This window comes from Haliotis rufescens, unplaced genomic scaffold (assembly GCF_023055435.1).
Source record: "Haliotis rufescens isolate VD_foot unplaced genomic scaffold, xgHalRufe1.0.p SCAF_3, whole genome shotgun sequence".
Classification (NCBI taxonomy): Eukaryota; Metazoa; Mollusca; class Gastropoda; order Lepetellida; family Haliotidae; genus Haliotis; species Haliotis rufescens.
Genome location: NW_025964001.1, coordinates 36307404 through 36535078, shown reverse-complemented (window position 1 = coordinate 36535078; position 227675 = coordinate 36307404). Strand labels below are relative to the sequence as shown.

At 41.3% G+C, this 227675-nt stretch overlaps 6 protein-coding genes across 8 annotated transcripts; 4 read left to right on the top strand and 2 right to left on the bottom strand.

The window, feature by feature from the left end:
- Nucleotides 1–1917: 1917 nt before the first annotated feature.
- On the top strand, nt 1918–26207 carry LOC124119068 (4-coumarate--CoA ligase-like). Of its 3 annotated transcripts, none has more exons than XM_046481465.2 (11): nt 1918–2226; nt 13376–13679; nt 16931–17138; nt 18247–18365; nt 19234–19436; nt 20127–20298; nt 20906–21074; nt 21802–21899; nt 23313–23540; nt 24417–24582; nt 24972–26207. In XM_046481465.2, the coding sequence occupies exons 2-11, from the start codon at nt 13389–13391 to the stop codon at nt 25085–25087; spliced, it is 1770 nt and encodes a 589-aa protein (XP_046337421.2). In that variant the 5' UTR covers nt 1918–2226; nt 13376–13388; the 3' UTR covers nt 25088–26207. The 3 variants fall into 3 exon arrangements, with proteins under 3 accessions (XP_046337421.2, XP_046337438.2, XP_046337429.2); XM_046481482.2 differs by lacking the exon at nt 1918–2226 and adding an exon at nt 9564–9677; XM_046481473.2 differs by lacking the exon at nt 1918–2226 and adding an exon at nt 11122–11249.
- A 3295-nt stretch (nt 26208–29502) lies between these two features.
- LOC125384374 (4-coumarate--CoA ligase 3-like) lies at nt 29503–37645 on the top strand. The gene is made up of 5 exons (XM_048403407.1): nt 29503–29754; nt 32487–32694; nt 35411–35514; nt 37157–37359; nt 37570–37645. Exons 1-5 carry the CDS (start codon nt 29503–29505, stop codon nt 37643–37645), a joined length of 843 nt encoding a protein of 280 aa, XP_048259364.1.
- Nucleotides 37646–38815: 1170 nt separating this feature from the next.
- LOC124120468 (4-coumarate--CoA ligase-like 5) lies at nt 38816–48744 on the top strand. Its single transcript, XM_046483297.2, has 7 exons — nt 38816–38907; nt 39571–39733; nt 40393–40490; nt 42081–42213; nt 45505–45587; nt 46762–46927; nt 48042–48744. Exons 1-7 carry the CDS (start codon nt 38845–38847, stop codon nt 48149–48151), a joined length of 816 nt encoding a protein of 271 aa, XP_046339253.2. The 5' UTR covers nt 38816–38844; the 3' UTR covers nt 48152–48744.
- Nucleotides 48745–50567: 1823 nt separating this feature from the next.
- LOC124119085 (protein phosphatase 1 regulatory subunit 21-like) lies at nt 50568–79168 on the bottom strand. The gene is made up of 20 exons (XM_046481494.2): nt 79061–79168; nt 77918–77986; nt 75792–75935; nt 74644–74751; nt 69238–69402; nt 68877–68935; nt 67513–67607; nt 66667–66869; nt 65829–65930; nt 63612–63700; nt 61742–61878; nt 60788–60883; nt 59965–60092; nt 58727–58894; nt 58211–58303; nt 57645–57746; nt 56886–57026; nt 55658–55903; nt 53860–54003; nt 50568–53314 (listed from the first exon to the last, which is right to left on the bottom strand). Exons 1-20 carry the CDS (start codon nt 79109–79111, stop codon nt 53291–53293), a joined length of 2364 nt encoding a protein of 787 aa, XP_046337450.2. The 5' UTR covers nt 79112–79168; the 3' UTR covers nt 50568–53290.
- A 620-nt stretch (nt 79169–79788) lies between these two features.
- LOC124120313 lies at nt 79789–81598 on the bottom strand. The gene is made up of 2 exons (XM_046483115.2): nt 81577–81598; nt 79789–80606 (listed from the first exon to the last, which is right to left on the bottom strand). The coding sequence occupies exons 1-2, from the start codon at nt 81596–81598 to the stop codon at nt 79789–79791; spliced, it is 840 nt and encodes a 279-aa protein (XP_046339071.2).
- Nucleotides 81599–82767: 1169 nt separating this feature from the next.
- LOC124119095 lies at nt 82768–196105 on the top strand. Its single transcript, XM_046481504.2, has 24 exons — nt 82768–83231; nt 83863–83922; nt 84039–84099; nt 85587–85804; nt 86947–87067; nt 87531–87632; nt 88596–88708; nt 90668–90736; nt 91550–91616; nt 94960–95004; nt 95739–95956; nt 97080–97148; nt 98980–99115; nt 100502–100695; nt 108954–109010; nt 109855–109975; nt 111037–111066; nt 111725–111923; nt 113101–113321; nt 114895–115088; nt 116167–116262; nt 117866–118080; nt 158095–158232; nt 194939–196105. Exons 1-24 carry the CDS (start codon nt 83073–83075, stop codon nt 196077–196079), a joined length of 4044 nt encoding a protein of 1347 aa, XP_046337460.2. The 5' UTR covers nt 82768–83072; the 3' UTR covers nt 196080–196105.
- Nucleotides 196106–227675: the final 31570 nt, after the last annotated feature.

Here is a 227675-nt window from a genome sequence, read left to right as displayed (position 1 = left end):
GGGACAGTGATGACTCTATGTTGAAAGTATGGGAGTTATGATCACCTTAGGGCTGTGACAGTCATAAGTCTATGTTAAAGTATGAGTGTTATGATCACATTAGGGCTGTGACAGTCATAAGTCTATGTTAAAGTATGGAAGTTATGATCACCTTAGGGCTGTGACAGTCATAAGTCTATGTTAAAGTATGAGTGTTATGATCACATTAGGGCTGTGACAGTCATAAGTCTATGTTAAAGTATGGGAGTTATGATCACCTTAGGGCTGGGACAGTGATGACTCTATGTTTAAAGTATGGGAGTTATGATCACCTTAGGGCTGGGACAGTGATGACTCTATGTTGAAAGTATGGAAGTTATGATCACCTTAGGGCTGTGACAGTCATAAGTCTATGTTAAAGTATGAGTGTTATGATCACCTTAGGGCTGTGACAGTCATAAGTCTATGTTAAAGTATGGAAGTTATGATCACATTAGGGCTGTGACAGTCTTAAGTCTATGTTAAAGTATGGGAGTTAGGATCACCTTAGGGCTGTGGCAGTCATAAGTCTATGTTAAAGTAGGGGAGCTATGATCACCTTAGGGCTGTGAAAGTCATAAGTCTATGTTAAAGTATGGGAGTTATGATCACCTTAGGGCTGTGACAGTCATAAGTCTGAGTGTCATGATCACCTCAGGGCTGTGACAGTCTTAAGTCTATGTTAAAGTATGAGTGTTATGATCACCTCAGGGCTGTGACAGTCATAAGTCTATGTTAAAGTAGGGGAGCTATGATCACCTTAGGGCTGTGAAAGTCATAAGTCTATGTTAAAGTATGGGAGTTATGATCACCTTAGGGCTGCGACAGTCATAAGTCTGAGTGTCATGATCACCTCAGGGCTGTGACAGTCATAAGTCTATGTTAAAGTATGGAAGTTATGATCACCGTAGGGCTGTGACAGTCTTAAGTCTATGTTAAAGTATGGGAGTTAGGATCACATTAGGGCTGTGACAGTCATAAGTCTATGTTAAAGTAGGGGAGCTTTGATCACCTTAGGGCTGTGGCAGTCATAAGTCTATGTTAAAGTATGGGAGTTATGATCACCTTAGGGCTGTGACTGTCATAAGTCTGAGTGTTATGATCACCTTAGGGCTGTGACAGTCATAAGTCTGTGTTTAAAGTAGGGGAGTTAGGATCTCTTCAGCGCTACGGTCGCTTTGTGGAACGGCCCAGGACTGCTTGATTCATTGTGTGTGATATAAGTATTAATATTGTGTATCACTCATGTGTAAGCTCTTTGTGCATTTTGGTAGGGCTGGTTGGTTGGTTGTTTTACGCCACACTCAGCAACATTCCAGCTATATGACGGCTGTCTGTAAATAATCGAGCCTGGGCCAGACAATCCAGTGATTGACATCATGAGCATGGATCCACGCAATTGGGATCGATGACATGCATCAACCAAGTCAGTGAGCCTGACCACCCGATCCCGTTAGTCGCCTCTTATAACAAGCATAATCTACATTTTGAAACTAATCTCACACTATGTGAACCCATGCACAGTAGATGTGGGCCGGTCGGGTAGCCTAGTGGTTGAAGCGTTCGCTCGTCACGCCGAAGATTCCCGACATGGGTACAATGTGTGAAGCCCATTTTTGGTGCTGGAATATTGCTCAAACCGGCGTAAAACCATACTCACTCACTCACAATAGATGATATTAACTTTCTTCTCTCTCTTGTCTCCATGCGTGTATTTAAGTGTCAGTTTACACCAGTGGACAAAATGTAGATATGCAACACTGACCGGCCCGTAAAACTCTTATTACCCATTAACGTCTTCTCACAATTTCCCACCTTGTTCTCAGCCATCAATAGGAAGCTATATATACAGATAACCTAAATATAGTGAACCTATTCACAGCGCCCTTGGCCTGTTTACAAGCTCTCACTGGAAACCGCTCATGTGGAACCCTTAAAGATTCTGCCTTAATTATAACATGCATTGAACCCTGTAGTTCGACCGTGACGAAGTTATCCACGTCCACCGCCTCCAGCTGTTATAGGGGGTTGTCAGCTCGCTGCAGGCTCCCAACACTTTGGGTACGAGGCACAACGTACACCGGTCAAAGTCCACTTTCTATAACCCTGCACCCAGGCAGACAAGCAGACGTAACCAACCACCCGCGGGAGGAGACTTAACTCGCCCTCAACTCTCTTCACAACTGATTACATTTCCAAAACCTAAACGTAAGTATGTAATATGTATGTAATATTCAGCTTAATGTTCATGGCAATGACTTCCCGTAAACGCTGGTGCCAACACAATAGTAATCATAGTAAAGTTGCAGCTTTGCACGAACCACACGAACCCAAGCAGCTCGCAGTATCTGTAAGGGATTCTCGCTGTTTAGGCCAAAAATGTTATTTACATTCGCGTTTCGTTGAGTGTAGCCACGGACCTAAATAACCCGTGGTAACATTCTTATTTAGGCCGTGATGGGGACTTTTGTTAATGCAATGTATGCTATGGAATATATTCACGTGGGCGTTGTTTGGATATGATTTCGCTGTTGGCACTCTTTGGACGACATGTATGCATTACACAGTACAAAAGTCTCCGGATAGAAGGTTCACGAATTGATTCTTGTTAACTAGCAGTATGCTGTAACGCCTGGATGGATTTTATACGCCTTCCAGTCTTTTCCTCTTCACAATTCAGCTGCTGATCACATCCTTGGGCTATTCCTAAACATAAACACAGCCCAGCATCGACAACTTTCCCGCATACCTAGACTAACATCTAGTCTCTGAAATGAACATACCGTACAGAAAAAAGACAGTTGTTCAGTTATCTTAATAAAAATATAATAAAAGGGAGACCAGTGACTCTCTTCATTTTCAGATACTGCAGTAATCTAGACTTGCCAAACATTATAGTCTTGCATGGGCTGTATTTGATATATATTTGTATCAGGGTCTGTAAGACCGCATACCCTAATGCCCCCTCCCTGCCCCCTGTTCACCACGGCCGAGTTTCGGTTGAATTCTGCAGCCAGATGTCTTCTAAATGCCATTCAAAGACTTGGGCAGCCAGATGTTTGTCGTCGTACTGCTCTGCTCTCGCGAGAACACAAGCATAACTATGTTATTTTACCCGCCCATGACACACGGCGTGTACATTGGTTTTGTAATACATTCAACCGTAACCCCTCAGCGTAATCTCTCCGCGATTGTGTAGAGTATTGTATGTACATGTACTGTATAAATCTGACGCGCTTAATCGATCGAGGCATTGAAACTCTTGTGTAGTATAGAAATATTTCCATGATTAAACTAACGGTCTAAATTTATTGCAATTGTACATCATACCATTAGAATTAAATCTGAAACGTAGCCGCCATTACCATCATCGTTTTTATCGCTTTATAATCATCATAAATATATTTATAGTAGTGATTTGAGTGTAAAGCATTAGATTTATAAGTGCCGTTGACATATACCGTTGTGTTCAGGGGATTGTAATTGTTGCAGGAATTTAAACGCATTTTGTTAGAAATATGAATGTACAACGGTAATAAAATATCTTTACAGAACAGCTGCATGAGCTGATCAAATTCTTACCAGCGTATAATATAACAGACTATAAAATAGATCTATGTTATGGTCTCTGTAATGTTGTAATATCAACTCAAGTAATGTGCGACCCCCCCCCCCCCCCGATTCAAAATATATATAGGTGGTGAGAGGGATTATAGCTAAACGTTTTCCAGCACTATAACTCATAACTGTAATATATGTTCTCAATAAAAACAAGGCATCTGCCAAAACGCATATAGCAAATGTTAACACTTTCTTAGTAAAGTACAGATTCCAGTACTTTTTTTTCTGGGGGGGGGGGGGGTGGTGAGACTCATCTGGGATGATTCGAACCCACACTGTCAGAGTGGGGCACCTAATCGCCAGCAATCTGACCCACTCAGCCACCGAGGCTTCTAAACGCAGATTTTCGAGGATTTGGGGCATAGCACTTATAACTGTTCACTTCTCATCACAAAATTCACATCCCCTTTCCCCAAAAAAGATTGCACGCTCCTGTATAAACTTAGCATATAGGTCAGTGATCTATAGTAGCATGATGTCACAACAGAGCAAACAGTGCAATTTCTTAACAATAACGTTCTATTGTCAAACATACTACACTTCAACCATTACCAAACTTCAGTGGGTAAGCGCCACAGTGTTTGTACGGCTCGATGACAACACACACCAGGACGTGAGATTATCGCACACAGCTAACCATTATCACCCTCTAGCTAAATACTTTAAGTCTTAATCAGAATGTGGCATAACTTTGTTTAGTAACGATCAAAAGACGACTTAGCCTACGACAAGGGAGGGCGATCAGCTGAGCTAGGCAACGCCTCCATGTTGATCGGCCTGACAGGCAATTAACGTCTACTCCAGGTGGATGTGTTTCTGCCGACAAACACCGCTAATGGATGCTGAAGCATGTGTAATATATTACGTAATTTGTATTGGCGATAATTGGCCGATGGGTAAGAATTGAATTGAATTGGGTAAGTAAATTGGTTAATTACATATTCAGTTAAAACAAGGTTCCAAAGGGCGAAATCACAAACATGGTGTACATTAATGATTTAGTTAAATCCCTGTCAAATATAATTCGACTTTTGCTGACTATACATCTACCGGCGTTGCTGTATCGTGAGTAGAAGTTATACACAAATGCCTTAGCAGTGATTCAACTACACTAGAAGACGCGCTTCAGATAAGGCTAGTATAGTTCAATCCTAGCAAAATGATATATGATGTTTAGTCTCCGTAACTTAGCCCATGTACCTGATTTAATTTTCTACTATCAGTACTTAGATACACAGAAACATGTTGGCGTAGTATTGTCCGATGGTGTTAAAAGTCATGTACATGGTGTGGAAAAAATCAACATCTAAAAACTTGAGATGTACTTCTTATAAAGGCGCTGTTGAACACAGACCAAATATACGCCCTATTTTGGAATATGTATTTGGGATGGTTGTGAAGAGTAAACCGGTAGACTGGAGATGGTAGAATTAGAAGCAGCAAGGATCGCTACAGGTCTTCCAACATTTACTTCTAAAGCTAGTTTATGTCATATAGTATGTTTCATAATAGACGCAGACAGAAATAGCTTTGTACATTCTACAATGTTTTTTAACAACAATGTTCCTGATTAGTTTCTTCAACAAATGAAACGTTCACTAATTATAACCTACGAATCAAATTCGATTCCAGATTTAAAACTATTACCAGTTGTCAAAATCGTTAATTTATGATATCAAAACAAAACAAAACAACCCTCCTACCGTAATATTAAATGACCGGTCCCATATAGCGCCAGGGTTTTTAGTCTACGTTAATGAAAGCGAGAGTTGTGCGACAGTAGTACAGCCTTTATATAGCTGTGTGCAACGGGACCCAGTGAATACTAGTTTGTAAGTTTATTTGCACATGCATATGTCTTACGTATATTTGCTTGAATGTTGACACACGTAAGCCGCGCGTACGTGCCATCTGAAATACGCTTGTATATGTCAACATAATTTCCAAGGCCAATAAATATTTTCATATAACATTTTTTTTTACGGTATATCATTAGACCGTGTGAAGGTCTCGTACCTTAAATGAACGATATAATTTAATTGATATTTGATTAACCATTGATATAAGTTAACGTTTTAACTCACTTGAACCTGAGGTACATGCGACTGATGTCACGGAGTATTGTCCGTCGTGAACTTTAGACGCTTAGACAAGTTGTATTTCCTTAAGTCGTGTGTATTTTGAGGCACGGGTGGCCCAGTCGTCTAGGGCGCCACGAATCACTATGAAGAGGTGCGCCCTTCAGACACGTCAGAAACCTACAATCGTGGGTTCGAATCCCAGTTCGTCCCGTGTCTAGGTTTGTAAGTCCCTTCCTCTTTATTTATTAATCATATTTTGATTTATTTTGACAGTTTTGTGACCTTGATCGTCTCACATTCAAATCTACATACAGTCAATCACCGTTGTGTCGATAACTTCTAGTTATCCGAGATTCGACACAATCGAAAATGAACTTAGGATACATTTACCGTTTTGCATGAAGAATGGATAACACGAAACATATTCGACAAACAAACAACGACAAAATAATTTAAATCTCGACTTATCTGAGTACAAGTTTTGGGACTGGAAAACGACCTCGAGACAACCATTACTTCGACACATCCGATTCGACATTCAGATGTCAAATAATGATGAATAAAGAAGGAATATGCAGGGTCAAACTTTAATTCGAGACAACCGTAATTTCTACACAACATTGTTGGACTGTATATAGCGTTGGAAACATGAATACAATTCAGGTGATCGACGCAATCTACTCAATGTTTATGTGTTACACGAGTTCATGAACGTAGATCAACACAAACATACAAACAATTTACGTTTGTTGTTTTGATAATTAGGAAGAGCAATGGGACTGGCTGTGCAATATGTGCTCCGACCGAGTTGTTTCAATTTCCACTTTGCAGCCTGAGGTCTTTATGTAACCTGTTCTCTCAAGTCTGGGTGTCATTCGACATTGTCCCAGTGACCTGATTTTTGGATAGCAATCACAAAACTTGGCCGAATTACGTTAAGCATTACTATTGGCTGATAACCAACATAGCCTCGAGACATTCTCCTTGATAACACCGATAATTAATCAGTGCAGACCCGCCTATAGGTATATCTGTGGCATGTTATAGTGGTAAAACAAAGTATACTCGAAGTCAATGTTAACGCACCGTGATACAAGATATCATGACTTTATTATCTTTGTTTGAACTGATTGCTTCCAGTCCTAAAAGTATTCGACCTAGTCTAGGGCTATACCTATAATAAACTACGACCAAGTCCACAACAATACCTATAGTAAACTACGACCAAGTCTACAACCATACCTATAGTAAACTACGACCAAGTCTACAACCATACCTATAGTACACTACGACCAAGTCTACAACTATACCTATAATAAACTACGACCAAGTCTACAGCTATACCTATAGTAAACTACGACCAAGTCTACAGCTATACCTATAGTAAACTACGACCAAGTCTACAGATATGCCTATAGTAAACTACGACCAAGTCTACAGCTATACCTATAGTAAACTACGACCAAGTCTACAGCTATACCTATAGTAAACTACGACCAAGTCCACAACAATACCTATAGTAATTACGTGATAAGAACACTTGCTTATACCTGACATCGAAATGAATTCTCTTTTGGAATAACCCATAGTATTCTGCATAAAACCTGTCATGCCGTTTTAAAACATGTCTCTTGGCCAATGTAATATCGGTTCTTGAAGCTTTGCGTACCATCTCACTTATTTCTGGGATAGCGTCCTTATTGCCAATGTTGCCTTTTAAATAATGATGCGTTGCACAATGACATATGACATATGACATTAATGTATTATTTCCTTTGTTTGGCATATGAAGTGAATGTCATCGTTTGAACAGTTTATATTATGCTAAAAGTCAACAAGTGAAGCTTAATCCGAAATGGATGCTCTACCATTCTCTTTGAGAGTGCCATCCTTGGACATACTTGCTTAGATTGAAACTTCTTTTCTTCTCTTTTGCTTGTTCGGCGTATCATAAATCTGTTGCATCCATATACACAGAGAGTGAATATATGAGCGAAGGTTTTGACCATGTCCCCTTTTTTCTTTAAAAAATAAAAAAAATAATTTTTTTTTACGTCACTTTATTTAACATGGGGCACCCACTATCTTGGACAGGAGCCTCTATTTATAACAGGGATCCACATATCCGGAGAGTGAACCTGTTTTGTGAATGTTTTGTTCATGTCTCCAATTTCTTTACAAAAAGAAATAAATCTTTTCTTACATCATTTATTATTATTTGTTAGAGGGATGTCTGAAATAAAAAGATAATTGTTAAAAAAACTTGCACTGACAGCCCTGGTAGTTAGACAAACAACCGCCGAGAGTTCATGTACTTTCACCGCGTATAGTCCAACTTGAGAGATATGGCCCAGACACGTATACATGGACCTAGCGCTAAGTAGGACTCGGGTACGCGTTTATAGTTGTAAAGTGTCGTTCCCATAACCTCCCCAAAATAACTGCACCTTTCAGTGACGTTTTTTTCTATCTTTTTCGGCCGTGGTGCTGCAGCTGCGAATATTACCATGTACTGTGATTAACGATGCGTTATGTGATATCCAAACACCAACTTTAAAATGCATCCACCTTGTTGTTGAAGGGGAATGAAAACATAAAACTAAATTTGTGAGCTACACTGAAAGAAAAACCTGATCGACTTGAAGAGAGAACTTGTAAAACAATCGCGCAACCTAGTCAACTATCTCTGACGATCCACTGACTTCAGATGATCGTAAAAGTTGGAAACACGTGATACACCTGTGACGTCATCCCATTGTTCTGTACAGTACTTGAACTCAATCAAGTTGAAAGCCGGGAGCGAGTTTGAATATATACTGACGGAAAAGAGTAACTGTGCTTCATATATAGTGTTGTAAATGTTATGTTATTTATAAAAAATATAATATAACAACATAATATTTTGTCATTTGTCTGATCAATGTTTTATCATAACTAATTCTTTGACAAAACCCATACCTGGTGACAGGAGACAGAGTGACACGCCCCAAAAGAGTACTGAGTAGTGAACTCCACCTTTCTCAAAGCAGAACAGTGGTTGGGGCACGGGTGGCCCAGGCGTCTAAGGCGCGCGATTCGATGTGCAGTAGTTGCGTCCCTTGGGCACGCCAGAAACCTATGATTGTGGGTTCGAATCCCGGTTCGTCCCGATTATGTTTCTAGGTTGGTCAGCACCATACCTGTGCTCGTGGGTTTCACCGAAGTGGTAAACAACCTAGGCCTGCATCACTTTGGGCTTTCCTCCCACATTAAGCCGACACGCCGCGATATAACTCGAATACTGTTAAAAGCGGCGTTGAACCCAACTCACTCACTCACTGAACAGTGGTGATCCTAAATTGAGCGACCATTAAGCCTGTCCAAGGTGAAGTGATGCATGATACTTTATGACGATGTCGATCCAACAGTCAAATGGGACTTTTCGTTTCTACCCAGCTAGGGACAAGTCAATTTGACGCGTGGGTTTGTTAATTTGACTGATGTACACTGTAAATATGTGCTTAGAAGATAAACATGTATATATTTAGGAATATGTTTAAATGCTAAACGGACATTTGGTGTGTTCTATATTAAACACACGAAATGAGCTATCGTCTCACAGCCTAAACAACACCTATACACCTACAGGACTCACAACGAACTTAGATTTCATACGTGGTACAGCCCCCCCCCCCCCCCCCCCCCCCCACACACACACACACACACACCCCCACCCCACGTGTCTACATATTCATGCATGGTACAGACATACCTTCACAACACGTGCCTACACAGCCGAGAAGATGTCATTGTTGAGATACCCAAATCAATATCTGACCATAACGGGACAAGGACTCTCGATAGACAGCCGATGGGAGCGAAGTTCACACATATCCAAACCCCCTGGTGACTTGTCTCGTATCTGTATCTATCAGTCCCACCGACGACGTCGCAGCAGCAGGCGTGATAGCGCCCCCGGTAAGAACCTTTAACGCTACTCCACAGATCTTGTGGATAAAACGCTATGCACCGGGGATTTGTTGTTGGTTGTTGTGTTGATGTTATTAGCTAAACCACTGTTGTGAATAGTTACAGCCGGACATCTCAATAGGTGCTGAGTACCGTTGTTATAACATACTGCAGGATTGTGTTTATTGTTTGTATGTTTTTGGTTTGGGATGCGTAAACCTGTGTTTACTTTAATTCATGTTATCCCTTTGTTTGCGTGCCGTTATAAAGCTTCCGCCATTAAGATTAGTGCCATCCCGCCATTCTTCGCATGCATGCACATACCTCCCCCGATCGATGAACCTTCATGGGGAGTGTTCTCGCTGCCAGACTCTCGCTGGTGATTTTTATGTCAGGTACAGAGTGGAGCTACCTTGTGACAGGATTAGTTGAGTATTTGGACCACGGTCCCTGGTTATATGTGTCATGCAGTTTAGGCTAGACTAACATCTAGTCTCTGAAATGAACATATTTTACAGATATAAACAGTTGTAAAATTATAGTTATGAAATATAATAAAAAGAGAACCCAGAGAGTCTTGTCATTTTCAGATACTGGAGTAATCTAGACTTGCCAAATATTGCAAGGGCGGGATTGGATATATTTTTTTCAGGCCCAAAAGTAGGCTTACGAAAACAAATGTATTAACTCCTGAAGACATGAAACGTTCCATATGGATAACTCAGTATTGCTGATCTCCACAGAACGTCTTGTCCCGTAAGCGTAAGATGATGAAGAAAGAAGCAGCCTTGAAACGTCGTGACGGACAATGTTGTTCTCCGCTACTGCCTCAATGTTAACTTTAAAAAAATTGCAAGTAATTTCATGGCATTTGTTTGGCTTACAAAGCCCTTTCTGCGTTTAGTTTTTCATAAACGGAAAAAACCCAGTGATGTCCATGACCCTGTGCGGACTACTGTTTCCGGATTGGCTGTTACAGGGTGGGCGGAATTTGGGTTGCATAATATTGCTGAAGGACGTCACCGATTTCGTTTTGTTGTCTACAAGCTTTTGTGTCAGTGATTTAACAAACAGGCAGAAAATAAATAAATGAATAATAAAAATATAAATGTACATTGAAACTTCAGTGTTTTTTTTAAATGAGGTTAACTAGCTGTGCACACTTGCGTAAATTAGCGTCTCTACATTGGTTTTTACGTATATGCATCCATAAAACGCAATGCACCTTATAAGTAAATATTTATGTAACTTTATTTAACATAACTTCCAAATTTTCCCAATTACAATGGGTTACTATCAAAGTGATCTTAACGCTACGATCATCGTAAGTCTGTTACATCCAAGGAGTTACGACATACGCAGAACCAAGATCGCTTTGTGAAACCGGACCGAACACGTCACGAGACCCTTTCTATGACGTCATACTATTGTTTCGATAGACACTTCGTGAATGCTTATTACCAAAGGGAACATGCAAAGGCAATATGTGAAATATGTAAGAATTACAACGCAGAGGGCTACACGGCATTTTGTCTACGAAATGGCATTGGTGTGCTTGTAAAGGCAAGCGTGGGTCTGACGGTAATACTAGATATTTCATTCTTAACCACAGCATATATTATCATGAAGAATTTCATACCAATGTGTTACGTAATAAGAAACCGCCTCCGTGGTCTAGTGGTGGAGCGTCCACCCGGAGAGCTGAAGGTCCGGGTTTCGATCCCCGGCCGCATCCTACCATCGTTAAAAGATGGTACTTGTTGTTACCCTGCCTGGCACTCGACAAACGGGGCTAACTAAAACAAGGACTGGTCTGCTCGAAGTCAGTATACTGTGTCTGAGTGGGGTATTCATGTTAAACTGCGGCATGGTAAACTCTATTTCACCTGACCTACTGAATAAGATACTTGAAATTGTAAAGTAAACCTGACGTTATAAGTTACATGAATTTTAATGTCATTATTGTATATTCTCATCCCTGATATTATATATTTTTGTTTTTATTGTAGGATATATTATAATGGTAGTAAACGATTGTAATGGAATTGTTTGTCGTTCTGGTATTTCTGGACGCTCTCTCCTGGTGTAAAATATTTATTTTTCTGAATATATTTAAGTAAATAAAATGTGTTATTATAGAAATATATGAAAAAACCCGTTGTCGTTTAAACTATGCACCCAAAAATTCCGATCATTTGTAGAAATTATTTGCAGTATAATGTACCTTATCATTAACCCAGTGTCAAATCATATAACATAAGGATTCGGGTTGTCAAAAGTTTATCTGGGGTGAAAGTCATCATTGGACTCTGGACAGAGGAAGACATCGTATGTCTCTCACTCCTACTGGCCCCGTTAGGCGACATAGATGACTAATTTGACCTTGACCTTATTCTAAGACGAATTGTTACATCCTTGTGGCACTATATCTGCCATCCGTTTCTTTCACGTTTACGTTTTGTATAAATAATGAAGCTACACGTTACAAAGACTCGAGGGGGTCTTGTTGCCCAAAACCGTATTACCTCTTAAAGTCACGCTAAACATAGTGTTTCCGTCATACACCCGCCGTGTAGCAGAGACATGGTCCATGTACCAAAAACGATCTTAGCACGAAGACAATCTCAACCCCCATACTTCAACATATGCTGAGGTCGCTTTGTTGAACATGGGTCCTGTGTTTTTAAGATACCTTGGTTATATTCTACCAAATGTTTTACCTGACGCCTATTTTTCTCACCAGCGTCCATTTGGGGAAATACGTTATGTTTTATGTTAGGGCGAATTCATCAACCTTTAAAATGTTTTGTACATGTACCTCGCCATGCGCTGCAGGCTGAGACGTTTCATATATGAGGGGTCTTGTCAAAGAAGTAATTCATTTTTTCATCTGCTTCACTGCTCCCTGTAAATAATTGAGCACAGGCAAGACAGACCCGTGGTTGATCGCACGACCGACTAACGTCTTAGAGGAATGATGACACTCACCAATTAGGTCACACACACTGTAAATAAGAGCCCGCTGTTACGATAGGAATGCGTTTGTTTGGTTGTTGTTTAACGCCGCACGCAGCAATGTTGCAGCTATATGACGGCGGTCTGTAATTAATCGAATCTGGAACAGACAATCCAGTGATTGACATCATGAGCATCGATCCACACAATTTGGATACGATGACTTGCATCAACTAAATCAGTGAACCCGACCACCTGATCCCGGTAGTCGCCTTTTGAGGCAAAATGGGTTGCTGAATACCTATTCTAACCCGGATCATCATGGGTGCGATAGGAAGGTGATACCTGGGACTTTAAACCATGCATGTTCATCGGGTAAAATATGATGTTGAGTAAGATTTTCGGTTGTGATGATCAGCTGTTTGGGGCTCCCTAACTTATCGGGCTGAATTAGGGCAGTATACACCGGAATAGTGATTTTACTATGAAAAACGAAATATGAAAAATCCACATATTGGGCTACACTGGAGATTTGCTAAACCAGCTTGTTTTTAACCCCCCAAAATAACAAAATAACTTCATTTCACTTTTGACATGATCTTTATCAACATCTTGGAGCATGTGTTTCAAAGATGACGTATCTTGGCGTTTCGTGGAACGTATTATAACCTTGTCGCATTATTTGCCCAAAGGCAAAGTTAACCTAAATGTTTTCAAGATGTGCATAAAAGTGACATTATTTTTAATTTCAGATAAATTACTACAATGAGGTCGTGTACCGCTCGTGCGATCTCCCGCTGTCTGAGGGATGGATCTCGCCTCCCCCTCCCGGCGACCGCTCGGGTCCTTCAGTCACCCAAAGGGTCCGTCTGCCCGTCTTGTAGCAGGGTGACCCAAGCTTCAGGGCGGGTAACTCTGGGAGCGAGGCCGTTCAGCTCACTTATCTCCCCTGACAACATCGTCCGAAGCCCCTTCCCCGATGAGGACATACCCAATGTGAACTTCGCTCAGTATGTGTTGGAGATGATGCAGCCATATGCCAAACTCACAGCAACGGTGAGTAGCTATCACATTTCTATTTCTAAAAAAATCGCACGAGACAAACCAGTGGTTGATATTATGAACACCTTCTCATGCCGTCGGAGTACAATGATGCGCCATCAACCACTGAGCCCCCTATCATGGTCACTACCCATTTATTCGACAAATTATTGGGACTGAGGGGTTCTTTGTATGTTGTTTATGTTAATCTGCATACGCAACTCTCAACTATATAACCATGTCCTACCCATACCCAGTTGTTGATATCGTGGTAAAGGTATACTAACACCTGTAACTAAACTTCGCTTTGAAAAAATATATAATTTGAAATTTGTAAACCATTTCCAAATTTAATTTTTTTTTAAGCTTAAAAGTTGCAACCTTAGTAAAGATGGATTTCATGAACATACTTTGGGAAAATGTGAAAACAATATATCCAATGGTTTCTGAGACCTTTTCTATTTTTGAAATGCATTTTATGTTTGAATTTCTACTCAAGCCATTCCTGAGCATTTATCAAATTGAATGACATTTGAATTTTTGTTTTGAATTAAATCGAAAGATATTTATTGATTAAAAATAGTAAAAAACATGACGACCTTTTTTTAAATCCCATCTTCCCGAGGCAAGGGAGTTAACTGAAAGTCCAGTTTCCACCCTTACCGAACAAGGCTTGACAATTCCTGAGTTATATTTTGGCTGGACTAACGAGTCTATGCACTGAGTCCAATCCAAATCGCGTAATGAACTAGACATCCGGTTCGTAAACAACATGGATTTCAAAGCGCAGATTTCGACTGACAGCAGGATTTGATAAGCACGTGTACCGTCAACTGGGCGTCGACAGATACTTTTCAAATCGTTTCATGTGTCTTATCAAGGTGCTCAAGAGATTTGATGCAATTCGGGAGGTAAGGCCCGTTTTATTATGGCGCCGTGCTTTTTGTTTGTTTTGAGAACGTTAAAAGGGGACGAATATTAGTTGGAAAGATGTAAGCAAACTTTGAAAAGAAACATTACTTTGTTCTCACACTTGCACAGTATTATGTGTACATGCGAAATACACAAATAATTAAGAAAATATATCTTAAAAGATTCCTAACTGTAAATGATTACACTAAAGACGTTTGTGCCAGTCGGGCACGATGGCCAAAGGGAGCCAATGCCTATGATATGAGTATTTGTTACAGAGATGAAAACAATTTTTCTAAATGAAACCATATCTTTGTCTCACACATGTATAATGGTATGTGTACATACGAAATGCATAAATCATGAAAATGGCTATAACATTTTTTAATGTAAGTTATTACACTTAACACGTTTCTGTTAGCCGGGCTCAATGAGCAAAGGGAGTCAAGCTCTGTCATGGGTCAGGCGGGAAACTTTGACCCGGTTTCCGTTTGGCGAGGTATGGACACTTTTGTACAGCGTGAATACTTGCCGTGCCTTGCTACTGGAGTAAACATACAGTATCCTAAGCATTAGGAAGGGAACACTCACTGAGAAATGAATAAAGGTTATAAAAATAACACACATACGTTTTGGGTTTCAATTTTAACAATATCTGCATTTGTCTCCTCTGATCTAGTTCTATTAGATTATATTACAACAAAGCAACTATTACTTTGAACATGTTTGTGATTAAATATTATTAATAACTTTACCAATGTAGATATACAAAACATGTTTTATGCCACTCTGCCCATTGTGTCACTGTTATAATTGTTCGTTCAATTCTAGACAATGCAACAATGTTGCTAACATGTGTGTGGCAACAAAATAATTTGTATGCCATTCAATTCAGTTAACATTTTTAACATTTTAGACATTTATCATAAATGCCACTATGATTGTGTTAATTCCTCTTGTTCCTCGAAAATACAGTAACACAATGTATATTACAAAGTATATTTTGTATATTACATATGTATTTTAATTCAAATGTGTTATTTTCTCATTCCTGACCTGAAGGTACCACATGCAAATTACAATTTATTTCACCTTCATGGTTACACACGTGCGCTTTCTGAAAGTATAAGTACTTGCATCGTTGGGCAGGAATGCTACAAAATGTCGACGTGTTGATCCTCTTGATCAAAGTTATCCTGTTACAATATATATCTTGATTATCGATCAAATCGTCTTGACTGGGCGCCGCCATTTTGTTTGAAGCAAATGCAAATGATATGAGAGGTGGATTCACAATTGGTCAATTGGAGGGACATAGACATAACTCGTAATAGCCCCTGGTGGCGCGACGATGAAGCTAAGGAATTCCAGCCGACTTCACCTCCCCGGGGCAAGGGATTAACTGACTGTGAAAGTCCATTTTCCACCCTTGCCGAACTAGGCTGGTATTTCTGGGCTCGATCGTAGCCTCATACAAAATGGCGGCGGCCAGTCAAGACGATCTTATCGATAATCAAAATCTATGTTGTAATATAACCGGTCTAACTACGCGAAGTGCATCAAATCACGTGAGCACGTAAGATATGGAAAATATCTGTTGACGCCGAGTTGGCGGTACACATGTTTAGCAACTCGGATGTCGATTTCGTCACGCGATTTTGATTGCGGTGAGTGAGTGAGTTAAAGTTTAACGTCGCATCGGCATTATTTCAGCCATATAGCGACGAGACCAAGTTAATAGTTTCACAAGTTATATTTAAAAACAATTTATGGAACAACATATTTGAGCTTCTATTTTTAAAACAAGATTTTGATTGGACTCGTTAGTCCAGCCAAAGTATAACTCCATAATTCCAGCCCAGATAGGCAAGGCTGGAAACTGGTCTTTTGTAGTCAGTTAACTCCCTTGCCTCGGACAGATATGAAATCCAAGATGGTCGCAAAAATGGCCGACGAAAAAAATGGGACCAATGGGTTCCTTGAACCTTTGAATTAATAAAAAACAATCAAACTTGAGCGCAAAAACAGCAAAAGTTCAACATGCCCTATCACTATACTCTCGGAGAGTGGAAGAAAAAGACGTTAAAAGGTGGTACTTGTTGTTACCGTGGCTGTTGCTCGGTATTAACGGAATAAATCAAGGAGTGGTCGGCTAGGAGTCCGTATACTGTGTTTTTGAGTGGGGTATCCATGTTAAACTGGCGCAAGTCCGCACTGGTACCAGCAGCCACATGCACACACGTTCATGCACGCCACTATGTGAGGGACACACTCTTAAAGGCGATGTTAAACCCCATTTCACCTCACCCAACCATTATCACACAAATTCTCATTTTTCTCTGCTGTTCATACAGGTCGATGTTCCCACAGGCCGCAGTTACACATACACGGAGCTACAAGAGGCAGCCATCAAGGTGGCTAGCGCCATCACTCGGCTCGGCTATACTAAGGGCGACGTCATTGCCATCTTCAGCGCCAACGTTCCGGAATACTGTATACTTATCCTGGCAGCTGCATGGTGTGGCATTGTCGTCACTCCGGCAAACCCCGCGTATACTGCAGGTGCGTCACGTGATCATAGCTCGAGAGCCAAGTGTTGAACTTTCTACGTCCACCTGGCTATTTCCTGCCATGAATCATGCTGCCTTATAAATGATTAAACTGTGTTGAGCGATGGAGACGGTTCTCGGTTTAAGCTGTTTTTTTTATTCAAACATATTTATTAAAATGTTAGATTTGATTGGGAAAAAGCACATCTTGTTTACTGGACCAGAAATACATCATCCATAATCATAATCATCATCACAAACATAAAATCGAAAATCAAATATAGCAGAAGATAAGGAGCTTTATGTCTGAATAAATCGATGACATCATCAATTTAATTGAATCTTTGACTTGCAATAATATATTTTGAACTGCTCTATATAAAAGAACTTCATTACACTTTCCGAAAAGTTTCCATTGCCATATGTGAGTATGATTCTACGCCGCTTTTAGCATTATTCCAGCAATATCACGGCCGGGGACACCAGAAATGGGCTTCGCACATTGTACTCATGTGGGGAATCGAACCCGGGCCTTCGGCGCGACGAACGAACGCTTTAACCACTGGGCTACCCCACCACATTGTATCAATTTAATCTATAGAACTGGAAGTGTTTGATGGGTAATTTATGAGTAATCTGGCAAGCATGTCGAACCTGGACCAGACAAACCATTACTTGATCAGTGATGGAGGTACGATCCACACCTCCAGAAAACGAGGGATGAGCCACAGCTTCAGGTCTTTCCTGTTGGTCATTTGTCACACTGTACTATTCATACCGAGAAGCCTTATTGACCACCCGATACCCATTAAGCTTGATACACACACAAGGTAGTATTCTGTCACGAGCTACAGCACTGGCATGTCTACTCTTTGCAGGTGACCACACCGTTCCCATGAGTATAAACTGAAACACTTTAAAAACGTATTGTGAGTTTTGAGTCTTGATAAGCAATGTTGCACGCCTCCAGGCCTCACAACCACCTACCCATTTCTTTGTTTTCTGTCAGTTCGCTAAAAAATATTTCCCAAATCCCACTTTGCGTTTTCAGTGTGTCCCAACCAGAATTTTCAACAATTTACTTTACAAATGACTCATTTATATTGTCGTCTGTGCTGCAGGCGAGTTAGCCCGCCAGTTGGAGATGTCGAAGGCTAGGGCTGTCTTCACCATCGCCCCTCTTCTCCCAACAGTCAAAGAAGCGCTGTCATCATCACCCATCCTACAGAAAACAGTCAAAGTATGTACATGTCGTGTATGATCTAAATATCACTGGTAAGGCGCACTCGCATGACACCAATACCTTAACACCACCAAGGTACGGATTGTATCGATACTAAGGTGGTACTAGCTTTAGCGTATATTTTTCAAAATGACTACTGAAAAAAATTAAACAGAATGCGTGCTGTTTTTCCCCCATTTCTCTTGCTAGAGGGCGGTCGGGTAGCCTAGTGGTTAAAGCGTTCGCTCGTCACGCCGAAGACCCGGGTTCGATTCCCGACATGGGTACAATGTGTGAAGCCCATTTCTGGTGTCCCCCGCCGTGATATTGCTGGAATATTGCTAAAAGCGGCGTAAAACCATACTCACTCACTCTTGCTAGAGACATGCCTGTTATAACACGTACCTGATGTAAATATACCTCTTATACTCAGGAAACTTAAGTAAGTTCAAATGTCTCTTCGTTGAACCACGTCTTACAGATGGACCTTCTCCTTTGGAACTAAAGCTGTTTGTGTATTTGACCAAGAGCCACGTGATGGCCTGGTGCTGAAATACATAGCTTTTATACTATCTCGTATCAGGAAAAATAATCTTTTCAAGACCCGTGGCACGTGGCACACGAGTCTCAAATCAAGCTAAGGGAAGTAACGTTGGTCGCGGAGAGTAGGTGGATGGATCCCGATGTTCGGCAGCTTGACTCCTGAGAGTTTCTAGTGCTTCGACCCTGCCCCACACAAAAGCACATTTTACATGCGATGTCTGTTTAGGGAAGTGACTTTGTTCGAACTATGCGTCTGTTCACCCAGCAGTTATCATCAAGACCCTCGTTATTCAATTAAGAATCTCATACCTTAACTCTGATTCCTCATCCCTTTCTTTATCAGGACCTGTTTGCTTTGGGTGAAGCTGAGGGTTGTCGACCCGTGTCGGAACTCATGAAGGACGACGGGGCAGCGTTGCCTCAAAACGTCAACGTCAACCCCAAGGACGACGTGCTCTTACTCCCCTTTTCAAGTGGCACCACCGGCCTTCCTAAAGGCGTCATGTTGACGCACCACAACTGTGTAGCCAACCTCAAGCAGATCAGGTGTGTGTGTGTGTGTGTGTGTGTGTGTGTGTGTGTGTGTGTGCATGTGCGTGTGCGTGCGCGTGCGCGTACGAGCGTGCGTACAAAAGGTATACATGTATAGGTGTCGTTTTTAGATAACTTTAACAAAATATACGATAGTTCCGGCAGTTTCGATTTAGCTGGCATAGAGTATTAACTGAACCGATATATGGAAACATAAACAGTGTAACCTAAATTCAATCGGAATGAATACAATTTTGTCTTTGTTTGTGACTATACATGAAGTAAATAAATAAGTCGGCAGCTTAATGGCAGTATTGATACCGATAATTCGTTCGTTCGTTCGTTCGTATAGGTGTTGAACGCATGATCAACCTTCCTGTTACATCGTTATGAACTGATTATTTCTACAGTTACAATATATGCCAGATACTAGTTTACCAAAGGTTGCTTTACTACTATTCCCTTCATATCACAGTGGGTTTTCACATATTACGCGAATGTTTGGGAATCGAACCTGGGTCTTTAACTACGAGGCTACCCCGCCGTCTCTGTGTTCGACAAAAAACCAGGATCAGATACAATATCTATTACGGTATGGGGGCCGTTCCTTGTCGAGTTATTACTTCTTCATAGAGCATTATTACCGCCATACGATTTGGAGGGACGTATATAAAATTGGTATAAATCTATTATACTTTCTTGCAGAAAACCACTGACGGTAGACCAAGGCAACGACAACTTCATAGGCGTGCTGCCATTTTATCACATATACGGCATGATACCCGTCCAGTTTGGCGCGCTGCAAGATGGCGCCACTCTCTACACAATGCCTCGTTTTGATCCTGAAATGTTCCTGACGACACTACAAAAACACAAGGTACAACAACAACGAATCAAGTCTTTACTCATGGGAATAGCCTTAACCCTTTCGTCTAAAAGACCCCGTGCATGTTAACAGATAGGTGCAAAGTACTCCTTTCATGATACCCCAGACAGCGTGGATTATAGTACCTGTACCAACACATTGCGTTAAAAACAACATTAACGTTTTCCAAGAGAAATATATAGCCTCATATTCCATTAGAGGATGAGATATTAGTATCTAAAGGAAGAGAACAAATAAAAACAATAAAACTAAATAAACTCTGGCATCTCATATCGAGGTCCATGGGTTGAAACGTTCCATTACCCATATCGCAACAATATATGACAATATATTTTCTGTTAATTACCCGCCGTGGGAGGGCAGACATATTGCCAAAAGTGGCGTACAACACTTCTAATGCACTCATATCCAGAAGCTTGAGCAACATAATCCGCGCTTGAACATCATAATCCGTTCAATTTTCTTACGACCTAAGTTAAAGGACCCCTCTCCGAAACGTGTATTATGTGTACCCTATCATGCACCCATTTCATTAAAGGAGGACTTTGCTCGGGCAAACCATTCAAGGTGTAAAACTGACATGTCCATTATTCCACAGATTAGTATTCTTCACGTGGTGCCTCCCATAGTTCTCTTCCTTGCCAAACATCCGGTTGTCTCAAAGTTTGACCTTTCCAACCTGAAGTATGTCATTTGTGGAGCCGCGCCGCTTGGAGAAGGTTTGACAAGCGAGTTCCAGAACAGGTTGAAGGCCCCTGTGTATCAAGGTGAGTTGTCTCTACTCCACATGGCTGCTTTTGTGACTGAATGACTGAACCAATCAAATGCATTTATGTAAATTGGGGATTCAGAAAATACTACTTCCGGTAATGCCATCGCCGACACGAGACAGTTGCCCAGTTTGACACGGGGTTCTGGCGTGCGCGAGAGTTGGCACAGGTTCGTGGTGCAGAGTCACTCTTTAGCAAAGTTGTCTTTGAATAAATTCCCAATATACGTGCTTATGTTACTGTTCAATTTCCTTGGTAGTTCGTTGCATCTTATCAACGCATCTCAATCGATTTATCACATTTGCAAAGAAGAACCTGATCAATAGTTGGAGTAACCTTGTATGAAACTACTTTCCTGTGACTTACGTCATAAGTCTCCCGTGTTTCGTTTTCGGGGTAGGCCAAACTTGACACGATGACGAGACGTTTCAACTCCCCTTAACAAAATGACATAATTTGAGGGGAACACAGAATTAAACATTATTGGTCACTTTTGCCTTAAACGTGTTAACTGCACATGTTTGCGCCAAACTTTCTGCCCCCCGTTTCTTTAACATGTTAACTGTATATGTTTGCTCGTGGGTACAATGTGTGAAGCCCATTTCTGGTGTACCCCGCCATGATATTGCTGGAGTATTGCTAAAGGCGGCGTAAAACCATACTCACTCACGCACTCAAACGTGTCGGCCAGTTTTGTTATTAACGAGTTACCTGTATATTTCAGGGTACGGCTTGACGGAGGCATCCCCTGTGATCAACGTTGATACTGCACCAGGTCAACCCGGGTCTATTGGCCACGTGGTCCCAAACACCACGGTGAAGGTAAGACATTACCCAGCATTCACCTGTATGTGAATCGATTCGGAGTGGTCCGGAAATGAGATAGAGCAGCAGTACAACTCAGACATGCCTTTTTCTTGAGGAATGAGCGAGTTTGGTTTAACGCGGCTTTGAACAGTCTGTTAAATCACGGCGTGTCGGCTAAGTGGGAGAAAAGTCCAAAGTGATGCACGTCTTGGACGTTTCCGATTTGATGAAGGGTATGGTAATGGCAAACCAAGAATATTGGATTCGAACCAACGATCATATGGTTCTGGCACGCATAAGGGAAGTAACTCTGCACACCGGATGGTCTAGTCTTATATGTATGGATAATCAGTGCCTCTGCTGTTTTGCAAAACATGTTATAAATGATTATTTCGTTAAAACGGATACATTGAAGGCGTTTGGTATTTCTGTGAAATATCAGAGAGCCACTGGTACAGATATAACAACAAATACGTTTTTACCATTACTGAATTTCCATCTTGTCCATGACTGAGGCTGTATATCAACAGTCTGTTGACGTCCTTGCAAGACCCACATCATCTGAGGCCGTTCCCTGTTACTCACTCTGACAATGGCTTATATTAATTCTATACCAAGATTTTTTATGTATACCTTCCATTTACGTAAATTGTTTATGAGCTACAGCATTATATATCCTTGACCCTCGAGCTCTATCTTTCATTGAATATTCAAATGTGCCAAGTATTGTTATGATAGTCAAACTAAATATTTAGCTTGTCCGCCCGATGGGATTATTATACAACACAACACATCAACACATTCGCCGTTTAGAACCATGATACAATAACATTATTCAATTCATTTTGTGTGACCCAAATGTAAAATTGTGTATGTCATATTTCATTAAGGAATGTTGATAATTATTTTGTTACAAATGAAATGTTTAAGAGATTTCGAATGATTCTTTATAAATCTAAAGAGAACTAAGTTCAAGTTCTTAGATTTTAGAGACGTGTTAAATCATGAATTATTTGATAGGTATGACTTAGTTGATGGATGACAATGTGGAGATAATTTATGGATAAGGATCTATACCGAAACGTCGCCTTTACAGTAAATAAAGAAGTTGTTATCTAAACTGTCTCTACTTTGTCATGTTAAATCATGTTTTTATCATCCACGAATATTTGAAAAAGAAATAATCAAATTCTCATTAAATTTAGATCTTTTACTCCGTCCGAATTATTTCGATATATTGAAATAAATCACAAATTACCGTATATCCTTGAATACACGTCTGCCTTGAATAAACGACTGGCTATTCAATGACCTTCTGAAATAAACATACACTGGGCGTTCATTCAAGGGTTTACGGTAGCCGTACTGACTGGCTAGTTCTCGGGAACATTGCAAGGTGACTTTAACTTGTCTTTCCTCTGCTCAAAGATCCAGTGTCCGGAAACAGGCAAAACCCTGGGCAAAGGCGAGCTAGGCGAATACTGTGCGAAAGGCCCGCAGATGATGAAGGGCTACCTGAACGACCCTGACTCCACCGCGGCCATGTTGGACAAGAACGGGTGGCTGCACACCGGGGATCTCGGGTACTTGCAGGAGGATGGTCGGGTGGTTATCGAGGACAGACTCAAGGAACTTATTAAATACAAGGGCTTCCAGGTGAGGTAGCATTCATCGTCACCACTCGCCCGTTTCCGTAACAAAGACATATACAGCGACATGCAAGTCGCTATCGGTTTGTCCCGAAATGACACGAGCAGTCACGAAAGAGGATCAGACATTCGTGTGCACTCGGCTTATTTCGTTACGATATTAGAGGAGGATGTGAGGAAATGGGGTTTAACGTCGCGTCCAAGATTATTACACTTATATAGCGACGTGCATGCACGTGTGTGTGTGGCTGCTTGTAGTAGTCCGGACTGATGCCGATTTATAGTGCTAGCACACTGAGATACCATGCCGCAGTTTAACATGAATACCACACTCAGACACAGTATACTGACTCCGAGCCGACCAGTCCTTGTTTTAGCCCCTAAATGCCGAGCGCCAGACAGGGTAACAACAAGAACCATCTTCAAACGTCTTTTGGTAGGACGCGGCCGGGGATCGAACCCCGGACCTTCCGCTCTCTTGGCGGACGCTCTACCACTAGACCACGGAGGCGGTCTTACGATATGAGACCTCGTACAGGAAGGGACACCTTATTTCACAGTAAACCGCATATTGTCTTATTTCCTCACATATAGTACGTACTAAATGACGGCCTTTACTCCATGGTTAATAGACATTTTGTATACAATTTGATATCGAACTAAATTATAGCGTCACATGATGGAGGTCAGGCTCGCTGACTTGGTTAATTTCATGTCATCGGTTCCAAATTGTGTGGATCGATGCTAATGATGTCAATCACTGGTTTGTCTGGTCCACACTTGATTATTGACAGACCAACGTCATATGGCTTGAATGGTAGAGTGCGGCGTTAAACAATAAACATAAAAACAGAACAAAAACTTATTTGGAATAATTCTGCAGGTGCCCCCAGCGGAACTAGAAGCGTTTCTACTGACCCACCCAGGCGTACAGGATGTGGGGGTGATTGGTGTGCCAGAGGAGGGGGTAGGGGAGCTCCCCCGCGCATACGTCGTCAAGAAGCCAGACTCTCCTGTCAGCAAGGAGGAAATCGCCAAATTTGTTGAAGGTAAGCAATAATTTATTATTTTGAAGGTAATACCGCAATTATAATACTGTTACTTGAACTTCAACCAACATTCAAATACTAACTAAACGCCCATCGAAAATGCTTTCCTTACCACAATTACGAGCACCTACTTTGGCCGTGTTGACATAAAAAACGTCAGACATCCTTAAAACAGATCCCCATCTGATGTTTTCTTAGCACAGTTGCGCATCCCGTAAGAAGTAATGAATAATTATCATATTCGTTCAAAAAACACTTTCAAAAAAAAAGATTGATTACTCACTTATAAACAATATTTAATGAAAGAACACATATTTTTATAAACATAATATAAAATGGAAAGCGATGAAACCCATCAAAGATAATGTAAACTGTTTATCTTCCCACAGACAATATGGCGTCGTACAAGAGCTTACGAGGAGGCGTGGAGTTCATCGAGGAGATTCCGAAATCCCCCAGCGGGAAAATTCTCAGGCGCGTGTTGAAGGATAATCTCTCAGGGTAGACTGACGGACAGATCTCAACATAACATTGCCTGAACGTTGTTGTACCTTTTGTTGACATACCAACGGAACCAACGTCAAACGTTGGATGGAGTCTTGCACTGAAACGAGAGACCTTTTGAAGAGGATTTTAGTATCATCGTCGGGGGTGACAATGTTTGTATGCAACCACCACGTTAAGATGTGGTTGTTAGCACGGGCGTTGCTGTGTTACTATATTTTAGTGCAGAGTTGAGATACTTGGTGTCTTGGTACAGTTGTTCGTTTCAACTCTTTCAGTCTGCTTGTTCAGCCTAGCTGATATACACAATGATTTATAACATTCATATGTGTTAAATATTATAGCACCTTTTTATGTGTCGGTACTTAGTACTGTTTTAGTATAGAAACACTTTGGACTCAAGAATAAACAAGTCCTTACTCAACGGAAAATGGTCTTTGCCAGTATTATCAAGTCAGTAGGCCGACATTTTCGATCATGATTTTCGATGCCACTATACGCAGCTGCGCAGTGGGAGCTTATATTTTACAGGCGCTTCATATATTCAGTTTGATACTTCTAAAATACAGGTGTTTGCAATGTGTTCCTTCATAATAACATGGTGTATTCTGGTAGTAATCTAGCTCTACGATCAAGATAACATATCTCAGGGGTCTATTATAAGGCATATTTTAGTGGTTGTGTCTATTGTGTATAACGGAGAAGCGAAAACACATTAGACAACGCTCATAATGCCATTCTGCTGGGCAAAAGAAAGTTACACCTCTGTTTGATGGTGACTAAAAACGAAACAAGAAACGGTAATTCGATGGTGACGTGTCTTATACGGGTATCATTGTTGTGTTTTGGCCTTTTCAGCCCAGTAACGTTTTTTTAACGTTTGTAATGTTTTGGTCAAATCCAATTTTATGTGTATACTTTCTTTAACCTGGTAGTTTAAATGTTATATCATTTTTAATTCCCTTCTTATAGTTAATAACGGCGTTCTAACATCTAACCTGATAGTTTTATCATGTTTCTTGTATTGTTACATGTTGTATTATGATATATAGAGATGTCAATATGACGTTAAGAGGCAAACTACAATGAAGTTAATTTTAAGTAATAAACTTTACATCGTTTCCAAACGTCTGTTGTCTCGTGTGGTGCCAATCTCATTAAAATCTGACCTTAATGATGGCACAGATATGAGGGCATCCCATTACAGGTCACACATGAACGTCCTCTCAGGAACTCTGACCGACCATTGAGATATCTAACAGGAAATCGACAATAGCCAATCAGAAAGAAGCTTTCTCGAGTTTACGGCACTTGAGTCAAACTGGCGACTTCAATTCCAGACTACGCTTTGAAAAATATTTGAACAAAGTTCTCGATTCAAAATTTGAAAACTTAATAAAATAAAATTCTTGAATGTCTATTTCGCCGAGACTGTATTGCAATACTTCCCGGGGGATATGGAAAGTCTCTTCCATTTCAAATGTTTATCTCATTGAAGCAAGAGATTGACGATGATTTTGAAGGAATCAGTGGAACAGCCCGTAATTGTCGTTCAGAATGCCTCATGTTAAACCTTTCAAGGTTGCATGGTTAAACCTCCGTGATATTGCTGGAATATTCCTAAAAGCGGCGTAAAACCATCTCGAAAGAAATTTTCTGATTGGACGGATGAAAGGTCGTTCTGACGTGACCTCAGCCTGGTTCCCTGGGTATGCTCCGCTTACGCGGAGTAAAATAAAAAGCTTCAGCCACTGTACCGATGGAAATCGTGGCCACATTACCCAATAGACTACCGCCTGTGCCTTCACTTCAGATGAACATACATGGTTGTACCATGTCACACTTTGATCTGAGAGAGAGAGAGAGAGAGAGAGAGAGAGGTATGGCCTACGAGACACTAGGTATAAAATCATAGACACATATACAGGCACACTTACGAACATGCATACATGCATATCCTCATCGACACTGAACATAAACATTACAAGTCTAATATTAATGACAAGCAAAAATTCTACTATTCGCAAGCATGATGGCATGCATGTAGAAAAGCGCACACAGAATTATATGATTGTCAAGCGCCTTTGGAACATTTTATCAATTAATTTACAAAGAGACCCTGGTGTAGCTAGTGTCAAGATGGCTTGAACCCTCTATTACATCGTTGTAACCCAAGTATGGCTAGTTTGAGATTGCTTCATTCTTGGTAACATTCTTCGACCCATAACATTCTTTTGTAACCTTCAATGAATCGTCGATGGTCTCGTGTAATGTTTCCAGATGAGCCCAGATGTTCTGGATAGGCATTGGCGTGTCTGGAGACGAAATATTAGAGGTGGGTCTGTAATGATATGGACCGGGATGTCTTTGACTGCCAGAACGCCACTGCATATTGTCAATGGAAGGACCTCTGGATAGTACTACCGAGACATCATACTGGCGCCAATAGTTGCGCCCGACTGGTCCACGTTTTTTTCTTTCAAGACAATAACGCTCGTACCCACCGTGCACGCATTGCAAATGGGCAAAACATCACCAGAATGCAATGGTTAGCGCGTCTGGGACATGATCGGGAGACGTGTACGCCGACGTCAAAGGTCACCCGCTACGTTTGCCGAACTGAGCCAGGCGCTGCAGGATGGTTGGGCAAGACTCCCTCAAACTGTCATTCGGAGATTGATTCTGTATAAACGAATGCTTGACCAATGGTGGGCGCATGACCCATTGTTGATCACGTCATCTCAAACGTTTGAATTTTTTATTGCACTCCCCTGTCCTCTTTCTTGGTTGTTTGCATCCATACAATACACCTCCAACATGTTCTGTTGATTGCCAGGTTATACCTAGTCATAATAGTCATTCCTTGTCTTATCCATCCACTACCATCTCTCAATACAACTTTGTATTTCTGTAATCTTCTGTTATTTTCGATTAACCCCTACTTTTTTGGAGAGTATATATCGTATAGATGCAAATATCCCATATGTACTGGTCATGTTATTCATATATAGTATGGGTGAAAGGTCATCTTCCCGGGGCAAGGGAGTTAACTGACTGTAAAAGTCCAGTTTCCACCCTTGCCCGACTTAGCTGCAATTTCTGGGCTCGATCGTAGCGCGACCGGTTGCTATTACGACTTATGTCCCTTCTATGCCCCTCCAATTGACCCATCAGATTCCCTCCCTCATATGACTTGCATTTGCTTTAAACAAAATGGCGGCGCCCATTCAAGACGATCTGATAATAATCGAAATCTATGTCGTGATAAAACGGGTCTTACTTCGCGAAGTGCATGAAACAAGTGAGCACCTTGATTACAAACATGAAAGGATTTGGAAAATATCTCTTGACGCCGAGATGGCGGTATACAAGTTTTGTAAATCATGCAATCGACCGAAATCTGCACGCAGTTTACGAACCGGATGTGGATTGTGTTACGCGATTTTGATTGGACTATGCATAGACTCGTTAGTCCAGCCAAAATATAACTCCATAATTCCATCCTAGTTCGACAAGGGTGGAAATCGGACTTTTAGTCAGTTAACTCCCTTGCCTTGGGAAGATGGCGCAAGGTATCCTGGCTATAAATACTCAGCGTCATTATTGAAGGGTCACCTTGGTAAGTAGGGTGCCTAACATGAAGATATGCCATCAAGCGTCAATTGGTCAGAGTATATGATGGTAAAAAACTGCTACTACACACGGCTGAACGCACCAGTGGTTTAGTACATGCACGTGCATTTCCTGACAAGCAACAGTTAATGTGAGTATAAAATGGTTCTACCATACACATGAATTGCGCCCTTGGAAGTTGTAAATGCGACCATATTTGAGTACCTTTATCATCTGTGTGACCCCTTAATAATGACGTTGAGTAGGGTAGAGCTGCCAGATACCCATTCTGTAGTTATTATATATTGCAACGTCAATTTTTCTGCGGACGTTGATTGTGCCATATCATATTATTACGTATAGCTTGATTGTAGCGCTGCAACGGTTATGCCATATTATCGATTGAAGTCTTCGTGAGACCAACCTGTCTTGTACAGACAATTGTGGATTGTATCTGAAACTAACATCTAGTCTGATCTCAAGATCTGACTCCTAAAATCTGACCTTTGCACACCGATAACATTAAGACCAGAAATATCCGTTTTATTCTCACAACCAAGCTAAAGTCGTCTGCTCCTTCTACAGATTAGAGATAGCTGGTGGAAATAGCAGCTAATTTTAACTCCGTCTCAGAGATGAGGAGAAGATAGAAACATGTCACCATGGTTTCAAGTGTAAAGTTATCTCCCAAGGTCCACGCACTATCAACCGAGTTGGTTTTAGAACAGAGACAGCGTCATACTCCCTTGTGTCGCTACTGTGCTTCAGTGGCTAGTCTCTCACACCGGAGTAGAGGCTGCAAACATGAGGGCCGCGCTAGCAAGGACCATCCGCTGCATATGTCATCAGACAGTTAACCCACCAGGAAGGCTTTGTTTAAGAGGATCTGTGTTGCAGAATTCTGGTAAATTCAGCCATCATGTGGGAGTGTGTTCTTTCTCTTCGTCCTCGTCAACTATCCTACGGAGCCCTTTTCCTGACGAAGACATCGCTGAGGCCCCTTTGGCTGAACATATGCTCCATCGTTTCTTCTCGCTGGGAGATCTAGATGCCTTGGTACGTGTCATCTAAAGGTAAAACTAAATGTGTCATGATCCAGTTAGTGTGACCCCGACGACTGCAGCTACACGCAGTGGTATTTCAAATATTTACAACGTGTCTTGTTCTCGGAGCGGAGGTTAGATTGACAATAAGGTAAGACATTTGAGTGGTAGATTACCGGTGGCTCCTATCTGCATGTTACACGGAGGCCATGGTATTGATGGTGAGGTGAGGTGAGGTGAAATTGGGTTTAACGTCGCGTCCAAGATTATTGCACTTATATAGCGACGTGCATGCACGTGTGTGTCTGCTGCTGCTTGTACTAGTCCGGACTGATGCCGATTTATAGTGCTAGCTCACTGAGATACCATGCCGCAGTTTAACATGAATACCCCACTCAGACACAGTATACTGACTCCGATCCGACCAGTCCTTGTTTTAGCCCCTTGATGTCGAGCGCCAGACAGGGTAACAGCAAGTACCATCTTTTAACGTCTTTTGGTATGACGCGGCCGGGGATCGAACCCCGGACCTTCCGCTCTCCGGGAGGACGCTCTACCACAAGACCACGGAGGCGGCGTATTGATGGTGTTAACGAACCTACACCATGCACTTCATAAACATAGCATACGTTCCGCATGAGTGAGGTGAAATGGGGTTTAACGTCGCGTTTAAGCTTAAGATTGTTGCACTTACAATACAGCGACGTATGTGCGTTTGCGTGTGCGTATGCGGACTAATTCCAATTTCATAGTGCTAGGCAGGCAGGGTAACAACAAGGACCATCTTTTAACGTCTTTTGGTATGACGTGGCCGGAGATCGTACCGCTTCCGCTCTCGGGGCGGACACTCTATCCACTAGACCATGGAGGCGGTCTTTCGGCTGTGATTCAACATATCGATACATAGTGTAGAGAACTAAAGGTACTTATGTATCCCTCTTTGAAATTGAATTAGGAGATAAACATAATGTGTTTTCAGATTTGTAGGTTTTAATGAGCTTTCGATGCTTGGAAATTCCATTTGGAACCGACGGCGTTTTTCGTGAAAAGAATTTCAAGGCTTCCAATACCTTATTATGTAAAGCAAGAAACAAGCTTCTTCTCACGTTCATTGTCCCAATTTCATTTCAGACTTCATTTTGGTGGGGCACGGGTGGCCCAAGGCGCCCAGATTCGCTATGCAGAGTTGCGTCCCTTGGGCACACCAGAAACCTATGATAGTGGGTTCGAATCCCGGTTCGCCCAGATTATGTTTCTAGGTTTGTCAGCACCATACCCGTGCACGTGGGCTTCACCAAATTGGTAAACGTCAGTGACCTGCATCACTTCGGGCTTTCCTCCCACATTAAACTGACACGCCGTGATATAACTCGAATACTGTTAAAAGCGACGTTTAACCCAACTCACTCACTCACTACTTATGATGATGTCAGCCCTGAAACGTCGAATAAAGAAGTTGTTGTCTTTAAAGTTTTTTTGCCTTCCCGTTCTTCCAACTTCTAAATCAAAGACTCCATTTTACAACATTTTACGACCAGATTATAACATACACTCCGATTCGTTTTCAAATACCGAACACATCTCTGTCAGTCTTTGGAAGTAAATATGGTGTTAATGTGACATTATAACACGCGCCCTTAAAACAGCCCCAAGTTTCATTCAATTCATGCTAATCTCACTAGGGTAGCCTAGTGGTTAAAGCGTTCCCTCCTCACGCCAAAGACCCAGTTTCGATTCCCCACATGGGTAATATGTGTGAAGCCTATTTCTGGTGTCCCCCGCCGTGATATTTCTGGAATATTGCTAAAAGCGGCGTAAAACCATACTCACTCACTCATTATCTAGAAGTCATTTCTGGTTTACGTGGAAGCTATATAGACGCCATGTCACTGCGAACTGTAAATGTGCCAGACAAACCAGTGATTGAAAGAATCGGACAAGATGACATGCAATGCAATCAGTCATGCACAAAATGCCGTCTCACTTCAGTCAGTAGGGGTGAATTGGTTAATGCATATAGTCGTATCCCAATTGTTTGGATCGATGATCATAAACATGATTTACCTGACACCTATTTTGAGGAAATACGGTATGCTTTGTGTTTTGGCGAACTCATCGACCTTTATAATGTTCGTACCTGTTCCTCGCCATGCGCGCTGAAGGCTAAACGTTTCTAAGGACAGGGGTCTTGTCAAAAGAGGAATGACTTTCACAGCTGCATCATTTCTCCCTGTGTACCCGTGAAGATCCGGATAGGTCTTCAGCAACCCATGCTTGCCGAAAAAGGCGAGTAACGGGATCGGGTGGTCAGGTTGATGTATATCATCGTATCCCAAATGCGTAGATCGATGCTCATGATGTCAGTCACTTGATTGGCTCGATTATTTACAGACCGCCGTCATTTAGCTGGAATATTGCTGAGTGCGGCGTTAAACAACAAGCAACCAACAATCAACCAAAGAATGTCTCTCATTGAAGTCCAAGTTAAGTTAGCGCCGCCACCCCAGATAATATAGATCTACAATGCTATTATTACTTTTAATTAATGTTGTTGTTTTTGTGTGTGCAATATTGCGAATTCATCAATGCCCATGTGCTCTACACACGTCCTAAAATACATAAAGTGCGGCGTTAAGCAACAAACAAACAATTGGCACCAATTGGACCATCGTCCACGTTAAATTCACGTCCTGTGTTGTCCTCCTTCAGTGAAAACTCTCTACAATCTTTGCTGTTACTGTTAAGGTCGACTATGACACGAAAGAGATCTACACCTTCTCTGAGCTGTCCGATGCCGTCGTAGCAGTCGCTAGCAGCCTCACCAGACGGGGATACGTCAAGGGAGACGTCATCGCGGTCGTAACTCCCAACAACGTCCACATAACATCACTGGTGCTCGGCGTGTCGGCGATTGGAGCAACTGTTGCCATGATCGATCCGACGTCAACCCCAGGTACGAAATGTAACTACATCAAAATAGAAATATACAAAACCTTGGCTTATTGTTGTATTAAATTTAACACCGATGTCTTCATGTCCGGAACAATCTTATTAAAATCAGATCTTGTTCCTCGATAAGGTACCTCTGCGTGAAGATATAACAAACCCGCTACAGAAAGTCGGGCAGGTGAAACTTGTGCGAGCTTTGACCGCCCAGTCTAATTGAAGGAAATCTAAATCCGCAACAATGAAAAGCTCGGCCTTCATTATTTACATTCCGAACTGTTCGTTTTCGAGCAAGCAAATCAAATCGGCTGGTTTGAATGTTTGGCTCACTCGTATGTGAATTAAGAAGCAACTGACCCGACTACCATTGGATCGGTCATCAGTTCACAGAGAGGTATCGTACCGGAGTAAAAAGCCTGATCTGTATGTCCGAAAATACTGAAAGCAGTCGGTCACTTCATGTTATTTCTTACGACTGTCTACTTGTACTTGATTGTTAAGAAGACCCGTTATTGGGCCTTTATTCCACGAAGTGACCTTAATGTTACGACTTATGTAACGTTATTGTCTTTTTGAAGGCTCAACTGGTGCGTCTTTGTGATTAAGCAAAATTAATGCATATTGATATCATCTTCCCGAGGCAAGGGAGTTAAATGACTGTACAAGTCCAGTGGAAACTGGACTTTTATAGTCAGTTAACTCCCTTGCGTCGGGGAAATGAATGATAATGGCTGCAATCTAATTAAAATCAGATCTAAGTTCTCGCTGGGTCACGTCAGTACGACCGTTCGCGAACTTTGAACGCCCACTGAAACGACTCACAAGATGTCGACATCAGCCAATTAGAAAACAGCTTTCTCGAGCTTTACGACACTCGTTTCAACCTGGCGACTTCCATTTCAGACTACGATTGAAAAATCTGTGACACAGTTCTCAATTTAAATTTTGAAAACTGAACAAACGAACATTCCGGAATGTCTAATATATGGTTGCGATTGTATGGCAGTGATTCCCACGTACTGTGCAACGCCTCCTCCGTTCAAATGTTTATCCAACGGAAGCGAGAGATAGGCGATAATTTTGACGGAATCAGAACTAACCCGTGTTAACGATTTCGAGGTTGCATGATTAGAAAACACATTCCGACCGTCACTTTCATGATCTTGTAAGCGAGGCTTTGAATGGTCGGATGAAAGGTCGTTCTGACGTGACCCATAATGGGATGTCCTCAGATCTTTGTTTAGCGATAGCGAGAGCTAAGATCTGATTTTAATGAGATTGTAATGGCTGCTACCAGTGGGGATTCACGGTTAGAATTGGTATCCAGCAAGCTATGTTGGTCGTAAGCGTCTTAACGGATCGGGTGGTCAATCTCGGATCGGGTGGTCAGTCGCGGTGACTTGGTTGTTGGCGTGTTAACGTACCCCGACGGGGTGGATCGTTGGTCCAATACCAAACACGGGATTGTCCGGTCCAGAGTGGGGAGCCAAACAACAAAACACATATATGTGTATGATGTACAACGGTCTATGGAGCACAATGGCGCACAATGGTGGCACGTTAGTTGGTTACGACTCGATGTACGGGGGCCCTTTCTGCAACACTCAAGGGCAGTGAGACTTTGTGTTCATCGTACAGCTCAACTTGTAGTGGATCGGCAGGCATGTGCAGTACATACTTAAAGCTGTACTTGTTTTACTTTTACCTTGCCTTTTACGCCCAATGGAATCTGTTTCGGCAGATGTTCAAGACTGAATATTCATATTCTGTTGGCCATAACATATTGTCTCAAAATTGGTCCTCATGGTATAGGACCGTCTCCGTGCTCTAGCGTCTGCCCAGAGAGCGGAAGGCCGCGTCATACCAAAGACGTTAAAAAATGGTACTTTTTGTTACCTTGCCTGGTGCTCGGCTTTAAGGGGCTTAAACAAGGACTGGTCGGCTCGGAGTCAGTGTGCTGTGTCTGAGTGGGGTATTCCTTTAAAACTGCGGCATGGTATCTCAGGGGGCTAGCACTATAAAATCGACATAAGTCGGGTCTAGTACAAGCAGACACATGCACGTCGCTATATAAGTGCAATAATCTTGCCTCACCTCACCTCATCATGGTATACAGAAACATTTTCTGCCGTTTATATTGAAGTAATAAACTATCATTACTCCATTGCTTCCTTTTTGATGTTGTTTAACGCCGCACTCAGCTACACGACGGGGGCCTGTACATAATCGGGTCTGGACCAGACAGTGATTGATATAATGAGCATCGATCCACACAAGTTGGGATCCGATGACATGCAGTCAACCAGCACTCTACCCAAAATGTAATCTGTTACGACAAGGATAGGTTGTTAGGGGTCTCTCGAAGTAATATGTAGGTAACGGAACAAGCCGAGTGGACCCGAATGAAGAAGATGCAAGTTCTGTTAATGCTATAGGAACTCGTGGTAACAATATTTCCGTAGATTCCTGTGTAAGTTTTGCTTTGGATTGTTCGCTGTTTAACGCCGCACTCAGCAATATTCCAGCTCTATGACGGCGGTCTGTAAATAATCGAGTCTAGACCAGACAATCCAATGATCGATATCATGAGCATCGATCCCGTTAGTCGCCACTTACGACAAGCATAGTCGTCTTTTACGGCAAGCATGAGTTGCTGAAGACCTATTCTACCCCGGATCTGAGCGGGTCTCCTGTGTAATGTATTTTTGTGTTGTGTCTGATAGAGGAGATCTCCCGTCAGCTGCACGGCTGTGGTGCCAAGTGTGTGGTCTGTAGCCAGCCTCTCGTCTCTCTGGTCAAACACATGTCTCAAACACATGGCATCAAGGTAAAGGAAAGCGTCAAAACGTTACCGTTATCATATCGTAACCGAAATCTGTGCTAAAAGCAGAGTCCATTATAAAATCAATGCAATTCCGACTATATCATAACCATGTGTTTATGAATCACTATCAATAGTGATGATACCAGGTGTTCACGAAATGGCGAGCGTATCCTGCTCCGTAAATTTCGACTTTAGCCAAGAAAATCCACAAAGAACACAACTATACCTTCATGGTACTCCGTTTTGGGTATGAATGCCATTGCGCCCAGAAACAACAGGGTGTATAAAAATATCCAATGCAAATGAATAGCGTGACCTTTGTCATTTACATTGCGAACTTATGTGTGAGAGGCTGATTAGAAAGTTCAGCTGACACGGCATCGAAAAGGAAGGTTTCGTATCCGAGTGAAAGATCTGATTTTAATATTGTGGCGTGAAGGGCATGTTGCATTTGCTGTACGTTACGAGAACGGCTATGTTCAATGTTAGATGATCTAGTTGTTTGATAACGGCTATATTCAATGTTAGATGATCTAGTTGTTTGAGAACGGCTGTATTCATTGTTGGGTGATCTAGTTGTTTGAGAACGGCTATATTAAATATGTAATGATCTAGTTGTTTGAGAGCGACTATAGTAAATATGTAATGATCTTGTTGTTTGAGAACGGCTATAGTAAATATGTAATGATCTTGTTGTTTGAGAACGGCTACAGTAAATATGTAATGATCTAGTTGTTTGAGAACGGCTATAGCAAATATGTAATGATCTAGTTGTTTGAGAACGGCATTGTTGGGTGATCTAGTTGTTTGAGAACGGCTATATTAAATATGTAATGATCTAGTTGTTTGAGAGCGGCTATAGTAAATATGTAATGATCTAGTTGTTTGAGAACGGCTATATTAAATATGTAATGATCTAGTTGTTTGAGAACGGCTATAGCAAATATGTAATGATCTAGTTGTTTGAGAACGGCTATAGCAAATATGTAATGATCTAGTTGTTTGAGAACGGCTATAGTAAATATGTAATGATCTAGTTGTTTGAGAACGGCTATAGCAAATATGTAATGATCTAGTTGTTTGAGAACGGCTATAGCAAATATGTAATGATCTAGTTGTTTGAGAACGGCTATAGTAAATATGTAATGATCTAGTTGTTTGAGAACGGCTATAGCAAATATGTAATGATCTAGTTGTTTGAGAACGGCAATAGCAAATATGTAATGATCTAGTTGTTTGAGAACGGCTATAGTAAATATGTAATGATCTAGTTGTTTGAGAACGGCTATAGTAAATATGTAATGATCTAGTTGTTTGAGAACGGCTATAGCAAATATGTAATGATCTAATTGTTTGAGAACGGCTATAGCAAATATGTAATGATCTAGTTGTTTGAGAACGGCTATAGTAAATATGTAATGATCTAGTTGTTTGAGAACGGCTAAATTAAATATGTAATGATCTAGTTGTTTGAGAACGGCGATATTAAATATGTAATGACCTAGTTGTGTTTGAGGACGGCTATATCAGATATGTAACGATCTAGTTGTGTTTGAGAACGGCTATATTCAATGTTTGATGATCTAGTTGTGTTTGAGAACGAGTATATTGAACGCTGGATAATTTAGTTATGTCACCACTGTAGGACCTGTTTGTGCTGGGCGTGGCCGACGGAATGACGTCATTCTCCACCCTCCTGGAAGACGACGGCCGGATGTTCCGTGAAGACGTCGTCATCGACCCCGACAACGACGTCATGGGTCTCTTCTACACCGGCGGCACCACGGGGCCACCTGAGGCGGTCATGCTCACCCACAGCAACATCGTGTCAGCTCTCCATCAGATCAGGTGGGTTTACAGGAGGAATACTATGTGCAACCATCATTCAAATACAGCAGGGTTATCCGGAAACTCCGCATTGCGGACGATTTTATACAGCAGGGCCCTGGTAATCCGGAAACTCCGCATTGCGGACGATTTTATACATACAGCATACGTTTAGAGATAAGACCTAAGACACCTGACTCAATTTTCTATTTACCTCTCCACTGTGAACAGTACGTTGAAAATGCATGTGACTAGCGAGAGATACGGTGTCATCTGGTGTCCGTTACCGGACGTAGCACCTCCTTGAAAGTATAGGGAGTGGTAACGGATACTCCTTTCGTCACGTCATGCTTTATTGTATCAGAGAATTGTTTGCAGTACATATTCCATTGCACCGACTCCCTGGTCTAGCATCTTCCCGAGGCAAGTGAGTTAACTGACTATAAAATTCCAGTTTCCAACCTTGCCGAACTAGGCTGGTATTATGGAGTTACATTTTGGCTGGACTAACGAGTCTATGCATTGTCCAATCAAAATCGCACAACGAAATCTAAATCCGGTTCGTAAAGTGTCATGCAGATTTCGGTCGATTGCAGGATTTGCAAAGCATGTGCACCGCCAACTCGTTGTCAACAGATATTTCCCAAATCTTTTCATGTTTTTTATCAAGGTGCTCACGTGATTTGATGCATTTTGGGATGTAAGACCCGTTTTATCACGAAATAGACCTTGATTATCGATCAGATCGTCTTGACTGGGCGCCGCTGTTTTGTTTGAAGCTAATGCAAGTGATACGAGAGGTGGAATCTGATTGGTCCATAGGAGAGGCTTAGAAGGGACATAACTCGTAATAGCCACTGGTGGCGCTACAATCGAGCCCGGGAATTCCAGCCTAGTTCGGCAAGGGTGGAAACTGGACTTTAAGTCAGTTAACTCTCTTGCCTCAGGAAGATGTGGTCTAGTGGATAGAGCCTCTTCCCGGTTATATCGGTGCTCCGATGCCCGCGTTATATCTCGATAGAGATGTCGTCAGCTCTTGATACAAAAGACAAAGATCTGATTATAATGAGATTGGAAAAAAGGCCATGGTGCATTTTGACTGAGATATGTTTATTGTCAAATGATCTATAAAAATGTATTTGTAATCAGCTGGAGTATTGTATTTTCTAGTTCATATAAATTAAGGGATAATCTTCAAAAAGTTCAAATGAATTTCAGTAAACTACGTTTATAACTCTTTCTTGGTCTCGTCCAATTGCTGTATATATATGTTGTACATATTCTTATAACGAACTACGGTTATAACGAAATAAAATTAGTGGTCCCTTTGAGTTCGTTATGACCGTAGTTTACTGTAGTTGAATTTTGTGTGAACATCCACCACTTTAAGAACTCGTGATTGCAGAGTCCCCGTGCCGGTCCGGTCGGGCCTGGAGAGGGTGTTGTCTGCCACGCCCTCCCACCACGTCTATGATGGTTCATCTCGGCGTTCTACAGGATGGGGGGATGATTGTCAGTCTACAGCAACCCAACCCTCATCACTGTCTACAGGCTATTGACACATATGGGGTAAATAAAAGCGTCAAACCTGTTCGATACTTATAAGAAATCTCCATTGTACGATTCCGACTATATCATATTAAGAATGTGTTTTTTTTCCAGTAGCCAGCTTCCCCTTTAGGTTGAGCAATATTCTAGTAGGTTCAGCCTGAATTGATGTCTCATTTCACAACTTTTGAGGTACAATCGACCTTGTTCTTTCTACAACGATTTAATAGAGCATCATACGATTCTAGTTCAAAAGATGCACCATATTTTCCCGTGTTTTTTCAGGCGAACAATTGACTTGCCTTTGCATGTGTTTGTAACGGGCGCCACCGCCGGGACAGGATACGCTCACCTTTTCGCGGACACGTGGCATCATAACTCTATAGTATTTGATAGGGATTCATAAACACATGCTTATGATATAGTCGGAATCGTACATTGATCTCTTTTTTATGACTTTGGAATGATTTTATCGCTTATATATTATATACAGGCCATCGTGATAGACATGTTCTATTTCTGACCTGATCCTGATCAGTATGTTAAGGTTATATTTACCTTTTCTTAACTGAATCTGGTCCAGTCATCTAAGGCGCCGCAATTCGCTGTGCAGAGTTGTATCCCTGGGCTAACCAGAAACCTATAACTGTCGGTTCGAATCCCGGTTCGCTCCTCATTAAACAGATCACCAGACTGTACACAGTACCATCTACACTCAAGCAACTGACGACAGCCGACTCTGGCTACGACCTCTCGACTTTGGAGTCCGTGTACTGTGGTGCAGCCCAGCTCAAGAGGACGATAGCCGCAGCGTTCACGGAGAGATTTGGAATACAGGTGTACCAAGGTAAGAATACAGTATATGGTACTATCTATATACTCTATTCAAAACATGGTACTAACCATACCATAGGCACACCATACCGCTAATACGTGCCACCGTCGTCATGTTGAAGTCGAGGTCCCCACATTGTACAATCTGTGGCCATACCATTGCATCAATCTTGCGAATATTGTAAACCCAGTTTGGAGGTTTAATGTATTTAAGGACGTGTGTAGAGCGTATGGGCATTGATGAATTCGGAATATTGCAAAAAAACAACAACATAAACCAAAACCATTAATTAAAAGTAATAAAAGCAATGTAGGTCTATATTATCTTGGGTGGCGGCGCTAACTTAACATGGACTTCAATGAGAGACATTCTTTGGTTGATTGTTGGTTGTTTGTTGTTTAACGCCGCATTCAGCAATATTCCAGCTATATGACAGCAGTCTCTAAATAATCGAGTCTGGACCAGACAATCCAGTGATTGACATCATGAGCATCGATCCACGCATTTGGGATACAATGACATGCATCAACCAAGTCAGCGAGCCTGAACATCGTTCCCGTTAGTTGCCTCTTACGACAAGAAGCAAGACCTATTCTACCCCGGAGCTTCACGGGTCGTCATGCTTTGGGGATTTGATTGAGCCCTTAACTAACCTGGCTTATACACTACAGGGTACGGCATGACGGAGACGACCGGCCTGACACATGTTGAAGTAGAACCTGGAGACCCCACAACAGTTGGGGTGTTGCTGCCCAACACGGAGGGCAAGGTGGGTATACTTCATGTAAAGGAGAAACCACTTCTCTCGGGGTTACTTGAGGTGCCCCCGGTATGTTCCCTCCTGTCGGGGGTTTACACTCTCAAGTAATCCCGAGGAGAAGTGGTTTCTCCAAATTATAAAGCGACTCATCACATCGATAATAGGATACCTTATAGTGAAACAATGCAGTGTGTTATAAAAGGAATTTGATCAAAGCGTGCAAGAGAAAAAACACGTACAGAATGACATGGAAGTTTTGTTACCTGCCCCGGTGGCTCAGTGGGAAAACAGTGGGTTACAAGACTAGACATGATGAGGTTGCAGGTTCGACTCCCGTCATCCATAATGAAATTTTTCATTTCTTATCTTCGATTTTGGAACATTGGGCGTTTGAAACACCAAGTACAAATTTATAAGTATAGAAGTATTAGTAACTTCCCATAGGAGGGTTTACAATAATTGTAAACCAGACTGCAAGGGATTACATTTAAACTAATGAAATCTACAGGGGAATTTAACCATTGAAAAAACCCAGTTTGTGATGCAGTTCTGGTAGTCCTCCAGACCCCAGAGAATTAATTAAGAAATGAAACCAGTTCAAGTCTAGAATGATTTGGCAAGTCTAGATTGCCTTAGCCCTGAAATTAACATTTTTCTGGCTCCATTTGGATTGGTATTTTATAATTTTGTAGATAATTATTTTGAATAAGATAATTTCATTTCTGGGACTAAATGTTGAGAACTGACCTCTCGTGCCTGCACAAGTAGCTTGACATGATCAATGACTATATGATTAACTGTATTATATATAGAGGTGCGTGTGTGTGTGTGTGTGTGTGTGTGTGTGTGTGTGTGTGTTTTGCTTTCTTAACCTCGTAGGGGAAGTTTTAGGTATCATTTCTTCTACATTAGAAATGTGTATATTTGGGTGTTGGCAAACTTGGTTTTCGCTATGATTATTCATTCGCTCGCCATCTGTAGACATGCATCTTCCCGAGGCAATATAGAAAGTCCAGTTTCCACCCTTGCCGAACGAGGTTGGAATTCCGGAGTTACATTTTGGCTGGAATAATGAGTCTAAGCACAGTCCAATCAAAATCGCGTAACGAACAAGACATTCGGTTCGCAAACAACATGGATTGCAACGTGCAGATTTCGGTCGACCGAAGGATTTGCAAAGCATGAGTACTGCCAACTGGGCGTCGAGAGATATTTTGCAAATCTTTTCATGTTTTTAATGAAGGTGCTCAAGTGAGTTGGTGCACTTCGCGAGGTAAGGCCCGTTTTATTACAATATAGATCTTGATTATCGATCAGATCGTCTTGACAGAGCGCCGACATTTTGTTTGAAGAAATTGCAAGTGAAATGAGAGGTGGAATCTGAGTGGTCAATAGGAGGGACATATAACGGACATAACTCGCAACAGCCACTGGTAGCGCTATGATCGAGCCCAGAAATTCCAGCCTAGTTCGGCTAGTGTGGAAACTGGACTTTAATTGTCATTCCCTTGCCTCGGGAAGATGGGGTACAAGTACAAGTGAGACGTATTTTGATGTCCTTTATAGTGGTATTGCGTAATCAATATACCCTTGGCTTAGATTATCGACCCTCTCTCTGGCGATGGGGATCGCGGAGAACTGTGCATTAAGGGGCCCCAAGTGATGAAAGGTTACCATGGAAACAGAAACGCCACACTTGACGTTATTGACCAAGATGGATGGTTTCACACAGGTAATGTATGACGTGTTGTGTGTCATTTATTTACGATAACTTTAGGACCCGAGGGGAATTGTTTGTATTTCCATGGGAACTCTGATAATTCAGATAATTCAACGGGTGGCTTTTCAAAACCTGTAAATCAGCTCCATAAGTAGCGCTTGATTCTGGTACATTCGTACGTAAAGGGATTTCAGATTCTGACTTTTAAGACTCAGGGGATGGTTCCACAAATCGATCTTAGCTCTACGAATGTCTTAACTTATGGGCGGCCATTCTGTCAAAAAATACAAAGTTGAAAAAAGGACAAAAGTACGCAATTAAGGTCAAATAATACGAATAAGATCAAATTGTTACGATTAAAGGTCAAAATACAAAACAAACAGACGAGGGTTCAACATACAAAGTTGAAATAAATGTCAAAAGTACGCAATATTAATAGTCAAATGTTACGAAAAGACGTCATAAGAAAAGAAAGAACAATGTGTTCGAAAGAACGTGAGTGAGCACGAAAGGACGTTGACAATAAAGAACGCCAGATGGCGCTGCAATTTGTAAATCATTCCGAATTTAATCGTCTTGTTCCGCCGTGTATATGATAACTGCATGCCGTGGTGCACAATGTATTATATTACGTCATTCCTCGTGCACTCGCCGTCCGACGTCACACATATACATGTATTTATATAATGTATAATGAACACATTGTGTATAAACATGTTGCGTTAAGCTTTGTCACCGCTAAAGGTCCTTTTCACAAATACAGTATACTGTATAATCCAACATCTGCCTAACATTTGTACATGTATTTTGTATACACCTTAAAAAACCCACTCACTTTACGCTTATCTAGGATTCATTTACAGTGATCTAATAACTGTTCATGATGCTTGGTGCAACACTAGGGTGCTATGATGCCGAGTTTTGTTTAAGACGCACATTTTCATCGGAAAAGTGATCGTTGTGCGAGAATTTGTTTTATTTGTTTTATTTAACAGTTCATTATACATTATAAATACATGTATATATATGTGTGACGTCAGACGGTGAGTGCACGAGGGATGACGTAATACACTGTGCACCTCGGCACGCAGTTATCATATACACGGCGGAACAAGACGATTAAACTCGGAATGTTTTACAAATTGCAGCGACATCTGGCGTTCTTTATTTTCAACGTCCTTTCGTGCTCAATGACGTTCTTTATGGGCGATCTTTTTCAATTTATCTTCCCTTCACTAACCCGCTAGGTGCGCTGACCCGGACGGTCCAACCTTAAACTGACGGCGCATGTGGTATGCGCGATACGAGCACTACATGTTACTGTGACGTCTATAGACAGTTAACTAGTATAACCTTCACCTCTGTCGGCAACGGTCACGCTTGTGTGTGGACAGTATATCTTTTCGCCTAAACAATTATTAATCTATTGCCATGTCCGGAAATATATGTTCCTTGATATAATTATACATCAGGGATGACCACGACTGATTATATTGTATAGTTAACCACTAGATAGGCGTTCGAAGCGATGCGGTGAAATCAGCTGATCGTTCCTCCCAGGTCGCTTTGTTGACGTTTTGCAATCGGTACTGAAAGTGTTGCCCTTGATGTATGATTATGAAAATTAAGTAGATTTTGTATACGTTCCTATATTTATGTTGTAGCATCGCCGAGCAGGCCACATCATATGCATGCATTTCATTATGTTAAACTGTGAGGCGATACGTTACGCGAAATGTGAAGGTCTCATGCAACGTTGCCCGTAGGCTCAATGTTGTGAATATTGACAGCAACACATGTAAGTATTTGTCAGATATATAACTCGTACACATTGTTCTTTCTTTTCTTATGACGTCTTTTCGTAACATTTGACTATTAATATTGCGTACTTTTGACATTTATTTAAACTTTGTATGTTTAACCCTCGTCAGTTTGTTTTGTATTTTGACCTTTAGTAGTAACATTTAGTTCTTTATTCGTAATATTTGACCTTAATTGCGTACTTTTGTCCTTTTTTCAACTTTGTATTTTTTGACCGAATGGCCGCCCATATTAACCCCAGATGTTACAAGGACGGGGTTGTGTGGCGTGGTGTTTTGATTCAGAATAGAACAAAATGTCGCAAAGTATATGTTATTTTCGGTGGAACGTGCATGCACAGGAGTATACATAATTTTCACTTCATATGGTACTATTTAGATCAATCTCATAAAAATCAGATCTTTAACTCCGATAGGACCCATCTCTGAGTTAATTACCGAGGACTCCTCGTTGAAGGCCGCGTCAGGTAACCCACAGCGAATTTTGACCCGCCAATCTGAAACAAGTCTCCGCGGGTTCTTGAGCAAATGAGCGTTCAGCTTTCTTAAACCTCGATTAGGAAATTTCTATTTGTACAAATGTGAACCTACCAGAACATAAATATTCCTTCTATGCTACTCTCATGCTGCTAAGAAACGAAAGGATAATTGATCAACAATATAGTGGCGCCGCTGTATTTTCTACTTTGGGTTTAGTCGTTTTCGAGATACAGAAATCAGATACGATGGTTGGAATGCTTAGCTCACTCGAACCTATAATTTAGAAGCCTCGACTTTGATTGGATGATTAGAAAGTCCACTTTATTGTCCTCAGATATTCACGTTGTGATATCTTCCCGTGGCAAGGGAGTTAACTGACTATAAGTTTGGAATTTTACAGTCAGTTTACTCCCTTGCCTCGGAGTAAAAGATCTGATTTTAATGAGATTGTTATTTATATGGTTCAATTCCGCTACTTAAGATTGGTCCGGACCAATTGTAAGTTTCGATTGTAGCTTACAATGATCTTAACCTACAATCGCTTTGTGCAAGTGGATGACAATTGTAGCGTAAGCCTAAGATCACGATCTTAAGGATTTACAATAATTGTAGCGCTAAGATCGCTTTGTGCAAGTGGACCCAGGTGTACATCATTACGTGTCAGCAGCAAATGGATTTCATCCCAATCCTGCATTACAATTGGCTAATAATGCACCCGAATTCTCTTGTCTCGGTTGTTTACGTTAGTTTGGCACCAACATCAGAATATACAACACGAGGTCTTTGAATGATGACAGCGCATTATCATACCAGTACTCGTTGATTCTACAAACGAGTAGTACGGTACTTATTGGTTTGAAACAGTACTCTGGTACTCGTCAGTTACGATAATTGCCAATACTGTTCTCATATGGTTAAAAAATTGTCTGGAACACTGTACTGTCGATACTACATTAGGTAATATGGACTCACTCGCTCAATCGCTTTCTCTCTGCAAACCCAGGCGACCTAGCGCGGGTCTCTGGAGATGGCCGGATTGTTGTGGAAGGCAGACTGGAAGACGTCATCAGTTGCCGAGACGTTTCCGTAAGTATACAGCCGAATAGTGCACCATGACTCACGGTTTTGAACCCGATTAAGTTTCATCAACTAAGAGTGAAAGAAGTATGGTTTAACGCTGCTTTTAGCAATATCTAAGCGATATCACGGCGGGGAACACCAGAAATAGGCTTCACACATTGTACCTGTCGGGAATCGAACCCGCGTCTTCGGCGTGGCGAGAGAACGCTTTAACCACTAGGCTACCCTACCGCCCCTCGTCAACAAAGAGCTGGGTCTATGGATAAGGTTTATAAAATTAAAATTGAGGCGGCCCCCCCGTTACATGCGAAAACCATATTTTATACAATGCCTCAAATAAAAAGAGGCCGCTAATTTGGGTCGAATCTAAAAGTAGAATGAAATTTATAAGGTCCCGGGCTCTTAATGGAAGGAATATACCTTAAATAACCGGTAAAGAATCGATGGGTCTAAGTATCATAGATCGTGCAATGTGGTTGTAATATACCAAATCCAACGTCTTCTGTACTCTCAATGTCGAGTCTGAAGAGACATGCGTGCCAATGGTTTTGAAACCGAACACGTTGATCTGCTGTTAAAATCAGATAATGAAATCAACGAACGTTTGTAACATACAAAATCTGGCGACCTTGTGACCCGATCACCGTACCCGAGTGATGTATCATATCAACACAGCATGCCTTAATATGCAAATCTGAACAATTTGTACCATCTTCCACAGAGCAACAGGGACTTCAGTAAACAGGTCTTTTATTTTTCTGTGTTTATCCGACTTATTATAGGCAATACCATACATATTTCATCCTCCGCGTAATCAGATAGTCCCTTCACAGTTTTAGTTTGTTATGTGCTATTCATGGTCACAATTTCACAACTTCCAATTCGTTGTGCACAGATGCAACGCCAAACGAGTCAAATAGATGCTGGAACGTTCGGCGGGGTACTAGGGTCATCTATCAGTAGTACTATAAATGTAGCTTAGTCCACAGTCGCAGAACAGTCTTGGAGGGTCTGTATCGTAACGCCGATATCCCTCACTAGATGAGGATGCTAATCCAGAGACCATATCCCGTTCTTTGGCTATTTATTTCCGGTACAGTTCCAAAACAAGTTCTCCCGCGGAACTATTTAAGATACAGTTCCCTGAGCGTGGATATTCCTAGACTTGCTTACTGTGCAGGTTTTTCCTGCTGAGGTGGAGAACTTTCTCCAGAATCACCCTGACGTGGAGGACAGTGCTGTCATTGGCGTCCCCGATACTCAGTCAGGAGAGGTGCTTAAAGCATTCGTTGTCAAGAGCAACGGGAGCTCTGTGAGCCAGAACGACATACAGGAGTTTGTAGAAGGTAAGAGATTGAGTGATTTGGGTTTAACAGCGGGTCAGCTTAATGTGGGAGGGAAACCCTAAGCAAAGAAGGTCTTAGACGTTTTCCACTTTGGTAACGTCCATGCTAAAGGATATGGTGCCGACAAACCTAGAAACATAATCCGGTCAAACCGGGATTCGAACCCACGGTCATAGGTTTCTGGCATGCACAAGGGGCGCAACTGCACAGCGAATTAGAGCGAATGAGACGACTGGGACACCCGCCCCTTTGTGAGGTAGTTTGACTGGTTCTACCAGGTATTACTCAGGATTCTTTTCAGGTACCGGGTGAGAATATTGTGAGGTGAGGTGAGGTGAAATTGGGTTTAACGTCGCGTCCAAGATTATTGCACTTATATAGCGACGTGAGAATATTGTGAATTAGACTGGGAGACTAACATATAGCCTATGAAAACTTTAATTAAACAATCTATTTCTCTCCTCTGAACTGTTTCTCGTGATTTCGTTCTGAATAGAGCTTGTTAGACGTGTTCTTTTTACAATGTAGAATATCTACATATATCCCACCGTCATGGTGCAGGACTAAGCATGGACTGACTTAGGACTGGGTATCTCCACAGAAGGATTTCCACACCAAACTTTTACATTGGTGACAGAAATTTGCCTTGAGCACAGGCAACGTTGTTGCCAAGTTGTGAACGCCATTTCTACCATTAGAAATTGGCGATCAATGTTCTTAGAGATATTAAGGAATTGCCCTCACGATGAGACTTACATGTGGTGAACGGATAAATCTAGCAATGCTACACTGGTGCAATCGATGGAGGACAAATTAAACGCACGCTCACACACTCTCAGTGCCCTGTGTTGAAAAACGTATGGCTGTTGCAATTAACTGTGTTCAACGCATTTGACTGAATTTTATATAAATGATTTGCCTCGTTTTCTTTTTGATTCCTGTCGAACGCGGGGGGGAGCTGGAAAAATGTTATCGGGGTTCGAGACATCAGGGGAATTTTATAACTTGAATAATAGTACTTGGAACTCCCAAATGAGTACGAGACATCAAGGAAATTCGACACAACCAGGCTCGACTGTACATGAAATTATAATATGCAGCGTTCATGTTTCAGCCAACTTGGACACACACAAGCATCTCCGAGGAGGGGTTGAGTTTCTAGATCAGATTCCACGATCACCAACAGGGCAGATCATCCGCTGGGTCCTGAAGAAGAAAGCGTAAGACAACCATTCTGCACACTTCGAAATGACCGCGCTTGTTGGACAAGTATCCGTACGAACAGAACCGAGTCAGAAGCACTGGAATCGGTAATTCAGATTGTGAATCCGGTAATGTCGGAAGCCACATTTGCAAGTATACTCATAGACTCCCTGGTCTATGGGTAGGGCTATTGTTTAGACATCAACAGATGAGCTTTCAACGATGAACAGACACACACCTGATGGCATCTGGCGACCCAACTGCAATCTCACTTAAATCAGCTCTTTTGCTCCGATGCGATACCTCTCACGCAGAGGTATGGCATCACGGTAAAATTTACTGAGATTGTATGACGATCCATTTTCCTTCCTCAGCGTTTGTTTTACAATGTGAAAGACACAATTGAGTAACAATCTCAACACTGACAAGACACCACTTGTCAGTGGTGTCTTACTTTCCAAAACTAAAGTATGCTTGGCAAACATGCCAAAATGCCACGTGTTAAACAGAAATATTAACTGGTCGAGCTTGCTTGAAGCATTACCGACCACTGTGAAGTATAGTCTTTTATTGAACATTAAAAGGGCCACACTTGGTCGCATATTTCCAATTGATTTTGTGTGGTGTAAATTACTCGGTTTGGTTTATATCATATCAGTTTGATTGTTCATTTTGCATATTGAAGTGCAGAATTTGTGACATGTTCATGCTCCTGTGATGCCGATGGCTAATGCTTACAGTTCCCATTATTAAGGTTTCCAAAATGCTAAATCTTTTGCTGTTAGTATATTTCTTATATTGTTAATGAAATAGTCTTTAAATTCTTATTGAACTATTTAGTTATAGTTAACTAGACGTTGACGGGTGTGCTTGGTGTATTATTCGGCTAGTTTTTTATGAGTGTTTTGAGATTTTGAGCCGTTTTTGTGGAACAGTTGATACATTTGTTTAAGCAAAATGAAGAGCAGTCCTTGGTGAGGTGAGGTGAAAGGGGGCGAAACGTCGCGTCCAAGATTATTGCACTTATATAGCGACGTGCATGCACGTGTGTGTGTGTATGTGTGTGTGTGTGTGTGTGTGTGTGTGCTTGTACTCGTCCGGACTCATGCCGACTTATAGTGCTAGCTCACTGAGATACCATGCCACAGTTTAACGTGAATACCCCACTCAGACACAGTATACTGACTCCCAGCCGACCAGGCCTTGTCATAGCCCTTTAATGTCGAGCGCCAGACAGGGTAACAACAAGTACCATCTTTTAACGTCTTAACGTATGACGCGGCCGTGGATCGAACCCCGGACCTTCCGCTCTCCCACTAGGCCACGGAGGCGGTCCAGTCCTTGGTATCTTTGTCAGTTTCCGATGCAAAATAGGTCCAAAGAGCCCCCTATGTGATCGTGAAGTGATATGAAAATGGCATTCAAGATTATTGCACTTATATGGCGACGTGTTGTGTGGCTGCTTGTATTAAGTTCGGGAAAATGCCGGTTTAATAATGCTAGCCCACTGAGATACGCTCCATCCACAATACCACGGAGAGGTATATGCTTGTGGTAGGAGTCCACAAATGAGAAAGTGCTGGTAGCAAAGAGTGACCTAGCTGATTGTGTGTCATAGTGCCGACCTTGTGGCTATTTGGTGCTGCTGTCAACGTATTTTCTGGGCTCAGATTCGACCGTTTATATGACCTAATATAGATCCGTGAAGATCCGGGGTAGAATAGGTCTTCAGCAACCCATGCTTGCCGTAAAAGGCGACTATGCTTGTCGTAAGAGGCGACTAGCTGGATCGGGTGGTCAGGCTCGCTGACGTGGTTGATGCAGGTCATCGATCCCAATTGTGTGGATCGATGCTCATGATTTCAATCACTGGATTGTCTGGTCCAGACTCGGTTATTTACAGACCGCTGTCATATAGGTGTGTGCGGTGTAAAACAACACACCAACCAAACCATCCATGACCTAATATAGCAGGAGTACCACCAACATGCTCAGTATGTCAATGCATCAAACCTCACATCCCCAGTGTGATATGAAATGGAGGGGCGACTGGATCCAAACATCACATACAGCATTGTCACACAATGAGTAAACCATGAAACCCAGTGCCTGATCCGCACAACGACCGAAGCGCCTGGATTATTGTAACTTGCATACTTACAATGAATAACGATGGTCAACAGATCGCTTACTGTATCACCCAGGGCCTTGTTCCACAAAGCAATATTAGCCCTAAGACGATCGCATACTTTAACATGGACTTACGACAGTCGTAGCTGTACAATCGCTTGTGGAACGTGGCTCACATCTTATCTCTACGACTATGGCTATCGTAAGCCTATGTTAAAGTATAGGAATTACGATAATCTCAGCGCTAAGGTTGCTCTGTGCAATCGGGCCCAGGACACGAAAACTGGAAACAGATTCAACACATCCCCTCGCTTCTGATCTGCTTCACATTTATCCATAATCACATTATTCACATACATCATCACGGATCAGACCTCAGGATATGGAGTAAATACATACCCTCTGTCTGTTCTTCATATATACATTTCAATAAACGGATACCATGAACCACTTCAAAACCTTGCTGGATCGCATGCATCATGTGCCCCCATCCACTGATCAACGTTGTGAACACAAGCTTATACTGTATGTACAAGTATTGACGTTGTGAAACCTCTTCCTGGACATAACACCACCAATACGTCACATGTTTGTTATTCTATGTTCCTCAATCACTGTGAATACATACTGTGAGGCTGCGTAAAAGTCATGACATGAACCTTGCATAGCTAACGGAAGAGAAATGATCCCTACACTGTGCAGACCCTACTGTAGCCTAGAGCCGCGATGGGGTCCTACAGTCAAGACATGACCCTATATCACGTGATGAAGCCAAGAGCCGCGATGGGGTCCTACAGTCAAGACATGACTCTACATCATATCACCAATACATTTTGTTGGATACATCCTTGCCTGTTTTTATTCTCACGACAGTCAATGCAATGATACGTTTTATCAGACTCATTATAAGAAACTATTTCACCGATTGATAACTGGATGTGTCATAGTCTTTGACAGGAATGACAGAACAATATTACCAAGGATACAGAGGAGGCGATTTGAACAGCTGTCATGACATCAGACCATTATTAAGTACAGTAAACTACGGTTATAACGAACACGCTTAAAACGAACTAACGGATATAACGAACTAACTTTTTAGTCCCGACTATATGCTGTAGTTATGCTGTATATATGCTTATAACGAATTACGATTATAACGAACTAAAATTAGTAGTCCCTTTGACTTCCGTAGTTTACTGTATCTCAAAAAGTAATTTGTCGCAGGATAAAAACTGTTGGCCCTTTCATCTTGTAGTGAAGCATCTTAATGCTGCATACACAGAGGCAGAGAAAAGTAGAATAGCAAACACATAGCCACATCACAAAGTGATAACATTTGCATTTTGGGTTTCTGAACTGACAAAAAATGAAGTAATAATAAGGACAATCCAAAAGGCCTGACTTGGGTTTTGGAGACCTTCCACCTGATACCAGTACTTCATTTGTGTCAGTCGATGTTCCATACATATTTTTGATGATCATCAGGACTTTGAGTTAACAAGGCAATACTGTATGTTACATCATTTAGTCCAGAAACCTATCAACATGATGCTTGAAAATGCTTTTTATAAGGTTCTACCATTAGTTACATATGTCATTTGTCACACAGAGAATATTGTGATTAATTGAGACAATACCTACTGTTTTAAAGGTACATGTATAATCCACCTTACTTCTAATTGTGAGGGGTGGTCCAGTTGTCTAAGGCGATGCGAATCGCTGTGCAAAGTTGCATCCCTTGGCTATGTCAGACACCTATGATTGTGGGCTTGAATCCTGGTTTGCAGTGATAATGTTTCTAGGTTTGTCAGCACCATTACCGTGCTCCTGGGTTTCACTTTGCTCTTACCTCCCAACATTAAGCGGATGTGCCCTGATATAACTGGAATACTATTCAAAGCTGCGTTAAACCCAACTCACACACAATAATTTGGAGATAAGAAGCTGTGAGGTTAAGTCACAGTTTAGATAACTAATATTTAAGGTAATGAAAAATATAGTGCATAATAGATAGTACACATGTATAGATGCTCTAGACACTCTGGTATTGAGTTGTTCTGCCTGAATCATTCTAACTGTCAGGTACAAGGAAGGGGATCAGCATGCAGACAACCATGTCCTATGATGCGTAAAGGTGTGTTAGAGTAACACTTGTCATTGAAAACATGTCTTTAAAATAATAAAAATATTTTTTCGAAAGAACCTTTCCTCTTCTGCTGTTTTCATCAAGCAAACTAGATTTGGTTGGTTTGATCAATACTTGCCTAGGCTTTTAGTGAAAAAATAACACCTTAAACATATAAATTCCACAGTCATGGTACAGGACTAATAGTGTGTGACAAATGGCATGTGTGACAAATGGGAGGATACCCTTCATAAGGTTTCTCTGTAAGCAATAATTGTAATGAAGTACATTGGAAGTTTATATCATGGAAAATATATACGTCCATACTAAGCCAGAATGGTGCATCTTGGCTTTATCTGTGACTTGTGCACAGCAACAGGCATACTATTGTCAGTGCGGAAACACTATTGCACATTAGTAGGCCACTAACAACAGAGATGTTAACAGTGTTTATACCATGAATGCATAACAAGCTTGCAACACTGGCTGAAGAGGAGAGAAATAGCATACACCTGCATGATTTCTAGCACTACTTAGTCAGAAGCAGCAGGCACATTATGACTTGAGAGAACTACAGATGTCAATGCTGGGTGGTTAGCCACAACACATATTATATAATTTACTGTACACATTTCTGATTATCCTTAACATGTTTCTGACAAATTTGACCATTTTCAGTCAGACTGTTCTTATCACAGTAAATCCCCTTCTACCATAACAAGGGAAGTATTGGCATTTTCATGTGGAGCTGCAGGTTGAGCTGAGCATCCTCTGTTGGAGTTGGTCACACATTCTGTTGCTGTGTATGGATGCTGTCTCTGTGGAGTTGTCTGCATCTCAACCCAAGGTCTTCATGAAATGTACACTTATTATGTTTTGTTTCATTGTCAAGTTATATGGCCTTATTTCTTGCCCTTTTTGTGACTCTGTAAAAGATGGAAGAATGTTTTGGGATGAATGAAACAATCAAGGTTTTAAGAGAATAAACATTCACAAGTGCATGAAAAGTTAGGTTGTCCTTAATACTGTTTTTCGGTGGTAAATCTCTTTTCATTCATGACAAACTCAACATCGAGCTAATCTCGGCCCATGATGGGAGGAATCAATATTCGAACTGGCTTCATTAGTTTCACTAGTTCATGTTACTATCAAACAACACAATCTTGCTCAATATCAAATTGTATACTTAATTTCTTTTAACACCCAAAATAAAGCTTTTCTCAAAACTGTCAGCAATGTGTTATGAACCTCGACAGCAGGATCTGTCCATGATCGATGACAGCAGCTTCCCGAGGCAAGGGAGTTAACTGACTACATAAAAGTCCAGTTTCCACCCTTGATGAACTAGGCTGTAGCTATGGAGTTATAGTTTGGCTGGACTAACAAATCTATGCATTGTCCAATAAAACTCGCGTAACAAAATTGAACAAAACAGAACAAAACAATGCTAGGAGACCCTAATAAGCGCTACCTTTGATGATGTGTTCTGAAGCTGAATTTTGAGTTCATCTATTTCGTCCTTCTGATGAGTCAACTTTTCATTCATCCCTGCCAGGTGATCACTCATCATGCTCAGTTGACCCTCGTAGCTCCGTGACGTTGTCTGCAGCTCATCCTGACAACATCAACATCACATGAACATCCACGCGGGCAACATCATCAACATTTCACCATTAGATCTAAGAAATGGACATCAGAGTCTAAAATTAATATGAATATTTACGGGTCAAGTAATAATTACCTGTACAGGTTTCAGAAATATCCGGCAAGTCGACCATGATTAATCAGAAACTGGGTGTCAAATGATTTTTTTCTGGTGAGGTAAGGTGAAATTGGGTTTAACGTTGTGTCCAAGTTTATTGCACTTATATAGCGACGTGCATGCACGTGTGTGTGTGGCTGCTTGTACTAGTCTTGACTAACGCTGATTTATAGTGTTAGCTCACTGAGATACCATGCCACAGTTTAACATGAATACCCCACAGTATACTGACTCCGAGCCGACCAGTCCTTGTTTTAGCCCCTTTATGCCGAGCACCAGACAGGGTAACAACAAGTATCATCTTTTAACGTCTTTTGGTATGACGCGGCCGGGGATTGAACACTGGACCTCCGCTTCTGGGCGGATGCTCTACCAGTAGATTATGGAGGTGGTTTATTTTTTGGGGGGAGTACCTCTGTAATCTGGAAACAATTTAACCTTTACCATGTTTACCATTGTGTGAAATATACTCCATTTTTGATAGGGATATTTTTTATCTTTCCATGCTACACAAAACTGATTCTCACAATATGTCAGGTGTATATTTAAATATATCTGACATATCTGATTATCCCTGTCAAAGGTTGAGTAGTATAGAAGAGACATTAACAAGTGTGATGACTGTTAGGTTAATGTTTGGGAGACATAATTACATATTGAAGAATTGGGTATAACTGAGTATTTTGATGCCTGGATATTTCATTTTGATCTGAAAATATTTAAGAAAGTGGTGTGTACACAGTTTTTTCCATGTATCTATCTCAATAAACACAAAATATATATATTAACACATACACCTTCAAAGACTGCTTATTTAATCATTAACACAAAAGAACCCTCTGTTGACAAAACAAAATCATTGACACTGCCCAGGTGCAATATCGCAATACAAGCCCCACCCATTCTATTATCAACCAATCAAGAAACAGCAGTCCGTTTGTGGACATGGCCTATTTCTTTATCACTTTATGGAAATATAAACAGAAAACAAATTGCTTGGATAGCAAATCAGCTGCTACAGAATCACTGGCGATATATTTATTAGGTGATGTTTCCAAAGGTAACTTATAGAACAGGAAAATTAAAGAAGACAGATTCGACTTCCAATTTCTTTATTCTTTTAATGCATTTATTTCGAAAAGTTGAAATTCTTCAGTTAACTCTGTCTTCATTGATACAACAGCTTCTAACATGCCACATAAATATATGGCTGGAAAATTGCTGATGTGACATAAAACAGTTCTCACTCAGTCACTCAAAGGTTTAACCAAACAGTTCCACCAGACCATACAGCTTGAAAACCCTGTACACCAAGCTATGGACCCATCTCTTGAGGGGCGGTGGGGTAGCCTAGTGGTTAAAGCGTTCGCTCGCCACGTCAAAGGCCAGGTTTGATTCCCCACATGGGTACAATATGTTAAGTCCATTTCTGGTGTCCCCCGCCGTGATAACAGCTGGAATATTGCTAAAAGCGGCCTTCAACTCCACACACTTACTCACTCCTCACCTTGAGCTGTGCCAGAGTCTGGTTGGCCACTGTAAGTTCCTCTACCGATGAAGCCTTCGCTTTGTCCGACAGCACCAGCTGCGTGTGCAGTGCGCGCACCTCGGAGTGGAAGTTGACACACTTGCTGTCCGTCTGCTGTAGTTGCAGCGTCAGCTCATTGATCCGCTTCCCGAAGTGGTCCTTTATCAGCTGCTCACGACTGTCTACATCATTGTTCATGGCTGCATCCCTCTCAAGCTTACCCAGCTGGAAGAAGGAGAAAAGACACGTCTAAATAAGGGCTGGATATTTAGGGTTAGTGACAACTGTAGGAAACACTGTAATATGTGCATCATCATATTTATGAAAGTTCCGACCCCTAGCCATAAATGCTTCTGAAATAGATGCAATTACCCTGCCTCTGAAACATAAAAACAAACTTGATGGAAATGACCAACTGAAAAAGACTTTACTTTCCCTGGAACATAATTTCTCCCTCTTTCATCTCTGTGTCATCAACAGCAGAAGTGAGTGAGTTGGGTCTTAACGTTACTTTTAACAGTATTCCAGTCGTATCACTGCGTGTCAGCTTAATGTGGGAGGAAAGCCTGAAGTGATGCAGGTCTCGGACGTTTACCACTTCAATGAAACCAACGAGTATGGGTATGGTGCTGACAAACCTAGAAACATAATCGGGGCGAACCAGGATTCGAATCACGGCACCTTAGACGACTGCCCGTGCCCCCACTAACAGCAGGATATTAATGGCAAATACATCATATTCAAATGAGACAAGTCAGGTCAACTGGCTAAGGTTGTATAGGCTACAAGGGCTGATACACAAGTTACCATGATCTTTTGATTGTAAATATGCAGTGTTGTGAACTCCTTAGGCACTACCATGTCTGCTGTTAATGATATAATTGTTTGTGATCTAATTGCCAGTGATTTTGCTGGAGTCAAAAGCATTAGGACATTTTGATAATCTTTTGATAGGACATTCCTCTATATCATTACCATATTTCAACAAAGTCTTCGCGACTTTCAGTTGACAGTCAGACAATGTCCTTGAAAATGAACCAGTCAGAATCACTGAATGTCCCATGTGATTTTCATGATAATGCCAAAAGTGAATGTCAAAACACGTGAGCCCTTGTCAAATGTGACACTTTCCCTACAAGACTCCCACTACTCCTGTGAACCAGGTGGTTAAGTCTCCACACAGCTTGTTTAGTGCTGCCTCTCTCACCATGTTTGTTTGAACTCCGGGACTGGAGCTGAGACTGGCACTGCGTGGAGTTGCAGTCTGTGTGTCCAGGTTGTCCTCTATTGATCCAACCTTGTCACTGTTGTTTAAAGAGGCGAGGTCCTTCTCCAGGTTCCTGGATTTCTGTGAATATTAACATGTTTCATCACAACAGACACTGAAATTCTTTCGGTAATCTGCTAAAAACTATTTCCTACAAGGTTACAAATCCTTTAACAACAATCTGCTGGACTGTAAAAGGATGAGAAATGGAATTGCTGTCCTAAAGACACGAATGAAACTGTTCCAGGTTTTAGGCCATGTTGTCTTTAATTCAACTAATGTTGTTTTATGGTGAAATGATCCTACTATTTCATGGTGGTCTGAAAATAATTAAGTGAGTGAGTTGGGTTTAACACCGCATTCAACAGAATTCCAGTTATATCACGGTGTGTCAGCTTAATGTGACTGGAAAGCAAGTGCTGCAGGTCTCAGACGTTTACCACTTTTGTAAAACCCACGAGCACGGGTATGGTGCTGACAAACCTAGTAACATAATCGGAGTGAACCGGGATTAGAACCCACAATCATAGGTTTCTGGCGTGCCCAAGGGATGCAGCTCTGCACAACAAACTGCAGCACCTTAGACAACTAGGCCATGTGGGCAAACAAGTGTGAGAATAAGCAACACTTAATGTCACTTGGATACTTGGATACAAGCAATGCCGGTAACCTATACCAAAAATTTGACCCGGCACCTACCTGCACCTCGTTCTCGTACTTGATCTTCAGCAGCTGCAGCTCCAGCATCCAGTGTTCCTTCTCCTGCTCCAGCTTGCCACACCTCTGCTGGAACACCGACACCTGCAACACAGACACCTGTTACACAGACAACAGATGGAACACAGACACCTGCAACACAGACACCTGTTACACAGACAACATATGGAACACAGACACCTGCAACACAGACGCCTGTTACACAGACAATAAATGGAACACAGACACCTGTAACACAGACACCTGTAACACAGACAATAAATGGAACACAGACACCTGCAACACAGGTCACAGATGGAACACCGACACCTGCAACACAGACACCTGTTACACAGGCAACAGATGGAACACAGACACCTGTTACACAGACAACAGATGGAACACAGACACCTGCAACACAGACAACAGATGGAACACAGCTGACATACGACAAGCAAGAATCATTTTCATAGTTCTGGAACTAAAACCAGCGGATCCTGGCAGCCAAGGGACACAATTCTGCACTTGGGCACCGGTGGGCCCATCCTGTGATGCTACAAAACACTAACCTGCTTGGCTAATCCTTCCTTACTCTCCTTCGAGCTGAGCAGTGTCTTCCTGTTCTGTACGGCTACCCGGTGAGGCACAGTGTCTGGGCAGGTCTGTACAGAGAACATACAGTGCTCAATAATAAAAATAATGTAATGATGATGATACTGATGACACAGTGCTCAATACTACTACTACTACTACTACTACTACTACTACTACTACTACTACTACTACTACTGTCGCTATATGGCTGAGATAATGCCGATGTGACGTTAAATTTTAACTCACTCACTCACTACTACTACTATTACTACAACTAAAAATTAAATGCTCAATAATAATTATAATAATGTGATGATGATACAGTGCTCAATAATAATAATAATAATAATAATAATAATAATAATAATAATAATAATGTGACGATGATGATAATGATAGTGCTTATAGTATATCCAAACCGAACAATTTCCCGGGGAATACTACCGCCTGGATCAGTGGGGTTCCACTATACAAATGATGTGAAATCTCACCCTGGATATACAGGAGATGTAGTTTGCAGCTCGCTGCCGGAAATGGACAACAGCTGGATGTGAGCGAGGGCCGTCCTGCTCATTGTCTGTCCCGATACTACTGCCGCGGGTGCGATACCCAGCAGTCTCAGTGAAGAAGGAAAGGTTGCCCGACATGAATGTTGCTATCTGCAAACAGAGGATAAACATTAGGACGTTCAAAGCACAGAGGAATTATAAGAGCATTGCGATGTTCAACATGTTCAGGAGTAAGTGAGTGGATATTACATATTATAGCTAAAATGGATAGAATTATCATTAAACCGACTGCATGTTATCAAAAATGAGCGGGCCACTGTAACTTGATAATGTCTTCATATTGCTTGACGACGGGCCATTATCAAGCCCGTTGTTAGGTGACGTCATAGGATAGAGATAAGTGACATCACGTTCAATACTGACGTCATCTGGTTTGTTCTATGACGTTTCCATATTTGTAAAAGTGGGTCAGTGAAATTCATGTTGATTGCAGTAAATGTTTCAAAACCGATATTGTTGTTTCTTTTTAATTGATAACAAATTCCATCCATTTTAGCTATAATAACGGTAACGTTAGTTTTCAGGGCATTATCATTTGCAGAAGCCCTTGGTCTTTTCAGTTAATCGAAGACCTCGGGCTTCTGCAAATGGTGTGGTTTGGTCGAATTCCCCTATGCCTGTGTCTAAACTTTATGGCTTTAGAGTGTTAATAAATGTTCTTTGAGCTTATCTAGTTTGCACTATTATCATCATCTTGATAATCCACAGATATGGCGGAAATTATTTTGTGGAATGTCACACTAGATATAGATAGTAGATAGAAGCAGTAGGCTGGATGACGTCATATATGACCATAGTGTTCTGTATTAATGGCCACTGTGATCAAGACAATGGACAAAATATGCATGGATTTTATGCCAAAATAGTGCGATTTTAGTATGTGTAAGAAACAGATTACTACACTTGTGCCTGTCAGATACCATTTACATTACAATTAATTGTAAGATAAATGGTATCTGACAGACATTCGGGTAGTATGTATGTCACAGTCAGCAATATTCCAGAATATCATTTAGCCTGTACTATAATCAAGTAGGCACAAAACATAGTGACAGGAAACATGTGAACAATCCACAAAATCTGTACAGAACCTGACTACCTGTTCTTATGATCAGCAATGATTATAAACATGATCAGCTAACATTACCATGGTTACTCACCTTCCCAGTGTTGGTGACAAGGGACACAAGAGATGCAACGACACATTCATCGGTTGTCTTCAGCTTCTGTGTGGCTGTTGGAAGCTGGTGCTCCAGGGACACCTTGGAGTTGTAATGCTTCGACACCTCTGTGAATGTCGGAAAAACATCACACCACCATAAAAAATGATCATGATAATACAGACAAAACCTGAATTTAACACTGAAACATTCTGATATAAAAAATCCTACACGGACTTCATGATACGTTTCATTTGTATTGTTTGTTGTTTAACGCCACCCTCAGTCATACCCCAGCTATAAGGAGGCGGTCTACAAACAATCAAGACTCGTCCAGAAAAAGACCAATGATTGATGTGTGAGCACCTTTTCTCACCATCATGGTACAAAGATACACAATTCACCAAGTCACCAAGCATTACCATCCAATCAAATCAGCCCCTCTTCTGATATTTGGTTGTTTTTTTTGTTTAACGCCGCACTCAGCAACATTCCAGCTATATGACGGCGGTCTGTAAATAATCGAGTCTGGACCAGACTATCCAGTGATTGATATCATGAGCATCGATCCACGCAATTGGGATCGATGACATGCATCAACCAAGTCAGCGAGCCTGACCACCTGATCCCGTTAGTCGCCTTTTACGACAAGCATAGTCGCCTTTTACGGCAAGCATGGGTTGCTGAAGACCTATTCTACCCCGGAATCTTCACGGGTCCCCTCTTATGATAAGCACAGGTTGGTGGGGACAAGTTCTAACCTGGAATCCCCATGGGAGATAGGTCCTACCCAGGACAGCAGACAGAAATCTGAAGAACTTACCCTTCACTGCTTCATGCATGTCATTGAGAGCTTTACACAGCCGCGTGAAGAGAGACCCATAGTTTGATTGAGGGTGGGGGGTCTGGCCCTTGTCACCTGCAACACCATAGAATAATTTGACATAAATACAAAATACACTGACCATGACCATTGCTAGAGTTAATGAATGAAATTTAGTTTAAGACACTGTTGATTTATTCCAGCCTGTATATAATATTTGTTTGTTGTTTAACGCTGTACTCAGCAATATTCCAATGATGGCGGTCTGTAAATAATCAAGTCTAGATCAGACAATCCAGTGATTGGCATCATGAACATCAATATGGGTTGCTGAAGACCGGTTCTAACCCAGATCTTCATGGGTTGCAATGGAGTAGTGATTGATATTGCATAATATCCCTGTGATCAGGCAATGTCAGATGTTTCTGCATTACAGTTTATAAACCTTACTGATTATTTGGGGAAAGGCTTCATTTTTTTATGCTTAATAGAAATTACATACACAACTTGCATATAATAGACTCTGGGCTAGGCAAATCAGATGTTTGACATTTCTAACAACATTAGGGCACTACAATCAGTCCATGAGGTCACACAACAATATTGGAAAGTTTTGTGAGCAGAAAAGTAATGCAAAAACTGCGAGTGACACACACTTGTAACAGTTTAATGATGCAGTTAATTTTGCAAACCAACAATAAATGACGTAAGGAGTGTCACAGAACATTCCAGACGCAGTTAAGGCTTTTGTTAGCCACCCGTAGTAATTTCATGGCAAAACTTTCCAGATTTACAGTATATACAATATCAACATTTGTCAACTCATTCCCCTGAGGGCTACATCCCATTAGGCATTATAAGGTTTTATTGAAAAGAAATCACATATTATGGAATCTAAACTTGCAGAAATCTGGATTAATTGATTATTTGTGAGAGAACAAGACAGGTTATTACTCTGGGTAGCAAGGATGGTGGTGTAGGACTCTATCTTGTTGAAGGTGGCGTTTAGCCTCTTTAAAGACTTGTACAGCTCCATGTTTTTGGCAGCAAGTGTTGACGTACAGGAAGACACAGCACACTCCTCTTCTATACTGTGGACACAGACATACAGTTACTGGTATGGAGTTACAGAAATATTTTGTGAGACTTTGCTTTGCAGTAAGACTTTTCTTCCTGCTACTATCCGCCTCTTGAATCTGTTACCAGATGATGTTAAGCATTCTGGCACGTACACTGGTTTTAAAAAGGCACTGGATACTTCTAAAAATTGAATATACTTTGTCTAAAATTATGGTACTCGATACTGTCAAATTGTCCATGCTTGTTTAAGAATTGGATGCACTGATCTCAATAGTCATAGATATGATTAAAATATTGCAGCATGGCTGTACATTTTTTATTTGGAGACTCCACTTCACTTTCTCTCCACTTGCCCTAGTTATCGTAACATTAGAAGCACTATGTACTACAAGGCTTAAAAAAATAAAAGAATTGGTTCTCAGACAGGCAGTTTTTTTTGGTTTTTTTGCTTGTTCAAACTAGTATACAGTAAACTATGGTTATAACGAACTCAAAGGGACTACTAATTTTAGTTCGTTTTGACCGTAATTTGTTATAAGCATATATACAGCATAACTACAGCAAACAGTCGGGACTAAAAAGTTAGTTGGTTATATCTGTCAGTTCGTTATAAGCATGTTCATTATAACCGTAGTTTACTGTATAATCAAATTGACAGTTGTGTACCATCAACCTGGGAACAACAACATACACAAGCATACAAACTCCTATGGCCGCCATGACCATAACACAAGATGTGCAGCAAAGGGAAGTAACTGTGTGCTATATGGGATTAAAATGTGGAAATATAAACAAAACATGCGACAGACTTTATGATGATGCGGGCAGTGCCTGAGAACCAAGACTATTATTTTTTTTTAGCCCTACATAAAGGGTATTTATCTGAAAACAGTATTGTATGGTAACAAGAATTTAACAAGGGAAGTCAACCACAACATAATTAGCCTTTAAGTTTTGATGTCAACACAAATGCACTAATGTAACAGGGAGCGACATTTATATAAGCCAGTTAAGCCTGTTTACTTATCACTAAACTACAGACATACACTCATAAATGTGTCTGTGAGTTTATTAGGCAGCAATTTTCTATAACAAGTCAGCCTGTATATAATCAAGTTTAGACCAGACAAACTAGAGGTTGACATTATGAGAAACTGACCAGCAAGGTATTTTTTGTGAAAATATTATGTTTACACCTTGACTATCTTCTGTTACTCGATTCCTATATAGGGAGAGGTATTAAAATAAGTGCTGTCTTGTTTACCGATCCCAATTTTCAGGTGCCATACGGAGATCGACATTGGTTAACGATAACACATGATCAACAAGGTCACAAAGTCTAACCAAATCTAACCTTTAGACAATCTGGGTTGTTTGTGACTAGCTCTTTCCCCGAATCCAAAATACAGACATAAAAAGTCAGTCGGTGAGTTGGGTTTTATGCTTCTTTTAACAATGTCCCAACCATATCTGGCACAGGGCTCCAAGACTTGGTTTTCCCCATGTGATTCAAACCTGGGGTTTTGACATGACAAGACAAAGCTACACTCACTAGGCAACCCTGCTGCTGCTCAGAAGTCATACATTTATGCATGAATTCATAGCTACTAATCGTGACAGTACATTAATGAATAGCTGAAAATATGGCCTGTTTCAGACAATTCATGATTGGCAGTAATAGTTGGAGATACTGTTTCCCAGTTTTGAAAACACACTGACATATATATGTGGCTGCAGTACCTACCTTGATAACTGATAAGGCAACAGTTTATTCATATAGGCCACCATTGTGACAAAGCTTTTCGAAAATCCCTGTAGGTCTGTGGCTGTTTCCTGCAAATAGATACAGCATGTCAGGCTCATCTCTCGAAACACAACATGGCTTGTCAGCTCATTGCTAACTGAAGATACAACATGGCTAGTCTCAGCTCATGGATAACTGAAGATACAACATGACAAGTCTCAGCTCATGGCTGACTGAAAACACAACATGACTAGTCTCAGCTCATGGCTAACTGAAGACACAACATGACTAGTCTCAGCTCATGGCTGACTGAAAACACAACATGACTAGTCTCAGCTCATGGCTAACTGAAGACACAACATGACTAGTCTCAGCTCATGGCTGACTGAAAACACAACATGACTAGTCTCAGCTCATGGCTAACTGAAGACACAACATGACTAGTCTCAGCTCATGGCTAACTGAAGACACAACATGACCAGTCTCAGCTCATGGCTGACTGAAAACACAACATGACTAGTCTCAGCTCATGGCTAAATGAAGACACAACATGGCTAGTCTCAGCTCATGGATAAATAAAGACACAACATGGCTAGTCTCAGCTCATGGCTGACTGAAGACACAACATGGCTAGTCTCAGCTCATGGCTAACTGAAGGCACAACATGACCAGTCTCAGCTCATGGCTAACTGAAGCCACAACATGGCTAGTCTCAGCTCATGGCTAACTGAAGACACAACATGACCAGTCTCAGCTCATGGCTAACTGAAGGCACAACATGACCAGTCTCAGCTCATGGCTAACTAAAGACACAACATGACCAGTCTCAGCTCATTGCTAACTGAAGACACAACATGGCTAGTATCAGCTCATGGCTAACTGAAGACACAACATGGCTAGTCTCAGTCCATGGCTAACTGAAGACACAACATGACCAGTCTCAGCTCATGGCTGACTGAAAACACAACATGACTAGTCTCAGCTCATGGCTAACTGAAGACACAACATGACCAGTCTCAGCTCATGGCTGACTGAAAACACAACATGACTAGTCTCAGCTCATGGCTAAATGAAGACACAACATGGCTAGTCTCAGCTCATGGATAAATAAAGACACAACATGGCTAGTCTCAGCTCATGGCTGACTGAAGACACAACATGGCTAGTCTCAGCTCATGGCTAACTGAAGGCACAACATGACCAGTCTCAGCTCATGGCTAACTGAAGCCACAACATGGCTAGTCTCAGCTCATGGCTAACTGAAGACACAACATGACCAGTCTCAGCTCATGGCTAACTGAAGGCACAACATGACCAGTCTCAGCTCATGGCTAACTAAAGACACAACATGACCAGTCTCAGCTCATTGCTAACTGAAGACACAACATGGCTAGTATCAGCTCATGGCTAACTGAAGACACAACATGGCTAGTCTCAGTCCATGGCTAACTGAAGACACAACATGACCAGTCTCAGCTCATGGCTGACTGAAAACACAACATGACTAGTCTCAGCTCATGGCTAACTGAAGACACAACATGACCAGTCTCAGCTCATGGCTGACTGAAAACACAACATGACTAGTCTCAGCTCATGGCTAAATGAAGACACAACATGGCTAGTCTCAGCTCATGGATAAATAAAGACACAACATGGCTAGTCTCAGCTCATGGCTGACTGAAGACACAACATGGCTAGTCTCAGCTCATGGCTAACTGAAGGCACAACATGACCAGTCTCAGCTCATGGCTAACTGAAGCCACAACATGGCTAGTCTCAGCTCATGGCTAACTGAAGACACAACATGACCAGTCTCAGCTCATGGCTAACTGAAGGCACAACATGACCAGTCTCAGCTCATGGCTAACTAAAGACACAACATGACCAGTCTCAGCTCATTGCTAACTGAAGACACAACATGGCTAGTATCAGCTCATGGCTAACTGAAGACACAACATGGCTAGTCTCAGTCCATGGCTAACTGAAGACACAACATGACCAGTCTCGGCTCATGGCTAAATGAACATGACTAGTCAATGACAGATATGAAAGTTGAACCATGTGGAGAAAACATGGTACGTTGTTGCATAACATTCATTCCAAGTGTCCAATCCCTTTTTCTCACAAAAAGAAAAACTAAAAAACAAACAAGTAGTAGTAACAAATCAATTCATCTTCTTATTTCATTCACACTCCACAGTAACACTTAACACCTACTAGTGTTGTCAGGGCATCCTCTTTGAGTGTCTCAAAGAAATGTTGTAAAGACTGTTCCACTGGTCGTAGGTAGGCAAGGTTTTCGTGGAGGTATTTACAATACTGAAAACAGAACCAAAACAATCTTTAAAACACACATTATTTCATTAATTTTAGCTCCTACATGTTTCAAAGAATGTAGTTTCAAGATACTCCCCCCCCCCCCCCTCCTCCAAACATGCCCTACAAATGTCAATACCTTGAAATAATATGCATTAATTTGCAGATTTTGTTCATATATAATCTTGGTAAATATTTTATTTCTCCGTTCATAAAAATCCAATCAACAATTCATGTATGTGAATGAGTGAATGCTGTTTTATGCCACAGCCAGCAATATTCATGTTACACAAATAATATAAAGCTGTAAATAACAGAATCTGGGTTAGTCAAACAAGTGACTGACAGTATGAGCGATGCTTGTGTGTTGTTAAACGCCGCATTCAGCACTATTCAAGGTATATGAGAGCGGTCTGTACATAATCGAGTCTGGCCCAGACAATAATGATTGATATCATGAGCACCGATCTACACAAAAAGGATATGATGACATACATCATCCAACTCAACAAGCCTGACCACCAGTTCCTGTTAGTTGCCTCTTTGCACAAGCATAGGTTGCTGAAGATTTCTAACAGGGAAGTACCAGTGATGACCAACACTGTCAAGATTTGATGGCAGATAATCAGCTAGGTTCTAAATTCTAAGCATGCAATTGTCATTTAAGCCACTCAGGTTATTTGGGAACCATTCTGCCCAGGAACCCTTACTGGGTGAATGCTAGACACATGCCACATACCTGAGAGTTTATTTGACTGAGGGGTTCGGACACGCCATCAGCAGGGTATATCTTGGACCTCTGTTCACTGTATGTATAGAAGTTGGACAAGCCCTGCACAAGTTCAGCGACGAGGTTGGAAGCCTGGCCAACCAGCTCCCGGGCTCGTAGCTGATGTTTTCGATCATGTGTTGGGAGATTGAGGCTGTTTAGATCTCGGTTTTCTGTGAACACACAGGTGTCCATTCAAACCACTGTCTTAATGTAGGTTTCAATTTACAGAACTATCATGAACAGAGCCTTTCAACAACTACATCCAAATGAATGAGTGAGTGAGTAGGGTTTGAAGAAATATTCCAGAAATATCACGGTGGGGGACACCAGAAATGGGTTTCACACATTGTACCCATGTCAGGAATCGAACCTGGGTCTTCGGCATGACAAGTGAACGCTTTAACAACTGGGCTACCCGACCGCCCCTCCAAATGAAAGAGTGAGTGAGTATGGTTTTACACTGCCTTTTAGCAATATTCCAGCAATATCATGGTGGGGGACACAAGATATTGGCTTCACAGATTGTACCCATGTTACGAATCGACCCCCCCCCAACTTCGGCATGACGAGCGAATGCTTTAACCACTAGGCTACCCCACCGCCCCTTATATCCAGATAAAGAATTAATGAGTATATGTTGAAATTTGGACATAAGTCAAATAAAACGGAACAATAAAACATGTTATGGACTAGCTGTTCCAACACATTATCAGTTACCATGACAGGCAATAGTATTTTGCAGACTGTGACAGATAATTCATATTTTCAGTCCCTGGTATTTCACTTGAATACGAGCGAGTGTATTGAACATACTGGTGTCAATGAAGGGCAGTTTGTCTGTGATGATCCTGGTGGCAACATCCAGCTTGCCTTGGAGATGCTGCTGAAGTGCTCCCAGCTTGTCTTCCCTGTAACACATGTACAGCAGGTGTCAACGATAATCAGTTCCACATGGAATTAGTTCACCCAGAACAAACATTGCCAGTGTACTCGTAGCTTTTCAGTGAACTTGTGTGCATGCAGGTAGAACAAATTTTCAGTGATTCGAAAAGATCAACTTGCATATTTAAGGTCCAGATGATTATATATATCAGGGTAAGGGTTAAGGTTAGGGTTAGGGTTTAGGGACATTTTCACCAGTAATGTTTTGCCGGACATGCAACACAAGTCATGGTAAACTTTTCCTTGTAAAAACTGTCCCACTATTGAGCTGGTTGGACATGTGTCTGGTTTAGAGTGTACTCGGTTGGTTTCAACAGAGTATTGAGCTGGTTGGATATGTGTCTGGTTTAGAGTGTACTTGGTTGTCAGTAACAGACTATTGAGCTGGTTGGACATGTGTCTGGTTTAGAGTGCACTCGGTTGGCAGTAACAGACCAATAAGCTGGTTGGATATGTGTCTGGTTTAGAGCGTACTTGGTTGGTTTCAACAGACTATTGAGCTGGTTGGATATGTGTCTGGTATAGAGTGTACTCAGTTGGCATTAACAGACTATTGAATTGGTTGGGCATGTGTCTGGTTTAGAGTGCACATGGTTGGTTTCAACAGACCATTGAGCTGGTTGGATATCTGTCTGGTATAGAGTGTACTCAGTTGGCAGTAACAGACTATTGAGCTGGTTGGGCATGTGTCTGGTTTAGAGTGTACATGGTTGGTTTCAACAGACCAATGAGCTGGTTGGATATGTGTCTGGTTTAGAGTGTACTCGGTTTGCATTAACATACTATTGAGCTGGTTGGGCATGTGTCTGGTTTAGAGTGTACTCGGTTGGCATTAACATACTATTGAGCTTGTTGGACATGAGTCTGGTTTAGAGTGCACTCGGGTGGCAGTAACAGACCATTGAGCTGGTTGGACATGTGTCTGGTTTAGAGTGTACTTGGTTGGCATTAACAGACTATTGAGCTGGTTGGACATGTGTCTGGTTTAGAGTGTACTCGGTTGGCAGTAATAGACCAATGAGCTGGTTGGACATGTGTCTGGTTTAGAGTGTACTCGATTGGCAGTAACAGACCTATGAGCTGGTTGGGCATGTGTCTGGTTTAGAGTGTACTTGGTTGGCATTAACCATGTTTACAGACTATTGAGCTGGTTGGGCATGTGTCTGACTGGTTGTGAAGCCTATGTAGTTTATCATGCATGTTTGGCTTGAAATACAGTCTGCAGCCCTACTTACGCTCCCTCCGCACGTCCTCGGAACTCCTTGATTTCTGTCTCCAGAGTCTGAAGCTTCACCTGAAGGGATCAAATAGGATAATGTCACAGTTGATCTGTGACATGGAGTGTAATCTCAAACATTCCTTCATCAATATCTACTTCAGGATTCAGATTACAAATGTTATGTACATACTCCAAGCATCCCCACCTACATCTTACTGTCCCACCCACTCCACCACCCCCACCCAGCTACCCCATCCACATCTAGGTATCCCACTCGCCTCCCTACTCTCTCACCCGCTCCCTACTTCCCCACACAGCTCCCTACTCCCCCACCCAGCTCCCTACTCCCCTATCCAGCTCCCTACTCCCCCACCCACCTCCAGCATTGCCTTCTCCTCCTGGAGTTTGTCCACCTGGGTCTTGCTCTTCAGCCTGGTTGCGTTGAGGACCTCCTCATGCTGACTGTTCTCCCGCTCCAGTGTGTTCAGGCGGTGCTCCAGCTCCTGGATCTTGCCCTGATACTGATGGTTGGCCTCATGCAGCTGTGGAAGTAGAAGACATGCCGTGCAAAACACAGAAATGACCTGTGTACATGGAAACACAATCCTTGAAAAAAATCAAAAAAAATCACGGGAACGCTGCCAGATCAGTTCAGGCTAGGAATGATAATTACCGTATTCGACGTAATAAGCGCCCAGGATGCTCTCAAAATTAGAAATAGGGGGCTCTTATTAGAACATCATTTTGGTGCAAAAAACAGAGTTGAAAGATAGATTTCGTGGTTTATGCTGACAGCCTGAAATGTTTATATATGACAGATATATTTTTCCAGAATTTAATTGCCCATAATTGAGGGTGCATATTACACACGAGTGCATATTATACACAAATAAATAGGTCTTGTGTACATTGATCAATCAGAAGGGGTGCTAAATTCCTAGCAACCTATTCATTGTTGTAAGAGGAGACCAAATGCACCTTCCCAAGGCAAGGGTGTTAACTGACTATAAAAGTCCAGTTTCCACCCTTGTCGGTTCAATATTTCGGTTCAATATGAATTTTAATTTTGTTATTGAATTTATCATTTTTGATGTAGATTTAATTTTATTACCTACACAACTAGACTATTTTCCATTTCATGCAAACGTTATACCCAAATGTTTATGACATTGAACATTCTTAACTTTACATTCATCAAAGTACAAAGAAATAAGGTCTGATTCATCTTTTAAATACAACTGCTTCTCTTTTATGAGGGTTGTATTTAATTAACCAGTGTTTTGCCCAATTACATAGCTTGCTTAGATTTAAATTTAGAGTTGATTCAACTGGTTGATTATCTGATGAAGAAAAGCCGAGTGCTGCATCATCAGTACCCCCCAGCCATAATGGTCCAGTCAACTTCTCTTGGTTACTCTCTAGTTTCTGGAATATTGCGAGCACACACGCACACACGCACACACACACACATACACACGAAATATAAGCCTAGATGGGACATGATATGAAAAGTGACAAGTCATAACATCTACACATAACAGTGGATGTCGGTAATGTGACAATTGTGAGGTTATCACAAACAGCTTATCTCCAACATGTCCCACTTACACATTAAATAATGACTGAGACCACTCCCTGGATCTGCCAACACAGTAATGTCAATTTGTTTTCTTACACACTGGCACTCCGAGATAATGAGTTCACTGTAAGCCATCACAAATGAAATTCATATTTTGTCATAGACTCTGTAATGCGTAGACAAAGCAACATATCCCAAATATCCTGAGAGGCATTAGAAACACATACTCAATTTTAAGATATAATTTTTTAAGAACATATGAGGTCCGTTTACATTTTACCTTGTTGACACTGTCCATTGTTGGTTATTACTGTAAACAAAACAAAAAATGGTTTCTGGAAACGAAGCCAATCACCAAAACGCAACACACCACTGGGAATGCTGCTATCGATGCACATTTTGTGAAAGGCATGATGCACGTGCAAACCTCAAAGGTAGGCCCTATAAATGCACACCATGACATTTTGCCATAACTTGCCTACACAATGCCACGGTTAACGCAAGATCAGCGCAATGAAGCAATGGGGATGTTAAATGCTGGTCATACCCAAGAACAAGTTGCTGCTCATTTCCATTGCCATCAAACGACAATATCGAGATTACATGAGCGGTTGAGAACCACAGGCAGCGTAAGGGACCGTCCTCGACCAGGTGCACCGCCTGTGACGTCACAGAGACAAGATCGTCAAATCGTTAACAGCCACCTCAGAAATCGCTTTACGTCTGCCAGGTCAACGGCAAATGCAACTATTGGTCTCCGTGGAAGACACATCAGTGACCGTACAGTGCGTCGTCGTCTTGCTGCCAGGAATTTGAGGTGTCGACGACCCTACCGTGGACAAATCTTGACTCATGCACACAGGTTAGCACGGCAGAGATGGGGAGGTAATCTGGGTGGTAGAGATTGGAGACAAGTTGTTTTTTCTGATGAATCACGTTTCACAGTCAGCTACCCTGATGGACGTTTACGTGTATACCAACGCCAACATGAACGATTTACACAACCATGTGTTATTGAATGTGGTTTACGTCGCCATGTCTTTCAACATGACAATGCAAGGCCCTTACACTGCCAGGATAACAAATGCCTTCTTGCAACAGAACAACATTAATGTGTTGGACTGGCCTTCAAGGTCCCCAGATTTGAACCCTATAGAACATTTGTGGGATGAACTTGGCCGCCGTGTCCGACGTCAACAAAATCCTCCACAGACGGTTCCACAACTGACTCAAGCTCTTCTGCATCATTGGAGACGTATTCCTCAGGCTGCAATTTGTCGACTGTGTCTCTCAATGCCTCGCCGGCTTCAAGCATGCATTGCTGCACAAGGAGGACACACTTGTTATTGACACCACTCGCCTTTGACGTCATTTTCATAGACATTAATTCTTTGTCACACAGTAACTGTTCATGAAATTCATCAGCGTAATCTTTAATTAGTCATTTGTATTGATTGTCATTTGTATATTTCATTTCAGTAAAAAATTATTTACACTTAAATTTGAGTATGCGTTATTTGTGCCTCTCAGTATATTTACCAGATAGTGGAAACACCACCAAATTGTGAACTTGTTCCTGGACAAGTGAATAGTAAAGATTCTCTTGTCTGGAAACAAAGCATACTTTTCCAGATTATTGACCAAAAATGGTGTTTTTATCACAAATTTGGTCTTTTAGCATGTTTAACACCCACAATTTTAGTTTTGACATTGATGAACCAGTTTTGATTTTTTTTCCCACTGTGATTCATGAAGTCATCCATTGCTATGCTGTGCATGTAACCAAATGAAAATCATATGTTTTGAGCTGCCAGTGTGATCTGCCGTCACTTTTTACAATTTGTTACACAATTGGATATGTGGAACTCTGATCAAGCAACCAGAGAGAGTGTCCTAAAGCGTGATCGTAATCAGACTGAGGAAGTAAACAATACACTGTCAACAGTTGGATGGGTCTTTTTCAAAACTACATCTAGTACTAGTTATGAATATTTTATCTAAATGACTAAAGGTCTGTGAAGGCCCCTTCCTCTCCCTTTTTATAGGCCCTGTTATCAGTGAAACCCAAGTCATCTCTGCAAAGCCAGCACAGTAGTCATATTGTTTGTGTGTTGTTTCAGGCCACTCTCAGCAATTTTCTACCTATATGATGAAGGTCTGTAAATAATCGAGTCTGGACAGACAATCCATAGATCAACATCATGAACATCGATCCACACAATTTGGAAACGATGACACGCATCAACCAAGTCAGCGAGCCTGACCACCCGATTCCGTTACTCGCCTCTTATGACAAGCATGGGTTGCTGATGAGCAATTCTAACCCAGATCTTCACAAGTTAGCAATGACATGCATCAACAAAGTTAGCGAGCCTTACCACCTGATTCTGTTACTAGCCTCTTACGACAAGCATGGGTTGCTGATGAGCAATTCTAACCCAGATCTTCACAAGTTAGCAATGACATGCATCAACAAAGTTAGCGAGCCTGACCACCTGATTCTGTTACTAGCCTCTTACGACAAGCATGGGTTGCTGATGAGCAATTCTAACCCAGATCTTCACAAGTTAGCAATGACATGCATCAACAAAGTTAGCGAGCCTTACCACCTGATTCTGTTACTAGCCTCTTACGACAAGCATGGGTTGCTGATGAGCAATTCTAACCCAGATCTTCACAAGTTAGCAATGACATGCATCAACAAAGTTAGCGAGCCTGACCACCCGATTCCGTTACTCGCCTCTTACGACAAGCATGGGTTGCTGATGAGCAATTCTAACACGGATCTTCACAAGTTAGCAATGACATGCATCAACAAAGTTAGCGAGCCTGACTACCTGATTCTGTTACTCGCCTCTTACGACAAGCATGGGTTGCTGATGAGCAATTCTAACACGGATCTTCACAAGTTAGCAATGACATGCATCAACAAAGTTAGCGAGCCTGACCACCCGATTCTGTTACTCGCCTCTTACGACAAGCATGGGTTGCTGATGAGCAATTCTAACACGGATCTCCACAAGTTAGCAATGACATGCATCAACAAAGTTAGCGAGCCTTACCACCTGATTCTGTTACTCGCCTCTTACGACAAGCATGGGTTGCTGATGAGCAATTCTAACACGGATCTTCACAAGTTAGCAATGACATGCATCAACAAAGTTAGCGAGCCTGACCACCCGATTCTGTTACTCGCCTCTTACGACAAGCATGGGTTGCTGATGAGCAATTCTAACACGGATCTCCACAAGTTAGCAATGACATGCATCAACAAAGTTAGCGAGCCTTACCACCTGATTCTGTTACTCGCCTCTTACGACAAGCATGGGTTGCTGATGAGCAATTCTAACACGGATCTTCACAAGTTAGCAATGACATGCATCAACAAAGTTAGCGAGCCTGACCACCCGATTCTGTTACTCGCCTCTTACGACAAGCATGGGTTGCTGATGAGCAATTCTAACACGGATCTCCACAAGTTAGCAATGACATGCATCAACAAAGTTAGCGAGCCTTACCACCTGATTCTGTTACTCGCCTCTTACGACAAGCATGGGTTGCTGATGAGCAATTCTAACCCAGATCTTAACAAGTTAGCAATGACATGCATTAACAAAGTTAGCGAGCCTGACCACCTGATTCTGTTACTCGCCTCTTACGACAAGCATGGGTTGCTGATGAGCAATTCTAACCCAGATCTTCACAAGTTAGCAATGACATGCTTCAGCAAAGTTAGCGAGCCTGACCACCTGATTCTGTTACTCGCCTCTTACGACAAGCATGGGTTGCTGATGAGCAATTCTAACCCAGATCTTCACAAGTTAGCAATGACATGCATCAACAAAGTTAGCGAGCCTGACCACCTGATTCTGTTACTCGCCTCTTACGACAAGCATGGGTTGCTGAAGATCAATTCTAACCCAGATCTTCACAAGTTAGCAATGACATGCATCAACAAAGTTAGCGAGCCTGACCACCTGATTCTGTTACTCGCCTCTTACGACAAGCATGGGTTGCTGAAGATCAATTCTAACACAGATCTTCATAGGTTAAACATTCGTAACTATACAGTGCATGTTTAAACATGAACAATAACTTCATAATTTTTAATTTGGGAAATTTTACTGACACTTCCTGCAGACTTGGGGCTACATATCTGCCTCTGAGCAGGTCAAGATAAATCACTGCATATCAATTAACTAACCTGTTTATGAAGCCGAGCATTCTCCTCTATCTTACTATGCAGCTCCTCGCTCAACACACTAGTTCCTCTCACGCCATCAGATGTGCTCACCGCATCATTGCTCTTTCCCTTCAGAGAAAATCAGCTTCATAGATAGACATCAAGTCTAACAGGCTTTCTTAATGTTTCTGATATCAATATCAAACTATCAAATATGCGCAGAGACATATTTGTCAGTGTCACGCATGCTTGGCACAATGTCAGTGAACTTTGTGCTCAGCACACACATTGTTTAGCCATCATGGGCTTTGGCATTGCTCCAGGCTAAATTTGACTACCCCTAAAAACAATGATAGAGTGTACAAGAAATGATGAAACAAATACCAAAACACAGAACTAGGGGATATGATACCTGCTATGTTTGCTGAGTACCAAACCATTATTTTTCCAAAAATAAATCAAATTCACAATTCTTAATTATTACTTTTGTTTGTTTGGTGTTTAATGCCGCACTTAGCAATATTCCAGCTATATGACGGCAGTCCGTACCAGACAATCCAGTAATTGATATCATGGCCATTGAACTATGCAACTGCGATACAACGACATGTATCAACCAAGTCAGCGAGCCTTGCCACCCAATCCCGTTTGTCACCTCTTACGACAAGCATAGTTGCCTCTTGTGACAAGTATGGGTTGCTGAAGACCTATTCTAACCCGGATCTTCACAGGTGTCACTATTACATAATATTCATATACGGTCTGTAATCAAGTACTCATGAACTTTTACAGTGTTTTAGGTTCAATATTCAAATTAATCAGATATTGTCTTCACTACTAGACAATTACTAGTACAACATGTACAAAATGGTCATGTTGAAAAAATAATAATTTTGTTCATCAAGTCCAAACTAAAAGTAATGCCTTTTTTCTGTAACAAAATATGTGTCATTACATATCATAAAGTAATTCATATCAAAATTTGATGTAAGTGTATTGTGTCATCTTTATCCACATTAGTACATTCTGACAATGTATTGAAATGAAACACAATAAACAACTACACGTTCATCTTTGCTTATCTAACATCAATAGCCTATAACATGTCCCCTAATTATCTTATTCATGATAAAACATGGGAAAAACATAAATTCATAACAGATAGTCACTTTTTTCTTTTTGGATGTCTCAATCTGTTCCAAATCTTCTTGCAGAAATAGCACCCGTTTTGACAGTTGCTGGTTACGAAAAACAAGACTGTCAACCTCTTGTTCTAGTTTGCGAATGGACTGGTCCTTCTCCTTCACAGTCAGCTGCAACGAAAGACAAATTATTTGTGACCTGTAGCATATCTCTATAGCATGATAAATATACTGCTCAACATTTGCTAAGGACCTACCATCAGTAGTCAAAGGTGTGGTCCTTAGCAAATGTTGAGTGGTAGACATCGGAACCATCGGCAACAATAACTTACTTTGTGTCAAGACTAGAGGACACAATGTTAAAATAGATGTCCTCGAAAGGTGTTGTTCATGATTGTAACAAGCGGCCATACCACTAAATTCAGCTTTTATTGTTGAGTACCATCTTAAACATATCAAACACAACAGGGTAGCATAATGATCCATCCTCTTATACATCTTTCCCAGCCAAAAGTTCATTAAACTTGGGACTCTTTATACATGTAAACTCCTTTACTTATTATGCTTCTCTATGATTTATTCTGAACTTATGTCACTTTGATTAGCTGTTGACTAATAATAACAACACAAACAATAAACAACAACAATAATGATAACAAAACAACAATGATAATAATGCCATTTATATTGTGCTGCATTTCCACACAACACAGTGGCATTTTCAAAGGTAACATTATTATGACCGCGGTTCAAGGGAGGGGTCCAAAATATCAAAATCCTATCACGGTAAATTTTCCTGCCTACAACATACTACATTAAGTTTACAAAGGGGGTGTCAGACCCTCATGACCCACCTGTGAGGTCAATGGATCATTGTGCATTCAATTTTCTGAAATTCTGCACAAAGTTGGTGATAAGAGAGATGGTGACAATATTTCCAAAATGAAGCTTTGTAGGATGTCCAGGGTATTTATTGTACGGTAATAAAATGGAGACTTAATACACTAGATAATTGGATGTGATCTGGAACAATCAACTAGTCACTGCCAATAATTTCAAAACTCGGGTCACTTCATGTTATATCTAGATGAACTCTGTGCCCAATGTTATTTTATCTTGCAGATTAATTGATCTGTTGATTAATTAACTTATGATTTGATATCAATAATCATCACTATACTCATAAGACATTATGATAGTTTTGATACCGAAGCTTGGCCCTTGTAGTCAGTGAGTTCAATAGTGCTAAGAACAGTATTTCAGTTACAGAGTTCCTGTTAACAGGTAATTACCAGTATTTTACTGGTAAATTTAGGTTTGGACCGGTAATTCAGGTGACTGGCATATAAATTACCTTATAAATCTTTGTTGTTGAACAAAACATTGATGATATTCATATGAGTATATTTTTCAAACGAAGTCAGATTGTCTGTTACCATCAGGGTTTCCCCTTGACAATTTTTAGTGCAAGGAAATAACATTTTGCTTTGCTTCGAGGTGAAATACAAATTTGTAGCGACTTTGTGTTAATATATAAAAAAAAGAGAGATAAAACTGTGACTGAAGTTTGTGTGAATGATGTGTAGATCTAACTAAGTTACTTCAGAGATGACGTCATTGCACTGAACATGATGTTGAAAGAATTAAAATCAGGTCATTTTCATACATTTGTTTATTTGTTGAAAGTTGGGACTGACAAAAATTATGGTAGATGGGTCCACCAGGACTGGCAGTTTCAAAAGCCAGTGGGAATACTGAGTTATTCAACAGCTTGTCAGCTTTTATAATGTGTAAGGAAAGCCCAAAATGACATGTTGTAGACATTTATCCCACTGAGTCTTTGCATTGTGTATGTCACTATGTGTAATAGAAAAGTTCTTTTCCATAATAATCCTTGTCATATCTATCACTGTGGTCAGAACCATGAGCATGGGAATGGTGCTGACAAACCAAGGGTCATAACCTGGGATTCAAACCCACAACCAATATGACAGAATGATCCTGGCAAAGGGATGCAACTCTGCAATGAAAAAAGAGCACCTGAGACTATTGGACCACCCAAGCCCCTCTCACCTTTGAACATGTTGTTCATTAGTACAAACCAAACATTGATTTATGGGTAATGATCATGATGATTATATTTTCATGCATACCGATAGTTTTTCACTTTCTGCTTGTTCATCAATGTATGCCTTCTTCAGAACTGGATACTGGGATTTGAGCTGTAAGTAGATTGATTCAATGGTCATTGTCAATGTAATGCATGTTTGACTTTGCAATAGTTTTTAATACAATAAAAACATAAAGGCAGCTTAGGCTTGTTATGTCACTTATGATGATCAGTCCTTGAAAAGAGCATCAGTGTTACTGTTAGTATGAATATTGTATACTCATGCAGGTTTAGAGTATCGTCGGATCATAGGTTTTCGGCCTTCATACATTTTCGGACGCCCATGGTTTTCGCGAATACTCGCGCTACAACAAGGGGTGTGGCATCACACAGACATTGTAAATACTCATATGATAACCTGTTTTTACGATAAAGTTGTCTCTTATAAATGAGTGCGATGCCTTACAGTTGCTCTTGTAATTAACAAGAAAATTACAAAAGAAATGTTAAGCGTCCAAAAAGCCATAACACGGGATACAATATATTACTTTACATCCTGGAGACTTGCCAAAAAACCCATCTATTAACCATACTCATCTTATAAATGATGTTGCGAGTCTGAAACTTATGTCCTGTAGTCCTTGCCAAATTGCCCAATACTTAAGGTATCATAAGGACCAGTAGAAATTTGCCATTTTTATGGATTTTGCTATATGTTATTATTATAAGGACTAGTGGATTTGTTAGTTTCTAATGCTAGAAACACCAGTCAGTTACATATAGGGCATTACTTGCACAGTTTAGGACTACACTAGACTTGGCCAAGTGATCGTGACATCCAAGCATCTCCTAACATACACTTGGTTCAGGACGATAATTATGTCCTTCAATATAATGATACTGTGACATTACTGACCTGATGACATATCCATCGTGTTCTATTTATTATATTATGTTTATATTGTGACAGAGTTAGGATGCAGGTAACAGTAGTTTCTTATTTCGAGATCGTGTCAGTTGTAAACAATCACATCAGATGATCGGGGGCGTGTGCCACTCGCCGACCCACTTTCACCGACCGTATTTCAATAATGTAACTATTAACATTTATCCACTGGCATTCATTATAGGGAACAACTCTTCCTCGCATGATCTGGAACATACTGAAAGAAGATGATTAACAAACCTTGGAGTATTCGGCTGCCAATTTCTGATACTTGGCGTTCAAATCGGCCATCGTATCAATCCCGGAAGTGCTCGCAGCAGCCGGGAGATATCATTGCAGCACAATAACATGGGAGCATTAATTGTACGTGAAACAAAACTCTCATTATTGTTGGTGGACTAAATCATTATGAAGATTTGACTAATTACAATGTACGTCATATTTAGGTCACCCCTCAAATTTACTTTCGCTCTCGAACTGCTATGCATCTCTAGATCTAGATTCTAACAGGCAATGGTAATAACCTGACATTTCACTACACAAATTGACATGGGTTAAATATTAATTATTATTTTTTCTCGAAAATCAAACATTAAATTTTCAGAGAAAAAATAAGTAATTTTGAGTTGTGCGCTTATAGAAATTCACAGCATGATACATGAGAACATTTTCATAGGGAATCTGACCCCATGATGTTTATTTGGTTGTGGGCCGGGAAGGCGAAAATCAATCCCTCAGAGTTAGAAATTACGTTCGCCTTCCCGGTCATCACAACAATTCTTATTATGGCAGATGATCGCCTTCCCGGTACTTGTTAATTACAAAGAAAACACCAATGAAATGAGGACACTATTTAATCTGGGCAACAAAGTCAATATATAACAAGTATAGTATAACATATCATATATCATGCATGTATTTGAAGATATATATAGACATACATTTTATCATTTATGTAATAATTCAGTTCATTCCCAGTGCAGTAGATCTGCCACATCGTCAGTGTAGTCCATTGTTGTCGTCAATTGGTTCAACAGATCTTCTTTCAAGGCACGGAGTCTAGAGTCAATCACTCGGTATTTTCTCTCCCGAGCAGGTGCTCTTGGGTGAGCGCCTAGCTGCTCAACCCTCACTTCTGTTAGAGATTGTTCACGTTTCAGAAGATTCACTACCTCGAAGATGTTAGGGTGAGTCTTCTGGGCGCTCTTGTTCAGGTGATGATGCCATCCTTCAAGGTTGTTGTTTGTTCTGCGTCCCTGGTTTCCGAAGTGATTCCACAGGTCCTTGCTCCAAGATCCTTCTACCCATGTAGTGGTAACATAGTCCATGAAGCGCGTCACCTTGACGCCTTGAGGCCTGTCTGCAATCGCATCAGCCCACACGTCTTCAACCATGTCTAGTGGCACCAAGGGAAGGGCAGAAGCTCGTCTTACAACCTTCTTCACTTCTTCAACGCTGGGGTATTCTGTTGCCAGTCCTTCCTTCTGTACGCGTCGCCACATACACTGGGTAAAGTGAAAGAAGCAGCCTCTAGTATGTGTAGTTGCGAACACAGATTGAACGGCGTTGTGGGCAGCGCGCTCAAAGTCTAGCTGAAACACCCGGGGAGTCCAGTCAAAACCTAAGTTGTGTGCAGCCTCTTGGATGTATTCAAAAGCTCTCACGCAAGTACACTCTGCCTTGTTTGGTAGAAGACAGAATACAAGAGGGAACATATGCTCTTGAAACTCAGCATGAATGGTGTACACTTGGTCGAACAGCTTCGGAGAAGACGAGAAAGTGCCATCTGCATACACAATGTCTGCTTCACACAACAGTTCTAGGTTCTTGTCAGTAGTGAAGATAATTCTTTTTTATCTCTTTCTGCACTTTTCCGTCTCACAACACCCCAGTGTCCTCGATGTATAAGTGTCCGTTGTATACATAACGAGGGTACACATCACTGATCTTTTCATTCGCTTTCCCGGTCCTCAGTCCCTTACCCCTCCATTCGCCTTTCCGGTACTACTGGTAAATAGATTTTCGACTTCCCGGCCCGACACCGTTTTTTTGGCAATGATACAGCTAGTACGCCAACGTCAAAACACTGACATGAAATTAGATACGCAAATGTGACATTTCTGTTGCGGTGAGGTAGACTGTGGCTGTCCATCGGTTTCACTCAGACTTTGTTTCCACTCTCATTTAAATAATGTGTTTAATCCGGCCAAATGTCTGTGTGTGTGAAGATGTAACCAATTCTCAATAGGGGGTCGCGTCAGGTGATCGAACTCTGGCTAACTTAAACCGCCCAATGTAAATGAAGGGTGCACAAGTTCTTGACCAACCGGATGTCGGGGTTTGGGGTGATGATGGTGGTGGCATGTGGTTGTGTGTGATTGGTCTTAGGACTGTATAATATTTTGCCGACCCTCTCATTTTATGCAACACTTATTCATGCATCCCACCCCCCACCCCCTACACTCATATATAGTATTTTTTCATGCCCCTCCCACCTCCCTATTATATATGGCCTGTTGTGATTTTAGCGCCCCCGTCCTTTCGCTGTGTCCCGTAATCTTTCGCCACCACCCGCACCCCACCCCAAAACCATCCCTTCATTAAAATAAATGACCAGTCCCTTACCACCTCGGTTCTGTAGTTTGGATATTAAGAAAGCAAAACCAATACCGACCACAACTAATCCTTACACTGTACTCTCTTTTGGGTTTAGATGCCATTGAGGTAAGAAACAACTGCATGTATAAGATACCCACCACAATAGAACAGCACGGCCATTATTATTTCCATTTGAAACTGCACGTTTATGTTCGTTTTCGAGATACAAACATCAGATAGCCGTTCTGAATGCTTCGCTCGCACGTACCAGGAATTGAGAGCCCGAGATTCTGATTGCTGTTCAGAAAGTTCACCTGTCGCCATCTCCTTACTATTTCACGCCATTAATGTAGTGACACTCTGTGAATTAGTACGACTTGGGGATTGCGGGACATTAACTTCCCGAAGCTCCAAATGCTTGTATGAGGCGACTGACTGGATGCGATGGTCAGGTTCTTTGACTTGGTTGATTGTATGCCCCCGCGCCCCGACGACGTTGCTCACAATATTAATCACTGGATTGTCTGATCCAGATTCGATCATGTAAAGACTGTCGGGGTATTGATGGGGTAACCAGAAGGCTGTTATACTGCGGGCCCTTCAAAATACTAACTACTCCCAGCTTTATCAAGCAAGTGATCAATACATCCCATTTGTTATCGCTTGTTTTATAACTAAAACGTTTAAAATTGTAATCCATACGTCAATCGTACCTTCATTGATACTATATTTTCTAAATGCCGCTTAATTTAAAAAAAAATGGCTATTACATCAATAGACACAATAGAAGAAGTTTATTCATGAATGAAGGCCACATGGCCCAGAGTTCATTTACAGGAATAATATATGCTATACACATGTACAAATTTTCTTAAAACAAACGTTAATATTTTTTACATTTGTATTTACATAGGTAAATGTCTTTTTAAATATATGGACAGGTTTTTAATAACAGAATCATTTCTGGTAGATAGAAGACTGATGCATTTTTGAACAGATGGTTGCACATGGTAACATTTTGGAATTAAATTTTCTCTACTACCTTTATAAAAAAGGACAAATTAACAAAAAAATCGTAATCATTTTCTATTTTTATAGCGGTTACATTTCATACAGAAACTAAACGATGACTCTGTGGTTGTATTTATTCGAGTTTTCTGTACATTTAGATTATTACATCATTCAACTGTATAAACACAAAGGAGACACGAACTATTTTAACTCGTCAGAGCAACGTTGACTTTAATCTTATCTACCATACTTCAACAAACCAATATTTACACTAGCAGATCAAGGTTTCTGTGTTATCGGTGTCAACTAACAGGTGTATTGGATATGGGAACACTCGTATGGCATATTATCTTGTCGAAACATTTGGTCTTTCATTGTCGCCATTAAACATTTTGTTACCGGATACATCGCTTCAACTCAATTCAGACATTTTGAGGAGTGCTATGTTAACACTGTTTTCCTGTACGTCCGAGATGTGATGCCAGGCGTTTCCATGAGAACAGTAGAGATGGACTCCCTTGATAAGAATGTTCCAATGCGTGTGTCATCTGACTTCATGTTCTGAGTGGGCAGTGGAAGTAGAGATAATCACGTTGACGTATCCCACAAAGCCACATGTAGAATTCTCCCTGCTCTCTACGACATGAAGAACGCTATTCATTGTATTGTAACGTTGTTGACGTTGTGGTTGACCCTATGTGACCTCACCAGTGTGTTTCTCCGGCAGGGAGAGCTGTCTTCCGTTAAAGGAGTCTGTGATGCCCAGTGCGAGGCCCTGTGTCAGGAGCAACCGGACCTAGTGGTAGGCACATATAATAATCGAATGATGAGTATTTCGGTCAATCACATCATCTCAGGTTTATTGACCTTGTCTGTTTGTTTGTTTGTTTGTTGTTTAACGCCGCACTCAGCAATGTTCCAGCTATATGACGGCGGTCTGTAAATAATCGAGTCTGGACCAGACAATCCAATGATTTATAGCATGATCATCGATCTACGCACTTGGGATATGATGACATGCATCAACAACGTCAGCGAGCCTGACCCCCCGATCCCGTCTCTTACGACAAGCATGGTCGCTTTGGCTATGCCTAATTGATACAAACCATGGTTCATGAACCCATGGATACTACATTGTACTATTGGATGTACATTGAAATCTCGTTAACTCAAGTCCTCGGGATCATCTTAAATACATCGTGTTCTCCGTTGTTCGAGACAGGCGAAGTGTCGATATTATATCATAGAGCCAAAAGGGATTCAGCCGAGACTAAAATGTCACATCGACTTTCATGATAAATCGAATTAACGGAGTTCGAGTCTTCCAAAGATTGCACTTTACAGTTTATACTGTATAAATTTAAATATGTAGATGGAGAAAGACCTGCGGGAAATGTGTTGCCCCAATTACATCGTGTACATGTGTTATTCAGGATAAATGCGAAGACCTTTGCAGACCAAGTACACAGAGGCAATGGGTATTCAACTGCACAGTGAGTACACATCAGTATTTATTCTTAATTCGATCTGGAAATTGCACACACAACGTTGTTTGGTGTTTGGAAGTCGTGTACACAATCTGGCCTACCCTCCTCTGTATCCATTGCAGGACGGCGGCGACTGTAGAGGAGCTGGGTACTGCTCCGTGCTCAAGAACATCAGTCAAGGCGGTAGGTAACTGCTGCATTATAGCAATGATGTCTTGTTATTGTTTTTTTTTTGTTGCTTAACGTCACTTTCAGCAATTTTCCATCTATATGAGGGCTGCTTGTAAATAATCGAGTCTGGACCAAACACTCCAGTGATTGACATCATCAGCATTGATTTAACTCAATTGGCATACGATGACATACATTGGGTGTGTGTGGGGGAGGGGTGTGTGTGTCTTGTGGGGTGAGTTATATAGCGACGTGCCACGTGTGCGTGACATCTTGTACTAATCCGGATTCATACCGGTATTATAGTGCTAACCCATGAGATACCATGCCGCAGTGAATATGCTCGCTCAAAAAGGTCTGACACTGACTCCGGGCCGCCAGTCCTTGATTTATTCCCTAATGCCGAATGCAAGGCATGTTAACAACAAGTACCATCTTTTAACATTGGTGTCAAGCGGTCAGGGAATGGAACAAGCGGCATTCAGCGACGGACAGACAATAGTGTCTTGTCTTCTCAACATGAGTTCTTGTGAGTAGATCCAGGCGATGGCGTTGTATAGCATGGATCTCTTTCCCGAAGAGATATCAGTACAACTGCCGTAAGTTTTCTTTACATTGTGGTGTTAAATGAAAAGTGTTTTTTCCAGATCATTTTACGTAGGGTACATTGCATCTTCGCCTAAATGTAGGTCATGGGCCCTTTCCTTAGCCCCACTGGTACACCATATATTTACGACAGTGGTCGAACGAAGAAGAAGACTGTTTTGTGGCGCGGGGCCGAGGCATTGATTGCATTGCAGCATTACTTAGGCCCTGCTGCACAAGATATGATTTCAGATGGCTTCAGCATTCAGACACTTAGCTTGATTTGTGGAGTAGTATTTAGCCTTAAACACGGTACTGCACCTATGGCAGTAGTCACGTAAGATAATACCACGGACTGGTGTCTGAGATAAGGCCATTTGTATTCGCCTGGGTTACGGGTGTTCTTTCCCCCAAACAATAAGGTCGTTGCTCCAAATTCAAATCCCCCTAAATTATAAAGAAGTAACAGGGATTTTAAAGTGACACAAATAAGACCGGCAAAAACAAATGTCAGGTAAAACAGTACCATTGACTCCTTGGGACCAAACGCATTCAATTACCATTGCCTTCTTGGGATCAAACGCATACTTTGACCATTGACACTTTGGTCAAACGAATACAATGATCATTGACTCCTTGGGACCAAACAGATTCAATTATCATTGACTCCTTGGGACCAAACGCATTCAATTACCATTGACTTCTTGGGACCAAACGCATACTTTGACCATTGACACCAGGGTACCAAACGAATACAATGATCACTGACTCCTTGGGACCAAACAGATTAAATTACCATTGACACCATGGTACCAAACGAATACAATTATTATTGACCCCTTTGGACCAACTACATACAAAGATCATTGATTCCTTGGGAGAAAACGCTTGAGGGAAGAACTATACCTTTTCAGGGTACCTTCCTCCCAAGCCGGACGTGAAGATCCTTAGGGACCCCGTCACCCGGGACATCATGCTCCACTGGACACTGGACGCCACAACCCAGCACAAGGTCATCTACATCGTCCAGTGGGATCTGGCTGTCCACCCCGAGATGTTGTTCAATGTGCCCCCTCTCCCCAGTCCGAACCCCCAGAAGCTCAGGAGCAACTCTTGGTACACGCAGGGCTGGGTGAGTCTTTGTTTGTTTGTTTCTTGTTTAACGCCGCACTCATCAATATCCCTAGCTATATGACCGCGGTCTGTAAATAATCGAGTCTGAACCAGACAATCCAATGATTGATATAAGCATCGATCTACGGAATTGGGATACGATGACATGCATCAACCACGTCATCGTGTCTGACCACCCAATCCCTCTTACTCGCCTCTTACGGCAAGCATGGGTTGCTGAAGACCTATTCTACCCCGGATCCTCACGGGTGGGGTGGGTGAGTGACATGGCTTGATGTTTTCGGACAAGTTGGGGTTGATACTGTGATAGTGTTGAATTCGTGTTTATGTAAATATCTCCAGGATGGAATTGTATGCATAGACACCAAGAAATCAATGGGTACTTTAACTCAACTTGAACTATGTATTTAACACACTGACCTGCATCTCAAATCCATTGACTTGCTTCCATATTCATATTCCTTGATTTCATATACATGTAATAGGTAACAACTTGAATTCCTACATCATGTAATTGAAATAAAACCCCGGATTTCATATACGATCCCAGGGGCGGTCGGGTAGCCTAGTGGTTAAAGCGTTCGCTCGTCACGCCGAAGACCCGGGTTCGGTTCCCGACATGGGTACAATGTGTGAAGCCAATTTCTGGTGTGCCCCGCCGTGATATTGCTGGAATATTGCTAAAAAGCGGCGTAAAACCATATTCACTCACTCACTCATATACGATCCCAGCAACCCATTCTTGTGGTAAGAGTCGAGGTAGTCAGGCTCTGTGACTTGGTAGACTGCGTGTCAACGTATCCCAATTGCGGGGATCGATGCCTATGCTGTTTATTGCTGGATTTCGGAGTGCTGCGTTAAACAACAAACAATCAATATAACTTTGCATATGCAATCTTTGAATCCCTATAGAATCTCTGAAGTTGATAATTTACCATTTATATAACCCCTCAAATAATCAAGTAAATCTTGGATTCGAACCCACCCAGATAGGTTTTTCGCATGTCCAAGGGACATAACTCTGCACCGCGAATTGCAGTGCCTCATGCAAAGTGTCTTCGATGTAGCAATGAAACAGTTGCCGTCGCCTTTCGGAACTCCTGAATGTTGTGAATAATTCCTGAACGTACTCTGTTTCAGACAATCAGCGACACCTACTTTGTAAATGAGGTAACAGATGTCTGTGAACGGCCAATGTTCAGAGTCGCCTCGGTATCCAGGTTCGGATCCCGATGGTTTAGTGATCCCATCACAACGCCAGGTATATGATCTACCTCTCCATATATGCATTCAATATAAACATTCAGATTTAGATACAATCGAACCTCGTTGTGTCGAACTCATGGGGACCTGGAAAAACCTTCGAGTTATCCGGGTTTCGAGACATCAGGGGAATTTTACGCTTAATTTGGATATTTAGGACTCCCAAATGAGTTCGGGACAACCGAACATCGACACATCAAAGTTCGACACAACGAGGTTCGTATGCACAAAACACTGAAGGGCCGACGATGTAATTTCCTTTGGGTGGAGCTGTCCTGAAAATGAGCTGTTCCTGTGTAATCCGAGCCGATTATGAAATGGCCTGTCCTAACATCATCCTGTACTGGTTCAATTGACTGATCTGAAGATCGGGTTCGACCTAAAAAATAAGACTAAATACGACATGGATGACAACTCACTCACTCATTATACCTTGAGATGACTACATGTATATTCCACAGCGATCGCGCCTGTGGAGGTAAGGAACATCACCCATAGCCCATTAGTCTTCGATGCCAGGACTGAGGAGATCAAGTTCGAACTATATTGGCAGGAACCGGAAGGTAAGACACGACGTTCTGTGAAGCATGCTGGGTAATAGGCATGTTGCACGATGCCATTGCTCCAGTTGTATTCCCTTGGACTGGCATTTGTCATGACACCAACGTGACATCACTTCACCATCAATCGACCAATCGCTGACTGAGAAATGAGAATCTGTGGATTCCGGAAGTTGACTCGGGGCGCGTTGATTCTACTTCCGGAATCAATAGATTCGAATGATTTCTCTGACTTGGTTGATATAAAATTTCTCTATAATTTTGCATCATTAGCTATAGTTGCGTCAGTTTCATTTCTTAAAATACACGGTCAGATGGGGCTGTGAGTACATGGTTCAGAATCAACTGGAACAACAATAGCGTGCCGTCATTATAATGGTCAAGGGCCGCAGTGTTTAAAACAACATCAGTGGTAATTGTGCGAGATTTTCATCTAAAATGGAAACATGTCATGCAGAACTACTTTGTTTGATACGGTACCTTCAAGCTATTATAATTGATTACTTGAACTGTTTATTGCGACTAATCTTGCAGCACACAAGATATCATCACAAAGACATAGTACAGTTTCTATAACACACAGAGCATATAGTACAACGACGGCCTCCGAGGTCTGTTCGGAGAGCGGGAGGTCGGTGGTTCAATCACAGTCATACCAAAAAGACATTAAAAGATGGTACATGTTATTCCCCTGCCTGGCGCCCGGCATTAAGGGGCTAAACAAGGACTGGTCGGCTCGGAGTCCTCATACTGTGTCTGAGATGGATGTTAAATTGCGGCATGGTATCTCAGTGGGTCAGCACTATAAAATCGGCATTAGTCCGGAATAGTACAAGCAGCCATACGCACGCACGCACGCACCAAAATGTTAGCTTTCGATGTTGCAATCAATTCAAACTTTCGTATATGCAGCTTTGTCAGTCCTCCACTGTAATGACGCATGCTAATGCCAGTGACCTCTTTCAGGCTGGAAAAGAAGTGAAATCATCACCTACAGTTGGACGGAAAACCTTGACCAGCCCTGCTCGAACAGTGACAGCGGTCAAAGTGTGCCTGTCTACTTCGACTCCCAAAACTCGGTGGGTGTAGCTGCCCACGATTATTGTACCTCCATTCTATTATGATAAGGGGCGGCGGGGTAGCCTGGTGGCTAAAGTGCTCGCTCGTCACTCCGAAGACCAAGGTTCGATTCCCCACATGGGTACAATATGTCAAGCCAATTTCAGGTGTCCTCCGCCGTGATATTGCTCTAATATTGCTAAAAGCGGCGTAAAACCATACTCACTCACTCACCAAATAACTATTATGATAACTTGTTTATTTGTTTGTTAGTTAACGCCGCATTCGGCAATATTCCATATATATGATGGCGGTAAACTTTCCATTCTGGACCAGACAATCCAGTGACTGATGTCATGAGCATCGATCATTTGGGATACAATGGTGTGCATGAACCAAGTAACCAAGTCTGACCACCCGATACCCTTGGTCGTCTCTAACGACAAGCAAAGTCATCTTCCCGAGGCAAGAGGGTTAACTGACTATAAAAGTCCAGTTTCCACCCTTGCCGAACTAGGCTGGTATTATGGAGTTACATTTTGGCTGGAGTCTATGCACAATCCAATCAAAATCGCGCAACGAAATCGAAATCCGGTTCGTAAACCGTCGTGCAGATTTCGGTCGATTGCAGGATTTGAAAAACATGTGCACCGCCAACTCGTTGTCAGCAGATATTTTCCGAATCTTTTCATGTTTTTAATCAAGATGCTCATGTGATTTGATACATTTCGCAATGTAAGACCTATTTTAACACAATATAGACCTTGATTACCGATCAGATCGTCCTGACTGGGCGCCACCATTTTGTGTGAAGCAAACGCAAGTGATACGAGGGGTGGAATCTGATTGGTCCATAGGGGAGGCTTAGAAGGGACATAACTGGTAAAAGCCACTGGTGGCGCTACGATCTAGCCCAGTAATTCCAGCCCAGTTCGGCAAGGGTGGAAACTGGACTTTTAAAGTCAGTTAACTCTCTTGCCTCGGGAAGATGAACAAAATAGGCATGGGTTGCCGACCCCGTCAGTCGCCTCTTACCACAAGCATGGGTTGCTGAAAACCATTTGTAACCGGAATTTGACGGTGGTGTTTTGGTAAATGCTACTTGACCCTATTCGCCGCCATAACTTCCTTTCTGAAGAAACGTCACCATCTTCGTATTTCCAGTTTCACTAATATAGCACAGAGTTTCAATCGCTCGTAAAGTGTATTTGATTGGCCGGCCATTTGAATCGGACTCACACCAATAGATCCGGGGTATTTCCATAACAGAAGGGAGATATACTACACTGGGTAATCGAGGATGGGCCTGTCTATCAAAACTTGTATCTTGCTCTCACTGTCGTGAACAATAATTTAATATTTTAAACATCAAGTGACATGTTTCGTCAAAAAAATGTTCCGCAACCAGTATTTATACACTACAAGTATATAAATTGTAACACAATCGTACAATGGTCTTGCTCGAACGGCTAAAGCTGTTATTGTAGTTTCTCAGTCGGCACTAAAAGAACTAATGCACATCATTGTTAAGTGGGGATGTAAATTACAAGTTTCCGTGATTCAGTTTGTTTGTCTGTTGTAGAGTGAGTGGGTTGGGTTTAACGCCGCTTTTAACAGTATTCCAGTTATATCACGGCGTGTCAGCCTAATGTGGGAGGAAAGCCCAAAGTGATGCAGGTCTCAGACACTTACCACTTCGGTGAAACCCACGAGCACGGGAATAGTACTGACAAACCTAGAAATATACTCGTGGCGAACCGGGATTTGAACCCACGATCATAGGTTTCTAGAATGCCCAAGGGACGCAACTCTGCACAGCGAGTTTAGTTGCCTTGGCCACCCGTGCTCCTCTGTTGTAGAAACAAAAGTTCAATGGTAAAACATGTTTGAATGCAGTGGAATACCAGCAGAAGAATGTCAATATCCGAACAACTTTTCCCTGACCTCCAATACATCTTAGAAACTTCGCTTTATTTCAGACCCATTATACCAATATTCTGAATGTCAGAATACCAAAGGGTGGCATGGGGTGTAAGTTCCAGTTCCAGGTGAGTAAATGCCGTGAATTAGATGGTTCTTACGGTGAGGTGAGGTGAGGTTCAACGTAGCGTTCAATATTATTGTACATATATAGCGACGTACATGCCCGTGCGTGCGTGCGTGCGTGCGTGCGTGTGTATGTGCGTGTGTGTGTCTGCTTGTATTAGTCCGAACTAATGTCTAGTGCTATCGAGATACCATGCCGCAGTTTAACATGAATACCCCACCCAGACATAGTAAACTGACTCCGAGCCGACCAGACCTAGTTTTAGTCCCTTATTGCCCAGCGCCAGGCTCTTGGTATGACGCGGCCGGGGATCGAACCCCCGACCGTCCACTCTCCGGGCAGACGCTCCTCTACTGAACTACGGAGAGGTGCGGGGATGGTTAGCATGTATTGTCAGCTTTATTGAAAGGAGTTTTAAGCCGAAAAAAATTCATTCGTGAGGTGAAAGAGATCAAACGTCGCTTTCAAGATTATTGCACTTATTTAACGATTTACATTCACGTGTGTAAGGACGTGCGAGCGTGGGTGCGTGCGTGCCTGCGTGCGCGTTTGTCTTTGTCTTGACTAATGTAAAGTATTAGCACATGGATGTGCCATGCCAACTCCACTAATCCCATGCCGGTCCTATAGTGCTAGCCCACTGAGACACAGACGCATTCCGTCTGATGCCGAGCGCCAGGCAGGTTACCAAGTACCATCTTTTAACGTCTTTTAGTATGCCCATCGTCCTGGAGGACTCTCTATCCAGTAGACCACGGAGGCGGTCTCCTTCGTGTACATCTGGAACTGATCACTGCTTCATTTTGGTTCTCAGGTGCGGGCATTTTCAAGATGCACCCCGAATGTAGTTGGACTATCCAGCCGTATTAACATCAACATAGGTAGGTAATAACACGTGAATGGTATATCCTACACACGTTTATAGTACCCGTGATAAAAAAACCAGGGTTAAAATAAGTCTATAATATGCACGGTTACCAAACAGGGTTAAGTCTACAATATATTAGTACACGGTAACCAAACAGGGTTAAGTCTACAATATACAAGTACACGGTAACCAAACAGGGTTACGTCTACAATATACTAGTACACGGTAACCAAACAGGGTTACGTCTACAATATACTGGTACAAGGTAACCAAACAGGGTTACGTCTACAATATACTAGTACACGGTAACAAAACAGGGTTAAGTCTACAATATACTAGTACACGGTAACCAAACAGGGTTAAGTCTACAATATACAAGTACACGGTAACCAAACAGGGTTACGTCTACAATATACTAGTACACGGTAACCAAACAGGGTTACGTCTACAGTATACTGGTGCAAGGTAACCAAACAGGGTTACGTCTACAATATACTAGTACACGGTAACAAAACAGGGTTAAGTCTACAATATACTAGTACACGGTAACCAAACAGGGTTAAGTCTAAGTTAAGCTTTTAAGAATGTCTTTTTCAAGTGTTTGAAACACAAACATGTTGATAAATGTTGTTTAAAGTTTCGTTTTTCGGTTCGTATATTAGACAAAACACTTATATTGCACTCGGATTTTTATGAGATTTAAAACATGGTTCAGTTGCAATATACACGGTGACAAAACATGGCTCAGTTGCAATATACACAGTGACAAAACAAGGCTCAGTTGCAATATACACGGTGATAAAACAGGGTTCAGTTGCAATATACACGTTGACAAAACAGGGTTCAGTTGCAATATACACGGTGACAAAACATGGCTCAGTTGCAATATACACAGTGACAAAACAGGGCTCAGTTGCAATGTACACGGTGACAAAACAGGGTTCAGTTGCAATACACACGGTGACGAAACAGGGTTCAGTTGCAATATACACGGTGACAAAACAGGGTTCAGTTGCAATATACACGGTGACAAAACAGGGTTCAGTTGCAATATACACGGTGACAAAACAGGGTTATGTGTACTATATATTAGTACACGGTGACAAGACGGGGTTAAGTTGCAACATACAAGTTCGTATATTTATAAATTATTTGAGCTGCACTGATCACAGGTAAAGTGAAGAGATGATTGCGATTTTATGCGAATATCAATTGTCCTACATACACTCTTCAACAAAAAGAAAGTAAATTTATTGTACCTCATAAAGATATATTAAATTTAATTTCATAGATACAAATATGAAATTTTGGATCTCGATAGTCACATGTTGTCGTTGTACAAAGGCATTAAAAATTGTTCATTGTCATGTCACATAAGGCCAGAAGGTTGCGTTGAACTCAGTATCTCGTGTGGCCCCGGGCATGCAGTCACGGCTCAGCATCTCCTCGGCACTGACTGGATAAGTGTCCTGCGGAATTCTGCGCAATTCTGCTTGAAACGCGATGGCCAGTTGAGGGAGTGTCTGCGGCGTGTTGTGACGTCGATCGAGTTCATCCCAGAGGTGTTCGGTTAGGTTGAGATCCGGAGATCTCGACGGCCAGGGCATGACGTTGATGTTGGCATTATAAGGTAGTCTACCGTGACACGAGCTGTGTGCCGTGAAGTGTTGTCCTGTTGAAACAGCTCCCTCTGGCGGTCAATGATTGGAAGAAGGTGAGGTTGAAGAATTTGATACATGTAGCAATTTGCTGTCAAATTTCCCTGAACCACAACGAAGTCAGATCTCGTGGTGATCTCCAAGGGAGTAAGGTATGGCACCAACGCAAGCGTCGCTGTCGATGGATCTGTTGCAAAACAGGGACGATAACTGGTCTTCTGGGTCGGATTCCAGCCTCGCGAAGATGGTTGCTAACAGTTTTGTCCGATATCCTTCTCAAACCAGGGATGCGTCCTGCAGTCTCCGTAGCTGTGGCATTGCGATGACGTAGGTGGAACAGTCGAATGTAGCGATCCTATCGAGGGGTGGTAACTCTTGGTCGGCTGGTTCTCGGATGGTCTGCAGTGGAATTGAACTGTGTGTATCGGTCACAAAGGCGGCTAATGGTGCTGTGGTGGACGTTGAAGTGGCGTGCAACCGAAAACTGCGATTCCCCTCTTTGGATACGTCATATTGCGATGTTCCGATCGGCAGCGCCATATCTCGGCATTTTCGAACTTGAAAAATGTTGACAATTGAATGACAAATTATTGGCTTATGCTTGCCTTTTTATAGCCGCTACCACGAGTTATAATGCCATAACTTGCACGTGCATTTTGCTTTGCTGTTTTCCTCCATGACAGTTTTGAACAAGTGTGAAAACAATGCCGTTTAAGACATTGCAAATCGACAATGGCTGCGTTTTGACGCACCGTTTGTCGAATATCAGGCCACCAACATTTTCCAATAACATATATCCAATTTATATACCGGATTTTCTGTGTAGTCAGGTTCAATGAACTACATACTACCTTGTGTTTCTTTTTTTGAAGAGTGTATATTAAGTCAATTCCCGAGAGAAAAAATATCATGATATTTGTAGAAAGTATTTAAATATGCAAGTAAAAGTGCTGAAATCACACGTTCCGTAATCGGATTCCATAGTCTTTGGGGGCGCGGCCTAAATCTACAACGATGCGTGAACAATGTTTTCATTAACTGATATATGTAGACTTGTGATGCTTAGCAGCTATAAGAAAACGCTAACAGCGGTCTATCTAAAAGCGTTGCTATTTCGTTTAATTCTTCAAAAATATCATTGCATACATTTCTGAGTGTTTGAAACGACCTTCGATCTTTACATTGTGTATAGTTAAAATAACAGCGTTTGTGAAACAAATTCACCAATTAGTTGTGTCGCTATATTTTGTAAGATATTCACCAATAAGTTGTGTCAAATGTGAAATGCCCGCTTAAAACCCTATAGTCTTACCAATCACCTCGATCGGGTGAATTTGCACTCGTAAGAATAGGAGCTGGACAAGTTGAAAGATCCTAAATAAACCACCAGGCAGACTGGGCGCCGGCCCGATCGTTGTTATTGCGCAGCGACTCGAGCACCGGGGAACCCGTTTAACCCCACTTAGGGGATTCCCCGCATAGACGGAACTTTTCGTTCGGGGGACTATTTTGCCTGTGGTTTTTTATCGTCTTTTTACGCTATATCCCGTTCTCAAATTAAATATTGGTCAAGTATTTGTAATAAAGTATGCCCGAAAGTATTAAAATCTGCAAAGTTGCCATGTTGACTTTACTTGGCCCCTGTACGACCGAAACAGAGAACGCTGAATATATTTTTGTTATTTGCACGCATTTCAGACTGCAATAATGTGATCGGGTTCTCATGTCCGGCGACGCCTATTTGTGAGTATAAACCCCACCCGACTGTCTGTAAATTATCGAGAGTCAGGTCAGAGTTGGTCAGAGTTGGTCAAGCAACCCACGCTTGTCATAAGAGGCGACTAACGGGACCAGATGGTCAGGCTCGCTGACTTGGTTGATGAAGGTATCCCAATTGCGTGGATCGATGCTCATGATGTCAATCAAACATGTAAAATCACTGATTTCTACTATGTCACATGACCTTGAGTACATTACGTGCACTTCCAGCTATAAATGATTTTTCACCAGGTCCACAAAAAGTGTAATAAGGCTACATATTAGGGCTGGGACGAGTCCAAATTTACTACCCGGGTACCCACCACGCTATCACCCGACCCTACCCGGATACCCGCTATATGTCTCAAGACTTGGGTGTAAAAAGTGCGATTGGGAATAGTTTGACCGTAGCCCTGGTAAAATGTATTTAGATACACGTATAACACGATCAGGTCGTGCATACACTGAATACGACTGAAGTTTTATCTTTATTCAAACCTGTAAAGGTCAGAAGGAATGGGTGCATAGTCAGAAAGAAATGCGAACAATACTGACTTGTAGTGTAACCATAGAGTTTTAGACATTTTTTTGTCAATAAACAATATCGTGACTAACCACGGGTCCGGGTAGTCCTGTGTCCTACTTAGTACCACCCCGACCCGAGTACCCGAGTTACCCGTTCCAGCCCGACTACATTTCCTGACTTATTTATATCCCAGATAACCCGCCGGGCAACGTAGTGGACATTACAATGCTGGTGGTGCCCATCCAGACTGGTCATCGTGTGCTGATGGGCTGGAAGGCCCCCACGGACAAGGGGTCAGTTGGTCAGATTGACCAGTACCACATCAGGTGGGGCAAGCTCAACCTATCAACGTACGACGAACTGATGGGCCTCGGTACCCTGTACAACACCAGCACCAAGACTGTACCTGGGGTAAGCTTGCTTTATCATCTGATTTCAATAGGCTTAAGCTTCATTAATATAACAGTGTCAAACCCTTCCTCCCCTAAATCCCGAATGCCATCAAATATTCCACTCCTTGTCTCATTGCTCACCCCTGAATCCCGAAATCACAAAAGCATTGAGAAAAGGGTGCGATTTGAAGTTAAATTACTGACAAAAGACAGACTAAATAAATAAAATATATAATGTCATTGTCTACGTCCATCAATATTTTTTAAAATGTTAAATCTGCGAACCAAGTACGATGTTTTTTGCGTACCCCGTATCACACTGATGACTCCAGACAGTGATGTGAAGCAAAATTGGGCGTGTCGTCAGATGTCGAGGCCGAATGTTGTGCTCTCTCAACCGGTTGCGTACGATTCTGCCGCAGACTTGTGTCAATTCCGTAGATGCACCAACCGAATATGGTTGTCTTGTTGACGTGACGTCATACGTGGACGATCGGCCTGAGGCAAGTCATGAGTATTGCCCTGCTGTAGATAGCGTCTCCAACGAGATGATATTGTGTTCCGATGTCTGGCAACTTGTTCGCCTGGCATGAACATGCACGTGCAGGTTGGGAATCACGACCTTAAAATCGAGGAGAATAGGTATTAAAAGATGCATAATTTAATTTCAGAATAAATCCATTTTAATTGAATTTACGACCTTAAAATCGAGGAGAATAGGTATTAAAAGATGAGTAATTTAATTTCAGAATAAATCCATTTTAATTGAATTTATAATGAAGCACAGTTACTTCCCCCCCCCCCCCCCCCCCCCCCCCGTTTGTATACATAGGATATTAATTGGCATACAAGACACATCAAACCATCTGCTAAACCAACGAGGGACTGTTTATTTCAATAATAGTAGTGGTTTTCACATTAACGGCCACAAATCATTAATATGCATGTCGCCAAACCACTCGACAAGTCTCGGTCCAGTAGGTCAGTAGTTTGTCGGATGTGGCATGAATAGAACGGACTTGAGAGTCCACTGAAGCGTGCCATGAGTTACCTGCCCTTGCCAGGAACTGAAAAAAAAGACAAGAGTTCAGCTGCTTGATTTTCAAAATCGCCATGTATAATGTGTGTATCCTCTTTTTCAGAATCATACATGGACAGAAATTCAGTTAGCGAACTCCACTCATAACACCTCGGACACCTATGGTGTACAGGTATGTCCAAACAGTTTTCCTCCAACCAACAGGTATGTCCAAACAGGTTCCTCCAACCAACAGGTATGTCCAAACAGGTTCCTCCAACCAACAGGTATGTCCAAACAGGTTCCTCCAACACGTATGTCCAAACAGGTTCCCCCAACAAGTATGTCCAAACATGTTCCCCGAACACGTATGGCCAAACAGGTTCCTCCAACAGGTATGTCTAAATAGGTTCCCCCAACAAGTATGTCCAAACAGGTTCCTCCAACACGTATGTCCAAACAGGTTCCCCGAACACGTATGGCCAAACAGGTTCCTCCAACAGGTATGTCTAAATAGGTTCCCCCAACAAGTATGTCCAAACAGGTTCCCCCAACAAGTATGTCCAAACATGTTCCCCCAACACGTATGTCCAAACAGGTTCCCCAAAACAAATATGTCCAAACATGTTCCCCGAACACGTATGGCCAAACAGGTTCCTCCAACACGTATGGCCAAATAGGTTCCTCCAACACGTATGTCCAAACAGGTTCCCCCAACAAGTATGTCCAAACAGGTTCCTCCAACCAACAGGTATGGCCAAACAGGTTCCTCCAACCAACAAGTATGGCTAAACAGGTTCCTCCAACAGGTATGTCCAAACAGGTTCCACCAACAAGTATGGCGAAAAGCTTGTTCTTCCGACACATATAGTAAATTAAAGACTTTTAGATTTACATACCGCTTCTTATCCAGATAGTCCCTGCTCAAGGTATGTACAAACCTGCCCCCCCCGATACGTATCAAACACGTGTATACACAAATATGTTCCTCCGACACGTATGGTACATTATAAGTTGTAACAGGATCACTCGGGGTACATGGGGTTTTATGCGTCCCGCGTTAGGTTTTATACCACATTACGTGTGATGCCATTATCATTGTTACCTCGAGCCCGAGGCGAGTGGTATAAAATCTGACAAAGGACGCATAAAGTCCCATGTACCCCACGTGATCCTGCTATAACGAACTTATCATACCGACTAACTTATCATGTTTTAATATGACATTGTAAAATAATAATTCAAACAAATTAAAAATTGATAGAAAACAGCTGTTCGATTGAGCGTGTGCTATGTCACGTGACTCGGAAAAAGCGTGCAGCTTTTTGCTTGGAAGAATTCACGTACAGCCTGTATTGCTCGTGGCGGGGTATAAGAGATTTATTCCCCCGCTGAGAAATTTATTACTCTCCAAGGCGGGTTACACAGTATTTTATCAAGATCATGTGGACCAATCAGATCCCATCATTCTGACATGGAACCTCGTGGTATAAAACCCCATGTACCCCTCGGGATCCTGCTACAACTTACTATTCCAGTTAACCAATGACAGCCCGTAACCAGCAAACCTCCAACCATTAGCGGGGCGGTTGGGTAGCCTAGTTGTTAAAGCGTTCGCTCGTCACGCTGAAGACCCGTGTTCGATTCCCGACATGGGTACAATGTGTGAAGCCCATTTCTGGTGTCCCCCGCCGTGATATTGCTGTAATATTGCTAAAAGCGGCGTAAAACCATACTCTCTCACTCCAACCATTAGCGGCTATGGCCACCGCTGACAGGCTTCACACATTGTACCCATGTATACCCAGTTTAACTTCGGCGTGACAGGTCGACTCTGTGTCCACGGGGCTACCCCACCTTCCCTTAAACTAATAGGAATTTTCAATGGTCGGTACAGTACTAAATTGGAAGAAGCAGCAAGAATAAAAAATAAAAGATTGTAGTCTATGCTCATGTATTGTACACATGTTGTTGTTTACATAATTGTATATCACTATGTATATTGTCTTTCTTGTCCCTTTCAGATAATCGCGACACCACCCGGGCACAGACTGGTTGGATCATGGTTGTCGCCTGTCACCTCCATGTCCCCCGCGCCGATCAGAGAGGACGATTCCGAGCCAGCTATTACAACCCCTATCAAACTTCCAGAAGAATACGGTGAGCTTTTTGTACACCTCACGTATCATTGTTTGTTCGTTTGTTGCTTGTCGCTGACAGCAATTTTCCACTTACGTCACGGCTGTCTGTCAATATTTATATCAGGGCGTGTCAGATAATGTGGGAGGAACTGGGGAAATTAGCACTGATAGGTGAAAGAAAAGAATGGACGTAGCAAGGGGCAACTTGAAGCCAGCTATAGGCAATTAGCCCCGACAAAGATCAAAGCAATAAGTCCCAAGCACTAGGCAGACAGGTTCCCCGGTCACGGTTCATGGCTGGCTGGTGTCTCCTGATGTCAATGGCTTCTTGTAGTTTCCTTTGTCGCCAGTTTTTGTTGGTAGACAGGACTTTGGTGGCTTCCCACATGATGTTATGGTTTTCGTTCTTCGGGATGTGTTCGGAAATAGCGGATTTCATGTCGAGTTTGTTAACAGAGGTCCGATGTTCTTTGGGTCTTGTGTTTCTGGGGTCTTAGGGTTTCTTCAGTGTACTGGTGGCCACAGTTGCAGGGTACCTGGTATATACATCCTCGGGGGTTGGGACTTGCGCTGCTTGTGCCTCTGCCATTTGCTCGTAGATGGGTCTTTGTGGACTTGCCGCTAGAGAAGGTGACATCTATGCTGGCTTTGTTCTTGATGAGGCGGGAAATCTGAAAGTCCTGAAGCTTATAACAAGTTTTCATTTTGTTAAATACACAAAACTGACTAATTATACGATAATGAATAAAATGCAAGTGAGTTCGTGGAATTTGATTAACTAAGCAAAGTTATTTGCGTTTATGTTTCCACAAACCGAATAAAAAATTAGACAACGCCCACTAATTGAGTACTGTTCGTTCGTGATTGGCTGATTTATAGAATTGGCGGGGCTTGTGTTGCAATGTTGCCTACAGGTGTTTGTGTTAATGAATAAATGAGCAGTCTGTGACGTTATTATTGTTACGCTATTTTACACAGTATGCACGCCGGTTATTTTACGTTTATACCTCCATAAAAGCAAATACATATTGAAGTCAATTCTTAAGGTGAACCATGGCCAAAAGACCCTTGTAGATCGGGGTGGAATAGGTCTTCAGCAACCCATGCTTGCCGTAAAAGGCGACTATGCCTGTCGTAAGAGGCGTAAGGATCGGGTGGTCAGGCTCGCTGACTTGGTTGATGCATGTCATCGATCCCAATAGTGTGGATCGATGCTCATGTTGTCAATCACTGAATTGTCTGGTCCAGACTCGATTATTAACAGACCGCTGTCACATAGCTGGAATATTGCTGAGTGCGACAAACAAACAAACAAACAAACAAACCATGGCCAAAGTCCATCCTGCCTTATATATTACCGCTGGAGACGTGCGTGTCGTTGATGTCTACTTTGTATTGGTCACAGCCACCGTTCTGAAGGACGACAATGGTGTTGTCATCGTCTTGGTACCCAAGGCCCAAGCGGCCAGGGTGTATGTCGCCATGCCCGAGGAGCGGTCACGTGACAACCTCAAAGGCTTCAGTGTTCGCTGGGGGCGTGCATTGAACAGCACTGGCGAACCAGTCTTGGTGAATAAAAACACAACGTTTATCACAAGGGTAAGAACGAATTCATCAATTCTTTTTCAGTGTAGAGCACCCAAGACCATTAGATCGATACACATATACCATGAATTCGTTGACTCGAACTCGGTTATCTCCAGTCCCCTTTAGGCTCCACACATAAATTCACATATACTGCCGGGCAAAAGAAAGTATACACTTGAAAATTGGATTTGATAAAAAATTAAAAACGTTATTAAAACGTTACCGGGCTGAAATCACTCGCGGAAACACTGCAAACATAAGGTCCAAAACATAACTGTGATACCCGTCTCAAATGTATACATCACCATCGAAAAAAGCGACTTTTCATCCACTATCAGACATGTGTGTATTATTTCTTTTGCCTGACAGTTTATATTCACGGCGGCCTGAAAATATTTGACTACATCATTACGTATAAGGGTTGGTGGAGTAGCCTTGGTTTGGGTTGTCACTCTGCAGACCCAGGTTCGATTCCCAACACGGGTAAAATCGACGAAACCATTTCTTGGTTTCTCCTGTCCTGATATAGCTGGATTATTGATAATCCTCGATTATCCAGTGTATTATCTACTACTATAGTCCTATTTTGGTTTGATAAATACCGTGTTAAGATTCGCTACCACAGCTTCGCTCAGCGTCCGATTCGGATGTATTGCTCAACTCATATGTGAGGAACTTCTGTGAAAGCTACTGATAAGAGAATTGGAGATGTGACATTCCCTGGACGAGGAGCTCCATGGACGTTAATGGGTCCACGGTATTTATCATAATAGAAGCATCTAGTACGTTCGATAATCGAAGATATATGTATCGTGTCAAAATCAGGACAAAAAAGAGGTAAGTGGTTGTTTCATTCGTGCACACGTAACCAAAAAAGTCCATTGGGACCAACTCGTGTCAGTCCGGGGCAAGCCGATTGGCTTACGGAAAGGGGCGAGTGGAGACGAATGAAGAAGGTAAGCTTCATTCGTGAGCTTTCGTGTCATCCCGGGACATTCAAAATGGTTTCCAGGTTACGAAAAGGGCAATTGTTGATGAAAGGGTTCAGCTTGCCCTGGAATCATACGATTGTTTCCAAATGCAGTATATCTTTTCCAGAAGAGCTTGACTTCTCATGGGTACGACACACGAACCTAATCTCCCTACCTTCTTCGTTTCAGGAAGACAAATATTCTGGGAAACACTCGACAAGTTAGCTCCCTTGGAACATTCAGTGTGTCACATCATATATACCTGGCATTCATTTGTCGTGACCGTGAAATTCCCTATTTATTTGCATTCAATCTACCTCCCGTCTCTTCTCTGTAACATATATCATTTGTAATAAATCGGTACAGGAAGATGCCTTGTCCTTGTCGTGTATCTCACACCTGTGTTGTTCCCTCATCCGTGGAACGTGTAAGTAAACTACGGATATAACGAACTTAAAGGGACCACTATTTTTAATTCGTCATAACCGTAGTTCGTTATAAGCATATGTACAACATATATGGACGGAATCAAGAAATATCCGTCAGTTAGTTAAAGGCGTGTTCGTTATAAACGTAGTTTACTGTGCATGCACTTAATGTATCTAGTGATCGATTTAATGATTGTTTGTATCTATAACGTGCTGCATACTATACATATCGAACTTGACGCTCCCACTAATACACATGTCGATGTGTATTTTTCTGGCCGGTTAAACTGTCGCTGTCTTGTATCTGTATGATGTGGTACACTGGATCAACAAGGTAATCAGCAGAACATAGACTAAGGGAGCATCCATGAATAGTGTGTTAGCCGTGGTGGGAGAAAGAATATTTTTGTTTGTGGAAAATACACAAACGTCCATTTTGTGTGAGTTAATAGTGAAAATGAATAGACTGTTTGGTGGTGCTCAGGTCAGTAATTAAATCTTTTGTGAGCTGGGGTAAAAATGGATTTTTCTAAAACTTATCCCTTCCCTCATAAAAATAAAATGTACCTCCCTTAATTGTGACATTATATATTAGTAATTGAAAATTATGCTTTTCTCCAAATATAAAATCGATAATTTTCTCGAGAGAAATAACTCTTTATGCGGGAACGACTTTCAGTGTACCTCAATGACACTATGGTTTTCAGAGTAAGATCGTGAAAATCGTGCAGGAAAATACATAGTAAAAGGAATGATTGACTTTTCTTGTTAGACAACGTGTGTATCGCATCTCGTGACCTGCAAAGTTGCGACAAAGTGTCAGCTTTGCAGGTCAATTGATAAGATAAACAGCTCATCTGACAAGAAAATACAAAAATACTCTATATATTAAAATAAGCAATTGCAGTAGTTTATATTGTGAATATCGCGTGTGCTACCGCTAGAGCAGGACATGCTTACCCATTCCACAAAACGCTGGTGTCAGCGATCCTCTCATAACTTTCACCGCTATTCTGCCTTTTACGCCCAAAGGAATCAAGTTTGTCGTATAATCGAGACTGGTTGACGTTTTATTTTTATAAATATAGAGCGTTTCGTATAACCTGAGCGAATGCGACATTCTGTTGAATGAAGTATTGCCGGACTTATGTATTGCCAGACATGTTATGTCAAGGTAGATAAATAAGTTAACATTCTTAATGCAGTATATTTAAAAAAAATATAAACCAGACAAAAGAAAAACGATTAGGGGATTCGAAATGTGTTGGCTATGCGCCATGATGTGTTCTGGCCGAACTTTAGTACCTGACATATCGTTACATGTATCAAAGTACGTTTACTTGTTTACTTGTTTACAAAAACATTACACGCCATGTAGCCTTTACGATATTTGAACAGTAAGACAGCACCAGGATGGTAAGATCGAAAGTTGAATGCATGTTTTTTGGTAACATCATATTTTGGCTTTTTGTGGTCGACACAGTGTTGAATGCTGATAGGCCACTGCTCAAGTGGACACAAATGTCTTCCTGTGTACATCAGATAGACTCCAGACAACGCTCCTTTTTTCCTTTTTATTTCCGAAATGACCACAAAGCACCATGACCACACGAGTGATAGTGCCATGATTACACATATAATACAATCGTTATAGTCTCATAAAAACACACACCACATAGTCGTGATAGCGCCATAACAACACAGATGTGATAGCGCCATGATCACACTGTCGCGATAGCGCCATGACAACACAGACGTGATAGCGCCATCATCACACTGTCGCGATAGCGCCATGACCACACAGACGTGATAGCGCCATGATCACACTGTCGCGATAGCGCCATGACCACACAGACGTGATAGCGCCATGACCACACAGATCACACAGACGTGATAGCGCCATGATCACACTGTCGCGATAGCGCCATGACCACACAGACGTGATAGCGCCATGACCACACAGACGTTGTAGCGCCATGACCACACAGACGTGATAGCGCCATGATCACACATACGTGATAGCGCCATGACCACACAGACGTGATAGTACCTTGACCATACAGACCAAACAGACGTGATAGCGCCATGATCACACTGTCGCGATAGCGCCATGACCACACAGACGTGATAGCGCCATGGTCACACTGTCGCGATAGCGCCATGACCACACAGACGTGATAGCGCCATGATCACACTGTCGCGATAGCGCCATGACCACACAGACGTGATAGCGCCATGACCACACAGACGTGATAGCGCCATGACCACACCGACGTGATAGCGCCATGACCACACAGATCACACAGACGTGATAGCGCCATGATCACACTGTCGCGATAGCGCCATGACCACACAGACGTGATAGCGCCATGATCACACTGTCGCGATAGCGCCATGACCACACAGACGTGATAGCGCCATGACCACACAGACGTGATAGCGCCATGACCACACAGACGTGATAGCGCCATGACCACACAGATCACACAGACGTGATAGCGCCATGATCACACAGACGTGATAGCGCCATGATCACACATACGTGATAGCGCCATGATCACACAGACGTGATAGTACCATGACCACACAGACGCGATAGCGCCATGACCACACAGACGTGATAGCGCCATGACCACACTGATCACACATACGTGATAGCGCCATGACCATACAGACGTGATAGCGCCATGACCATACAGACCACACAGACGTGATAGCGCCATGACCACACAGACGTGATAGCGCCATGATCACACATACGTGATAGTGCCATGACCACACTGATCACACAGACGTGATAGTGCCATGACCATACAGACGTGATAGTGCCATGATCACACATACGTGATAGTGCCATGATCACACAGACGTGATAGTGCCATGATCACACATACGTGATAGCGTCATGATCACACAGACGTGATAGTACCATGACCACACAGACGTGATAGCGCCATGACCACACAGACGTGATGGCACCATGACCACACTGACGTGATAGCGCCATGACCATACAGACGTGATAGCGCCATGACCACACAGATCACACAGACGTGATAGCGCCATGACCACACAGACGTGATAGCGCCATGACCACACAGACGTGATAGCGCCATGACCACACTGACGTGATAGTGCCATGACCACACAGACGTGATAGCGCCATGACCACACTGACGTGATAGCGCCATGACCACACAGACGTGATAGTGCCATGATCACACAGACGTGATAGTGCCATGATCACACATACGTGATAGCGCCATGATCACACAGACGTGATAGTACCATGACCACACAGACGTGATAGCGCCATGACCACACAGACGTGATAGCGCCATGACCACACTGACGTGATAGCGCCATAACCATACAGACGTGATAGCGCCATGACCACACAGATCACACAGACGTGATAGCGCCATGACCACACAGACGTGATAGCGCCATGACCACACAGACGTGATAGCGCCATGACCACACAGACGTGATAGTGCCATGACCACACAGACGTGATAGCGCCATGACCACACTGACGTGATAGCGCCATGACCACACAGACGTGATAGTGCCATGACCACACTGACGTGATAGCGCCATGACCACACAGACGTGATAGCGCCATGACCACACAGACGTGATAGCGCCATGACCACACTGACGTGATAGCGCCATGACCACACAGACGTGATAGCGCCATGACCACACAGACGTGATAGCGCCATGACCACACTGATCACACATACGTGATAGCGCCATGACCACACAGACGTGATAGCGCCATGACCATACAGACCACACAGACGTGATAGCGCCATGACCACACTGATCACACATACGTGATAGCGCCATGACCACACAGACGTGATAGCGCCATGACCACACAGACGTGATAGCGCCATGACCACACTGACGTGATAGCGCCATGATCACACAGACGTGATAGCGCCATGACCATACAGACCACACAGACGTGATAGTACCATGACCACACTGACGTGATAGCGCCATGACCACACAGACGTGATAGCGCCATGACCACACAGACGTGATAGCGCCATGACCACACAGACGTGATAGCGCCATGACCACACTGACGTGATAGCGCCATGACCACACAGACGTGATAGCGCCATGACCACACATACGTGATAGCGCCATGACCACACTGATCACACCTACGTGATAGCGCCATGACCACACAGACGTGATAGCGCCATGACCATACAGACCACACAGACGTGATAGCGCCATGACCACACTGATCACACATACGTGATAGCGCCATGACCACACAGACGTGATAGCGCCATGACCACACAGACGTGATAGCGCCATGACCACACTGACGTGATAGCGCCATGATCACACAGACGTGATAGCGCCATGACCATACAGACCACACAGACGTGATAGTACCATGACCACACTGACGTGATAGTACCATGACCACACAGACGTGATAGTGCCATGATCACACAGACGTGATAGCGCCATGACCACACTGATCACACATACGTGATAGCGCCATGACCATACAGACCACACAGACGTGATAGCGCCATGACCACACAGACGTGATAGCGCCATGACCATAAAGACGTGATAGCGCCATGACCACACTGACGTGATAGCGCCATGATCACACAGACGTGATAGCGCCATGACCACACAGACCACACAGACGTGATAGTACCATGACCACACTGACGTGATAGTACCATGACCACACAGACGTGATAGTGCCATGATCACACAGACGTGATAGCGCCATGACCACACTGATCACACATACGTGATAGCGCCATGACCACACAGACGTGATAGCGCCATGACCATACAGACCACACAGACGTGATAGCGCCATGACCACACTGATCACACATACGTGATAGCGCCATGACCACACAGACGTGATAGCGCCATGACCACACAGACGTGATAGCGCCATGACCACACTGACGTGATAGCGCCATGACCACACAGACGTGATAGCGCCATGACCACACAGACGTGATAGCGCCATGACCACACTGATCACACCTACGTGATAGCGCCATGACCACACAGACGTGATAGCGCCATGACCATACAGACCACACAGACGTGATAGCGCCATGACCACACTGATCACACATACGTGATAGCGCCATGACCATACAGACGTGGTAGCGCCATGACCATACAGACCACACCGACGTGATAGCGCCATGACCACACAGACGTGATAGCGCCATGACCACACTGATCACACATACGTGATAGCGCCATGACCATACAGACGTGATAGCGCCATGACCATACAGACCACACAGACGTGATAGCGCCATGACCACACAGACGTGATAGCGCCATGACCACACAGACGTGATAGCGCCATGACCACACAGACGTGATAGCGCCATGATCACACAGACGTGATAGCGCCATGACCATACAGACCACACAGACGTGATAGTACCATGACCACACTGACGTGATAGTACCATGACCACACAGACGTGATAGTGCCATGATCACACAGACGTGATAGTGCCATGACCACACAGACGTGATAGTGTGATTATCACACAGACGTGAAAGTGCTATGACCACACAGACGTGATAGTACCATGATCACACATACGTGATAGTACCATGATCACACAGACGTGATAGTACCATGATCACACAGACGTGATAGTGCCATTATCACACAGACGTGATAGTGCCATGATCACACTGACGTGATAGTGCCATGATCACACAGACGTGATAGTGCCATGACCACACAGACGTGATAGTGCCATTATCACACAGACGTGAAAGTGCTATGACCACACAGACGTTATAGTGCCATTATCACACAGACGTGAAAGTGCTATGACCACACAGACGTTATAGTGCCATTATCACACAGACGTGAAAGTGCTATGACCACACAGACGTTATAGTGCCATTATCACACAGACGTGAAAGTGCTATGACCACACAGACGTGATAGTGCCATTATCACACAGACGTGAAAGTGCTATGACCACACAGACGTGATAGTGCCATTATCACACAGACGTGATAGTGCCATGACCACACTGACGTGATAGTGCCATGACCACACAGACGTGATAGTGCTATGACCACACAGACGTGATAGTACCATGATCACACATACGTGATAGTACCATGATCACACAGACGTAATAGTACCATGATCACACAGACGTGATAGTGCCATGACCACACAGACGTGATAGTGCCATGACCACACAGACGTGATAGTGCCATGACCACACAGACGTGATAGTGCCATGATCACACAGACGTGAAAGTGCTATGACCACACAGACGTGATAGTGCCATTATCACACAGACGTGATAGTGCCATGATCACACAGACGTGATATTATCATGATCACACAGACGTGATAGTGCCATTATCACACAGACGTGATAGTACCATGATCACACAGACGTGATATTATCATGATCACACAGACGTGATAGTGCCATGACCACACAGACGTGATAGTGCCATTATCACACAGACGTGAAAGTGCCATGACCACACAGACGTGATTGCTCATGGCAAGATGCAGTTCCTTGTATCAACTCAACCCGAAATTTACTGTGTCTATCTTCACATATGTCAAGTGTATGTAATGTTGCTTACCACCCCTTATTCACAGAACAGACAAGTGTATGCAATGTTTTTCACCTCCCCTATTTACAGAACACCTTGCCTTAGTCAAGTGTTTGTGACCTTGCTAAACGTCGCCTTTTGCAGATCACCGAGTCTATGCCATTGTATGTTCTGTAACTAAACGTCCTCTTTTGACAGAACACTGTGTTTATGTCAAGTGAATGTAATGTTGCTTAGCGCCCCTTTTCACAGGACACCAAGTCGGTGGTGCTGGATCACCTCATTCCAAAGAAGCGCTATGGGGTGCAGGTCAGTTTCGTTCATAGCCATTGTTCTTGTTTTTTAACCAGATGTCTACCGTTCAAACATGACATAGATCTAACATGACACCGCTCACATCACCTATACATATCAGTGACGTATTCTCGGTAACATGTGTTCCACCATGTCACAGTACTGCAAGATTCACATATCAGTGACGTGTTCTCGGTAACATGTGTTCCACCATGTCACAGTACTGCAAGCTTCACATATCAGTGACATGTTCTCCGTAACACGTGAATCACCATGTCACAGTACTGCAAGATTCACATATCATTGACGTGTTCTCGGTAACATGTGTTCCACCGTGTCACAGTACTGCAAGATTCACATATCAGTGACGTGTTCTCGGTAACACGTGAATCACCATGTCACAGTACTGCAAGATTCACATAACAGTGACGTGTTCTCCGTAACACGTGATTCACCATGTCACAGTACTGCAAGATTCACATATCAGTGACATGTTCTCCGTAACACGTGATTCACCATGTCACAGTACTGCAACCCATTCCAGCCGTAAAAGGCGACTATGCTTGTCGTAAGAGGCGACAAACGGGATTGGGTGGTCAGACTCGCTGACTTGGTTGATGTATATGTGTTGAATTACATGTTACGGAGAACATGTTGATGTATGTTAATTTCAGTCACTGGATTGTCTTGTTCAGACTCGATTATTTACAGACCGACATCATATAGCCGAAAATACTGCTGAGTGTGTCGTTAAACAACAAACAAACAAAAACAAGCAAATCACATATCAGTGACGGGCTCGTGAACTATATTCTTTTCAAAACACTTGATGTACATTTCTTATTCCTATACATAACAGGTAATTCCGCTATACAACACTTCAAAAGATGGCGGTCATGGTAACCTTAGGCGCACAGAACCAGAGCCAGTGCCAGCTGCGGAAGTCCATGTCTTCACCATGCCCTTGGTACAAGAACAAGGTAATGAGAACATATCGATAAACGGTCTTTGTTTCTCGTCTTTCTCTTTGTTTCTTGGCCCATGCCATATACCTCGACTCAATCCCTTATGGTAGGCACGTGGGGGCCAGTTGTCTAAGGCACCGCTATGCAAGGTTACGAAACATCAGCGTGCCAGAGTGATTGTAATCGTGGGTTCGAATCCAAGAGTCGCCATAAGTCATATATTATATTGTCTAGGTATGTCAGCACAATACCCGAGCTCGAAGGTTTCACCAAAGTGGTACATCACTTCGGGCTTCCCTCCCACATCAAGCAGAGACACTGTAATATAATTAAAATGTTTAAAGCTGCGTTAAACTGAATTCACTCACTCAAGTCCTTTTCCAATCGTGATAAACTCGGGTCAGTCCGGGAAGTCGTATGGCGAAAGCACGGAAATATGCCGGTAACGAATAGAATGCATTTGTGGCCAACTCCGAGACAAGCCGGGTGAAGACCCTTCTGGTAGGTTACGGAAAGATGCGAGTGGTGGCGAATGGCATAGAATGGTCATTTCCTGAGTTTTTCTTTACCAAAGGGCAGGTAACTCACAACCCTCATCCCTCGCTGCAGGTATTTCTGACAAGTGAACGTGATTTGCATTCCCTATATCGAAAAAAATAATAAACGAACAGATCAGATTCCATCTAAACTATTAAACAAGCAATATGCGACTTTTACTGCCGGCTGCTTTCAACTTTGAACTGGTACTTAATTAGGAGCACAACCAAGTTTAAATCCTAGCAATTTGTATTTTCGTCCTCGTGAGAAAGATGCAAAGGTGATATTGCCAACCAGACGAGTGTAAACAGTGAAAAAGAATCCTTTGAAATCTTCTGAATTATATCCATTATTTTTACTGAAACATCGATGTAGCGAAACTTTCACCTCAGATGAGGTCCAGTTTTCTCACAGATCTAATGAAGTTTTTTTACGCTTTTGTTTCTCTTCAATATCACCGATTCCCGTCCGCTTTCGGAAGCGAGTATTGATTGGGAGCGGGAGGAGTGTTCATTGTGACCTTCCCTATTTGTTTTCAGTTGCACCAAGTCCTGATGGAAGAAAAGAAGGTAAATCTATGGTTATCTTTAATTAATGATCACTTTGGCTTAAATAGAGAATTTTACCCCAGCGTGTCTCCGAATCGTAAATGTCATATACTAGGAATAATACTTGTAGCATACATATTATGACACATGAGTTTAATACCCTCTCTATCATATAAGTACATTCTTCGTCGGTAACGCGACCCATTATTGTGAATGTGATATTACCGCTAGTGGTATCTTCCATTTCTATATAAGTAGGAGGGACAGGGGCAATTCGTTGTGGTGCAGCAATTCGTTGCGTCCCTTTGGCACGCCCGAAACCTATGATCGTGGGTTCGAATCCCGGTTCGCCCCGAAAAACCTCAAGGTTTGTCAGCACCATACCCGTGCCCGTTGGTATCACTGAAGTGGTAAACGTCTTAGACCTACATCACTTAGGACTTTCCTCCCACATAAATCTGATGTGATATAACTGGAATACTGTTCAAAGCGGCGCTAACCCAACCCATTATAAAAAAATAGGAACGTAAACGTTACATGAAATAACTGTGATTTCTTCAATCCTTCATGTTGTTAAGAACGTATACAGTATATATACTTATGAAACGGTCTTATTTTGTTTAGCAGAAGTTCGCCTTTATACGAATGTTTTTGTACGTCTGGTGCATGATCTCTGTAGACTCCCGAAGCGGAAACAAAGCTGTGATGACGGCGGTGTCAGTGACGCTGTTGGTGGTGGCGGCGGTCGTCGTGGTGCTAGCTGTTGCTGGCAGGATTGTTTACAAGAAGAGAAGGAAGAAACTGTCCCACCTGCAACAGCGACTTGGACCTGACAGCGACGCCTACAGCTACTACTACGACCTCGGTGGACGGACACGGTATAGACTATGAACGGGATTGAGTGCTTGGTGAACCGGAACATGAATAGAATAGGTGCATAGCATGTCGGTGGATCGGATGGTTACAATATGTGACTTCTCTGTCTGTGTTGACCGCTGTTTTTGCTTGTCATAGACTGGCATTACTGATACAGATCCAGTTATTAACAATATAGGTCACCAGCCATCTGCGACGTCACCGTGAATAGCTCCAAGATTACGGCGTTAAGCAATAATCACTCACTCACTATATAAGACCGCCACCGTGATCTAGTGGGAGAGCAGAAGGTCGGGGGTTCGATCCCGGCCCCGTCATACCAAAAGACATTAAAATATTGTACTTGTTCTTACCCTGTCTGGCGCTCGGCATTAAGGGGCTAAAACAACGACTGGCCGGCTCTGAGTCAATATACTCTGTCTGAGTGGGGTATTTATGTTATCTGAGGTATGGTATCTCAGAGTGCTAGCACATAAATCGGCACCAGCCGGGACTAGTACAAGCAACCACACCCACACACACACACGTGGGAATCAGGGGCTTACAATGTGTGGCCTGGATGATTGTGTGTCACCACACCCCATCCTCCCCACGCATGGAAGTTAACTGACCAAAAAAATCCAGTTTCCACCCTTGTCGGACTAGGCTGGAATTATGGAGTTATATCTTGACTGGACTGACAAATCGACATCCGGTTCGTCAACTGCCGCGCTGATTTCGGTCGATTACAGGATTTGTAAAGCATGTGTACCACCAACTCAGCGTCAAGAGGTATTTTCCAAATTCGTTCATGTTTCTAATCAAGGTATCCACGTGATTTGATGCTGTTAGCGAAGTAAGACCCGTTTTATTACAATAAAGGTCTTGATTATCGATCTGATCGTCTTGACTAGGCGCCGCCATTTTGTTTGCAAATAACATGAGAGGTGGAATTTGATTGGTCAATAGCAGGGACATAAAAGGGACATAACCCGTAACAGCAACTGGTAGCTCTATGGTCGAGCCCAGAAAGCTGGAAACTGGACTTTTTCAGTCAGTTAACCTCTTTGCCTCGATAAGATGCCACATCCCGATGGCATTTTAGTCTCATGCTGTCAACCACTGGTTCTCTTAGCCGAGATTATTTATAAGGTGTCATAATACCACAGCAATAGCCCTACACTTACTCTACGGTTTCAGGGCCGACATCACATCTCTTCAGAGCCCCCCGGTAGTTGCCGACCGATGGGAGCTGCCCCACAGCTGTCTCAAGCTGGGACAGGTGCTGGGGAGTGGGGCATTTGGCCTGGTGCTGGAGGGCAAAGTAACCTACGCTATGCTGCAACACCGAGGGGCACAGATACCTCGGACGGAGGGTCGGGATAAGATGCATGCTACGGTGGCTGTCAAGATGTTACAAGGTTGGGTAGTGATAAGATTCTGTCAAGTTTTGCATAACACGAGTCTGTATCATTATATTTTGATCGCTGGCGTGGAGGATGCGTGTTGGGATTGCGTTAGCACAACATACCAAAATGAGTTCGAACCCCATCGTTGGGACACGGACGTACATATATACGTCTTTGGTTGGGAGAATTTGTGAAACGCATTCTTAGTGTAGTCAACTGTTATATGTTTGCAAAACTGCTCTGCGCAGTCTGAAATCTGAAACATTAATTGTGTAGCGAATGCCCAATAGATGTGTATAATTCTGTGAACGTTTATCACAATACAGTGACCATGCACTCCTGGGTTCATTGGAACGGTGAAGATCCAGGGTAGAATATAAGTCTTCAGCAACCCATGCTTGCTGTAAAAGGCGACTATGCTTGTCGAGGCGACTAAATGGATCGAGTGGTCAGGCTCGCTGACTTGGTTGATGTATGTCATCGATCCCAATTGCGTGGATCGGTGCTCATGATATCAATCACTGGATTATCTGGTCCAGACTCGATTATTTACACAGACCGCCGTCATATAGCTGGAATATTGCTGCGGCGTCTTTAAACAACAAAGAATCATTGGCAGCGCGCGCGCGCGCGCGCTTTTATCTGAAGGAACAACTTTGGGTCCTCTTCAGATCTATTCTTTGACTGAATAGTGCAATTCACGTGTAGAGTTTCGTTCCTTAGTCATGCTTGGTCGTGGGTTCGATTAAAATTCGCTCCAATTATGACTCTTGTTTTGTAAACAGCATTCAATGAGGATTTCTCCAAAGGGGTACGTCTGTGACCTTCGTCACTTGGGACTTTCTTCTGATATATTGATCCCAATTCAATCTCACACGTGAAGGACAATAGAGTCATAGCTTGAATAAGTGATGTATTACTTGAAATCAAGAAATGTGATAAATAAACCGCCGGACAATATTAAGTATACAACCATGTTTAATGGTTGCAAAAAATGAGAAAAAAAGGTTATTCGATGGTGGTGTATGTGATACGGGTATCATAACTGTGTGGTAGGCCGAAGCGATTATGATAATTTTTGGATAATGTTTGTAATGTTTTGATCGCATCCAATTTTCAAGTGTATGCTTCGTCTGACCGGATGCGTAATATATACAATGCGATTCCCATTGTTCTGTACAAGATTCTGTTGTTGATTCAACGATGACAGCCAACGTGCGAGTTTGTTTTTAACTGTTTGTCATATCCCTTCTTGGCAAAATGCTGAAGTGTCATTTTGTGTTTCTGTCAAAATAATTTTCTGTCATCAGGAGGTGGATAATGAGAGTAATGCAGTTTTAACATTGTTAGTTTTCGACCCGTTACGGACCAATCCCGTAGAACGTAAATTACTACAAGATACATCTCCATGTATTCAATTGAAAGTACTCCGTGTCCATGATCCGTTAAATCGGTAATGTGTTAATATACATGGTTTGTTTTTAAAAAGCAGTGCTGTTCAGTGGTTTTACTGTATTACATCGCATTGGTGAATCAGTCCCTCCATTGTCGTCTGCCTCTCTACTGTGTTTGTGTCTGACTTCAGAGGGCGTGGACGGCCGTTACTACCGCGACTTCATCAAGGAAATTAACCTGATGAAGAGGATCGGCTACCACACCAACGTCGTCAGCATGCTTGGCTGCTGCACTCTCCGTCAGCCCATCTGTCTCGTGGTGGAGCATATGGCGAATGGCGACCTCCTTCACTACCTGAAGAAGATCCGATACAGTCTTCGCGTGGTACGATTTTTTGTTTTGTTGTTTAACGCTACACTCCAGCTATATGATGACGGCCTGTACATAATCAAGTCTGGACCAGACAACCCAGTGATTGATATTGTGAGAAACAATCCACCCGGCGGGGTACGATGACACGCAATCAACCAAGTCACAGAGCCTGACCACCCGATCCATTTGGTCGCCTCATACGCCGACATAAGTTGCTTGGACCTATATTCTTACCAGGAATTCCCACGGGTGCGTGGTAGGATGTTCGACAAGCTTTTCATCCCCCCTTGACGGGATTCCGGGGCAGAATGCCTCATAGTACTGCATGCTTGCTGAATAAGAGCCGACTTAATGGGCGCAAACTGGAAGCTGATTCTGTGCCCTCGTACGCCGACGGTGTGGATGGATGCTCATGATATCAACCACTGGTCTTTCTGACCCAGACTGTCCTGTCATAGCTTGCATACGACGTAAACAACATAGGCTCACACCCTCGTCGTCGGACATATTCCTTTCTTCTATGACCACTTTGTGTCATTTTTTATTTAAGGACTTTGGTGTCATTTATATAATTATAACTAAAAGTACTTCTCTATTATTATCAAACATAGCTGACTAACGGGTGGTTAGTTTGTTGCGTCCTTATTTAGTGCTTTATAGTACATTTTCTGCATTGTGATATCATATGTATGTAGGGTATTGGTTAGGCATTTGGAAACCATGGAATTATCTTCTCTGTCTGAAAGTGTTGACACGTTGGCTACTGAAGTTAGAGTGGAGAAATATTGACATGTAGATGAATACACAAACACATTGTCGTTCCAAACCTTTAATTTCAGTCTTCTGTTGAATCCGTCTGAAAGACACATGGTGCCATCCATATTCTTTGCCATTGGGAAACCATTTAAGAAATGATATCAAAGGGACACAACTCTGGAGAGCATATATGGCCATGTGGCGGTGATTTTACAGCCGCGTTTTTTCACAAATCGTAATGTTCCACTGTTTTGAAAATTGTTGTGTTGGTAACAACAGATTTTTGTTATATGAAAAGTCATGAATGTAAAAAAATGTGTCTATTTGTATTCAGCAGGAGGATGAGACCGGCCACTATGAGAATCGAGAAGTGGAACATATCACCCCACTGGACCTGCTTTCATTCGCCAGACAGATTGCACGAGGAATGGTGGGTAGATAGAATGTAATTAAAAAAAATAGTTCTTTGGGGGTTTATTCAGTTAAACCAAGTACAGCAATGGAGATCAATATGGTTCAGTTGTACCATATAGAGATTTGAACTTGTTCCTTAACAGTTATCAGAATTGCTAGGGCTACCTGGTAATGACTCAAGCTCCATTACAGGGCATGCCACCTTTGTTACCCTCCTAATATAGAGCTCAAGGATTGAGATGTCACTGTGGGGAGCTTCATCACCACGAATAGTCCTCCTTTTGAAAGACAGGAGCGTCTTGTACTTGGTTGTCTTTGTCTAATGTAGACACAGTTTGTGGTTCCTCATATCCTGTTACTCATCGTGGACCAGTGGTTAGTGTGTTTGCTTGTCAGACAATAGACCAGGGTTTGATTCTTGCATGAGTGCAGAGTGTCATATCACAGGTGTCTGAAAATAATCAAGTACTGTCCACACAAACCAGTGATTGATATTATGAACAACATCCTGTGTCACCTTGGTAATATGACATCCTACCAAGTCACCAAGCCTGACCACCGAACTCCATTTTAGTCACCTCTTACTTAAAAGCACAGGTTACATGGGGTAGCCTAGTGGTTAAAGTGTTTGCTCATCACATCGAAATCCCGGGATTGATTCCCAACATGGGTCCATTGTGTGAAGCCCATTTCTAGTGTCCCCAACCATGATATTGCTGGAATATTGTTGCGTAAAACTATACTCACTCACTCACTCACTCACTCACTCAGGGTGAGGCTCTGTTACATGAAATAGTTTACTCTTTTGTTCTATAGCTTGATATCTCAACATTAATTACTTGTAAAAACTAAAAAATATCTTTTTAAATCATTAATACTGTTTTTCATTTTTCATATAAAGATTTTCATTCCACATTTTACAAGTTCTTATATCCAACAATTGCATGTTGACATGAATCGACATGACGACTAGTCTGCTAGTAATCCTAGACTAGTGAACATTTGCACGGAATGGTACTTTTCTCCGAGTAGTGCATCTACTATAACATCAATTGTGGGCTAGAAACATGAAACTCATGGCGTTTACTTGGACTGGGACAAGTCCACATTTAATACCAGGGTTCCCAACCTCATACTACCCGACCCTACCTGGGTACCTGCTGTAGGCCTAATCTAAGGAGTTGGGTTCAAGATTGGGATCTGTTTTACTGGAGCCTTGGCAAAAACTGTTTACATACGCTCATAAAAGGATCTGATCATGCGTCATGTTAATGTCATTAAACAATATATTACCTAACTAACAATGGATCCGGGGATTCCTGTGGGTACCTTTGTCCTACTCAAGACCCACCCAACTAGAGTACCCAGTTACCCGTCCCAGGCCTTGTGTCTACTATGTTTGAGTGAGTGAGTGAGTATGGTTTTACGCCGCTTTTAGCAATATTCCAGCAATATCACGGCGGGGGACACCAGAAATAGGCTTCACACATTGTACCCATGTTGGGAATCAAACCCGGGTCTTCGGCGTGACGAGCGAATGCTTTAACCACTAGGCTACTCGACCGCCCCCACAATGTTTAACGATACAACAATAAGATACTTTTCTTTTTATCTTTTAGGAGTTCTTGTCGGGTAAATCATTTGTTCACCGAGACCTGGCTGCACGGAACATATTAGTTGATGACAACAAGGTGTTGAAGATTGGAGACTTCGGCCTAACGCGCTTCATCTACGATGACAAAATCTACGTCAACCGTCATGGAGGGAAACTCCCGGTCAAGTGGATGTCTGTGGAGGCCATCTTTGATCTGACCTTCTCAACAGCCAGTGATGTGTAGGTATATGTAGAAGTACTATTTTGCAACTCTGACAAATTTATTCAACTGCCTGTAGTAAGAACAGAGCCATGATCAGGATCCATGCTCACACTATTGACCACTAGTTTGCCTGGTCCATCTTGATTACTGTTCAGTGAGTGAGTGAGTTGGGTTTTCCAGTTATATCACGGCGTGTCAGCTTAATGTGGGAGGAAAGCCCCAAGTGATGCAGGTCTCATATGTTTACCACTTCGGATAAACCCACGAGCACGGGTATGGTGCTGACAAACCTAGAAACATAATCGGGGCGAACCGGGATTCGAACCCACAATCATAGGTTTCTGGTGTGTCCAAGGGACGCAACTCTGCACAGCAAATTGTGGCGCCTTAGACAACTTAGACACCCATGCCCGCCGATTACTGTTCAGACTGCCATGGCATAACTTTATTTAAAAATTGACTTAAAAATTGTTTCATTTATGGAGGTATGACTGTAAAAAGTGGTGTGCAAACTGTGTAAAATCTGCTTAGCTACAATAATAACTTCTCAGACTGCATATTGAATGATCAACACACAAATATCTATAGTTAACATTGTGAAACCAGTGACATTGTTCAGTGCAATAATACCATCCAAACCTACCTATTCTAGCCTCAGCCCTTCAGGAAACAGTAGTTTGTATATAGTGGGCTAGCCTTTTATTTTTTGGTTTTGGAAACATAAATGCAAATATCATTGCTTGGTAGCCAATCAAATGCTGCGGAATCACTTACAATTCATTTATTGCATATATAACCATTCACTCAATTACTTAGTTTATTAGTATATATTCATTCCAGAAATTTCAAAATTTATTTCAGTTACAAATGACTGCCATCATATAGCTGGACTATTGTGAGTGTGGGGTTAATCAACAAAGAAACTAACAAAGTTTTTGTCCAGTATACATGCTTGTTTGTTGGCACTAGATGTTTGGGCTTCCAACTCACAGTTGGCACTACTGATGGAGGAATTATTTCCACCTCTTTTTAAATGTTCGCCCTTTAAAGGGGGACAATGTGCCTATGTCTGGGCTAAGTGGATGCATTGTACTGAGTGATACGGATGCAACGGAGACAGTGTCTCTGCATCATTAGGGTAATCATTAACCTAGATTGATCTACATCCTAGAATTTGAGTTTAAAGAAAAAATGGGTTTTAACTAACTTAAACAAAATTTGCTTTGTCTGGCAAGTTGATTGGGCCATGTCTGCCTTTGGCACCTGAAGCAAGAGATTTAATGTTTATGTTTATTGTTATTTTATCATGACTATAATGTGTTAATTAAGGTCGAAGCGTAATAAGAAGAAACAGTTTGTTGTCATATCTATCTATCTTACTATGTTTTAAATGATGATTGTGACAAGGAATTATTTTGTTAAAAACTACCCTCTTCCTTTTTCTAACAACTCCCCTGATGCTGTAGTACTTTCATTGACATTAGACAGACAGACAGACAGACAGACATGTTTATTCAGTAAAAGGCCAATGGCCCAAAATACAGACATGTGAGCATGACATTTACAGGGCACAGAATTTATCATTAATTATTTTGTGAGCATAATATAAGAATTTACAAACTAGAAATAATGTTTGCTCATTATAATTACTAAGAATATTTATTACATGAGAATTACTGTAATGAGTAGGCATAGGAAGATTAACAAGGTATTTTTGTCTTAGGGCAGAATATAAATAACAATTAAAGAGTACATGGAATTCATCCTCAATGACATTAACTCCCTTACTACTACAATAGTTACAGAATCTGAGTGAACGGTCTGTTTTACTATATCTGCCAGTTTCTAAAGCTATTTTAAAATTTGAACATCTGAATTTAGTAAAAACAATTCTTAAATGGGTAGGGAGTGGACATGACAAGTACCTTTCAACATTTAACATGGATTTAAAATGCTTATAAAGATCACATTTTGGAGAAGAGCACTCCAGAATTACTCTAAATTATCTTTGAGCCTTTGCTTAAAATGGAGAATAAAAGCTTTAGAGTCATTGACATTAACAGTATAAAGAGGAGAAAACTCCTGAGACACAACTAGGAGATATATAGCAGATGTTTTGTTTGTAAAAAACAATTCAGAGATATATTGTAAAATGTTTTGTTTGTAAAACACAATAAGGAAATACATAGCAAGATGTTTTGTTTGGAAACACCATTAGAAGATATATAGCAGGTGTTTTGTTTGGAAAACCATTAGGAGATATATAGCAGGTGTTTTGTTTGGAAACACAATTAGGAAATATATAGCAGGTGTTTTGTTTGGAAACACAATTAGGAGATATATAGCAAGATGTTTTGTTTGGAAACACCATTAGGAGATATATAGCAGGTGTTTTGTTTGGAAACACCATTAGGAGATATATAGAAAGGTGTTTTGTTTGGAAACACCATTAGGAGATATATAGCAAGATGTTTTGTTTGGAAACACAATTAGGAGATTTATAGCAGATGTTTTGTTTGGAAACACAATTAGGAGATTTATAGCAGGTGTTTTGTTTGGAAACACAATTAGGAGATTTATAGCAGATGTTTTGTTTGGATAGGGTAGTTGAGTGTTTAGAACCCATAGCATAAGCTGAAAATTTCAAATTCTCTGTAAAAGGTGACAATTTGAAGGTAACATGTTATGTATCAGCAAGTATGGACATAATCTGTGAAAACTGGTGCCACTTTCTGACATGCATTTGCATAAAATTAGTGAAAGAATATCAATTCTTGATAAATATCCAGTGCTCGAGTACCTGTATAGTGTGGGAAGTCCAGAAAATACTATAAATCATGAAATGAATATGAAAAATGGCCCGCTTTAAAAAAATGAAGCATTTTTATCTGGACATCTCGAGTTTATTGTCATGTTAGGTTCACTGCATATTGGCGGAAATAATGACACATAACAAAACTCACACTAAACACTGTGATTAACACTAAATGTTCTTTGTAAAATGTGGTACGTTTGTTGACATTAGTTGATCAAGCAGTAGGTACAGTCACCAACATGCATGATGGCGTCCTTGTTCTTGGTAACCCTGTAACATAATCTTATGAAAATCTGTACAGTCTTCATCGGTGACCCATTTGAATAAGCATTATTTGAAATTTCACTCTTTTGATGGTAGGTTTGTTGACCTAAGTTGATCAAGCAGTTATGACAGTCACCAACATGCATGATGGCGTCCTTGTTCTTGGTAACCCTGTAAAATGATCTTATGAAAATCTGTACAATCTTCATCGGTGACACATTTGAATAAGCATTATTTGAAATTTCACTCTTTTGATGGTAGGTTTGTTGCCCTAAGTTGATCAAGCAGTTATGACAGTCACCAACATGCATGATGGCGTCCTTGTTCTTGGTAACCCTGTAAAATGATCTCATGAAAATCTTTTCAATCTTCATCGGTGACCCATTTGAATAAGCATTATTTGAAATTTCACTTTTGTGATGTAATGGTTGATCACATGTAAAGCAATTGAAGGTTGTGAGGATAGCAAATGATACTACTAATATTCAAACTACTTTCACCGCATTATAGGGGTCCGGAAAATTTAATATCCTAATCGGACATTTGCATTTAGGCCACGCCCCCTTCAAATAGCGTATTTTGGTACGACTTTTCACACACATTACAAGTTGTTACGTAGAGTGTTCCCTCGTAATTGAGCACTTTGGTTATAGCGCGGTAAAGCATAGCTCCCAAAATTTACTAACATTTAGGCCCATTATATCATGTAATTCTATGGAATATCCGTTTTTATAGTTCAAGGGCAAGGCTACACACATTCATTTTCTGACACTATTTAGGCCAGGGAACGACACTTGCATTAAATAAGTGACACATAATTTACGAGTTACGGTATTACCTGATTTAAGATTTAAGCGAACTACAATTTTCAATCAGTTTGTATAATGTTTCTTTGTCTGCGTGGAAACATATAGTCAACTGGACTGAAAGCAAATGTCTAAACGAAGATTAAGAAAAAACAATTTCATGAGGCAGGTTGAAGTCGTGCATAGTTCAGCATAAATGACAAGAGCTGCCCTTCAAACTGATAGTTGATTTTGGACAGCTCCTCTGCATAACATGAAACTTTTGAATGATTTAAGACACAACATATTATGCATGACAGTTGTGTGCTTGGGTGTCTCGCTTTCTGATGTATTCAGATATGTTGATTTTGAGACATCTTGCCGTACTCTGGGTTCTTTTTTAACAAACATGATTTGAGAATAGAACACCCCTCATGATTTAACTGCCCTCTTAGGCTTTTTAGTTCAAATAGTATTCAATATTTTAAAATGATATTGACACTGATAAAAAATTGTTGCAATTTACTATCATAATTAAGTAGACAAAAATATGAACAATAAATAGAATGTATATACTACTAAATTTACTATCATGCTTGAATAGGCAAAACATAAACAATAAATAGAATGTTTAGACTACTAAATTTACTATCATGCTTGAATAGACAAAATATAAACAATAAATAGAATATATAGACTACTAAATTTACTATCATGCTTGAATAGGCAAAACATAAACAATAAATAGAATGTTTAGATTACTAACTTTACTATCATGCTTGAGTAGACAAAATATAAACAATAAATAGAATATAGAGACTACTAAATTTACTATCATGCTTGAATAGGCAAAATAGAAACAATAAATAGAATGTATAGACTACTAACTTTACTATCATGCTTGAGTAGACAAAACATAAACAATAAATAGAATGTATAGACTACTTAATTTACTACCGGGGTATCATCTTTTTCAGCCTAATATATATGATTTGAAATTTTATATCATATATAAGTAGACAAAAATATTAAACAGCAAAAATGTTATATATACTACTCAAAAGAAGTTAAAGAACACTTGATTATTTAATATGACTATCGTTAATCTCTAATGGCCATTCCAGATGAACTATAGTCATATGACAAAACTCAGTTGTTCTTATACTTCTTTTGAGTAGAATATATTTTATCATATAAAGATTTCAGTTTCCATGTCATTGTAAGCAGGCTATTTTGAAGTCCTATAAAGTTTCTACAATGATTAACTCAGTCCATACAATACATACTTTAAGAATATGAAAATAGAAAATCCATAAATTCCTTACATAGAATCAATGTATTGTTTTTTTTACATTATCTAGGTTTGATCTTCAGAAAAACAGACCTTGTTTAAATCCACGTCAAAGATAACCTTCTCTCTACGTGGTTGTCTCCCTTCCTCCACATGCCCTCAGATCTTATCCTCCAAAGCAATGTGGCTCTACTAAATTGTTCTCCCCCCCATCATCTTATCTTAGAGAATTCAGTCAGACATGAATTTCATTAACCTGGATATAAATGCAGACTATTTTGCAGCCAACATTTATTTTCGCATGGCATGACATTCCTAAACAATTTACAATGTAGCATGGTGCGGTAATCAATGTGAATGGGCATCTCGTTTGTTGAAGAGGGACTTGGAAGCCGTTATATGCTCCATGATGTCTAGGACGGAGACAGACCTCTCATCCATGGTAGCCACAATGTCTGAGCTAGCTAGCCAGGCCTTCATTACTCTGCCCCAACCCTCTCTCCCACTTTATACATTTACTATACCTTAGGAGATAGTACATGTCTTTCTCAGCTTGGACTACTCGGGATACCAGATCATGGTATGGTAGATTTTCTCATTGTGCTGTGTCCGATTTGTACTTACTATTGTGAAATTAGTAGTGTTTGTTTGCTGGTATTTTTCTCCTTAAACATTTGTTATTTCCCTTCTCCTCAAATGCCAGTTTTCTCCTCTCCTGACCTGGCTGTCTAGAGTTGCTCTCACAGAGAATGCACCAGTTTGCCATCCTGCTGGATCACCATGTTTCATGCTGTGAACAGAAACTGTGGCATGGATTCTTAAAATCAAAGAAATAGAACTTAGTTCAAAATGCGTTTTTGAAACAAACAACAAATACAGTTTACTAAATCTTCTTAAACTAGAAAATTCTAAGTCCTTTTGGGGGAATTTTGTCTTCTGTATTTGTTTTAGGTTTAAGTATTAATGAGGTGATATATTTATTTTCTGATGATCATAAATGTTCCACTCGCTTAACTGTTCTGAGAACAGTTTGTGAAACTAAAGATGTTGATGGGGCAGAAGCATCCTTATAAATGAGCTTCATCTAAAAATATTCAATTAGCAATGTTATCTAATGAGAGATCATATAAAGTGTAGTATGATATACAAGACATGGCTGACACGCTTTCCAATCTAATATCCCAAGGATAAATAGGAAGTTGGTGATTATCTTAATTATTTTCTATTTTGATTTTTCATTTGAATTTTTTTCGCTGCTAGATACCTTGATCTTTGGACTGTAGACTCTTATGCTAACAAGTTATTTCCTTGTTAAAAAATGCTATATAAGTAGAACTGTCTTTCCATGCTAGCTAATCTCGATGTGTCGCATCCAACGTTCATTATGCATTTTTAATTCTAACATTTAATTGAGTCGTACTGATTATATCATTATGTTATTTAGCAAAATATTCTGTTGAAAAATTGTAGTAATGTTTCTCTATGTTAAATATTCATTTATTCAAGTATTTACCATTGCAAGACCTTACAGAGTAAATGTCATTAACATGTTCTTCATATATTATGTTCATGTATTTTCTGCTTATTATTGCTTTATAATCAAAAGAACATAAACCACTTTGTCCAGCACTGAATGAAATGGATAATTTGTGTCAAGGAAATCCAATTTTAGAATTTGGACATCTCTAAAGAATTTAAATATTGATAAGAGCGTTGTGTTAGCATGTTTAGTCAGCTATTTCATTCAAAATATGTTTGTGAAAGGGGTAAACAGAGTTATGGTAGATATATATTGCAAAATAGCTTCGTTCGTTCACTTGCCTGTTTTGAGTGAAAAACAACTGGTTGTAATTTATTTGAAAACTTTCTAAAGATTCTTTATGAAATAGCTTCACCTCAATGGCCTCATACTACATTGTGATTGCCTCTCTATGTTGGTTGGATGGTTGACTGGTCTTAACAGCATATGAAATATCTTCATATTTTGTTCCATTTTTTATTTCCAATGACAGCTTTTTATGGACAATTTATCATTTTCTGAATGACTTTGACATTTGCTTTTCTACATTTTACTATGCATGCACTTTGTCATTACTCTCACGTAAGTGTATGGGTGTCTAGTTGACATGCTTATGTCTGTAAGAACACCTGGTGTCGGCACTGATATTCACTAGTCCATTTATGTAATTTTCACCATGATTTTGCCTTTTTTGCCCTTTGGAATATGTTTGGGTTGATGGCCGAGACTAGTTGTTCTCTGTCGTTGACTTTCTATATTCATATCTCTTTAGCTCTCCCATTTTGCAGCACCAGGTGTCGTTCACAACTATCATATTGATTCATGTGTATGAACTTAATGTGTCTTTGCGTGTTGACCTTATATTGAATTGGACTGAGGTACAATTCTTGATATATTGCATTGGTATTTTAATAACTTCATCTCATTTAGTTGTAATTTATTGATAAAACTATATTTTATGATTTTGTTGACTACAATAATACCGCACAGCCTTGGTACTTTGTTGACTCCAGTTTGTGAGAGCGCTCATACATTTTCATGTGTCAGATATACGAGTGTGAAGACCGCTAAGGCATTTACGTTAAGATATATAATCACAACACGTTTCGCATTGGTTGTGCTGGTAAGGTTGTCGGTTTTAAATGGGTGAAAGGTTTTCTTAGCCATTGACTACTATTTTCGATAATGATGTTAAAAAAGTTAAAAGGGAACAATGTTATACAAACCTATTTTTGATGAGTGCTCCTAACATTTGAAATAAAACAAAGTAGTTTGAAACAGAATAATCATTTTAAAAGTAGAGAATATATCTTAATTGATCATTACACCAGCCGAGTTTTGTGGAAGAGCCAAATGCCCTCATTATGCACACTCAACAACCGCTCACCGGACTCAGTGATGTAATGCACAAATATGGTAGTTACAAAACTACACTAAAATCGAACATTTTCACCAAAAAAATCACAGGATGTAAATATTGACTGAACATTTAAATGTTGGACAAGAGTTTGTGTTTGTTACATGATTAAAAAAGTGACTGTTAGAATTTTTTAACAAGAATGATTTAAGTTGCAAGCTTAGTGCTTCGACCTGGGACAACATCAATGAAAGCATTACTAAATTGCAGTAATTGCTTCAAAAGTAGAAAATTAATATAATGGATTATTTCAAACTGAATAACCTCTTTAAAATTTGCTTTCATTACATACCAAAGCAGTATATTGCTGTCTGATATTAAGGAAAGTGCACATTTAGGGTCCATGTTTTAATTAATGATGAATTCATTTTTGTCTCTCATGCCTCACGTTATCTTGAAATCATTTTGTTTCTATATTGCTTTATCGTTATTGACTGCAGTTTATCAATAACGACTACTCAGCTCTCTCCTCAAAAGAGTCATCCACTGATTTTAACAATTTTTCAGTTTAATTCATCATATCTGTCTTTGAAATGTATCACTTTGAAAACTATCTCTGGCACTTACGTGCCATGTTGGAAGCAGATAGGGACAAACCGCTATCGGATGCGACTCTCCAGCCTCCGTTTTTCAGTCCATTACAATTAGATGAAATTGCTTCCTGTTTAGTCACATGACAAGCAAACGTGACAGAGGCAGATTGGAAAACTGATAGGATGCAATTTAAATCTTAAAAAATCCTTTATTGATTTCTTTTTGATATATCTTTGTAATTTCCATAACAATGGCAGACCCCTTATCAGGCCTGACTGGCATTTCAAAGAAAATTTATATAATTATCTCAATAATGTTATATTTATATGCTTATCTTTGAAAATGATTTTCTATCATATTGTCTAGTTATCTCTCCCGATTTCCGGTCTAATAAAAAAATGATAGACATATTCTTGGAATATCTCTCAATGTATTTTCTTGAATTGATATGAGAATGCTCTTTGGAAGGACTAAGTATTAATTTCTTTTCGCATGCAGTGAAGTTTAATACATATTCCGATAAAATTCATTCCTTTGTCTGAATAAGTAAATCGTGAAATAGAAATATTAATTTGTGGTTAATTTTACAGTGAGTCATGATTAAGATTATTTGGTGCAGTAGAGGCATTGTTTAAAACAGAAATGGCCAGGTTGTCTATGACTGTTTACAAGATTCAGAATGGTTGTTTCATCTTGCTGACACGTTACATCTTCTTTGGTCAGTGATATAAACATTGCACATCTTGTTACGGTACCAGCTACATTTGCAGACATAGTAGTGCTTATTATCGTGTTCTGTTCCAGGGGTACACGTTATCAATATGTTTCGAAAATGTTACCTCGATGTTGTCTGTATTTTACAAATTTTGCACATTAAATGAATGTATGATTTCATGATGTTTAACTACTTCTAACAAGATTTGGTAAATTTAATCTTAATAATTATATGACTATCACTAACATGTATATATATTCATGCTGAAATATATGGAAGGATGACCTAACCTTTTGCGAAGACCTGGTGTCATCACTGATTTTAAGTGATAATCGTCATCACTATTTTGCCTTTTATACCCTATGGAGTCTTTTTTGGGTAGAAAAATGAGACTGATTCTTCACTGTTGTTGAGTTTAATAACAATTACATTGTTTTTGTCCCGAAGATAACAAATAATATAAGATTATAAATTGGCATCATTTAATAATTTGTTTATTTAGAAGTTGGTGCTATTGAATATGGAAGCATGTGTCTGAATATTTACATACAGATATCCTAGCGGTTTTCTTTCAGGTCATTATTATTTTAGATTTACACTTCAGCAAATATAGTTAGGTTAGTTCTCTGTATGCAGCTTTCTCCTCTGATGCATTATTCTTTGTTACCATATTACTAACTGTAAATTCATCAGGTTCTGTATGTCCCATTTGAGTGAGTGAGTGAGTGAGTGAGTGATTATGGTTTTATGTCGCTTTTAGCAATATTCCAGCAATATCACAGCAGGGGGAACCACAAATGGGCTTCACACATTGTAACCATGTGTGAATCGAACCCGGGTCTTCGGCGTGACGAGCGATTGCTTTAACCTCTAGACTAGCCCACGTCCCATGTCCCATTTGAATAAAAGCAATATAATACTTTTTATCATTCGAAGAAATATCTGCTAAAAGCTCAGTCCTTTGTATGATTCTGATTATGTCATGAGTTTATGAAATTATACCAGCATCTCAAATCTAAATACAGGTCTACCGACACATTTAATTACATAGACCATAGACCGATAACTTTATGAAAATGTAATTGGTCAACTGGTGACACTTACATATTGATGTTTATCATTGATATGTTCTAACAGAAAAACGAATTTGAAGAAATTCTTAAGAAAATGAATGAGATCTTGATAAATATGTGTTAATTGAACATAAATAAAAGTGACATATCTGTATATTTCGTAATTGTAAAAGGATGAAATATATATATTGTTAATAGTTTGGTACTGCTACTACTAGTATCAACAATCAAGAAAATTAAAATTACATGTTCTACTTTTATGATATTATTAATGCTGATGATTCAGATTTCACATGGAGTGATACTTCTCTTATTTTAAGTTTCTGGAATTGTGTTTCTAAACGTTTTGCAAATATAACTGATTGATATGCAGTTACCTCCGAGAACTGTGTGGATTGTCTCCTTCAGTGTGTGCCACTAAAGACTAGGCTGATGTATCTGCAAAATGTCATTTCTTCAGTAGACGCTACAATTAATGTCCCTTGTGACAGTCCCAAAATGAAACTTAAAATAAGTACTACTAATAATACTAATACAGAGCTACAGATAAGCAGCGTATTTGCGTAAAATACCCCCCACCCCCCAAAAAAATATTCAAAACCCAATTTCTTTCAATTAACATGCGTACAGAAACGCATGCATTAAATGAAAAACTCAAATATATAAAATAAGCATGCAAAGCATGCGTAAATACCCAATGAAGCTTTTTCAGCATGCGTACAAAGGAGCTAATTTCCGAAACACAATTATGAGCTAATTTACTTTCCGAGTAAACCTACATTTTTAGAAAAGTTATATACATCTAAAACATTATTTCATTTTTTTAAATCTTAAAATGTTCACTAATTTTGGGAAAAACCCAATAGAGTGATGAATAGATGAGTGAAAAAATACCGGTTATCCAATGAAAAATGGTAATAACCCGATTAAAAAAGAAACCCTTGACTAAAAACTCAATTGCTCAAAAAGTTATCTGGAGCTCTGCTAATTATACTAATAATACTAATAATACTAATAATTATACCAATAATACTTATTCCTGTAACTGGAAAGCATCACAGTGGAAAAATGTATACTATATTAATTTATATTTTCATTGTAGTAAACAATATATATTTGAATTTGTAACGGAATTATGTTTTGTCTCCGCAAAATAAGTAATTATAATGATTAATGGAAATATGTACAAACACCTCTATTATGTTATAAAGGTCCTCTATTATGTTATACAGGTAATTATCCTCTTCTGTTATAAACATATCTATCTTCTATTAAGTTACATACATATTTATTCTTTAATAAGTTCTACACATATTTATCCTCCATTATGTTATAAACACCTCTATTACATATACTTGGACAACTTATAATTGACCTGAAATTATGTAATGCTGTCTCTCTGTGTCCAATCACAGCTAGTTATGTATGTTCATCAGACAGCTAAATAGAACCAAACAGTATTTTACCCCCAGAAAAAATTGAAGATTAATTTTAACAAGTAATGCACTGTATTAAATAAATAAGTATTAAATAGTTTCATACAAAACAGAATAAACCTAAATTTGTGAGTGTACCATTTCAAAACTCCAGTTAGATCAACCTGTTATTTCTGTGTCAAGGGCTTTTATATCAAGACCATGTTGTTTGGAAATACTAATCTGCAAGATGAAATTAATATTAAAATTATTGAATCTGTAGATAAATATATTACCCCCACAAAAAGATTTTACTTGGCTAACGTCAAAGTATAATGTATTCTGTTACACATTTCTGTTACATGTAAATGACCTTATTTTCTGGATTGTTGTGCTGTTTTTATTTATTGTTGTTATTTTGTTCAGAGAGATATTTGTATAGGCTTCTACTCGTGTAAGGCTGTTGACCAGTCCCATTTCCTTTTTAAATAAATATTGTTTTGACCAAAACTCCAGTTTTAGAAAAATACCCACTCCAACCAGTGGTGGCATATGTTTTGTGACTAACTGTATTTATCATTCATTTATTAAATGAGAAATGTTAGTTAAATTAATGATTACTGACTCTGATGCTGAAAGCGATATTTAAATAATGACGGTAATCATCATTCTTCATGTTGGAAACACATGATATCAGGCAATTAATTTCACTAAAACTAGGACATTCATGTTCAAGCCGTGCACGCATCAGATTCAGCCATTTTGAAATCTGATTAGACCTAGTGATATGTAGCCCTTTTCAACAATTATTAAAATTGAGATGAAACAATTTAAAATATAATGTGAAATTGATCAACTATGCATATCTGTTTGTACAATTTATTTAATTTTGCACATATTGAATTATATTTTAAGTTGTGTGTTACCAAAAATGTTAAAAACCAATTAATATTTTCAACTTATATATATCTACATTGGCTCACGATGACGTAGCCTTTATCTTGTCTCTGTTTAAACTATTTGCTCAGCTGATTAGGCATGTCCACAGCATGGGTAGGCATATTCTCCTCGAGGTTTCGAGCATTTATTTACCTGATCACGTTAAAGAGGATGTTTACTTAATCGCATAGATTGGTCATGTGATGAAGCCTGTTGACGCGGTACAAACAGAGAGTCTTTGGTTTCAGCTGTAATAACTTGTGGAATTCTGAACTAACATTGCTACTTTGTGTTTTGTGTGAGGAATACCTAATGAAGTCATTCAAAGACAACAGTTTGTTAAACTTTCAAGATTACACGGAGAAAGCCTTTCTGTGATTTTCAGTGTATAGATAATAAATTGATTATTATTAACACATGTTTAACCCATGTTGTCCGTTGGGCATTTTGTCAACAGGCCAATTTGTTTACTAACATAATTCATTTTTTAGAAGTGGAAAAAATATTTTGCAGACATAATTCATTCGGACAACGGATGGTAAAGGAAGTAATTGTTGAACAAATATTGTTTTTCTGCAATATTTCGTGTCAAGTTAGTAGCTGGCATGTTTACTGATTCTCTGGTGTATTTCTCTTCATCCTCCAAATGCAGCATCCCACATGCACTAGTGATCTGAATCAGGATCTTGACCAGGATATATGCTGCGTAGTACATGATGCATATTCTGATTAGAACAGGAATCTCTTCTGGTAATATTATTGTAAATAATATTCTGGTTCATAATACTGTACAACCTAACATACACTATATACACGAGGGCAGCCAATACGTAGACTTATTGTAAGGATATATATTTGTGTTGAAAACAAGGTTTTATGAATGAAAAAACCCCAGATTGGTCAAAAGGCATAATGTTTGGTTTAAAACCTCTCTAGTACACGTACCATTGATACAATTTTCAGAACAACACACTATCGACAATTCTACAGTATACATCTGTTAAATAGTAATGTTTAGCTCAGCCTAGGTCGTAAAACATAATGTTTACACAATGTGATCATTTTTGTAAAAATATGTTACAGTTATAAATAACTAAAGCATTTTGTTTGGGTAAAATAATCATGGACAGATTCAAATATATTTAAATTGAATGCATCTGTCAAGTGTATATTCCTGTGTATCATGTAACAAAATGAAAGTATGTTTTTAATGTCACTTTTTGAAAACATTTGTACTGAAGAGGTGAAGATATTGTAAATAAGGCAACAAAATTCTTTATCTAATCATAAGAAATCAATGCTAAAAGCAGAGTAAGGGCTTAACTTTGACTATATATCTTATTAAGGTCTGAGCACAAGTATGCAGAAAATATAGATATCCACTATATCATAAGCTTGTGCACAAATGTGCAAAATTCATAGATAGTGGGTATGATAAGCTTGTGCACTAGTGTTCAGAAAATATAGTTTAATATAAGAAATGTTCATATTATTGTATTCATATTTTATGTTTAGAATGATTAATCTAATTGTCACAAAAGTCTGTGAATTTTCTTCAAGACGTAGATTTGACTCAAAGTTCTAATTCAATTTGTTTTATCCTAGTCTGTTACTTGATTACAAAATGATCCTAATATGTGATTTTTGTACTTCTTTAAGCAAAATAAAGTGATTATTTCATTTTGTTCGTAAACATGTATTTCATGATAATAATTTAATCAATTATATGAAAGGTATTATTCAGCTACACTTTTTCTGAGGACTTACAGATGTAGACCAGACTTGAGCTTTAGGATATTGTTTCTAAACATTTTGTACAACTGTTTCTGAGAAATAATAGTTTTCATCGTTCTAGATGCACTGATTGACCTGGTAAATGAACACAATTTCAACAGATGGGAAAAGCTATTTTCAGACTTTATCCAAGATTATTTCCTCTGTTTGGCGCAGTAGCTTTCCGTGGCTTTAATGCTTCGTCTGTAATAGATTTTGGTCATGTTTATTTAAGCCCAGTTGCCATAATTCAATAAACATATCTAAAGTAAACAACCCGTCAGGAACAAGGATTGATCACCTGAAATCATCCTTGTTTAGATTTTTACAGAAAAATCCAAATAGCTAACTCTATAACCAATGCTGATTCCGATTTGTGTGTGTTTGTAAGTCCTGTTATCCTATCATGATGAGCAATGAAATTAACCTTCCCTTGGACAGATATTTATCACCTTATGTAAACATGTCTCTACGAAAAACATTTGAGATAAACTCCTCTTCAGCCCCACTTCGGTATGCATAGAGGCCTGAGATTTTGACATCTCTAATATAAAGTATAAATGATCCTTTCACTGATGTTTGTTTATTCTAAGAAATCGTATTATTACTTTGCTTAAAAGAAATATTCTAGATAAGGTCCTGTCCATTGACATAATGGTTGTAAACTGAAACTTATTTGTATTACTTATTTGTATGAGTTTGGCCAGGATATAATTCAAGTGGCTTACTCATTTTGACTGAAGCAGTATTATAAATTTGGCTCTGATACTGTAGATTAGTCAAAGAAATTTCAAAGTATATTTATGATTATTACAAAGAGTTTGTAGAGGTGCTTGATTTTGTTTAAGGAATATTTAGCTTTTTGTGTGTTCTGGAAGAAATGATTATTGTTGAAAAGATGCAGAAATACTTACTTAATTTTTTACACTATCCATCCACATATATAAGAAACGTACAACTTAATGGATAACAAGTTCTGTTTTATTACATAAGCAACATTTCGATGTAGATTCGTCTTCTGTTCTGAATTGACACATGTATGTGAATGAATTATTACTAAGCTAATAGTTTCGCAGTGTAAGTCGTTTTGTTGTATTTTGGGTTCCATATTCAATTTTCTCTTCTTTAATTTGTCTTTTGGCAACTCTTGCCTTTCTGTTTCAAAAATCTTCATAACTTTTTGCACACACATCATGTGCAGAAGTTGTGCCTTTTGGTATTTAGATTGTTTCCCAATTCTTTACTTTTGCTATGGAAACAAGATCAAATAAACTGATATTCAAGATTGACTTCCTTTACTGAGAGGACTCTGGACTCTTTGATATATCTACATGAACTTTATACATAACCATGTGCTAAAGTGATGTCTTCTGCTGTTTTAGAAATTCAAGGTCACGTGTTCAAAAACACTCCTACTGATAGTATTTTTCAAATGCTTGTAAATAATAGAAATTTGTAGTGCCCGATCATATCAAGAAGTGATTTTTCTTTTGTCTTTGATGTTTGAATATATGTTTGATGTCTGAAAAAAAAATCAAAGTAATGATGTAAGAGCAAAATAAATTCTTTTCTTAGAAATTTGAAAAAAACCCCAACAGTTTAGTTGTCTTTGCTGGAAAGTTCTGGCTAACTATTTCGAAAATTGTTTTTGTTCTATGTTATTATCCAAATATGTTCAAAGTGTTGAACTTTGCCATTGGCACGGCAGTGCTTGTTTGTAATTCATTCTTGAAGAAAGATGTCTCCTTACAATTTCTGTGTAATTTGCTTATCACATTAACAAGAGTCAGAGCAATTTGGAGAATATTTAAAAGATTGAATAAAAATATTTTAACAAGTCCGCCTTATCCCTGAGCTACTAACCAAAGAGGACTGGCATTTTTTTATTGTTTATTGTTTGCTTTGTTTTTCCTGCCAATTAAAGCTAATATTGTAAAGAATTCATAAAGACGCCTAGGTTCATTCATCAGCGTGTTTGAACAAATCTATTCAACAGAGTGAGGCGCCTACAGAGATGCTATGCATTTCTGAACAAAGCTCTAAATGCATTCATTCATATCTCTTAAGAAATTATGTTTGTGAAGTGTTAAAAGGGACATGTTTCTCTTTCAACAAGTCAAGGAAAGCGTGCTGTCAAGTGATCTCCTTTTGTAATATTTGCAGTTTGTATTTTACAAGTTGTCCCTTGTTCGTCTCCTGTCTATGGGATGGAGATTTAGCGTCTACAACTTGCATACGAGCAATTCCTGCCATTAAGCCATCAGTGGCTTTAACTTAACACTTTATCTTTGAATGAAGGACATTCTCTGTTAATCTCAAGAAAAAGCTTTCATCTTTTAAGTTGATTTGGACATTAAGTTTTTTTTATTATTAAGAATTAGAGGCTGAAGGGGATTGTTCAGACAATTGATAAAAGGAGCACAGACAGACTCATCATTTATCTAAGTTAAAGAATCTATTGAAAAACAATTTCTTTTAAAACATGTTTGAAAGGTTTGTAGTTGTTCCCAAGGACAAGGCCTCAAATAACATAACCATTATATATAATCATCACTACATTAATTGTTTGATCAAAGAACTTGGTACAAGTGACATGACATTGCGACTGATTTACTACAACTGTTGTCTGAATGAACATTTAATTCCAAACTATAATTCCCCAGGAGCCATGACATCTATATGCCTTGAAACACTTAATTGCCCTTATTTATAAGATGCTAATCCTAATTATAAATTCCCATTGTATATGTACATCGATTGTCTACCATCCTGATCGAGATGTGCAAGTATGTCACTGATGAATTGCTGTTGTTTATATTTAATTACTAAATGTCAGGTGACCTATATAAGCCTTGGTCAAGAGAAACCGTGTGCGAAATACGCATCAGTCAGAAAGCGCACGTTAAATCTCCAAAGTAAGTAAGTAAGTATATAAGTGAGAGAGGGAGAAAGAGAGAGAGAGAGAAAAGTCTTACCCTTAGCCTAGCTAGGGTTAGGCTGGGTGCTCCAGGGCACCTAGACAACAACCACTACCACTATGTACAGACCTGGCACATACTGTGTTTTGTATGTATATATCTACCTGTGTAAAGTAAAACTGTATATACCGCAAGCCATCGTCTCTAAGTTGTCACTTCCTACTGAGAACCATACGTCGGCCCCTTGCATATACGAGTATGCAAATTATTCAACAGCAACGTCACGTGTGTCTGCAACACACATGCACCAGCGCGTTGTAAGACATATCAAATAATGTCACATTAAGACAGTATGTTAACTGAGGAAGAAATCCGCCCAAACCATGCATCAGTACAAGAAACGTTTGACATGACTCTAAAACCTGAGACATGTCCATTCCTCTTTTCTATTGGATTCCAAAGCTCCATAACAAAGCTGGCAAATGGAGATATATTGCTGAGTCCAGCAAATTTACCAACAAATCCCTGTCTCAAAGACAAACCATAATCCTAAATACAATCAAGGAAGGACTTTCTTTATATTCACAGAAGGTATTTGAGACCAGTGGAATTCATGCCATATGGATTCTCAAAAATTCAAAGGATTTGCTTGACATTTTGCAATCTCAGAAAAGAACTTTGTACACCACTATCCAACATGGCAAACTTAAGGAAAAGCTTAATTCCTTCATTCATGGGACTTTTGTTACAGTAACGTATCTATATTCAGAGGTACAGCACAATTTGTCAAAAATGAAAGCAAATGCTGTCTGAAGTTTACTGAGAAAACAATATGTGAAATGCTGGACTTCCTCATTGATAACATCTATGTCAAATTTTGGGTAAAACATTTAGGCAGGAAGTAAGCATATCTATGGACTTCAATTGTGTCCCCTTCGTGCATATTTGTTTGTTTATGCATATGAATCTGAGCTTCTGCTCGGATTGGCAAAGTCAAAGCAAAGTAAGTTTGTCAAGAAGTTTAACTTAAGCTTCAGGTAAATCAATGATCTGACATCAGTTAATAATCATCAAATAGCCAATTTCCTACCACTGATTTACCCACCAGAACTAGAAATAAAAGAGACCAGTGAGACCGCTTCATCTGTTTCATATTTAGATCTTTGCATAAAGATTCAGAGTGACAAAACACTCTCCACAAGACTGTATGACAAGAGGGATGACATCAACTTTCCAATAGTCAACTTTCCCTTCATGTTGAGCAATATTCCAGCAGCTCTACAAAACACTCTCCACAAGACTGTATGACAAGAGGGATGACATCAGCTTTCCAATAGTCAACTTTCCCTTCATGTTGAGCAATATTCCAGCAGCTCCAGCCTTTGGTGTCTAGATATAAAAAAATTTGAGATACAAACGAGCATGCTCTTTTTTCCAAGATTTCAAAGAAGGTCATACAACCCTTGCTCAGAAGTTGATTAATCAAGATTACAACTTTCATGGCCTCAGCAAAGTTTTCAAAACGTTTTATGGCAGATATGTTGAGGACATTTCTAAACATGACGCATCAGTGACAAATATGATGTCCAGTGCTATTCCCTATTTTGACTTGTACCATATGTTCCCATGTTTTTTTCAGGTTGAAATATGACTTGCCTTTGCATGTGTTCGTGACAGGTGCCACCGCTGGGGCAGGATACGCTCACCTTTTCATGTATACCTGCCATTACCTGGTATCATAACTATTTGATAGTGATTCATAAACATATGCTCATGATATAGCCAGAATCTATCTATCTATACAGTATCATTCTCGCTATCAGATTTCTTTTTTTTGTAATTAGCAGTAAGACACAGTTATTTATTAATTATTGCAATATTTAATTATCATCTTCTTGGACTTTATGATAGGTTTTGCCACTGTCATATTTTTATGTTAATCATAACAAAAAACTTTAGAAATGGGACTTATATTTTGTCTATACATCATCACACAAAAAACATTGAAGAATTGATTTCTAGATTGTAAAATGTGTTGTGATTTTATTGGAATACATACAGTATGTTCATATCTATACTGTATCTGTCCAAGAATAAAATATCTGTAAGACTCTGTGCTTGTCAAATATTGATAACAGCCTCAAGTGTATGTGATTTACAGGCAACAGAATCTTTAAATGATATTTCTCAGACAGATTTACTTATATGTTAAAAAACTGCCTTGTCTTGATATGTGGTGTCTACGACCTGTGTTCAGCTGGAAAAATATTGATGTGACTTTGTATTTAGGCTTAAAAAAATATAGTATTTGTTCTCAGGCACTGCCAATTTCATCATAAAGTTCACTGCATGTTTCGTTTTTCTTTTCCATTTAAAAAAAATAAATCCTTAAATATAAGTCCAACAGTACTCAAATAATGTATTCCAATATATTTCACATCAAGGATTACATTTATGTAGGGAGTCCCTTTCTCAGGTTGATTGTACACAATTGTTTATTTGGTTACACAACTGTTTGTTTGGTTACAATATACTAGTTTGAACAACCCCCCAAAAAAGAAACTGCCCACCTGCACTATGCTTTCAAAAGACATTACCTGAGAACCAATTCTTTTATTTTTTTAAGCCTTATGTATCCTTATTGCAGAGTGATACGTTTTCTTTTTCACCTGGACATTTAGTGTAAAGTATAAAATGTAATCTATAGTCTTCAAAGTGAAACATGTTGCCGGGTAATTGTGTATCTCGGTATGACACCGGTGTCAAATTGTCTGTGTCAAAAGCCTCGACTACTTGCAGCTCAAAACATTCCTTTCTGACGTTTGCTTTTCTTCTTTTGGAAAAAATACTCTTTATGAATTAGGATTAAGGTATTGCTTTTTTAACATTTCTTGCCTTTGCCTTTTTTGCCTTTGCATGTGTTTGTGATGGGTGCCACCGGTGGGACAGGATATGCTCACCTTTTTCCGGACTCCTGGTATCATAACTATTTAGTAGTGACTCATAAAAACATGCTTACAATGGACTGAAGATTACTTTTAGCAGAATTTTTTTATGATTATGGAAATATTTTTGTCCCTTTATTATTGTTGTATACATAACTTTATAATCTACGGAAAAGGATAGTCATGATAAACAGGATTCTAAGTTCCAAACAAGTCAATGAAATGTTTGAGAAATAGTGATTACAGGTTAAAAAGGTTCCTTCTTATAGCTTTAGGGTCTTGTACCAGCAGTCAGAATATGTATTTTTCTACCCTAGATTTTGCGCCATATGCAGTTTTTGGTGAATATTATATTCTATTTGCACTGTCATAACCAACCCACCTCCCACACACCCCCCTCTCCCACCTCCCAAAAAAAAGAAAAAAAGAAAAAAAGAAAAAAAAAAAGAACAGAAATTTTTCTCATTCTAATGCAGGTCATGTTTTAACGAACAGGTCAATGCTTTTTTTCCTGATGTACAAAACTGTTACAGTTTGGTTGTTTAAAATTTTATGGAATGTATGTTAAATACTTTCATGTTGGAATTAAATATGCACGCATATTTTAGTGTCTCTTTTATTGCTATTTGAAAACAAGAATATGGACACAAAAATGTTTAAATATAAAATGTCTTGATTATGTGACAAACAGATTCCATTGGGTGTAAAAGGCGAAATAGCGGCGACAATTATTGAAAATCTGGGATGACACTAGGCAAATAACTGGAGGAATATATTTTGGATATTTAGTCATGGTGATCCTTTGCAGATCAAAAAGGGAATGACATGTACCTTTTTCTTGAGGTGTTACACCTTCAAATAGTAATGGTTTTATATTTGAGGAGGAAAGTACCAAGACAGGTGTATTTGGAAATGGGTGATGGGACTATTTCAAGATGGGTAGGGTGACACCTGGAATGGTGGTGGTATTTCAACATGAGGTGGGTAATTCTGTGAAAGCAGGGATATTTATAAATGGGTTGGGGAGGTTTGTACCTGAATGGGCACTGATATTTAAAATGGAAGGATGGTGACAGGATGAAACTGGATATTTCAAGACAAGTTAGGCTTAAAAAAATATAAGAATTGGTTCTCAGGCAATGTTTTTTTAAAATATACTGCAGGTGAGCAGTGCCTTTTTTGGTTGTTCAGACTAGTATGTAACCAAGTAAACAGTTGTGTAACCAAATAAACAATTGTGTACATTCAACCTGGGAAAGGGCCTCCCTACATAAATGAAGACCTTGATGAGAAAAATATTGGAATACAGTATTTGACTACTGTTGGACTTGGAATATTTAAGGATTTTTTTTTTAAATGGAAATCAAAACAAAACATGAGGTGAACTTCATGATGATGTGGGCGGTGCCTGAGTATCAATACTATTATTTTTTTTAGCCTTATCTAGATATGACAGTGTGGTACCTTGAGAGTATAGGGTGTTACCGAGCTTGGTGGGCATATATGAAAATGGTGAAGGTGGTTTCAGGGTAAAGCAGGAGGTGGGTTGATTCAGGACTGGAGGAGACCTGAGCATCCTTATCCCCCCAGCAGGTAAAGTGGAAGAAATGTACACTGAAGTGTTCTTGTCTTTTCATCTAGATTGTTACCATTACATAATGATGTTTGTGATACACTTGAGAGCAAAGGGAGGCTTTGATTGTATGTGAAGTGAAGGCTTGTCTTCATGATCAACATCCTGTCCAAGTCATTGACCAGGGTTCTGCCTGTTCAAGAATACATGCTAATAAACGTTTCATTTCTAAAAAACACACCGATAATGTATTGAAGTGAAGTGAAAAACGATGATGATTTCTCCGAGTCAAGTTGTTACAGTAACACGCATCTCGGGGGATAAGAACTGTCATTTGCGCAAATAAGATGGATTATGCAAGTCCTTACGCTGGCATTTATCCATAAGGTTGCAGTAAACCAGGACACTTGTGGCAGTGGTGTAGTCATATTATGATGATGTTTATGTACCCCGGGATATTAAGCAGAGGTCCAGAGGTGTACTTGATTGTCCCCCCTGCACTCCATGAACTGCTGCGGGCCATGTCTTCCTGATGCAGAGTATTATAATCGTTCGTATCTTTGCCAAACAACGGGGACTGGTGGATCGTGTGCCAGTTGAAATCACCATGTTGGCAGGTCCTACAGGTGCTTGCAGATCTAAACTGCTGCAGGATTTACACAATTCTATAAGTTTCATTCAGAGCTGTATAATCATTTGATTTTATCGGAGAGGCAGATTCTGGGTGCATCTTCTTGTAGATCTGGTCGGTGATAGGGAAAGTTTCTACGAAAACTTTAAATACACACCTTGAAATAGAACTTCAGCGTGTGAACACATGCCACCAGTTTCTGAATAATCAGATGAGAAGCCCAATGAAAACTGGAGCTAAAAAGGTGTACAAACAGTACCATTGATATATTTCGTGTTCACTGATGTCGCTATGATGGTTATATCTTATTAAGTAATGAACAGAGTACAAATATTGATGTCACTAGTAATGATCCTCATGGCAGCCATTTTGGTTTCATACATTGCAGATATACATGATATTTTCCAGATGACTTCCTCCAAGGGATTTCTTTACATGATGATAAACCTTACATTTTGTGTCATTGAGTTATTGAACTTCAAGTATGCAAGCTAAATTTATATTGATATGATTATGTCATTAATATCTTCAATGAAATATTGGTTAGATTGGGTGATATTCATTTATCAATATATATCTTTTCCTAAAGAACATGGTATATAGCCTGTCCATTTCCAGGGTCACAAATGTGACCTTTTGTGCCAGAATGTTTTTGAATGTGTGTTACCATGTTCTGTTTTTGACTCTGTTCTCTTTCTGATTGTGACAAATACATAAATGTGAATGCGGCTAAGGTCATGGTGATTTTAAAAAGTTAACGGTTAACTCTGAGGAAATGATTTGTTACATGTGAGACCCTTAAGGACAGTGGTATCTTCACTGCCGCTGGGATATTAGGAATATTTGATATTATGATAGTTTCATTTCGACAGTTTTGTCTCAGAAATATGTTATTTTAAGTCTACAAGCATTAACTTTGTCTGCTCCCTTGGCAAAGAGTGGGACAAGTATTCAATATAAGAAGTCAAAGCCAGAGAATAACTAGTCTCGATTATCTGCCGAAACATTTCATTGGGCATAAAGTTTGTTTTTTTGTTTGTTGTTTAACGCTGCCCTCAGCAATATTCCAGCCATATGATGGCGGCTTGTAAATAATGGAATCTGGACCAGAAACTCCAGTGATTGACATCATGAGCATCAATCCACGCAATTGGGATACAATGACATTCATCAATCAAGTCAGCAAGCCTGTCCACCCAATCCAGTTAGTTGCCTCTTACGACAAGCATAGTCACCTTTTACATAGAGCATGGGTTGCGGAAAACCTATTCTACCACGGATCTTCATTGGTCTGTTGGGTATAAAAGGCAAAATAGCAGTGAAAATTATATGAACGGATCACTGAAAATCAGTGATGACACCAGGTTTTCATGATGAGTGGTCATGGTGACGTGTTTCGATGGGAGGCATCAACACTTTTCTGTATCAAATCCTTCTGAAGAAATTGTCAGCAGCAACTCCTTATGTGCTGTTCTGACTTTTGGTTTAGATAGTTTCAACTCCTGAATTTGGAAAATGATTACCAAAGACTTTGAGACTATATTGACTTCATCTTTGAAATAACTTTGTTTTGGCCAGTTGTGAACATCTTCTTACTTTGTAAGCATTGATGGTACAGTTAATCAATTTGCTTTTATCACCTGCAGGCAAAAGAAAATGTACACTTGGAAATTGGATTTAAACAAAAACTAACAAACAGAAAGCAGCTTGTCCCGGAAACACCTCAAGTTTAAACTCCATTAGACCCTATGATACCACATCAAATACACCACCATTGAATAACCATTTCTTGCTTGTTTCACTTTAAGCCACCATCAAACATGGGTGTACACTTTCTTTTGCCTGGCAGTGTATTTAACATTATTGGTGTCCATTAGTACCAAAGTATTTAGGTATAGTATTTAAACCATAGGCATGTCTTGTTTGTATAGTTCCAAGGGCATATATTTTATCGGTGCCATGTTTTCAAGAACCTGAGGTTCCACCACCAATACACTGGTTTCTCATGATCCTGATTTTGAGTCTGTGAGGAAGTCATGCAGGCAGTAAGTCGGCCATGTTTGAGTGGCATTGGGAGTATTTCTTGGAAGTGTTCGGGTGATGGTGCTGATAATCCCCCACTTCACAGAGACTGTCAGGGCAGGTACATACTAGGCATGCCTTCTTGGGTTCAGTGGACTCTTGCAGTCTGCCTACACTGATGTTATCTAACCATACATGGTCCCCAGCCTTCCTTTTACCTTGTACCTACATATACATGGTGTTGTGCTGCAATTATGTGTACTACCTCTAGGTGTTGTGCCACAATTATGTGTACTACCTCTAGGTGTTGTGCTACAATTATGTGTAGTACCTCTAGGTGTTGTGCCACAATTATGTGTACTACCTCTAGGTGTTGTGCTACAATTATGTGTACTACCTCTAGGTGTTGTGCTACAATTATGTGTACTACCTCTAAGTGTTGTGCTACAATTATGTGTACTACCTCTAAGTGTTGTGCTACAATTATGTGTACTACCTCTAGGTGTTGTGTCACAATTATGTGTACTACCTCTAAGTGTTGTGCTACAATTATGTGTAGTACCTCTAGGTGTTGTGCCACAATTATGTGTACTACCTCTAGGTGTTGTGCCACAATTATGTGTACTACCTCTAGGTGTTGTGCCACAATTATGTGTACTACCTCTAGGTGTTGTGCTACAATTATGTGTAGTACCTCTAGGTGTTGTGCTACAATTATGTGTAGTACCTCTAGGTGTTGTGCCACAATTATGTGTACTACCTCTAAGTGTTGTGCTACAATTATGTGTAGTACCTCTAGGTGTTGTGCCACAATTATGTGTACTACCTCTAGGTGTTGTGCTACAATTATGTGTACTACCTCTAGGTGTTGTGCTACAATTATGTGTACTACCTCTAAGTGTTGTGCTACAATTATGTGTACTACCTCTAAGTGTTGTGCTACAATTATGTGTACTACCTCTAGGTGTTGTGTCACAATTATGTGTACTACCTCTAAGTGTTGTGCTACAATTATGTGTAGTACCTCTAGGTGTTGTGCCACAATTATGTGTACTACCTCTAGGTGTTGTGCCACAATTATGTGTACTACCTCTAGGTGTTGTGCCACAATTATGTGTACTACCTCTAGGTGTTGTGCTACAATTATGTGTAGTACCTCTAGGTGTTGTGCTACAATTATGTGTAGTACCTCTAGGTGTTGTGCCACAATTATGTGTACTACCTCTAAGTGTTGTGCTACAATTATGTGTACTACCTCTAGGTGTTGTGTCACAATTATGTGTACTACCTCTAAGTGTTGTGCTACAATTATGTGTAGTACCTCTAGGTGTTGTGCCACAATTATGTGTACTGCCTCTAAGTGTTGTGCTACAATTATGTGTACTACCTCTAGGTATTGTGCCACAATTATGTGTACTACCTCTAAGTGTTGTGCACAATTATGTGTACTACCTCTAGGTGTTGTGCTACAATTATGTGTACTACCTCTAGGTGTTGTGCTACAATTATGTGTACTACCTCTAGGTATTGTGCCACAATTATGTGTACTACCTCTAGGTGTTGTGCTACAATTATGTGTACTACCTCTAGGTATTGTGCCACAATTATGTGTACTACCTCTAAGTGTTGTGCACAATTATGTGTACTACCTCTAGGTGTTGTGCTACAATTATGTGTACTACCTCTAGGTGTTGTGCCACAATTATGTGTACTACCTCTAGGTATTGTGCCACAATTATGTGTACTACCTCTAAGTGTTGTGCACAATTATGTGTACTACCTCTAGGTGTTGTGCTACAATTATGTGTAGTACCTCTAGGTGTTGTGCCACAATTATGTGTACTACCTCTAGGTGTTGTGTCACAATTATGTGTACTACCTCTAGGTGTTGTGCTGCAATTATGTGTACTACCTCTAGGTGTTGTGCTGCAATTATGTGTAGTACCTCTAGGTGTTGTTCCACAATTATGTGTACTACTTCCAGGTGTTGTGCCACAATTATGTGTACTACCTCTAAGTGTTGTGTCACAATTATGTATACTACCTCTTTTGCTGGGTACCTACATGCTTTTCTGCCACATTTTACCTGCTTCGTACATGCCATTGTGCCGCCTTTTACCAGGTACCTACATGCTATTGTGCAACATTTTACCTGCTTCCTACATGTCATTGAGCCACATTTTGCCTACTTCCTACACGTAATTGTGACACATTTTGCCTACTAAATACATGTAATTGTGACACATTTTGCCTACTAAATACATGTAATTGTGACACATTTTGCCTACTAAATACATGTAATTGTGACACATTTTGCCGGGTAGCTACATCTACCTTGCTTTCACCTGGCAGTTTATCTATTTGTCCAGTTACTTTTTTTATTTATTAAAAGTATATATATTCATGGCAAAACATGGAAACATGGACTTGTTCAAAGTTTGTTTGTATATATTGCTGAATGAAAGAAGCAAACACAATTACTGCATTGTCCCATTACTGTGTAATGTACTGCTGATACATTCAGCGTCTACAGTCACATGAGTCAGTGTTGTGCTGCGATGTCTTGAATTTGTCTTCTAAGTGTCTTTTGAGCCTTGTAGGCAGTTGACAAAGTATGTCAACATATATACATCACTATTTACATTCATTAAAGGAGCAAGAATTAAATCGGAATTTACAAATTAAAAGCAGTATTCCAGTATATGACGGCATTCTGTAAATACCGTAATCGAGTCTGAACCAGATAATCCAGTGATTGACATGTGACTCTCAATCTACGCAATTGGGATCTAATGACATGCATCAACCAAGTTGACGAGTCTGACCACTCGGTTGTGTTTCACTCTCCTTTTACAACAAGCGTGGGTTGCTGAAGACCAATTGTTACCCAAACTGTAACATGTGGAAATAGATTCGTTTTCTGAATCCATTATGGAAAGACTCTCTCTCCGTATCTTAAAGGTGGGAATCTGTTTGACGAGTTATGTTTTGCCTTCTGAACAAAACCACTTATCATACCTCCATGTCGGAATGATGAGATTTTATTGGGTTATGTGATCTTGATAAAATATGATGTATCCCGCCTTGGAGGGACATAAATATCTCAGCAGTGAAATAAAACCCTTATATCCCGCTCCGAAACGCATGCTTTTTCCGAGTGATAGTCACGCGACATAAGTAACAAGTAAACGTCAACTCAATCAAACAACTGTTTTCTATCAATTTTGAAGAATTTGTTTTTTTCTTTTCCAATGTCGTATTAAAACATGTCGGTAAAGTAGATTTGTTGTAGCAGGATCACTCGGGGTACGTGGGATTTTATGTGTCCTCCATTTTATGCCACAAGTGGACATAAATGAACGAGGGTGGATGTTTTAAACGTTGAACAAATAATATACGTTAGAGATGTAAATAAAAGTGACAAAAACATTTCTGTAATCATAAGAAATCTCTGCTATAAGCAGAAACCAGAAACCCCATCTTCAAGATGATTTCCTGTCAGAAATGCTTATATGGACACAAAATGACATTGCTTCGTAACCATAAACCTGTATTTTGGAAACTTGTTAATATGGACAATTTTAAAGAAAGCCCTACTCTCTGGATTAACAGTATTTCACTATATATTGTTATACTTAAGATTACAGATGAGTCTGTGTACAGTCAAGTCTCGTTTATCAGACACTCGTAAATCCGATAATCGGCTTTATCCGACACAAATGATGGGAACCGATTAAATCAGTGCTGTTTAGACCCGTTAATCCGACAGTCTCGCACTCCGACTCCAACACACCTAATTTGCAACGATTCGCTGAAATCACTCATTAATCAGTCTCGTTAATCCGACACGGTGATCAGTGGACTCCATGGTCATCTGCCCGCGAGTACATAGCCCTGTGTTTTGATGCGAGACGAGTCGGCGAGTAGCTGCATATTTAAACGGCTGCAGAGATAAACTTTGTGTTTTGTGTTAAACTTTAGAGGTTGCATGACTAGAAAACATATTCCGCGAACAATGTAACACAACAATATGAATATTTCCTTTTTTTATTACAACATGTTTGAATCGTTATCTATCGTGTAGTTGTCCAATTTTCGATCACGAACGTTGATAATACCTAATTTCGTTTATCAGACATACTCGTTAATCCAACATAATCATATGCAACCAACAATGTCGGATTAACGGGACTTGACTGTAATTGTATGTTAAAATGTCAAGGTGTCCTCTATTTGTCCTCTATTTTTCAGAATTTGTTTTTAGGTTTAGGCTGAAGTCACACTATTATTTTGATGAATTCTATCACAGATAAGAATATGGCCTTTATTGCCTTTGTTGTCTGAGAGGAGGAATCTTCAGACACTTTGTAACCTATTCATCTTTCAAATGTCAAGATTATTCAAATTTAAAATGGGGCGTCGACTTCTATCCACATTGTTAATCCAAGAACGTCCCACTGTTTGTACAATAATGCCTACATTGATTAACAGTAAATGTATCACTTCAAAGCATTCTCTATTCTTGTGAATGACATAAATGTAAATTGTTTCCAGACACAAAAGAACAGTTGACCTGATGTCAAATCTTTAGGACTTAAGGCACTGGAAACCATTGAAGCAATATTTTTGGCATTCTTGGTGATTAGTGTATTGTTAGTGTGCTGTGTTTCAATGAACGTGTTCAGTTGTTCAGTATTTGATAGTTGTGATTAGTGGTGGGATGTACATCGGTGCATCAGTGGATCTTGATTGTTTAATTCCTGATACAAGTATCGGTCACAGTCACTCACTAAGGTAAAAAATATCGATTCTTACCTCATATAACTGTTGCAACATACAAGCTCTAATTAGAAGTTAAAACGAAAATATTTTCATCCATTGTGCCATATTTGACCCTGGCACACACATGACTGCATAATCGAATATTATCAACACAGTTACCTGCCTTCTAGTACTTCAGGGGGTCAGGGGTGGCCCAGTCGTCTAAGGCGCCATGATTCGCTGTGTAGAGTTGCGTCCCTTGGGCACGCCAGAAACCTATGATTGTGGGTTCGAATCCCGGTTTGCCCCGATTATGTTTCTAGGTTTGTCAGCATCATACCCGTGCTCGTGGGTTTCACCGAAGTGGTAAACGTCTGAGACCTGCATCACTTCAGGCTTTCCTCCCACATTAAGCTGACACGCCATGATATAACTGGAATACTGTTAAAAGTGGCGTTAAATCCAACTCACTCACTCTAGTGCTTCAGCTACAGTAAGCCAGCATCCATGGTCTAGTGTTAGAGCATCCCCCTGGAGAGCAGGTCAGGGGTTCGATCTAGGGCTGCATCATACCAAAAGTCTTTAGAATATGGTACTCGTTGTTACCCTGTCTGGTGCTCGCATGAAGGGGCTAAAACAAGGACTGGTCGGCTCGGAGTCAGTTTACTGTGTCTGAGTGGGGTATTCATGTTAAACTGCAGCATGGTATCTCAGTGGGCTAGCACTATTAAATTGGAATTAGTCCAGACTAGTACAAGCAGCAACACATTCACACACACACACACACATAAACAAATGTGCATGCATGTCGCTATATAAGTGCAGTAATCTTGAACATGACCTTAAACACCATTTCAACTCACCTCACACCAAACAATTTGATTGGATATGTGACTAGGCAGTATCCTATGCAATATGGAGGACGACAGCTTATATAAGTGTGTGTGGAGGTATTTGGCCTTCCTGTCTATGAAAAAGATGGCATACGCACGCAACACATGATACATATTTTGATACATATCGGATCATGAGCAAGGTATTGTTATACATATTGGATCGCACTTTTGGTGTATCGTCCCAGCCCTAGTTGCGATATGATTCTTAAATCATCAGATGACTCATCATGAACAGAAATAACTTTAGACACAACCAACATGTTTTTGTCATGCCACAATAATTCATTAGATTTTCATCCCTGCCTGTCTCACTATCAAACAATGGAGCAGAAGGTCGGTAGTTAGGTCCCTGGTTGAGCCATTCCAAAAGACATTAAAAGGTAGTACTTGTTGTTACCCAGGATCGGATTGTCAGGTTCCTGACTTTTTTGACACATGTCATCTTGTACCGTTTGTGTAGATCCATGTTCATGATGTTAATCAATTGACTTGTCTGGTCGATTATTTACAGACCGCCGTCATATAGCTGGAATATTGCTGGGTGTGGCGTTAAACAACAAACAAGTAAATGAAACAAACAAACAAACTTGTTGTTACCCTGCCTCCTGCTCGAATTAACGAGATAATTGTCTAATTTTACTCATGTTAAAATTATGGCTTGGTATCTCAGTGGGCTGGCGCTTTCAAACTGGCATTACTCCAGACTAGTACAAGCAGCCGCACATACACATGCATGCAATTTGCTGTATAAGTACAATAATCTTGTATGCGGTGTTAGACCCTATTTCCCATCACCTCACAATCAAACACCCCTACTTATATCATTTCATTTTCCATAAGTACCCACGGATTTCTTTTTCTTTGCTTGATGAAATACACCATATACAGAGTCAAACATCCATGCATATTGTGACAGGTATTGTTCAAAGATAATGAAATATAATGCCTCCAACCTCAAGTTTTGGAAAAAAAATGGATTAATATCTAATAATTATGTATTGTGGTCTAAACTTGAGTCAGTCATTCATTTGGCTTCAGACCTCTTGCTGTTCTTTCAAAAAATATTTTACTGCAATACCTTTTCCTATAATAATAGGGGCGGTCTGGTAGCCTAGTTAAAGCGTTCGCTCGTCACGCTGAAGACCCGGGTTCGATTCCCGACATGGGTACAATGTGTGAAGCCCATTTCTGGTGTCCCCCGCCGTAATATTGCTGGAATATTGCTAAAAGCGGCATAAAACCATACTCACTCACTCCCCCCATTTTCCTATAATAGAAAATTCTTTGAAACCTATTATTCCAAGAATCAGGAAGCATCACTATAGACCATGACAAGTGAAGGTGCAATATTAGAGGAGGATGCTGATAACGATTCTGCAAGACTAAAAGTAATTTCATCTTTAATGATTTATGGAGGTCAAGTTTACATCGTTTACCTATATTATCTAAAACGTAATCACCAGAGAATAATCTGTCCAAACCATCTCCAGAAACAGAGACCATTGGGTGTAAAAAGAACAATAGTGGTGAAAATTAGTCGTATGGACCACTGAAAATCAGTGATGACACCAGGACCCACTTGCACAAAGTGATCTTAGCGCTAAGATGATCGTAACTCCCATACTTTAACATAAGCTTTTAACAATCTTTGATCGCTTTGTGCAAGTCGGCCCAGGTGTTCATGAAAAGTGAAAGCATGTCCTAAATATCCATGCATTGACCTAACGATAGGGTGCTCTTAACGTTTAGTGATGCACAGATCCTTCTGTGAAATGTTACAGCTGGAATTGGTGGAAGATAATACTTTGACTTGGCGATAGGAGTAACTTCCACCACACAATATGATATTTAATGGAAGACACATCATTCAGACAGTGAAAATGATTTAGGCCAGACTACCTAATTTCTTGGTATACTGATTTTTGTTGGAAAAATTCATGTTGGTACTTCAAGTCCAAATTTGACACATCAGTGAAACAAATTATGTTTTTTTACTTATACTATATGTTCCCATGTTTTTTTAAGGTGAACAATTGACTTGCCTTTGCATGTGTTTATGACAGGTGCAGGATACGCTCTCCTTTTTGTGAACAATTGGTATCATCACAAGGGAAAGAAATAAAGTTATGAAACTGTTCAGATTTATCTAAATATGTTGCTATGAGACCCGTGTCAGTAATGCTGGTCTTGTCAGTCTTCAGTTTACTATTTTGTATTCACAATATTTTTTGGTCAGCACATGCGTTCCGATTTTATTTTTTTCATTTTCATTATACTATGGCTGTTGGAATCTTCAAACAAATTTTAAAAACCTGTCTCGCCTAAAAATGCATCAATGTTCAGAGAGTTTGGTCAACTTTGTGTATTACTGGTTTGCACTAGAATGTGCTACAGTGTCCTCTTTGGTGAACTTTCCTTTAGCTATTCTTATACAAACTTTAAAGGGCACGTTTTGGATAGACTTTCATAAGAATACAATTTTTCTATGAAGGACTTTATTTTAGTGGTGCATTAAACATGTATTTCTCAAGACCTGTTCTCTTGGCTGTCAAAATATATCATTTTTCCAGACATCTTACTTCCCTTACTGGACAAACTGAAGTCAACTGAAGACAAACTGTAGGAGGAGAGTACATAGCTTACAGTGTATCTCACTTGAATAGTGTGTTTATTCAGACAGTTCATTGCCCTGTTTACAGTGTGTTCTGTCTGAGAATGATGATAGCTGTGTTTCATACATGTCCATACATCAGTGTTACAGCATAGCCGTGTAGTATGCATTCCTTGTCTTGCTGTGCTCTTTGCAAAAGGTCTATATGAGATTGTGACATGGCATGATGCCCATTGTCTTGCATCTAATGTCTGTCAGTTAACTTGCGACGTCTGAACCAGCGGAAGGGATGAGCGTTTAACTTAAGGAGGATGTCTAGTCTGGCGTAAAACTTCGAAGTTTAGTGTCTAAAAAACAAAACAAAAAAACATTTGAAATAGTGAAAAGCCTTTTAGGATGTTCTTTTAGGAAACAGGGCTTAGGAAGTTGAAACATTGATGGGAAGGGATTCAGATTCGTTCATGCTGGTAAAAAAAGAATGTTTTTTTTCTTACAAATTGGTCAAAAAGCAACTTGTTACATTGATAACATTCCCCTAGCTCTCACAGCAAACAAATTGTTTTACACAGCCACTCTCTCCTAGCTGTCACAGGAAAAGAGACCATATTAAAAAGGCACTCTTTCCTAGTTCTCACATCAAGCAGACCATATTATACAGCCGCTCACTCTTAGTGCTCACATCAAACAGGCCATATCATACAGCCGGTCTCTCCTAGTGCTCACATCAAACAGACCATATTATACAGCCGCTCTCTCTTAGTGCTCACATCAAGCAGGCCATATCATACAGCCGGTCTCTCCTAGTGCTCACATCAAGCAGGCCATATTATACAGCCGCTCACACCTAGTTCTCACATCAAACAGACCATAATATACAGCCGCTCACTCCTAGTTCTCACATCAAACAGACCATATCATACAGCCGCTCACTCCTAGCTCTCACATCGAACAGGCCATATCATACAGCCGCTCACTCCTAGTTCTCACATCAAACAGACCATATATACAGCCGCTCACTCCTAGTTCTCACATCAAACAGACCATATATACAGCCGCTCACTCTTAGTTCTCACATCAAACAGGCCATATCATACAGCCGCTCTCTCCTAGCTCTCACATCAAACAGACCATATTATATAGCCACTCTCTCTTAGTGCTCACATCAAACAGGCCATATCATACAGCCGCTCACTCCTAGTTCTCACATCAAACAGACCATATATACAGCCGCTCACTCTTAGTTCTCACATCAAACAGGCCATATCATACAGCCGCTCTCTCCTAGCTCTCACATCAAACAGACCATATTATATAGCCGCTCTCTCCTAGCTCCTACATCAAACAGGCCATATCATATAGCCACTCACACCGAACAGACCATATCACACATCCACTCTCTCCTAGCTCTCACATCAAACAGACCATATTACACATCCACTCTCTCCTAGCTCTTACATAGAAACAGGCCATATTATACAGCCATTCTCTCCTCACTTGGTGGTTAAATATTTTACTTAATATACTGAACAGCATTGAAAACGCACCAGCAATAAATCTTGAAATATTACAAAAACAACTTGAGCAATGACCGATTTTGATTAGAACAGACATTGACGGATTATTAAGAAAGACGACAAAGGAAACAGTAATACCACACAGTAATTACATTTACGTCATCAGTGTAAGGAAGACACATAGGGTTAAAATGAAAAGTCAATATCTGGTATGTCCGCCATTGGCAGCAACACAGGCCATGCAACGTCTTCTCATTGATCGAATAAATCTGCGAATAGTGTTCTTGGGCATTCCACTCTTGACGTAGCGTATCTTCAAGTTCTCTCAGGTTCTGTACTGGTGGACAACGTGAGAGGCGTTGACCCAGGTAATCCCATAGATGTTCAATTGGCGATAGATCGGGTGACAGGGCTGGCCATGGAAGCAGAGGCACATTATTGTTCGCTAGGTACTGTGTTGAAACACGTGCTGTGTGCGCTCTTGCATTATCTTGCTTGTAGGTGTGCATATCCTGGTGCTGATGAAAGAATGGGATGATGTGATTTGCCAATATGTTATTCCTGTAGTAAAGGGCATTTACTCTTCAAGGACAAACATGGAGCTCTGTTCGATGGTTATGACTGATGCCGCCCCACACCATGACACTCCCTCTCCCCCATCGATCTGTCTGTACAACGCAGTCATTGTGGTAACATTCTCCACGTCGACGCCATCCTCGCAGTCGACCGTCAGCATTCCGTAAATGAAAACGGGACTCATCAGAGAACAGCACACCATGCCACTGCCGCAATCTCCAATGACGATGCCTTTTGGCCCAACGCAGACATTCATTTTGATGTCGATCAGTGAGTATGGGTCCAACGTATGGACGTCGAGCACATAGCCCTGCTGAGGGGAGACGTCAACGTACGGTGTCAGCACTGATCAACCCCGTTGGCCTTGTACGGTTGCTGCAGTCCTGGTAGCTGGAAGTGTACGATCACGAAGATGCCGACGAACAATATGGCGATCCTGACATGGTGTAGTTACACAACGTTGACCTGGAAGTGGTCCATCTCTGGTGGTTCTTTTCTGCTGGTATCTGCTCAGTAGCCTGAGGACTGTTTAATGATGGCATTGGAACCATTGTGCAACGACTCTACTTGACGTACCAACTTGAAGCATGCCCAAGGCACGTTCACATTCCTCTGCTGTTAATCTTGGCATTTCTTGCGTCAGTACCCTTTACATTTTCAGCAACAAGTGATGTGGCTATTAAAAGTCTGTCTTTTATAGCCCTATTCTGCATGCTTCCCGTGAAACAAAACACGTTTTCCATGATGTGCATGCAATTTGTTGCGTTTTGGCGATTTCGCTCACAAAAAAATTAGGAATGTGTTTTGACGAGTTGTTCTTCTTCATGCTTCGTCCAGAACGTCGTATATTACTCATTCACTTATATATTTTCATATGACTTAAGCCCGGATAAAAATACATCCATTTTCATGGTGGTGCGTTTTCAATGCTGTTCAGTATATATCAGTTTGAATGTGCCTGATGCATGAGCATGAGTGCCAATTTATTGTTTGAATGCCAGACCAATATCTTTTCTGGTTTAAAGGATGACCCTGCCCCAAATTCTACAACAGAACAAAAAACACAAAATAAGATGCTGTAATGTTTCAGTGATGCATTCAATCCACCCTGAATGTTTCAAAGTGATGCGTTCAATCCACCCTGAATGTTTCAGAGTGATGCATTCAATCCACCCTGAATGTTTCAGTGCTGCATTCAATCCACCCTGAATGTTTCAGTGCTGCATTCAATCCACCCTGAAAGTTTCAGACTGATGCATTCTATCCACCCTGAATGTTTCAGAGTGATGCATTCAATCCACCCTGAATGTTTCAGTGCTGCATTCAATCCACCCTGAATGTTTCGGATTGATGCGTTCTATCCACCCTGAATGTTTCAGAGTGATGCATTCAATCCACCCTGAATGTTTCAAAATCACGCATTCAAGACTCCCAGAATGTTTCAGAGTGAAGCATTCAATCCACCCTGAATGTTTCAGTGCTGCATTCAATCCACCCTGAATGTTTTAGACTGATGCGTTCAAGCCACCCTGAATATTTCAGAGTGATGCATTCAATCCACCCTGAATGTTTCAAAATCATGCATTCAAGACTCCCAGAATGTTTCAGAGTGATGTGTTCAAGCCACCCTGAATGTTTCAGAGTGATGCGTTCTATCCACCCTGAATGTTTCAGATTGATGCGTTCAAGCCACCCTGAATGTTTCAGAGTGATACGTTCAAGCCACCCAGCAAGTTTCAGTGAAGCATTCAATCCACCCTGAATGTTTCAGAGTCATGCTGAATGCATTCAGACACTCTGAATGTTTCGAAATCCTTTTATGTGAAAACATCATTCATCCCTTTAAATAAACTTATTTTTTTATGCGACTTATGTGATTTGCGGATGCTACTGTAGGGCAGGACAGGCTTACCCTGTGTGAACACCTGGTGTCATCACTGATTTTCAGTGTTTCATTCCTATACTTTTCACCACTATTTTGCCTTTTACCTTTTTGCCTGAAGCAATTTTAAAGCTCAATTTGGTTGCTTTGAAAACCATTGAACACTACTAATACTGCTGTAATCTAGTTAATAAAGAGTAATTGTTAAAGTCGCAGCATTCTTCAACAGTCGGCTAACTGAACTGTTTAGATGTTTAGGTCATTATTCAGGAATAGTAATTTGTTTATTTCATTACATAATGATCTGGAACTTGTTGCATTTTAAAAATATTTTTAGATTTTTTTTATCATGGTTTCAACATGACAAAGAACTAACAGCAGTAAGAGACAATTAATAAATCAGATAGCTCGTGTGACTTCTACAACCCTTTAATCTTTGCATGTGCCCGTTAATTCAACATCTCATGCCTCGTACTGTTTGTGTTCACCATTGGCTTGAATGACTGCAAGACACTTCTTGCCCATGGAACTAAGAAGGCCACAGATGACACCTAGTGGAATGGCAGACCATTCTGGTAGGGTTGGGACGAGTCCAAATTTACTACCCGGGTACCCACCACACTATTACCCGACCCTACCCGGACACCTGCTATATGTCTCAAGACTTGGGTGTAAAAAGTCCAATTGGGAATAGTTTGACCGTAGCCCTGGTAAAATGTATTTAGATACACGTATGAACAATCTGGTCATGCATACACTGAAGTTGACTGAAGTTTTATCTTTATTAAAACCTATAAAGGTCAGAAGGAATGGGTGCATAGTCAGAAAGAAATGCGAACAATACTGACTTGTAGTGTAACCAAAGAGTTTTAGATATATTTTGTCAATAAACAATATATCACGTGTGTAACCACGGGTCAGGGTAGTCCTGTGGGTACCCGGGTCCTACTCAGTACCCACCCGACCCAAGTACCCAAGTTACCCGTCCTAGCCCTACATTCTGGAGAGCTTGGCATAATTACTGCCCATTGGGTTGAGATCAGGTGACCTTGACCTCCTTGGCAGTATGTCTGTGTTCTGAGCTGTGTGGGGGTGAGCATTGTCATGCTGAACAAAGGCGCCTGGTGGTTGCAGAGTCAGGACAACGTTGGACGTTGGATCTCATCACCATGATGCACACCTGTTAAGTTGCCCTGGATATGAACAAGATCTTTTCTGCGCCCATACGAAATGGCTTCCCACATCATGACACTCCACCAAGTTGCACTGGAGCCCGTCAACAGTGTTGCAGTGTACCTTGCACTGGAGCCCATCAACAGTGTTGGAGTGTACGTTGCACTGGAGCCCGTCAACAGTGTTGCAGTGTATGTTGCACTGGAGCCCATCAACAGTGTTGCAGTGTATATTGCACTGGAGCCCCTCCACAGTGTTGCAGTGTATGTTGCACTGGAGCCCCTCCACAGTGTTGCAGTGTATGTTGCACTGGAGCCCATCAACAGTGTTGCAGTGTATATTGCACTGGAGCCCCTCCACAGTGTTGCAGTGTATGTTGCACTGGAGCCCCTCCACAGTGTTGCAGTGTACGTTGCACTGGAGCCCCTCCACAGTGTTGCAGTGTACGTTGCACTGGAGCCCCTCCACAGTGTTGCAGTGTACATTGCACTGGAGCCCCTCCACAGCGTTGCAGTGTATGTTGCACTGGAGCCCCTCCACAGTGTTGCAATGTACGTTGCACTGGAGCCCATCAACAGTGTTGCAGTGTACGTTGCACTGGAGCCCATCAACAGTGTTGCAGTGTACGTTGCACTGGAGCCCATCAACAGTGTTGCAGTGTACGTTGCACTGGAGCCCCTCCACAGTGTTGCAGTGTATGTTGCACTGGAGCCCCTCAACAGTGTTGCAGTGTATGTTGCACTGGAGCCCCTCAACAGTGTTGCAGTGTATGTTGCACTGGAGCCTGTCAACAGTGTTGCAGTGTACATTGCAATGATTGTCCTATTTCAAAGGTCAAGGCCTGGGATGTAGTGAGTCTAGACTGCTGTGGTGATCTCCCCCAGTTTGGTCGATCTGTAGTGGTGCCATGTTGCCAGTATCGTGTCCAAAGTCGGGAAATTATGCTCTGGGCAATGAAATGCTTTGCCATTGATGTATGTGATCCACCAGCTTCAAGTCTACCAATACCATTATTTTTCTCAATGCTATTGAGCCTTGACATGATGATTTTCAAACTTCACTTCGTTAACTGAATGATTTTTAATAAACTTGCCCAAGAAATCTGTGACAAAATCCATCATGTGATCATGCAAACTGCCTTTCCCAAGAACAGAAATCATGAAAATGTCAAATGTCATTGATATAAACTCTATCAAAGACAGTAAGACCTAAGCTTTCATTTTCTTAGAGTCACTATATTGTTGAAATAATGTCGATGCGATGTTAAATGTTCACTCACTCCTTTTCTTGGAAAGTATACACATGAAATCAATTCATTGTTTCCTTATAATTACATGCATTGTTTAGAATACACAGTATGAAAGTAAATGTGAAACAGGAATTGTAATTTATTCTATAAATTGAAAATACGCAAAAAGTCAGATAATGGGTGCAATGACATAATTGTGTGTTCAAACATACCGGATATTTGTGTTATCACATACTGCATAGTGACCATGACTTTTTACTTGACAGACACCTGGTGTCATCACTGTAACTCTACCCTGATGAAGATAGATTTTAGAATGTAGGTTCTCAAATTGGTGTGGGGGGCACGGGTGGCCCAGTCGTCTAACGCGCCTCGATTCGCTGTGCAGAGTTGCGTCCCTTGGGCACGCCAGAAAACTATGATTGTGGGTTCGAATCCTGGTTCACCCCGATTATATTTCTAGGTTTGTCAGCATCATACCCGTGCTCGTGGGTTTCACCGAAGTGGTTAATGTGTTAGACCTCCATCACTTCGGGCTTTCCTCCCACATTAAGCCGACACGCTGTGATATAACTGGAATACTGTTAAAAGTGGTGTTAAACCCAACTCACTCACTCACTCACTCACTCAAATTGGTGTGAACTCTGTCCTTGTTTGGTTTTGTCCTTCTAACAGAGTATGACTGCACTACGACACTGACATTTTTAAATGTACACTACATTCAGTGTTTCTCTTTTCAGATGGTCCTTTGGAATTGTATTGTTCGAGATTGTGACACTAGGTGGCACTCCATACCCTGGTGTAGCCAATCGAGAGCTTATATCAGAGCTGAGTGCTGGATACCGCATGGAGCGACCTGATAACTGTTCTACTGAAATGTGAGTGTTTACATTTGTAATCAACGGTTGATCATGTTTAAAAAGATAGAAATTTCCGCAAGGATGAACTGTTGATGATGGAGAATAATGATCAACTTCTTGCAAGCTGGTATAGTTCTCAGTTTGGTTTCGCCTCAATTATGTGTCTAGGTTTGTCAACACCATACCTGTCCTCGTGGGTTTCAGCCAAAGTAGTAACCATCTTTAGACCTACATTGCTTCAGGCTTTCCTCCCACATCAAGCGGACATGCCGTGATATAGCTGGAATACTGTTCAAAGCGACGCTAAACTAAACTCACTCACTCACTTAATTTGGCATTTCCAGTCTTATTGGGTAATAGTTTGTATTTTGTCCTCGTTCACGTTCAGATCAATATATTCATTTGTAAAGGTTAAAAGGTTCTTCTTTGATTTTGGGTCTATTTTGGCTCATGTGTCATTGAGCTGACTAAAAAAGTGTCAGCCATTTTCTTTGTTTTGATGAGTGAAGGAAAGTGGCTGTTATTTAGACGGCTTTGTTGGTTGGGGAATTATGGAGAAGATCTTTTTAGATCAGTCAGAGAGTGTGTTGGTTTAAGTGTTGTTTTGTACAGTATTTAAGTTTTTTCCTTGTGTGTCAGTTTAATGTGGGAGGAAATCCTGAAGTGACACAGTTCACTACTTTGGTGAAACCCAAAAGCATGGTTCCCACAGACCATATAACTAGGTTTAATGACTTCCGTGCTTAAGATAGTGACGTAACCAGCACATGCAAAGACTTCTCCGTTAATGTTGGATGAACTCTGTTTCACTTTGTAATCTTTTAAACACACACATGGCCCACGTATCACTTTTAAAGCCTTGTAGAAGTCACAGAAAGATTCCCTTAAAAACCTTGGATGTGGTCCTTAATGTATTTTTAAGGTGAATATAAATATATAAAAATGATGATGATGATGATGATGGTGATGACATTTGATGATAATGATGACAAAGACATTAATGATGATGATGATGATGATGATGCTGATATTGATGGTGATGATGGTGATGACATTGATGATGATGATGATGATGATATTGATGGTGATGACATTGATGATGATGATGATGATGATGATGATGATGATGATGATATTGATGATGATGATGTTGATGGTGATGATGATGGTGATGGTGATGACATTGATGATGATGGTGATGATGATGACATTGATGATGATGATAATGATGATGATGATGATGACATTAATGATGATGAAATTGATGTTGATGATGGTGATGATGACGTTGATGATGATGATGATGGTGATGATGATGGTGATGATGATGATGATGGTGATTGTGATGACATTGATGATGATGATGATGATGATGATGATGATGATGTGAACAAAGGGGCTACATTTTACTGGGCAGATTTGACTCCCTTAGTCATGCCAGGATCATCATGACTATGATCCTTTGTATGTCAGTACATTTGTTTATTTCTAAGCATCTACGACATCTCTTTGCAACATCGATGTTGGCCTTCCTCTCTTATTAAACTGACATGCCTTGATGTAACAGAAATACTGTTCAAAGTTAAATCGCACTCACTCAAACACTGAAAGAATAATCCTTGGTATTTAGATTTGCGCTTTTCAAGTAACACAGATTTTTAGGTGCCACTCACTTGTGAACATTAGACATTACCTGAAATGAAAGCCATGAATTATAGTCAATCTTGCCCTGCTGTTTTGTAAATCCTTTCATTTGACCACCCTGCTATTATGATAATTTCTGTGACACTTAAATCAAAGCTTGGCATGGATCTGTGACTGTGAAGTTTTTGAAACGTCAAGCCGTAAACACAGTATGACTGTTTTTTTATGAAAAGGGAAATAAAAAGTGATGGTGGTTTTTTGAAACTAAACATTTTCATAAAGCATATATTTGTATGAATGTGTCAGGGCCACATCCCTCCAGGCTGGTTGAATGGATTCATTTCCTTTCATCAAACAATAGTTCGCTTCAACTCAATATGAATATCAACAAGCGGTGGAAACACCACACTGAGAATGTCGTCTACCATATTCAGTATAGTTACTGCCAGGCCATGTCGGCAGTAATTGCAGTAATGGGACAGGGCCCTGTTCCTCAAAGCGATCTTAGCACTGTGATTGTTGTACAGTTGTTAAAGTATGGGAGTTACGATCGTCTTAGCGCTAAGATCACATTTTGGAATAGGGACCAGGGGCCCGTTCCTCAAAGCGATCTTAGCACTGCAATGATCGTAAGCCTATGTTAAAGTATGGGACTTACGATCGTTTTAGCGCTAAGATCACTTTTTGGAATAGGGACCAGGGTGCCGTTTTACAAAACAACCTTAGCGCTAAGACTGTCGTAAGTCTATGTTAAGGTATGGGAGGGACAATCACCTTAGTGCTAAGATATCTTTGTACAACGGCACCCTGGACTCACTTGCATAAAGCGATCTTAGGGCTACAACTATTGTAAGCCTATGTTAAAGTATTGGAGTTACGATTGTCTTAGCGCTAAGATCACTTTTTGGAATAGGGACCAGGGGGCCGTTGTACAAAACAACCTTAGCGCTAAGACTGTCGTAAGTCTATGTTAAGGTATGGGAGTGACGATCACCTTAGTGCTAAGATATCTTTGTACAACGGCACCCTTGACCCACTTGCATAAAGCGATCTTAGCGCTACAACTATTGTAAGCCTATGTTAAAGTATGGGAGTTACGATCATCTTAGCGCTAAGATCACTTTTTGGAATAGGGACCTCGGGCCTGTTCCACAAAGCAATTGTAGCGCTAAGATGATTGTAACTCCCATACTTTATCATAGGCTTACGACAGTCGTAGCGCTATGACCGCTTTATGGAATGGGGCCCAGGACCCACTTGCATAAAGTGATCTTAGTGCTACATCTATTGTAAAGCCTATGTTAAAGTATTGGAGATACGATTGTCTTAGCGCTACAACTATTGTAAGCCTATGTTAAAGTATGGGAGTAACGATCGTCTTAGCTCTAAGAGCACTTTTTGGAATAGGGACCAGGACCCACTTGCATAAAGTGATCTTAGCGCTACAACTATTGTAAGCCTATGTTAAAGTATGGGAGTTACGATCATCTTAGCGCTAAGATCACTTTTTGGAATAGGGACCTGGTGTATTATTGCACGGGTGGGGAGGCACTGATGTTTTTAATCTTTGCGAATTATATTGCAATCGCCCCTTTGTATATCATGTTTGGGTACATCCCGATGTTTCATTTTGAGACTACATCCTCATCCCCCATTACTTCCCCTTCTGTATCTACAGTGTTATGGACACTCGTGTCAACTTTATACAGTTTTGCAGTTAGTAAGTAGTTTGTAGAGTGAAGGGCTTATGGTGTTGTCTGCAGATGGATAGCTAGATGTAAATAATTTTAATGAATAGAACTTTTAAAAAAAGAAAATACAACAAGTCCAACTTGTGTGTAACTAGAAGAAAATAACGTTCTTGTTTGGGCTAATACCGGTACAATAAGAATGTGGAACTATCATGTATTATGGATGCAATCTACTGTTTATGTTTGTTGTCATTCAAAAAACATTGCATGTGTTGTCAACTGATAGATATTTTATGCCTTAACCCAGACCCAAGGCTTGAAAATTAAACAGTCAGTTCTTTATGATGGTTGGAAAATTGTTATCAAATGTTCTACATGCTGGGCTACAGTAGTGAAATTTTAGGCTAAAGCAGTGAAATAATAGGCTAAAGTAGTGAAATTGTAGGCTTAAGTAGTGAAATAATAGGCTAAACAGTGAAATTATATAGGCTAAAGTATTGAAATAAAAGGCTAAAGCAGAGAAACTATGGGCTAAAGTAGTAAAATAATAGGCTAAAGTAGTGAAATAATAGGCTAAAGCAGTGAAATAATAGGCTAAAGCAGTGAAATAATAGGCTAAACAGTGAAATTATATAGGCTAAAGTATTGAAATAATAGGCTAAAGTATTGAAATAATAGGCTAAAGTATTGAAATAATAGGCTAAAACAGTGAAATAATGGGCTACAGTAGTGAAATAATAGGCTAAACAGTGAAATTATATAGGCTAAAGTATTGAAATAAAAGGCTAAAGCAGTGAAATTATAGGCTAAAGTAGTAAAATAATAGGCTAAAGTAGTGAAATAATAGGCTAAAGCAGTGAAATTAAAGCCTAAAGTAGGGGAATAATAGGCTAAAGCAGTGAAATTACAGGCTGAAGGAGATATTTTGTCCAAAACTTTTACAATTGTAGTTTGCATTTCAATATGCAAATAAATATACCTATTCAATATACAGGGAATTCGGATGACAACAAGGTTTCTTGTACTTGATGTGGTAGGAGACGAAAGTGTGGATCAGCAGGTCAAAATGGCAGTATGAGTTCAGATTGTGCTTAGAAAGGTATCCCTTCACAACACAATGGTATGCATCAGCATTCCATTAACTGAGCACTGTAGACTAACATATAGCCTATGTAATAAAGTAATGTGTAAAGTTTAATGAAACAATACTTATTATGAGTTTTCATTCAGTTATTCTGAAGCGGATTTAAGAATGGGATGCTAGAGCAGAGGGGATGAGAATAGGATGCTAGAGCAGAGGGGATGAGAATGGGATGCTAGGGCAGAGGGGATGAGAATGGGATGCTAGGGCAGAGGGGATGAGAATGGGATGCTAGGGCAGAGGGGATGAGAATGGGATGCTAGGGCAGAGGGGATGAGAATGGGATGCTAGGGCAGAGGGGATGAGAATGGGATGCTAGGGCAGAGGGGATGAGAATGGGATGCTAGAGCAGAGGGGATGAGAATGGGATGCTAGGGCAGAGGGGATGAGAGTGGGATGCTAGAGCAGGGGGGATGAGAATGGGATGCTCGAGCAGAGGGGATGAGAGTGGGATGCTAGAGCTAAGGGGATGAGAATGGGATGCTAGAGCAGAGGGGATGAAAATGGGATGCTAGAGCAGGGGGGATGAAAATGGGATGCTCGGGCAGAGGGGATGAGAATGGGATGCTTGGATGCTTGTTCTGTCCATAAATTGGTAAGATTACTGACTTCTGTTAGGACTGGTGAGGCTAGGTATAATTCATCGATAGCTGTTCTATGGAACTGTGACAGCCTTAGAAATTAATTTTTATTAAAGACTAGTCCAGAGGACTAGTGTAATCTATATTTCACAAACCCTCAGAGTTTGTAGCTAGTCCTGCTTGAATGAGACAAAAATGTTTACAATGTTTACATTTTCTGTCAGCTTTATTTAGTTCCAGTTTGTAGCAAACCTGTAGCATTGAGAATTATTTCCCACAAACAGCACTCATCAATGAGAACTACCATCACAGGATTTTCACTTGTCCCCAGCACAATTGAGTAGTCACAGGCTAGCAGACTAGTGTGAATTTTGAAGGATAGCATAAACCATATTGTGCTTCTGCTGAACAATAAATACATGAACTACGGTACATTTTCCCAAGGTCAGGAATAGTGGGAGGCAAGCCACCCAAGATAGGAGTCAGAACATAGACTACCCTGCTGGCTTCAGGGGGAGACTGAAATTGTTATAGGTGTATGCACATCTCATGTTGGTAGGGGTAGAGCCGGGCGCCTCCATTACACTGCGTCTATTCTGTGCCCCTGCTGAGCGCCATTGAAAACACAGATGTTCATTGTATTGTATCATATGTGACATCTAATACAGAGCTGACCCTTCTCATAACGAGGGGGGCATAGATGGGCTTTGTAGAATGTACTTAAGTGGGTTTTAAGTTTGTCAGCCTTTGAAAAGATAATTGTTCAGTTAGCTGACAATGCTGAAATATTTGTTATGCCTTGAATAAGACAGAGAGATTTGTGTTGAGATACTTATTTTGGGTGAATTGCAGCAGTTATTAAGTTATATGAAGCTTATAGGAACATTTATGATCAGTTCACTGATAATGGACGATTTGAGATGTTAATTTCACTTCTTATATTAGGTAACCTGAAACAATTTGTAGTGTATAGAATTGTATTTTTTAGCAACATTTTGTTTACAGCAGAGCATGAGGGAAAGCTCTGATGTGCAGAAGTAATATGGTTGGATTCTTGTAATCAGAATTTTTTATTATCATTGCTGTTGTTGTTGTTGTTGACCAAGTGATGATGATGATGATGATGATGATGTACAGATTAAAATAAAAATGCAGCAGAGAGGGTTTGTGTCATCCCGGCACAGTCATCTCAGGGCCCTTGCCCCATCTACAGGCAGCCCAGACAGCGAATGGGACTTCTCCCAGGAAGCGCTGCCTTATAAGTTGAACCCGCCCAGAACGTTTCGGAGAATGTAAAGACTCCCCAACACTGCAGCTTTCTGCATTACCCAGATTGTCAGAAGGGCTGTATTCCTGGTAGCAAACCCGGGTACCCAATGTCAGTCAACAGATTAGGAGGTACAACGTACCAAACCTAAGACAGCGAGAAAATTGGGGAGTCGGACAACTTCGTGCTTGGGATGCAAGCGTGACATTTTGAAAGCAAGGTCTGCATGTTTTTCCTGAATGTTGTAAATTACATTAGTGTCAAAAGGGACAAAAAATTCAATAATATAAATGATTTCATTGGATTTATCAAAAAGGACAAGATCAGATTTGTTGGCCTGGATACTGAGGCTGTATATGGGCCTATTACAAAGCGTTTTTATTTATCATTTTCCATGATGCCCTCTACATATTCTGGGTCCTACCATGAAGTTACCTCTGTGTCAAAACCACAGGCATGGCGAAGACGGTAATAAAATGATTTGCTTAAGATACTGTGTTTGTGACAAAACTGGGCATGCACAGAAATGTGATAGAATTTTTGTGTCCAGAATAAATGTTTTTTTCATGAACAGGAAAACTTATTATTTTGTCTTTTCCATCTGTGCATCTGGCATATAATAGCATTCTTGTTACCATAATTATTTTTTCGTGAACAGAAAATGAATTATTTTGTCATTCCAAAATGAGTGTCTGAAAAAGTCATTTTTCCTTCTTTTAAATTTCTTTTTTTCGTATACGGGTAAAATCTTTTCATTTTGTCATTCCCACCTGTGCATCTGAAATACAGTTGCACACTGGGTACCTGATGGATTTTCTTCATAAACAAGTAAAACTTAATATGTTTCTATTGATATTATATGCAAGAGAGAAAGAAGTGTTAAAGGTTAAAGTGTGAACAACACGGTGTATCATTTATTCTCCAACGTCACACAGAACTGGCTGCCCAGTGTACAAGCCAATATCTTTTGAACATCATTATAAACATAAATGATCAATTTTAAATATTGATTGGCATTGTTGATACCTTGTGTTTATATAGTATTTTAGTATTCCTCATCACATTGGACAGTTCCCTTTTTCTACATTAAAACAAAAAATTTAAAAATTGACTTCTACATTTTTTGTGTTTATAGAAGTATTATTGTAAAAAGTGGTGCTCACGCTTTGCGTAAGTCTGCATTTATGAAGGTTCAAAAGTAAAAATCGGTGCACAAATTATGTAAATCCGTGTCAATTATAATAACTACACAGACTGCTTATTTAATCATGAAAATAAAAACACTGTAGACAACAATACACAATCAGGGACTGTGTTCAGTGCAGTAATGCAGCAGAAGTCCCTCCCATTCTGTCACAGCATTTCAGGAAACAGTAGACTGTCAGTTGCCTGGCTTTTTGATTTTCGGTTTATGGAAACGTAAAAGGAAAAATAATTGCTTGGTTAGCCAATGAAATTCCACGGAATCACTTGCAATTTATTAATAGAAGACAAATGTAAAATAATGTCTTTTCAGTCTGCATGTTTAAACTTTTGTAGTTGTACAATTGAGGTATTATGATTGTGCATGTAATGTATTATGGTTAGGAGACATTTGAATAAATTTGAATATAATCACGAAAGCTTAGATTTCATTCGTTGAATACTGTTGCTCAATTAACCACAACATCACTAGTATGTAACAATCTGTTTATCAGCAGGATTATAATATTCAACTATCGTCACATGAAAATATTGGTTGTTCTTTAACTTCTTTTGAGTAGTATACATATATAATTTCAAATGTTACATAGGGACGATGATTTCAAGTCCTTGTAGCACAATGGTTAATGCTCCAGATTGCCAATGGTTTGGTGGTGCAGGTTCTAACCCTGTCATGGTCATGCCAGGAAAAAATACACTAATGTCATCCATAAGCTAGTGTTTTCTATTTGTGTGTGTACACAGGTAAACCCAGACATAAATATATACATACTTGACTGACGGGTGAAATATAGGTTTATTCTGTTACATCTGTAGCCAGGTAAGGTAGATTTTGTACGCACACTTTCAGGTGATATATTCGTTGTTTCTATCAACATCTTAACCCTGCGTAGTTACACTTGTTGTTTATGTTCCCTCTCACCTGTGTTGTGATAATGTTTGGCTACATACATCCCTCGCATGTAGATGTATTTCATCTGCTTAACTGTAACCAGGTAATGTACCTGTTGTAGTCGTACACCTGCCTAGCCCCGCTCGTCACCTCACCTGTTCAGCTGCACGTTGTACAAATACATCATCTAACCGTGGCCAGATTAGTTGCACACAGGTATACATTATCTATAACATTCCAACCTCGCTCCTCCCCGTGCAGGTGCTCAACAGCACAAAAAAGCTCTCTATTTACGGAGGTCAAAGGTTACATACCATGTGAAGTCATTGTCATTGTCCGAACGTAAAGCTTGCTTTGTCAACAGTGACAACAAGTTGGAGGAATACAGCACATCTGCAAACATTGTGTTTGCGTGTCTACATGTTTAACTCGCGTTGTATATACAGAAGAGTGAGGATACTGTAAGGTACATGCTGTCTTCCGAAGACGAGGATTTCAATAAGGGTGGATCATGTCCTCTTTCATCCATGGTTGCGGGGACACATTTTGTTGCGATCGGTTTTGATTAAAATTGTGTTTTAAAGCTTTGGGAAGAGGGAGACTTTCTCTTCGACTTGATTATTAAAGAGTGATGAGACAATTTTTGTGATTTGAAATTTAATCTTTAGAGTATCAGATGTTATGTACTGGCACTTGGGTCAATGGACACACTTTTGTAGATGGATGTGTTACATTGCTTACACAAATGAACTCTCTTTTGCATTCTTGACATGTATTTGTAAAATTAGTGCAATTATATGCCAAATGTTTTTGAAATATTAGTAAAAATTAGTTTCACACGTAACTTAAGGGTAAAAAGGCCTAGAAATGCCTGGAAATATCATCCGTAATATTGAATTTGTTTCCTCTTTCATTCGCACGGAGAGTTCAGAAAACATATTTTTTATTTTGAAATACACATTAAAATAAGCAAAAATGATATATTTACCTTCTTTCCAATCTTTCAGATCAAACATTCAACAACAAAGTATCTCTTGCTTTGGTACCTTAATCACCCTCTTTCTGACTCGGTTCTTCTTTTTATTTGATTGCATGTACAAAGGGTATATCTGATGTGCTCAGAACAAACTTTGAACAGCTGATCATCTTTCTGGCCCTTTTGCCCCTTCTTGAAGCCAAATACCTTCTCTTTACTGTTTTGAACTGCATGGATGGCAAGAGACAAGAAGAGCATGCACATTAGTGTGGGATAGTCATTGAGGAATGAGCAATTATGATTTGAGGAGCTCAATTTGAGTTATCATTACCATCAGAAGCTGTCACCAGAGAAGGTCACCAGCAGAGGTCGCTGTGTTATCCAACATTATCAGACGTTATCTGGTGGCCAATCAGACATTCCCATAACATCAGGTCAGATGGTTGTGGTTGTGGATGAATGCTAACATTTGAACAGAGCGGAGGGCACTCTTGTCAAGGGAGATGCACTCGTTGTTTTCGTAAGAAGCTTTTTATCCCTTGATATCTTGAGATGCTTGAGATTCCACGTTTACATAATGTTATGATGTACTCTCCGGACTCGGCTTCATCTGTCCCGCATCAACAAACAGGGTTTAAACTTGAACTTTGGGATGAGTTTCTTCTGGAAATTATCTCAAAGGTATTGATCTATAACCAGATTAGGAACAAAGTCTAATTATAGCTACATACACAAATAGTAATGAGTGATGTTATATATATATTTCACTTCTACCCAGTGCACGAGAACTTCTGGACTTTTGGCACACAAATCTATCCCTGATAACTCTTCTGCCAGTTACCTTCTTGTGCACATTTTCCACTGAATAATTGTCCATGGTCTTATTGCAGTCCTCCAGTTGCCAACCCTGTACAACTTCTCGACTTTTCTCACATCAATATTGGCATTCTCACTACTTGCTTCACCCTCAACCAGTGTTGTCACATTATCCAACCCCATGCCTGGCTGCACCCCCTCCTGCTATGACTCTTCCACACCTGCCCCACCACGACATCCTCCACAACTTCCTTCATCGTCCCCAATCCTGCCACCCTCCATACCTAGCTGCACCCCCTCCTGCCATGACTCTTCCACACCTGCCCCACCATGACATCCTCCACAACTTCCTTCATTGTCCCCAATCCTGCCACCCTCCATACCTGGCTGCACCCCCTCCTGCCATGACTCTTCCACACCTGCCCCACCATGACATCCTCCACAACTGCCTTCATCGTCCCCAATCCTGCCACCCTCCATACCTGGCTGCACCCCCTCCTGCCATGACTCTGCCACACCTGCCCCACCATGACATCCTCCACAACTGCCTTCATCGTCCCCAATCCTGCCACCCTCCATACCTGGCTGCACCCCCTCCTGCCATGACTCTTCCACACCTGCCCCACCATGACATCCTCCACAACTTCCTTCATCGTCCCCAATCCTGCCACCCTCCATAACCTGCTAAGCCAAGTTGACCAGTTACTTCTCACCCCACCTAGTCCACACCACAAAAATACTTATATCACCTGTAAGATGCCAATGGTTTTGATCAATTTTCTTGACAACTAGTCACAGATGAAATGAAAAATGCATGTTCTGAAATAAAATTATAGGTCAGCCGAGTTACACAAACACTGTTAGGTTTGGGCCTTATGCCACTTGAGCTTGCTGCTGCATTCTGAATTTGTCCACAGCATGTTTCTAATCATGTTCTAACAGCATTGCTGTCACACCTGTGCGGCATTGCAGGCCATCAGACCTAATCCAACGGAACACTACACACAGGTAAGCTCCCACAGGTGATCAATCCTACCAGTGTTGATTTATTGATTCAAAACGAAAACAATACCTCCAAGAAATCTGAATTTCCATGCAAAAAAATCAAAAGTAATTAATATTTGATTGATTTTCCCTGAAATATTTAGTTTGTGGGCAAGTTTAGTAGTCCAATTACAAATTAAAGAGACTATTCAGTCAATATTTCCTGGTCGACTTCCCAAGCATGGAAGTGGGGCTATCACACACACAGTCCTACTGTATAATTAAAACCTCTCATCAAACAATGCCCCAAGAAACAGTTCCCTTTGCAGACAGGTTTTCGTATTATTAGAATTATTACTGATGTTATTAGCTGTTTTGTTTACAATAACATCATTAGCGTAGGCGGTTTCAATTATCAAAAGCAGTTTGTCTACTTGTTTTGCTCTTTTCCATTTTTATTGTTTTTTTATGCTGTTTTAACAAGTGGTGAATCATTCATTTCAAGAGAACTTGATAGAATTTGCTGGGCAATTAGTATGATACACTAGATGAAACTCTAGGCATGTTGAAACAGATTTATTATATTCTACAAATTATGAATGGGTTTATTACCCTATACTTTAGATATGAACGTTTTAGATTGTAGACAGATATATAATATCTGTAAAGTGTTAGATGTTATCGTCAAAGGTGCCTATATACGTATCATGTGTTATGTGCTTTTAAAGAGTTTTGCCACATTAGATCGGATTGTTTGGTACTATTTCTCTTGGTTAAATAGGAACATCCGTGATAGGGGCCTTATCTGACTGAATCAGTTGGAAAATGAAGATATTATTTCTATCTTAACAGGCACATTTGTAAAGTAAGATATTATGTATATCTAAATTGGTGCTTTTGTATATTGAATAATTTCCGGAATGGACATTCTAGAAGATAAGTGATGCTACTTTGTTTGTATAGGTTCATGTAGATATTGCTTTGCTCATTTATATAGATATAATCTGTGTTTGAATGAATATAGCTTTAATGGTTCCAGGGGTGAGAGAAAAGGATTCAAATAATGAAGTTTCCAGGTGGAATTATTTCAGAAAGCTTGCTTAATCTTTACTATACCTTATCCAAGGGAGTGAGTTAATGAGTTTAGTATAACGCTGCATTTTACAGTATTTCAGTTATATCAGCTTTATGTAGGAGGAAAGCCTGAAGTGATGCAGGTCAAATTGCCACTTAGGAAATCTGTGCACGGGGAGGAAAGCCTGAAGCGATGCTGGTCAATTTGCCACTTAGGAAATCTGTGCATGGGGAGGAAAGCCTGAAGTGATGCAGGTCAATTTGCCACCTCGGAAATCTGTGCACCGGGAGGAAAGCCTGAAGTGATGTGGGTCTGAGACGTTTACCACTTCGGTGAAACCCATGAGCATGGGTATGGTGCTGACAAACCTAGAAACATAATCAGGTGAACAGGGATTCGAACCCACAGTCATAGATTTCTAGCATGTCCAAGGGAGGCAACTTTGCACAGAGAATTGTGGCGCTTTTGATGACTGGGCCACTGTGCCTCCTCCTTATCTGAATGTTTCTGTCAGCTTTATAGCATGTTGAGTCTGTCCCCTCTGTTTCTTGTAGATGTTTACACACTCGACACGAAGCCAAGACTTTTAATGCTGATATTATGCATTGGTGATCACTGCAAGGAAATCCCTTAAAATGCTCACAATATCATATAAGATTTTAAAATAAGATATGGCAGCCATATTGAAAATGTCCTTTTGTCTCTATTCTGCAATTTCTAATTCGTATAATTTCTTCATTAGTGCATCTTTGACAAAAATCAAATTTGCTATCCTCTACGTATAAGAATCTGCAAGTTTTGAATCTGTTTTTCATGCTGGATTATAGTATGCTTTTAATCTTCACATATGCTCATAAATCTGATGATGTTAAATTTTCATAATCTCCTCTGAAACCACTGGTTTTAGGATGCTGATATTGTAGTTTAGCATATAATGAATAGTTTTATCAACGCGATAAACCAATCCGATAAATTTGTTATCATGATCCGATAAATATGTAAATGAGGTCACCTAGCAGGAACTACTTTTAAGCCCCATAGATAAATACACTGTTTGCTTGATCAATAAATTATGGGCAAACGCTCCAAAAAGGTTTAGATATTTTTTGTTTGTTTGTTTATTGTTTAACGCCGCACTCAGCAATATTCAAGCAATATGACGTCGGTCTGTAAATAATTGAATCTGGACAGACAATTGAGTGATTGACATCATCAGCTTTTATCTACGCAATTGGGATACGATGACATGCATCAACCAAGTCAGTGAGCCTGACCACCTGGTCCCGTTAGTCGCCTTTTATGGCAAGCATTGGTTGCTGAAGACATATTCTATCCCAGATCGTCGAGGGTGTTTAGATAGGGGTTTCTTGATGTGTGGGTGTTTCTATAGACAAACATGTTTGCAATTTAATTGGCACTATATGATATTAGGGGCAGTTCACTCAAACATTATATTCATACGCCATTTCTTAAGTTACTTCATTAGGTGAAAATGCCTTTTAAACATCGATTATGTTAAAAATAACATCATTAACCTCATGTGTTTCCAAATTGTCAATATCATGAATATATTAGGAATATGAAACATGTGTTCTGTTCGCCAAAGACTTGCATAATGCAATGTTTATTCCTAATGTATGATATTGACAACATGGAAACACACTCAGCTAATAATCTCTTTATAATTGAAACTATAGTATCCTTAGAACATGTCAACACACTCAAATGCAACTTTTGATATATGGTTTGATATATGGTAATGATATATTATAAGTTGTAGCAGTATCACTCAGGGTACATGTAGTGTTTATTCACCAACATGTTTTAATTTGCCTTTGTAAAAGAATAAATACAAATTCAAAATTGATAGGAAACAGTTGTTTGATTGAGCGGAGGTTAACTTGTACAATATCATGTGACTTTCACTTGGAAAAAGCATGTCCCTTTTTGCATCGAAGCAGGTTGAGAGGGATATATTCTGCTCAGAAATCCACGTGCAGTCTGTTTTCTTCGTGGTGGGGTATGAAGGATTTATTCTCCCATTCAGAAATATTTCCCTCCAAGGTGGGTTACATCGTATGTTATCAAGATCATGTGAACCCATCATTCTGACATGGAGGTATAAAAAGAAATGTTAATCTGCACTCAAACTATGGGACCCGTGAAGAGCCGAGGTAGAATAGGTCTTCAGCAACCCATGCTTGCCATAAAGGGCGACTATGCTTGTCGTAGGCAACTAACGGGATCGGATGGTCAGGTTGACTTGGTTGATGCATGTCATCGATCCCAAATGCGTGGACCGATGCTCATGATATCAATCACAAGACAAAAAAACAATCAAAAACACAAACTATGAATAAGAACACTTTTAATTTTACAGCAAAGTGTTTATCTTTGGAGTATTGCATTATTCTAACAGCAGAAGTAATTTCTGAAAAAGCTGTATTTCAATCAACTTTTTACTGTTAACACTGTCTTGTGGTCATGCCTAACAAACTATTTTTTGGAAATTTTGTTTGATCTATCAACATGTGTATCATTTAGCAAGTTGACCTTTCTGGGTTTTTTAAATCATGCATGAAATAATTACAGAGTGTGACATCACAAGTTCATGTATGATTCAAGCTCAAATAAAAAAGACCACCTCCATGGTCTTGTGGAAGAGCATTCGCCTGGAGAACGGAATTTCCGTGGTTCGATTCCCAGCCGTGTCATACCAAAAGACGTTTAAAGATGGTACTTGTTGTTACCCTGTCTGGGGCTAGGCATCAAGGGGGCATTAAACAAGCACTGGTCTGCTCGGAGTCAGTATATATTCATGTTTAACTGCAGCATGGTATCTCAGTAGGCAAGCACTATAAATCAGCATCAGTCCAGACTAGTACAAGCAGCCACACACACACAAGCACACACACACACACACATGCATGCATGTCGCTAAAAAAGTGCAATAATCTTGGACACGTACGACATTAAACCCCATTTCACCTCACCTCAAATCAAAACAATAGAGCTCTGCACAGCGAAGCTGACAACCCAAGCACTGCACAGAGTAACTGGCTTCAGTCATGTTTTCATTATAAGAAAATTGAAAAGAAAGCTTTTGAGTTTTTCCTACGGATGAGTTACAAAATACTAATTAACATGAAAAAGTAAGAGTTTGTTGCCTGACGCCTCACAGCAATACACCAGCACGTGGCAGCACGTAACCTACCAGAGAATCAAGAGTTTGATTTCCATTTAACTCTGCAAGTTGGATGGTTATTCTACGTCAATTTAATTATGGTATAATTGCTTTAATAATTTCTTTTCCTGAGTACGTCATTGGCAAGTAGCCATTATGTTGTTTGATGAATGTCGCTACAGTTAATGTATCCCACAGAAACACTCACTCACTGTTATCATCAAGATGATAATGAGAAAAGAACGATTGAACAGCAATGAATGGCTTTTGAAGAAGATCTTGATTACTATTATTAGTAATAGTAGTAAAGACAGTAATAATAGTAGCAGTTGAATGTATTTGAACTGAGAAGAGCTTGATTATTTTTTTAATGAAGTTAACTGTATGAACATGACACCCACCTTCTGTTCTACACATGGAGAACCAACACAACCTGCCACTGTCTGAACATGACACCCACCTTCTGTCCTACACAACCTGCCACTGTCTGAACATGACACCCACCTTCTGTCCTACACAACCTGCCACTGTCTGAACATGACATCCACCTTCTGTCCAACATAACATGCCACTGTCTGAACATGACACCCACCTTCTGTCCTACACAACCTGCCACTGTCTGAACATGACATCCACCTTCTGTCCAACATAACATGCCACTGTCTGAACATGACACCCACCTTCTGTCCTACACAACCTGCCACTGTCTGGACATGTCACCCACCTTCTGTCCTACACAACCTGCCACTGTCTGGACATGTCACCAACCTTCTGTCCTACACAACCTGCAACTGTCTGAACATGACACCCATCTTCTGTCCTACACAACCTGTCACTGTCTGAACATGACATCCACCTTCTGTCCTACACCACCTGTCACTTTCTGAACATGACACCCACCTTCTGTCCTTCACAATCTGCCACTGTCTGAACATGACATCCACCTTCTGTTCTACACATGGAGAACCAACACAATCTGCCACTGTCTGAACATGACACCCACCTTCTGTCCTACACAACCTTCCACTGTCTGAACATGACATCCACCTTCTGTCCTACACAACCTGCCACTGTCTGAACATGACATCCACCTTCTGTCCTACACAACCTGCAACTGTCTGAACATGACACCCATCTTCTGTCCTACACAACCAACCATCATCTAAACATGACATCCACCTTCTGTCCTACACAACCTGCCACTGTCTGAACATGACATCCACCTTCTGTCCTACACAACCTGCAACTGTCTGAACATGACACCCATCTTCTGTCCTACACAACCTGCCACTGTCTGAACATGACACCCACCTTCTGTCCTACACATGGAGAACCAACACAACTTGCCACTGTCTGAACATGACACCCACCTTCTCTCCAACACAACCTGCCACTGTCTGAACATGACATCCACCTTCTGTCCTACACAACCTGCCACTGTCTGAACATGACATCCACCTTCTGTCCTTCCCAACCTGCCACTGTCTGAACATGACACCCATCTTCTGTCCTACACAACCAACCATCATCTGAACATGACATCCACCTTCTGTCCTACACAACCTGCCACTGTCTGAACATGACATCCACCTTCTGTCCTACACAACCTGCAACTGTCTGAACATGACACCCATCTTCTGTCCTACACAACCTTCAACTGTCTGAACATGACATCCACCTTCTGTCCTACACAACCTGCCACTGTCTGAACATGACATCCACCTTCTGTCCTACACAACCTGCCACTGTCTGAACATGACATCCACATTCTGTCCTTCCCAACCTGCCACTGTCTGAACATGACACCCATCTTCTGTCCTACACAACCAACCATCATCTGAACATGACATCCACCTTCTGTCCTACACAACCTGCCACTGTCTGAACATGACATCCACCTTCTGTCCTACACAACCTGCAACTGTCTGAACATGACACCCATCTTCTGTCCTACACAACCTTCAACTGTCTGAACATGACATCCACCTTCTGTCCTACACAACCTGCCACTGTCTGAACATGACATCCACCTTCTGTCCTACACAACCTGCAACTGTCTGAACATGACATTCATCTTCTGTCCTACACAACCTGCCACTGTCTGAACATGACACCCATCTTCTGTCCTACACAACCTGCCACTGTCTGAACATGACATCCACCTTCTGTCCAACACAACCTGCCACTGTCTGAACATGACACCCACCTTCTGTCCAACACAACCTGCCACTGTCTGAACATGACACCCACCTTCTGTCCTTCACAGCCTGCCACTGTCTGAACATGACATCCACCATCTGTCCTACACAACCTGCCACTGTCTGAACATGACACCCACCTTCTGTCCTACACAACCTGCCACTGTCTGAACATGACATCCACCTTCTGTCCTACACAACCTGTCACTGTCTGTACATGACATCCACCTTCTGTCCAACATGCCACTGTCTGAACATGACATCCACCTTCTGTCCTACACAACCTGTCACTGTCTGAACATGACATCCATCTTCTGTTCTACACAACCTGCAACTGTCTGAACATGACATCCACCTTCTGTCCTACACAACCTGCAACTGTCTGAACATGACATCCACCTTCTGTCCTACACATCCTGCAACTGTCTGAACATGACACCCATCTTCTGTCCTACACAACCTGCAACTGTCTGAACATGACACCCATCTTCTGTCCTACACAACCTGCAACTGTCTGAACATGACACCCACCTTCTGTCCTACAAAACCTGTCACTGTCTGAACATGACATCCATCTTCTGTTCTACACAACCTGCAACTGTCTGAACATGACATCCATCTTCTGTCCTACACAACCAACCATCATCTGAACATGACATCCACCTTCTGTCCTACACAACCTGCCACTGTCTGAACATGACATCCACCTTCTGTCCTACACAACCTGCAACTGTCTGAACATGACACCTATCTTCTGTCCTACACAACCTGCAACTGTATGAACATGACATCCACCTTCTGTCCTACACAACCAACCATCATCTGAACATGACATCCACCTTCTGTCCTACACAACCCGCAACTGTCTGAACATGACACCCACCTTCTGTCCTACACAACCTGCAACTGTCTGAACATGACATTCACCTTCTGTCCTACACAACCTGCCACTGTCTGAACATGACACCCATCTTCTGTCCTACACAACCTGCAACTGTCTGAACATGACACCAATCTTCTGTCCTACACAACCAACCATCATCTGAACATGACATCCACCTTCTGTCCTACACAACCTGCCACTGTCTGAACATGACATCCACCTTCTCTCCTACACAACCTGCAACTGTCTGAACATGACACCTATCTTCTGTCCTACACAACCTGCAACTGTCTGAACATGACATCCACCTTCTGTCCTACACAACCTGCCACTGTCTGAACATGACACCCATCTTCTGTCCTACACAACCTGCCACTGTCTGAACATGACATCCACCTTCTGTCCTACACAACCTGCCACTGTTTGAACATGACATCCACCTTCTGTCCTACACAACCTGCAACTGTCTGAACATGACACCCATCTTCTGTCCTACACAACCAACCATCATCTGAACATGACATCCACCTTCTGTCCTACACAACCTGCCACTGTCTGAACATGACATCCACCTTCTATCCTACACAACCTGCAACTGTCTGAACATGACATCCACCTTCTGTCCTACACATGGGGAACCTGCCACACAACCTGCCACTGTCTGAACATGACATCCACCTTCTGTCCTACACAACCTGCCACTGTCTGAACATGACATCCACCTTCTGTCCTACACAACCTGCCACTGTCTGAACATGACACCCACCTTCTGTCCTACACAACCTGCCACCGTCTGAACATGACATTCACCTTCTGTCCTACACAACCTGCCACTGTCTGAACATGACATCCACCTTCTGTCCTACACAACCTGCAACTGTCTGAACATGACATCCACCTTCTGTCCTACACATGGGGAACCTGCCACACAACCTGCCACTGTCTGAACATGACATCCACCTTCTGTCCTACACAACCTGCCACTGTCTGAACATGACACCCACCTTCTGTCCTACACAACCTGCCACTGTCTGAACATGACATCCACCTTCTGTCCTACACAACCTGCAACTGTCTGAACATGACACCCATCTTCTGTCCTACACAACCAACCATCATCTGAACATGACACCCACCTTCTGTCCTACACATGGAGGAACCAACACAACCAACAATTGTCCGAATGTGACACCCACCTTCTGTCCTACACATTGAGGAACCAACACAACCAACAATTGTCTGAACATGACATCCACCTTCTGTCCTACACATGGAGGAACCAACACAACCAACAATTGTCCGAACATGACACCCACCTTCTGTCTTACACATGGAGGAACCAACACAACCAACAATTGTCCGAACGTGACACCCACCTTCTGTCCTACACATGGAGAACCAACACAACCTGCCACTGTCTGAACATGACACCCACCTTCTGTCCTACACAACCTGTCACTGTCTGAACATGACACCAACCTTCTGCCCTATGTTATTTTATATTGGAATGCTTGTTATGTGGTAATAATGTAAGAATAATGCCATGATACAGCTGATGGTGTAAGGTTTCTATATAATGCCCACAGAAGTTCTTCAGCCATCCCCTGAGAATCAGAACACATGATCATGGTGACACAGCAAGATATAAACCCTGGTATGTAGGTACAGATTCACTGTCAGGTAGATGGTGGTGGAGGATGTTGAGTGGCAGGATGATGTGAATCAGCTCAGCTATGTCACTCTGCCATTTGCTGATACCAAGCCTAACAAACATGGAAACACACAGAATTGGCTGGAATTTGTCTGCCATGTTGACAATAAACAGCAGATGTATTGCCTGGCTTGGCCTATCCAACATACTTGATACACGCAGCCTCTCTTTGAGTCTTCCACTGCCCACTGTGTTTGTGAGGGTTCCTGGTGTTGACCCGCGGCTTAAGCCTGAGAAGATTAACAAAGTACGAGGAATTTTGATGACAAACTGCTAGTTGCTTTTCAAACATTAGAGACTAGGTGTCCCTTTAGCAACAGCAGGCTTTTTAGAACAGACGATCCACTAATCAAAGCTTGGCGTTTGATATGGCTAGATTTTACAGATGCATGGCAAATGTTGACAATTAATGGGACAACTGTGGTGCCGGCTTCCTGACTTGAGTCAAGCTGCAGGTTACAGGTTCAGGGGCCTTAATTGGGATTAAACACAGTTGCTTCTGTCACAAGGTGGAAATAAAAGAAAGTCTGGGAAGCCTGTTCTCTATTCCCTTACATGAGTTGCAGCAGTGTTGTATATTACATAAATATTAATGTGTATGTTTTTTTACAGTGGTATTCTTCTGAAAATGCAGACATTTTCATGTTATAGCTGTAGATTATGTTTTAGGTAAATCTTATGATCTCTTCTACATATTTACTAGAGGTGAAAAGGGGATCTATTTTACACATTGCACATGGCTTTTTTCAAATATTGTTTTAATATATATATTGTGCTTGCTAGTAAAATACTGTTATTGATTGCCTGTCATAAAAGACATTAATAATGCATCAGTTATCCATGGAGAAATAATCTTTATTTTATTTTGTTGAATTTTAAGAGTTTTAAATACATCAGGAATAAGAAAAAAAGCTTTTGTTAATGGTCCATCCCACTTGACACTTTCTTGCCCAGAATGTCGTACAACGTAATATTGGACACCTTTTTGAATGTATTAATGGCAGTGATACATGTATTCCAGTGAAAACTGAACATCAATCTGTATCTTCTTTGTGTTCAAGGACATTTTTTTGTTAAGGTGGGACATGGCTCAAGCTCGTCAAATGAAAAATATTATTGTTTGGTTGCCCTACAGAAAATTGTATTGTTGTGATGCTTGAATCCATACATTATTTTTCCTTCACTGGTACACTTAATTCATGTATGTCCTTTAAAAAAATGTGTAGTTGTTGTGCTTGCACTTCATCTCCCATCACAAGTGTCCTTTTTAAATTATTAGTTTTTCACAAGATAGTCATAATGCTGAAACCCCAAACAGGAGTAGCAGAGTTTTTGGGGTCTTACTGTAAAAATATGCCTTGGACCATATTTATGACTTACATCATCCCCCCTCTAGTGTTTCCATTTCTTCTATAGATATATGCTGAGGTCACATTGTTTTATATTGAAAGGTTTACAGATTGTTTTGCAAATCAGGTAGAGTGAAATAATAAAAATATATTCTGTAGCTCAATACATTTAATTTTATTGGCATGAGGGTGTTCAGGTTTGTCATGTTAATGGGGAAAATAAATCTTGATAGTATGTTTAATATATTTACAGTAAGATGGGCATGTTTGACTTCGGTCAAAGTTTGAGAAGTTGAGAAGTTTGTAATGGCCAAAGATGAAATACAACGCCTTTGCAGTTACCCTTCTGAGAGTGTTGTAGTTCTATCTTTATGATTTTCTAATCCATCAAAATGAGACAGATTGGTAAAGATTATTAAAAAAAGAATATATTTGTTCCTGATTGTGTTTTGGTTCATTGAATCTGTAAACCTAAATGTTATGGCCTGAGTTATTCCGATGAGATTTATTTTGTATGTAAATGCAGCTTATCTCTGATCACAAATGCCCAATCTGTGATTCTAATCAGTCTCATCTGATAGTAAACCTCATGCCAACTTTTCACCCTGTGCCGTCCATGTTTAGGAGATTCAACATCAAATATTTAAAGGGTCAAGAAGATTCAGGTCACACTATGTAGTACATCATGTTTATTGTCCCTGAACGACAGTCTGGGGATGACTTGGTCAAGGAGTAAACAACTTTGTACATACTCTGAAGTTAAAATACTTGTCAGCCAGTCCTCAAACAGGGAGGTTTGATATTTTTAAAGATTCTATAGATAATATTCCAGAATCTATACCAGTGGCTTTATGATGATTCATCTTTGCATAATATTTCCTAGTGATTGTTTTCTAATTGTAGTGTGGGTTTGGGCAATCTTGAAACCGTTTACAGCAAGTGAACACATTAAACACTCTTGGTTAAATCTTCAGAATTTCTCAGTACAAGCTCATTTTGCAGGTGGTATTTTGAATTTGAAACTTCTTTGTAAGTCTGTTGTTATGTTGTAACATTTTCAAACTACCATAGAAAATTTATATCATAATATTCATAATGCCCCATTAAGTTTGTATATGAGGGTTCACAGAAGCCCCCGCCATTTAGCTTGGAGTTCACTGCCCCTTGTCATTACCCACCATTAACCCATTACTCCTGGCAACAGTTTCTTGTGACACACATAGCTTTTATGGTCTACTCAGGAAACCACATAAAATTTTATATGAATTTGCCACTTCATTATCTCCCTTGTGTATTTTTGCTGACATTTTGCCATCATAATGTTAATGCAGCTATACAATAGAGAAGTGATTCCCAGCGATTAGACAAGGCTAGGATCTCTCCCCTATATACCACTTCGTCGCGCTTCGGGTCCCCTGTACATTGCAATACGACACTTATACACCTGCTACATTTCAGCCTTATTTTGGTATACAGAGATGCTGGCTCTTTAGGAACTCATTTATGAGATGAAGGAGAGGGGTGGAGAAGGGAGTGATGGGGGTGGAGAAGGGAGTGATGGGATGGAGAAGGGGTGGAGAAGGGGGTGATGGGGTGGACAAGGGGGTGATGGGGTGGAGAAGGGGTGATAGGGAGGAGAAGGGGGTGATGGTGTGGAGAAGGGAGTGATGGGGTGGAGAAGGGGTGATGGGGTGGAGAAGGGGGTGGAGAAGGGAGTGATGGGGTGGAGAAGGGGATGGAGAAGGGAGTGATGGGGTGGAGAAGGGGTGCTGGGGTGGAGAAGGGGCGGATGGGGTGGAGAAGGGATGATGGCATGGAGAAGGGGTGATAGGGAGGAGAAGGGGGTGATGGGGTGGAGAAGGGGTGATGGGGTGGAGAAGGGGTGATAGGAGGAGAAGGGAGTGATGGGGTGGAGAAGGGAGTGATGGGGTGGAAAAGGGGGTGATAGGGTGGAAATGGGAGGATAAGGGAGTAATGGGAGGAGAAGGGAGTGATGGGGTGGAGAAGGTGTGATAGGTGGAGAAGGGAGTGATGGGGTGGAGAAGGGGGTGCTGGGGTTGAGAAGGGAGTGATGGGAAGGAGAAGGGAGTGATGGGGTGGAGAAGGGAGTGATGGGGTGGAGAAGGGAGTGATGGGGTGGAGAAGGGAGTGATGGGGTGGAAAAGGGGGTGATAGGGTGGAAATGGGAGGATAAGGGAGTAATGGGAGGAGAAGGGAGTGATGGGGTGGAGAAGGGAGTGATGGGGTGGAGAAGGGAGTGATGGGGTGGAAAAGGGGGTGATAGGGTGGAAATGGGAGGATAAGGGAGTGATGGGAGGAGAAGGGAGTGATGGGGTGGAGAAGGGAGTGATGGGGTGGAGAAGGGGGTGATGGGGTGGAGAAGGGGGTGATGGGGTGGAGAAGGGAGTGATGGGGTGGAGAAGGGGGTGCTGGGATGGAGAAGGGAGTGATGGGGTGGAGAAGGGGGTGCTGGGGTGGAGAAGGGAGTGATGGGGTGGAGAAGGGAGTGATGGGGTGGAGAAGTGGGTGATGGTTTAGAGAAGGGGGTGCTGGGGAGGAGAAGGGGGTGATGGGTAGGAGAAGAGGTGATGGTGTGGAGAAGGGAGTGCTGGGGAGGAGATGAGGTTGACAGGGTGGAGAAGGGATTGATTGGGTGGAGAAGGGAGTGATGGTGTGAAGAAGGGGGTGATGGGGTTGAGAAGGGGGTGCTGGGATGGAGAAGGGAGTGATGGGGTGGAGAAGGGGGTGCTGGGGTGGAAATGGGAGGATAAGGGAGTGATGGGAGGAGAAGGGAGTGATGGGGTGGAGAAGGGAGTGATGGGGTGGAGAAGGGGGTGATGGGGTGGAGAAGGGGGTGATGGGGTGGAGAAGGGAGTGATGGGGTGGAGAAGGGGGTGCTGGGATGGAGAAGGGAGTGATGGGGTGGAGAAGGGGGTGCTGGGGTGGAGAAGGGAGTGATGGGGTGGAGAAGGGAGTGATGGGGTGGAGAAGTGGGTGATGGTTTAGAGAAGGGGGTGCTGGGGAGGAGAAGGGGGTGATGGGTAGGAGAAGAGGTGATGGTGTGGAGAAGGGAGTGCTGGGGAGGAGATGAGGTTGACAGGGTGGAGAAGGGATTGATTGGGTGGAGAAGGGAGTGATGGTGTGAAGAAGGGGGTGATGGGGTTGAGAAGGGAGTGATGGGGTGGAGAAGGGGGTGATGGTTTGGAGAAGGGGGTGGCAGGTAATTTGGCAACACAAGGAGGGTAGGGTAAAAAGTGGACAAATCTTCAGGAGGGTAAGACAACAGTACATACTCATGGGAGGAATATATATTCCTAGTTTACAGGACTACCAAACATAATTTTCATATTGAAATACAATGACAGGGAAATTGGACGAAAGTTCTTTTTCATTAACATTTCAATTTTATGAAGAGTTTTGTATGAAGATATGCTGCTTTGTGGATATGATGTTCAGCATTGAGAGATTTCATGTGCCCTGGTTAATCTTACCTCCATTGACAGACCAGCTCAAGGTCAAGGTTTTCAATGTACAGTACATTTAAAAAGTAAAAATTCATTCATTTTTAGAATTGTAAATAAATATTTGTTTGAGGTTTGTCCTCCATAGATATGGGTAAAAAACTTCTTAAAACCTACATCTTAATCAAAGTTTCAGGAAAGTCCTGTGTGGAAGATTTACATAGGAAATTGGTTTCTATGAGGAGACGTTCTTTGAAATAAAATCAACACAAAGTGTCTTGTGACAAACCACCCAAGGATGGAGTTTGTGAATGTACAGTTTCCGCATCATATCTCTCTGTCAGTCCAATCAAAGCCGCCAATACACAGAGTGTATTCAAACTTACGTTTAACTCCCAGATTATAGCGATAAACTCCCCAAAGCGGGAAAAGATTGAAAGTCTGCAATTACAATCTAAGCAATCAGAACCATAGAGCGAGTGTGAAAATCGCTCGTATTATTTTCTTTGTCGGCTTGTATTTTTCACAGTGTTTAAACCAGGCCTACAGAACACATGAGGGAGTTTTGTATTGTAGGAACATGAATGGGTTAAATCTTGACATCTTAGAAAGTAATTTGTCCGTTATGAACAAGGGAGCTGTCATTTCGCCAGGGAGGTCTCCGTATCAAGAGGAGGATGTGTAATTGTGTTTTTTGCCTGGTATTTCCCCCTCGGGCCACAGCAGTGTGTGAGCAGGGAGCTCTGATGTTATCTGCGCCACCTTGTACACTGGGTGATAGCCATCACAGCTACTGTAAGACCCTTCTTGTATGCTTCATCTGTTATGTAATGGCTGCCTATAGGTGAAGAATGTACAGGTATTATGCCAGGATTAATGCATGTTTTCATATTGCACCTGTGACGATATACAGATAGACGATATACTGCAACTGCACCTGTGTCGGGACGGAGATGTAAGAGGCATTGGTGCCGCGCCTGTGGTGGTAGAAATACATTGATATTGGACGTGTGTCAGTGTAAATGTATTGGTAGTGTACTTGTGTAATATAGGGAGAAATAGTATTGTACCTGTGTCAGTACGATGGTATTGGTGGGATATGAATGGTCTGTCAGTTTCCTGTGTCTGACATGGTCTATGCATGATCTAATTCCCCCTTCCTGACAAGGTCTATGCATGATCTAATTCCCCCAACCTGACAAGGCCTATGCATGATCTAATTCCCCCTACCTGACAAGGTCTATGCATGATCTAATTCCCCAAACCTGACATGGTCTATGCATGATCTAATTCCCCCTACCTGACAAGGTCTATGCATGATCTAATTCCCCCTACCTGACAAGGTCTATGCATAATCTAATTCTCCCTACCTGACAAGGTCTATGCATGATCTAGTTTCCCCCAACCTGACAAGGTCTATGCATGATCTAATTCCCCCTACCTGACAAGGTCTATGCATGATCTAATTCCCCCTACCTGACAAGGTCAATGCATGATCTAATTCCCCCTACCTGACATGGTCTATGCATGATCTAATTCCCCCTACCTGACAAGGTCTATGCATGATCCAGTTCCCCCTACCTGACAAGGTCTATGCATGATCCAGTTCCCCCTACCTGACAAGGTCTATGCATGATCCAGTTCCCCCTACCTGACAAGGTCTATGCATGATCTAATTCCCCCCACCTGACAAGGTCTATTCATGATCTAATTCCCCCCACCTGACAAGGTCTATGCATGATCCAGTTCCCCCTACCTGACAAGGTCTATGCATGATCTAATTCCCCCCACCTGACAAGGTCTATGCATGATCCAGTTCCCCCTACCTGACAAGGTCTATGCATGATCTAATTCCCCCCACCTGACAAGGTCTATGCATGATCTAATTCCCAACCTGACAAGGTCTATGCATGATCTAATTCCCCCCACCTGACAAGGTCTATTCATGATCTAATTCCCCCCACCTGACAAGGTCTATACATGATCCAGTTCCCCCTACCTGACAAGGTCTATGCATGATCCAGTTCCCCCTACCTGACAAGGTCTATGCATGATCTAATTCCCCCCACCTGACAAGGTCTATTCATGATCTAATTCCCCCCACCTGACAAGGTCTATGCATGATCCAGTTCCCCCTACCTGACAAGGTCTATGCATGATCTAATTCCCCCTACCTGACAAGGTCTATGCATGATCTAATTCCCCCCACCTGACAAGGTCTATGCATGAACTAATTCCCCCCACCTGACAAGGTCTATTCATGATCTAATTCCCCCCACCTGACAAGGTCTATTCATGATCTAATTCCCCCCACCTGACAAGGTCTATTCATGATCTAATTCCCCCCACCTGACAAGGTCTATGCATGATCCAGTTCCCCCTACCTGACAAGGTCTATGCATGATCTAATTCCCCCCACCTGACAAGGTCTATTCATGATCTAATTCCCCCCACCTGACAAGGTCTATGCATGATCTAATTCCCCCCACCTGACAAGGTCTATTCATGATCTAATTCCCCCCACCTGACAAGGTCTATTCATGATCTAATTCCCCCCACCTGACAAGGTCTATGCATGATCTAATTCCCCCCACCTGACAAGGTCTATTCATGATCTAATTCCCCCCACCTGACAAGGTCTATCCATGATCTAATTCCCCCCACCTGACAAGGTCTATGCATGATCTAATTCCCCCCACCTGACAAGGTCTATGCATGATCTAATTCCCCCTACCTGATAAGGTATATGCATGATCCAATTCCCCCTACCTGACAAGGTCTATGCATGATCTAATTCCCCCTACCTGACAAGGTCTATGCATGATCTAATTCCCCCTACCTGACAAGGTCTATGCATGATCCAATTCCCCCTACCTGACAAGGTCTATGCATGATCCAATTCCCCCCACCTGACAAGGTCTATGCATGATCTAATTCCCCCTACCTGACAAGGTCTATGCATGATCTAGTTTCCTGTACATGACAATATCTAAGCATCCATCGCCTTGTTTCCCCTACTGGGGAGGACAATGAATGGTCCGGCTCCCTTTCCTTGACAGGTCTATGCATGATCTGGTTTTATTATCATTCAGGATGTATGTAAACTGTTAGAACACACTGGATTAGAAGAGGTCACTGTCATCCCGGATTAGTCCAGCAAAGCCAGGTAAACAGACATGGATGAAAGCGACCCCCAAACAAATAACACCGCATTATACAGGCCGAGGCAGAACATCATTCATGTCTTGTTGCGACAAACATAGAAACAACAGCCAAGAGTGGGATAACAGCATGTTATTCACCGGTCAGTCTGTATAAAGACCACCTCATGCCAGTGATGACCAGTGTAAATAAGGATGTACACAAGACTCAAGAATGGTATGGTTAGCATGTAGAACACACAGGGTCATGATTTATGACCTTCAGTGAGTGAGCACAGTCTCGTCACGGCAACTTCTCCCTCCATTTTGATTTAACATGACTGTCATTAGGCCAAAAAAGAAAATTCTTTTTTTTTTATGGTAGTCTGAGCGACCCATTTTTTCCATGTGCGACCTTCTGATTGTTATGTTTATTGTCAAGAAGCTAAGCTGTGGGGCAAAAGATAGTATACACCCATGTTTTAATGTTTGAAAATGACACCAACAAGAAATTGTTATTCGATATTGATATTTGATAGTCTCTCACAAGTAACCATTTAGCAGCCCATTTACTCGGGCAGTGGGGTACTCTTAAGCGTTTGCACCCCGAAAACCCGGATTGGATTTCCCACATTGGTACAAAATGTGAACCCTTTTCTGGTGGCACCCGCCGTGATATTGCAGGAATATTGCTAAAAGAGGCGTCAAGCCATACTCACTCACTAATTCATTTAATACTGGGGGCATAGGTGGCCTAATCATGTAAGGCACATCCGTTTTTGCTATGCAGAGTTGCATCCCTTGGGCATGCCAGAATCCTATGATCGTGGGTTATCTAAGCTTCACCTTGATAATGATACTTGTAAGTTATACACACCACCCTCTCTTCGGGCTTTCCTCCCTATTTAATTGGACATGCTGTGATATAACTGAAATACTGTTCAAAGCTGTGTTAAACCTGACTCACAGGAACAGACATACAGACACATGCACACACAGACAGACACACAAACAGATGACAAATACACATAGAGACAGATAGTCATACACACAGACAGACACATACAGTCATACACACAGACAGACAGAGACAGTCATACACACAGACAGATACAATCATACACACAGACAGACAGATACAGTCATACACACAGCTAGACAGATACAGTCATACACACAGACAGTCATACACACAGACAGAAAGATACAGTCATACACACAGACAAATAGATGCACATATGCAGAGTCAAACACACAGCCAGACAGATACAGTCATACACACAGACAGACAAATAGATGCACATATGCAGAGTCAAACACACAGACAGATACAGTCATACACACAGACAAATAGATGCACATATGCAGTCATATACACAGCCTGACAGATACAGTCATACACACAGACAGTCATACACACAGACAGAAAGATACAGTCATACACACAGACAAATAGATGCACATATGCAGAGTCAAACACACAGACAGATACAGTCATACACACAGACAGACAGATACAGTCATACACACAGACAAATAGATGCACATATGCAGAGTCAAACACACAGCCAGACAGATACAGTCATACACACAGACAAATAGATGCACATATGCAGAGACATACACACAGACAGACAGATACAGTCATACACACAGACAGACAGATGCACATATGCAGACAGTCATACACACAGACAAATAGATGCACATATGCAGAGACATACACACAGACAGACAGATACAGTCATACACACAGAAAGACAGATGCACATATGCAGACAGTCATACACACAGACAGACAGATACAGTCATACACACAGACAGACAGATACAGTCATACACACAGACAGACAGATGCACATATGCAGACAGTCATACACATAGACAGATGCACATATGCAGACAGTCATACACACAGACAGATACAGTCATACACACAGACAGACACAGCCACACACAAAGACACATACAGACAGTCAAATACATGCAGACACAGGCACAGTCAGACACATACAAATATACACACATGCACACACATTTTTAGTACAAAAAGTACATAAAATCAAACATACTTGACATACTCTCGAATGACTAGGAGTGGGATGGTTCTCCCATACATTTTTACATCAGTATATTTCAAGATGATGTACTGTATATACGATCCCTTGCAAGACATCTCTCATAGTCTATCTTCAAACACATTTCTCCGGTGTAATCGCCATGAGGCAACTGCGTCCTCGTCCAAATGTCCATCAGCTAATTTAAGATGCAAAGTCGGATTTTGTAAATCTTTACAAATATTGAGTAGTTAGATTTATGAAAAATTCCAAAATATAGCATTCATTACTCTGCAAACATATCAGGGAAAAGACACAATAGAGGGAGTCGAAGTGGGCTGTCACCTAAAAAACTTGATTTATTGAATAAGATCACATAAAGAATCTGCCTCATCACTTGATAATGGTGATGCAATGCAAAAACTACCAAGGACCAGTCTTTGTAAGAAGGCTTATTGAAACACATGACACGTTCATTACGCTTTTGGTCGGGTATGGGATATTAATGTATGGCGCTTAAATGAGAATAGGCTTACACAACACAGTGACACCACGACCAGTGACGCATGTCAGTTAATGAGGGATGGTGTATTTAGCATTAGATTCGTTGGACCATTATAGTCCCGAAAAAAATGTTAAATAAATAAGTTTGTCGATCAAATATTTCTCCAGTAATGTGATTAAAAAAAATGGCCCAAACAAATGCAAATCAAATGTTGCACCTTTAATATTGTTATTTTCTGCTTTCATTGCTCTTAGTGCTTACATTCAAGAAAGTACACCGTCTCCATTTGGGCCTATGAATGCCAAGTAAACTATCCATCTAAAGATTAACCTACACTTGAACTAAATACTTCAGAGGACGAGGGTAGTATTTTGCCACTGTCAGTGAAACATCATAATGTAGTGCAGGAACATTTACATCATGGAGTTAAGCACCTTGGTCAATACACACCCTCAACATTTATACAATCTCATCTGAAAAGCAATGAGTTTGTGAAGGGTTGATACAGGCATGTCATGGTGGAATCTAAACACAACAAAATAGATGACTTTTTAGATGTCCGAGAGCTATTGCAAATACCCCTACAAGTAAGAAAGTGATAGATATCCAATTCCTTCAGACCTTGTCCAAACAAGCCAATCATGAAAAGCCTCCGACAATAGGATGAATTGATATTTCAATGATAGTTTCTGAAATACTCATTAAGCTCGTGGCCTGTGTTCCCAGAGATCTCAATCAGTGTTTGACAAGTAAGTGAGTTGTGTTAAAAGTTGCTTTGAACTGTGTATCATTTATATCAATCTATTTTTGTTTCAAGGGCAAAAATATCAAAGTTTTGAAGACAATGGCCAGTGTGTTGAAAGTTACAAGTATGGGTATTGTGCTGACCAAGGTTTATAATCAGGCACGGATGTCCCCGTTGTCAACCATTCTCATTGCAGGGTAACTTCCCTTAGATGTGCCAGAATCCTGTGATCTTGGGTTCAAATCTAGATTAGCCTTTATTATGAGTCTTGGTCTGAGTTAGAATTGGTCTTCAGCAACCCATGCTTGTCTGCCTTGATGAAGATCTGGGTTAGAAAATTGGTCTTCACAAATCTGTGCTTGTCTGTCCTCATAAGTGAGTGAGTTTGATTTTACGCTGCTTTTAGCAAAATTCAAGCAATATCACAGTGGGGAACACCACAAATTGGCTATACACATTGTACCCATGTCAGGAATTGAACCTGGGTCTTCCGCTTGATGAGTGAATGCTTTAGCCACTAGGAAAACTGACCGCCTCGTCCCCATGAAGACCTGGATTAGAATTGGCCTTCTGCACCCCATACTCCTTTTTAGCATCATGAAGATCTGGGGGTTAGAATTGGCCTTTAACAACCCATGATTGTCGAAACAGGCGACTCTCAGGATGGGGTGGTCAGACTGGCTGTCTTGGTTGATGCATGTCATTTTTTCATCCAAAACTGGCTCCCACAGGAGATATTGATTGGATGAGATCAAGCAATATCTACACTGTAGATATCGCTGCAATGAAATTACATCACAATGCTTTGCAGACCATTGTGACGTCACTAGTTACCATGACGTCACAATCAAATGACATCACTAATGGCTCTGCTACTGAAGCTCTTTGCAGTACTTTTTACACTGAAGACACTGCTAATTACTGTCTACAAATTGAAAAAGTTGAAAGAATGATGTTGGATGATAAATAAAATCTCACCCCCGTGTCTTTTGATATCAAATATATCAACACTCATTGATAAAAGTGGCAAAAATCCTCGGCAAGCCTTGGAATTTTTCCACTTTTATCAACTCGTGTTGATATATTTGATATCAAAAGACACTTGGGTGAGATTCTCTATGTATCCGAATTGTGTGAATTAATGTTTATGATGTCAGACACTGGATTGTCTGGTTCAGAATTGATGATTTACAGACCAAAGTCTCATAGCTGGAATATTGCTGAGTGCGGAGTTTAACAAGAATCTCCCACATCTTGGTTGACCACCAGTGGGCATCCCTGTTTGTTTGTTTGTTTGTTGTTTAACGCTGCACTCAGCAATATTCCAGCTATATGACAGTGACTGACATTATGAGCATCGATCTACACAATTGAGATACGATGACATGCATTAACCAAGTCAGTGAGCCTGACCACCTGATCCCGTTAGGCGCCGCTTACGAGAAGCATCGTCCCCTCTTACGGCAAGCATGGGTTGCTGAAGTCCTAATCTTTACCTGGATCTTCATGGGTCTTGAGCATCACTGATACTTATCAGACAAATGTATGACTGTTTTCTGAATGGATGCACCTAAGTGTATCTCCAAACAGGAAGAGCGAGATAAAAAGTAATGAAAAAATATAACTGATCCACAGTGTCAAATAACAGTATCAAGCAGAGAAAGCAAAAATTGGACATATTTTATTTTACATCTTAGAAAAAAAACAGGTCTATGAAACCATATCCCCAGTTGGACAGAAGGTTAACCGTACAGATTACAGTCATACAAGCAGGGTTTATTCTTTTCAGCTGAAGATTTTTCACAGTTCTGTTTAGGTCTCTGTAGGACATGAGCTAGCCCGTGTGGTAGTTGGAGGCAGGCTTGGCACTCTCTGATCTGGCACAGGGAAGTCGTGACCTTCAGGACATTCAAGGTTGCCAATGTGTGTTGACAGAAGATTAGCTTTTGAAAATGTTTAAAAGTAGGTCAGGATATCTAACAATTTTTACATGTGTAAATAAAGGAGTGAAAAAAAAGAAGCTAAAATGTGGCCATTGTGGTAGCTGAGTCAAGGGTGTTTCATTGTTGAAAAGATCCTGAGTATATTTTTGTGATATCAGGATCAAGACATCTATCTATTTATAAATGTGTAAATATAAAATGTCAACACTAGAGAATAATCAGTCTCAATTATCTTATGAAACTGTTTCCATTGCGCAAATGAAGGAGAATCTTTTTACATTTTACCATAGTGAAAGTGTTTATTTTATGGAGTATTATTGTTTAGAAGTTCCTGAATATATTTTGGTCATATGTTCTCAAGAAGAGACCATTGTTGATGTGAAATGTGTTGATACATTTAGATATGTGTATCTCCTTCTGTATCCTTTCTGGGCAGAGCAATTTAGAATGTTAGTGGGTACTTTTATTTTATAAAGAGTATTCATTTGTTGGAATCATCCAGCAGGGCTGCTCAGTTCACTGTATAGAGTTGCTGCCCTTAGGCATGTCAGGATCCTGATTATGATTCTTGGGTTGTCAGAACCATACCTATACTCACGGGTTTCACCAAAGTGGTAAACATCAAAGACCTTCATCACTTTGGGCTTTCCTCCCACATACGCTGTAATAGACAAAATGTCCATGGCAGATTTTTTCCAACTCACTAAGTGATCTTATTTGAAGATATGGTGATAGGGTAGACTTGCTCAAAAAATTATGATCAGGGTTTCAACTTTGAGGCCTCAGTTAAGCTTTCAAACCTTGTTGTGGTAGATATATGGAAGACATGTCCGAATTCGACACATTAGTGGCAAATGTTGTCTGATGCTATTCCCTATTTTAACTTCTACCATATATTCCCGTGTTTTTTTCAGGTGAACAATTGACTTGCACTAGCATGTGTTTGTAAAGGGTGCCACAGGTGGGGCAGGATACGCTCACCTTTTTGCAAATTCCTGGTATCATCACTATTTGATAGTGATTTATAGTAGAGATTTCTTGTGATCATGGATATTATTTTTTGTTGCTTTTCTTGAATGCATAATTCACATTCCTCTGCAACAATTTGGGAATGTAAAAATATTCATTTCAAAATTAAACTTTCCTCCCATAAACGAAACTAAACTAAACTAAACAAAATTAAACTAGACCAGCTCATTTGATTGTGTACTCATAACTGAAGCTCCTGAAGACTTCTTCATTGCACCATAGCACCGTTTATTTTGGCCTTACCCTTCTTTGTCAACCATTTTTGAGACAAGATAAAAAATTAGATGGTCATTTGTTAACCTCTTCCTGAAAAGAAAATGATCACCAGCCCAAATGTGGAGATTATTATACGAACATGCATGTGATACTGGATTTGCAAAACGAGTGTTAGAATTCTTGTATTTCCCTACCGAGAACGAGGGAAATATGTGAATTCTTACACAAATTTCGTAAAATTATGACACATGTGAGTGTAATAATATCTTCATTACCCATTGTTTCTTAATCCATTTGAGCTTCTCTTTAAAAAAATGTACAGATCACGATCGTCATCTTAGAAAACCGCAACTGTTGAATGATGTCAACTTTCTTCAGCTATGACGCTCTTTCTAGTGTGACATCATTCCGATCATGTCCACGTCACAATTAGAGTCGAATGACAGCAACAATGCTGTACAGTTGAAGTAAGCAATACACTGGTGTGTGTGAAGCAATATTTGCACTAGTGCACATACAATTTTTATGAACTCGGTTATTTCTAAACCTGTGGGTATTAAATTTTCTTTACGACACATGAAACAGTGATCCCAACATACAAATATTCCGTTTGTTGTGGCCTAACCTGTAATTTTTCTGTTTTATGGTGAACATATACTCATTAAATGTAGATTGAGTCCTCTTTAACATATTTAAGTAAAAAGGTCCAGATATGTGAATTTTGGTAAGGAGGGGTCTCAGTTACACCAGTGAGGGTTGGAGTAGTTGTCAGGAGGATGGTACAGACAACACAACCAGGCACACACTGCTCCAGTGTTGGGGCTTAAAAGCTATGCAGGGATTAAATACTTTCCTCTCAATAAAGCATGGCAGGTATATGTCAGAGTGAAGCAAAGAAAGAAGCATTGACTGACTTGCAATCATAAGATTTTAAAAATATACAGTGGACTGCTGAGAGTGTGTATTGAATTTAGCCTTCGTCTAAACATTGTATGATGGTAGGGTAAATCTCTTCTTTGCCTACTGAGGGGGCTTGAAGATTGATGGATCAGGGTTTAACTTATGGATATATATATGCAGCTCATCTTTGGACTTTTGTATTTTATCTATCTATACATTATACTGGATTTAATGTTTGTGTTTTTTGCTATTTTGATGTTGATATTTGTCGTTATTTTCTTCTAGCTTTGTTTAGACAAGGGTTATAAAGGATCTCCTTGGAAAAATGGACAAAAAATCCAAATAGATTGACAGACCTTTCACAGCTCAGTTTTAGATTTGTCTTGTAGATGAATGGTTTGAATTGATTAGATGAGAGATTGTCAGGCACTTGTTATTTACACTTTCCGATGGTCATGATAAAGTGTCATCAATAAACCGAACACATTTTTCGGATATTGTTACATATATATGTATTATCTGAATGATGGTAATATGGGGAGATATCGCTATGTAATAGTTATAAATTGTGAACACTTGAAATATACATTCCTTTTATGTTCTTTATTTAGATCATTTTCTTCTATATCCTGAGACCAGTGAAGATCCTGGGTAGATTGGGTCTTCAGCAAACCTATGCTTGCCGTAAAAGGCGACTATGCTTGTCGTAGGAGGTGACTTACAGGATTGTGTGGTCAGACTTGGTGACTTGGTTGATGCATGTGACCATATCCAAATTGCGTGGATCGATGCTCATGATGTCAATCACTGGATTGTCTGGTCCAGACTCGATTATTTACAGACTTCCGTCATATAGCTAGAATATTGCTAAGTGCAGCGTTAAACAACAAACAACCAAAAATCTTTATCCTGAACTTGGTAGATGATGCACAAGGTGCAGAATGTTGTGTTAATGCTCCAGGATTGTCATTTAAAGTAATCAGACAGACATTTGATGAAGGTTGCTTGGATATTTACTGCCCATGTTTGTTCTCATAATACTCATACCTTTTTGTATTCACATCGCCAAGCATTCGTACCTCTGGAGAAATCAGCCCGTTAACACATAGAATTTGTTCTTCTGTCATTACCAGGTATCGGCTGATGAGAGACTGCTGGAAGAGTGACCCAAAGAAACGCCCTAGTTTTGCTGAGATAGGAGACAGAATTGACACCATGATTGCAGAATGTTCAGGCCAGGAATACCTTGACCTTCAGCTTGATGAGTCCCAGGGATACTATCAGGTGCAGGATTCTGAAGAAGAGTCTGATGGTGAATTGAGAATGGATATCCACGATGCCTCTGATGCTGGTAGGGAGGCCCAAGAAGCCAAAGAGGATGAAGAGGAAGACATGGCTGAAAATAGAGAGATTGAAACAGATGGAACTCTGACTGCAGAGGTTAGGAAGCTTGATGGTGATGTGGACAGGAGCCACCATGATAAAGATGCTAAAGAAGGACGGTTATGGGCTATTTCAGCACCAAAGATGTATGACACATTGAAAGAGGATGAAGAATTTGTTACTATTCCAAAATTCATCACAGAGCTTGGAAGTTACAAACGTAAAAAATCTCGAAGGGGTTCCAGAAAGGATGAACGGAGGATTCCAGCTAAGCTCCAGCTAATGGAGAAGCTACATGAAGCAGATGGAAGGGAGGACAGGGGGTCGGACAGCTCTCTGAGTCCTTTGTCCGATGAGGTTTTCTCCGAGGGTCTCTACACAGCACCATATTCATATCTGAAAACACCGGATCGTGGTGGACTATCTGACAGGGATACATCTCCAACCAACTCTGAGATATCAGACAACGTCTTCAACACTGATTCCAGTGAGATGTCTCATCAGTGTCAACGTCGATATGAGAGGACAACCTCTGAAATATCTACTACCAGCATCGATTCTGGCTTTCCTCAGAGCCCTCTACAGCTTTACTTCCCAGGATACTCCGGAAAAAGAATGGACTCTGTCGGGTATTCCCGCAGCAGATTGGACTCCGTCGGGTATTCCCGCAGCAGATTGGACTCCCTGGGGTACTCTCGCAGCAAGCTCGACTTGGGATACTCTCCTCGGCACAAACAGACGTACTGTAAGAATGCTTCACGAAGTCCCCCGTCAGGGTCCTATCTGGGTCGGTTGAAGAGATTGACCAGGAACACCTCCGCATCTTCTGGAGGAGGATGTCTTCCTTCTGTGGCAGACAGTGATGAAGAACTTCACTCTTCAAGCCTGTAACAAGGTGAATAAATATTGTCACTCAACGTTGTGTGGTGTTTGCCTGTCAACTGCTTTTAGTTCACGTTGTTAGGAGAACCGGTGCTACTGGTAGGGCAGTACATGCTTAACTTCACGAACACCAGGTGTTATCATGATGCGTTAGTTTTGGTTGCTATGCATTTGCTGCTTCTAGATTAGCTAGTTTGGATTTTCTTATAATTTAAAACATATATGACTATGATTTCCAACCCCAAAGGATTCAACTTTTTTATTTGATTTCATGGGCCAACATGTCTGCATTGGTGTTACAGTGTGTTCTGTTTGAGTTTGAATACTCCATCCACCATGATTATGATTCTAGGTTTGTCATTAGCAGTAAACTTCAAAGACCTACGTCACTTCCGGCTTTCCTCTCACAATATGCTGCCAGGACGCGATATGACAAAAGGAAGACTAAAGCCAACTTACTCACACACTGTTGACGGCAATAACCTCTTCAAGAGTTGTACCTTTATTGTTCTGGGTGCCGCTGGACAAAACAACCTATGCAAGTCTATGTTAAGGTGTGGGAGTTACAATGAACGCTTTGCACAACGGCACCCTGACCATATTCGGACTGTTTTGAAGTCTAAATTTAAAATCAATAGGTAGATGTTTGACGAACATTTTGTGCAGTCTTTTTTTCCTTTTTACGTGTTTGACAGATGATTATGTAAGTAATGACATAATACAACGGTACTATTCATCACATATAATAAAATCTTCTGATTCTTGTAAATTAAGAATGACACCAGTATGAAAATTAGACGGTAAATGACGCGCATGTCGCACTTATTTGTATGAGACATGTCTTCTCAAAGACATTTGATAGACATTGACCACCAAAACAAAACATGCTTCTTTAGGGACGACGGGGTAAGCCGCATTACTAAGGACACTTCAAGTACAAACGATGTAAGGCAGAGGTAGATTAAATTAAAGCGACAAAAGACGCATCTGTAATCATACCGAATCTCTGCAACAAGCAGAGTCCATTGTCCATTGTACGATTCTGACTACATCATGAACATATGTTTACGAATCACTATCAAATAGTGATGATACCTGTGTCCATAACGATAACGCCAATTGAAAAATATTTCAGTTGCAGTACGGTGTGACAGTTAAACGTAGTAAGTTTGCTTGTTTATTTGTTGTTTAACGCCGCCCTCGACAATATTCCAGCTATATGACAGCGGTCTGTAAAATATTGTGTCTGGACCAGACAATCCAGATATTGACATTATGAGCATCGATCGACGCAATTGGGATACCATGACATGCATCAACCAAGTCAGCGAGCCTGACCACCCGATCCCGTTCGTCGCCTCTTAGGACAAGCGTAGTTGCCTTTTATGACATGCATCAACCAAGTCAGCGAGCCTGACCACCCGATCCCGTTCGTCGCCTCTTAGGACAAGTGTAGTTGCCTTTTATGACATGCATAAAACCAAGTCAGCGAGCCTGACCACCCGATCCCGTTCGTCGCCTCTTAGGACAAGTGTAGTTGCCTTTTATGACATGCCTTTTACGGAAAACATGGGTTGCTGAAGACCTAAACGTAGTAAGTAGTTCACCACTTGATGGAACTCGTGTGAACTGTGCCGCAAACCGAGCCGAGCACCAGGCAGGATAACAAGTACTATCTTTTAACGTCTTTTGGTGTGATGCGGCCGGGTATCGAACCCCGGACCGTCCGCTCTCCGGGCGGACGCCGTACCACTAGACCAGGGAGGCGGTCGCGATTCTCTGAAACTGAAGATACTATTTTAGGGGAAACACAGTGAGGTTTACTCAGAGCCCTTGACATGTCGTTCCTCGATATTTGCTCAAAGGTTGTTTCATTAGGGTTACAGCTTCAAGACCTCAGGAAAACTATCATAGTTTTATGGTGGACATCTGGAGTACATTTCCAAATTTGACAGTGACAAAAAATGTGTCGGATGCAATTTATTTTGCCATGTACCATGTCCCCTGTTTTTTAGGTGAACAATTTACTTACCTTTGCATGTGTTTGTAACGGGTGGCTTCATCACTATTTGGTAGTGATTCAGAAACGCATGCTTAAGAGAAAATTAGAATCGTGCGATGAGCTATACTTTCAGAAGATTTCTTTTGATTATGGAAATGTGTTTTTATCGCTTTTGTTTGTGTCAATGACAATCTGTATTAACAAGAATTTAGGTAGGAACGGGGCTGCTTGATGCCTCTCATTGATGCTAAGTTGCCAGCCGAGTTCATGAAGGCGATGTCGTTGATAAATGTAGATTTGGGGTGTATAAATTACTTTATCAAAACTAAACATTATAAAAACTTTTGTCAGCAAATTTCAAACTGTTAGCTAAGGATATGTTTGCACGCCTATATGCTAATGATTAATTGTGGTATCTATTCTATTTTCGTGTACCAAAGAAATTCATGAAGTTAGGTGACGTCATTACCTATTTAGAATGGTAAGAATTTGATAGCCTCAGAATAATATTCGGTGACCATAATGTTACTTAATATTCTTTTTCAGTGATGAGCCTATGAAAGGGGTTGTTGAATAACGTCTTGTCCGCGTATTTTGTTCTGCAATAATTAATCCGTAATGGTGTTTGGATTAACTTCATTCTATCCGAAAATAATATATTCATGAGAATGTCATATTTATGTAACGTCTAATTGCACATTAGATTTATCATGAATGTCATTTATACCCATATACCCTTCACGTTTTCCGGTTTTATAGTCAAGTTTATACCAAATACTCATGTCATAATTAATGACTAGAACATTTGATTTATCCGAAAAGACTTTTAAAAATGTTCTTTACTAAAATCCAGCCAACCACCAGCCACAACCCTTTACGTCAAGCTCAATAAATGTTTCTCATAAAGTGGCCACACGTAATTTATTATGGGTGTACGGGTATATCCTGTCGGTAGGACAGCGACACATAAAAACCGTCGGACGCCATTGTCGTCCCCCTTCCCCTCTCGGCGTCTAGTCTGGCGCCACCCCTTGTAGCTATTTTCCCGTCTGATTGAGATGGGAGGTACATGCAGTACGTTCATGTCCCCTTGGACAAGCCTCTGGTGGGAGTATACATGCAGTCTTCTTTGTAAAGGGAGACTAAGATTACTTGCTTCGTGATTTATGCCATATGTAGACCCCATAGAATGCAAATTTTGGAGATATGACGTTAGCGCATCGAAGGGCTGAAACTTTGGAAGCCAGATCTTTACGTTGACAAACGTCATACCGTCATTTTTTGTTGATTTTTAAAAAGAAAATGTCTTGAATTTCGTTTAGGAATGTAAAAGAAAATGAAAGAAAACAACTTATCAAGAGCCTTTGCAAACAAATATACACGAATCTATTGACAACAGATGGCGGTGAACAAGTCTTAGATGACTACATGTATAGTCAAAATATAATTAATAACATTCATACGCGAATTCTAAGGGACATCATATTTTGATGATGTTTTGAAAAATAATCACAACCCCAAACGTAAATTATAATAGGAATTATTTGTATTTAACTAGCATATTTATGTTAAGTGCCCCCGCCCCATTTCTGAAAAAAATATGTATTCGCTCTTGAAAAGTCATACGGGATTAATGCATTTTAACTTCACTACTATATTTTTTAAATAATTCTTTCGTCATTGACGTTTTGTTATAGAATTAATTATGGCCATGGTTCGGCTCCATCATCTGGCTGGTGAGATTTTCCCGTCGGCTTTCTGGCGGGTAAATTTTGTAAACACGGAATGTGCCCGTTATTTGTCCGGGCGAAGGGTAGGGCTTTATCTGAAGGGACTTTACATTGGAGATGTTGACTTAAGCATAGTCAGTTAGATGTCTAATTGTGTTTATATCTTCAAGATGGTTGTCTAAGAAACACACAATGAACAGGCGGGTCGGGTAAGGCAAACATAAGCTTGAGCGAGTAAACAGTTAGCTTACCGTCTCTCTCGCATCGTACAGAAGTCCTGTACACCAGCGCGTCTACCTGCGAGCGCTCGGTCGTGTTTCATATGCCGTCAAAAGTTTTGTGTGGCTATGACATGACTCCCAATTGCTTTGATTTGTAGACATAATTATGGTGTGTTTGCATCCCTTAATTGCCAGATTTCTGTGATTCTACGTAAAGACTGCATGTGGAATGAAAGGTTTAATCTTATAAGAACAAAGATGTGAAAACATGAGATTTAAAAATATCTCTGACAGGGATACAGATTATCCTGTCACTATTAATGTTTGAATGATTGACAAGAATATTGAAATAAATAAATAAAATATAGCGAAGTAGTTTTGATTGCCAGCGGCCCTCTCATTGCCATTGTTAAAATTCTGCCAGACTTCTGTTCGCCTGGAAGAAGATTATTTCGGCATTGTTTTCATATATTTTTTCATCGTTTTAATGACATTTATGCTCATTCAGATTTGATAATCCAGTGGAGGCATTTACGGTATAATGAGGTGCTGTGAGAGTTCAGGAAGGACTCCTGTGAGAAAAGTTGAGAAAATATGCCGGTATATGGTCTCTGAATGAAACAAACATAATTCATAAATGTCTACAAGAAGGAATGATTTTGGTTTAACGCCGCTTTGAACAGGAGACAATAAGAATACTCAAGCTTTCAAACTGGTCATGAAAACGTTGGAAAATATTGTGAAATTATTATGAATACCAGTTCGAGGTATTCGTTGTAGATTACCGCGTAGATTTAACATATTCAAGCTATGCAGTGAAATTACTCCAATGACAGGGGCGAGACAGTGTGGCTGTCTACATCAATATACCTAGGCATCCTTGAGTTGAGAGCGTTACCCAAGAAAGGTCAGTGATTTGTCATGTTAGATAATACCTGCGTACTGGAGAGAGACTAGGTGTTTCTGAAGACTCCCGTAGGAGCAGATTTCAGACAAGATGCCGACATCTGTGTGTAGTTGAATGGTGGCCATGTCTAGTTGGTCACAGTCAGCGACTTACTTGACATATCACAATCAAACAAGCTGATTTAGCAATTTTAATGATACTTTAGTGAGGGTCACAGCTGTGAGCTGTTTACCCGGGGCTCACTTCAAGATCGTGTTTGAAGTTTGAAAACATCGGGTTCGCTTTGTCCATTTGTGTGCAGAGTCAGCCGACGAGCAGGTAGCGCGCGCAGGGTCCATTCAGACCGGTAAATCATTACTTTTACAAATACAGATAGCATCAAAGTGGTCGTGAGCGAGTGAAAGGTTGGCCTGTCTCCCGACTAGCTTTGCGTGCCCCTCCCCTACCACACAGGGATTGTCACAATACGGGGCTGGACCAGCTGTGTTTGAGGACGAGTCCAGTTCCTCCATGCCTTTACACGTATCCCTAGCATACACACAGAACCAGTCTTACGCCGAGCCCACAACACTGGGGACATCATATAGCAGTATAGAGCTTTGTATAGAGACCGTTACCTAGCCTAGTGGGTAGTGTGGTAATTTCAGACGCACTCGATCGGGTTTGATTCTCCCATTTGATTCAAGTGAAGCGCCGGTCGTTGTGATGCATACTCCGTTTCCAAAAGTGGAGTGAAACTCTGAAAAACTAAAACAGTTAGTGCGATCCATCCCTCCTCTACGATAACCCGACGATAGTCAGGTGCCATTTTAGCACCAGGTCAACTACAGAAATGTATGTCCAATTTGCGTCTTGCACGGAACACATTCATGCCACTTCAGATCCAAGACCAACCCGCGACACGGGGGAATGGCGCCCATTCTCTAAGAGGGAGATAGTCTAGAACAAATTGAAAAGTCGTCCAAAGGACTCGCCGCAAATTTAGACCAATTTAGATTGTTACTGAACGAATGATAACTTTGTCTACAAAATCCTTCTTTAATGAAACGTCTCTTTAACGTTTACAACAAGAAAAACTTCAAGAATGCTTGACGCTATGCATGAAATCATATGACTGTTCATAGGTAGTGATCCTTGAAAGGCTCATTATGATATATCAACCAAGATAAATTTGACGTTTCATTTTTTAAAGAATAATTTATTGTCACCAGTTACATTTTATAGACATTAATTCATCAGTGACCACGTCACTTTGGACCGAAAATACGACAAAAAGAGATTGATTTTTCGCCGCCTTGAGGCTGTGACGAGCACCGTGATCTTCCCAGGGTGCTGAGGTCTCGCTACCTGCAGCAGGTACGTGTAGAAACATGCCACAATGGGCGGCGAGAGTTGCCACCCCACCTGTGACCCATACCTGTCCCCACAGTCATGGAACACCAATTAGCAACGTGTAGCGATAGCTGGGATAGAGTCCTGTAAACATCTCTACACTAACGCTTTCACAGAAAAGTCAACAGTCGTCGTCCCACAGCTCCTTTCTATCCTGATTAGGAGTTTAGCTTCTAGCAGGTGTTCGCGGTGCTGGCGTATCACCGTTTAGTCTGTTGAAAGGCTCAGGTAGCATCGCATGCCTCTATCAATGAATGGAGAACAGGGGAGATCGCTGACAGTAGCGTGGGGGAGAGCGGTACTACAATTCAACTTCCATATTTTCTCAACATTTTTTTTTCATTTAAATGCGAACACAGCATTCGCACCTCGAATCATTCTCAATAATATCTACATTTGAACAAAAAATAATATTTTGAATATAAATAAATAATATCTTGACAAATTCCTCACTACTTAATGCTGGTAAAAAAGATTTAAGAACATAATAGTCACAAATCACATCTTTGTAATTGTATGAATATTTATTTAAATAAATATATGATGTCGTTGTCTGGCAGTTGTAGAGGTTTTGATCCACTTTGTATTTCGGAAATATATATATTACGTAAAATCATGTTAGGTTTACGTTTTAAATTCGATAACCATTGTGATTCAAAAGGAAATGCTTACAGCATTCGGACTGTAATCTGTTCAGGCAGAAGCAAGATGCCATATGTTGCGCAGATTATAACGTTTACTGCAAATGTCACAACCTTTAACTTTTGTGGTTAGATTCAGTTGTTTTACACACGTAAAAGTGTCAGGGTGTTATCACGTATTAAGATCATACTCCCCCTACGGGTTCAGTGTTTGTACTTTTAGTAGTTGTAGATTTGTCTGCGATCAAACTACACTAGTAAAGTGACAGCCGTTTATGTAGTCTCTACTGCAGGTAAGTGCCACTGTTGAAACCGAAATGTTGACCTTCGCGACACCCGGTGTCCGCAGAGTATATTAATTTATTGATCGTTTGTTGTCATACACCGCAGTCAACGATATAATAAGTCTGGGTTAGACAAACCAGTGATTGATATTATGAGCAACGTCCCAAGCTTTCGGGGTACAATGACGTGCAATCAACTGAAGCACCGAGCCTGTCCACACGGTCAAACGACACTAATAGGTTATTTTTTACCAGTTGTGCACCCGATTCCACCGGCGTTCGTATAATATGCTTAAGTTTGTTAGGGATAACACAATTCATATTTATGGAGCCGTTTTCGGGTTGTGAAGTCGGCTTTTCCCGGTGCCTGTTAGACCCCACAAAGATGCCAATCAGTATAGCCGAAGAGTGCTATTGGTAGTAGTTGTAGTAATAGTAGTTGCTGTTGTAGTAGTAGTAGTTGTAGTAGAAGTAGTTTTGTATTGTATGTTGTTTAACGCCAACACTCAGCTATTTGACCGCGGTCTGTAATTAATCAAGACAATCCAGATATCATGAGCATAGATCTACGCAATTGGGATACGATGACATGCATCAACCAAGTCAGCGAGGCTGACCACCCGATCCCGTTAGCGCCTCTTACAACAAGCATAGTCGCCTTTTATGGGGAGCATGGGTTGCTGAAGACCTATTCTAACCCGGATCTTCATGGGTCAGTAGTAGTAGTAGTAGTAGTAGTAGTAGTAGTAGTAGTAGTTGTTGTTGCAGTAGCAGTAGTTATAGTAGTAGTAGTTGTGGTGGTGGTAGTAGTAGTAGTGGTAGTGGTGGTATATTAATGGCGGACTTGGGTCAAAGAAAGGTCTATTCGACATATATGAAATTCTTGCTGAAGAAACATTCATAAACGACAGATTAGTTTATAAAGAAAATGTCATTAAAAATGGGAGGTTTCTTAAACTGAAAGCAATATCAATGACATAATCCACCCAAAGTCATTAAAAACATCGGATGACAACCACCCGTCCGAGAGTTGAACTGAATTTCAACAAAAGAGAACACAAATTTATAAAGTAACAGTACTGTTCTATTTTTTCCAAATATGGACAGAAAATTCAAAATATCTCTTTGGGATGACCCTCAGGTGAGATTTGGATCTAATTTAAAACAGGATATAATTATGTGGGTGAATGTCCTGGAATGTATACTTTTTTATATAAAAAAAAAGATAAGGACCACCCAGTTCTTTCATATTTCTATAGTTCATCTGTCATGGTATGTCATGGTATGTCATGGTATGTCATGGTATGACAGATTAACCATAGCAACATGAAAGAACTGGGTGGTCCTTAACTCTTTTTGAGTAGCATATATACAAAGAAGATGTTACGAGGTAATGACCAAGTAATGACCGCCCCGCTCTTAGACCTCCTCGAGTGTCTTATTGATGTTTATTTTGAATAAAAATTATGCGGGTAATTTCAACTTGATGTAATGTTTTTTTTTATAATTGGAAAACATTACATACACAGTTACATTTACGAATTAGGAGGATGAGCCTCCTTGTATGAAATGTCTGACAAAATACCAATTGAGTAGAGTCGGAGACCTAACTCAAACGTCCACATCTGTTTAGATAGCAGCGACCAACACGATGGACAAATGTCCATTAATACACATCTTCCCGCGGCAAAGGGGTTAACTGACTTTTACACAGTAAGTTAACACCTTTGCCGCGGGAAGATGATTAATATACGCCACAAAACTAAGAACTAACCTGACAACCCACTCTACTACTTTGACACAAGGGCGGCCGGGTAGCCTAGTGGTTAAAGCGTTCGCTCGTCACGCCGAAGACCCAGGTTCGAATTTCGACATGGGTACAATGTGTGAAGCCCATTTCTGGTGTCCCCCGCCGTGATATTGCTGGAATATTGCTAAAAGCGGCGTAAAACCACACTCACTCGTGACTTTGACACAGGGGATATTCAAGTATTTCATCTGTTAGGATTTGGGGTCAGAATAGACCCCCAGTACCTCACGCTTGGTGTAAGGGTGGCCTGAGAGGATCGGTGATCAGGCTCAGTGACTTGGTGAATCAGCGAATTAAAATGTAACGTCGCATCAGTATTATTTCAGCCATATAGCAACGAGAACAAGTTGATATGTATACAATTGAGTCAAGAATACAAAGGTATATTAAAAACAATTTTTGTCAGACATTTTGGCTTAACAGTATTATTCAAAACTGTTTAAAACACGGGGTATAGGCCACCAGTAACCAAAGCTTGGCCGCCTCGCTGGGGATCATAGGATTTTAGGTCCCTCAGCTTCCTGCACGATTCCCCAGTGGGATTTAACTCATCACTATAGCTACTGGTGGTTGTGCACAGTACTAGCCAATAGTAAGAAAAACGCAGCAATGAGTTGGCTTAAAACCTGTGACTTGATTGCGCGTCATCGTACCGCAATGGCGCTTATCCTTTCTCATGCTTCCATCACTGGTGTCCATGCACGAGACTCGATTATTTACAGGCCGCCGTCATATAACTGCCATATTGCTGACTGACGTTGAACAACAAACACCCACTTACTTACTCAACTAAAACTCTTAAAGGGTGCATTCATGTGTCCGCGTGGATATTTTAAAGTGATGCCGCATATCATTGATCGTGCTAACTCAGCATTGCGAGGCACGGTACTTCGGGGAACCGCTTCAGAAGCAGGTGGCCTTGTGAGTGACGTTTTACGTCACCTTAAACCTTTCCAGTCATACTATCGACCATACCAAGAATAATAGACTAACATCTAGTCTCTGAAATGAACATATCTTACAGAAAAAAACAGTTGTTAAATTATCTTAATAAAAATATAATAAAAAGGAGACCAGAGACTCTCTTCATTCTCAGAAACTGCAGTAATCTAGACTTGCTTAACATTATAGACTTGCATGGGCTGTATTGGATACGTGTTTGAAGAAAGTCTAAGACTAAATTGATACTTGTTTCACCCCAGTGCCTGACAATACTATGCCGGAGCACTTTTATGTTATAGGGGCGGTAGGGCAGCCTAAAAGTGTTCGGTCGTCACGTCGAAGACCCTGCTCGGTTCCCACACGGTAACAAGTGTGAATCCCATTTCTCGTGTTCCCCATCTGTGTTGGAATATTGTCAAATGAGGCATAAATAAATACTTACTCACTGTATGTTAAATAGGTCCCCAGCAACCTAAGCTGGTTGTAAGAGGCGATCAAATGGATCGGGTGGTCAGGCTCTGTGACTTGGTTGATTGCGTATCATCGTACCCCGACGGCGTGGCTCGTTGATCACTATATCAATCACTGGATTATCTGGCGGGTGCCCTTCCACAAAGCAATCTTAGCGCTAAGGCGATTGTAACTCCCATACTTTAACATAGACTTTCGATGGGTGGGTGAGTGAGTATGGTTTTACACCACTTTTAGCAATATTCCAGCAATATCACGACGGGGGACACCACAAATGGGCTTCACACATTGTAACCATGTTGGGAATCGAACCCGGGTCTTCGGCGTGACGAGCGAACGCTATAACCACTAGGCTACCGACCGCCCCGACTTACGATGATCATAGAGCTAAGATCCCTTTGTGGAACGGGACCCAGGCTCGATTATTTACAGGTCGCCGTCATTTAGATTTAATATTGCTGAATTCAGCGTTAAACTACAAACAAACACCAAAAAACCCCAACTGTATGCTAAAGACACACTGAAAATGCACGCCTTACATTTCAGAGGTAGGTGTATTTAATCATGTTTTTGCGAAAATGTTTCTTTTCATCCTTTTCACAAACCTGGAATCAATGGTCTAAAACAGACTGAAATAACCTCCGCCCCTCCGCTGTTCCTTTAGCCATGCTGTATTTGCTGTGGTTGGAGCGATGTTTGAGTTGCTAATGAGATATTTGAAGGGCTCAGTGGCGAGACCTACACATCGGGCCCGCCATCCGACTGTCCTTCGCTGTCGAGCCAGATATGTGGCCGCTGAACGTCCCGAAATAAAGTACGATGTTTTTCAGTCCGTATTTAGATATAGTTTGTTTATATACGAAGACAGGAAACAAATCGGGAAACGTCGGTAGAATAATTAAAAAAAAATAGTTATTGTTTTTTACATGGTTTTGTAGTTTGGCCTTGGTTAGCCCTCCATCGTGTAGTTTGTATACCTTATAAATATAAAACGCCAACGCCAGAGAGTTTTCGACGACACGGATTCCTTTGGGCGTTAAAGGCCAAATACTGGTGAAAATGACGTGACACCGGGTGTTCGTGAAAAGGGTATGCATGTCCTGCCTTACCTGTAGCACTCGCCACTCGCACAATTTGCTAACAAAAGTATGTGTTTGTTGACTGTCATGCGAACTGCAACAAACTGTTCATAGTTGTCATGTTAGGGTTGGAGTTTGCATAACAAGGGGGGGGGGGGGGGGAGTTAACGCAGAGAATAAGTGTAACCAGTTGGCATATCTTGCTGTTAACTTTCGTTGTTTAAAGGTCCATTTCGAAACATTCTATTCAACCTCAATACCTACCCTGTCTGCTGACTAAATCTTATGTGATGGTTATTGAAGCGTCTAAACCCTCTTTCCATAAGCATTATAAAAGCGACAGAAAGCAGTTCTATGATCATGAGAATTCTCTGCTAAAAGCACAGTTTATTTTATTAAGCCGTCTATATCATAAGCATCTGTTTATGAAACATTATCAAAGACATATGATACCAGGTGTTCGCGAAAAGGTCAGCGTACCCTGTCCTATCGCTGGAACCTTTAACACAACACGTGCAAAGGCAAGTCAATTGTTCACCTGAAAAAACACACGAGAACGTATGGTACAAGTCAAAATAAAGAATTGAATTGAATTTTTGTTACTGATCCGTCAGATTTTTGCGAATTGTCCTCCACGTGTCTACCATTAAACGTTTTGAAAGCTTTATTGAGGATTTGAATGTTGTAACCCTGATCAAACAACTTTCTAGCAAGAGTCGTACGACGTTCTCTAAAATCTTCGTAGAAAGGGCATGCACGATTTGATTGTACCTCAAAAGTTGTGATATCTAGACACCAAAGACTGGAGCTGCTGGAATATTGCCCGACATGAAGGGGCAGTTGACTATTGGAAAGTTGAAGTCACCCCTCTTGTCATACAGTCTTGTGGAGAGTGTTTTGTCACTCTGAATATTTATGTTTAGATCTAAATATGAAATGAATGAGTTCAGGTGGGTAAATTAGTGGAAGGGAATTGTCTGTTTTACCATTATTGAACGATATCAGATCATCGTTATCCCTGAAGCTTAAGTTAAACTTCTTGTTTTGACTTTGCTAATCCAAGCAGGAATTCCAGTTTATATGCATAAAGAAACATATTAGCCAGAAGGGGAGCATAATTGGTGCCCATGGCGATGCCTACTTTTTGCTTAAATGTCTCATCCCGAAAATTCACATGGATGTTCTCAACATATAGATATGTAGTGGAATTGGTCACCAAACCAAATATATAGATATACACAGTATCTGTGATCTAATTGGTCAATACTGAAACTGTTACAGTTATTTCAACTGCCGATGTCACTAGTCTCATCTAGATATCGACACGTGACCTTGTAAATGAGTATTACATATAGCTTGACATCCATAATGACAGCCATGCTCGATTCTCCAGTCTAGTATATCTCCATTCTATTTCATACATACCCTGCATCTCTTGGCTACCCGTAGTTTTCATCTGCGTTTGAGTTACATGACGCTAAAAAGAGCCGTCCAATAACATTACACTCACTTACAAGGGAAATCCTGTTCCAAGTTGGTAATATGAGAGATGGAAATCACTTCCTAAAGGAAGTATTTTTTGTGGCGAATGGGTCCAGGGTGTTTATGCTAATGGGATGAAGATATGACACCTGATAATCAAGAATGATGGATGAACTGAAATGACATTGTTTCAAGATACTCACAGATATCATATTAAACGTCAACGCCAGACAATAACCAGTCTCGATTATCCACCGAAACAGGTTCCATTTGGGCGTAAGGCAGTGGTGAAAATGATATGAATTGACCACTGAAAATCAGTGATGACACCAGGTGTTCGCGAAAAGGTTTTAAGCGCGTTCTGCCTCACCGGTAACACTCGCACAATTTGAATAAAACTACACCACACAATCAGATAGCCATGTTTTGTTGAGGTAAAAACATATTCATTTTTACTCATTTCTCACAAACATATATATGTCTAAAGGTTGTTTTTATTCATCAGATGTTATCAACATCTGTCAGTTGTTGAAGAGAAAATGTTATTTTGAAAATCTTCCTTAGCCTATTCTCTTTTTAACTAAAACATAGTAAGAACAAAACGTTAAATAATTGCCTTCAGATGTCGATATGACCTATCCAAGGTGAGCTCCGGAACCTTTTGGCGTTACTTGAGGGACAATCAAGAGACACATCCAGGTTGACCTTCACATACAAATGATACAAGCAGCATGAGTTTTAATACCAAGTAGATTAGACTATTAATATGCGGATTAACTTGGAGATGGCCCAGATGATAAGATGTTACAGACAATAAGCCAGTTATAACATCTGATAGTGTCTCAATGATAGTGCCTCATTGACAAGGCGAACAACAGATCATACAGGTCAGTCAAGCATGTGACACTACAGCGGGTGTATGTGCTGCCTGCATTGTGATCATACCTTCTAAAGAAATATCGAGGTCCACGTGTAGATTCTTCACGTTCTCATAATCTGAGTCACCATCGTGAACTGCGTCTTGGTGTTTCATGAAATTCATGAAATCCTTAACAAAATTTATGATTTATTCTATGAGTTTTTATTCACAATACTTGTCACCAGTGGCCAAGAACAAGCCAATGAAGGCCGAGTATGGTATTGGGATTTGCGTGTTGCAGCTGTGTGGTAGTAAAGTTGGGTTTAGCCGGGTAATGGGACATTTAGCTGTAGGAAGTCCCGTGGATGTCAATAGAAATCTACTCGTATTTTCTGGTGTGTTTGGAGAGTTTTCCGCTACATAACTTATGTATACATGACGTTCCAAATGACAAACGCAGTTGATGCCACGTTAAGGTATAATTTACGCTCTGTTTACACCGACTGCTTCGTTTGAAATACACACTTCTCATTCATGGTTAAATGAAATGCGTGTAGCTTCTACTTGCAACTTTCCGAGGCTTAATGTTTTCCGCGGCTATTGGGAGAAATAAATAATGTAGATATTGCCCTTCTCTCGTGTCCCTTGAAACCTCGTCTCTTGAATATAATAAATATGAGAGGTGATATTTGAAATTTGAATGTTAAAATCAACATTTTAATAATGTAGTGTGATCTTCAAATGTCAACACCTATTATAACTGGTTTTGAATAGCTTATCAATTTGAACTAAAAATGCGATATGATGATTTATTAGTGATTCCCTTTGCATTTTATCTTGTACCGCCATAACGAAATTGTCTTGAACTAACGAGAAAATGCTGATGTGACGTTAATATTTGGCTCACACTTATCCCTGATTTGTTCATGTTTTATCCGACTTCAGCTAGTATTTCAGCAATATCAGGACGCATGGCTTTGATAGACCTGGGGCTGAGGACAAAACATCCTTGGCTTCTCACAGGGCACCCACAGATGGGACTTGCTTCGTATCGAATATACTAGGTGTAGAGATATATTGGGTGCTCAGTTTGGTGTGAGATGACATAGGATATAGCCACAATTGGAATCTGCTTCGTATCGAATATACTGGCAGTCGAGCTATACTTGGTACTCTGTTGGGTGTGAGATAACATTGGATATGTAATCTTCGTGTCGAATATACATGACTGTCGAGCTGTACTCGGTACTCTGTTTCGTGTGATATAACATTGGATATGTGATCTTCTTGGTATCGAATATACTTAGTCTAGCAGTCGAGCTATACTGGGTGCTCAGTTCAGTGTGAGGCTTGTTGAATGTATATAGATAATTGAGTCATGCATAGCTTCACTCAAAAGTGTCAACTCCCGATGTTTAGTGTAAAATGGAACAGAGGATGGTTTCATGATGGCTTGTGTTTCTGGTGAATCGGATGTATGTTAATCACTCGCTAAGCTGGGTGGTCCCACCTACTTCCCATTAATACTGTGTGGGTAGCTTCCCAGCTATAACCAGTGCTGATGAGTCGCCTACAATCCGTTCAAGGTGATGACCAGTCACTGACACGTGATAATTTAACGCCCTGACCCATCGACGTAGGCGGGATAGTTTGTAGATGGCGAGATTTTACAATGATCGGAACTCGAGATGAGACAGCTCAACACCCACTCAGAATCATCTCCAGAAATAGATTCGCCAATTTGGATCTATCAATGAAAGGTATGCAGCCTTCCCGCCCTGTCGTCTGCTTCCTGGCTGGAGACTGTCGTCTGTCCGGCGCGCAGACACCAACAGTCGACAGAAGAGACCGTACCCAGTCTGTCAAGACTCGCGCGGTCGTCCCGTCGGTTAATGCTCCCTCACCCCTAACTGTCTTAAAGCTGGCTGTCTTTTTGTTGTGACCCAGGCGCGCGACTCTCGGCCGATGTTCGTGTATCCTTGCTTGATTAGTGGCGTGTAAGACTCATCAAGAGTGCCACCTGATATCTACCTCAGGCCATTTTACAGACATAATGGGGAAATATTAAGTAAACAGTTTGAGCAACGATTAGGCCCCGCTTCACTTCGTGTGGTCGTGTTTGTGAATTGAATTAGCGTGTCGCTGCAAAACGCTTTGTTGGTGCGACAATGTTATCTCAATTAATGCTACTTAGTTGAGTAAGGCACCCGTCCCTGTCCATTTACAGGCCACATACCACCCCGGTATTCTGAAGAGCAGTGACAGAGATTACTAACACACCCGTTCGTGATGATCACTAAACAAAGACTGCCATTGTCATGTAACTGTATCACCCAAAACCTCTCCCCCTTACAGACCCCAGAGCATCTATTTATATGACGTTCCCCCTTGCTCCTTTTCAGCTCCAGCAGCCAATACTCATCCCTTTTCGGCTCCAGGAATTAGAGAGGCTTTAGGGTTCCTTTAATACCAGTGGGTTCCCGTGTAGAGTGATTTTTTTATATGACCTTATACGTAACTCTTCAGTGACTATATGTTACACATAACCCGACTGATCGGTCTGTGGATGCCCGGGAAAAAGGACACTTTTCAAACATCTCGTAGCAGAGCGTACATTTAGATATAAAACGTCCACGCCACAAAATAACCATCCTCGATTATCTGCCGAAACAGATTCCAATGGGCGTAAAAGGAAACAAGCGGCGAAAATTATTAATAGATCACTGAAAATCGGGGATGACATTAGGTGTTCAAAAGTTATGTAAAGATTAAAGTAATCCTCCTCTCCACCTCCTTCCTGTTACCATCACAATCATTATCGTCGTCGTTTTCATCATCATCATCAGCAGCATCATCAGCATCATCAGCATCATCAACAGCATCAACAGCATCAGCAGCATCAGCATCACAATCATAATCGTTGTTGTTTTCATCATCATCATCATCTGCAGTACCAGCAACAGCAGTGGCAGCAGCAACAGTAGACTAACATTTAGTCTCTGAAATCTTATATTTCACAATATCCTTCTTGACTCTGAAAATAAAACAAATATTTCCCTACGCTGATTGCTGTGGAATAGAGCTAGCTTGAGCTGGCTAGACTTGCTTTTGTATGCGTTTCTAGATTATTATTTTTTCTCATAAAATAAATATGTTACACGGTCATGGTGCAGGACTACAGCGACAGGAGTGGTGGTATTTTATGCAGAAGTAGTAGGATCATTAATAATATTTTTATGTGTTTTTTTCACAACATTTCCCCAAGAGAGAACCAATTACTAAGAGTACAATGTACTTTATGTAGTAATATGGAAAACCCATTAAGACCTACTACATGACAAACAAATGCTTAAGGTTGTTCTAAGGAGTCGTGATTATAGTTATGATATCCTTTGTAAAAACACATCAATTCCAAGCAAGCTTTAGGGCGGTATGACAATTGTCATCTCCGTAGGAAGTGATTGGCATGTAACCCACAGGCATGTTATATTGTGATAGATTACATGATCATAAATGTAGCTCCCAAAATATCTTGCATCAATCATCAGAATCGGCATCGGCTTGTCACATAACACTGTCATCGTTAACACCCCGTACACCTCGCCAGCTACACCACAAAGGAAATTGTCACATAACACCGTCATCGTTCACACCCCATACATCTCGCCAGCTACACCACATAGGAAATAGTCACATAACACCGTCATCGTTCACACCCCGTACACCTCGCCAGCTTCACCAGATAGGAAATAGTCACATACCACTGTCATCTTTCACACCCCGTACACCTCGCCAGCTACACCACAAAGGAAATAGTCACATACCACTGTCATCGGTAACACCCCGTACACCTCACAGGCTACACCACATAGGAAATAGTCACATACCACTGTCATCGTTCACACCCCGTACACCTCGCCAGCTACACCATATAGGAAATAGTCACATAACACCGTCATCGTTCACACCCCGTACACCTCGCCAGCTACACCACATAGGAAATAGTCACATAACACCGTCATCGTTCACACCCCGTACACCTCACAGGCTACACCACATAGGAAATAGTTACATAACACTGTCATCGTTCACACCCCGTACACCTCGCCAGCTACACCACATTGGAAATAGTCACATACCACTGTCATCGTTCACACCCCGTACACCTCGCCAGCTACACCACATAGGAAATAGTCACAAAACACTGTCATCGTTCACACCCCGTACACCTCGCCAGCTGCACCACATAGGAAATAGTCACATACCACTGTCATCGTTCACACCCCGTACACCTCGCCAGCTACACCACAAAGGAAATAGTCACAAAACACAGTCATCGTTTACACCCCGTACACCTCACAGGCTACACCACATAGGAAATAATCACAAAACACTGTCATCGTTCACACCCCGTACACCTCACAGGCTACACCACATAGGAAATAGTCATATACCACTGTCATCGTTCACACCCCGTACACCTCGCCAGCTACACCACATAGGAAATAGTCACATACCACTGTCATCGTTCACACCCCGTACACCTCGCCAGCTACACCACATAGGAAATAGTCACATACCACTGTCATCGTTCACACCCCGTACACCTCGCCAGCTACACCACATAGGAAATAATCACAAAACACTGTCATCGTTCACACCCCGTACACCTCGCCAGCTACACCACATAGGAAATAGTCACATACCACTGTCATCGTTCACACCCCGTACACCTCACAGGTTACACCACATAGGAAATAGTCACAAAACACCGTCATCGTTCACACCCCGTACACCTCGCCAGCTGCACCACATAGGAAATTGTCACATACCACTGTCATCGTTCACATTCCGTACACCTCGCCAGCTACACCACATAGGAAATAGTCACAAAACACCGTCATCGTTCACACCCGTACACCTCACAGGCTACACCACATAGGAAATAGTCACATACCACTGTCATCGTTCACACCCCGTACACCTCGCCAGCTACACCATATAGGAAATAGTCACATACCACTGTCATCGTTCACACCCCGTACACCTCGCCAGCTACACCATAAAGGAAATAGTTACATACCACTGTCATCGTTCACACCCCGTACACCTCGCCAGCTACACCACATAGGAAATAGTCACATACCACTGTCATCGTTCACATCCCGTACACCTCGCCAGCTACACCACAAAGGAAATAGTCACATACCACTGTCATCGTTCACACCCCGTACACCTCGCCAGCTACACCACAAAGGAAATAGTTACATACCACTGTCATCGTTCACACCCCGTACACATCGCCAGCTACACCACAAAGGAAATAGTCACATAACACTGTCATCGTTCACACCCCGTACACCTCGCCAGCTACACCACATAGGAAATAGTCACAAAACACCGTCATCGTTCACACCCCGTACACCTCGCCAGCTACACCACATAGGAAATAGTCACATACCGCTGTCATCGTTCACACCCCGTACACCTCACAGGCTACACCACATAGGAAATAGTCACATACCACTGTCATCGTTCACACCCCGTACACCTCACAGGCTACACCACATAGGAAATAGTCACATACCACTGTCATCGTTCACACCCCGTACACCTCGCCAGCTACACCACAAAGGAAATAGTTACATACCACTGTCATCGTTCACACCCCGTACACCTCACAGGCTACACCACCTAGGAAATAGTCACATACCACTGTCATCGTTCACACCCCGTACACCTCGCCAGCTACACCACAAAGGAAATAGTCACATACCACTGTCATCGTTCACACCCCGTACACCTCGCCAGCTACACCACATAGGAAATAGTCACATAACACTGTCATCGTACACACCCCGTACACCTCGCCAGCTACACCACAAAGGAAATAGCCACATACCACTGTCATCGTTCACACCCCGTACACCTCACAGGCTACACCATATAGGAAATAGTCACATAACACTGTCATCGTTCACACCCCGTACACCTCGCCAGCTACACCACAAAGGAAATAGTCACATACCACTGTCATCGTACACACCCCGTACACCTCACAGGCTACACCACATAGGAAATAGTCACATAACACTGTCATCGTACACACCCCGTACACCTCGCCAGCTACAATTCATAGGAAATAGTTACATACCACTGTCATCGTTCGCACCCCGTACACCTCGCCAGCTAATCCACAAAGGAAATAGTCACATACCACTGTCATCGTACACACCCCGTACACCTCACAGGCTACACCACATAGGAAATAGTCACATAACACTGTCATCGTTCACACCCCGTACACCTCGCCAGCTACACCACAAAGGAAATAGTCACATACCACTGTCATCGTACACACCCCGTACACCTCACAGGCTACACCACATAGGAAATAGTCACATAACACTGTCATCGTACACACCCCGTACACCTCGCCAGCTACAATTCATAGGAAATAGTTACATACCACCGTCATCGTTCCCACCCCGTACACCTCACAGGCTACACCACATAGGAAATAGTCACATAACACTGTCATCGTTCACACCCCGTACACCTCGCCAGCTACACCACAAAGGAAATAGTCACATAACACCGTCATCGTTCACACCCCGTACACCTCGCCAGCTACACCACAAAGGAAAAAGTCACATACCACTGTCATCGTTCACACCCCGTACACCTCGCCAGCTACACCACATAGGAAATAGTCACATAACACTGTCATCGTTCACACCCCGTACACCTCACAGGCTACACCACATAGGAAATAGTTACATACCACTGTCATCGTTCACACCCCGTACAGCTCGCCAGCTACACCACATAGGAAATAGTCACAAAACACCGTCATCGTTCACACCCGTACACCTCACAGGCTACACCACATAGGAAATAGTCACATACCACTGTCATCGTTCACACCCCGTACACCTCGCCAGCTACACCACAAAGGAAATAATCACATACCACTGTCATCGTTCACACCCCGTACACCTCGCCAGCTACACCACATAGGAAATAGTCACATCCCACTGTCATCGTTCACACCCCGTACACCTCGCCAGCAACACCACAAAGGAAATAGTCACATAACACCGTCATCGTTCACACCCCGTACACCTCGCAGGCTACACCACAAAGGAAATAGTCACATACCACTGTCATCGTTCACACCCCGTACACCTCGCCAGCTACACCACAAAGGAAATAGTCACATAACACTGTCATCGTTCACACCCCGTACACCTCGCCAGCTACACCACATAGGAAATAGTCACATAACACTGTCATCGTTCACACCCTGTACGCCTCGCCAGCTACACCACATAGGAAATAGTCACATACCACTGGCATCGTTCACACCCCGTACACCTCGCCAGCTACACCACAAAGGAAATAGTCACATACCACTGTCATCGTTCACACCCCGTACACCTCGCCAGCTACACCACATAGGAAATAGTTACATAACACCGTCATCGGTAACACCCCGTAAAGAGACACACTAATCTATGTATGGGAACCAGTGACCAGAAAGAGTTGGACATGACAGCAGAGAGGGCATAAACAGATAATGTACATGGTGACATAGTGAACGAAATCATTTCAGTTGCCCTAAAATGTATTTGTTAGTTTGTTGTCTTATCACCGCTGCATGTAAATGTCGAGTCTGCACCAGATAAACCAGTGGTTGTCATAATGAGCATCGTCCAATGTCGGGGTACAATAACATCAACAAAACTACAGCACATGACCAGCCGAATAATAAGCCTGTTTCGACAAGCTGTGGGGTGCTGGCTGTATTCTACAAGCTGTAGGGTACTGGGTGTATTCTTCAAGCTGTAGAGTTCTGGGTGTATTCTTCAAGCTGTAGGGTTCTGGGTGTATTCTTCAAGCTGTAGGGTACTGTGTGTATTCTTCAAGCTGTAGAGTTCCGGGTGTATTCTTCAAGCTGTAGGGTGCTGGGTGTATTCTACAAGCTGTGCGGTGCTGGCTGTATTCTTCAAGCTGTAGAGTGCTGGGTGTATTCTACAAGCTGTAGGGTGCTGGCTGTATTCTACAAGCTGTAGGGTGCTGGCTGTATACTTCAAGCTGTAGGGTGCTGGGTGTATTCTTCAAACTGTGGGGTGCTGGCTGTATTCTTCAAGCTGTAGGGTGCTGGGTGTATTCTACAAGCTGTAGGGTGCTGGCTGTATTCTACAAGCTGTGGCGTGCTGGCTGTATTCTTCAAGCTGTAGGGTGCTGGCTGTATTCTTCAAGTTGTAGGGTGCTGTGTGTATTCTACAAGCTGTAGGGTGCTGGGTGTATTCTACAAGCTGTAGGGTGCTGGCTGTATTCTTCAAGCTGTAGAGTGCTGGGTGTATTCTACAAGCTGTAGGGTGCTGGCTGTATTCTTCAAGTTGTAGGGTGCTGGGTGTATTCTACAAGCTGTAGGGTGCTGGGTGTATTCTACAAGCTGTAGGGTGCTGGCTGTATTCTTCAAGCTGTAGGGTGCTGGCTGTATTCTACAAGCTGTGGGGTGCTGGCTGTATTCTACAAGCTGTAGGGTACTGGGTGTATTCTTCAAGCTGTAGAGTTCTGGGTGTATTCTTCAAGCTGTAGGGTTCTGGGTGTATTCTTCAAGCTGTAGGGTACTGAGTGTATTCTTCAAGCTGTAGGGTGCTGGGTGTATTCTACAAGCTTTGGGGTGCTGGGTGTATTCTACAAGCTGTTGGGTGCTGGGTGCATCTACAAGCTGTAGGGTGCTGGGTGCATCTAAAAGCTGTAGGGTGCTGGCTGTATTCTTCAAGCTGCAGGGTGCTGGGTGTATTCTACAAGCTGTAGGGTGCTGGCTGTATTCTACAAGCTGTAGGGTGCTGGCTGTATACTTCAAGCTGTAGGGTGCTGGGTGTATTCTTCAAGCTGTGGGGTGCTGGCTGTATTCTTCAAGCTGTTGGGTGCTGGCTGTATTCTTCAAGCTGTAGGGTGCTGGGTGTATTCTACAAGCTGTAGGGTGCTGGGTGTATTCTACAAGCTGTGGGGTGCTGGCTGTATTCTTCAAGCTGTAGGGTGCTGGGTGTATTATACAAGCTGTAGGGTGCTGGGTGTATTCTACAAGCTGTAGGGTGCTGGCTGTATTCTTCAAGCTGTAGGGTGCTGGCTGTATTCTACAAGCTGTGGGGTGCTGGCTGTATTCTACAAGCTGTGGGGTGCTGGCTGTATTCTTCAAGCTGTAGGGTGCTGGGTGTATTCTACAAGCTGTAGGGTGCTGGGTGTATTCTACAAGCTGTAGGGTGCTGGCTGTATTCTTCAAGCTGTAGGGTGCTGGCTGTATTCTACAAGCTGTGGGGTGCTGGCTGTATTCTACAAGCTGTAGGGTACTGGGTGTATTCTTCAAGCTGTAGAGTTCTGGGTGTATTCTTCAAGCTGTAGGGTTCTGGGTGTATTCTTCAAGCTGTAGGGTACTGGGTGTATTCTTCAAGCTGTAGGGTGCTGGGTGTATTCTACAAGCTTTGGGGTGCTGGGTGTATTCTACAAGCTGTTGGGTGCTGGGTGCATCTACAAGCTGTAGGGTGCTGGGTGCATCTAAAAGCTGTTGGGTGCTGTGTGTATTCTTCAAGCTGCAGGGTGCTGGATGTATTCTACAAGCTGTAGGGTGCTGGCTGTATTCTTCAAGCTGTAGGGTGCTGGCTGTATTCTACAAGCTGTGGGGTGCTGGCTGTATTCTACAAGCTGTAGGGTACTGGGTGTATTCTTCAAGCTGTAGAGTTCTGGGTGTATTCTTCAAGCTGTAGGGTTCTGGGTGTATTCTTCAAGCTGTAGGGTACTGGGTGTATTCTTCAAGGTGTATGGTGCTGGGTGTATTCTACAAGCTGTAGGGTGCTGGCTGTATTCTTCAAGCTGTAGGGTGCTGGCTGTATTCTACAAGCTGTGGGGTGCTGGCTGTATTCTACAAGCTGTAGGGTACTGGGTGTATTCTTCAAGCTGTAGAGTTCTGGGTGTATTCTTCAAGCTGTAGGGTTCTGGGTGTATTCTTCAAGCTGTAGGGTACTGGGTGTATTCTTCAAGCTGTAGGGTGCTGGGTGTATTCTACAAGCTTTGGGGTGCTGGGTGTATTCTACAAGCTGTAGGGTGCTGGCTGTATTCTACAAGCTGTAGGGTGCTGGCTGTATTCTACAAGCTGTGGGGTGCTGGCTGTATTCTACAAGCTGTAGGGTACTGGGTGTATTCTTCAAGCTGTAGAGTTCTGGGTGTATTCTTCAAGCTGTAGGGTTCTGGGTGTATTCTTCAAGCTGTAGGGTACTGGGTGTATTCTTCAAGGTGTATGGTGCTGGGTGTATTCTACAAGCTGTAGGGTACTGGGTGTATTTTTCAAGCTGTAGAGTTCTGGGTGTATTCTTCAAGCTGTAGGGTTCTGGGTGTATTCTTCAAGCTGTAGGGTACTGGGTGTATTCTTCAAGCTGTAGGGTGCTGGGTGTATTCTACAAGCTTTGGGGTGCTGGGTGTATTCTACAAGCTGTTGGGTGCTGGGTGCATCTACAAGCTGTAGGGTGCTGGGTGCATCTAAAAGCTGTAGGGTGCTGTGTGTATTCTTCAAGCTGCAGGGTGCTGGATGTATTCTACAAGCTGTTGGGTGCTGGGTGTATTCTACCAGCTGTAGGGTGCTTGATGCATCTACAAGCTGTAGGATGCTGGGTGTATTCTTCAAGGTGTAGGGTGCTGGGTGTATTCTACAAGCTGTAGGGTTCTGGGTGTATTCTGCAAGCTGTTGGGTGCTGGGTGTATTCTACAAGCTGTAGGGTGCTGGGTGTATTCTACAAGCTGTAGGGTGCTGGGTGCATCTACAAGCTGTAGGGTGCTGGGTGTTTTCTTGAAGCTGTGGGGCGCTAGGTGCATCTACAAGCTGTAGGGTGCTGGGTGTATTTTTCAAGCTGTAGGGTTCTGGGTGTATTCTACAAGCTGTGGGGTGCTGGGTGTATTCTACAAGCTGTAGGGTGCTGGGTGCATCTAGAAGCTGTGGGGTGCTGGGTGCATCTACAAGCTGTAGGGTGCTGTTTTTATTCTACAAGCTGTAGGGTGCTGGGTGTATTCTACAAGCTGTTGGGTGCTGGGTGTATTCTACAAGCTGTAGGGTGCTGGCTGTATTCTTCAAGCTGTAGGGTGCTGGCTGTATTCTACAAGCTGTGGGGTGCTGGCTGTATTCTACAAGCTGTGGGGTGCTGGCTGTATTCTTCAAGCTGTAGGGTGCTGGGTGTATTCTACAAGCTGTAGGGTGCTGGGTGTATTCTACAAGCTGTAGGGTGCTGGCTGTATTCTTCAAGCTGTAGGGTGCTGGCTGTATTCTACAAGCTGTGGGGTGCTGGCTGTATTCTACAAGCTGTAGGGTACTGGGTGTATTCTTCAAGCTGTAGAGTTCTGGGTGTATTCTTCAAGCTGTAGGGTTCTGGGTGTATTCTTCAAGCTGTAGGGTACTGGGTGTATTCTTCAAGCTGTAGGGTGCTGGGTGTATTCTACAAGCTTTGGGGTGCTGGGTGTATTCTACAAGCTGTTGGGTGCTGGGTGCATCTACAAGCTGTAGGGTGCTGGGTGCATCTAAAAGCTGTTGGGTGCTGTGTGTATTCTTCAAGCTGCAGGGTGCTGGATGTATTCTACAAGCTGTAGGGTGCTGGCTGTATTCTTCAAGCTGTAGGGTGCTGGCTGTATTCTACAAGCTGTGGGGTGCTGGCTGTATTCTACAAGCTGTAGGGTACTGGGTGTATTCTTCAAGCTGTAGAGTTCTGGGTGTATTCTTCAAGCTGTAGGGTTCTGGGTGTATTCTTCAAGCTGTAGGGTACTGGGTGTATTCTTCAAGGTGTATGGTGCTGGGTGTATTCTACAAGCTGTAGGGTGCTGGCTGTATTCTTCAAGCTGTAGGGTGCTGGCTGTATTCTACAAGCTGTGGGGTGCTGGCTGTATTCTACAAGCTGTAGGGTACTGGGTGTATTCTTCAAGCTGTAGAGTTCTGGGTGTATTCTTCAAGCTGTAGGGTTCTGGGTGTATTCTTCAAGCTGTAGGGTACTGGGTGTATTCTTCAAGCTGTAGGGTGCTGGGTGTATTCTACAAGCTTTGGGGTGCTGGGTGTATTCTACAAGCTGTAGGGTGCTGGCTGTATTCTACAAGCTGTAGGGTGCTGGCTGTATTCTACAAGCTGTGGGGTGCTGGCTGTATTCTACAAGCTGTAGGGTACTGGGTGTATTCTTCAAGCTGTAGAGTTCTGGGTGTATTCTTCAAGCTGTAGGGTTCTGGGTGTATTCTTCAAGCTGTAGGGTACTGGGTGTATTCTTCAAGGTGTATGGTGCTGGGTGTATTCTACAAGCTGTAGGGTACTGGGTGTATTTTTCAAGCTGTAGAGTTCTGGGTGTATTCTTCAAGCTGTAGGGTTCTGGGTGTATTCTTCAAGCTGTAGGGTACTGGGTGTATTCTTCAAGCTGTAGGGTGCTGGGTGTATTCTACAAGCTTTGGGGTGCTGGGTGTATTCTACAAGCTGTTGGGTGCTGGGTGCATCTACAAGCTGTAGGGTGCTGGGTGCATCTAAAAGCTGTAGGGTGCTGTGTGTATTCTTCAAGCTGCAGGGTGCTGGATGTATTCTACAAGCTGTTGGGTGCTGGGTGTATTCTACCAGCTGTAGGGTGCTTGATGCATCTACAAGCTGTAGGATGCTGGGTGTATTCTTCAAGGTGTAGGGTGCTGGGTGTATTCTACAAGCTGTAGGGTTCTGGGTGTATTCTGCAAGCTGTTGGGTGCTGGGTGTATTCTACAAGCTGTAGGGTGCTGGGTGTATTCTACAAGCTGTAGGGTGCTGGGTGCATCTACAAGCTGTAGGGTGCTGGGTGTTTTCTTGAAGCTGTGGGGCGCTAGGTGCATCTACAAGCTGTAGGGTGCTGGGTGTATTTTTCAAGCTGTAGGGTTCTGGGTGTATTCTACAAGCTGTGGGGTGCTGGGTGTATTCTACAAGCTGTAGGGTGCTGGGTGCATCTAGAAGCTGTGGGGTGCTGGGTGCATCTACAAGCTGTAGGGTGCTGTTTTTATTCTACAAGCTGTAGGGTGCTGGGTGTATTCTACAAGCTGTTGGGTGCTGGGTGTATTCTACAAGCTGTAGGGTGCTGGGTGTATTCTACAAGCTGTAGGGTGCTGGGTGTATTCTGCAAGCTGTAGGGTGCTGGCTGTAGTGTTACCGTTAGGACAATCTGCCAGGTGCCTGGATGTATTATACAGTCAGTACGTCCCATCGGAGATCGTTCGCACACAAATACTTTCCACATAATATTTATCAACTTCATCATGTGAATAACGATGTAACTTCAAGGTATTACTTCAGATAAATCTGAATCTTAGTCTGATCAATAGCTTTTAGGTACGCGAACTACATTATAAACGGGATTTTTTAAACAATTCCTTTTCCGAAAGACATGCAATTCTTTGTGAATGAAATATTCATTGTTCAGAAGAGTACTAATTGGTTGCTATCTCTGAATTTTGAAATATAGCCTAAGACCATATGGCCGAACTTAAGTTATCGTGAGAAAAAGCGCCCCATATGGCTAATGGTGACCCGTCGCGTGGATATCACATACGTGTCATGTACAAATCACGGGCCGGGTGATTGCCTCGCTAATGACAGACAAGACAAGGGGTCACTTTTGTCATCGTTTAGAATGAAAAGCAAAAGACAGATAATTCCATTCCTGTTTTCCGAGTTGACAGATCACAGGATAACCCGCTCCATGATAGATACGTACAATTTTCCCAAGCGAGTCTTTCCCTCATCTCATATTTTATGACATTTAAATCATAATTATAGTATACGAATCGCTTTCTCTGTGCACGTGATTAACTCCGTTATCGAGGCTATCCCTCCCCCCTCTCCAACGATGAATGGACGAGCATTAGAAATCAGTTGAGGTAGACACGCGCACATACTCTCTACACGTTCTCTAACGAGTATCGCTAATGCCGGCCATACAATATCATGTCTGGAGTAGCTCGTTTGCTTGATTTATCGTGGTATAAATATTGTAATTACATGAATCAGTGCGCGGGGATGTAACTGTGAGCGTCGGTTATTAGAAACACAATGTTTGAAGTTGTCCCGCCACCGACTGAAGCACAGATGAGACGAGCTTCGTCTGTCATTATCGTCTGCTCACATGTCAGCAGACGACAGCCTTACTTCCCGCCTAAACCTATCAGTTGACAGGACACCCAATCTCTCAAAAAAGGTTTGACCGCACGGGAAGTCGGGGACACGGCCAGATGCAGCCCACGATCCCTGCCTTAGAGATGCATCTACCCTGGGTGACGCCGTCATCAGTTAACTGCACTAGCCTCCCAGCGGTAGATGCTCTGCGGCCATACTTGGTATTTTCAGTAGATGCACAGTGTTCAGAAGGCATATCAGCCTATCTCTTTCAGAAGATTATGAGTCGACGCCAGTTGTTGTATCATATCCAGTCCATGGCAGACCAGACCAGTATCATATCAGTCATGGCAGTAGAATTATCAGTGCAGGTCTGTCGATGTATCAGTCCACTTCAGTATCTGCATCGGGCCATGCCAATAGATGCATAAATACATGCTGAGGTGAGGTGAGGTGAGGTGAGGTGAGGTGAGGTGAGGTGAGGTGAAATGGGGTTTAACATCGCGTTCAAGATTTTTGTATTTGTAGAGCGACGTGCATGCAGGCGCGCGTGTGTGTGGCTGCTTGTACTACTCCGGACTGATGCCTACTTATAGTGCTAGCACATCGAGATACCGTGACGCACTTTAGTACGAATACCCTACTCAGACACAGTATACTGACTCTGAGCCGACCAGTTTTAGCCCCTTAATGCCGATCTTTTAACGTATTTTGGTATGACGCAGCCGGGGATCAAACCCCCGAAATTCCACTCTCCGGGCAGACGCTCTACCTCTAGACCACGGAGACGGTCAAGTACATCCTGAGCTAATCCTAAACCCGTATGTCAATCGATGGGGTGGGGGTGGGGGAGGTTTGTTTAATACGTCCCAAACCACCAGAAGGATTTCTTTTATTTGAATACTGGAATGCATAGTAAAAAGTATGTAAATTAAATGCAAACAAAAACACGGGGGCCTGTTCCTACGGGCCTATTACTAGAGCAGCTTACTACTGTTGTTGGCGTGATCGTGAACGGAATCCCACTAGATCGGCTTCTCCTATTTAACACGTCAAAAACCGTGTGAAGACGGAGCTATAACTGTCCATTATATGTAAGGCTTGATTCACTCTGTATGTTAACAATGCGGAATATTATTGGGGCTTCATTAGTCGTTCATCACCGGGGATGGGGTATGACAGGGCGGGCTACATATGTCTCATGTCGCCTCGATGTCAACACGCGTACCTGTCACATAAATGACTCCCTCTCTATAACCGAGGAAATATTTTATGAAGAATAATCATAATGCCAACATGATGTCCATGGACACATGTTTTGCCATTGCCTATGATTTATTGGAAGCGAAGACATTACTGCTAAGGATCCGTAACGTATTACATATAAATCATATCGAACGATGAAAGGTTCACCGAGTTTGTCGTTACCGTTATTAGCATTATCGAGATTGTGGCGTTAAAACAACAGACAAAACAACCACTAAAACGTTAATGAGCTCCAGAGCATGGAATGAACCTATGTTTAAGAAGACACAGATTAATCCCGACCTTTGTCTTGTTCTTAAACGAGTTAACTAGTATGGTCAAAGGCCAAAGGGTAGCCTAGTGAAAGAAGCCATCGCTCAAGTCCGAAGACCCAGGAACGATTTCCTATATGGGTAAATGTTCATTCTTGGTGTTCCTATGATGTGTTTTGAATAATGCAGAAAGTGGCGTAAGCTCACTGACTGAAAATAGCATAAACAGTCAAGCCATAGAATGTCAATATGATAAAAAACACACACCAATAACGTGAATAGGCCATCAGATGATCAGCAATAGGAAGAATAGATCAGCAAAAGGGTGAACAGACCAGCAATAGAATTAATAGACCAGCAATAAGGTGAACAGACCAGCTATAGGGTGAACAGGCCAGTTATAGGGTGAACAGAACAGCTATGGGGTGAACAGAGAGGGAATAGGGTAAACAGACTAGCAATAGGGTAAACAGACTAGCAATAGGGTGAACAGACCAGCAATAGGGTGAACAGACCAGCTATAGGGTGAACAGACCAGCAAGAGGGTGAACAGACCAGCAATAGGGTAAACAGACTAGCAATAGGGTAAACAGACTAGCAATAGGGTAAACAGACTAGCAATAGGGTGAACAGACCAGCAATAGGGTGAACAGACCAGCAATAGGGTGAACAGACCAGCTATAGGGTGAAAAGACCAGCAATAGGGTGAACAGACCAGCAATAGGGTGAACAGACTAGCAATAGGGTAAACAGACTAGCAATAGGGTGAACAGACCAGCTATAGGGTGAACAGACCAGCAATAGGGTGAACAGACCAGCAATAGGGTGAACAGACTAGCAATAGGGTAAACAGACTAGCAATAGGGTGAACAGACCAGCAATAGGGTGATAGTAGGCAATAGTAGCCTGTATGTGTGACAGATTAGTCTTTAGCCTGTATGTGTGACAGATTATTTAGTAGCCTGTATGTGTGACAGATTAGTTAGTAGCCAGTATGTGTGGTAGATTAGTTAGTAGCCTGTATGTGTGACAGATTAATCAGTAGCCTGTATGTGTGACACATTAGTCCGTAGCCTGTATGTGTGACAGATTAGTCTGTAGCCTGTGTGTGTGACAGATTAATATGTAGCCTGTATGTGTGACAGATTAGTTAGTAGCCTGTATGTGTGACAGATTAGTTAGTAGCCTGTATGTGTGGTAGAGTAGTTAGTAGCCTGTATGTGTGACAGATTAGTCTGTAGCCTGTATGTGTGACAGATTAATCAGTAGCCTGTATGTGTGGTAGAGTGGTTAGTAGCCTGTATGTGTGACAGATTAGTCAGTAGCCTGTATGTGTGGTAGATTAGTTAGTAGCCTGTATGTGTGGTAGAGTAGTTAGTAGCCTGTATGTGTGACAGATTAGTCAGTAGCCTGTGTACGTGACAGATTAATCAGTAGCCTGTATGTGTGACACATTTGCCTGTAGCCTGTATGTGGCAGATTAATCAGTAGCCTGTATGTGTGGTAGAGTAGTTAGTAGCCTGTATGTGTGACAGATTAGTCAGTAGCCTGTGTACGTGACACATTAGTCAGTAGCCTGTATGTGTGACAGATAAGTCAGTAGCCTGTATGTGTGACAGATTAGTCAGTAGCCTGTATGTGTGGTAGATTAGTTAGTAGCCTGTATGTGTGGTAGAGTAGTTAGTAGCCTGTATGTGTGACAGATTAGTCAGTAGCCTGTGTACGTGACAGATTAATCAGTAGCCTGTATGTGTGGTAGAGTAGTTAGTAGCCTGTATGTGTGACAGATTAGTCTGTAGCCTGTATGTGTGGTAGATTAGTTAGTAGCCTGTATGTGTGGTAGAGTAGTTAGTAGCCTGTATGTGTGACAGATTAGTCAGTAGCCTGTGTACGTGACAGATTAATCAGTAGCCTGTATGTGTGGTAGAGTAGTTAGTAGCCTGTATGTGTGACAGATTAGTCAGTAGCCTGTATGTGTGACAGATTAGTCAGTAGCCTGTATGTGCGACAGATTAGTCAGTAGTCATTATGTGTATCACAATGGACATGGCCTTATATGTGTTTCGCAATGTTCATGATCTTGTATGTTGTGCACGGTTATAGTGAA

Coding starts and splice junctions, on each gene's coding strand:
- LOC124119068 (XM_046481465.2), top strand. CDS start 13,389: ATGAGGTCGTGTACCGCTCGTGCGATCTCCCGCTGTCTGAGGGATGGA. Junction 18,366..19,233: donor TCCTACAGAAAACAGTCAAA/GTATGTACATGT, acceptor TTTCTTTATCAG/GACCTGTTTGCTTTGGGTGA. Junction 21,075..21,801: donor GAAGGCCCCTGTGTATCAAG/GTGAGTTGTCTC, acceptor TGTATATTTCAG/GGTACGGCTTGACGGAGGCA.
- LOC125384374 (XM_048403407.1), top strand. CDS start 29,503: ATGAGGGCCGCGCTAGCAAGGACCATCCGCTGCATATGTCATCAGACA. Junction 32,695..35,410: donor CGATCCGACGTCAACCCCAG/GTACGAAATGTA, acceptor TGTGTCTGATAG/AGGAGATCTCCCGTCAGCTG. Junction 37,360..37,569: donor TCAGCTCTCCATCAGATCAG/GTGGGTTTACAG, acceptor CACTGTGAACAG/TACGTTGAAAATGCATGTGA.
- LOC124120468 (XM_046483297.2), top strand. CDS start 38,845: ATGATTGTCAGTCTACAGCAACCCAACCCTCATCACTGTCTACAGGCT. Junction 42,214..45,504: donor AGATGGATGGTTTCACACAG/GTAATGTATGAC, acceptor CTGCAAACCCAG/GCGACCTAGCGCGGGTCTCT. Junction 45,588..46,761: donor TCAGTTGCCGAGACGTTTCC/GTAAGTATACAG, acceptor CTTACTGTGCAG/GTTTTTCCTGCTGAGGTGGA.
- LOC124119085 (XM_046481494.2), bottom strand. CDS start 79,111: ATGGCCGATTTGAACGCCAAGTATCAGAAATTGGCAGCCGAATACTCC. Junction 66,870..67,512: donor ACTGCCCTTCATTGACACCA/GTATGTTCAATA, acceptor GTGTGTTCACAG/AAAACCGAGATCTAAACAGC. Junction 63,701..65,828: donor AGGATGCCCTGACAACACTA/GTAGGTGTTAAG, acceptor ATCTATTTGCAG/GAAACAGCCACAGACCTACA.
- LOC124120313 (XM_046483115.2), bottom strand. CDS start 81,598: ATGGCCGTGCTGTTCTATTGTG. Junction 80,607..81,576: donor GGCCGTGCTGTTCTATTGTG/GTGGGTATCTTA, acceptor TTGTGTATGCAG/ATGGCACTTTCTCGTCTTCT.
- LOC124119095 (XM_046481504.2), top strand. CDS start 83,073: ATGAAGAACGCTATTCATTGTATTGTAACGTTGTTGACGTTGTGGTTG. Junction 90,737..91,549: donor GGTGTAAGTTCCAGTTCCAG/GTGAGTAAATGC, acceptor TTTGGTTCTCAG/GTGCGGGCATTTTCAAGATG. Junction 118,081..158,094: donor TTCTCAACAGCCAGTGATGT/GTAGGTATATGT, acceptor TTCTCTTTTCAG/ATGGTCCTTTGGAATTGTAT.